Raw genomic sequence first — 251,589 nt, 5'->3', positions numbered from 1 at the left:
GCCACGAGGTCCCCAACCTTGGTGCTACTGGTTGGGGGTGAGGGACACGCCTAAAAACTGCGGCACAGCGAGGGAGAGGCCACCCGAGACCCTGACGCGTACAGAGCGCGTGCGCAGACTCTGAGCACTGACACTTTAAAATCCACAGTTTGTAGGTAGTCGAAGGAGATTATCTCTTTGTTACTTTTCGTGTGTACGTGTGTATTGGGGGCGGGGTGCGGAATCTGCTTGTGTTTAAGGGTGAGAGTTGAAAGCGTGCATGAAATGTTTACTACGGACCTGGAACCTGACCCCTGCAATATCATGGGTGCAGGATCCTTCCCCTTGTCGACTCAGGACCGGTCGCCTGCAAGGTGACGTGACCCTTTTTCATCCTCTGGCGAGAAGGGCCGAATGACCCGGGTTCCCGTGGGGGAGCGGAGCCTGCAGCTGTTGAGTGAGACCCTCCCAGAACTATCAGCAAGCTGTCACCGCCTTTCTTTCCCGCTGGGAGGTGGAAGGGGGGCTTTCAACTCAATTCCAGTGCACAAAGAGAAACCGAGAGAACAAAAGCCCAGCCTCCCCCAGACACCCATGGCGCCCAGACTGAACCTTCAGAATTCCCCAGACGCGGCTTCCCTTCTTGGGGTTAGGAGGGGGTCGGGAGAGGCAGAGGAGCCGAAGGTCCGCCCACATGCCGCACTTGCGGGGTTCCAAGGACCCAGGACCCCGAGTTTCTAATCCAGCTCCTACAGATGCAGAAACGTCCAGGGTGAACGACTCCCGAGGTCACACAGCAAGTTAAAAACAGGGCTCAGTCTGCAATCCCGTCTTCCGGGCCCCTAGGCCTCGGGGAAGGGGGCCACGTTGGGGCCGCAAGAGCTGTGGTTGGTGTCAGCACCCGGACCTGGAGGGCGGCTGCGATGGGACCGAGGCGTGCGGGAAGGAACCCAGCGAGGGTGGCACCCGCGCCCAGTGTAGACGCTCACTGAGCGGTTAGCGCCTGGCTACCAGGGCCGAGGGGTAACCCTGGCGCGCGGGGCTCCAGGGGATCGGCTCCATGCCGGGAAATTTGAGCCGGCCTCCAGCCTCCCTCACCTAACGGTTTATTTTCTCAGCTTCGGTTTCAGAGCCAGATTTCCGCGGAGTGTCGGGTGAAAGCGTGAGCTCAAGATTATGTGGATAAAAGGACCCCTTCCTCTCGGGTTTACTTCGGGGGGAAAAGGCTTGGGATAGAGTGAGGCTGGAACTCGAAGCCCTTCCTTTCACACATTTGCGGGTACTGTCGCCCACCCCCAGCCGCTGCGAAGCTGGCATTCTTGTTCTCGGTTTTACATCTCCCCCTGCCTCCCCCCCACACCCCGCCCTTTTTGGATTTATGCTGCTGCACATTTTTATTTTCACAAGAAGCTGATTTTACGTTGGTGACAGCCAAATCTTTCAGTTTATCTGCTGATCCTTATCGTTCTTATTCCGTATAGTTCCTGAGGAGAGGCTGGTGAGGGAAAGAGATCCGGCCGCATTTGCGTCTTCCAGCATTTCTTTTTGTGAATTACACAGAATTCCTCTCCATCTAGGTCATTGTATATCAGGCGTTAAAGGTGTCAGAACTGTGTATTTCACCATCACTTACAGGCTAAGTAGCTTTAATGATATGCTAATATTTCTAAATTTTCCCTTCACCAGAAGTTGTAGACGTAACTTGGTGTAAAATAAAATTCAACATTTATTTTATGCATAACTGATTGTATGGCTGAGGTAGGATACCCCCTAAGCAATTAAAATTATATTTGCCTTCACAACATTGAGAGTATTTAAATGGCAAATTCTCAAGTGATTTTGCATTTATCTATTAGTACACGTAGAGTCACTGTTTTAATTAATTGAAGTCTGATAGGGAGTACTGTACAGCTGAATTGGTAGTGAATTTTTAAAGCATTGTTTCCTTAAAGCAAGATTTTTTTGTTTTACACGCTTATTGAAATCACAAGACCTCTAGCTTTCGCATTTCTTTACTGCCTGTCTGCATTCACCACTGAATACACAGCTCCAAGCCCGGTTAGCCTAACAGCCTACTCCGCAGCGAGATGCACGCGGTTTCCTAGGCAACCGACACTTGGCCAATGAATGAAGAGAGATTGAAAGAGACCGCAAATCCATCATTATTTCCTTTTTCTTTTCTTTTCTTTCTTTTTTCTTTCTTTCTTTCTTTTTTTTTTTTTTAACTCTTCCCAATACTCTCCAGCTAGAGGTATTGGAAAGCTACCAATCCTAACTTTTATGTAAAGAAGTCAAATGCCCAGGGGAAGGGGTCGCAGCCCTATGTTGTGACTGCGGGGAGAAGGTGGTGCGGGGGCTTCCTAGGCTCCACTGAGACCTGCGCTTTCTCGGCTTTGTCATTCTCTCTGTTCATATCCCACTGTCCTCCCCCCACTCCCAGGCCTTCCCCTCCCCTGATGAGAAGCCAGCAGTTCCCGGCAGAGTCGGCCCCGTGCTATTTGGTCCAAGGGTTGCGGGGCTGTGAGTCTCAGAGCCCTTGACCTTCCGCAGTCGTGGGGCTCTGTGGGGACCAGCCGGCCCAGGTAACAAAAGAGTGGAATGAGCAGAGAAAATTGCGAGCCCGTGAATGCAGGGCAGTGCGGAAATATTTACTTTTGTTCCTTGGTAAAGCTGGCTGCTTTCCCGTTGCCTGCGTTCGAATTTGGGTTAAAAAGGCCTCAGTGCAGGCTGAGAGCGCTGAGCTTTCACGGAAGAGATTTGCCTTCTTTGTCATACAAATGCGCAGAGGGAGTAGAACCCGGCTTTCCAAGGCGCCGCCGCCCTTTTATAAGCAGCCCCTCCTCCCCCAGTGTATCAATGATCTGTAAGACTCTTAGGCTGGGGGAGGGCAAGCCAGAGAATGCTCGCTCTGTGAATCCTAGGTAAATGGCATCTCAGATACAGAGCCAGACTGTGCAAAAGCAGAAACACAGGAGTAGAGAGTACTCTTAAATGGGAACATTATAAAATACTAAGCTTGACAGGGTGCAGCTTGCAAGGTGCAGTCCGTGCAGTAGACAAATTTATAAATAAATCCCTAATGAAATGAATTGCACACAAGAAGATACATTCGGGAGCCATTTTAAGTGGCAGTGGCAGACTGCTGTGGATTCATGCGATGGCAGTTCTGTCACCACACCTTAGAAACTTCCACCAGCAGCTGCTGCTCACAGACAGCTAGGCAGCTCACAGTTTCTCTTCTACATGGGCCCCTAGACCTTTGCTTGCCATTTAAATAAAATTAAAACACTCATATTCAGATAGATATAGATACATATGGTAACCCCCTTGCCTCTTGGATTTGGATGCCTGGTGGACTTTAGCTATGTCTTCACAGAAGAAAGAAATAGGTCAGCTTCTGAACAGGAACTCTTCTCTTGACATGCTCAGCTTACTTTGGAGTGCCAGCACATATTCTCCTTATGTTTTCAAGAAAATAATGCATTAAGGGAACCTACCTCTTTCAAAATAACCCAGAGGAGGGGCGCCTGAGTGGCTCAGTCCGTTAAGTGTCTGACTTGGGCTCATGATCTCACAACTCATGAGTTCTCATGAGTTCAAGCATGAGTTTGAGCATGAGTTCGAGTGTGAGTTCAAGCCCAGCATCAGGCTCTGTGCTAACAGCTCAGAACCTGGAGCCTGCTTCAGATTCTGTCTCCCTCTCTCTCTCCACCCCTCCCCCACTCCAGGCTCTGTCTCTCTCTCACTGTCTCAAAAATAAATAAGCATTAAAAAGTTTTTTAAAAACCCAAAATAACCCAGAGGAAAAACATTGTAACTTATTAAAAGATAAAGTTTTTCATACATACCCCAAAGAATTGAAAGTAGAGTTTTGAAGAGGTATTTGTAGGGGCGCCTGGGTGGCTCAGTTGGTTAAGCCTCTGACTTCAGTTCCGGTCATGGTCTCACAGTTTGTGAGTTGGAGCTCTGTGCTGACCATGCAGAGCCTGGAGCCTGCTTTGGATTCTGTGTCTTCCTCTCTCTGCCTTCCCCCATTCATGCTCTGTATCTCTCTCCTTAAAAAATAAACTTTAAAAAAAATTAAAGAAAAAAAGAAGAGGTATTTGTACACCCATGTTTGTAGCAGCATTATACACAACTTCAAAGAGGTGGAAGAACTTAAGTATTCATAGACAGATGAATAAATAAAATGTGGCATGCACATACAATGGAATATTACTCATCCTTTAAAAAAAAAAGGAAATTCTGACATGTGCTACAACATAGATGAACTTTGAAGATATTTTGCTAAGGAAATAAGCCAGTTATCAAAGGACAAATGCTTGATGATTTCACGTGTATGAGGTCCCTAGAATAGTCAAATTCATAGTCAGAAAGAATGGTGATTGCCAGGGGCCGAGGAGAGAGGACAATGGAGAGTTAGTGTGTAATGGGGACAGAGTTTCAGTTTTGCAAGATGAAAAGGCTTCTGGAGATGGATGGTGGTGATGGATGTACAGCTTTTAGAGAATGTACTTCATGCCATTGAATTCACACTTAGTAGTGAATAAGATGGAAATTGTATGTTCTGTGCATTTTACCACAATTAAAAGTGAACTAAAAAAAAGATTGGTTTCTCAGTATCTCCTAAATATTAAGCGGCATTTTTTGTCTTGGTGCTAATATAGGACTCTACATTTCCCAATGAAAAATAAGTGGTGATAGATAGATACCCTTTAAATTTTTTTTAATGTTTGTTTATTTTTGAGAGAGAGAGAATGTGCTAGCAGGGGAGGAGCAGAGAGAGAGACACACACAGAATCAGAAGCAGGCTCCAGGATTTGAGCTGTCAGCACAGAGCCCAACACCGGACTCGAACTCACAAACCCTGAGATCATGACCTGGGCAGAAGTTGGACACTTAACCAACTGAGCTACCCAGGAACCCAATAGGTAGATATCCTTAAAACCAATGTCAATATCATCATTTATTGCTCCTTCTGTTGCCAAGTAAACTGGGGGTTTGAGAGTGGGCTAGTGTTGCTTGCCCTAGGGGTTGGGTTTCTTTTTCTTTTTCTTTTTTTGAGAGAGAGACAGAGAGAAAAAGAGCATGTGAATGCACATGCTCACACAAGTTGGGGAGGAGCAGAGAGAGAGGAGAGAGAAAATCTCAAGCAGGCCCTGTGCTATCAGCATAGAGCCCTACCTGGGGCTTGATCCCATGAACCATGAAATCATGACCTAGGCAGAAACCAAGAGTCAGTCAGGCATTTAACCCACTAAGCCACCCAGGCATCCCTGGGTTTTTATCTTTTATTGATAGTTGTTACCTAGGGGAGCAGAATATTCATTACTTGGGCAGAAAGCAGGGTTTCATGCTTTTTCTTCCCAATTTAGTCAGCGGTTTCCTGTCATCTCATCTACCATCTTGGGCCTGTCTGGTTTGATTGGCTTCTTGTGGAGTGCTGCCAGGACAGACCTTTGACCTTCCCATTAACTGGCCTTGACTTCCTCCTTGCTGACCTCCAGGTATCCTTGTAGAGCCTAGTCTAACACTTCCCCAGGCCAATATACTACTGACAGTGATATCAGACAACTAAACTCCTAATTGGATCTTGCTCATTCATCTCTATTAACTCCCTATAGCTTGTAGTGCATGGTCCAAATTCCTAGCATAGAATTCAAGTCTTTGGAATTTGGGTGTGATCCACCTTTTCTGTGTTTCCTGCCACCCTCCTGCCTAGACATGGTACATTCTAGAAGACTTGAACTTGCCCATTGCTTTCCTTTTTAGGTCATGTTGTCTGAGCCTCTGAGTCTCTGCTCATACTGTTCCATCAACCTGAAATGAACCTCTTCTCTTCTTCATCTGGTGACATTTCATTCATTCTTGATGATGCAGCTCAACCATCTGTGATATATCCTCTGGTTGCCTGAAACCAGCCTGAAACAATGAGCTGTTATGCATACCCAGAAGTTTCTTCCTTCCTACTACAGGTTCTGCATTTATTACATTAAAGCAATGGTCACCAAGCTTATCCAGTAAAAAAAGAAAAGTTGAGCATATATATATATATATATATATATATATTTATAAACTATATATGTGTATTGTTTTAAGTCAGTATTTTAAGGTGTATATACTTAGATTGAGATACATCATTAATGATATCAGGTGTTAATATTTCAAATACACTTTTCTGTAACTTTTAATCTTATTTTGGCCAACATCTTTTTTAAAAATATTTTTTAATGTTTATTTATTTTTGAGAGAGAGAGAGAGACAGAGCATGAGCGGGGGACGGGCAGAGAGAGAAGGAGACACAGAATCCGAAGCAGGCTCCATGCTCTGAACTGTCAGCATAGAGCTCTACGCAGTGCTCAAACTCACAAACTGTGAGATCAGGCTCAGACGCTCAACCAACTGAGCCACCCAGGCGCCCCTATTTTGGCCAACATCTTGCCACACTGGAGTTCCTTGTGGTTCCCTTACCTGGCAGCGGGCCCGACTAAGAGTGTACATAAGCAGCAGAGTGTCAGCTCTGCTATTTCCTTATGTGTTCACATCATTAACATCACCTTCACTTCACCACTTCTTTGCTGTAGTGTTTCAAGTCCCTTGCCCAGTTGTGAAGATCAGTGGAGCAAAATCTAGGTAACATGGTCAGCAAACTACTGTCAATTCCTCCTTTATGAACCTCCCTTTCTACGGAATGATTCATGACATGTGACCCAAAGACATAAGCATCCTGTGAGGACACCAGTGTCATTTGAACATTTATTTAAAGAGTAATTTATTTTGGGGGGTGCCTGCGTGACACAGTTGGTTGAGTGTCAGACTCTTGATTTTAGCTCAGGTCATGATCTTACAGTTCATGGGATCGGGGCCCCACAACAGGCTGTGTGCTGACAGCAGGAGCCTGCTGGGATTCTTTCCTTCCCTCTCCCTCTGCCCCTCCCCCACTCTTGCGTGTGTGTGTGTGTGTGTGTGTGTGTGTGTGTGCATGCACACATGCACTTTCTCTCTCTCAAGATACATAAATAACCGTTTAAAAACCAGTAATTTATTTCCATAGGAAATAAGTATAAAAAAGAGTTCTCATAGTTTCTTTTCACACTACAAAGGATGCCCTTGCCTGCCCCACTCTGAGATTTCTAGATTAGATTAGAACTAGTTCCATACATGCCTCAGTTTCCCACTGGTTTGTGACTCCTTGGTGGCAGGGACCATACTATGTCTGATTAGCCTCTGTATCTCCTACACTAAGTATAGGCAAACAACAAATAGTCCTTGAGCAAATAAAATACTTCAAACAGACAGCAACCAGAAAAAAACAAAAAACAAAAAACCCAGCTCTTTTCTAACCTGAAGCAGGAGCAGGCTATTCTGCAGGTAAGTAGTACGAAACTATCCTTCTCCTTCTTCATCATTACCTCCTAGCCCGGCCAGGCCGAGTCCCATCTTTCCCAGACCATGCTGTTCCAGCAGGATGGTTGATACTGTAGGGTCCAGAAAATGAGGGCTTCTCTGGAATGATCTTCCAATTCCCTACAAGCAGCTGCCCAGCCCTTCTCTTGCATTTGCACACTCTCTTATCCACATTGGTAATGCATGACTGAGATCCCTGGTTAAGCCTACCTAATACGGCAGAAGGGAAGGAGAGAAGGAAATCATTCCTTAGAAATCAGCATTGTTTGATTGATTGTCTCCTATTTCTCACCATATAAATCAGGGGACTTAATCAGACAACTATCTTCATGAGCAGGTTTGGAGATGACAGAACAAAGTGGTTTTCTCCCTCCTGAATGAGGAAAGGAGGAGGAGACCCAAAACTGCAAATCCCATCTTTCATGAACCAGGGGAAAGATGAAACAGTCAATATCAACTTTCTGGATCTCATTGGTAAACAAAGAGTCCTTTGGGCAATGCAGAAAAAAGATCAAGTCATTCATAAAGGTGGGAAACAAAAATCACAGTTGTCCCAGATTTTCCCAAACAATATTGGATGCTAAAAGATAATAGAACAATTTTTTTTTAAGTTTATTTATTTATTTTGAGAGAGAGAGCATGAGCAGGAGAGGGGCAGTGAGAGAAAAAGAGAGAGAGAATCCCAAGCAGGCTCAGTGCTGTGAGCACAGAGCCCAATGCAGGGCTCAAACACATGAACTATAAGATTATGACCTAAGCCAAAACCGAGAGTCAGAAGCTTAACCAACTGAACCACCAGGCATCCCAATAATAGGACAATTCTCATGAAATTTTCAAACACAGTATGCCCCAATATTTGTTTATCCAGTTACACTGCCTTTTAATTTTAAAGGTAACAAGTATTTTTGAACATAGAAGAACTAAGGAAATATAGTATCTGTGAGTCATTTTGTGGGGGAAAAAGGGGATCCTAAAGAATGTAGAAACAGATCTTAGAAAGGTTGGCTTTTTAATAGCTTGTGACCTAAGCGATAATGGTACGTCTGAATATAGCCTGGAAACAAATATGGAAATCCTTCAGAGAGGGGGAAATTCTACCCTTTCAGTGAAGGATGTTGCAAATGCTATTCCAGGATGCTGGTGGTGACCCTGGCTGACGACCTGAGGCTAACCAATCTCCCACAAATTGGAGCTATTACCGCCTCCCAGGGAATTGGTTGTTGGCCAGTTTATTCAGGAAGCTACTTCTGCCACAAAGAGCAGAAGATTATCAAATGATGGAAAAGCAGATCACACAGACATTCAAAAATATCTCGTGAAAAAATAAATAAAAAAATAAAAAATAAAATCCTAAACAAACTGTAAGATTTTTATTTTATTTTTATTTTGTTTTGTTTTGCTTTATTTTATTATTATTATTTTATCTCTTAGGGTTAGTGATTTGGTATCCTTTGGATATATGCCCAGAGGTGGAAAATTGTAAGATTTTAGACAGAAGATCAAAGCAACAAAGGTGCCTTTTGAACTCACTATGCAAAATAAGAGTGTCTGAGGTGAGAGGGTTTAGTGACACAGTCAAAGGGTTGGAAGAAAGGAATCCTGTGGCAGCAGAAAATTCTGCTTCTTTGACAACAAAAGACAAACGCCATGTATGGGGAAGTCAAAACTCTATAAAAACATCATGTTTTTCTAAGGAATGTTAGAAAACTTTCAGAGAGAAAAGTATGTTGTAATGAAGCTGACCTAACAAAAGATGATGTCTAAACTCCACCAGGCTAAAGAAGAAGATGACCAAATTGAAGAGAAACATGGAGCTGTTATTGTGGGAAAATGACTGGAAAAGGAACACTCTGAGCTCAGTGGACCAACAAAATCATATGAGAACTCTTAGATGTCTAAAAAGCCTTGCTTGCAGAGGGAAGGAAATTGAAATTTTAAATAATTACATTTTGCAATTGAAACAGAGAGATCATTGGAATGGGATTTTTTTTTTTTTTAATCAGAGAAGGAAGAAGATAAAGTGCTCATAGACGAATCTTTGCTAAATCCTTTGTTTCCAACATGAGCTGAGTGGTGAGGGGTCATTTAGGCATGCCGTTCGGCCATAATTCTGCTGGAAAACAAAAGAAGAAACCTTGCAGCAGAAAATACAGATCCTTAATGATCTCTAACTAGAGAAAGACTTGGTTCTGAAAAAGGCCCTGATTCATGGTTGGTATAAATAGGAAAAGAAACAACAGAAACTATCAGCTGCAGAAGTGAAAAGTTACAAGCAGGGGAATGAAGACACGTTGAATGAATTATGACCAGACTGTTCTTCATGGTGAGAAAGCTCACGACAGCTGGCCCACTGTCCTTCTGGAGAGGATGGGGAAATATGCCAGAGCCTGGGACAGAAATTCACACAGCTAAAACCAGGACCCACAGAGAGAAATCCTTTTCACCATGCTTCTCTTCTCCACTCACTGAATTGAGGCATATACCAGCTGTGCCCAGTACCCACATGGATGATGTATCCATAGCTCCGAATTTCTCTTCTCTTCTTTCTCTTCTCTTCTTTCTCTTCTCTTCTCTTCTCTTCTCTTCTCTTCTCTTCTCTTCTCTTCCAAAATTTCCTAGGACATAGCCTCCAGGAGCCTTCATCAATAAACCCAAGAAACTCTTTCCTTTTATAGTGATGACTATCAAAGGTAATGCTGGTGTCAGAGAACACGGACTTTCAATAAGAAGATGCCACAGAGTCCACTTGGACACCTCATCACTGTGGGGGGGCCTCTGCGTCTTCGTCCACATCTCATTCTTATGGGGCTTCTCCTTCAGACTTAGGGAATACTGCAAAATTGAAGCAGGCTTTCCCCTGGACCCAGACACGTGTCTTTTGGCCCTGAAGAGAGTCCACCTTTTTGAATCGAGGCCGTCACATACTCTTCTCCTGACCTGAAAAGACCACTCTACCCTCGGCCCAACCCAGGACCAGGGACTATTGTCTCCACCTTCTGTGAGATTCAGGAATGTCTTCGAGTCCAGATTCGACCCTCCTCTCATGGCTGGTCACAGGATGACTCACAGGCCTCGTCAGACCTTCGTTGTGACAACAAACAGACTGTTGGAAACATTCCCCATGCTTCAAACCCATTTTCGTTGTACTACTTTTATTAAATTTTTTATTTGCTTAGGCTGACCTAAACAAAATGTGCATTTTGATCTGCAAATGAAGAAGACTCTGAAGATTAAGCCGCCTGCAGTACGACCCAACTGTTTTGTTTTGGTTACTATCATTTGAGTGATTAGTGAATTATTGTAAATGTTATGAAAACATTATGCAAATGAACTACCTTTAATATATATTTTTAACGTTCAGAAATGTTAAGGTACTGTGGGGTGCCTGGGTGGCTCAGTCAGTTTTAAGTGTCTGACTGTTAATTTTGGCTCAGGTCATGATTGTATGGTTCATGGACTCAAGCCCCACATCCGGCTCTGCGCTGACAGTGTGGAGCCTGCTTGGGATTCTCTCTTCCTCTCTCTGCCCCTCCCTCCCTCTCTCTCTCTCTCAAAATAAATAAATAAATAAATAAATAAATAACATTAAAAAAGAAAGAAAGAAATGTCAAGGTACTCTAAATTGGAGAAAAGAAAGGTTTCTATAAACTGAAGTGCAGTGAGATGGTCTGCACCTCCACTAATTTCCTCACTCAAGAAATCAGTGATCTGGAGTGGCAGCACATGTGACTTGTTTCTTTGTACGAATTGTTGTCTTTATCCTAGAAATGGTTTGAAATCATATGTGTTCCTGACAGTGGTGGCACGCTGCCACTTTAAAGGTGCATGGATTTCTCTGACCCTATATTCCTCAGGATCAGAAGTACCCAGGGAGAGTGGGTTATGTCACAATGGGAGGTGAGGTTGGGAAAACAGTGCTTGCCTCACAGTGCTTCCCAAAGCCACCTTTGGTTCCAGGTGTAGAACAGGTATGACATACTAGTGCTTTCTCTAGATGTGCAAAGAGGCCCGGTGGACTTCCAAGGAAAATGGGCTCTGGCCTCCTCCTCCAGGTGAACTAGGAAGCCCAGTGTAGGACCCTCAGGGCCTTTGGAAGCACAGGTGACCCTTGAACACCACGGGTTTGAACTGTGTGGGTCTGCTTACATGTGGATTTTCTTTCCAATAAATACAGTGCCATACTGTCAATGTATTTTCCCTTCCTTATAACTTTTTAAAAATTTCTTTTATGTTTATTTATTTTTGGGAGAGAGAGAGAGAGAGAGAGAGAGAGAGAGCTGTCAGCACAGAGCCTGATGCGGGGCTCGAACTCACAAACTGCAAGATCATGACCTGAGCTGAAATCGGACGCTTAACCGATTGAGTCACCCAGGCGCCCACCCCCCCTTATAATGTCCTTAATAACATTTTCTTTTTTCTAGCTTACTTTATTATAAGAATACAGTATATGATACATAGAACATACAAAACGTGTTTATCGACTGTTTATGTTTTTGGTAAGGCTTCTAGTGAAGAGCAGGCTATTAGTAGTTACATTTTTGGGGAGTCCCTAACCCCTGTGTTGCTCAAGGGTCAACTGCATTGTCTTACAGCCTGGCATACCCAGTTCGTCCTTTAAAACAATGTTAGAGGCCATCAAGCTCATCCAACAAATATGTACTGTGTGTCAAGCACTGTTCTAGGCGCCAGAAAGATAGCAGTGCATGAATCAGGCGTGAATCGCTGCCCCCCGGGGACGGACACTGCAGTTAGCCTTGCCAACTGAAACGTACAGTTCTTCAAGTCTGCAGTTTCCTGCCTTTGTGTTCTTTCTTATTTCCTTCCCCCTTCGTTAGTTTTTTTCATCCCTGTCTTGATTCTTTTCCATAACCTCTCTTCTCTGCTAAATAGCATGTGTGATGAGGGGGTAATTAAAGGTTACAAAGGACTTAGGTGATACTATAATAAAAGAGTGTCTGGGATGGCTTTATTAGACAGGTGCAGCCAAGGTTATCTGAATCTCACTGCCACATTCAGTAATGACACTGCTCCAGCCTCCAATATGGCTCCACACCCCTCACACACCCCCACCATCTTTTCTCTTTCCTTCACTCTTTTTCTCTATCTGAATGACTATAGATTACCTGGTATAGGAAAATTAGTGACTGATTCTAGGATTTCATTCAAAACAAGCAAACAAAGAAATAATCTGACAGCCTAAACATTGGTGTCTTTAGTTATTAAAGAATCATTACTAGAGTGACCTCTAATTTGCTAAGAAAATAGTGTTGGAAACCCCAAATTAAACAGTGCTCCCCACCACCACCACCAAAAAAATAATACTAATAAGTAAAAAAAATTACTCCTTTATCGAACAGCTATAGCCGGGAAAGGGTGAAGTTCAATGCTAAATGAATTCCATCCTTGGGGCTCATCCACAGGTAATATCACACAGAGAGACAAAGGTCAATATTTTACCAGACATACTTACTCATTGTCAGGTTAGCCAGTGGGAGGGTTGGAAGGTAGGTCCTCTTATTAGGCAACTATTTTTACAGTGACAAATGGATTCAGAACACAACACGAGGCAGCTGAATTCACTAGGAAGGAGCTGCCCGACTGAATTTGCTTTCTCAGCCTTTCACCGACCAGCTGTGAGACCTTGAACAAGCCAGCCACCTGCCCCTGCAGTGCATCTTCAGTGCAGTTTCATCTGTAGGTGGGAATAATAAGAATAGTAACGTGCTTTCCTGAGATGAGATAATGCCGCCGTGTGCTTTGAACTCCTCTCAGGTTGGCACCCAGGGGTACCTGAGTGTTATCACAGCCATGGTGTGACACCTCCCCCACAGCCTGCAGAACTGCATGCTGGAATCTTACGTTGTCTATATTCTTCCATACCCTTCGCCTGCACCAGTGGAACACAGATTGGATGAAAAATTGTTCATTTAGTGTCATTGATCTTTGCTATTTTTCTTCCCAGCGCCCCCCCCCAAACAATTATCAGTCTTTAGTTATCGAGAGTTGCTATTGCAGAGAGAGGGTAGGTGCGTTATTTTACCAAACTTGCAATTTTATTGCACGTGAGCATGTGTGTTAACAAGCAAACTGCACGTGGCTAACGCCAGTTCTGCCTCACCTTCAGGCCTGTTTTCTGCAATGGAGGCACCTCGCTAATCTTACGTGTGTGAAATGTTCACATTGTCTTTCCTTTTTTTTTTTTTTGTATGAAGTTTATTTTATTGATTTTGAGAGAGAGAGAGAGAGAGAGAGAGATGAATCAGGGAGGAGCAGAGAGAGAATCCTAAGCAGGCTCTGTCTGAGCTGTCAGTGTGTGGCTCGAATGTGAGATCATGACCCGAGCCGAGATCAAGAGTTGGTCGCCCAACTTACTGAGCCATGGGTCACCCCTATATTGTCCTTCTTTTTAATAAACTGTCACCTTAATCTATATTGCCATAAGTAAATGTAAGACTTAATACCATGGTCCCTGCCACATTTCTACACATAATTCAGCTCAAATGTTAGTTAATAAGTGACTTAATGACTTCTACTTTTCAGGTCTTTCCATCTACTATGCTTTATTTTTTTTCCATTTGGTATGCACACTTTTCCCCTATAATCCCTGTAATCAGTACCTCTTAAAATTTTTATTTTAATGTTTATTCATTTTTGAGAGACAAAGAGACAGAGTGTGAACAGGGGAGTGGCAGAGAGAGCGGGAGACATAGAATCTGAAGCAGGCTCCAGTCTCTGAGCTGTTAGCACAGAGACCAATGAGGGGGTTGAACCCACGAATTGTGAGATCATGACCTGAGCCGAAGTCAGACGCTCAACTGACTGAGCCACCCAGGTGTCCCTATCCAGCACTTCTGTATGATACTTTCAGACTCCTGTTCCGGTCAAAACCCATGTCCTTCCTCCATCCACAAAGGGTGCTTTCTTACTGTAAGAGAGATGGGTTGTTTGGGTGTGCAGGCTTGCCCTGAGTTTGACTTTGGGATGAAATCAGGCCATGCCGCCTCCACATCACTCACTACACTCTCTGTCTCTCTCTGCATGGGACTCAGGGGCAATTTAGAGAGTTTCCTGTCGCTGCAGCAAGAACCCTGGTGCGAGAGGTGTGCCGTTCTTCTGTGAAGTCTGCACTGGGGGAGTATGAAAGTCCAGTTGGAAAAGCTGAGCCCTCAGAACACAGAACGTTTGCAGGCACAACACTTACAGAAAAGATGTATGTGTAAGGCTTAGATCTGCAAACAAACCCTTAGAGCTCTACGTCACTGCACTCCCAGAAAGTCTCTGTGTTCCCATGTTCAGTGTTTGTATATTGCACTTTGAAGCCCACTTTGCTATATGAGGGGGTGGCAGAGCAAACCCCCCTGGGTTTCAAATGCAAAATCAGGGATTCTTTTGGCCCCAGCCTCCAGCCACAAGGCTTGGAGCCCGCGGGGTGAGCACTGCGAGGAGCCCACAGAGCTTCTTGTGATTTGTTGCGGGTTGGAGTGGGGGGAGGGGCCTTTTCCATAAAAGTCTACTTCAGGGTGCAGTGGGATGGGTGCTGGTGACCATGTGAGGGGTTTTCATTTGCAGCCGGGAGAAGACAGCACACACTGCCATAGAAGCCGGGTTACAGATCCTCTAGCTTATGCCTTTATCAACTATTCGAGTTACCAATTATTAGATTCTACCACGACTTTATGAAGGCCTGTACCATGAGCCCTCTGGGCCCTACCTTAGCAATGACATTTTGAAAGGTAAAAGAAGAGACAGAGAATGTGCTTCCTCCCCTCTAGTGTCGGCTCCCACTGGCTGCAAGAATTTCTGTGGTTTGCATCTGGGAAGGAGCGATCGGCAGGAGGGCAGGATTTGGGCAGCTGCTTGCCCATCCTTCAGCCTCAGATGGACTTCGATCCAGGAATGGCACAGCATCCATCCAGGAGGATATGGGTCTTTTCCCAATGGGCTAGTCAACAGGTGCGTTGGGGTTGTATTCCATGCAGACAAGTGCCATTGGTGTTGGAATTGTTATTGGACTAGACATTAGGTCCAGTTAGAGGCCTGGAAGGAATGGGGCAGGCCGGGCAGGATATAGGAGAAGCAATAGGTCGCAGGAGTATGTGACAAAGTTAAGTATGTTGTTACGTTCTCTTTAACCTGGAGGGAAGCCTTAAATATACTTTCAAGGGGAGCCCATAATGCATGAATGAAGAAGAGCAGAGTGGGAAAAGCATCAGGTTTGGAATCGAATTTTGTAATTAAATGGTGAACCCAAGGAAGATTAGTACCTCTCTATACTGGTAGTGTGAGCACTTAACGGCCCTGAGCAGAGTTCCAAACGCGTGGTAGGCACCGTTGATTGGTAACTACTATCCTCGTTCTATTATGGGATGGGGGATCATCCAATGTGCCAAATGCTTGGGAAGAAAATCTTGGTGTCAGAACTGAGAACGAGAACATGCATTTTAATGCTGTAGAGAGGAAAGAAAAGTACAAAGGAGTTAATTAAGCAGGTTAAATGGGAAAGGCACAGACTGACTTCTCCTCTTGGCTCAATGTCTGCGGGCCTGTGAGCAAGTCACTCTTTGACCTCTGGGGCACCTGGGTGGCTCAGTTGGCTGAGCTTCCAACTTCACCTCAGGTCATGATCTAATGGCTTGTGAGTTGGAGCCCCATGTCGGGCTCTGTGCTGACAGCTCAGAGCCTGGAGCCTGCTTCAGATTCTGTGTCTCCTTTCTCTGCCCCTACCCCACTTGTGCTCTGTCTCTTTCTTTCTCTGTCTCAAAAATGAAATAAACATTGAGCTTTTTTTTTTTTAACTGTTTGACCTCTTGATGAGACGGTCAGTTCTCCTCGTGGTGCTGCTGTCAGGGCTAGAGGGAACTCAGCAAGCAGTTAACAATTGCTAAGCAGTGATTCTTCCTGCCCTGAGAAGCTGCGCATGGTGGGCTTGTGGCCACAGCTTCCAGAGCGGTGTCCAGAAAGTGGGCTGTTGACCCCGTAGGGCTTTTGGAAATGAAGTTGATTCAGAAGCTAGGAGAACTGTAAAATGGGGTCATTCTAGAGTCGATAATTTGTTACTTGTTCTGGGTTCTTGGAGGAGGACCTGTTACATTTTGGGCAACACTGTACATAGAAGCGCCTTGGGATGATGGGGTTTGGTTAAATTCGTTCACAAGATGATGGACTTTCCAAGCCAAGGTCATCTTCCTTTTTTACCTTTTAATTTTTAATTATGGTAAAACACACATAGTATAAATTACCATAATGTATAATTTATGGTTCAGTGGCATTAAGTACATTCACTTAAAGCTGTGTAACCATCACACCATCCATCCATTGAACTCTTTTCATGTTGCAAAACTAAAACTCTGTCCCACTTAAACACTGACTCCTCCTTCCCCTCCCCTTGCCCCTGGAGCCCCCATTCTACTTTCTGTATCTGACAATTTGACTACACTAAGAACCCCTTATACATGGAACCATCCAGTATTTGAACTTTCTGCCTTATTTCACTGAGCGTATGTCCTCAAGTTTCTTCCATGTGGTAGCACATGTCAGAAATTCCTTCCTTTTTTTTCCTTTAGTTTATTATTTATTTTGAGAGAGACAGAGAGATCATGAGTGGGGGGGTGGGCAGAGAGAGAGAGCTGGTTGGGGCAGAATCCAAAGCTGGTTCCACACTGTGAGTACAGAGCTCGACGTGTGAGTCGAACTTATGAGCCATGAGATCATGACCTGAGCCAAGATCAAGAGTTGGATGCTTAACAGACTGAGCCACCTGAGCACCCCAGAATTTCCTTCCTCTTTAAGACAAGGTGACCTTTCTAAGTGGGTTCCCAGACATTCAGCTGAGGGTTTTACATGGGATCATATCGACAGGGGGCATTTTACTGAATTTAGTTCTGCCCTTTTCTTCCATATTGCTGCCCTTTCTTAGCTAATTATGTCTCTCCCTACTTGAGTAATGGCTTTCTAAGGGGCTCCATCCTGTGGTACCGCCTTTGTTCCCATACTGCCCCACCTTCCCATCGCCTTGCTGTTCCCCCATCTGGCTTCCTCCCCCTCTCATGCATGTGCCCTCACTGCCCTGCCCGGGGCTCCTGCCAAGTGCATTGGACTCCTCATCATCCTTTCATTCTGCTCTGCTCTCACCTCTTCCAGGAAGCTCTCCTATCAGCCCCACCTGCCCTTGGAGAGCCTCCTAAGTCACTCTGTTTATTTTTAGCCCAGCACTTGCTGTGCTGACTTATAGTTTTCACTGGTCCATTTCTTTCACTAAAAAGAGCTTTGTCTTCTTTTTTTGATATCCTTGGTGCCTGGCGCACAGTAGGAACTCAGAAATGTTTGGAGGATAACCATGTGCACGAGTAAATGAAAAGCTGCTTGGGAAGTCACCAGTGCAAACCAGACGCCATCATCATAATCAGTGGGCATAATGGCTGCATTTCATGGGCTGAGATTGGCCATAAAGAAGACCTCTTAGGGGGAGACATATTAAAGTTTGGGGTGAACACTGAAGGGGCCAGAATTATTTAGATATGATCTTGAACAAAGGTAATACATAGAATAGCTGCCTTTAAAGACCTCCTGCTCTCCGATTCAGTATACAAATATATATAAAGACATGTATAAATAGATTCTTAAGCTGCTGAAGGCTAGATTCAGAACAACCTTCAGGTCATGGGTGTATAGCTCAACACAAGTCCTAGTGAACACTACCAGTCTTCCAGAAGCCCCTTGATGTCCTCCCTCTCACCCCAACCTCCAAAAGTAACACTGCCCCAACCTGTTGCACCAAGGGTTAGTGTAGTTACATTGGGACTTTATAGAAATAGAATCTGCCAATATGTTCCCGCTCTCTCTCTCTCTTTTTTTTTTAAGTTTACTTATCTAATTTGAGAGAGAGGTGCACCTGGGTGGCTCAGTTGGTTGAGCTTCCAACTTCGTCATGATGTCACGGTTTGTGAGTTCGAGCCCCACGTCGGGCTCTGTGCTGACAGCTCAGAGCCTGGAGCCTGCTTTGGATTCTGTGTCTCCCTGTCTCTCTGACCCTCCCCCATTCATGCTCTGTCTCTCTCTGTCTCAAAAATAAATAAACATTAATTTGAGAGAGAGAGCAAGCAAGTGAGCATGAGTGGGGGAAGGGCAGGGAGAGAAGAAGAGAGAGAAAATTCCAAGCAGGCTCCATGCTGTCAGCACCAAGTTCAGTGAGGGGCTCAATCTCATGATCCTTGAGATCATGACCTGAGCAGAAATCAAGAGTCGGACACTTTACCGACTGAGTCACCCAGGCACCCCATGCCAGTATGTACTCTTTGTTGTGTTGCTTCTTTTTCTGAGATTCATTCATCTCCTTGCACACTCACACACACCTCCCACGAGTGCTCTGCTCCTCAGACGCCGTAGCACCGTGGATGGTGAGCCGTGCTGCATCTACGTGGGCCGGTGTCTCCCGCTCCCTGTGTTGCGCTTGTTTGGAGCTTCCAGGGCTGGACTGCTCAGGGGAGGTGTGGTCACCATTCTCAAGGGCATCTTTGTGTCTGTCCGGCCCTCAGTGCAATGCCTGGAGCACAGATGGCTTCAGTAAATGTTTGCTGAGTGAACCCGATGAATGGACATTTTGTCACTGGATCTTTTCATTTATCCCTTGGCTTATTCGACTCCCCCTGAAATACAGCTGCTTTCATGGGCTGCATCTTTCTGTATTGGGTAGTTGTGTTTGCTTTCGGTGCCAAGAAGATAAAACAAGTGCAGAAATAGGCCCTCCAGGCAGCCATATTCTCTGCAAAGGAGATTTCTTTTGTGCCAAGAATAGAACCATCTTCGGATTAGATGGAGGTTTACTTACAGTCCATCAGGACTCAAAAGGCCATGTGTGGGGAATCAGAAGGGCCAAGTGACCAGCCTGACAGACAGGCCATGGTTCATGAGTCATGCAGTGTCCCGGCACCAATGCGGGGGCGGGAGCCGGGGGGAAGGTTTCAACATTATTGGAAAAAACCCCACAATGTGCTGAACAGCCAGCCCACCTGCCCCTCCCATCCACAAGGCCTCTGCAGAAGGAGGCTGCTTCAGCATCACGTGATCTGTTTCAGCAGGAGGAGGGGGGGAGAGAGAGAGAGAGAGAGAGAGAGAGAGAGACAGGGAAAGAGAGATGGAGAGAAACAGTCTTTTGTTCTGCCATCCTCCATGATTGCTTATCTCTGGCACAAGGCTCTGATGTCAGGCCAAGGGTTCTAATAAAGCGTCAGAAGACTCACCCAGCAGACAGGATGGTCTTTCACTAGGCACTAATTTGGGCCTAGGGATGTAAATTCTGCCTCCCCTGAGAGAGTAGAGTTGTGCCTGCTTCCTGGTGAGTTTGTTGTGTCTTACTAACCCTCTGTGTATCCCAGAGCCTTAAAGTAACCCCCAAACACAGGCACACATATGGACTATCACATATCTCCTCACCTCTCCTCAGCAGGGTACATGCTGCCGATTAAAACAATCCCTCCATATGTGTGAGTTTGCTCAATGAAAAAGCATGGAGTCACAAGATAAAATCATACTGAGGCCTACACATAATTGAAATATTACAAATTAGGGTTGTGTGGGGGAATCCCAGGCTATTGGATAAGACACCTAGAGCAAGGGGACAGAATACAAGTCCCACTGGCTTCAGTGACGTGGTCTCAGAGCCACGATCCATCTTCAGGGCCTGCTGTGGATGAACAGCCCTTGGGAGTTGACGTGCGAGGCGGCATAGTGCATATTCAGTGGGGAGAGAGGAGTATCTGGGTAGGTGCAGGATCTAAGGGAGGCCCAGCTCCACCTGCAAGGCGTGGGTGCCTCTGAGCACTTCATCTATTCTCTGAGCGTCCATTTCCTTGTGAATCATAATACCTACTTCACAGGATTTTTGTGAGGCTCAATTGGGACAATGTGGGAGTCTTCAAATGTGTGACATCGCTCTTTTCCAGCTGGGCTAATCTACTTCCCAGGACAAATCTGCCTCCCTCTTGCCCCAGTACACCCTCTTCTCTTCTTTCAGCCTGTTATCCACCTCCCCTCATTCAGGCCCCAACTGCCTGTCCAGCCTTACCCAGCCTTCCTTGAACTCCTGACCTGTGAGTACTTGGCCCCTGGACCCCTTGCTGGCCTGCGTGTGCCCTGCCCTCCGTTGTTAATTATCGTCTTGTCTCTGCAACAATCTGTGTGTACCTGGAGATCAAGATTAAATACTCTATGGCTCAGAGCTCAGTGTATCGTAAAAGCTGCTGAAAGAAGCAGAGGCGTCAGGAAGGTGAAGACAAACTGCCACCGTCTGTCGCTTCCAAACTGCTTCTTGTTGGAAACCCCTTTCCTGCCTTGCTTCCCTAAATCCTCAGGCTGTGCCCTTTCCTAAAACAAGTAAGTATGCGCATAGGCTGCCCCGTTGGCTCGCCTGACTAGGGAGGAACAATTTTATTCCCCACTCATGGCTGCTCCAGACCTGCACCTGCACTGTGGGAGGGTAGAATTTGGGCTCCTGTGTAGCTGGGATGCAGTGAAGAAGGGGATGGCCCCCTCCGGGGCCCCTGGCAGGGCTGTCCAGTCTAAATGGCAGAGGTACAGTTGACTTACCAGCTGTCCTCTGGGTAAGGCAGAGCCGTATCGAAGCTTTGTTGGTTAAGAAAACTATATTGACATTTTCAAAGAGTTATAAAAACCTCTTTGTGGTGGATTCTGTCTGTGACCAACAGTGACAACAGTCAACTTGTTTCCAATCCACTTTGAGATTTTCTTTCCACCCCCTGCAACAACCTGATAGGATTAGCTTATTTTCCTTTTGTGCCGGAGCCTGATGACATTAGAACTTGGGCAGGAGTTTTTCCTCTGTGTGCTGAGAAATGCTATGGGACAGCTGCAGCCAGCAAAAATATTTTGTCTGCACTTGTGAAGAGTGGGGGATGGGGGAAGCAGGGTGGAGAAGGTAGGGATGGGGGCAGGGAAGAGGTGGATGTGCTTGAGAATACTTGCCTTTGGGGGGATTCAAGGACTGATAGGGGAAATTTTAAAAAATATGAATTGTTCTTATAGCACCAAGAAAGTCTAACATTCTGGAAGCCTCCCTTGGACACAGACTGCTCAAATTAGACAATTTTGGTATTAGAACCTAATCCTTCTATTTCATAAATAAGGTAAGAGGAAAACTGCTTTGAAAGAGTCCTTCTGACTGTTATGTTGAGAATAGATGGTAAGCGGATGAGGGCGGAAGTAGGGAGACCATTTAGGTCAGACGAGAGCTGATTGATGGTGGAGAGGATGGCCACAGTAAGTCTGGACAAAGCCAGCAGGATTTGCTGATGCATGGGGTGAGCTGGGAGAGGATGAGAGGGGTCAAGGAAGATGCCAAGGTTTTTGACCTGACTGCCTGGAAAAAAACAGGTGCCACTTTCTGAATGAGGAAGGCTGTGAGGAAGGCAGGCTTTGTGGGGGACCCTTGTGAAGTTTCCAACACACACTCCAGTGGAGGTGCTGGGTAGGCAGCTGACTCTAGAACAGGGTTAGAGCTCAGGAAAGCTCAGAGCCACAAATGTGGGAGTCATCAGTGTGCAGAAGGCATGGAAGCCATGGGCTGGGGGAGAGCACCTTGCAGGAGGGCAGCTGGAGGAGAGAACTGCCGATGGAGCATTTCCACGGGGGAGGCTGGGACTATGAGTGAGAACCAGCAGAGGCTCTGGGAGGAGGGGCAGGGAGGGAAGAGACAGAATCCTGTCCCTGGAGTCAGTGCTGCCCAGGGCAAGGAAGAGACTCTAGGCCTTGACATCTAGAGATCTTCAGTGACCTTGGCAAGAGCAGAGTAGTGAAGGGAGGGCAGCATGCCAGGACAGAAAGGGAGGCGAGGATCTGGAGACAGCCATGGGAGCCTTTCCCAGGGGTTTTTCTGTAGAAGGGGCAGGGACACAGGGAGGTAGTCAGAGTGATGTGAGGCAAAGAAAGATATTTTAAAGCTCATATCTGTATGCTGATGAAAATAGCCTAGTAGAGAGGAGAAGATCCATGATACAGGAGAGAGAGATACAAATCAATGGCATGCTGTCCTTGAGGAGGGGTGAGGGGGAAGGGGACAGGTGCACAGGTGTAGGGTTAGCTTCGGGTGGCAACAGAAGGTTCATCTGTAGTAACAGGAACCAAAGCGGACTTACTGGGTTCAGTTGTAGACAGTTTGTTGGGTTTGGTGGGAGGAGCAGATTTGGAGCAGAACATGAATTATTCTCTGCTCTCTAGATCAGAGGGAGGCCACTTGGGTGATGAACAGAGCTTTGGGCTATACCTCTTGACTCCAGGCCACAGGGGTTCCTCAGTGGAGAATCTGGACAAACACTGATTGGCAGATGTAGTGACTCGGCAAATCATTCGTACATCTTGTCACTGTGGCAGGTGTGGGGCATTCTGACTGGTGTGGGTGGTGAAAGAATTTACCCAGGGCAGATAAAAGGAGAACTTTCTGAGTATACTGTAAGGGAGCAGTGGGCAGGACAGCAAAAGAGAGACTGTCTGCCAGGAGATGGTGGTAGGGGGCTGTAGTTATGGGGTGCAGTGAGGGGGTTTGGGAACCTATGGAATTTTCCCCTTTTTGGTAACTGTGCCTGGTTGTAAGTAGCCCATTGGTCAGTTAGGGCTTGTGGTCATTCAAGGTGGTCACTTATGAGACTGTCAGCTCAGTAGTCACTGTGGGCCCTTTTGCCTTAAGTTTCCATTGCTCAAGCATTTCAGGCAACAGGCCTGAAGGTGGCCTCCACAGCAGGACAGTGGTGCTCACCAAATGTTCTGTCTGCCTCCCAGTTTTTTGCACACACCCCTCCCCCGGATGCAGGGAGCCAACAACAGGTGACAGTTTCTGGCTAACAGGCTACAAGAAGATTTGATATGTCACTTCTAGGTCAGAGCATCAAAAGGCCAGACCCAACACTGTAGATCTCTGTTTTGCCAGACCCAACACCAGATGTTGTCTGGGGTCCCTAAAAAACTATATGGAGCAAAGTTCTCCCACCTTACCTCCTACCCCCCAATGCCAATGCCCTTTTAGGATTAAAATGTTACCAAAGCATAACCCAGCCTACTGCTAAACCAAGCACCACATCACCAGTCACGGCATATAACAAAGTTTGGGTTGGGTTTTGGATTAAATGCCCAAGGGTCTCATGAGAGAATGCTGTGATGCTGAAAACATCCTGGATGTTCTTATGACTCATTTAATTGCACTTTGAATGTGCCAGGGGCAGCTCTATCTTCAGATGGCGTGCATTATAATTCCAAGACTCATCTTTCCTCACCTGGAAGGGAGGTGACAGGTAATCCTACCCACAAAGCAGCTTCCTTATCTGTCATCTAAAAAATCCTGTAATTCTTGGTTCCTACTGAAATTCACAGCCCAGATTGGTGGCAGAAAGAGGAGAGGGATGAATCAAAGCACTAATACCCTCCTGGCCCTCTTTTCAAGCAGACAGCCAGTCGGCTGGCCTCTTTGGCGATGTACAGCTGGGTGTTTTGCATCCGTGGGCTGTGGGCTTCCTGAGAAACAAGACTTGTTGTGTCATCTCAGCATTCTAAAATTGCAGAGCCTGGTGAAAACACTACCCCTGACAGAGTTCCTGAGTTAAAAAGAGTGGGAATCCAGCCACTCACCCTTGCTTTCCGAAAGCGAAAGCTCTCAGGCGCAGTTAGCCCGTTTCCTTCCCACCTGCCATCTAGTGGCACCAGGAAGAATTACACCCTCCTGCTCGGGACTGGCCGCCTGCAAGGCTCTTGTTACCATTCCTCCTTCTTATCTGATCTGCAAAGGGCATTAGTTCTGGAAGGCGCCTTACAGATCATCTAAGCCGATCTTCTCAGTTTACAGCTAAGGTAACAGAGACCTAGAAGAGAGGCTTAGAACTAATTAGTGGTGGAGCCAGGCCTAGCCTCAGCCTAAGGGCCTTAGGAGGCCTTATTTATCTTTCCAGCATTTACTCATTTACTCACTCAACCACTCAATGCATATTTGTTCTGTGCCTATTAGGTGCAGGGCACTGAAGATGAGAGCCCTGGTAGCCCTCAAGGAGCTTCCTGAGAAGGATGATGAGCCTGCATACAGGCCAGCACCTAAAATGAGTGCTCTGGGGGAGGTGAAGATGAAGGGCCAGAAGGGCTACCCCAAGGAGTGGTACTGGGGCTGACTTCAGGCCGAGGGGTTTCTCCAGCAGGTGAGTCAGGGATGGGCCCAGGCAGGGGGAAGCATGAACAATGGTGCACAAGGCAAATAGAGGTGGTGGGTTCTGGCCGTGTTGTGGGGTTCAGGAAAGCAGGAGGTGAGGGAAGAGACAGGCATAAGTAGACTGACAGCTGGGTGAGGGCCTTGTATGTCTGCAAAGGCATTGAGAACATCCCTGAACATCCCTGAAGAATTTTTCATTACAGGAAATACTGTGAGCAGATTTATCCATTCAGTAGATCTCTCTGGCGATGGTGAGAAAGACACACTGGGGCCTACTGCAACACAAAGCAGGGGAGCCGGTCAGAATGCCAGGGCAGAAGTTCAGGCAAGAAGAGAAGGGCAGGGTCTGCACCAGGACAGAAGCGCAGGTGGGGCGGATGTGAAGGAGGAGTGTGGGAGAAACTGCAGGCAGTGCTGTTTGCAGTAACTGAGAAGATTCTTTAGTTGTGGTTCGGGAACATTCACCAATGTAGGGAATACAGTAAGGAAAAGAGGGGGGGCAGGAAGGTGAGGATGGAAGAGATGATGATATTGGGCATGGACATACTGAGGGTCCAGGTGTTGTTGAGGACAGTTGGGAAGTAAAGGCCAGTTGGCAGTGCAGCATGTGCGTGCCTCTAAAAAGAGCTATGATGGCCGTACATTCATACTTTAGAGATTAGGTGTCAAGGAAATCATTACCATGGATGAAACTGCCCAGGAATGCATATGGTGAGAGGAGAACAGGCCATAGAAGGAGCCTGTCCCAGGTTGGGTTCGCCAGAAAGCAATTTCAGAGTTTAATCTGAATATTTTATTAGGGAGTACCCTTGGGATCAATACCCTTGCAGGGGAGTGAGAGGAAGTAGGAGTAGGCAGAGGAAGAAGGAAAAGCCTCAGTTGACCCTATGGGGACCTCTGAAGCTCATGTGGCTGTCAGAGTTGAGTGCATTGGGCTAAAGTGGCTGCATCTTTTTTCCCTTGCCCCCATCAGAGAGTCCCCCCCCCCCCACCCATCCCCCTCAGTCCCAGGAAAGACCTTGGGGCAAGATAGCTCTCAGTAGCAGTAGCAGTAGCAGTAGCCTAAAGGATTGACTCTTGAAGGCCCTATGTTCCTAGCAGCTGGGCAACAATTCTTTCCTAGAAGGAGGATCTGCCCTTAGGCCAGAGTTACAGTTATCTGCTGTCACAACTGGGCAAGGGAGTACCAAGTGGCACCCAAGTAGGTCACCTGACTGCCAGACAGTTTCCTCCCTGCCCCCACCTGGTGACAACAGCCCCATCTCCTTATGATGAGGATGGAGACCCTCCCCCAGGATGGTGACTCTTCTTTTTGAGTTGCTGGGCTCGACACAGGGATGATTCTCCATCCTTGTAAATTACCATCTCTGAGCATTTCTGTCTTCAGTGGGCAGCTTGTGGGTAGCACAGACTGTGTGAGGGGGCCATTGGCTCCCCTGTTTCTGGGCCCACTCTCCCACCTCTTCTGCTGTCTCATGTGACATCACACGCAAAGCCATGCCGGAGGATCACGCACTCTGTAAGCACTCAGATAATGGCACTAAGGCTCTGTGGACGGGAAGGGCAAACACATACCCACCACGTGGTTCTATTTCTGTCACAACAAATTGCTGGTCCTTCTGGGTGGAAAGAACCCAACATCCCCACCTTGCTATGTAGTGGTCAGTTCTCCTTGAGCAGTGGTGCTGCACATAACAGAGCGTCAGCCTGGGTCTCTGTGGGTAGGTAAGATGTTTGGTGACAGCAGCAAGAACAGCTTGGCAAGCAGAATTCCATGCTGTTGGCCCCACACAACCTCGCCTCTGTTACTGTGGCTATTTTGTGCATGGCCTGTTTACTGTACCAGCCTGGGTGGTGGGAGACAGGGGCTGTCATCAACTGGCTGTGTCACTTTGCCCACTCATGTTCTCTGCTGGGTCATAACACTCGTGATACAGGGATCTTCATACTTTGTGGACCCTCTATCCACATGCCTCTTCCCCCGACCTCCCTGTCCTATTTTCTGTCTTCCCATCTTTCCCACAGTTAACTGACTGGCCAGGCCAAGTCATTCCCCACTGCCCCTAAGTCTGTGTGCACTCTGACCTGGGCTACTGCTCTGTCCACATGGCATGGATGACCAGGTGCACTGCCAGAGTGAGGCCGCATCACAGCTGCGCCCGTGTGTACCTTGCACCCACGCACTGACCCATCCCAAATCCAAGCTCTGGCTTTTACCTCATTCTTCAGCTATTCCTATGGGATCCCCCATGCAGCCATAGGTGCTAACTCAAGACAGGGCATTGGTGAAACAGAAGTGATAGTGACGTAAGGCATCAGTGTGATATTTTGTGGGATGTCTGGATAGTCTAGATCTCTTCAAATGACATTCTGACAGAGGGTGGAGATTTAACATGCTCTTGGATGAAACTGTATGTGAATATTGTCCATCTCATGTAAATGCAAACTGTTTCTGCTCCTCTTTTCTGATTGCAATAGAAAAGAATGCATTTCCCAAAGCTTTGGCCACATACTATGTACCTGAGGCCTTATTACACTGCTTTATCAAAGATATCACATCAGCTGCAATTGGGACTGCTTCTTGGTTGAGTTTATTGTAGTCTATTGCCACCTTCCAGGATTCAACTGGGGAAGTAGAAATATGGTGAAGGCCACCACCATTGAATCCTCTGGATCCTTAGGGGTGGCACTAATTTCCACCATGCTCCCCTTGATGCAATATTGCTTGGCTGGGGCAGGGGAAGTTTCATAGGCTTCCACTTGGCTTTCTTCACTATGATAGCTCTTACCCCCCAGGTACAGGCCCCACTGTGGGGATTGTGCCAACTTTCAACTATGCCTATTCCAATTATATATTCAGGGACCAGGCAAATGATCCCAGATGGGGCTGCAGACCAAATGGACCCTTGGCGGGACTCCATCTAATGTCTGGTTCCTGTATGTGCCCATTTTAGCAGGAAGACCAAGATGACACTTCAGATCTGCATATCTCAGTTCCAACTCTGACTCTTAAAATGCTCAGATCTTCCTCTTTCCCTAGCATAGTGTTACCTGAGTAAATGACCTTCGGTCTCTTTGGGGGAGGGCTGGATAGTAATACTGTGTATACTTACTCTGGTGTTGCAGGGGACCAGGACATGTCTTCAGTTATTGGGTTCTAGGTCTGGAAACTGAGCAAGGGACCATAAGATTTGACTGGGGTGACACACTCAGCATCCCAATCATCCATCCATAGTTTCCTCTGATGGTGTAAGGTGAATACAACTCTTGTAATCGGCCTCAGTTGAATCCGTGGGCACTGTGGAGCAAAAATGGCCCATCATAGTTGTCTTGCATTGGACTGAAATGGCCTGACCTCTATACTGTTACCTCCATCAGTCATTGGATGTGAGCTGCCCTGGGAGGGGTATTCAAACTCCAAAGGAGGTGACAATAGAAGACTTTCTGCTAACAGCTTTTCCAGCAGCTGAGACAAGTCCTTTCCTGAAGGGGGATCTGGGTCGTACATCTCAGAGCCCACCACTGACCCTTTGGAGAAGCCACTAAAGTTGACAGAATTCTTGAGGATGTGGAGAAAGACAGGTTCAGAGTACAGGTGGATAGATTAACCTTTGACAGGGGAGGAGAAACTCACTGTAATGGAGGGAGGAGAAGATGGCAAGAATGAGGTCAGATGAAGATAAGAGTAACCTCTGTTTTCTTTGTAAAATTAGAGGCAGCTTATCTGGTGAACTTGAGCTCGGGTAGGGTTAAGGCTTGAGGAGAATAGTCCTTAGAATAAATGAGAGAGGACACAGTCTAGGGAATGCAGGGTAATGTTTGAGGGGCAACTGATGTTGAGGGCCATGGCTGACTGTGACCCTCACCTGCTGGGTCAGGTGGTTTTCCCAGGGGTGCTCAGTACCCTGACGTGGGTGCAGAGAGGGGTTCTCTTCCACCTGTGCTGGGTGCGTGTGGAGGAGAGCATCGAGGCAATAGGCTATTAACTAGTTGCCCAATTTCTCCAGACAGTTCTTCTGGATTCCTTAGATATAAATTCTCATTTTAAAAATTGTTTGTTGTCTAGGGGATGAAGCATTAGAGGGTGTTAGAGGTGAGATGTGGTGAGATCATCTGCTCCATTGGTTCCATTTACCAATTTGTTCTTTTATGGATCTTGCTTTCTTTCATGATGCTTTCTTGTATCTATGAAATCTTTGTCTAATTAAAGGTCACAAAGGTTTCCTCTTACATTTTCCTCTGGAAGTTTTATAGTTTTAAATTTTATGTTTAGGTCTATGAACCACTCTGAGTTTGTTTTTGTGCATGGCGTGAAGTATAAACTGAGGTCCATTAGTAATTAAGGAAATGCAAATTAAAACCATAATGAGATACCACTACATGCCACTTAGAATGACTAAAATGAACAATCTTGATTATATCAAGTAGTTGGCATGGTCCTTGCTGTTTGATGGGGATGTGGAGGACCTAGAACTCCATACACAGATGGGAATGTACAATGGTATAATCACTATGTAAAACAGTTTGTCAGGTTCTTAAAAGGTTACACATACAGCTACTATATGATACAACCATTCTACTCCTAGGTCTTTATATATGAGAAGTGAAAGCATATGGGTAACGGCTTTAGTGTAATAGCCCCAAACTGGAAACAGCCTAAATGAGCATCAGTGTGTGAAGGAATAAACAAAGAGTGGTGTGACCATACGATGGAATACTGCTCAGCAATAAAAAGAAATGAACTATTGATACACACAACAATGGATGGATCTCAAAGTAACTATGGTGAGTGAAAAGGCAGACAAAAATAATTGTACATATTCTATGATTCCATTTATCTAAAACTCTCGAAAATTCAAACTAATCTGTAGTGACAAAATGCAGATTAGTGGTCATGGGCAGCAGGAAGGATTAAAGAGGGGCTTGAGGAAACCTCCGGGGCTGATGGACATGTTCACTATCTTGATTGTAGCCATGGTTTCACTGGTTGTACATGTGTCAAAACTTCAATATATACACTTTAAATATGGGTAGTTATTGTATGTCAATTATATCTTAATAAAGCTGCTTAAAAAATTGACCTGAAAGTTAACTATTATAGTGCATCATTGCTAATTAGCAAATAGAATAGACCTGTAAAAATACTTAATCTTTTATTTTTTTTTAACGTTTACTTATTTTTGAGAGAGAGAGGGCGTGCAGGGGAGGGGCAGAGAGAATGAGACAGAGGATCTGAAGCAGGCTCTATGCTGATAGCAGAGAGCCCAATGGGGGCTCAAACTCAGGCACTCTGAGACCATGACCTGAACAGAAGTCAGATGCTTAAACCACTGGGCCACCCAGGCACCCCAGTACTTAACCTTTTAAATTTCAATTTAGTCAACTGAGACCTATTAGAGATTTAAAAAGTAGGACTCTGATAGTTTTATTTTTAATTTTTTTAAACATTTATTTATTTTTGAGACAGAGAGAGATAGAGCATGAACAGGGTGGGTCAGAAAGAGAGGGAGACCCAGAATCCAAAACAGGCTCCAGGCTCTGACCTGTCAGCACAGAGCCCGACGCGGGGCTGGAACTCACTGGCCGCAAGATCCTGACCTGAGCTGAAGTCGGACGCCCAACCAACTGAGCCACCCAGGCACCCCTGGATTCTGATAGTTTTGATGTAAAACCCAAGGGCTTATTGTAACAGAATCTGACAAAATGGGTCCTGCTTGCTTTTACCATAAACATTCTCTTATATTGCAGGCTTCCTTATTTCAACTCTGCAATGTCCAATTAACGGGTTCTTTAGCAGGCGTTATAATGGCCACCATTGATGGTGCTTCCTACATAGAGACTCATGCTTTCTACTTCTCTGAAAGTTACCTATTCTTATTTTCGTTTTGCCTACGAGGAAGCTGAGTCTCAGAAAGGTTAAAAGGTCACCCCAAGGCCCAGGCTTGCCCAAGACTACAAACCTCAGGGGGTCTGAGTTCAATCAAGAGTTCCAGCCCAGCCTCCTGCCAATTTAGTTGACTCAACTTTTAGAGGCTTTCTCCCAATATTGCTGCCTTTCTCAAAGCCTAGCTGCATTCAAGGCTTCCCTGAAGGTACAGGGCTGCTAGGGGAGGAGGATTTTGGTAAACCAAACCTAAGACGGTGTGAGGGGAGGCGGCTGCGCAAGAGCGCTTAAGGCACTAATTTAAAAGTGGTTGTCTCCGAAGGGCTGTGAGTCAGGACTTGGGAAGAGGAGGCAGCTAGCTCCAGCCCTTGAATGCTACTCATCGAACACTAATTGGGGTGAAGGAGGGAAGGAACAAGCAAGGGCGGGTTCTGCCAGGCGCCCGCGGACTCCCTAAGGTCACCGCCGGACACCGGCCCAGCCCCTGCTGCTGAGGACCGCGGGTTTTCAGTAGACCCGGGCGCCGGGGGAGGCCGACGGGACAGCGCAGCCAGGGCCCGGCCTACTCGGCGTTTTCTAGCCGCCCGCCCCCGCCCACTCCCGGCCCCACCTACGTCCCGGGCTAGCCCCGCCTCCTCCCCGGACCGAAAGCGAAAGCGCGCTCGACCTCTCGTCGCTCGCTTGCTTGGGTCTGGCCCGGCCGACGACGGCAGCGGGACCGGAGTCTCGGCGTTTGCGGGCGTGGGCCCGCCGGGCGGCATGGACGGGCCGCCGGCCGCCGCTGGCGGGGACGTCTCCCTGCACAACTTCAGCGCGAGGCTGTGGGAGCAGCTCGTCCACTTCCACGTCATGCGGCTGACGGACTCGCTTTTCCTGTGGGTGGGGGCCACGCCTCACCTGCGCAACCTCGCGGTGGCCATGTGCAATCGCTACGTGAGTGCGGGTCGGGAGGGGGCGGAGGCTGGGGGAAGGACTGGGAATGCCGGCCGGCTTGGAAGGTTGGGGTGCGAGGGGTCGAGCGGGTATGGGGGCGGGGGCTGGGAGGCAAGGTGACTGAGGGTCCAGGCACGTGACTGAGGGTCCAGGCACACGCCTGGTGCCCGCCCGGAATAGTAGGGGTTGTGGTTCCCTACTTGTGCCCTCAGTCTTTCCTGGGCCCAGGGGGCCTCGGGGCTCTCCGGAACTCTTCCTGTGATGTCTTAAGGAACCGGGGTTCTGGCCTGCACCATCCGTGGGGAGCCGAATGCCGTCGGCCGGGCGTGGGCCCCCAGGCGATCCCCGCCTATCCCTTCCTCCTCTATCTTTAAGGCGGGCGCCCCTCTGCTGGCTCCTCGAGCCCCGCTCAGTAGTTGGAACGTTCAGGGCTTTGTCGTGGGACTTCTGTCTGGTCACACTCCCCCTCCCGGAGGATGGTATCCACGTCTTAGTTTTCCTGCCATCTCTGTATTGAACACACCTAATTTTCTTTGTTTCCAGTACAGACCTCGGACTCCTGTGTCTCCACCTGAAAATCTGATAGGCATCTCACACTAGACATATTTTAAGATCCAACTCCTTCCTCCCCGCCCAACCCCCTCCCCCTCCCCCCCCCCCCCGCTACTTCTAAGGTGCTGCTTTTTTTTTAAATATGTAATTTATTGTCAAATTGGTTTCCATGCAATACCCAGTGCTCATCCCAACAGGTGCCCTCCTCAATGCCCATCACCCACCTACCCCCCAACCCCCATCAACCCTCAGTTCATTCTCAGTATTTAAAAGAGTCTCTTATGGTTTGCCTCCTTTCCTCTCTGTAACTTTTTTCCCCTCCTTCTTCTCCCCCTTGGTCTTCTGTTGAGTTTCTAATGATCCACATATGAGTGAAAACATAGGGTATCTGTCTTTCTCTGCCTGACTTATTTCCCTTATAACACTCTCCAGTTCCATCCATGTTGCTACAAGTGGTCAGATTTCATTCTTTCTCATTGCCAAGTAGTATTGCGTTGTATATATAAAACACATCTTTATCCATTCGTCAGTTGGTGGACATTTAGGTTCTTTCCATAATTTGGCTATTGTTGCAAGTGCTCCTGTGCATCAGCACTCCTGTATTCCTTGGGTAAATTCCTAGCAGTGCTATTGCTGGGTCATAGGGTAGGTCTATTTTTAATTTTCTGAGGAACCTCCACACTGCTTTCCAGAGTGGCTGCACCAGTTTGCATTCCCACCAACAGTGCAAGAGGGTTCCTGTTTCTCCACATCCTCTCCAGCATCTATAGTCTCCTGATTTGTTCATTTTAGCCACTCTGACTGGAGTGAGGTGATATCTGAGTGTGGTTTTGATTTGTATTTCCCTGATGAGGAGTGACATTGAGCATCTTTTCATGTGCCTGTTGGCTATCTGGATGTTTTCTTTAGAAAAGTAAGACCTAACTCTTAACCTCTTCCCTCAGACCTGCTTCTTTCACAGCCAGCCCATCTGTTGTTGTGGAAACTCCGTTCGAACCTTGATTACTCTCCCACTCTCCCCATGGCGAGTGTCAGTGAATCTGTAGGCACTGCCGTCCATCAACACAGGGGGAATCCAACCACCCTGTTGGCCTGGCTGGGTCAGTGAAAGAATTCACCCAAGGCAGAACAAAGGAGGTAGAAGTTTATTGAATACACCGCAAGGGAGCTGGGGGAAGGACAGCAAGGGAGAGACTGCCTGGAGGCAGTGGTGAGGGGCTGTAGTTAAGGGGGTGTGGGTTCTAATGGAATTTTCCTTTTTTGGTACCTGTGTTACGGAACCAGGCTGGAACCCTGGCGGAAAAACCAAGCGGCACTAGGAGATCTTTGTGGATTGGAGATAATTATTTCACACCAGTGTTCTCAGAGGAGACTGTTTCTCCAAAGGTCTGAGCCCGGAATGCAAGTGAGGAGGGTAATTTATAGCCGCCAGCTTCCATATCTGTGGGGGTTTTCCTGCACACAGCAAAGGAAGAAGAACCTGGAGGAGGGGTCTCTAAGCTAGAGACCAGAGTTTGTTTTAGTTCCTTTGGCCATCTTTGGCGTACTTTCTTTACTTCTCCAACACCTGTGCCCAAGTGTAAGTAACCCACCCATTGGTCAGCTAGGACTTAAGGATATTTTGAGGTGGGTCACCTAATGGGCCTGTTTGTATTCAGCCAAGGGGTTGGAGGGCACTGTGGGCCCTTCTATCTTACTCAGGTTTCCATTGTTCAAGTTGGTTGCCTAAAAGGTTGCTTACACACCTCTCACCTCCTTTCCAGCCTGCCCTCGGTGAAGCCCGCAGCATCTCCTTTCCTCCTAGCCTGATTCCCCCTTTGCTGTTTGTGTTCATTTCTTAGAGCTGCTGTGACAAAGTTTCACAAACTGGGGGGCTTAAACCAACCAAGATCTATTCCCTCACAGTTCTGGAGGCCGGAAGTCCAAAGTCAAGGTGTCGGCAGGGCTGGTTCCTTCTGGTGGCTCGTAGGGAGAAATCTTCCCATGCCTCTCCCATCTTCTGGTGTTGGGGGCAATCCTGGCATTCCTTGGCTTGTGGCTTCATCACTCAGATCTCTGCCTGTGGTGTCACTGGCCATCTTCTCTGTGTGTTTCTCTGTGTGTTTTCTTGTAAAGACCCCAGTCATAATAGATTAAGGGTCCACCCTATTCCATTATGACCTCATCTTAACTTACATCTCTGCAAAGACCCTATTTCCAGTAAAGTCACATTCACAAGTGCTAAGGGTTAGGATGTGGACTTTTCTTTTTGGAGGACACAGTTCAGCCCACAACACTGCCATGTGGCTAGTTCCCTGCAGGGCAGCAGATGGCAATCAGATACTGTCATCCTTCTGCTGCAGACCTTTCAAGAGGTAACCTCAGAGTACAGGTCAGAGACTTTACAGTAACCCTTTAGGCTCTGCTACCTGGTAGAGCTCCCCTGCTACTGCCTTCCTCCCTGCTTTAGTACATGGGCATGCCCCAGTGTTGCTTCCTCTGCAGTTTATTGTCAGTATCCATGGTGGAGGTGAGGTTTGTCTGGTTTAGGAGTAGCCTGGCAAGCTGCTCATTAAATCATTGCTGAATGAAACAATGAGGCCCCCCTGGAGGAACTCTGGGTTTGCTAGGGAGGGCTACCAGTAGTAACCTGCAGCTTGGCAGACTGTAAGGATTGGAATCTCTAAGGGGCCCTTGGGGTGGTGGGCAATCAGAGGAGAGAGCCATCAGGCAGGACCTGGGTAAGGCTTCGGGAAGGAGACAGCCTCTGAATGGGACCTCTGGATGTCTTCACACAGTGTCCTTCTTCTGCCCTTTCCCTTCTTGCTGTTCTTTTCCTGGGTGGGTTTTCTTTGATTTCTTTTCTGGTGGGTACCCGCAGCTGGGCCTTTGGGCAGGTGGCAGTTCCATGTCTTCTTTCATTGGAGGGGAGAGGTAGAGGGTCTGCGGGGGCACAGGGTGATGGATACGGTGGTGTGTTTGGAGCTTGTGGTGCCCTGGAACCTCCTTCTTTCATAGTCCTAAGGCTATAGTCATAGACAGTGGGTTAGGCTGTGGGTCACATGGGGCCCAGGACTGCTCATTAGTAAAACCAGGCATTGCTTCCTTGAATCAATTTCAGGATTCCTCCTGTGGGCTGCTTTGGTGCAGTTTGGCAGTCTGACCATTTGGTAGTCATAGTTCCTAGAAGGGTGTATTTTCTCAAATGGAAACTCACATTCCATGAAGATCAGGTAGGAAAAGGAAAAGGGGCCAGTCTCAGTTACCAGACCTGTCAGAAGTTCATTCCCCACTTATTGGCCACCTTGTGTACCTGTACATTGTCCTTCAGGAACAGAGCACCCAGCCAACCGGAGAGAAGTGTAGACCAAAGCTTACAGCAGGAAACACAAGATTCCTGTGGAATAGGGCTTGGCAAACCAGGACCTACAGGCTGGCCTGCTGCCAGTCTACTTTTGTAACAAAGTTTTATTGGAACATAGATCTGCCCATCCATTCAGTAATGTCTGTCAGAGCTTTTGTAATTTGATAGCAGCATCAAACAGTTACAACTGGACCTTCTCCATAAAAAACTAAATGATTGAGGGGCTCCTGGGTGGCTCAGTCGGTAAAGTGTCAGACTTCAGCTCAGGTCATGATCTCGTGGTTTATGAGTTCTAGCCCCTCATCGGGCCCTGTGCTGACAGCTCAGAGCCTGGAACCTGCTTCAAATTCTGTCTCCCTCTCTCTCTGCCCCTCCCCCACTCGTGCTTTGTTTCTCTCACTGTCAAAAATAAATAGAAACAGTTAAAAAAAGCAACAACAACGACAAAAACCTAAACGATTTACCCTCTGGCCCTTCCTAGGAAAAGGTTGTTGTTGGCCCATGCATGGAGGATGGCACCAAAGGGTCTGTGATGTCTCCTCCCTCCTCCCTTTCCCCTCTACCCCCACACGCAAGACAAGACCATCTAGAACAAAATCACATGCCCTGCTTTTCTTCCAGCTGGCCCCACGTGGTCTGTTTGTGGCACCACAAGAGGCTTTAGAACAAGGGTGATACAGATTCCCCCAACATGATGGAGGCTGGCCTGAGACCAGGGAAAAGGGGACATGGGGCCCTATTTGCTCAGGTAATTTAGCATGTGTTGGGCCCACTTGGTGCCCCATCCACAGTAAAACTGTCTAGGCCTATGTGTGCCTGGGAGACCAGTTGGGTGCAGTATGATTTTGGAAATTGTAACGAAGTACTAAGGGTAACAATATGGAGTTTTTAGTTTTGTTTTTGGTGGGAAATGACCACCTTGTTAAGGTAGATTTTCTAGAGTTTAGATACTATTAGCATAGAGCTGAATGTTGAACTTGAACTTTGTAAACAGCATATTCATTAAGATCATGTTTTTGTTATCTTTTCAAAAAAAAGCTTGCAGTAAATGCTTTTGTTCTTACCCTGTGTTTTTTGATCATCTCTTATAGACCTGAACAAGTTCTCTCTCCTTTTGAAGTGACTTTGAACCCCTAGGAGACAAAGAGCAGTCTCTGATCCATGCTTTACTCACAGTATCTGGCACACAGCAGGTGTTTGTTCAGTTCACCTGTCTCTACCTGGACAGTGTGGGGGGATGGGCACCAACCCCAGAGCCTTTGGTGGCAGCTTATTCTTCTAAAAATCTTGCCTCTGTACTGAGGCTGTTTCTTTTAGAAGTCTAATATTTTGATAGAAGTAAGTTTGACCATATTATAAGTTAGTGATTTTTTTTCTCCTAAGCTAGGTAGGAAGTTTAATGGTAAGGGGAGTTACTTCCAAAAGTAATTGGATGGGGCGCCTGGGTGGCTCAGTCAGTTAAGCGTTCGACTCTTGATTTCGGCTCAGGTTATGATCTCCTGGTTTATGAGTTTGAGCCCCTCATTGAACTTTGGGCTGGCAGTGTGGAGCCTGCTTGGGATATTCTCTCTCTCTCTCTCTCTCTCTCTCTCTCTCTCTCTCTCTGTCTCTCTCCCCCTCCCTCCCTCCCTCCCTCCTTCCCTCCCACTTTTTCTCTCTCTCTCTCTTTCTCTTTCTCTCTCTCAAAATAAACAAACAAGCAAAACCCCAAAGTAATTGGAAGTAAGATTTCTTCTAAATTTCAGAAGGGCCACATTTATTTATCTTTAGTTTTATTGCTTCTTATCTGAAATGAGGATTGGCCAAACATAATCTGATGTTCCTTTATTCGTTATATGGACCCTGATGACTGATGTCCTTTTGCAAACTCATAGGGCCCTTGTTGACCTTGAAGAGCGTAGACCCCTTCAGGGGCATGGAGCCGTGTGCTCTCTTACAGGTCTGGATGAGGAGATTGGCGTCCTGCCTTCTCCGTTGATGCCTGACTTGCGGGCTAGAGGGACCTGGTAGCAGTGGCACCCAGACTCTGTGACGAGCTTTCCTCTGTGCCCTTAATGACCTCTTGGTGGTAATGTTGCCCTTCAGCATGCTTTGGGGCTTCCAACCCTAAAACAAGCCTTTTGTGTAAAGTAAGTCTTATCGCTTATTAACAGCACTGTGATGCCAGCTTCAAGTGTCTGTACTAGCTCTGTGACATCACATACAGTAGAGGGTTAACCGACCTGGCTGTTGACACAGATGCCAGACCTTCCTCCTCTTGGTAAAAGTGTCTAACCTACCAGAACCTGCCATTGCCAGGAAGGATGAGTCAGAAGCTACAGAAGTTTGGCCTATGGAGAAGCAGCATTGTTTTCTTTGTTTCTTTTTAGGATTCCATCCCCGTGTCTACCTCCCTCCTTGGAGACACTTCTGATACGACCTCCTCTGGCCTTGCCCAGCGCTTAGGTACGTGCCCACGGCTGGTGCTGCAGGAGCAGCTGGGTGGGGACCTCGCTGTTTTTTTTTTTTTTTTTTTTTTCAACGTTTATTTATTTTTGGGACAGAGAGAGACAGAGCATGAACAGGGGAGGGGCAGAGAGAGAGGGAGACACAGAATCGGAAACAGGCTCCAGGCTCCGAGCCATCAGCCCAGAGCCTGACGCGGGGCTCGAACTCACGGACCGCGAGATCGTGACCTGGCTGAAGTCGGACGCTTAACCGACTGCGCAACCCAGGCGCCCCAGGGGACCTCGCTGTTTAATGGAACCATGAGGCCGGTGACTTTAGAAGGAAAGAATCCTTGTATTGAGAGATGAGCACAGATGTCTTCTTTAAGGAGGGCTTGTCCATGCCCTTGACCATGACCACTGTCTCAGGGCCAGCATGTTCTTAAGGGCCTCCCACGTCATGCCTTGGCTGCTGTGCAAGCTGATGAATGACAAGGTGATTCAGTTCCTTCCTGTAAACACATTACCTCCTCGTGGGAGGAGAGTGTGAGTGGTGCCCACGGTACCTATCAGGCAGTGGCTCTGGGTAGCCGCCTGGTGACTCAGGAGACCCTGGGCAGCCGCCTGCCAGCACTGCATAGGAGGGATTGTCCTTGTTCAGAGATCGCAAGAGGGGAGGCTGGCCTGACCTGAGTGTGGCATGGAGGGTGGTGAGCAAGAATGAGAGGTTAAAAGCGCCACCCTCTCCCGGGCCCCAAACACATACTTTCTGGAAATACCCAGGTAGTTGGGGTCAGGATGGTATGTGTTCTGCCCTCTGCCAGTGCTCAGTCACCACGTCTCCCAGCGCACCTGGAGACATGGGACAGCCGGGCAACCTCTGTCTCCTCCTCGGGCATCGTGTTCACCAGTGCTCCCTGTCAGTTCGGTTCCAGAGCCCATTATGGGGCCCCATGTCCTGGTGCTGGGGTGTACAGTGGCTGAGGTCTGGGTCCTGACTTTAAGAAGCTTCTGGTTTAGTGGCACTGACATTTCTATCAACCTATCCCTGCTTAGTGGAAGTTTATATGCTGGTCACTCAGGGAGGCAACTGGGTGAACAGCACAGCCACACACTGGAGGGGGGGAGGGGGAGGAGGGGGCAGGGTGAGGACTGGTCATTCTAGACTTGCCACTCTGAGTTCTGTGTGTGAGGAGGGCCAACCACGAGGGCAGCTGTGGCATTTTAGGAATATCTACTGTACCTTTTTAGAGAAACCTGGCTACTAACTAGTGTGCGCTAGTAACCAAACTAGTAAGTTCTGGTAACTTGTTATTAGGAAGTAATTTTACATTTACAGAAAATTTGCCCCAAAGATACAGGGAATTTCTGCTTAGCCTTCGCCTAGATTCCCAGTTGCTCTCATTCCCTGTGTTGATACTATTTTTTTTCTGAACCACGTGAAGTTAGTTGACGACAAGATGCCCCTTGGCTTCTACGTGCATCACTCTGTGTTTACCAGCGTTGAAGGGCTGACACACATAATATCGTATAGACCACTGCATGCCCTGCCTGGTCAGACGAAGACGTGGGAGAGTGTTCATGTTTATAGGATCACCCCAGTGTGAGAGACGGATTCTGGTAGAGGATGGCGGGGGCTTGTTTGCTGTGCCACGAATAAATTGTTTATGCCAATAAAGTAAGATGGGCCCAAGGGTACCCTTGAGATGAAAGCCTAGGAGCAGTTTGTATGCAACAAACTATTACTTTTTTTTAGTTTTGTGCAAATTTTAACAAATATTTTTCCTATGTGGTTTCCATCAATTTATAATAATCTGTATAAATTGTGACAGAACATAGACAAAATAAGTCCTCACCAACTTATTATTAAACTCAGATATTAACGAAGGGTCCCTCCTGCCTTGTTATCAGCAAAACCTGGCAGTCCTGAGTCCTGAGTCCCAGCAAGGACAGGCACACAGAAAAAGCTGGAAAAGTCAGTGGTATGATGTGGCTGGGTCTGGTGATGCACTGGTGCTGGGGTCACCAGGGGGCTGTCCAGCACTGCCCTTCCCTGTTCTGGTCATCTCGAGCTTAGGTCTGGACCCTGCCGTTGAAAATACATTGCTTGTGTAGAGGGGTAATGAGAAGAGAGAAGCATCCTGAAACAGTATCTTTGTTTGTTTGTTTGTTTTTAACTTTTTTAAATGTTTATTTATTTTTGAGAGAGAGAGAGAGACACAGCATGAGCGGGGAGGGGCAGAGAGAGAGAGGGAGGCAGAATCTGAAGCAGGCTCCAGGCTCTGAGCTGTCAGTGTGGAGCCCAACGTGGGGCTTGAACTCAAACTGTGAGGTCATGACCTGAGCCGAAGTTGGATGCTTAACTGACTGAGCCACCCAGGCGCTCCCTGAAACGGTATCTTATATGGAGGATGAAAGGAAGTAGAAAAAGAGAAGATCTAGTGGGTTCAGAGTAACCCCAGAAGCATTGGAGGGCTTTGGTGTGCATGGGGACACCCTCATTCTGTGCAGCACAGAGGGCACAGCTGGGTCTGCTGGGTGAACAGTGCAGGCAGATAGTTTTGCTCCCTGTAAGAACCTGTCTGAACAAGTAGAGTGACTGCCCCCCCCCCCCCCCCTTCTAGGGACAAGGAATTTCCTGCCACCGAACAAGAGTAGGCCGAGTGGGCTGTGACTTGACAGATGCCAACCTCACCTCACCTCACCTCACCTCACCTCACCTCACCTCACCTCACCTCACCGTGTTTTCACCTTTGATGACAGGGCTGGCATGGTCATCTGATGTCTGTGGGCTGGGGGAGGGTGGGTGGGTGTCTCTGTGGGGAGTAGGAGTTTGCACTTGCCCTGTGGGTGTGGTGAGGCCAGGTTGAGTGAGGAGGCGTCATCACTGGTGTGGTCGATATTTAACTGGTTTAGGCTTACTGCCTGAATTGGCTTCAGGATAGGTCTTTCTGATTCTGGGCATGTGACTGTGCTTGATTTTTGTAGTTGGAGCAGTACATCCCAACTGTTGGTTCTGTAGAAAGGGTCAAAATGTCTCTTCAACATCAAATTGAAAGTCCTACATTTGTGTGTATATGCACACAATATGTGCATGTAAGTGTGTGTTATATAAATGTACAGAAATGTAGCCCCAGGATTATCCTTGGGAAAAGACTGGAATTGGTAGAGAGGGTGGTACTGAAGGAGAAATTAAGTATTTTAAATACTTTGGTATTATCTGTATTTTAAAAAAGTGAAAAAAAACCCCACAAAAAAACAAACCAACTTTTTAAGTAGAATAGTGGATTAGCGCTTGGATCCCCTGGAGGGCTTGTGAAGCAGGTTGCTGGCCCCACCCCCTGCTTCCGGGATGGGGGCCTGAGAATCTGCAGCTCTAACAAGCTCTCAGGTGCTGCTGCTGAGGTGGGGCCATGCTTGGAGAACCACTGTGGCAGAGAGCAGGAGGGGGTCTCAATGACTGTAGTCTGCATTTGTGGCCGCTGCTGGGGAAGAGCATTACAGATTAGATCCACCTTCTCTCCCTGCGACCTCGCTGTCTTGTCCCAGGCATCTCTCTGCTGTGAGGTAGGTGTGAGGTGCACACAGCCTCCAGGCTTTTCAGTCACGTCTGTGCCAATGTTTTCTCTTTTTAGCCAGGAAGACCAACAAACAAGTGTTTGTCAGCTATAACCTTCAAAACACGGACAGTAACTTCGCATTACTCGTAGAAAACAGGATCAAGGAAGAAATGGAGGCTTTTCCGGAAAAGTTCTAGGCAGAGTGGCAGAAGTGAGGATTTGTAACTTATGTACAATGTACATTTAAATAAATGGATTGAATTTCACTGTTTGTCATTAGGTTCATGTATGTGTTGACGTTTTGTTTTTAAAGGGTTAATCTTCCTAACTTTCCTTCTTCCCCCTCACCAGCTTGTGGGCCAAAGGCTACAATTGATCAGCTTGGGGGAGGAGAAAAGCAAAATGGGCAGGTGGGGTTCCCCTTGTGACCGCTCAGTACTAGGGAGCTGGGGTAAAAAATGGGATTTTGGGGCCCCTTCGGTGGCTCAGTTGGTTAAGTGTCCAACTTCGGCTCAGGTCATGATCTCACGGTCCGTGGGATCGAGCCCCACATCAGGCTCTGTGCTGACAGCTCAGAGCCTGGAGCTTGCTTCGGATTCTGTGTCTCCCTCTCTCTCTCTGCCCCTCCCCAACTCATGCTCTGTCTCTTTCCATCTCTCAAAAATGAATAAATGTTAAAAAAAATTTTTTTTAAATAAAATAAAAAGGGATTTTGTTGGAACTGATAATTTAGGAAGGAGGTAAATTAGTTATGACCCTGCTGTGTACATTCCCAATTAGAATTAAGGTAATAAGTCTTTGTGCTTCACGTTATGTTCTTCCTGTCCCATTCTGGCTGAGCCTTTTCCCAGCATGGCTCCTCCTGCCGTGTTCTCCCTTGGGCCTGGGTCCAGTCCTGCCTCACACTGCTCACTGGATTTATGGACTGGGTGAAGTTGTAACTTCTCTGGCCCCTGTTTCCTCACCTGTAAATCAAGAATAATCTCTGCCTTGACTGGGTTGTTAGGATTAAGTACAACTACATGTTTTGCAGACTCTGTGAGTGCCCTCACAATTTAGATGTCAGTTATTGTATTTATCCACTTCATTTTTTTTTTTTTTTTTTTTTTTTTTCAACGTTTATTTATTTTTGGGACAGAGAGAGACAGAGAATGAACGGGGGAGGGGCAGAGAGAGAGGGAGACACAGAATCGGAAACAGGCTCCAGGCTCTGAGCCATCAGCCCAGAGCCCGACGCGGGGCTCGAACTCACGGACCGCGAGATCGTGACCTGGCTGAAGTCGGACGCTTAACCGACTGCGCCACCCAGGCGCCCCTATCCACTTCATTTTTATGGATCCAAATGCTTTAGTTCCTCCTTGCTCTTGCTATCACTTTCTTTTCTGCCAAGTCCTAAGAACCTGCTTTGGCTACCTTCGATCTGTAGCCCTTTCCTGCCTGCCACGTGTAGTGGATTCCGGACTTTCTAGTTTCCCACACTACACATTTTCTTTCACACTCTTTTCTAAAAGCCAGTATTTCATGGGTCAGTGGCTCCTAACCCCAGCTTCACATCTGAATCCCTGGGGTGGCCTTCACAGATTGCCCACGCCTGACCTTCCCCAGAGGTTCAGATGGCCTGCGGCCCAGGTTTTGGTGGCGTTGGAAAGCTCCCCACAATGTTGCTCTGCAGAGGCAGGGTTGAGGACCCCTGGCAAAGGATTTTCTAGTCTTCAGGGTCCATGTGGACCCCTTTTGTTGCTAGAGGCAGATAGTTGAGGGCCCTGTAACATGTTTCATGCAGTGGCAAAAGTCTCATACTGAGCTAGTAGGCAACCAGGGGTGGGTACACTCTGGCCAGGACATAAAGGCACTTGAGAGGAGCCGATCTGGGGTTTAAGACACTTGCCTCCTTTGCAGACTTCCTGTGCTAATGTCGAAGGCCTCGGCCACATGGTAGGTTACAAGCACGGTGGGCCCCTCTCTAAGAAGAGTAAGTAACACAAAATCAGGGATATGGAGAGAAGAGTTTGGTATAAATACTTTATTAAAGAAATAGTGTTTTCTTGTTAAAAAATACTACATTAAAGAGAGTTTGGGTTATCAGTCTTTCCTCCCAGAATCACAGTGTAAGAGAGTCATTTCTTGACCTCTCTAGGGACTGTCAGGCCACAGAATAGGACATCAACACACAAGAGAAAAGAACTCTCCAATTTCCTGATGGCTCCCGTTTCTCAGGTGGTTTGAGACTATCACTAAGTGAACAGTTTGTGTTTACTCCAATCTCTGCCTCTGCCTGCCTTTTAAGACTAGGACCCTGCAAGCGAGGTAAGAGGCCACCCGCTGTCCCCTCAGGGTGAGAGTAAAGACTCGGTTTACAGAGGCGCTGAAGTAGGGACAGTGAGAGCTGCATAAACAGGTAGAGTTTTTATTACTTTGTAGTCAATGGTTGTGAAATGCCCTTCATTGGATACCATCAGATGAGGTAGGGAAGACATTCCAGTGGAAATTTGTTAATGGGGCAACATTTTTATTTCTGTACATTTACAAATTTTCCCCAAAGGTACAACAGATGTGACATCATGCAGACGTTTAGCTTTGAACGACAGTTCAGAACCCGATTTAGGCTTGTGCTATGAATGAGCACCTCCAGAGTAATCCCGGTCGACATGTACAGTAACACGGTTCTTACAGAGAAACCTCAAATGTTGGGGTTGCAGGAAGGACAGAGGGAAGTATTCCCCACTAGACATAACACACTGTACTGCTTTTCCAAAACACACAATACATTAAAGTGAGGTGTCCTTTAAAAGAGTTGAAGTGTGGGCTCCCCCAGCATGTGCGTGCACCTGCGCGCCACCTAGGGGCTGGGCGATGCGATGGTCACACGGTTCATTTAATGGCACTTCAGTCATTTCTTGTTTGGCTCTAGGAAGTGGTAATGTTTGAGTGCAATTACTTCCTTTACGAGGTTTATTTTTGCTCTCTTTCTGTTCTGTGGCAAAACCAACTTACCAGCCCCTTTTCCCTAGTTGAAAGTGATTATACTTTTAGAAAACAAAGCATTTAAAACTGTTTCCTATTTGTCTTGGGTGCTAATATTTAGTGCATGTGGTGTTCTTGTTGACTTCTGGAAAAGAACAAAATGAAATATCCAGCCCTGTCTCAAGTGTTCACATTTGTGCATAACTTTTATTGAAAGGGGATCACAGCTCCCTGATAGGATAGCGGGATGCACGAGTGGGTGGCAGAGGAGGAGGAGAGCTGGAGCACGTACCTTGGGATGTCTCCCCGGGCAGTGGGGGGTGGGGGTGGTGGAGGTGGTGGGGAGGGCGGACTTGAATAGCAGGTGCCTGAGAAGTGTTTCCTCACTAACGACGAAGGAAACAGGACCGAGGAGTCCACAAACACTACTGACAGGTGCCAGGGAGCTGGTGGCCTCAGCCCCCACCCATGCAGAGATGGATCAGGCTCCGGTGGGCCCCTGCTGCCTTGCTCACTTGGTACGGGATTTCCCAGTGCTCAGCCCACACGGAAGCTTTTCTGCTTTGGCTCCGTTTCGTAAAGGCATTCCTCAAGAGCTTCAGAAATCCCTAAGCTGAACCAGCAACAGGACAGGAGCTCAGCCTGACCCTGAGGCTGCTGGGAGAGAAGAGCTGTGGGACCTCTTTGCTGAGACCTCACTGATTGTTGGCAAGACAGCCTCCTTCACATCTGCCAGACTTTGGTCCCAAGAGCCCAGTCCTCACGCTAGCTTCTCTTCTAGTGGATGATGAGTTAGTCCCGATCGCTGAAGCGACAGTGCTGTCTCTGCTGCACTAGTTTTTGCAGTTGTCACGTCAGATGGAGCTCAGAGACCAAGGAACAGGACTTTTTGCTGTGCCTCGCCTCTGCCTTCCTGGATAGAGATTACTGGCAGCACATGACAGCTTCAGTACATTTCTTACAGAAGGTCTACGTGACCAGTGAGAGAACACGCTCGAGTCCTGCAGGACAGCAAGGGGGCTGTCCCAGCACTGCAAGGTGTCCCGGGGCTGGGGTGAGGGATGTAGACATGTACCCGGCCAGGAGCAGCCCCAGGGACCTCACCGGCTCCTTCCCGCCTCCCCAGCTGCCCTGTGGCCTGAATGCTGCACACGTTGTGTCCTGGACTTAATGGGTCTTGCTGCCAGGTGGCTTTGTAGCAAGTACTCTAAAAAAGGCAAAAGGTATGTCACAAGTTTGGCACGTGAAGGCTGCACAGATGTAAAGAAAGTTCTTTTTAAATTAAGGTGAATGCAGACTAACATTGAAACATGGAACAAAAGTGACTTAACCGACATGAAGGAAGGCCTGGGTGAGCTGGGCTCAGAGCAGGTAGAAATGGGGAGAGACTGCTAGGCGCCCTTCCTTCCCAGGAGGCCCTCCTTCCCAGGTGGCTTCCTTCCCAGGTGGCCTTCCTTCCCAGGTGGCCTCCTTCCCAGTCGGCCTCCTTCCCAGGCAGCCTTCTTCCCAGGTGGCCTCCTTCCCAGGCGGCCTCCGTCCCAGGTGGCCTCCATCCAGGTGGCCTTCCTTCCCAGGCAGCCTCCTTCCCAGATGGCTTTCCTTCCCAGGCAGCCTGCTTCCCAGGTGGCCTCCTTTGCAGGCAGGCTGGACACCCCAGGCACTAGTGATGAGTCAGACACAGTGCAGTTGACTCCCTGGAATCACGCATGCCTGCAAGTCTGCTCACCTCCCCAGCAATGTTTTTATCACATCTGAGGGCTCCTCCTGGGGTCTAGCAGTTTTGGAGGAGAGAGGTGGGTGGACTGAGAATAGGCCAGGTGGAAAGCTGGAAAGGGAGAAGGGGAAGTTATAGCAATCTCTTCTGGCCCTTTTGAGTTCTAGCAGCTGTCAGCTGGAAGTCACCTAGTTGCTTCACAGACTCGAGGCCACAAGTTCCCTGGAAGAACACAGCTCACAGCAAAGACACATGTCACAGAGTGCAGAGGTGGACAATTCTAGAAAGAACCCAGGCTGTCCAAAAAATCGGGTGCCTGTGTTGCTACAAGGCAGTGCCTGCCTGCGCCAGTGTTGTTTCTTAGTGGCCCCCTGGGTGTCCTTGAGGAGGCCCTCCAAGGTTCCTCTGAAGTACCCCCAGACAGGTGGAGAAAGCCTGACCTGGAAAGGCAGGAAGAAGCCTTCACTGTCTGGGACAAAAATGAGGAACACAATGAAAACCCTTGGCTATCGGGGATGGGTGTTGAACTTTGGTGAGTTATTGCTTTCTCTCCACTGGTCTTGATGCTTTAAAGAGGCTGGAGGTCAGGTGGACTCACCTGTGAGATTCCCACTCCTTGCCCTAAGCCCCCCTCTGTGCTGACGGAAGTGACAGGAAGCAGGAAGCAGGCAAAGGCAGGCTGGAGGGGGCAGCGGCTCCCACAGGCTTCGCAGTCTCTCAGCGTGAGGTCAGTGAGAGCTGACAGTCGTCCGGGCTGGTGATCTCTACGCAGTGGTGTGTGCTCGAGATGTGGGTGACGGGCTGTGTCTGGGAGAGCACCCCTCGCTCCTGTGGGTTTGCCTCAGGTGTCTGTTTCAGTTATGTCCCTAGTGGTTTTCAGTTCAGAGAGTAGCCTGTTTTCAAGTTGCACTGGCCAAGAAGCTGAGTGTGAATGGGGCGCTTTCCTGCTGGAGCCAAACCCGGGAAGGATTCCTGATCATGTTAACATGTCGCACGTCTCCACACTGTTGCTCATCGTGAGCTCGGCCAGGCAAGCCTGCGTCAGCGAACTGTGGCCGTAGTACCACTCATTGTTTAGGATTTCTGGTGAAATGTCCAAACTTTTCCCCAGACACCTTCCAGCGTCAAGTACGAAAGGATGATCCTGAAGGAAGACTAAGCTGGTTTTAATGACATCTGGGAGCTGCTTTCCCCCAACACATGGAACAGAAGCTCTTACCTCACAAACACACACACACAAAAACCCTTTAAAAACCATACACAGACTCTCTAGCAAAAACCTAATCATTTACATTTCACTCTGTCTACAATGTGGTCATGGAGATGCTCCACGACCAGTCTGCACACAGGCAGGCGGCCTTGGGGGGAGCGGGCCCAGAGGGAGCAACCCCTGGCTCCTCTGTGGGGTGCTGGGCAAGGATGGCGTGTAACCTCCAGGACCGCTGCGCTGGTTGCCTACAGCGTCCTCCTTGGTGGCCGTGTCCCTCTTCCGAAGGAGGTGGTTCCGTTTCGAGATCAGAGGAAAAGGGAATAAAGTGCTTCTTGTAAAAATGACCAAAATAAATACAAACATTTCATGGCAGAAAAGAAAGTCCAAAGGGTTATTTCCAAAGAGTCTGCTTCTTCAAACACGGTCCTTAGAGTCTTGGAAAGACAGAGTTTCCCCACACCAGTTGACAGTCTTACCATCTGTGGCATCAGCAGCAGAATTGGGTTTCCCTGCCCCCAGCCACGTGTTCAGTCCCTGGTCTGTAAACCTGTGCCCAAACAGCCCCAAACCCTTGGAGCCCACAGCGCCCCCCTTCAGGGAAGGCCATGCTGAGAGCTACATGGACTTCATGCCGTTGGCCGTGGCATTCTCCGGCAGCCCATCCCCTGCGGTGGCTGCGTCGTGGAGGCCAGAGTAGTCCTTGAGCTCGGCGTTGGTGAGCAGGAGGGGCTGCTCCCCCTTCTTGTGTGGCAGGAGTGGCTGCCGTGTGTAGTGCTCCCCATTGGAGATGTTCTCAGGCAGGCTCTGGTTCCTGCTCTCAGGCAGCAGGAGGATGCAGATGATGCAGATGAGCGTGCAGCAGGCAAAAATGATGTGGTGCAGGAAGTAGCCTTTCTGGTTGTGCAGATCGATGATGGGCGCCGTCAGCATGCCGAAGCCCGCGCTGGCCAGCACCAGCCCCAGCCCGCCGCACCTGCAGGAGGGCACGAGCACACACGGTCAGTGTCCACAGTCACAGGCCGCCATGGAAGGGCACGGCAACTCTGGGGGAGGGGGGAGGGAGGGGACACGCTTGGGCAGGATCACGGAGCAAGTTCATGGCACCACCCCAGTGTATCCCACATGATGGATATCCCAAACCACCTTTGCCTTGGCCAGCTTTGTACCACCTCTAGAGAATACTTTTTCTCACCAGCGCAAGTTGTTTTACTTTATTTTGAAAGGCAATTTCACAACACTACTATAAATGGAAAACCAGTACCACTTGCCATAAATGATATGCAATGAAAAACAAAGTATTATTAAATTATGCTCTTTCCCAAGGTTTGCTCTTCATTTAGAAACTGGGGAGTAGGGGTGGGGGTGGATTAACAGAGGTTAAAGAGAGTAATATAGACATACCAGCACTAACAGATTTTCTCGGCCATAACTAGAGAGACTGGGAGATACTTTGAAGGACAATAATTTTTCTCACCATGAGTCGTTATTTATTGTTGCACACCATACCATCATTCCCAGCTTGGGGAGCTATTATACCAGGAACCTTGCACTGTGATTGAGAGAAATTCACAGCAGCACTGGGCTCAGAAAGTTCTAAATGTAAGCCTAGAGCAAGTGCCATTTATCTCTGTTCCTCTGCCATTTGAGGGAACCTACCAAAAGTTCTAGAGAGATTAGTAGATATGCAACATTAAAATCCGTCAAAGCTCCGGGGTGCCTGGGTGGCGCAGTCGGTTGAGCGTCCGACTTCAGCCAGGTCATGACCTCGCGGTCTGTGAGTTCGAGCCCCGCGTCGGGCTCTGGGCTGATGGCTCAGAGCCTGGAGCCTGTTTCCGATTCTGTGTCTCCCTCTCTCTCTGCCCCTCCCCCGTTCATGCTCTGTCTCTCTCTGTCCCAAAAAATAAATAAACGTTGAAAAAAAAAAAAAAATCCGTCAAAGCTCCATCTCTCCTTTGACATAAAAGCATATTTTGGGGGATAAGGTATCATGTGGCCACTGAAAAAGCAGTGCAGGGCTGGGCTGCAGTAAAGGGGACCATGACATTCAGGTGACAGGAAGTCGTGGCCCCACTGGGCCCTGCAATGAACAGGCCAGGGAGGGCTGTCTGGTCTCTGCCCTGGAGCTACAATGAAGGGGCCTGATGGATGCAGTCTTGTCTCAAGAAAGGGGTCGTCTCAGAGAGCAGACCCAGACCAGTGGGCAGAGGGTACAGGGATGTGGATTTCAGTTGTTTTAAGGAAGAACTTTCACTGGAGTTGCTTAAGAGCTTATGCACCACCCTTTAGTAAAGTGACCTTTATTCTTGGATGTGCTTGGGCAGAAGGCCCCTCCCTCCAGCAGGCTCTCGGAGGAGCCTCTGATTCTCTTGGTTGGCACTATAGGTGGCTCTAACTCACAAAAGTGCTGACCTACAAGGGGATGAGACACAAAACCAATGTGCGAAAGTCAACATGCTAGCAACAAAGAAGCTGAAAATGAAATTAAGAAAATTCCAGTTATAGCAACATCAAAAGAATAAATACTTAGAAATAAAAACAAAAAAATTGCAATACTTGTATACCGAAATCTATAAATCATTGCTGAGAAAAGATTAAAAATATATAATAAATGAAGAGACGTTCCATGTTCATGGTTTGGAGGACTCAATACTGTCAAGATGGCAATTCTTCCATCTTAGAAGGAATGTATAGATGCAACACAACCCCTATCAACTTCCCAGATGACTTTTTTTTTTTCCAGAAAAAGATAATCTGATCCCAAGATTTATATGGGAATGTAAAGGACCCAGAAGAACCAAAATGATTTTGAAACGTAACAAAATTCAAGGGCTTACCTTCCCAATTTTAGGACTTAGGATAAAGCTCTAGTAATAAAGGCAGTGTGGTATTATACTGGTGTGTCGATAGATCAATGGAACAACTGAGAGTTCAGAAGAAAAAACTCTTACATTTACAGTCAACCGATTTTTGACAAAGGCAAATTCAATGGAGAAAGGAGAGTCTTTTCAACAATGGTTCTGGGACAACTGGAAATCCACATGCAAAAGAACAAAGTTGGGCGTTTATGTAATATCACGCATAAAAGTTAACAAAGAATGGATTTGAGGACTCGAGTATAAGCGCTAACCCTAGAACACTTTTTTTTAATGTTTATTTTTGAGACAGAGATAGACAGTATGAGCAGGGGAGGGTCAGAGAGAGAGGGAGACACAGAATTGGAAGCAGGATCCAGGCTCTGAGCTGTCAGCACAGAGCCTGATGCAGGGCTCGAGCCCACAAACTGTGAGATCATGACCTGAGCTGAGGTCGGACGCTTAACCGACTGAGCCACCCAGGTGCCCCAACCCTACAACAATTTTAAGAAGAAAATATAAGGGAAGCTTGTTGTGATCTTAGATGCGGCAAAGATTACATGTGAAATCAGAAGCAGGATCTAGAAGAGAAAATGATCAATAGGACTTCATCACAATAAAAAACTTCTGCCCTTCAAGAGACACTCTCAAGAAAATGAAAATGGAAGCCACGGCCTGGGAGAACACGGTTACTGAGCATGTCTGATAAAGGACTTGTATCCAGAATATATAAAGAACCGTTAGTGTGAAGACACCCAATGTAATAAATGAGGCACAGATCTGAACAGACATTTCTCCAGAGAAACTGTGCAAACTATAAAACACCTGGAGCACACAAGCAGGTGTATGGTATCCCTGGCCATTAGAGACATGGATATCCCCACCCCAATGAGACACCACCTCACCGACATGCACTAGGACGGCAGGAATCTCAAAGGCAGAGAGTAACCTGTGTTGGCAAGGCTGAGGAGAGGATGAGACCCACAAACCCTACTGCGAGGAAGGAGGGTGGTGGCTGTGGAAAAGTTTGGCAGTTGGTGAAAAAATTAAATATAAACTTTTGTATGACCCAGCAATTCCACTCTTATGAGACATGAAAACATAGACCACCCAAAAACCTAGAAGCGAAGGTTCGCCGCGGCATTATTCATCATAGCCAAAAACCAGAAAGAATCCCGATGTCCGTCCACAGGTGCCTGGATAAACAAAAAAAGGCACGCCATGCACAACGGAACAGTATTCCACAGGAAGAAAGGGGGTGAGGTGCAACAGGTGCTCATGGGTGAGTTTCAAAAATATACTGATTGTATGATTCCATTTATATGAAATACCGTCCATTTATGAAATACCAGAAAAGGCAAGGGGGGTGCAAATCTGCAAGACAGAAAGATGAGTGATTGTCTGGGGCTGGGAGTGGGGACAGAGACGGACTGCAAAGGGCCAGGAGACAACTTTTGGAGGTGATGGAAATGTTCTATAACTGGGTTTATGGTGGCGACTGCACTAAGATCATTGAATTGTAGATTTAAAATGGACAGATTATATGGTATGTAAATTATACCTCAATAAAGCTGTTAAAAACACCCCAAATTATTCCAGCTGTGGGGACTGGGTCCTCCTGCAGACACAAACCCCCAAAGCTTCCAGTGGCTGCCCCTCTCTGTCACCCCTGCTCAGGCTTGGGTGGCTGAGCAGCCGGTTCCTTCTCCCTGGAGCCTTTGCTGTCAACAGTGAGTGGGGCGAGCTCCTGCTGTCCTGTTGGCCAGTCTTGGATGCGCAGGAGTGACAGGAACAAGGGGGACTCCGACAGGGAGGGCAGGTGCCTTGGGGCTCTCCAGGTTGACAGTTGTACCTAAGTGCCACCTTAAAGCAGACATATCAGAACTCTACGGCCAAGACAGGAAGGAGCACAGAAAAGAAACACTTTTTGGGGCACCTGGGTGGCTCAGTTGGTTAAGCATCTGACTTTGGCTCAGGTCATGATCTCAGGGTTCATGGTTTCCAGCCCTGCATTGGGCTATCTGCTGTCAGCACTGAGCCCGCTTCGGGTTCTGTGTCCCCCTCTCCTCTCTCTGCCCCTTCCCTGCTTGCACTCTGTCTCTCTCTTTCTCAAAAATAAATAAATGTTAAAAAATTTTTTTAAAAAGAGAAAAAGAAATGTAAAGAAACACGTTAACAAAGAATGGAACAGAACAATGACAATCCTGTGCTTGGGTGGGACAGTGGGTGAGTCTCCCTTCCCCATTTTGTCATGTTTCATAACAAGAGAAGACACTTCTCCCTTCCCTTCTCTCAGCCCCAAATGAGCAGCGGTCTTGTACCTTTACACGCGGGAGGGGTTTCCTCATGTCCCTTGTGCTGAGGCCAAGGTGGGGGTGGGGTGACACCCCTTGCTGGCTCACCAAGCACACGGCCCCCAGGACAGAGCCGGAGCCTGGGAGTCTGTTCCCTTTCCCAGCCTCTTCTGTCCAACCCATGGCCAAGCCCCATGGCCAAGTTCAGCCTGTCTGGGTCACACCCCCCTAACTGGCATATCTTGTGTCCTCCTATTCCCTCGGGTTCTTTCCTCACTGCTGACAAGTGCCTTTTCTAGAATACGCTCGCTGGCCTCTGGCTGACCCCTGGCCCTGCACCCCAATCCCTGAACTCCTTGGCTCCCCCGACCCCACTCCCTCTGTGAGGCTCTCGCCTCTGCTCTGCTCAGTTCTGCTGGTTCCCCAGCTGGAAATGGTCTCCCCATCCATTGTTCTGGAAGGAGACAAGTCTCGTCCCCTGCGGTCCCTGGGCCTGGCACAGAGAGGCTCACTGGGGTTTCTTCAGGTAGAGGTTGTGAAAACGGGCAGCCGCCTGGCCCACATGCACAGGCCAGGCCAGAGCAGCTGCCGAACAGACCTTTCTTGCTCCCCAGGCTGGAGATGCACTGATTTAAGAGCACAGGTTGGGAGCCGGTGGGCCCGGGTAAGAATTCTGGCTCTGTCATGAGCAGCCTCACCTCTGTGAGCCTCAGGGAGGATCTGAAACGGGGACAAGAAGTCATGCATCAGCAAAGCCGGGGCACTGTGTCCCTACTGCTGGGACAGGACGTGCTGAGTACACGTTGGCTGTTTTGATTCCCAGCTGTCTAAGCTCCTTCTCCCTTCTCCTCACAAAGCAGAAATATTGGTGTATTTCTAACTTCTTTCTTGCTGCGTTAATATTCAACAAGTGACACAGAGCAGGAAGTGAAGGGAAGAGCGGGAGATCGGTGGGTTGGTCTCGGGTAGTGGTGTCTGTCCCGCAAGTGCTGGGGAGAAGCCTGACGGCAGGGGCCCAGCTGGGGCTGAGCAAGTTCAAGAACTGATTGGATGAAGACAGCATGAGCTCTTCTCATGGGTCCACCGGAGCCTCCAGGGATGAGAGACCCACAGGTGGCAGAGGATGCCGGTGCCACTTTGGTCCTTCCTCGTCCTTCTCCCCCTGGCCTCCCACCCACACCCTGCAAAGGACGCCTCTTGAAGCTGCCTCAAACCCACCCACCCTCTTCCTCCCAGGGACCCCTGCCCAGGCTCCCTGCTCCTTCGGAATGAACACTCGCTCCCTCCTGCCTCTCCTTCGGATACACACATCCCTCCTCCTGGGCCACCGTCTCTCTGCAAATCACAGTCCTGGCAGTTTCCAGAGCACAGAATGACCAAGCCGAAAAAGTGCTCTGGCCCAGCTGCCCCGTCCTCCCTCCCCTCGGTGCACCTTACAGAGCCCAAAGACTCCTTTGTGTTTGTGTCTGTGTCTCTAATAGACATTAGTGGTTTTCAGGGGCAGGAACAAGGTGAACTCAGTTTGGTATCCCTCTGCATGCCAGTCAGATTTCTAAAGTGGCTCCAATGATTCGCACCTCCCAAGCATTGATACCCTTGTACCTTGAGTGTGAGCTGGACCCAGTAACTTTTCACCAGTAAAATATGGCAAAGGTAATGAGATGTTCCTTCTGTGATTAGGTTATGAAAGACTTACTTCTAGTAGATTCTCTTGCTGGCTTTGATGAAACAAGCTATTATGCTGCTACACTCCAGGCAGCAAGGCTAAGGTGACCTCCAGCCAGCAGAGAACTGAGGCTCTTGGTCCAATAGCCAGAGAGGAACTGGATCCTGCTGTTATGGTCTGAATGTCTATACCCCCCAATTCCTAACCCCCATTGTGATGGTATTAGGAGGGGGCCTTTGGGAGCTGATTAGGTCATGAGGGTGGGGCACTCATGAATGGTATTAGTGCCCTTAGAAAAGGGGCCCCCAGAGAGCTCCCTCATCCCTCTCCCAGGTGAGGACACAGGGGGAAGATGGCCATCAATGAACCAGGAATCAGACTAAACACCAAATCTGCTGACACCTTGATCTTGGACTTCCAGCCTCTAAAACTGTAAGAAATAAATTACTGTTGTTTATAAGCCACTCAGTCTGTGGTATTCTGTTCTAGCAGACCCAACAGACTAAGAGATCTACCCATTACTGAATGAGCTTGAAGACTGATCCTACTCTGGTCCACTGCAGCCTGTGGGAGATCCTGAAGCAGAGGACACAGCTAGGCCTTGCTGACTCCTGCCCACAGAAACTGTGAGACAGCAAGCCTGTGCTGTTTTAAGCCACTAAGTTCTGGGGGGTAATTTGTTACACAGCAATTGATAACTAATACACTCAGTGAGTGATGGAATTTCCTAGCCTTAGCTATGGAAGAAAATAGACAGCCAGCTCTCACCAGGCTGTGATGTGTCACCAGTTAGAAACTCTTCCACCACCAGAGGCACCTGGGTGGCTCTGTTGGCTAAGTATCCAACTTTGGCTCAGGTCATGATCTCACGGTTTGTGGGTTTGTGAGTTTGAACCCCACATCTGGCTCTCTGTTGTCAGCACAGAGCCTGCTTTGGATCCTCTGTCTCTCCTCTCTTTGTCCCTCCCCTGGTTTCTCTTTCTCTCCATTTCTCAAAAATAAACAGACATTAAAAAAAAAAAAAAAAAAAAAAAAAAAAAAAAAAAAAAAAGAAAGCCTTTCACCAAGGGAGAGAGACCAGATGTACTGTAGGAATAGTCACACCATTGTGCTACTGGGCCAACAAGGGGACACAAATAAGGAATAGCAATATTTTGGAGAGGGAGGATCTCCCAGATATCAACCTCCTTCCCAGGCAGAGTCCCAGACCACTTTTTAAAGACACTCTGTACCTTTTTGTTAGTATTTCCTCATATTCCCACCATCTTCATTTAGTCTATGAGCTTGTCAAGGGCAAGGATTATTTTCTAGAATACCAACTGGCACGTATTATTTATGCCTAATAAATATTGGATGCTTGTGGACTATACTGGCTTCCTAGGTAGGAAGGTCAGCTCACCCAAATGAATGGGGTAGGTTAAATATAGACAGCCATTATGAAGGGTGATGTGAGTAAAACCATCTGTAAGATGGATAATATGAACACCCAAAATAGCCACTCAGTCTTTTTGATAATTCTGGCCACTCTGGAAGCCACAGGATGCTGCAAGGGACATACTGGATGCTGGGGGTAATGGGTGTGTTTCCTTGGGGCTGTTAATACCAGTGAGACATCATTTTCTCTGAAACCTTCTGGGTTTCTGCCTGACCTTCTTGTCGTTAAGTGTGGACGACACTGACTAGCAGTGAGAGAGACTTAACTTGCTTAGTGCAAATGAAGTCCACACGTGAGTTAATATACAGGAGGGTAGAGGACACAGGCCCACAAGGAAGGGGGTTCACAGATTCACCGTTAGAGAAGTTGGCATGGGATGAAAGTCTTACTTCATAATATAAAAATATGTAATATTAATGTTAATAAATCCTGCCATATACATTTGATTTATGGTAGGATTAGACAGCTCATTTAAGAAAAGTATCTACATATGTGTGTGTATATAAGGTACAGTCCATGTGCATATATAATATGCAGTATATCTTTATATATTTTTTCCATGAAAGCAATTTGCTATTTGGTTTTCTATCAAGGATACTTTGAAATTACACAGGAAGGTGAGGGACGCTTTTGGAAGAATTTGGTATACCATTTTTGGCTTGGTGTTGTTTTTCTGAAATCTCAGTTTAGAGAATGCGGTCATTATTAACATTACGTTAATTTTCCTCTTCTAAATGCTGACTCTGTGCATTTTTTGCTTTTCTTTAGATTGGCACTAGAGGGCAGCATATGCCCATGTTTAAATATCACAGCAGGCGGCCACCTCAATTTACAGTTAAAAGAGAACCAGGGGGCAAATTTTGCCTCCCCATGCTTTAGAAGCAGAAAAATTTTAATATCCACTGGCTTTTATTTTACTAGTGATAGTATCTAAATTAAAGATATAAAGACTAATACACAGGCCGACTGTTAGAAGTAGCAAGCTTAAATTAAGAGTTCTAGAATTTTGAAATTATGCTTTTAAACACTGGAATCCCAGCGTCTTGCATTTAAACAGAACAAACCTCCCAGTTTTCACTTCCTCTTTTATATTACTTAGTTTGTCTTTACTCTATTTCTGTAAGTCAAGGATAAACAAAAATTTGTGCCAATTCTTACAGAAATAAATATAACTGCCAACAACATTCAGGTAGGAATAACTAATAATATCAACTGTCATCTGCTGAGGCTGGATCCTTTCTATATATCCTTTTTCCCCTCAGCATCCCCGCCAAATAATAAGGCAGTCATAACGAGTTTCATGTTAGGGCAAAAGAGATGAATGAAGGCTGGCAGAGGGACTTGCCTAAGGCCACCCAGAAAAGCAGCCCTTGGGATCACACACAGCTCCATGTCACTCCTTCCTTGTGCTGGAGATGCGAGTCTGAGGCTCTAGGCCACATCCTCTGCACTTTGGTTGTTCTCACCCTGCTCTTGAACTAGCCAGTGTGCCTTGGCTCCTTGGTCCTCAGCATTTGTAATATATGTATGTATGTAGATTATGTAAGACACAAATCTTTAGAAAGGTTAAACAGACTCCAGATGTCACATTATACATAGGCCATCTCTGTCCTTGAGGCATTTTAGAGAGAAAGACATCAGGGCCCAGGTTCTTAGTCCTGACGTGGGCATAGGGAGGAGTTACTCAGAAGGAAGGTCTCCGAGAAGGCAAGTTCCAAGAAAGAAGAAAGGGGTGAGATAGCCTAGAGGGGAGGAAAGCAGGAGAAGACACCAGGAAGGATTAGGTAAGCTCAGACAGAACAGAGAATTAACAGCCAAGGCCCAGGGGCTCTGAGGAATCTGTGTGGAATTGTTGGAAAATGAAATGGGCCTGTTATCACCAGTGCCTGCCTCCTCTATTAACTGATCCCTTTTGTGAGGGGTGAGCAAGACAGCAAAGGCCTCAGGGGCTCCCACCTGCAGCTTCCAGATGGACACTGCATGGAAAAGATGATCTTGCACAAAAAAGCCACCAACTGCTTGTAGACCAACCAGGGCCCCTGGCCACTTCTCACCAAGCCAAAGGGGAGAGGGTGCTGCAGACAGGTCTTCCCCTCTCTCGCTTGCTCTCCCTCTCGTTCTCCCTCTCTCTCTGTCTCTCTCTCTCTCTCTCTCTTGTCCCTGTCTGCCTGCAGAGGCACGTAACTCCTGAAGCCTTTGGAAGAGACTCCAAGAACTTGTTGCATCAGCTGATGATAAATGAACAGCATGTGGACCACGCTTGGGTCGGAGGGAAGTGCTTCTCTGTAACATAAAGTCTGGATGGAGTCTCATGAAACAATGGTATTAATCAGTTCATTAGATTCTAGTGAGTGTCTGTCAATTTTTTTTTTAATTTAAAACGAAAAAAAATTATTTTAGAGGGAATGAAAGAGAGACTTCTTGAGTGGGGGAGAAGGGCAGAGGGAGAGAGAGAGAATCTTAAGCAGGCTCCATGCTCAGCATGGAGCCCAAGGTGGGGATTGATCCCAAGGCCCGGAGATTGTGACCTGAGCCAAAAAAGCAAGAGGTGCCCTGAGTCTCCGTCATTCTTGGACAATGGATTTCCACAAGTGTTTGTTCAAAAAAAGTTATTATCCTTCTATTTGCTTCTAGTTAGTTAATCCTGGCATCTTAACCTTGGCTACTGTCCTGGTTCAGAAGGTACGTTTTTAATAACAGCCTTGTAAAAAAAGGTTAGTTTAGTATGAAGAAAAATGAAGCTAATATAACACTGGATGTCAATGACACTTCAATGAGAAAAAGAAAAAGAAAAAGAAAAAAACAAAAACGAAGCTCACACACCCCAAGCAGCTCATCCTAGTTTATCTTGGATTTATCTTTGTAAAGTGGGGGGAGGGGAGGGAGGCCAATTATTGTCCAGGGACTCCATGGGAATTGTCCGAGTGTATTTGCAAGAAAGAGACTCTGAAGGGAAGGGTAAGAGAGTGACACCAGCAACTCTTCCCTCCTGGCCTGAGACCCCCTTTGTACTTGATTTCCTTTCATCCTCGGCAAGTACAAAAACATCACCAAAGGTCAAATATTTTTTCCAGTTTGTCATCTTGGCAAGCCGAATCTAAGAACATAGTTGTTGAATTTGTATTCCCAAATAATCTTTCCAGGTTTGCATCAAAGAGGAAAAGGATACTATATTTCCTTCAGTTTAGCTTGTTAAGCAAAATCTAACAATGACTAATGAGGTCTATCAACTCCCAGAGTTCAGGGGTAGCTGGCCGCTCCCAGAGAACGATACATAATCACACAAATCTGCGGGGAGGCCAGCTGGAAAGCCAGAAGGTCCAACCTTGACTTGGGCACTAATGAAAGAACCCTCTTTGCTGCATTCTTTCGTAAAGTAAGGGAATTTAGGTACAGAAAGGACACTGAGGGAGATGCTGTCCGCCTAAGGCATTTTGCAACCTCTAGCATGAAATAAGCTTTAGGCTCTTCACTTTGGCTTAGCAGAGGGTTGGAACAGGATGAATTACTTGGCATTTAATTGCTTTTTTTCTTAAATATACAGTTCCTTGGCATGTATTGTAATAATCCAGGAGAATGAAGCAAAATGAGGTCATGTGAAATTTCTCTGGTCAGCATGACTCGTGGAAATGTAGGAAGAAAGTCCATGAACCTGCCTGTCTGCTCCCAGAGCCCCATGCAGCACCCGAGGGGCTAAAATGATTAGTCTGCACAAGTCCTGCCTTGAACTGTACTGGGCTCCACTTGTTTGCTCATGTGGGCAAGTAAGGGTGGATGGGTGGCATCAAGCTGACTTCTGCATTTTAATTCATGGCTGAGTAACTGCCTGATTTATTCACAATTTATATTTTTTAAAAAGCATGTGTGTTAAACATGCTAATGATATTCCCATGCAAAGTTCAGTGTGATGTAAATCAAGATGAGCTCTTCCATAAGTCACAAACAGTAATTACCAGGAAAATGACATGACTCTGTAGTTTAGTGATGCCCTTTTAAATGAAGGGAAACCCTTTTATTATGCTGTGATCTTAATAGCATCATGGAGCATCCATGTACCACTATGTGGGCATAGCACGAGAAAGGATCAAACCTTACCTTGTGAACTAAAACAAAAGTAGCTAAGCACGAGCTTCCTATACCCTGAAAAGGTCCCTGCTCCCTATTCCTCAGGCTCCTTGCCTGGATGGACCCCAGGGTCAAGTTCTCGGCTGACTCTCGGTTGCCTCAGAGTCAGGGCAAATTTCCCCATCCAAAGCCCTGACAGGCCCAGCACACAAGCCACGCCCTCATCCGGAGGCCAGGGTGGGACAAAGCTGTTGCTGGTTCGTTCCACACAAGCCTTGCTAAACCTCCCGCCCTCTCCTGAGTCCTAGGAAGAAGATGCCCTGGGGGGGCACCTCCCATTACGTACCTGATTACTGTGGGGGTGATCTCTGCACAGAAGAACACGCTGAGGCTTCCCACCGCGTGGGAGGCGAACATGCCCACGATGGAAAACGTGATGGAGAATTTGTCCTTGACACTATCACTCATACCTGAAGGAGAATCAGAGGGAGACAGTGAGGCGGGCAGGAGGGAAGGGAAAAGGAGGCTGGCATGGCAGGCAGGGGGTGGGGGAGGGGTGCAGAGACAGCAGTGGGACAGGGGTGGGAGGAAGGCCTGGGACCACAGGAAGGGTCTTCCTCCTTCCCCAGTAGAAGTGCAGACTAGGGCACTCAGTTCCCTCTGGAGACCGAGGAGCACGTCAGGTGTAAGAGGTCAGACCCTCTTGGTGGAGACTTTGTTGGGGTTCCCGTGATTTCCTGTGGGCCTCGAATGCTAGAGCTCACGCGGACTCTGCCAGAGTTCCTTAGGCCACAAGCCGGGCCTGGCAGGAAGGAAGGTGGGTAAAGAGGGGAAGGCTGGTCTCCCTGGTGCTCTAGCAACACCCCTTCTATCCCAGCTTTCAGAGAAGGAAGGTCTCTGCTATTCCGGCCTCAGGGCTGACCCGTCCAGTACACAGGACAGGGTTTACTAGGCTGGATTTAAGGGAATAAAAACTCAAATAGCCCAAACAGAAGAATTTACAGCCCAGAGGGTCAGACTTAACCCATCCAGGCATTTGCAAATGGCACCAGAGTCTGACCACACACCCACGCATCATCTAGCACAGGGTATTGGCATGCTGTTGGGGTCATACACGTGGGGCACAGCTCAGTTCCCTGCAAGGCTGCATTATGAACTCAGGGAGCCCGCTGCAGAAAGCCCTGGCAGCATGGGCTCGGGTCAGGCCAGGCGTGTGTGACCAGCAAGATGCGGGACACCAACTCTGCCATCCCCATGGCCAAGAGCAGCGAGCTTTCACGATTCACAAAGGGGGATAGCAGCTTCCCCAGGCAGCACAGTCAGCCAGGCCTCCAATGCTCCCTGGGGTTCTCTGATGTCACCCAGGCACTGTCCGAAAGATAGCCCGCGGCACTGCGTCGGCACCAGGGTGCCCTGTGCTGACCGCCCATGCCGGCGGAAGACGTGAGGCCATGCGTGCAAGCCGGGCGCAAACGGGGAAACGAGGTGCTCTTTCTAGAGGCAAGAGGGAGTAGAGAATACAAATGTATGCTTATAGTGTCCAACCTACGGCCAACTTCAGCTGCAACTCTTGAAGGGTAGGAAGAGAGGAGGAGAAAGAGAGAGGGAAGGGAAACCACAGGTCTGTGAGTCTTTATGAAAACGCATATTTGGGTGCAATAAAAAATGGTGATGTGCACAGCACAGGCATTTGGGGCTCACCTGAGTCTGGATGCTGGCTGTATTTCCCAATCACTGGGCCCATGCAGACGAGGGTGAAGAAGGTGGGTAAAGAGGGGAGAGAGAAAGCATGTTAGGTACAAAGCTGTCACTGTGCTTTTCCATGGGACCAGTTTCTAAGCCAACTCCCCTCCACGTCTGGGTTGGCCCCACTGCCAGCCCGCCAGGCCCACTTGGGGAGCAGAACCAACACCCATGGAGGGGCCAAGTGCTAGAGGGACATGGAGACCTGGGGCTAACAGAGTCCCCGGACCCTGGGATTAGCACCTGACTAAACAAAACTCGTTTTGTTTGGAGGGGAGAGGGCTAAAACCGTTCTGCCCTCCAAGTGTGGGGAGAAAATGGAACTCTTCAGAACAGAGACTCTAGCACACCTTCTAGTCCTCAAGCCAAAGGGTTAACTTCATTGTGAAAAAAATTATCCCAGAGTCATTGCTGGTCTGTGCTCAAGGAAGCAGCAAGTTCTGCGGGGGCAGACCCATCAGGCAGCATTTCTGCGAGCTCTGAGTCCTGATACTCATAGTTACTTGTGTGCAAGGAGTGCCTGGGACATTCCTGCTCAGGGACAAAAAGGGCCTCTGTGACACTCCCAGGGGCTGCTGCTGTCACCCAAAGCTCATGAGCTTGCATAAGGGGATGGGATGGTCAGGAGCCAGTTGCCACTTCTCCATTTCCTTATTGGTCACAGCTGACAATAAGATCAGTCTCCCATCAAGATACGGAGTGCATGAGGATGTGACCAAATTAGAGAAAGGGCTCCTGGGTTTGCAAGTAGCTGCTCTTTAATCTGGTTTGCACAATGAGGTTGAGAAAGTGTGGAGTTTTTCTTTCTGTTCTGGATACAGACTCTCGCACCGTGGATGACGTGAAGGCTGTCTTCCCCGAAGCCCCACTGCACCTGGACAGTCGTGAGTCTGATTCCTGGCTCTCCTTGTGAAGCTGGGGGATGACCGGTGGCATCTGTTTCCTGCAGTGTCCCAGCCTGTCCCAGGAGGACTGCGCCTGCTCAGAGCAGGCTCGGCTGCCCGGCTCTTTTGTGTCTCGCTCTGGGCAGGTCAGAGAGAGATGCCTGGTGCCTTTTCCATGCATGAGGAGCTGTACCAAGTATGCCTCCCACAGCTGGAGGCGCTACATGGATTCCCTCTTTTTCATTTGAATTATTTTTAACATTTACTGAGGAATTCTTTGGCCCAAACGCAAGCTGGTAAACTTGGGAACATCTGCTGACAAGCAGTGTCCCGATGCAGGGGTGTCCAAATGTCCCCCTTGTTTCCCATGAAAGAGTGCTTTGTTCTTCTGGTCATGTGATGTGTCACAAAGAAACAGTCTGGCCGTCAGTGAAGTCATGTCCACCAGGACTGGGAAGGCCTCACGTGCAGGGAATCGTGGTGAACCCAGGAAGGAAGGCTCCAAGTGGCAGCCCGGGGGCTGGGCTGGGGCAGGAGGGGGAAAGGCACAGTGCACTCAGGGACAGTCACCATGGATATTCCAGTTAAAATATGTCCTTCCCAAGGTACTTCCCTCAAGCTGTTGGCTTTGGAATAATAGCTTGGGTCACAGAAAACTTCCTAAAGTCTCCCCCAGCTCTGCTGAACACCCTTTGGTCACAGGCCAGCTCCCCTCCCCCAGGCTCTGCCCCCGTGGCCCATCCGCACACCCAACCCCCACTCACAGTTGAGCAGCCCAAGCTGCAGGAGCGAGGCCAGGGCGGTGAGGATCATGAAGAGCAGCAGCCCTCCCCTGCGCCCCAGGAACCTGACCACCACGCACATAGCCAGGCAGGACGCCAGGGCGATGCTGGCCACGGTGTAGTAGTCGGCATAGAAGTTCTCGAGGAGCGGCACCTTCACCTCGTGGCCCATCATGCTCCTTGCAAAGCAGTGGTGGATCCCGTACCCCGTCAGCCTGTGGGAGACGCACACGCCGAGGGGGGCGGTGTGCAGGCGTACAAGGACAGGAGGGCTCAGTGACCAGGAAACAGACATGCAGCTCAACACATCGCAGAGAACATGCTGTTACCACGACCGCATGTCTGATGGGGTGCAATGCAAAGAGACTTCAGAGAAAGGACAGCAGCAGCCCTCTCATGGGGGTGCCTGATCACTCTCCTCACCATCACTTTAGCAGAGAGTGTGAGCATGAAAGCGGTGAGACATTCTGTTCAAACACCATCAAATGGATCCAACATGTAAGACAAAGCGCTCCCATTCGTCAACTCACTTAATCCCATGTCAGCACCGTAAGAGCTGCTGTCAGACCCATTTTACAGATGGGAAAAAAGGCTTAAAGAGGGTAAGCAGCTTGCAGAAGGTTACTAGACATACTGCCTATCTGGACCTCTGACTTTTCCTTCAGTGCTCAGGGTTCTGGAAACTTGGGGATCCACCCAGAGAACTACCTGCTTAACCCATTCCTGCTGCTATTGACAAACACACCCTGGGGAAGCCAGCAGGAAGCCAGGCCAAATGAAGACACCTGGTTTTAGAGACTTTGTTTCAGTTCTTAATTTATCATCATTTCCCTCCCTTTGCCCTGGGTCAAGCCTCTCTATCGCCTCCAGAGGCTCGTATAAACCTGCTGGGAAATGTGTGTCCCACCCGCTGGAGACAGATGTCCACTTGGGGAGACGGGGGGTACGAATGCACGCATGCACCTGGGAGGCTGCAAGTGCATGTTCAGGGCATGGGCAGTGCTGCGGGAGCACATCTGTTACATCAGCGCTCGGCACCCACCCCAGAGTGACAAATGTCCTTCTCTCCCAACCCCCACTTCCGTGCTTTGGGGAAATCAAAGTGCTTTCATCAAACTGTGAGGATGCATCAAGGTCAACTGCGGCAGAGCCTTGCCCCCACAGGGGAAGCTGCTGTTTGCCAAATGAACTCATTTCCACTTGGAACATACTCAGCAAAGGACCTGCTGGGGCAGTCGCTTTATAATCTTGCAACTGGGGAGATTCGGTTAATCTCTGGGGATCCCAGATGACTTTCTCTGTCTCTTGGCCTACAGAGGTCTCAGAGAAATCGTCTTTTTGTTCTGGGAAGAAGGAAGTCTTTGGATCATAACAGGTAATTTTAAGATAACAAGGTCAGAGAGATTGATCCCCCTTTCCCCAAACAAGAAGCATTAAAATAGAAACTTGGCATCTCCCTTATGTCACAATTTGTGTTTTTTTTCCAAACTAAAGTTGGAAAAGGCACTCCATTTGTAATGGTCCCATTAGCCTAGCCGGCATCTGCCTGAGACTGGACAGCAGCACGGTGGTCATGTCTGGAGCCGACTCTGGGCAGGGAGGCTGAAGCCTGAGGGCTCGGGCCCTGACCAACGGAGTGGCTAGGGCCTCCATGTCCTTGTCTGTAGGACAAGGGTGACAGGAGGAGCCCCAACATCGAGAACTGATGAAGTGGAGTGGCTTTGATAGAAATAGCCATGGGGAATGGTAGGAACAGAGCCCTGACTCTGGGTCTCTCTCTTTCCAGGACAGGAGTCCTGATGCCTTTCAAAATTGACTGCAAACCCTGCCCCCTGCCCTCCAATAGTCTCTAACATCAAATGAGAGTTAACATCCTCCCTCACCTGAGGTGACCTCTGACCCCGAGTGAGGGCCACTCTGTGTGGTCAGGGAAGGGCAGGGTTATTGAGCTGTGAGTCAAGATGGGAAAGACCTTCTTGGTCTACACAGGGACCCTGGGGCTTATCAGACTTATCCAGGGCCCCGTGGTCAAGCGCAAAGCCCTGGGCTGACCCGAGGCCCTCGAGTTGTGGCTGTAATTCAGGATGCAGCTGTGGGAGAAGGAGGACCCTGCCGGCCTCCCCTCCAGACATTCTCTTCTCCAGCCTCTCCCTGACCTCCACCCTGCTCGTGTCCCTCTTGTGACTCACGAGTTCACACACAGGACCACGATGTTCTTCCACAGGTTCCGGGTTCCCACCACTTTCACGATGCAGACCTTCTTGGGCCTCCGGGAGAGCTCCTTCTCCAGCTCTGCAGACAAAGAGAACCCGTGACCCGTTGGCAAGACCCTGGATAGGCAGCCTCCTAGGCGTTCCTCAATTGGGGCATCATGAAAAGGGGCATTTTTTTTTTTTTTTTTCCTTTAAGCCAGAGGATAGGGTCTGGCTCTCAGGATAGAAAACGCATTCACAGAAACACTGACTTTGCCGTTCAAATTTCCCCACGGGGCCTGAAGGGAGCCGAGGCACACCCTAACTGTACCTTTTCACAGCAAAGCCTTTCTTGCGAGGGAGGCAGGGTACATACAAATAAACAATGAGTGTAGACTCACTCCACTTTGCCTGAGTACCAAACTTAATGACAGGGGTGCCTGGGTGACTCAGTCGGTTAAGTGTCTGACTCCTGATTTAGGCTTAGGTCATGATCTCATGGTTACTGGGATCGAGCTCCACATTGGGCTCTGCACTGAGAGCACAGAGCCTGCTTGGGATTCTCTCTCTCCTTCTCTCTCTCTGCCCCTCCTCTGCTCATGCTCTCATGCTCTCTCTCAAAATAAACATTTTAAAACATGTAAAAAAAAAAAAACAAACAAACCCAAATGACATTTTGGGTTACAGAGGCACTAATCAGGTTCAGGTCGTATTAAAACAAGCAGTTCTTTTCTGTGTGGAGTCTGATCTGTCCACCTCACCCACTGTTCAGAGATCAGGAGAAGCACGTGCTCATATGCTCCCTAACTTCACAGGTGGGAAGTACAGTGGCTGTGGCTGTAGCTGCTCCTTCTGATGCGGCCCCTAAGGGTGTGCATCTCTTTGGAAAGAGAAATAAACACACGCATGAGCACGTATGCACAGAAGTGCATATATGTGTGTATGCACATATGTGTATATGTACGTTTTAGTTAACAGTCAAAGGTCTTTGGGGGCTGAGCAAGACAGTGTTCTGCCTCAGAGTGATATGACTAACTACAAAGTTATTAGACAGAACTCCTCATGAGGCTCAAATTAGCTCTGAAAGCCATTCTGAACAGAGTCCACTAGTGCTCCAATGCCACATTGACATTTGCTGAAGCCCAGGTGTCAACCTGGCAGTTTAACAGGGAGGGTCAAAACACAGAAATGCCCCAGCCTTCAGGATCTGCCCTTGTGTCTGTGAGCAGAAATGCCATACATTCAGCCCCCAAGGCCCCTCCGTGCTCTCCTAGCCCAGCAGGTCCTCAGGGAGTAATTCTCTCTACTTAGGAGCTCACCAAGAAAAAGGAGACCTAACCCATTGGTTGGGTGGCCCGTGCTCAAGACTGTCAAGGGCATGAGAAACGAGGCCCAGACCAGAGGAGGCTGGGGAGATGACAACAAAGTGTGATCCTGGATGGGATCCCGGAACAGGAAGTCATTAATGGAGACACTGGCGACATCCAGATGAAGGCTGGGGTCTGCTTAACACTACTCTACCAATGGCAGTTTCTCAACTGTGACAAAGGTCCTATGGTACTATGTTAACAATGGGGAGACTATATTCAGAAATTCTGTACTAATTTTGTAACCTTTCTGTAAACCTAAAATTATTGCAAAATACATTTACTGAAAGAAACAAAAACACAAACAAAGCCAAGTAGTATGGGTGGGAAGGCCCCATCTAATGAGGGCAGGGCTTCTGTGCTTGGAGGAAACAGAATTACCTCGGGACAGACCCTGCAGCAGCCATGTGCATGGGGACTGCTACTGATGTGCTCTCTGGCACTTCCTAGGGCCTCTTCCACCTCCTTGGTTCCAGTTTGAAGGGAAATATGTTGCTTAACCATAAGGCTTTAGGAGTTACTTAAACAAAAAAATTTTTGGATCAATGTCACCAGCTGGGGCATTGAAGGGAGAAGGAAAAACCTTTTCGATGTCGAAGGGATGCCATGCCACTTGAGTTCCCAGACCTTTCTTCCTTCCCACTTTTAGGTGCAAAGCCTGAGGTGTGTGCAAAAGCCAGAACAGCTGGCACTTTGGGTGTCTATCCATGGATCCCCCTCGACTCCCAAGCTCTTCGGAACCTTTATTTTCCCCTCTGCAAAAACAGACTAATCTGATTTACAAACATCCTTTCCCCATGGCTAAAACACTAAAAAACTTTTAAAGAGCATGGCAATGTTACGGTTAACAGATAATGCGGGATCCAATGATCTTAGTATCTTCACGGTTATAAAACTCATCAGGAATCAACTATAATAGCCACACTTGCTCACCATGGAAGTCATCCAAGAAGAAAATTTAAATGTCTATTAGCATGTTTACAGAAGTTAAAATCTCTTTTTGTAATGTGGTCCAAACCTAACTGCTAATACATTATTGTATATGAAATAGATGTTTAAAGAAACTGCAGCAATTTCAATTGTGACTTAATTTTTCTTTTTTATAGGATTAAACTGTAGAGCCCAAGGTCTAAAGAACTGACTGTAGTCTACAGGGGTAACTGCATTATTCTAAATGGAATCAGATTAACCTGTCTGGAGCTATTGACATGTTGTCTCTGTTACATACCCTACCAGCCTATGAATAACAACATAAAGCTTCCTCAGCACTAGGTCTGTTTCTCTGGGACAAAAATCCCCCATCTCTGAGTTGTGAGAAACATCAGATGACTTTTGAGACACCCTAAGGTAACTGAATACAGGAGGCCTTTCTGTCTCTGTAGTCATCAGACAGAAATCAGGGATGTCCTAAAGTCCCTGAACGTGGCTATATGAGAGTAAGAAGGGGAAGTGCAAGTTGATCAGACTCTGAGCACCAAGGAAATGACTGATAAAAGCATTTCCTCTCCCTGTCTCTCCTCCCAAGCTCTCTGACCCTCTGGATTCACAGCCATTAGAAAAATTTCAAAATGGGGTGCCTGGGTGGCTCAGTCGGTTAAGTATCTGACTTCAGCTCAGGTCATGATCTCATGGATCGTGGGTTCAAGCCCCACATCAGGCTCTATGCTGACAACTCAGAGGCTGGAGCCTGCTTCAGATTCTGTGTCTCCCTCTCTCTCTGCCCCTCCCCCACTCACCCTCTGTCTCTCTCTCTCTCTCTCTCTCTCTCAAAAATAAACATTAAAAAAAAAGAAAGAATAATTTCAAAACAAAACCAAGTGGGGCTTATTTAGTTTTGACAAGCCAGCAGCTCCCACTCCACCCTGTATTTCCCTGCCCCTTCTCCTCTGCATGTTTGGTCACAACCTAACCTGGGATACAGCAAGGAGTCTGAGAGACCTGGCAGAATCCCACTTTTGATTCTCTTTGCTGAGCTTCCTTGGGAAAGCTGCTCTGTGCCTCAGTTTCTCAGCTATTAAGCGGGACAATGCTCCTACAAGGCCCAAATGAAGGAAGCAGATGAAGCCCCATGTGGCCCTTGGTGGGCAGGCAGCCTTCCTAGCCCAGTGCTCTGGCTGACCAAGACTGTCCTGGCTCCCCCCCAAACAGCTGTAGAAGGGAGAGGTGTCCTTGCAGACACGCAGAAGGAGACATGACCTCTACGTATGTAAGAGATCCAGGCGAGGGGCCAAACCGTGCTTCTTGAGGATAGCACAGGGAGAAGATGGTGGTAGTACACCGAAGCCCAGGCTCAGAGATGCAGGGACAGCACACACAGACGATAATCTGTGTTTGTTTGGATGGGGGTGTGAGATTAACTGGCTGTGCTTTGATGCTTGTGTGCACTGTTAATGCATTACGGGTGAAACTGGGAAAGCAACAGTTATAGAAAGGAGAAGACAAGAGAAGTAGGGGAAAGAAGAGGGGAGGAGGAACGGGAGGAGGAGGAGCAGAATCAGGAGGAGCAGAAGCAGGAGAAGCAGATGTAGCAGGAGAAGAAACAGTAATAACAGGAGGGGGAGGAGCAGGAGTTGGAGCAGCAGGAGGAGGAGCAGGAGGAGCAGTGGGAGGAGGAAGAGCAGGAAGAGGAGAAGCAGATGTAGAAGGAGAAGAAACAGCAATAGCAGGAGGGGGAGGAGCAGCAGGAGGAGGGGGAGGAGCAGCAGGAGGAGCAGGAGTTGGAGCAGAAAGAGGAGGAGGAGCAGGGGGAGGAGGAACAGCAGGAGGAGCAGCAGCAGGAGGAGGAGCAGTAGCAGGAGGAGGAGGAACAGCAGGAGGAGGAACAGCAGGAGGAGGAACAGCAGGAGAAGGAGGAGCAGGAGAAGGAGGAGCAGGAGAAGCAGGGGGAGGAGGAGGAAGAGAAGGAAGAGCAGGGGGAGGAGGAAGAGCAGGGGGAGGAGGAACGGCAGGAGAAGGAGGAGCAGCAGCAGGAGGGGGAGGAGCAGGAGGAGGAGGAACAGCAGGAGGAGGAGCAGGGGGAGGAGGAGGAGCAGGAGGAGGAGGGGGAGGAGCAGAACAGCAGGAGGAGGAGCAGGGGGAGGAGGAATGGCAGGAGAAGGAGGAGCAGCAGCAGGAGGAGGAGTGGGAGGAGGAGGAGGAGGAAGAGGAAGAGCAGCACAGCAGTCCCCCACCCCCATCACAGCCATTGTCAATCACATGCACTAAAAGCTCCAAGGCAGTGGCTCTGAGGCCCAGGCCCAAGCTCAGAAGGAGTCATTTCCTTGGTACTCTCAGAAGGCGCCCATTGTCTCCCCCACACAGCCCCTCAGTCCTCAGGTGTGGATTTAGAAATGATGGCACTTGGCCATTTGGATAAGTGCTTCAGAAGCAAGCAGATGAGAGCGACTATACGGACCTTAGCGAAGTCACCTCACACAGCTCTCTCTTCAAAATCTACCCAAAGTTTTGACAAGTGACCCAGCAGTGCTGACCTCTGCGACTCCCTCTCTGTGCACGTGACTGCAGCCGGCCTAAAGCCCGGAGGAGAAATTTTCTGTAACCACTCAGGTTAGGATCAGAGCGCTGGGGTCAGCCTGCCTGGGCCAACCTTGGTGTCATCACTCTCCAGTGGTGTGGCTTTGGGCAAGTTACCTAACCTGGGGACTCTGAGGAGTAATTCACAGACCCTCTTCTCACCTCAGTTTCCGAACAGATGGACAAGACAGAGGGGGCAGTGAGGGCAGACTCCAAGCCTGATTACTGAGAAGGGCAGGGGGCAGCCCCACATGGGCCTCATGCTGGGACTCACCCTCCCATCCGGCAATGCTGGGCCAGGTGGGCTTCTCCGGGGGGGTGCTTCCCAGAGAGGGCCTGATGCATGAGGACAGAGGACACCCACTCCCCGCACGGGGCTTGCTCCTTCCACATGGAGCCACATCAGCAGCAAGAAGCAGTGCTCCCCAACACTTAGCTTCTCTGGGCCCCACATCCCCATATGTCAAGCAGGGATGATGTGACGACTGACCTCATTAAGACTCTGGTGAGAATCAAATGCCGGTGGAGAGTGTCACCCATGCCTGCAGAGTCACTGCCCAATGACTGCCTGTGTTACCGTTACTATTGCCAGGGGCTGAGCACAGGTCTGACTCCAAGATGTCTTCTCACGGTGGGCTGCAGTCTACAGCTGGGGCCAGCAGCACTCGGACTCTTGAGAGGACGCTGAACGTCTTGGGAATTAGGACGTGAGGACAGATGCCAGTTCCTGGTCGCTTTCTGTGACACTAATGTTTGCAGGAATGACACTGACCATGACACTCAGGAGGCACATCCGCTTATCTACCTAAATTCGGCTATCAACTCTGCTGGGGAAAGCTGACATGTTCAAAGATAAACCAAGATGGCTTTAAAAGAGGAAAGGGCATGGATAATTCTGGAACGTCAGGTTTTCTTCTAGCATGAATGCAAAAGGATGTGCTGGCAGGGGCATGAGCATTGCCCCCACCCCAACCCCCATATGCATCCAGGCCTGAGACTCTCATCTACCCAGAGGTGAGGTGTCCGGCAACCATGGCCGATTCCCATGTGAAACTGCCCTGCCCCCTCCTGGGCTGCAGGAGGCCTCGATTCAATTGTTCAGTAGACATTCAGGGCAAGCCTGCTTCGTGTCAGGTCTGCTGCTGGTGCCAGGATGCAAGGGAGCCCAGCCTTGCACACCCAGGCTGCCATGCCGGCTCTCGTCCATGGCAGGGTGATCGGCCCCAACAAGGAGCCACAGAAACTGGTCAGCTACAGCTGCACATGAATGATGGGGGAAAACACCTAACTGGAGGGCTGACCTCGTCCCTGAGGAGCTGACCACAGTATAGATGGGGTAGCAGGAGGACCCAGTGTGGGGACAGCCCTGCAGAGGGGAGGCATTCGGTGTATTCTGAGAGCCTAATGCGGGCTGCAGCGCCTTGGAGAGGCAGGCAGAGGTGACACAGGGTCTCTGAGCAACTTCAGTGAAGGTCTTAGGGATCTAGCTGGAAGGCCCCTGGAGACTGCTGAGGGATTTCTGAGCAGGTGATGTGAGGGGAGGGGCAGTGAGGTCAGAGACAAGAAGACTCATTAATGTGAGTCCCAGTAAAGGACAGGTATTGGCAGGTGGACGAGATGAGGTGATGGGAAAAAGATTCCAAGCAGAAAAACAAGCCAGCCTAAGAAAGTTGGAAGTGGCCGATTCAGATGAAGCAGACTTCACCTACCTTCCCCCAGCACTGGCTTCAACACATTTGACAGCTGGGAGTGAGCAGAACTCCAGAGGCAGAGGGGAAACATGTATCCCCTGGGAGTGAAGGCAGTGATAACCCTCCCAAGAGGGGGAAAGTCACATGCATCAAGCTACCTCTCCCCCCGCCTCCTGCTGGAACAGCAGCAGAACTCATAAGCAAAGACAGGCAAAAAAGATGGAATACCACTTGCCAAAAATAGGAGGAAAATGAATCAGTGTAATTAGTATTGAGAAAACAAGCTCTTCCCAGACAATATTTTAACCGGAAAGAAGTGGATTGTGGTGATTTAATTAGGGAAATGCCAGAAACAAATTATACTGTAAGACTTAAGAGCATGAACCTGCTAATGAATGTGGCCCAGAGAAGTTTGGGAAGATGGCTGGACATTCCAAAATGAGCAAACATGGCCCCAAAGGGGAAATGAATCCAATTCTCATTCTTCTCCACAGTTACGGTAGTATCTCTGTCTCTCAGCTCCCCCTGATCTCTCAGAAGTAGCACAGTGAAGCTGCCTCTCTTGGACTTCCCGGGTTCAAGTCCCAGCTCAATTACTTAGTAGTCTGACTTTCAGCAAGATGCTTAACCTCTCTGTGTCTCAGTTTCCTCATCTGCAATTCTGGATAATTTTAGTACCTCTCTCAGAGGACTATTGTGAAGAAATAGAAGTTAATATATGTGGAGCACTTAGATTCTATATTAAATAGAAGCTGGTATTTGCAAATCATTTGGAAAAGTGACTGACATATAAGCACTATGTAAATTTATTCTGTTTATTATCATTGCCACTGGATAAAAAGGGACCACAGATGTCCCTCTGCAAAGCACGAGCACTCAGTACTCTTCATGTAAAGCAGACCTGGTTCATGTCCTTCCTCAATCCAGTAATGCAAGGGTTCCAGGCTTCCTGAACTCTTCTGCCTGTGCTGAAGTGCCTGGCAGATCAAGCCTGCCCTATAGGTGGAGGCTGCCTAGCCTTGCTGTCCCCATCTGCCAGGTCATAGGTACAGGCCAAGGCAAGGGTGCCATCTGGTTAAGCAGCAGCATCTGGGGGACTTTTATTGACCATGAACCCCAGACTTGAATCAGGAGTCTAATTAAAAGCCTAAGAACCATGGAATAGATGATTCCAGAAGCCCTTCCTAGCCAGTGTGATTCAGACCTCCTATGTTCCTTTCCTGTTGTGAATGGAGACGTCCATTCTCCTGCACTTAGGTCTCTGCTCACCTGTTACCTTGGAGCCGGGCTACCCCTGAGCATCTGAATGTGACCCCTCACCACCACCCTCTATCTCTCTACTCTGGATTTTTCTGACAGCATTCATTCCTCCTGATGTATTATACACTTAATTGTTCACTGCATGCCTTCCCCTGCTTGCCGGTAAGCTCCACGAAAGCCAGGCTTTGCCTGTTTCCTTCTCTGTTCTAGAACAGTGCCTGATGCCTGATACACAGCAGGTGTTTTGAAAATATCTGTTGGACAGAATTTCAGATCATGCAGAGGGGGATGTGCATGTTCTGTCTTAGAGCCTGCAGATTATTTTCCTGGGAAATTTATAACAACAGTTCTGTCTACACCAGGTTGTCAGGTTGTTGCAGTGGGTCAGAGCTTGGGACTGGTTTTATCAGGACTTTCAAAAGGTCTGTGTGCCATGTACCTCGGAATTTCTTCTGGTGCTTATTAAAAATGCAGCTTCTCAGGGGCGCCTGGGTGGCGCAGTCGGTTAAGCGTCCGACTTCAGCCAGGTCACGATCTCGCGGTCCGTGAGTTCGAGCCCCGCGTCAGGCTCTGGGCTGATGGCTCGGAGCCTGGAGCCTGTTTCTGATTCTGTGTCTCCCTCTCTCTCTGCCCCTCCCCCGTTCATGCTCTGTCTCTCTCTGTCCCAAAAATAAATAAACGTTGAAAAAAAAAAAATTAAAAAAAAAAATGCAGCTTCTCAGAGCTTATTCCAAATCTACTGGATAGAATCTCTGGGTACCAGGGAGGGGCCCAAGCATATGGATTTTAATGATGTCCTGGTGATACTTAATATAGGACCCCCAGCCTGAAAGCCCCCATCTAGCTTGTGGTGATGCTCCTGGCACAGACAAATTCTATGGATCTGAACTGCTATATTAAAATACTTCACTTTTCCACTGCTTCGGATGCCCAACAAACAGGTCACAACAGAAACCAACAATGGCATCTATGAAGGTCATGCTAGGGAAAAGAGAGATAGTACAGACAAGTCCTACCCCCAGACAGGACTCTGCTGGTATATAAACCTGGCTGGCAGGCAAGGCTGTGTTCCAGACTCAGGTTGTCCCCCTCCCAAATATTCCTTGACAGCTGGGTGCATATTAGGCTCGGGCCTCACTTCTGGGTCTGGAGAGGCTATGTGGGGTGCCACAGTGTGTTAGACTCAATCAGGAGAGAATCCAATTCTCTCCAAAGGAAGGTGGAGAGAATTTCAATTCACTCACATTCCTAGTTTGGCTGCAGATAAACAGCTAAGGAAGCTGCTTGGTAGGAGAGTGATGACTCCTGGTCCAGCATGGGAGGCACCTCTCCCCACCTGGGTGGGGCTGCAGGGTTGATGTGAGCAGTACTCACCGGGCATCACACCTTTGATGTCACTCTCAGGGTTCATGCAGTTCTTCTGTGTGAAGTGCAAGATCAGCTTCTTTGCAGACTCAAACTGCTGGGTAGCCATCAGCCACCGGAGGGACTCGGGGAATATCCTTCAAAGAGACAAAGGGAATTGGTGAATGTCTTCAACTCTGCAGGGCATCCAGAAGCACAGCTTCTGTCCTGAGCCTGGAAGCTTCACAGGTGGGTGGTGTTCATTCCTACCCACGTGCAGTGAAGGCCAGTGAATGCTCAGGACTCTCCTGAGCCAAACCATAGCAGTGGACGGTGTCTAACTGTTATTTTGAGAAAGTATAAAACTGAGGTGCCTGGGTGGCTGAGTCAGTTAAGTGTCTGACTCTTGGTTTCGGCTCGGGTCATGATCTCACCATTTCACAGGTTTGAACCCCACGTCAGGCTCTGTGCTGATGGCGTGGAGCCTGCTTGTGATTCTCTCTCTCTCTGCCCCACCCACTCATAGGGTCTCTCTCTCTCTTTCTCTCTCTCTCAAAAAAAAGTTAAAGTATAAAGCTTACGATTTTTAAAATGTGGCACACAGGAATAACATCCTACCAATTATATCAAGAAATCAGTGTAAACTCTTCCAAATAACTATGTGTTTCTAAAGCATGTTTAAGCAGTTTGTTGAAGGGATGCTTTTGTTATATGTTGTCATGAAAACAAACATTAATAGAATTATTTTAAGTTTAAAAAATGCCCGGCATGAGCAACTGGACAGTTATTTTCAGTTTTCGAACATTTCACAGGACTTGCCTATAGAATTATTTTCATCTTGCTGCTAACTACATGCCACACTGCTCTGAGATGATGCTGCAAGACAGCAGTTTTCAAGTTTTATTAGCAACAGATTCCTTGTTTGTTCTTAGTCTGAAATCTTGTGAGGATCCCAATAAAAAAAAACAAAAAACAAAAAACACAAGTGTTTTATTATCAAAGCACTTTCTAAGTTTCCTTTTATGACGACATTTACAAGTCAGCCAAACAGAACAACGTGCCTGTTTGGAGCAGGGTCAGCTCGCTTTTTCTGTACAAGGTGAAAGTCAATATTCTAGACTTTGCACACGACGAGGTCTCTGTGATAATTTCTCAACTCTGCCATATGCAGAAGCGGCCACAGACAGCACATGCAGGAACAGGGGTTCCCTATGTTCCCTTAGACCTTTATTATAGAGGAGGTGGCCCCCCTAATTGGGAGAAAAGCAAAAGCTAGAAATCAGGCCAGGGCTCCGGCTATCACCATACTTTACTTCAGTTACACAGTATCAAGGAGTCATGGCGAATGCTGCTGAGACATTACTATTGCAACTGCTCCACACTGGCCATACTACTAGCTCTGGAGAGCCTCTAATTAAAGTAATCCAGAAGCTGGATTGTAAATCTTCCATTTCTTCATGCAGGATCCCAAACACAACTATTAAATCAAGCTCATTTTCTGCGTCCTCTAATCTGTCTGATCAAGTTATTGAGCTCTGAGAAGTGGGTTAAGCTGCTCCTGACTGCAGATTTTAGGTCCTGATTTGGGTAGAGAGCACTCCTCGCACAGGCCATTCTGAGTGGCCGGCCCCACGGCGGGTGATGGTGGGGACCTGTGTGTTGATCAAGGTGCTTCTATAAACAATGCTGGGGAGGCTGGATAGAGAGCCTCAGGCCAGCCAAGAAGCACCCCCGTTTCCGGATGCCCCACACGACAGCCCCCAACGTGGCGGGACACCTGCCATGGCACTTGACTACTGGGCACAGCGACAGTGCAGGGCCTCGCTGGCTCTGCATGGCTGTGGCCTCAACGTGGGACCAGGGGGCCGCGTGGACCACGGTGTGCCGTTCAGGGTGGGGGGCAGCGCACAGGCCCCTTCGCCAGCACCAGCACACAGCTGCTGCCTTTCTCACGTGGGCACGTTTGCAGGTGGTCCAAATATGCTTCGCCACTTTGGGAGAATCTTGTTAAAAGGCATCCCAGGACACCAGCTAATGTATTACTCTGACAACATGGTGGTTTTGCAGGTGGTCTCTGAAGTGTAAAATATGGTATACAACATGAGAAAGCTTAGAGTTCTTTTAAAATAATTGAAAATAATTTATACCCAATGTTTATGGAACTCTACAGCAGGGAGCGGAATTTGAAAATCAAGACCATAAACAAGCATGATGAGAGAATAGGGCCCAGAGCACAGGAGGCAGCAGTGGGGAGGAGCACAGCTCACCTCTACCCTGAGGCCGATCCCCAGGTGCCCAGGGCTCCAGGCACAGGGCCAGTAAACAAGCAAGGAGCGTCATCCACCAGAACACAAGGTTTGCATGTCCCCAGCACGCTGAGGTCCTCGGCCTCGATTTACCCTAAAGCTTTGCCAACAGGGTAGGGCTAGGTGTGGAGAACTGTAGGGAGATGCTCACTGTGAACAGTTTTGATCCCTGAATGGGAGGCAGGTGACAGTTCTGGGAAAATACGAAGTGATGTCTATTTGATGCCATTTTGTCTTCAAGGTAAAGCCCTGCATTACGCATAAAAAGCCAACATTTTTGTTACTGAAATTCCATCAGTCTAGGCATTAAACTCCAGTGAGGACAGCTGCTCACCTCTTATCAGGACCCATAGAGCCCTTGCCCTTCAGGAGAAGAGGTTTTTTCCCCAGGTTTCAAAGCCACAGAGACCACAGTCCCATCGGGAAGGAGTCACGTGCAGTCTGGCAGTGCAGAGGCTCATGGGTCTCAGGGATGCTGCCCCACCCGGCTGGCTGCCCCCGTCACCCTCTATCACTTGTTTTGTCACACCCAAATCGTGCCTGAGGACAACAGACTTTGCGTAACTAAAAATGGTTAAGAATAATTAAATACCCTTTACGAGAAAGGACAATGAGGAAGATTCTTCCTGGAGAATATTTGAGACTTGCAAAGCTTGTGGAAGAGGCTTCAAGGACAGCACCTTTGCAAATGCATGGCATGATCTTTGCATTTAAGAGGTGGGTGTGGGCCTGTTCTGGAGCTCAAACACCCATTCAGTCACCAAAGTATTTTTTTCTAATATGTGTTGATCATCCCAAATGGATGTATCCCTGACCACAACGTCAGAGTCTTGTACAAGGAGATCTCTGTAAATAAACAGGTAGATGGACAAAGTAAATAAGTAAACACACACACACACACACACACACACACACACACACACACACACACACAATAAGTGATTTGGAGAGAAGCCTGTGCAGTATGGGACACAACTGGGGCCAAGGAGAGTGAGCACTTGTAGAAAGGAGGTGCAGGGAAGACTGTCGGGCAGCACTGTGCTTGGGCTCCTTAGGCAGACGGGCAGGTACTACAGCATGGCTGTGGGAGGGGTGTGGGGACAGGACCCCAAGAAGAGGTGCAGGATGTGTCTGGCGGGGGGTGGGGCTGCAAGCTGGTAAAACGGAATGCTGGGGGTGAGGTGAGAAGAGAGAGGAGAGGGAGAGCGGCAGGACCCAGGCAGCAGAGGCTCCTGAGCGCCCTGGAGTCTCATGAGTGGCGGCCGTCTGACCAGAAGGACCTTCAGTGAAGAAGCAGTGCTCTCTGGGGAGACTTGAGCATGAGAACACGGGCCGGCTCCCATTAGCCACCCAACCCTGCTGCCAGTGGCAAATGGCACTGCAAACCACCTTCCCTAGGGCTGGATTTACAACCACCAGGCACCCTTCTGCATGTTTCCCACATACTAAGCTCTGTCAAGCTTGTGATGGGGTAGAGTAATACTCCCCGCATTTCACAGATAAGGACAATCAGGCACAGAAAGTCCAGACCTTTAGTTAAGTGGCAGAGCTTGATCAGAATCCAGGCAGTCTGACTCAGGAGCCCACATCCTTAACCTCAGTGGCTGTGGCAAGGAAACATACTCCACATGCCCAGATGGTGTTCAGGTGACAGCAGCTCAGGAGGTACCGTTCTAGTGATGCTTCCTCAGGTATTCCAGAAAACCACAAGCCCGATGGGCACATGTATGGAATAATAAAGTTTTGTGATGCCCTCCACATATTTAAATTTACTGCAAAGTCATAAAGAACTTGTTGGCCCATCGGCCTCTGAGAAAGCCCAGAGATGGCTTTTTAGTTTGGATAACATGTAGTGTGGCCACGTTATGGGAATTTAATGAAATCTCTCCTGACAAGTACATAATGTAATAACATCATGCAAATTAAAAAGCCGGCTGACAGCCCAGGACCTGGAAGGAATGCAGCTGAACCTTAGAGAAATTGATCATTTTCAACAAAAATAAAAGAGCACAGCAGGCAGTGGGTGGCCACGTCTGCCTGGTGTCCCCTCCTGTGTAGATATGGTGAGAAAGTGGCCGTGAGAGTGACTTCTGCTACCACGAAAGGTAACCTGGCAGGAAAGCCACAGTGGCTTCTCCGGGAGATAGCTTTGCAGATGGCTGCTGGAGGAGGCCGTGGCCTCCGAAGAAGGAAGTGTCCACGGAGCAAATGGCTTGCCTCAACCCCCAGGAGCAGAGCAGGAAGTTTCAAAAGCTGCAAGCATTGAATTCTTTCAAGCTCAGTATGAGGTATTATTATTATTCCTCTTTTACAGATGGGGACACTGAGGCAAAGAAAGTACAGGCACATGGTCCAGCTTGCACAGCTGGTAAGTGACAGAGGTGAATTTGAACCCATGACTAGAGAGGTTGGGATCGCTCCAAGCCAGGTGGTTCAATGAACCCCAGGGCTTCTGCAAGAAGGATGTAGGCAAATCTGAAGTCTCCACTCGACATGCTCTGGTCTCAAACCCTGCAAAGGAAGTGAGCAAAGAGCACAGTAAGGGCAGATGGAGGACCCTGTCAGGCAGACATATTTTCTCTCTGCTGAAGATCACAGGTCTGACAGGCCTCTCGCCCCAAGGCAAATGATGGATTGTTCTGAGGCCTTCTCCGAGCTACATCAGGATGGTTAGAAGGTCCCTGATCCCTCAGTCACAATTTCAGAATCCCAAAGGTTCTGAAATCCAAAAACCTTACTGATTTAATTCACTTGGCAATGAAGCCAGAACTGGCCTGGCCTCACCAGAGGCAGAACCAGACCTAATGGATACGAGCATTCTAAGTCTCAGGCACAGCTCCTCATGAATGCACAAACATTTCACTGCAGAAGCATCGAATATCTGATGCTGAGTAGCTGAAGATGGGATGGGGGCTGGGCACTTCAGAATTTGGGACAGGCGAGGGTGGAGCTGCACATGGATGATGAGGGGGGTGCGGGGCACCTGCCGAGTGCCTGCCTGAATGACACAGGCAGCGCCTTGTCTGGCTCTCCTGATGGCCTCCTGGCAGTCACAGGCAGGCCACCATCCACCGAACTACAGCTGGGGAGACTGGATCAAAAGCTTGGGCTATGAAATTCATTTTGCATTAAGCAAATCACAGACAAATCCATTCTCTACTTAAAAAATTAAAGCATTCCAGCCCTCCTGGAACCCTTCCCCCAATCCTGGTGCCCTCGAGAAGGCCTCTGCCCTCCCGTCGTCCTCCCCTCCAGGGGCAAATACACCTGCCTGGTGGGGGTGAATCCTTCCAATCATACTGTGGGCACTTGTACACTGATAGATCTTGGTGTTTCTTCTGCTATATTGCATTGCCCCCACTTTCAGTGACAAATGCGAGTTTCACCCTCAAAAATTCCCTTCCTGCCAGACTGCATCAGTGGTGCAGAGAGCATCACCCTCAGATGTGTGCATAGTGGTTTCTATCTCCAGGTCCTAGATATGACCTACACTAACTTCCTACTTGTGGGCTGGGGGCACCTGACACAAGGCTGGTCCAACATCAGAACAAGCTGAGCAGCATCATTTTCCAGCATGTACTTGGAACATGACAGAACCACCGTTCTATAGGTCACTCACCCTGTGGCCTCAATTATTCCACAAAAAACCAAGAATCAGCAGTCAAGTGAAAAGGGTCTTTGACTCAATCACCTGCAGCTTTCAGAGGCCATCCACTGAAACACAGACATTCCTCAAAGAACTCTGAGGCTCCCGTTCAGACAACCGTGGTCTAGACAGCCCCAGGCCAAGGAGCAGAGGGTGCACACCGGCTTGGGAAAGACAGCAGGACAGCAGCCAACATGGGAAAACACAGATGTTCCAACCTTGATCAGGTGCCGTGAAGGCTCATCCCACCATAACACAGATGTGCCTAGTGCCATGACGTAAACCCTCTCATCACCCACCAAGAAAAGGCAAAGTTACAAAAATAAACCGCGGAGTCTGAGGGCGGTGTCTCTCATTTGCACTTAATTCAGCTCCTCAGGGCAAGCACATGGGCTGAGGCTCTGCCATGACCTCCTGGGGGAAAAGGATAACATCAGTGGCAGGGTCAGACCTGGAACTTGGTCTTTAGATCTCTAGATCAGTGTAATTTTCTGCATGTCATGCTGTTTACCACATTGCTTCAAAACCAGGAAAATCTATTTTGGAAAGATGCCTACAGGGGCGCCTGGGTGGCTCAGTCGGTTAAGTGTCCAACTTTGGCTCAGGTCACGATCTCGCGGTCCATGAGTTCGAGCCCTGTGTCGGGCTCTGTGCTGACAGCTCAGAGCCTGGAGCCTGTTTCAGATTCTGTGTCTCCCTCTCTGTCTCTCTGCCCCTCCCCAACTCGTGCTTTTTGTCCCAAAAATAAATAAACATTAAAAAAAACTTTTAAAAGAAAGATGCCTACCAAATAGCTACAATGAAGTGTTGACTCTTTAAAAAATTTTTTTTAATGTTTATTTATTTTTGAGAGAGAGAGACAGAGCTCGAGCAGGGGAGGGGCAGAGAGAGAGAGAGGGAGACACAGAATCTGAAGCAGGCTCCAGGCTCTGAGCTGTCAGCACAGAGCCCAAACTCATGAGCCAAAGTCAGATGCTCAACTGACTGAGCCACCCAGGTGCCCCTAAAGTGTTAACTCTTAAAGAGGTATATGGAAAATTTATTTTCATAAACCTTATTTTCCCAATAGCATCACAACTGATATTACCATGTCATCATAGGCGGATAAATTTTCTGTGTTTGCCTAATTGATACTATGAGGTGGTTGTTCTTCAAAGCTGTGTGTCTGTGAGCAATTCAGACAAGGAGAACCCTATCTGCTTCTCCAGCAACCCCAATTCACCACATGCTTTTCAGACCACAAGACTCTATGATTTAACAGTCATGTGTTGTTTCTGATACGCTTTCCTATCTTTGCCTTCATTCCTGCTTTCTCTGTTATTTGGCTAAGTCATAAGCCCATCTGATTTACATTCATTGACCTGTTTTCGCACGTTGGTCTTTGTAACCTATGTAGTCACTCAGTAGAATCAGTAATTAAAACTCAATACTGTGATCCTTTCCTAATACTACGAAGTCAGTATTTTTCTTTCACATTTAAAGATAAAACCACATATTTCTTCTACCCAATTGGAGAACCTGACACAGACAAGTATACTATCTAGGCTGTCTTCTTCCTAATACATTTAACACCAGCTCTGATGAGATGCCAACTTGGCAATTCTCTACATTAAAAGCATGTCTATACTCTTTAAATTACTGTCCTAGAATATTTATTCATAAAGGAAATATAGGACAGAGGTTACTAAGATTAACAGCTAATACTCTTATTAATTTTATCTTCAAGTATTAATTTTAGGGCGATACACGTGGAGAGGTATGTCTTCACACTGTCAAGTACAACATTACATCATTCATGGAATAAATGTATACGGGGCATGATCAACCTGCCAGCAGAGAAAAACATGTCATTTAACAGACACCTTACAGGTAAAAGCTTACGGCAGGTAGGCTATCCAATGTAGAGGGAAGGACACAAGGGTCATGAAAGGCTTTGTAGAAGTCAAGTTTCCCTGAATGTGTATGTGAAAAAAAAATCTCAGACTGTACTAAGGGTGCTTCTGATTTAGAGGTAATTGTAGCTGTTGGTACTTCAGATTATCACCAAGTTATCACATAAAATCCTGAAAAGGTTCTCTAAACTAAAAAAAATAAAATCAAAGTCTAGAATTGAATGAGTTACAAATTGGGAGAATATCTTAAGTTTCTGGTCCAAAGCTCTTATAATAATATAAGCTTGGTTCCTGTAAACAAGCTTTCACTTGGATTTTTTTAAAACTTTAGTTCCGTCTGATATATATTTATACACACGGATATATACATATGTACACACATGTATATACATATGCACATGTGTATATGTATGTATGCATATACATGTGTGTACATAGGTACATATATGTATGTATATATATAAAATTAAGTCAGTTCAATTCAGGGGATAGCAAGTGAATATAAATGAGCTCTTTTTAAACAAAACTTTAAATCATGATTTGAGTTAAAATTAGTAATTAAGTGAGAAGGGATGAGTATCATGAAATCAAATAAAAATTGGCTTTTAGGATGGTTAAACCCCAAAGTTTTCCCGAGACAAATAAACTCTTCATATAAATCTCTTTGTAGAATATAAAATTCTTTCATAATTACATGGCCTTTCCACTTAATTATCTGTCACAGAAACTCAGAACTTTGTGTCTCTAATGTTTTCCAAAATGGTATCCACCTAAGAGCCATAATTCTTCTGTTACAGAAAAATTATAGAGGAAATACATCAGGAACCCTGTGTTTATATACTAGTTTTGCGACCTTGGGCAAGTCACATCACCCTCCAGACCTCAGTTTCCCTGTATCTATAGAATGGAGTGGGGGGTATGGAATGACACCAAGGCCTTACCAGGCACCAACATTCTCTAGATTTATTTCATGGGGCTAATGGTGACTGTTGCCTTCTTCTGAAAGGTAAAAAAGATACTGATCAGGGCAATGCACTGTACAAATTCTAACACTGCTTTACGTTTTTGCCAAGCAGAATGAAGTCAGTAACTAAAATGTCTTTAGAGCTAGCCTTTTAAATAAGCAACCCCAGAATACTTAACAGTTGTGATAAATTGAAAACATCCTTCAGCTCACGTTCTAAACAGATGAATGCTTGGAATTCCCCTAAAAAGATTCTGTAGCCTTGAGTGTACCTGGGTTGATTTTTTCCACATTCTCCCTCTTTATATTCTCTTTCTCCAGCTCTTTTTACTAATTTATCCATGTAAGCAATTATGAGGCCACAGGAAGTATAAGGCACCCAGGGCATTCAAAACATAATGCTACAGGGGGAATTAATTTGGCAGGCATTTTTGCAAATCACACTAAAAAAACTGTGATGTTGGGAAACAACTGGAGGAGAGAAGTAGGCAGAAGCAACAGGGGCTTTATGCGGCACCTGCTTCTAACTGGAATTTTATTGGCACCTCTGTCGTAGCAGTCTGTCCAGGGAGTCCTGTCAACCTTCTCCCCAGAGTCTGCTTCTGTCCTTCTGGGTCCTATCTTGATAACAAAGGAGCCCACGGAGGCCACACATTCATGGACTCATCACGAGGGTGGCCCCTGCCGGTTCCACCCTGACCTTGTACCTGACTCTGGAAAGCAGCTTCTTGCTATTAGCACGTTCACCCTCCCAACCTCAACAGAAACAGTCTCTGAGACTGAGTGAGGTCATCCTGATCTGTCCGGAACCCCCACTTCGTAGCACCAGGCATGTACTTTGCCAGAGTGGCCAGCTGATGGGGCTGGGCCCCTTGGCCTCACTCTCTGTTCCTGTCCACGTGGACACTTGCCAGCAGTCCGGGGGGCAACCGCTTAGCAGCTATCACTAGACATCTGTCACTGGGAGGCCATCTACCTGCTTTCTGCCTGCTCCCAGCCGTCCAACCCCACCACTCCCACAAAAGACACACATGCATGCATGTACATGCACATGCGTGCACACACTGGCCGCCCCCCCCCGAGGTCTGCCTGGTTCCAAGGCTCAGTGCTCCTCCAGCTGGCCCGAAGCACCCCAGCTTCCACAGGGTAGTGAGACGGAATGTTGCAGCACATTCCAGGTGTGGGGACAGTGCAACAAAGGAGTTGGTAACACTGGCTTTTAGAGCAGAGGCTATATCCTCTGGCACAGCACGTGGTTTTTAAGGATCACTTGTTGCCACGTTCACCAGGCTTTCTCCACTTTGAAGAGGAAGTGGTTTTGTTGACCACAGGGGTTCCTATTATTTTACATAATCTCTGCACAACTCACAAATTAAAAATGGGCAGCCTCTTGCCTGAGGGTTCCCTAAAATTCCATGTCATTAGCAAATCCCCAAACACCAAGTCACAGAACATTTTGATCTCCCCTTTAATTGCTCATTCAATTGTTACGATCGAAATGTGGGCTACCATTTTTATTTGCACACTTGCCTTGGTAAGTATTACCTAATCTTCCCGCCATCTGGATAACTGGTAGACAAATGGGATTTGAATAATTTTTTTTGGCTTTAAATTTCCTAGAAGTCTCCCCAAATTAACTATCTGATAACCTGTAAAAATAATTATTGCACATTTTCAAGCTCCCAGAGGCTATATGCTTTTTATGATTTACCTCTCACTCTTGCCTTTGAGGCAAGAATTTTCTCTAGTGACTTTACTGTTGGTATAACTGAATTCCGTTTCCCTCCTGCTGTGCAGGGAGCCCTGCGGCCCTTATGTTACCAGTAATAGAGTTTTCAGCATGTGGTACTTTGACCCCCTTCTGAAATAAAACTGTTTTTGATGGAGGAAAGTGTTGGGTCCCTCAAGTGTGTGTGGGCAAGAAAAAAGACTGATAATCGCTGGAATGAATATATTTATGTATCTGTGTATAAAATTTAATCTAAAGGGTCAGGGTGCCTGCGTGACTCAGTTGGTTGAGCGTCCGTCTGACTTCGGCTCAGGTCATGATCACACTCCGTGGGTTCAAATTCCACATCGGGCTCTCTGCTGTCAGCACAGAACCTGCTTTGGATCCTCTGTCCCCCCTTTTTTCTGCCCTTCCTCCACTTGCACACTGCCCCCCCCCCCCCCCGCCGCTCTCTAAAAAGTAAACATTAAAAAAAAATTTAAGGGTCTTTTGAAATAATTTTAAAAATGACAAGAAGCAAAATTAATTCATCAATTTAACAAATTTTTATTAAGCCCCCCATTAAGGAAGGTACTGATAACCCAATGATTTTAAAAAATGCTTTTGTGGGGCACCTGGGTGGCTCAGTTGATTAAACATCTGACTTCAGCTCAGGTCATCATCTCGTGGTTCTTGAGTTCCAGCCCCACGTCAGGCTCTGTGCTGACAGCTCAGAGCCTGCAGCCTGCTTTGGATTCTGTCTCTCTCTCTCTCTCTGCCCCTCTTCTACTCATGATCTGTCTCTCTCGAAAATAAACATTAAAAAGTTTTTTTTAAAAAAAGGATACTTTTGTAAATGTTAAACAAATATAAAAAGAGGAACTAGAAGAGAAGACTCCCCTGGTGAGAAGTGTTGCTTGTGCCTGGTGCATGTTGCTCTCGGTGGTCCAGGGCTCTGCTCATCTGCCTGACATTTTCGGTCCTATCCCTGGGGCCCAGCAGCACCACTGCACGTATGACTGAGCCAAGAGGCTTGTGGTCCTCATCCTGGCTCCGGGTTGCCTGCAGGTTTTTATATCCTGGCTCCAGGTATGAGTACTAGGACGTCAAGGCAAGCTGCAAATATCCCTGTACCTCAGTTTCTCCACCTGAACTGGAGGCCATCCTGGTCCCTACCTCAGAGGATTAGTGAGAGGAGTTAAGGGACCAAATTATTGAAAATGCTGGGCAGCACCTGGATAGGAGCAAACCTTCCAGATATGTTAAAACTTGGAATTATTCTGGGGGCGCTTGGGTGGCTTAGTCAGTTGAATATCTGACTCGATTTTGGCTCAGGTCATGATCTCATGGTTCATGAGTTCAAGTCCCACATTGGGCTCTGTGCTGACAGTGTGGAGCCTGCTTGGGATTTTTTTTCTCTCTCTCTCTCTCTATCTGCCCTTCCCCTGCTTAATGTACTCTCTCAAAATAAATAAACTTAAAAAAGAAGTGGAATTATTCTGGCCAAAATATTTCTGATGATATTTAAAAGAGCCAATGATATTTAGGACCATTTACATATTGGAATTGTTAGTAAATTTTTATGCTGGATACTTATCTAACCTGAGGCCATTTAAATGTTTTACAATGGGTTTTTTCTCGAAATTTTTAAAAATTAAAATCCCTTTTAGCACATTCTTTTTTCCTAAGGGTTTTAATTGTTTTACTCCTCTACCCTGTGAGTTCCTTATGACAGCGTGCTCTAATTTCCTCTGTCTCAAGGTTTATCTTTCATTTGGGGAATTGATACTATTACTTATTCTCCGTGTTATTCAGTGCTGCTTGATCTGTCTCTAATTTCCTCATTATTTCCCATACGGTTTATTATCTTCTTATTGCTTTCCCAGATGCTTTTGATGATCACGCGGATTGCCAACAGCACTTTTTCTCTCGTCAGGATGAAACTCCCACGGAACAAAGCACTCTCCAACATATCTGTTCTTTCTCGAAGCAGCTCATGCAAAACACGCATTAGGTGAGTCCAAGATGAGAATCCGTCCTAACTCGGTACTTGGCTAACAGTCTTGGAAGAGAGCAAGAGAAAACTGTATGCAATGCTCTCCTGCATTTGAAGGTAGAAACTCACAGGAAGATGCCCCAAAGCAGCCTGCTCAGAGGGCAGGTAAGCAAGGTGGGAGAAACCTTTCCTTCCCATTAACCTTGATCACAGGCTGTAATTTAAGACTCCCAAACATACCTGTGTATAGGTTTATGTTTGCATAGTGCGGATAAAAGTGTTAGATCCAGCACCCAGAGTTTTTGCCTTCTTTCATCAGTTCCAGGAATACCTATGACATCTGCTGTCTGAGATGACGAGACAAATTTGCTCTCCACAGTGGAATTGGATTGGACAGCCAGGTCTTGCATGATATCTCACTGATCCTCAAGGATGGCATCTGTTTTCTTTCCCTACAGAGCCGAGAAACCTCTTCCTACAAGACGTGTGGCTTCTCCACAGCTGACTCAGTCAGATCTTCCCTCCCGCCTCAACAGCACCTTTATCTGGGGAGCACCAGGTCCCTCAGTCCATGTGCAGGACATCTGGCTTTTTCTTCTATGATACACCCATCATACTTCTCAACCTTGAGCGCTCATCAACGTCCCTTGGAGGGCTTCTTAAACCACAGAACTGCACCCCACCCTAGACCTTCTGACCCAGTCAGGATGCCTGGGGTGGCATCTGAGAATCTGTGTTTCTAATGCGTTCCCAGGTGGTGATGATGATGCTGGTCCAGGGACCACATAAAAGAACCACTGATGTTCAAAAGCCAGCTTTTAATGACTTTCTCACACTTCTGAATGTTCTGGTGAAGCTTTCTAAATGCCCTGGTTTCCCCAGCTAAAACCAGAAATAATCCCACCAACCTAATCCAAGGGTTAATGGTTAATATAGTGTCACACACAGAGAAGCTTGCAGCTGATCTCAGGAAAAGTGTGTTCCTAAAATCTGAAGACATGTTCAAATCAGTATATATTACTGTGCCTCTGCCACAAAGGAGGCCTGAGATGTGAAATGTGATGTTTCCCTCCCTTGCCGAGCTGTTCCAAGAGTTAGGATGGTGTCTGCCATGTTCATGAGGATACCCTGACACTCATGTTCTGCTCATGTCCTCATGTTGCAATGACAGCACTCATGGGGACCTTACTGAACTGGCATCACAAGTGTTCCCCAGCACATGCTGGGTCCAAAGCTGACATGCATACACTTGTTTTTACAAATAATCACGCATACCCAGCATCACTAATTTACATGTTAAGGCATGGTGATGTCACGTACTGACATCTTGGAAGAGCGGCAGTAACATCTTCATCATCTCTTGGAATCCATACTTGGTGCTGTTTCCTCCAAACACTTTATATAGACACCATGTGGGTGCCCTGTCCACCACCTTCTCACTCCTGTGTCATTCTTCTACAACGAGACCCACCCAGAAGGCCAGGTGCCACCTGTTCTGTGTATCGCCTTCCTGATTTTCCACCCTGTGGTTTTCTTAGATGTTCTCGCTTATCACAGACCTGGAGCCCCAAACACCCTGCTCCCCACAAGGGCTCCTGGCCGAGAAGGGCACCCTGTCCCCGAGCTGTGTGTCCTGGAGCAGGCTGCAGCCACCTGGAAGGGACACCTTTTACACACTGTGCAATCAGAAAGCAGAAGCCCTTCCAACCAGCCCCTTCTTCCACTCTGGGGTCACTGGCTACTTCCACATCCAAGCAGATGCTCTCTTAGATTCTCCCTTCCTCTAGTATTTTGGCTACTGAATCTGCACCTCTGCCCCCTGCCTCCATTTGTTTTCTGTGACCCTGGAAGAATTCCACATTTCTTCTGGAAAAAGGATGGATCGATAGGATTTCCTTTTAGATTAGCATGGAAGCTCTACTGCTCTGACTTGAGTGATAATGAATGCCCAAGAAAAATGACTAAGGAAGCACTTCTATTTGGTCTTAGTATCCTGAGGGACAAAGGCAGTGTGGATCTTGGCTTCAGGCACTGGCATCCGCCAGCGGATTTACCCACTACCTCTGACAGGATTTTCATTCAGATAAGAAATATTCACAGAATCCTCTCCTCTGTTTTTGCTTCACGACAATGTGCCTAAATATGACTCTGTGAAGCATGCTGGAATACCAGCTCCCAAGCAAGCACATCCTTTCCTTCTCCTGGGCCACCAGTGAAGCTCTCCCTTCACCTAAGCCTGCAGGCCAACTGCAGTGGGTCCTGCCTGGACCTGGGAGGTATGAGCATCCCCAGGCAGCTCATGAAGTGACATCAAACTCCTATCTTGGCTCCACTTGGTGGGGCACAAATCATGCACACGCCACATCCTCCCCAGAATTCACCTGTCCTCACCACACCCCCTGTCAAACTTTGTCTGGTCCCCAGGCACATCATGCCTCTGCTGCTGCCACCTCTTCCTGACTGGCTTCTCCAGTCCTGGGCTCACTTCATTCGAGAGCATTCTGTAACCCTGTAGCTGCTGTAGGGCCGTGTATTAATCATGCCCTTTTATTTTCTATGTTTTCTGATGTTTCTGGGAGGAAAGACTGCCCCTCCCAGGGTCAGCCAATTCTTAGGGATAGCCAACAATTCACCTGTGAACACACCTTTCAGATACAAACCAACCAATCAGAGCCCACAACCCCCACCACCTCCTCTGTGGCTCTCACACTCCAGCCACTGTCCACCTGCTCTGATCGCCCCAGGGCCAGATGCCAGACAACCAGGGGCAGCCCCTGAGCCCAACAGCCTGCAGAAATTACTCCAAATAGCTAACCTGGAGCCTGCCTACCCTTCCTCACCCCTTTCTTCTGGCTGAAACCACAGTGAAGGCTCTTGCCCATGTTCCCCTCCCTCCTTCTGCCTCCTGACCAGCTGGTGCTTTCCTGTGGGGCCCCTGGGATGTGGTGTGCCCCCTTCTCTAGGGAACAGAGAGTAACAACCTGTCTTCTTTGTGGAGGTCATCTCCTGATCTGCTAGCCTCACCCCACACCTGGCTAATAAAAAACGTACACTTCCAATCGGGGTGGCTTTCAATCATGGCTGAACTCTCCATCCCACTGCCCTCAGGAGCAAACCATCCCTTTTTGAAGCTCCCCCCAGCTGGTCACCTTGTTTCTGGGCATGTACTCTCTGAGCTCTGCCCTCAGGATAGGACTCCATGCTCCAGTCCCTGGTGGGGCCTCCACACCACAGAGAGCCCTGTCTCTCCACCCCAGGAAACAGCCCGAGCCGCTGCTCTTTGCCCTCATAGGCCCAGCAGCACCCCTAACTCGGGCTACTCCCAAACACACCTGGAGTCAGGCCTCTCCAGGTGAGCAACCTGCCTGCCCCCGGTGCAGACTCCTGGCCCCGTGGCAGTGGCCATCCTCCCCTCGGTCACCAAGAGACTTTCTCACAGCACCGACCAGAGCACACTCCTCCCTGGCTTAAACCTTGACGTGTTTTCATGGCTTTTAGAACAAACCCAATCATGCTGAAGACAACCCCGTTGTGTGTCTGAGCCTGTCCTTTGTTCTCAGCCCCAATGGTCTTCTTCCTCTTCCAGTGGAAGCCAGATTTTGCCCTGCTGTTCCCATTTGCCTGTTTTCTCACCCAGAACCTTGTGTGACTTCCTCTCTTTGATCCTTTCCTTAGGTGTCAGCCTGAATGTCACTCCCTCAGAGACGCCATCCTGACCACTGTTCCTCTCTACCTACCGCTTGGTTTCATAGACATAGTGGTGGTTCTTTGAAAAATATTATTTGCTTGTTTATGGGTTTATGGTCTCTGGCTTCCCTCCCACCCCCATATAACCCACTGTAATGTATGTTTCAAATGAGATTTTTGCTCACATGTCTGGGTCCTCTCTAGAACCCTTAGTATCTAGGACAGAATTTGGCATGAGGTGGTAGTAACTACTTTAATAAATTATTTGAATCCACTTCTCTTTCAGATTGCTGTATTTCCTAGAGTTCCTGAGATGCAAACTTCTCCATTTATAGTTCTGGGCCCTCCTAATGGATTCCTGTGGACCCTGTGAATTTTGGCTGTGAGTGCATCCTTGGTGAAAATTTTCTTCTGCGTGAGTCTTGAGTATCTGGCTCCAGTGATTTTCCAGGGGAGGTTTTATTCTTGACCCAGAGGGTCCAACGAGCTTCACTGGTTCTTATTTCTCAATCTTGGAGAACGGTTGAAATTTGGAACCCATAGTCATGTGTGGGGCAAGACTTCAAGGCTCCACTGTCGTAAGGGTGGATCATTTATGCCCACAGTCCAAGGTGTCAGCCACCTTTGGAGGGGAGTCCCTATGATGGGAAAAGACTTTCTAATCCTGTTATTAGAACAGCACAGTTTGGAGGCCTGGATTCATTCAAGGAGCTCAGTTCGAAGTGCAGAAAGGGCCTGAGATCTCAGCTCCAGCCCTCAATGCAGGTATTAAACCTCAAGCTCTCTGAGCTTCTTTCTGGCTCATGTGCCATGCAGGCTGTGTCTGTGTCCATTCCTGCTCGAACATTCTCCTTGGTCTGGGCCCCAGGAGTTCTCCTTTCTGGCACTGGAACTCAGCACTGTGTACATATTTGGTTGGTGCAGGGTCTTATCCAGCCTTGGGTGTGTGTTTGGAGGGTCCCTGTCAGTTTAGCCAACCCTCTGGACCACAGAATCCCTTCTAGCCAATCTCCATCCTTTGTCTTACTGCTCCCAAGCCAAGACCCTACGTCTTGGTGACGTTGTGTTATGCAGTTTGGCTTATGGTCCTTGTTTACACACCTGCTTCTGCATCTGTTCTTAGAGGTACTGAGAGCACCCTGGGTACCCACCATATATACTTGCTCATTAAAAGGAAAGCGAGAGGCTTTCAACATTTTGTCACCAACAGCTGGCCTTGCTGGTTGGTGCTGCAGCTCTGTCCGCTCCCCAGCAGCCCACTTCATCCTGTCCAACTACTGAGGCTTCAGGAGTGAGGAACTTCCTACCGCAGCAGGTGGGAGGAAGTGTGGCAGGCGATAAAAAGACCATGATTCTTACGGAGACTTTCAAGGCTATAGACAAAGGTGGAATATGTCCCTCACCAGTGATTTCTTTACCCTGCCCCTGGCTACATCCTAGTTTCCATGCATATGAAGAAGTGATACAATCGCAGTCATAAAGTAGCTAATATTTATGAGCACTTGTAGGTCAAACATGTGCCAAGCCCCTTAGAGAATAATATGAATAAAAAATAATTACAGTAAAACCTTGGATGGCAAGTAACTTCTTCTGTGAGCGTTCTGCAGGACGAGCAACCATTTCTAATAAACTTTAACTTGACAAATGAGCGATGTCTTGCAATACGAGTAGTATGTGACATGGAACATCACATGATCACAACTGAGCCAATGGTTCTTGAAATTCACTTTGAGATATGAGTGCTTTGGATCACGAGCATGTTTCTGGAACAAATTATGCTCGCAAACCAAGGTTTTACTGTACTGTGATGATCGCAGCAGGTAACATATTTGGGTAGAGCTGGTCTACCCCAGAGGAGGGCACCAGAGCTGTAACCACATGGCGTCAGTGCCTCGGCACATCCATCCGTCTATCTGTTCGTGTGTACACACGTCTCACTTATTAAATTACCCTGGGTGCCCTTTTTCATTATAAAGTTTTATTTTTACATTTGTGAGTTTTAAAGGATTTTTTTCCTTAGGTTTTATAACATATTTAAATAAACGAATGTCCTACCTGTCATTAAACCTTGATATACTTTTTAAATTTAAATAAGAGAGAAAATACGATAAGCAAAACCCCCAGTCCTTTACCATGTGGGTCAGGTCCACAGACCTATTCCAGGAAACCCTTTCCTGCCGTTTTTCCCCTGCCAGGTGTCCTCCTAACTGGGACAGATGGAAACAGCACTGGCTGAGACTCAAAGCCTAGAGGTGGTGGGGACAACCCCATCTTCCTGTATGGGAGTGTGAGCCTCCAAGAGGCTGTGCCTACCTTGTCCAGTCCCCCAGGGGCCGGCAGACAGCCCTAGGGGCCCTTGGGGCAATAGTGAGAGGAGGTGGCTGAGATGATGCCAGACCTCACAGAGCGAGGGTTTCCAGTGGTCAGAGACAAGAGACAGAAGCACAGGGAAGGCAGGAGGCCGTGCTGCATGTGGTTGAGAGAGGCCTGGGTTCAAGGGCCAGCTGGGAGACCTCAGTTTTGTCATCTGTACAATGGGGTGATGAAACACAAAGACTGAATAATCTACTATTTGTACAGCGCTTGCAATTTGTGTCTGACATGCAGCAAACACGGTATAAGCATTTGTTAAATAAATCAATGCCCTTGAATTCCAAAACAAGTGAAGCAAACTCTGGATGCACCAAGGGAAGGAACAGGAAGGACTTGCATAGAAGATTAAAAGGAAGAACTGCCTACTCCATCCTTCTTTGGGAAACGATTTCATTCTTTGCCTCTTGCGACCCTGCTGGAGGGAGCAGGATGTCCTGAAATATGCACAGCTCCCGCGGGAGGGGGTGTGATGTCCAACCCCAGCGGACTGGCAAGGCTGGAGGAAGCGTGGGGAGAGAAGCAGAGGAGACAGGCGCAGTTTTGGCCCCTGATGCGCGGCTCCCCGGCAGGTGGCCTTTTTTCATCTGTTACCGCCAGCTGTCTGCTGCTGAGGCTCTCCTGATCTAGTGAGCAAGAGCTGGGCTCTGGAGGAAAATGCACCTGTGCCCTCACCCAACGGTTTCTCTGCCGCAGGACCTACCGGCAGGGTGGGGCCAGGGCCCAGCATCGTGAAGTTAGAAGGTAGATGCTTTCTTCTCCTCCCTGGCACCTTAGAAAAGGAAGCCTGATGAGCAGCCCTCTCTGCTCCTGAAAGCTACGACACAACTGACCTCTTGCCAGAAATTTGGTTTTCGTCAGTGACTAAACAAGAGCAACACAACACAGTACGCGTTATCCATACTACAGTGTCTCGCGCTAAGGGTGTGAAGTGACTGTTGGCATGAAGAGGGGCTGGGAGGGGCCGGGAAAGAAAGAAAAGAGTTATTTATAAAAAAGGCCAAACAATCATTTTTCCCCTAAACATCTTTCTATTCACAAGTGGGGTTTTTCGACCTCGGCTGTTCAGCCAATTGATAAACATCGATGTTTTTAAAAATCTGGTTGCCCACGTCAGACCCCCTGGCCCTGTGTGTTCAGTCGTTTCCCGCCTACAGTCACCCCAGCCAAAAGCCAAAGTCACACATGGTTCGAAAAGTCCCAGTGGACTCATCGAGGGCAGGGGCGGGTAAACTTCTTCCGTAAAGGAGCAGAGGGTATATATTCAGGAGAGGGTATATATATATATCCCGCCCTTTGCAAATCAATTCATAAAAATCGTGTCAAAAGAACCCAGCAAGCAGGAGTCTGAGCAGACTGATAGAGGGCAGGTTCCTGGAGCTGGGTGAAGGGCACCTGGGAACTCACTCCCCTCTTCTGTCTACTTTTGTGTATGTTTCAACATTTCCCAAGATAAAGTGTTTAAAAAATGAAATTTCATAAAAGAGGAAAATTCCCTCACACACACAAAAAAGCACAAGCTGAAACCGGCAAGAAGCCAGGGCACTGTGGGACCCCAGTCGTTTGCTTCATGTGTCTCCTCCCCAGGGGATGCGCCCTTCAGAAAGCATTTGCAGATGTACCAGGCGGTGACGCCTGTGGGGAGGATACTCACGACCAATAGAGCAGCATGAGGAGGAAGGGGCAGATGATGAGGGCCTGCAGGACCTGCCAGTCCCGGCACAGGGCGGCCAGCCCGGGCATGAGGAACTGCCCCGCCATGGCCACGAAGCTCGCCACCATCGTGATCATGAACCGTTTTCCAGGGGGGCACAGCTCTATTCCTGGAACACAGAAGGGACAAGAGAGATGTGAGCGCCCTGACCTGTAGCCTGGAGGAACCACGGGTGCACCATGGTCAGTGTACTTCTCAAACAGCCAACAACTATAAAATCGTATTTATTTGCTGGACTCCACGACAGCCCTACATCGTATGTCAATGTTGAGATCCTTGTTTTTACAGCTGGATGAGCTGAGGCCTGAACTGGGAAGGGAGCGATCATTGCTCGAGGTCACAGAGCAAGTCAGTGGCAAAAGAACGCTCTAATTCAGAGTGGCCGCAGCCCAGAAACTAGGAAACGCTGCTTTGTATGGGGATAGTATTTGTATCACACAATTCTACTTCCTCTGGATGTTACTGAGCTTGTTGTAAGGCAGGATCCCTCTCAGACTCATGTGCTCCCATTCCTTCCCCTCATGATGCCATATTAGGGGACCCCCTCAACCTCTGGACAGAGCACCTGCTCACTCCCACCCACCTGCACCATCCCTCCTTCTGGCCCCGACTCTAGTGCTCCTTCGGAGTTCAGAGCTCCGGGCAACCTACTCACACTTGTGAGACCAACACAGACCAAGCTGCATCATACCTAATCTATTTGAACAAGACCAAACAAAACAAAACAAAACAAAACAAAACAAAACAAAACAAAAACAAAAAAATGAAAAAAAAACCCCACAAAAAACAATCAATAAAGCAGATTTGGACCATGTAGTATCTCCTCCTCCATACTGGAATTCTGTAGCCCATGATGACATGGGTGTGTCCCACTACCCTTCCTCTGTCCCTATTAGATAGTCAGCTCCTCTGACAGAGGCAAATCTGGTTCATCTTCATAGCTTCAAAACAACACCACTGTCTGCCTTCAATAACTGTCTATTGAAGGCGGGGGCACCATGGTCCCCCTTGTTTGCAAAAGAACCTATGCTCTTAATTTGACCTAAAAAAGAAGGTCACAAAGCTTAAATGGTAGCATCCAAGTGCCAGCCAGTACAGATTAGTATGTAAATTCCTATACTCAAGGTCCTCAGGGCTAGAATGGGAGCCAGATTTTCTACATTTCCCTTAGAGAACATGTGTGTTTGCTTGCTAGTCTTCTACAATATGCAGTATTCCTCAAAGCTGACTTTTTTAAAAGTATATATATTTTTAATGTTTATTTTTGAGAGAGACAGAGAGAATGTGAGCAGGGGAGGGGAGAGAGAGAGAGACAGAGGGAGAGAGACACACATACACAGAATCTGAAGCAGGCTCCAGGCTCTGAACCCTCAGCACAGAGCCTGACATGGGGCTCAAACCCACGAACCACGAGATCATGACCTGAGCTGAAGTTGGATGTTTAACCAACTGATCCACCCAGGTGGCCCCAAAGTAGAGTTAAAATGACTTTTTAAAAAAGCAGAAAGACTCTCAGGAGAGAATACTTTTTATGCCTCTCTATTCAAAGATTGTTTGTAGATTGGTTGCTACGCCCCTTCTGCTGGTTGTCTAGAGACCAGAGCTGAGGTAGCAGATCGAAAGGCAATATGAGGGGGGGCAGGTTTGAGGGGAAAACAGACAAATTACAGTTGGCCACAAGGACAGAATCAGCCCTAACAAGGATAGGACATCATGCCAGCCAATATCCACACTGGTTCGACTGCAAGGAAAGAAGAACAAAGTCATCAACGTTTCCATTCCTGCTCCACCACAAACAGACCATCATTGCAGTTACCAGTGAGTGAGAGAGAAACCTGGCCTCACTGAATGTAGCTTATAAAGGACTTTTTGCCATTTAATTAAGAAAACAGGATTAAGCATCCCTCTCCTGGCCATTTACTGTGATGCTCTTTCTTTCCACATGCACAGATCAGGCTCACTTAAAGATCACTTCTGGTGGGACTCAGGTATTCGCTCCAGACCTGGCATTTCTGCTCTTAAAAATAACAGATCAGGGGCTTTTTAGAAAGGGCAAACTGGTGCACGTGCTAGCTTTCACTTATTAAGCACATGCATAGATTTGCCATGGAAACCAGAAACTGGCATTAGCCAGGGTAAGTTCATGGCTCTGGGTTCAGCACAGGCTCTTATCAGAAGAGAAAATGGAGCACTTCACCACCCAGGTAACCTCTTTTTTTTAAAAAAAGTTTATTTATTTTAAGAGAGAGAGAGTGCATGTGCACACAAGTGGGGGATGGGCAGAGAGAGAGAGAGAGAGAGAGAGAGAGAGACAGAGAGAGAGAGACAGAGAGACAGAGAGAGAGAGAGAGAAGGAGAGAGGGAATCCTAAGCAGGCTCTGCACTGTCAGCACAGAGCCTGGTGCGGGCCTCAAACTCATGAACCGTGGGATTATAACCTGAGCCGATATCAAGAGTCAGATACTTAACTGACTGAGCCACCCAGGTACCCTCAGAAGAGAAAATGAAGCACTTGGCCACCCAGGTAACCTTTAAACAAAGTCAGAGAGATAATGTCAAAATAGCACAATGGCTTCATGTCAGTGGGTTGCTGGCGCAGTGGGCACAGCACACAGCTAGCGGTTTATCTCTCCACCACCTGTGATAGGTAATTCTGTAATATGGTAAGTATGAAAATTATCCACAACTAGATTCCTTTACCAAAGACCCACTTTGGGACATCTAATCCCACACACTAGTCTACACTCCATGCTATCACATGAAGGATCACAAGGCAACTTTCCGAAGGAGGGTCTAGGTTTGTGGAGGCCAAATTTGTCCCTTGATGGGCAAATGATTCCACAGTCTGACTTCTCACCCTTCCCTTGCTGCAAATGACATGCTGTGACCGGTGCATATGTCAGTGTTACTGTCGATATGACAATGATGAACTGTCAGTTTCTCTCCAGTAGGGTTCTCTCAGCCTTCTCCCATAGGTGGTCCAAGTCTAATTCCTTGAGACGTCCTGATGAATCTGCACCACCTTTGAGACTGCCAGGGATGACACAGACCCTCAGTCCCCACCCAGACATCCAGAACCACCTTCCGCATTTCATCAAGATCCCCAGATCACTCATTGAGAGGCACTGGCTAAGTATCCTTCCCCCAAATGGTTACCCTCACCCATAGCAGGAGAAATGTTTTTGCCTCCCAGACACACTATCTGAGAGCTGAATAAGTAAAATAATTTTCTGACCCCTCCACTTCTGTTTTTGCTAGGAATTTTAGCAGAGATTTTACTTTATTTCATCAGGTAGAAAAATGTAAGAGCAGTCTGGCTGATACATATGTATTTTAGCATTCCTGCCAGGGCGGGGGAAACACAGTGATTTGATGTAAGGACACAGGTACGACACTTGCATATAATGACCTTTTTAGCCTTGACTCACCAGAAATGCCTTCCCAACTGCCTGAAATCAACTACAGTCTGAAGGTGGCTATAAAGATGTTAAAAAAAAAAAAAGAAGCAATTATCAAAGAACCGTGGGCACTTTACACTTGCCATTAATCACATGTTCCCTTTTGGATGATGAGAAATCAGTTTTCCTGAAGTGGAAGACAGGAAGAAATACATCAGAGCATTAAAGCCTTAAGTCCTGGCATCCGGTAAAAAGGGATGGGGACGGCACATAGATGGTTTCTGCCCACAAAGGGCCTGCTCCTAGCTCTGCAAACAGGAGCAGTTGGTGTAAGGGTTCACACATCTTGGAGATGCCTACAGCCACCAGGCCAGGGCCACTGGTTTTGGTCTTGAAAGTCAGAGAAACCTGCCACCAGCAGGGAATGGTATCCCCAGTCCCACTGCCTCCTCAGGACCTGGGGATCATGCAGAACAGGTCACCCAAAGGCAGGCATCCACAGACCTGAAGTGCCAGCTGGTCAGCAGTGGGTGGCCTGGGCTGCATGCTGCATGCAATACTCCTTAGAGCCACTTGTACTGTAGGCCCAACCTAAAGTCATCTTAGCAGATTTTCACTTATGAGTGGCAAACAACTCCCACCCCCTTCATTATGTAAAACAATTAAGCGTCACAAAAAAAGATCATCTTAGGTGAGGCATCACAGGTTCAAACGTGGAGAACATGCACTCTGGCACCAGACAGGCCGGGTTTCAATCCTGTCCCCAGCACTTACAAGCTTGTGACCGTGGTTCAGTCATCTGTGAGTTCTGTCATCTGTAAAATGGGCCATTGTGAGCATTAAATAAGCATGGAGCGCCTGCATATGGAAAAAGTGATATTTTGGCTTTTTAAAGTAATAATACGGATTATTACCATATATAATAATGTAATTATTAGCAAGTCACTCTTTTGTCTCATTTGACCTCTTTATTATTATTCACCTGATCTGGTGAATTTCAGGGTAGGACTGAAGGGGCATGCCTGGCTGGCTTAGTTGGTAGAGCATGAGACTTTTCATCTTAGGATTGTGAGTTCTAGCCCCATACTGGGTATAGAGATTACTTTAAAAAACATAAATGAATGAATGAGTGAACGAATGAATGAATGAATGAATGGATTCAGGGTAGGACTGAGTTTTGTTCTAAAAGACTGAAAAAGAGAAATAACCCACAGTGACAGTCTGCACTCTTTCTTCTCCATATACAGTAAAACCCTGGATCGTGAGAAATTTGTTCTGCGTGTGTTCCGCAAGACGAGCAAACATTTCTGATAAATTTTAATTTGATAAATGAGCAATGTTTTGCAATATGAGTAGTATGTAATGTTGAATTTCACACGATTGCAATGGAGCCAATGGTTCTTGAAATTCGCTTTGATATACGAGTGCTTTGGATTACAAGCATCTTTCTGGAATGAATTATGCTCACAAACCAAGGTTATCCTGTATTTTATTTCACGGAGATTCTCTCAGGCCTTGCAACAATCCACCAATTAAAAACCAGAATCAAGTGATTCCAAGAAAACCACATCAAAAATCCCTACTGGTAAATTACTTTTCCCTTAATGCCTTCATGGAGAAGGCTTAAAAGCTACTCTTCCAAGATTGATGTATTTTGATGATAAACAGAGGAACTGCAAAAGGTTATGAGAATTAACAGCATGTAATTAAGACTTAACTGAGGCATTTGGCCTGTAGAAGAACAGGGGATCACAACCACAGCAGTCTGATCACGCAGGGGACAGGAGCAGCCCAGGGACCACAGGTGACTTCTGTTGGAGATGTGGTGTTGGGACAGGAGAGCTTTTCAGGGGCTGTAACCCTAGCAGGATGTGCTTTCAGAAGCTTTCAGATTCTTACAAATTTCCTGGAGGAAAGGACGCGTGCTGCCCAGGTCAGTTGCTCCATGTGAGGGAGGACAAAGACCCAAGGGGAACCAGACATCAAAGTGTGTGTGGGGGTCATTAGCTGGCCCACAGCTGCTCCTTGGAAGAAGGATGTGAAGGTCAGAGTGATGGGTCAGTATGACTAGGCTACAGTCTCAGGTATTCAATCAATAGTAATTGAGGTGCTACTATCAAGGTATTTTATACCTGTGATTAAAGTCCATAATCAGTTGACCTTAAGTAAGGGAGATTATCCTAATCTTGGTGAGCCTGACCCAATCAGTAGCAAGGCCTTAGCAAACAGAGCTGAGGCTTCCCGGAGGAAAAAGAAAACATCCTGCCTGTGGACAGCAGCTTCACTCTTCGCTCAGTTCCAGCCGGTTCTTCTTGCTGGCCTGCCCTCTGGATTTCAGATCTGCCTCATGTGCCCCCACAGTTGTGTAAGCATCTTCCTTGCAGAAAATCTCTTCCTATAGATCTCCTCCTACTCCTGTTTCTCTGGTTGAGCCTTGATACAGAGGGCAAGCTTCTTGTACTGATGCAGGGTCATACAGGGCTCCCCGTGAAGCCTTGTCTCAGGAGCTGCTGGCCCAGCCGGCCACCTGGACTTCCTACAGTGCTGCCAGTGGGGATCGACACCTCCTACCTGCTTCTCTCTCCAGGCCAGCCTGGACCCAGTTCCCCAGCCTCACAGGGCACTGCCAAGCTCAAGGGGACATCTAAGTCAAACCTGTGATGGTGGCATTGTTTCCCTCTGCACTAAGAAACACCACGATGGCTTTTATTTTTGTTTTGGGAGCACAGGGTTAGGAGAGGATGCTCTGTCCTACTGACAACCTCCCCACCTGGGATTTGAGGGTCAATCTGAAAAGGGAACAAACATCTCTCATCCAGCTTGGAAATTCCATGATTCTACAAGAGCCACTAAGAAGCTTCATACTCAAGGGGACCAAACTTCAAACACCCTCCTGCTCGAAGTGATGGCATCAGAGCAGAAGTAGCTGAAATTAGCCATGTGGTCTGGATGGTTTTAAAGGTGCAGAGTCCCCAGGGTGGGTCCAGGTGGCTCCAGCACTCAAATCCAGCTCCACTGTGACCTCTGAACCAGAAATGCTACAAACTCTGTGGGCAACAGGGCACCTTAAGGGGAACCTGGATAATTAGGAGGTGCTGCAGGCAGAGCCTAGAAGTTCAGGTGACAACCATGGAGGAAAGTTCTTCTAGAAAACACCCCTGAAGTTCCACCAAGAACCTCAATGTCCTCCTTGGGCTGAGACCAAAGTTTCTGCCGTCTCATTTATTCTGTGTCATAATGTTCAGCCTGATGGGTTTTAAAAGCCTATGGTTTAGCTGGTATTCAATGACAAACAATAACTTTAGATACTCCTTGCTTATATAATTTAATTAGAAAAAAAAGATGCCCTGTTCAGATAAAGCAGTCTTCGTGGATATGTGCACTCAGTAGCAGGTGCACCTGACCTCCTGCTCAGGCCCCCTTGGGTGAGTGATGTGGTGTTGGACCAGGGCCATACTCCGTGTGTGGAGAAGCTTCCAGCCAAGGAGCACTAGGGGAGAGATGAGGGTCTGTGATGGCATTAGCTGGGAGAGCTCATCTCTGCGTCAGTGTCTAAGGTATTTGCCAGCCAGAAGTATTCTGTCCCCACCTTCCAACCCCTGTCAGCACACTTACCTAACTGCTGACTGGATTTGGGAATTACAATATTTGATTTAAAAACAATCACTTTGGAACCAGGCTTAAAAAGACATGTCCCATCCTTCTAGAATATGTAAGTGAAAAAACCACGGGCCTTTTCTTTCTTAAAATACATATTCCAAAAGCTCTGTGCATGTTTGCTGGAATCTACATTTTCTTGGGATTGCTAAATGCTCCCAGCTCTCCTACAATGAGTCTCTGGGATTTTTCTGGATCAGAGTTGGCAATTAGTGAAGGAATCTGTGCAGTTGACTGATCATATTTACACCAGAGAATAAGGAAGTGTGCTCTGCAGGGGGAGCTTAGTAGAGGCTCAGGTATAAGTGACAGTGGGGGTTAAATTCCTCCTGCCTCGTCCAGGCCTGGTGAAATCACTCAACCTCTCTGTGCTCCTGTTTCGTCATCTATACAGCAGATAATAATAGGACCTGGCTCACACTGGCGCATACCTAACTGGTATAGAAGGCTTCCTACTTACTGTTGTCCTTACAGACCTCAGGCCACTGCTGCAAGGGTCTGGGTGGGCTCAGGTCGCTAAGAGACTAACTCCAGTGAATGAAGTTCTTCCACCAGGGGCCTAAACTATCCTGTGTTTTAGGCAAAATTTGGACAGAACTGACTGAAACGATGTGATATGATGTACAAGCCCCATAATAGGATTCTTATTTTTTAATAGTCTCTGCTATCCAGGGAAAGCTGACAAAGCTCCTTGGAAAGAAGAAGAGTATCTTCTGGGGGCAGCTGGGTGGCTCAGTTGGTTAAGCATGTGACTTTGGCTCAGGTCATGGTCTCAGGGTTCGTGAGTTCAAGCCCTGCATCAGGTGAGCTCAAGCCCCTCATGGGATTCTCTCTCTCCCTCTCTCTCTGCCCTTTGTGGGATTCTCTCTGTCTCTCTCCCTCTCTCTGCCCTTTGCTCACTTGTACTCTCTCTTTCTCAAAAAAATATAAAAATAAAAAAAAATAATTATATATAAAAAAAGAAAAGAGTCTCTTCTGGGAAGGGCCTTCACCCCACCTGAGGTTGTGAGGCATGGTGGGGGAGGGCGAAGCCTGAGATCCCTCTCTTCCTGCCATCCACGTCCCCCTTGTGGTCCTTCATTCTAACCATGAAGCCCAGGCCCAGGCCCGCTCCTGCCTCCCTGATTAATTCATACATGAGTTTCTAAGGAAGGGAGCAGAGACAGCTGCACTGGGGATAGGCCTGTGAGCATATAAAAGCACACACTCCTCCTCACGGGTTCGGCAAGGGGTGAGCACACTTCTGTTGCACACCCTGCTTTATGAGAAACTTTGGCCTTTGCAGCTTCCCTGGCTGCACTGTCCCAGGTTATTCTCACTGGATCTGAGACACCTGTCTACACAGGATGAGCCAGCACAAGTTTAGGGAGGAGAGGGGGGCGAGACCTGTTCAGGAAAGGGCAGTGTCTTCCCCAAACCATATCCAAGCACCAAAATTAACCACGATTCCCCGAATGGCCCAGGGAATGAGACACCTATGGAAACAGCACACTCTGACTGGCGGCCCCGCAAGGGGGCAAGCCCACATAAAGACTGACCACACTACACAGCCCCATGCAAGAATGCATGCCATTCTCAGAGGCCACTTGACCAAAGTCACGGTCCTTTCAAAGGGAGCCCACTCTCCCTCTCCTCTGCCAACCCTCCTCTGTTATCAATCAAATGGCTCAGAAGCGCACTCACTGCAGCCACTGGAGAAAAACTGCCCAGTGGGAGGAGGCCCTGCTCGCTCAGTGGTGTCCTCCCACCTCATCTGGGAGACCAGACGTTGGCAACACCACCTGCCTCACCCGGGTACTGGCTTCCTCCAGCCTGGCTCACTTGGCTCAGCCTCATGGCTGCCGCTGCCCACCCAGCGGCCACTGGAGCCCCCTCCAAGCAGCCCCCGAGCCACTGTGGGCTCCCCCTTCCTCCTCCCTTCCCAGCAAGAAGAAGTCCTTCCAATCTCTCACTGGCCTCTGGTCTCCCAACGCCTGTGAGCCTCTCTCCTCCTCATTGCACTCAACCTCTCCTTCTGGCCACTCACCCACCGGGCCTGGAAGTGAATGTGTCACTCAGTAATTACGGCCCTGGCCGAGGACACAGGGCCCCCCAGGATCCTGCAAAACAGACCTCTGCGCATGTGATTGTGGAATTCCTTATTATAGAAGAGGGCCTGAAATTGCCAGTCATGTCGACTCAAATAGCATTTGAGGGTATGGCTGTAAAAGGTTGCTATTATCAGAACAGCTCTGAATCTTCCCTGTGGAAAACTCCCTTTTCCTCTTCATTTAGGACCTGCTGTCATGAAGGAATGCTCAGAAGAGTCCGAGAGGCTGCCTTCTCCACTTAGTGAAAGGGAAAATAAAAAGCACAGAAATTGACATATTTCTTACAAATCACATTCTACTGTCTGCCAGACATGTGGACAGAGGCATTTAAAGGTCGGATGTAGAAGTACTGAATTAATTACCAGTCCAGTAACCTAGTATAATGTCTCCACTGCTGGCCTGAGTAACAACTCCCACTCACTGGGGGCCAAACACTTTGGTAGGCATTTTTCACACATTAAACTCACTTAACCTGCATGACGACTCTATGATATAAATATTGTTTTTAATGTTCATTTTACACAAGAGGACCTTGAAGCTCAGGGTGGTTAAGTGACTCATCCAAGATCACAGAGCTAAGGGAGAAATGACGCAGGAATTGAAGCCAGGTCCCCCCCGTGCATCTCCAGCCCTCTGCTACAGGCAGGCGCTGTTTTCAAACAGAACCCCTGGTGTGTATGGCCTCTGTGCTGTGTCCTGCCAGAGTCTAAGCTCTGTGAGGGCCAAGGCTTCTTCAGCTTTGCTCACTGCCCTCCCCCAGAGCCTGGGACAGTGCCTGGCACACAGCAGGGGCTCGGAGATCTGCATGATGCAAAGCTGCATCATGGACTCTTCCTGTCTAGATTTGTCACTTTTTTGTTCCTCCTTTCTTAGATTTCTATGATGGAATCAGTTACGGTGGCTGAGATCAGTCAGTAAATCTGCAGAAGCTAGTCTTACATGTGCATGCAGTCACATGGTGATCAAAATTTGAGAGAAATTTTAACCATAAAACCCAGCTACCCAATTATGAACTGTAAAAAGTTCAGTTTCCTTTCCAGATAATAAATTATTTCAATTACTTTATGTTTTTTTAAAATAACATTACAATTACTCAAAATGAGGCATGGGGGTTTAAATGCTTAGGAATGTTTCTGCTCAGAAACACTGTTTAAAAAACAGTGACTGATGGGGGTGCCTGGGTGGCTCAGTCGGTTAAGCACCAGACTCTCAATTTCGGCTCAGGTCATGATCTCATGATTTGTGGGATTAAGCTTTGCATTAGGCACTGTGCTGACACAGTCGAGCCTTCTTGGGATTTTCTCTCTGCTTCTCCCTCATGCTCTCTCTCTCAAAATACATAAACATTAAAAAAAAAAAAAACAACAAAAACAGTGATGCCTGACATCCAGCAGTACATGCTGAAGAATTTAAATTAATACCACTTTTTTGGTTTCCTGGTATTTAATAAGAGAAGAAAAATCCAAGGAGAGAAATGACTTCAAACACCAAGACAGCCTCAAGTCCACTGAAATCCCTGCAGTTCAGATCTGTGGATCATTCAAGCTGAGTGAAAGCACAGAGGCAGAGAGTGGTGATTTTAGAAATCATCATCCTTTAAAATTCCACACTTTAGAAATTCCACACTTTACAAATTATCATCCAGGTTTTCCACCTGGCAGTTCCAAAGTAACAATCCTCACTCTTCCTTTTCTCTGGTACTGTCCATGCTTTGGATTAAAACCACACTTATGAACTGATCATGTTTGCATAATTAGATTATGAATATGAACAAATGGAAACCTCCCAGGCTTTGCTATTTGAAACAAGTGTGGCCAAACAGAACAGTCCTAAATTACTTACAGCTCTGACTTCAAGCGGCATGCACTTAGCTCCCCAGATGTCCGAGGGCAATGACTGGTGATATTGTCGTTATTTTATGAGACTGGCAAGCAACCAGGAGTTTCAGGGCTGGGTTCACAGTAAATGGAATATATCTCAGTACGAGTTCATAGTATCATTACTTGTAACATGTAGTAAGAGAAAGTGCATTTCACTCGGTGGAGTAATTTTCCTAAATAGGCAAGAATTATTAGTAACTTAGTCTTTCTAAATAAGGCCTTTCTTTTTTCTTATTTTCTTCGCTTCCCATCTTCTCTTGTTTCTGAAAGAACTTTTGTAAGTTCACAAATACACAAAGAGAGAATAGGATAACCAATCTCCATACACCATCTGCTAAGATCAGCAATGATCAATATTTTGCTTCTCTTGGTTCTGCTCTTTTCTCTTTTAGTCTGTCCCATATTTTAAATCAAATGCTTGAAATTATGTCATTTCACTTCTAAAGACTAATGTATGTCTCTTTAAAAAAGGACATTTTCTTACATAAAGACAATACTGTCATCATATTGGAAAAAATCAATAATAATTCTTTGATATTATTTCCTCTCCAGTTCGTGTTCAAAATATTCAGTTGCCTCAAAAATGTCCCTATGTGGGTGTACTTTTTAAAAATCAGGTCCGAGTAAGATCTATATGTGGCACATCTCTTAGGTCTCCTTCAAGCTAGAAAAGCCCCTCCCCATCTCCTTCTCCATGATGGCCCGGTTCTGCTGGAGAAGCCAGAGGGGTTCTGGTTTTATGGGATTACTTTCCCATGGTTCCTTATCCCTAAACTGGAAGCTAGACCAAAAGATCTCACTGGACTCAAGTTCAACATTTTTGGTAAGAAAGGTTCCTGGGTGGGTTTGCACTTCACCTCACAGCACCCAGGGGCTCACCTGCTTCAGACGATGTGAAGATTAATCACCTGATTTCAGTGGTGGCCTCTCAGCCTCCTGTCCTGGATTCATTTACCAACATTCTCATTACTGGTTTTGGCATCCTCTGATGATCAATGCCCGTTATCAATTATGTCATTAGGAGGTACAAAATCGTGATGTGACTTTCTAATTCCATCATTCATTGTGCATTTTTTTTCACCTTGAACTATTTTGTAAAGGACTTTTATTCACCAACGAGGTCTATTTCTTCACTCAGAAATATAGTTAATTCAGAAAAGGCAGCAGTATATAATCATGATCACTCTGGGTGATGGATAATTTCACACGTCATGTCACCCTCCCACTGCACTCAGAGCAAAACAACGCCTTTCACAATAACTCAAGACCTCATGTGATCTCCACCCCTCCCTCACCCCTCAGACCTCCTCATCTGCAACTTTCCCCCTCCATCACGCCACTTTGGCTACATTGGCCTTTTGCTGCACTTCTGTCTGTCCCCTGTGCTTGGAACACCCTCCCTAGAGTCACAGCAGTCTGTCCTCCCTTCCTTTGGGTCTGTGTCCAAGTGTCACCTCATCAGGGAAGCTTTCTGGCTGACCAGCTTATACCGAATAGCAATCCTTACTCCCCCAGTTCTCCTTGATGACTTATCACGCGGGTGAGAGTGTCTATAAAAAGGCTGGTTCTCAAATGTAGACCCAGACCAGCAGCATCAGCATCACTTGGGACCATGATGGACACACAAATTTTAGGGCCTTTCTCCAGACGACTGAGCAAATCAGAATTTGGGGTTGAGTCCAGCAATCTGTGTTAACAAACCCTGTAGTGATTCTGCTAACTTTAAGAACTCTTGTAGTGGACTTTACAAATATTATATCATTTTATCCTCCTAATCAGCCTATGAGGTAGGTACTATTTTATCATTCTATTTTCAAGGTGACAAAACACAGATTTCTGGGTCCCACGTCTGGGGATTTGGATTCAGGGTCCCAGTATCTACATTTCTAATAAATTCCCAGGTATTACAGATGCTACAGGTTCAGGGACTACACTTTGCAAGCCAGTGCTCTGAACAATGTAGGCAAAGTTTTATACAACTCAAGCCTGAGATCTCACAACTGACTCTTCCTCTGCAGCATTAGCATATTAAAACAGGGGCACCTGGGTGGCTCAGGTGGTTAAGTGGCCAACTCTTGATTTCAGCTCAGGTCATGATTTCACTGTTTGTGAGTTCAAGCCCTGCATTAGATAGTGTGGAGCCTGCTTGAGATTCTCTGTCTCTCTCTTAGTCTCTCTCTGTCCCTCTCTCTTTCTGTCCCTCCCCGACTCATGCTCTATTTCTCTCTTCCTCAAAAAATAAATAAACATTAAAAAAAATAAAACAAAACAAAGCTACCTTACAACTTATAATACCTGTTGGCCCACTGGCTGTGGCAAGACTGGATGCTCGCTTTTTTCCTGTCACCAGACATGTGATTTATTTTCCCTATTGAAGAAAATAGTTCTTCCAATGCCCAAAGGGCAAGGCAGGCAGAGGCACAAAAGACCTGGTGTTGCAAAGAAATTCAACTCTTAGTCTATTTCAGATGAAAGGAAACTCAGAGAACACCCACCAGTGCTGCTGGAGTCAAATGCCAGGCAGATAAGAAACGTGCGAAACTGACCTGGCATGGGGGGGTGGGGCCTGTGGCAAATCACCCAGTGCTCACCCATTTAAAGGCCTTTAAATTCAATTAGAAAATAAAACACTGTCTGGGTCACACAAAACATACCTAGGGTCAGGGTCTGGCCACTCACTGGCAGCCTGCAGCCACTGAACCTCACCCAAACTGCTCGTTTTATTCAAGGGGAAAGTAAGGTCACAGAGTTAGCTGGTAGCAAAAGCAAACATGAATTCCAAGCCGGGGACTCTCTGGGCTTTACTGCCTCGCTTCTGGAGAATACAAGCCACTTGGATTGCTTCTGGTTTATTTTTAAATGGAGATTACAATAAAAACAAAAATTAAACTTGACGTGCCACAGGGCAGTTAAAATTAGCTTTCTCCCCCTCCACCAAACTGGAAAACCCCCTTGTACTCAATTCAACCTAAGAACATCAACCAACTAAACAAAGGGTCAGATCAGGCCAGCAACTGGGAAGGGATTTTTCAAGAACTAGATCTGTGGTGAGGGGATATACTGGCCAGAAGGAGTAACAAGTGGTTTTCCTCCCAAACCAAGTGCAGTATTCTCAGCAGAAGTGAGTGTGAGATGTTCTAAGATGTTCTGAGATGTTCTAAGTTCCACTGCCATCTTGCCCCAGGGCCATCTTGTTTGTTTTGTTTTGTTGTTGTTGTTGTTCTTCTTTTTTAAGTTTATTTATTTATTTTGAGAGAAAGAGAGAGAGCACTAGCACGGTAGGTCGGGCAGAGAGGAGAAAGGATCCCAAGCAGGCTCTGCACCGACAACGCAGAGCCCAGTGCGAGACTTGAACTCAAGAACTGTGAGATCATGACCTGAGCTGCAACCGAGAGTCGGACGCTTAACTGACTGAGCCACCCAGGCACTCCTGCCATCTTGTTTCTGACAGTTTGCTCTACTTGGTGTTTGACTCTGAATTTCTCATATGTGGGTTGAGGGAGGGGAGGTGAGGAATTTGACACTACAGAGCACTAGTTCTTGGCCAAGTCCGGCCTGGGAAATTGTGAGACAACGCCTCCTCTGTGGCAAAGCCTCTCGTCCCAAGAGGGAACAAAGCCTCACAGGGCATGGCTCTGAAGTCCAATCTAGGGAACTCCAAAGGTCACACGGTGTTCATCACACCCATGTCCTGCTGCATGCACAGTGTGGGCTCAGTTAATAGATGCTGAGTAACATCTTTATAAGCTTCAAGTAACAGAATACTCCTCAGCTTAAATCCCCCACCAGTTTGCCAAACTCTTCCACAGCCAGACTCAAGTTTACTCCACTGGGTATTGCCCTACAGTGACCCCAATTACAGTGGTGTGGCCTCGAGGCAACCATTCATCTTCTTAAACCTTAGTCAGGGGCCTCGCCTTTCTAGGGAGTGTGTGCTTCTTCTCTCCTGGAAGTCAGGTGCTTGTCTCTCGTGGGGGGACTCTGTCTGTCCCTCCAGTTCTAGGACATAGGAGATTATAACACAGCAGACTCCAAGCCAGCCCCTGGGGGAGCACTATGTTCAAGTACTGCTCTGCCGTCTCCTACAGGTGGCTCTTGGAAGCTATGGAGAGTGCACACACAGAGATGTGCAAGTCACTCAACTCGGCAGATGGCAAATGCTCCCAGAATGTCCTCCTGGTCATCCACTCCAGGCGGTTGGAGGCAGAAGACAGAGTCTTCATGGCACGTTTCCTCTGCTACCCACGTTGTTTCTCACTTGGACTGCTACAATAGCTTCTCAAGAAGGTTCTCCCCTAAATTCGTCTGAGAGTGCTGACAGACTACTGACCCTAAAGCATGGCTCCGTTATATTTCACTATTACTGAAAATGCCCAGTCAAGTCCAAATTCTGAGCATGCTGTTGACAGTTCTCTCTGATTTCGCCTTCCTGGCCCATTTCTCTCTCATTCTCTGCTCTCCCTGCATAACTCAATGTGCCGGGCAAATCAGGCCATTCCAAGCCTTAACACTGTGCCCTCCACCCTTGCCCTTCCCAGCTGCCATGCCTCTCTCTACCCACCTTCTAAGGCCCAGCTGTCTCTGTACCTTCCCTGACGGCCAAGCCAGATGCAACCTCTTCCTTCTGGACCCCAGAGCACTCGGCCAGTGCATTCTAGCAGCTCTTACACAGCCTTCCCCTTGTGCGGACACGGGATCCTTGAGAAGGAGGATGCATGCTTGCCCCTCTCTGCGTCCTCCATCATATCTAGCGTTGCTTCAGCACCTGCCAGATGCTCAGTAAGTGTCTGCTGACTTAAAACACAGGAATGAGAGAGGCACAATTTTCTACAGGAGCCAGAGAATCTGGTAAACTAAGGACTGTAGCTTTTTATTAAGAAGCACACTGACGTGAGGGCATGAGGATCCATCATGAGTAGAGCCTGGGAGGGCTCTTTGCACCAAACACAGATGTGATGAGCTTCTCAAAGCTGTTCTACAACAGAAGAGCTTGCAGGCCTATTTGTTAGAGAATCTCCCCCTCCCCCCCTAGGGCTTCCGATGGATATTTACTGAGCTCCTATGGTGGTGCTGGGGGTGGGGGACACACGTACCATTTACAGAGGGCTTCTATGTGCCAGTCACTGTGCATGGCACCTTGTATTTTTATTTTATTTTTTCTTTGTATTCTTGCAGGGAAACTCGAAAGTGTGTGATTATGATCTGTTTTGTGCCAATGAATGAACAGGCTGCGACAGGCTCAGTAATGCACACAGATTCATGCACGGTGGGGTGGGGTACTATACACACATCTTGTTTAAATTTCATCTGCACAGCCCCCCTCTTAGGTAGGTGTTAATATTCTTTTCTTTTTTTTAATGTTTATTTATTTTTGAGAGAGAGAGAGACTGCGTGTGAGTGAGTGGGGGAGGGGCAGAGAGCGAGGGAGACACAGAATCAAAAGCAGTCTCCAGGCTCTGAGCTGCCAGTACAGAGCCTAACGTGGGGCTCGAACCCACAAACAGTAAGATCATGACCTGAGCTGAAGTCAGATGCTTAACAGACTAGCCACCCAGGTGCCCCTAGGTGTTAACATTCTTATGTGAGGCTCAGCAAAGTTACTTGACTGGCTCACAAACACACAGCTGGTGAAGGGAAGGGGCAGATTTGAAGCCCAGGTCTCTGTGGAGTCCCAGTGGAATGGTAATAGGAGAGGACGGCACAGGACTCGGGTCAGTATTCCCTGTGTGCTGGTGTGCACGCGCTCTACAAAGGGTGTAGACAGCCAGAGTGGGAGAAAGGCCCAGCGAGGCCCCAGGCTCGGCTCTGCCTCAGTGACCCTCGAGCACTCCCCTGGGTACTTAGTTTTCTCATTTGTAAAAGGAACGTTGGAGATCTGAGTTTGCCACTCCAAGATATGCCACTCTGGTGGAAAAACTGCTTTGAGCTGAAGGCAGCTGAGAAACATCAGATATAGAAAAGCTTCTCGGCCTTCCTTTTTTTTTTTTTTTTTTTTTTAAGTAAAATTTATTTATTATTTCTGAGCAAGAGAGAGAGAAAGAGAGCACACAAGCAGGGAAAGGGCAGAGAGAGAGGGAGACACAGAATTGGAAGCAGGCTCCAGGCTCCCAGTTGTCAACACAGAGCCTGACATGGGGCTCAAAGCCACAAACTGCGAGATCATGACCTGGGCCGAAGTAGGACACTCAACCCACTGAGCCACCCAGGTGCCCCTGCCCTCCTCCTTTCTGCCTAAAGCAGGGCAATACATTTGCTTTTCTGAAGGTGTCCCTCTTCCAGGATGAGGAAACGAGATGACTCTTGTCACTGGAGATGCCACCAACTAGAGTCCTCATAACACAACTCTCTGAAGTTGCCCTTATCTCCCATTGCTTTCCCCCACATAGTTACATCTCCACAACTGACCAATCTTAGAAATCTAAACCCTTTTTCTTTTGCAGGTAACCTCTCCATCTCCATATATTATTGCTATTATCGCCCCTTGTTAAAATTATATATAACCTCTCAGAGCTATCGCTTCTTTGGGTTTTCACTTTATTTTCTGTGAGACCTTATGTACACACAAAAGTTACAATATTAACATCAAATAAAATTTGTTTGTCTTTTCTCCTGTTAATCTGCCTTTTGTCCATTTAACTTACATGGCCCCAGATAATTGAATCTAAGAGAGTAAAGGAAAAGACTTTTCCTCTCCTACAGTTGCATTCTTTTAAGTTTTATTTATTTTGAGATAGAGAGTGCTAGTGGGGAAGGGGCAGAGAGAGAGGCAGAGAGAATCCCAAGCAGGCTCCACACTGTCATTGCAGAGCCCGATGAGGGGCTTGAACTTACAAACTGTGAGATCACGAACTGTGAGCCAAGGTCGGATGCTTAATTGACTTAGCCACCTGGGTGCCCCTGCATTCTTAAAATTGTAACATTTTATAATTGTGTGATGATTTTTTTTGGTAGTAATTATTAAAAAGGAACAATGTTGAGAAAGAAAAGTGTGTGTGCAAAAATAAAAGTGTTCAATTGTACAAGAAGATGTAGACGTTTGAATTTTCTCCTTTTGTCTGAGAATATTGGCTCTTTCCAGCCCAGAGTGCTATTCCAGCAAGAATGATAAGATAGAGAATAAGAGGCAAGAGAGATATCAAGGTAGGGGCTTCAGGGGGAGAGCTGCAGGGAGTGGGGGTACAGGAGGGCTTAACAGAGAACATGAATCCCTAAGCTGAAACCTAAGAGATGTGGTGGCAGTGGCACATGATGGGGTGTGGAGAGAACACACAGAGAAAGGGAGGGTCAAGGGAGAGGGTAGTCAGTCATCCCTTAGGTGACACAATGGCTCTGTGGCTATTATTCCCATCACAACTCAAATCCATGCCTGCCAATCAGGGTTTCACATCTCTTAAAACTCCCCACCAATTCTGATTAAAAAGAAAACTAGTATACTTTCCCCTGCCCTCCCCATGCTATCCCTAACCCAATAATATAGCACCGTGTGCACAGGCCTTCGATGGAGACAGATGATGATCCGTCTTCAAAGACTGTGTCAAGCTTTGCTCTAAAGCTTTTTGTTTCCTGCCCACTCCCCAGTGCAGCTGAGTTCCCGAGCCCTGGCCCCATGCCTCCTGGGGTGAGAACTTTAGCTTTCCAACTCATAATGCTTTCGGATATATGCCCAAAGGCTGGCCTCCTGATGTAGACAGATGTATGGGATTAAAAATGACTGTATCCACGAGAATCCACCTTCTTTTTCTTGCTTCCCCATAGGCTCTCCTACAAAAACAGTTTTATCCAACCGTGACAGACTGGAGAAGGCAGTGGAGAGAATGGAAGCTTTGAAGTTGGTTGGACTTTCCATCTTCCACTTAGGTACCAAGTGAGTGGCATTAAGCAGGGTACTTCGCGTACTCCTGTCTCTCTTATGAAATGATCATAGGCACCATCTGGAAGAATGGGAGCAAGAATTGAGGAAAATAAATGATAGTCCCTTGACATAGCACATCAGTATAATTCAAGGACATAGCTCGACTGTGGGCTGGCCAGGGGGCCTGTTCACAACCATAACAGAGGCTGTGACAAAAATGTCCCTTTAGTTCCAGGTAACCATGATATAAAAGAACTTTTGTAAAAGTCTCTAACTCTTGCAAAAGTTGGGGACTTTTTGCCTAAGAATGGCAACTTCCAAAATGACTGGATTTCTAACCACAATATAAAGGCCTTGCTAAATGATCTACTGTGTAAAGGGGGAAAAAAGAAAAGATTTCCAAGGTCCTACGTGAAAAAGGATGAGACAATTGCCATAGCAAATTTACAGAGCAACAGAGTGCAATTCTTATGGAAAACAGACAGGGGTTGACAGAGAACACACAGCCCCACAGTGTGCTGAAAATGGGAGAGCAGGGAGATCTCCTCAAGATATTTGTGGATTTTGATGGAGATCTACTTGGAACAGACACATTTAGTAGTTGGAAAAGCAGAAATGGAGATAATATAGGTCTGGAATATTTATGTTTAAAAGGGCAGTGTTTTCACACTACATTCTTTCTTTAGGGGGAAAGCTGAGCGGTCAGGAGGCCTGTCTTTTATGTTCCGTGTGCACATGGTCATTAAAATCACATTTTGCACGCAACAATGCCTTCCGATCATTTTATACTATTGAAAACGGCCTGCTGTGAAGTCAGGGATTATATGGCTCCTGCGAGTGCTTGGTTCTGAAAGAAAAATGTTCAGAACACATAGTATTTTTTGAAGAGAAATACTCTGCACATTAATGCCTTAGACAGGCTGGCCCTATTCTCAAATGCTCTTCCCAGTGGGATGAGCTTCTCAGAAAGCATTCCCTCATATTGAGTTGGGAGGAAAACCTTAAATGCAAAGGATTTAAAGTTTAGAAAAGTTACGCCACAGAAATTTGTTGTTTTTGTTGTTCAAAAGATGTTATTCCAGAAGTCTACCTTTTATATGGCCCAAGGGGCCATTTGGAAGTTGCGAGGGCACACCTGATGCTCATGTTTGGTAAGACAACTGTCCAACCTCACTGGAAAACTCCTTTGGTGGGTTTGTTTTGTTCTCTCTCCCCCTGTCCCTTCGGCCTAGGACATAAAAACACAGAAGAAGCCATTCCATTTACAGCACTTTGGAGGTGATGCAGCAGTCCCTGGTTAATCATTTCTGCAGTATCAGACGACATTCACATGGAAATGCCACCACACAAAACACTCCCAGACTCTGGGGGTAAATGTTCAGCCAGCACTTCTGACTCATGCTGGGCTGCCTTTGACAAAGTTGACAGAAGAGAAGGAGGCAAAAGAGCAGAAACCAAGTGAACAATTCATTTACCATCTATGAGACCAAAGCCATGGCTTTCCTACCAGAGTTGGGGGTGGGGCAGAGGGAGAGAAGCCGAAGCCCCGCTTGGCCGCGAAATACAAATGGAGAACAGCTCCAGCCCATGCCTCACCCTCCCCATGCCTGGTTTGGGGAAAAAAATAAAATTCGAGTGATGTGCTTTATGCCAAATAAATAACTGAAGTAAATACTTTCAAAGAAAAGTTAACAGTTTTTTTTTAAGTCATATAACTAATTTCCATGTACTTCTCTCATTTCATAAACAATTCCTAGGGCCCAAGTGATTAAACATATATATATTTTAAGTTTATTTATTTGTTTTGAGAGAGACAGAGCAGTGGAGGGTCAGAGAGAGAGGGAAGAGAGAGAGAATCCCAAGAAGGCTCTGTGCTGCCAACTGCAGAACCTGACATGGGGCTCGAACCTGTGAACCATGAGATCATGACCTGAGCCGAAACCAAGAGTTGGGTGCTTAACTGACTGAGCCACTCAGGTGCACCTAAACTTTGGTTCAGGGAGACAGGAAGCAATCTGACTTGTGGAGGTAGGAAGATCATCTAGATTTAACAATTCCGAAGCTAGCATTTTCTTCCTTTAGGTAAATAGTGTCGGTTTAAGTGCTAGGGGTGTCAGAGTGAAAACTTATTTTTAGTGACCCTTTTGTTTCAAGCTGATGAAAGAGGACTTTGGCACCTGCATTCTGTTGTCAGTACTTTCTAACTGATTAAGTTCTTCATTCCTGCTCACCTCTGAACTGGGGCAGAAGACACTGTGTTCCCTGTGGGAGCCAAAACTACCCCCTTGAGCATCAAGGGCTGTCCTGAGCCATCAAGACCCCTGTGACTGATCCCACAGCCACCCCACCTGACCTTCATGGCCCACCTGCACGTACCTGCCCATCTCTGTCCCACATCTTCCTGACTTAAACCTGCTAGGATTGTCAGTACTTTGGCAACAGTCTTTGAGACTCTAGTCCACGTCCTCCCAGTGTTGGCCTCATGGAAATAAATTCCTTTCTTGCATCATGACCCCTCATCTCTCTGCCTGTGGATTTTGTCAGCAGTGAGTGGCCGAACCTAGTCCATCTGGGACCCCCCCGAGCCAGATGCTCCCACATCCCTGTGCCCCAGCTACAGAAGAGCTCTGAATTTCAAATCAACTCGTTATGGTTTGATATTTCAAGGATATATATCTCCTTATCATAATTCAACTCTTTCAAAAAGTCTTTGTGTAGTGTTAAAAAGAAAACCACAGGCCCAAAATGGAGTCATTTTTGCCAGGCCAACTCACCAAACTGGGCCTTAATACCTAACCTAATTGCAGTTTCAACCTCCCCCAGAAATGTGGTGTTCACCATTGAGTCTGGAATTTTCTGGTCACACCAATCAATCTGTCACATGGGCCCTCTCCATCCCCCAAAGGAGGATGAAGTAGTCCACCTAATAAGACCCCCAGCACTTCCCCCTAAGGGAAGGTGACCTTGCCTGAAACAATTCTTTTTTTTAATTTTATTTAAAAAAAATTTTTTTTTAACATTTATTTATTTTTGAGACAGAGAGAGAAAGAGAGAGCATGAACAGGGGAGGGTCAGAGTAAGAGGGAGACACAGAATCTGAAACAGGCTCCAGGCTCTGAGCTGTCAGCACAGAGCCCGACACGGGGCTTGAACCTACAGACCTGAGATCATGACCTGAGCCGAAGTTGGATGCTTAACCGACTGAGATACCCAGGCGCCCCAACAATTCTTTGTTCATTTTGCTAATCTCTTCCCTGTCCCACCTTTCTTCCTATAAGCCTTCCAATTTGTACAACTCCTTGGAGCTGCCCTCTACTTGCTACATGGGAGGCTGCCTGCATCACAAATCAATTAATAAAGCCAACTAGAGCTTGAAAATTTACTCCGTTGAATTTTTGTTATTTAACCGTAGCTAACAAACTGAAATAAACCAAACCCTAAACTTAAAATGGAAATTCAGAATGAAGTACAGCCCAGAAACCATGCAAGGTTGGGCCATCCTGGGTCATTGCCTACACTTTTTGATCTTCCTATATGCAGAGGTCCCTGAAAACAGTGCTTCTTGAAGTGTGGGTTCCTTAACCCTCTGCATCAGACTTCCCTGGGGCCCTAGGCCCAGACCTACAGTATCAAGATACTTTCGGGGTAGAACCCCAGAGGCCAGAGTTTAACAGGGGGCCCAAGAGGTTCTGATGCACATTAAAGTTTGAGAACTTTTGTCATCAAGTGTCAGCAAAATTGCCGGGATTTTCCATCCATCACAAACCACTACTGTACAAAGAACACCTTCACCTGTTAGTGTTGGGGAGGAAAATCTTTTCTATATCCTCTTATATTCAATCACTGGGGCCTGTAAATTAAACCAACAAAAGATTAGGAAGAGAAAAGACAAAGTTTGTTGGTGAATGTGTGCTTGCAAGGGATCATAAAGAAGGTGGCTCAAAGAAGTGGTTAGAATTTAGGGGCTTATCTACCATCTTAACATGGGGAGGGAGTTAGGATTTTAACAAACAGTAAATGGTGGCAAATGACTGCAAAACAGATGAATGAAAGCAGTGAAAGGCGAAGTTTGTTTTAGTAAAGTCTATGTAAGCAATTTCTCATCTCTGGTGACAGGGTCACTCCTCTCTCTGGTACAGGAAGCTTCTCTTAAAGGAGGATTTATGACAGTTGAATTCTTTTGGAAGGATCTGCTTTCAGGCAGTAAAGGGAGCACAGAGAAAGCCTCGTCCTGCATCTATCGATTCTCAAATGTCTTCATCTCAAAATAACCCTTATGCCACAGTGGTATATTCTGGACTCCTTCATTAGCAAACACAGTCAGCTGCATCCCTGTATTTAGTCCTAACCATATTCTTGTCATGTAAACAAGAATTAATCCCATTTTACAGGGTGGTCCCAGGAGATTGGTTACCAACTAGGCATCAGGTCATATGGTTTATGATATCCAGAATTCAGAGCTTTTGATTTTAAACACCATATTTATCCTTTCAGAACAAAGCAAACAACACATCCTCCAAACACACTAGCTTCCTTTTAGTCATGTCTTTTCAATAAGACTAGCACAATTTATCACCAGGACTGTTAACAAGACCAGCCCTTAATAAACTACGCTTATCAACGAGGGCTCTATCCAGTGTTTGCCGAGACATAATTAAACACTCAGCAACCAGTCAAATGTCTAAGGACCATAGGTTGCTTTTGAATTGTCCATCTGCTTCCAAACATAATGACACTGATTGATGACCTCAGGGACTAGGATGCAGTTAAACCTAGTGAAGAGCTAATCTTTGTCAAACACTAGTATCTGCTAGAGAGTAGCTCTTACCAGGAAGGGAACAAGAGGTTTCATCTGGAAAAGGACAAGGAGAAGTACAAGAAGGCACTGGAAGGAACTTACATTCTATAAATATTTAGGATATTATTTCCTTTGGTAAATTTTAGACTGGTTCATTAATTCCTAATAAGCCTTTAAGAGGATTTTTTTTTCCTAAGGAATGATTCACAAATTAGAATATACAGCCCAGTCTCTGATAGCACTGAAGGACTATCCTGGTTTTTGCAGCTTTTTCTTCCAGAACTGCACCTGTCCACTATGGCAGCCACATATGGCTATTTAAAATTAAACTTAAATTTAATAAAGTTGAAATTAAACTTAAATTTAATAAACTTGAAATTAAATAAAATTTAAAATGTAGTTGTTCAGTTGCACTAGCCACATTTCAAGTATTCTATTAGACAACACTGATCTAAACTCTGATGTTAAAGTGTCAAAGTAAAGACATTTGCAAGAAAATATAAATACAAAGGTCAAATTGAACTTGAATTTTTTTCACATCGTGAAATATTTCAAGTACAGTCGATCCTTGAACAATAAGGGATTTAGGGGAACTGACACCCTCATGCAATTGAAAATCCCTATATAACTTTCGACTTCCCCCAAACTTAACTATCAGTAGCTTATCGTTCACTGGTAACATAAGCAGTAAATTAACACACATTTAAAAACATTTTTAATGTTTTTAATTTATTTTTGAGAAGCAGAGAGAAATGGAGTGTGAACAGGGGAGGGGCAGAGAGAGAGGGAGACACAGAATCCAAAGCAGGCTCCAGGTTCTGAGCTGTCAGCACAGAGCCTGATGTGGGGCTTGAACCCATGAACCACAAGATCATGACCTGAGCCAAAGTTAGACACTTATCTGATTGAGCCACACAGGAGCCCCTAATTAACACACATTTTATGTTACATGTATTATATACTGTACTCCTACCATAAAGTAATCTACAGAAAAAATGTTATTAAGAAAATAGTAAGGAAGAGAAAATACATTTACATTAATGCATTGTATTTATTGAAAAAAAAAACATGTATAAGTGGATTCACACAGTTCAAACCTGTGTTGTTCAAGGGTCAACTGTATAATGGAAAAAGTATAAGAGATAATAGAAAACATTTGGGTGTCCAACATTTGGCTTGGTCAAATCTTTCCATTTGTCATCTTCCTTCTCTCCCTTTGCTTAAGTGAGGATAAGAAATAAAACACAACAGATATAGAAGCCCCCCCTGGACCCCTTAAATGAATCCAGTAAATGCTCTACTGAAGAGTTCAAAGCATACAAGCAATGGTGTTCGACACAACTCTGTGGTTAAGATCCTGCCTGGACTCTAGAACCAGACTGCATGGGGGTTCTAAGTTTCCTGGACAACTAAGAACAATTCTAGAATGTTTGGAGTTTCTTTGAATGTTAAAGCAAAACTAATTTGAATGCAGGGAATGATTCATAAATATCCTTCTTCTCGAGGTAGAAATGGCCAGCACATCTTAAAAGAACCAATTTCAAACTTTAAGCATATTGAAATAAGTAATCATTATGCAATCACATACCCCTCCCTCAATATCATAACCTTTGATCTTTATAAATAACTTCAGGAACAAGCTTCTTGCAAGCTATCTGCCAGCTGCCTCCTTAAAACAGAATGAAGGTGCTTGTGTAGCTATAAGCAAATTTCACAGGAAGCACTGTTTTTTTTGTTTTTGTTTGTTTGTTTGTTTTTGTTTTGCTTTGTCTTTAGGCAGCTCTGGGAACCTGGGTTGAGGCGGCTATCTCTGTACTCTTGGTAAATCATTCAATAAATATTAAGTGTCAGGAAACAAGGGGACCCCTCACTGAGTAAGCTTCCATTATACAAAGAAAATGGCTCTTTATCGTCCAATACTTGACAAAAGATCCATTGCTAAGTCTGTAATAAATATGTCCCTCATCCAAATGTGATGAATGCATGGCTTGGTCAGAATTCTTTACACTCTTCTACTTTAGTGCCACTTCTATTATGTTCTCAAATCCAGGAGAATCCAGGCATCAGCGTTTGGGGAATGAGCACGGAAGGGTTTCAATGGCCACAGAGACTTCAATGATGGAGAAAAAAATGCGAAGACACGTGCTTAGTTTCGTGCGATCCATCTTTACTCACCCGAAGAAAATAGTTTCTTAGCAGGAAACCACTCACTTTTAAATTATAAAGAAAGTACACGTAGCCTAGATTTCTAAAAACATGCCATCTTTCCCAGGATAAGAAGTGGGACTTGTATTCACACAAATGCGTGGTGGCATGGTCCATGTGATCTGAGCAGCTGACGACAGTAATACGTTCCCATTGCTTAGAAACCCCAAATAATTGCTCTGCCCCCAAATAATCATTGTAAAAGAACCGCCTACCTGATGGTAAACAGATTTCAGTTTTGTTCTTGTTTTGTATTTATAACCTACTACACATACAGATGAGCCTTTCCCTTATTTGGGGGTCTCTTATTCTCTAAAGCATGTAGTCTGCTGTAGGCTTCTTTGGTTTTGGAGAACACACCACATGACTCTGAAGGGACATGGAACCCAGCCTTGCTGTCAGCTGCCCTGGGCTACTAAAGGGCTTCTATCCAAGCATGTGAAGTGTTTCACGGGTGCCTGGCTGGCTCAGTTGGTGGAGCACAGGACTCTTGATCTCGGGGTTGTGAGTTCAACACCCATGTTGGGCACAGAGACTACTTACAACCTGGGTGCAGTTCACCCTGGTACCAGTGAACCTCTTCTGTGCTCCAGCTGCTCAAAGCCAGAGACGGGCTGCTGTCCTTTAGAGACACGGACTCCCCTCTGGTACGTGAAGGATGCCACCGTGCCCTGCCAGCACTGTCTTCCCTCTAAGTTCCAGCTCTACATCTCTGCTTCTCAGCTTGCAAGTTTCTGCTGTGTTGAAAACCCAATACTTAACATCTGAAACGAAATTGCTCATTGCCCCTGCCCTCCTCCACAGAAGTCAACTCTTCTGCTGACCTCTTATATCTGTTAATGGCATATACACCCCTTCACCACCCCAGGTGAGAGCTGGGGGCCTCTTCCTCCCCCTGTCAGGACTCTGTCTTTGGATCCAGCAAGATTTCTGGATCTAAGATCTGACTGTCCTCCCCATTTCTGTCCTACTGCTCCAGCTTAGGTGGGTCCCCTTCTTCTCCCCCTCCAAATCTGCCACAGAGCTTACAAGATCATTCCTCAACCATCAAGTTGCTATTGAAACCCTTCTGCTGGCATTCTACTCCTATAGTTGCTAGAATTCCAGCACCTCCTGTGACTCTTCTAGCTGTGCCTTCCCACCACCATCCAGGTAGCGCACCTGAGCGGTACTCATTCCCTTGCTGTCCTGCAGATGCCTTTTGGTCTATTTTCTGTGGTGCCATTGCTAATCCCAGTCCTCCCATTAGAAATATTCTGGGGATGCCTGGATGGCTCAGTCAGTTAAGTGTCCAACTCTTGACATTGGCCTAGGTCATGATCTTACAGTCGTGAGATCAAGCCCTGTGTGGGGCTCCATGCTGAGCATGGAGCCTGCTTGGGATTTCCTCCCTCTCTGTCTCTCCGCCCCGCACTCCCCCCCAGCTCTGCCCTCCTCTGCTTGTGTGCACATGTGCACGCTCTCTCTCTCTCTCTCAAAATAAATAAACATTACAAAAAACATTCTGCCCTTGCTGACCCCCAAGACAAATGCTACTCACCTTCTAAGATCTAGCTTAGAGTCCTAGGACCTGGTGAAACTGCCTGGGGTCAGGACATACATTTGACACAGGGCACATGTTCCCTTGTAGCATTTAAAGAGCAACACTTACATTTTAACTTCAAACATTAAGACACATAACAATGCAGGAAATTTTGAAAATATAGGTTAAGTCTACATTAAGTGAATCACCAGTAATCCAAATGCCCAGTGTTGATATTCCAGAACATTTCCTCTCCATCTTTTAAAGAGTTACTTAAAAAAACGATATTGGTTATAAGTTTGCTTTCCTTATTTAGCATGACATTGTAAAAATTTTCTCAAGTCATTAAATATTCCCCTAAAATATGGTGTTTCGTGAGTGTGTGAGGTGTGATTGATGGCTACACCATTAATGACCCTACCCATTTCTTCACTACCAGACACCTAGCTTCTTCCCATTTTGTATGGTCATTTTATCTTATATGTATATGTATTTAGCTCCTAAAATGCATCTTAACTTGCGTCAGGGTCAGGTCCTCCTCCCTTACTTCCTGGCAGTCCCCCATGATGTAGTAAAAACTGACCCAGCCCTGGATAAAGGTCAGTTGGTTGACTGATTTAAGTGCTGTACCTGCTAATGTCTGAGCTTCCCCAGATCTTACTTCTAATAGCAGAACTGTATGTAGAGTATGGAATTCAACTGCAGCAGAAATACCTGGTCATTTTCCCGCCTAACAGGAAGCAAGACCCAACCACGGCATGAACTCCCCAAGGGCTTGGATCTCTGTTTGGGTCTCCTGGATCTCCCACACTGTTTCTCCTCCAGCTTCCCCTCCTCAGTAAGAAGCACCTATACCTGCTCACAGCTCATGCTGGAGACCTGGTGATTCTTCCTGACACTGTCCTCATTCTCCCAGCCATCCCCATGCCACATCTTCTCCCTCTCTGCCTGTCCCCATGCTGGGCTACTCTGTTCTCCCAGCCACAGGACATCTGGGGTTGAAGCCTCTGCCCAGATGCTCTCCTCCTGTCTTTCCCCTTGCTAGCCCTCGAGGTCCCTGTGAGGGTGACATGTCCTCAGAGAGCCTTTTTTTTCCCTCTGTCCCCTCACCTAAAATCAGTTCTTCCGTGTTACTTTAAGTCACCCTAGAGTCCTCCTTCATAGCACTTGTCCCACCTGGGGGGCTGATTATCTGTATAATCAGATATAGATCTCCATCTTGTCCTAGACCTAAGGACATACCATATCACATCTTTAACACTGTATCTCTAATCCTCCTGAACATTAGAGGTGTTCTGTGCTTGTGGAAGGAAGGAAGTGGGGAAGGGAGGGAGGAAGTTGCTTTCTGACCACTGCCCAATACAACTACTCCTAATGATGGGGTCCTAACTTTAAAGCAAAGCCCAACCACCATCTTCCCTGGAGCAGGGGTTCTATTTTCCATGAGCTTCCGTTTTACCTGCCTACATCTGCAAGGGTGTGCTCTGGCTGATTTGTGGCCATTTGCTTCGAATGACAATACCAATCTGTATTTTATTCATCTTCCTCTCTCATGATTCTGTGTTGAGGCGGGCCACTGCCTGGTTTGCTGGCTCCCATCTGTCCCATCCATATAGGACATTGGCCCTGTTGACAGAATGACACACCCTGCCATTCTGCATTTACTAACTCAGCAATTCCTTGAGTGTCCACCATGTTTCAGATACTGAGCTGGGTGTGAAGCTTTCCTTTACTCCCAGGACCTGCCTGCCCAACATCTGAGGCTCGACACCTCACTACATGTCTACTCACTCCAAATCCAACTGACAAACTGCACGGGGGACAGGGGGCTTCACACCTTCCACCTAGGGAAGATTCCCTGATCAAGGACCTTACAACAAGGGTCCTTGACCATGAGGAGATAATCCCTCCCAGCCAACCTACAGGTCAGAAGCAGTTACCCAAAGGTCAGGGCAGGGGAGAAGACATCTGGTGTCAGTTAGAGTCTTTGTTCTGAAGGGGAAGCATCTGACACTCTTCCCTTCTACCCTGTACTTCAACCTTCATCACCACCCTGGAAATAGAAGCTAATCTTTCATTATCCCTTCAGAAGAGTAAACATTTCTCCCCTTGGGTAAATAAGAAAGCCACAAAGCATCATCTCAGCCAGAGAACACGGAAGCATGACTCTCCTTGTGCTTCAGCCAGCAACTCCTCTCCTCCCAAAAGCTCCTAGATGGAGTGTTTCCCACTCATCGGCCAGAAGCATCCAGCTGGCCTCAGGGCTATTCGCCCTGCTCCTTTTATGTCCCCTCTGTGGAGGTCTACAGAGCTGAGGAGGCCCAGAGGCCTCTAGGGAGGCCATCCCCAAGCACCAGGAAGCACAGGGCTGAGCTGAAGCTTCACACTGTTCAGTTTCCAGACATGTTTCTATCCCTCACTTTTTCTTCTTCCTCCCCACTCTCATTTTCTAGAACTGGTCTGAGAGGCAGGAAACTAATGGTCCATCTCTCCTGCCACCTCCCCCATCTTACCGGCTGGAACACTCTTCAGCCCGACCGACCGACCCTGACCACCAGAATGCAAAGCCACAGTCCCAGAGAGCCTTAGGGCCCCTGGAGTTCCTGGAACCTTCTCTAGGATGTGGATGACCTCCAGGGCATCCCCTGTGGGCCCGGAATTATTATAGTGCCCAAATATTCCTTGCTTCCTCCTCCTCCACCTCCTCACAGCCTGGCTTGCAGTTAGGCTAACAGTTATGGTTGGCATAAGTTGTTTTTATCAGATTAAAATGCACCACCCCTCTTCCCACACACAATTGTGTTTCTGTTTGGTGAAGAATACTGAATACCCAACGAAGTGCTTTAAATATCACAGAGTCTGGGGCGGCAGAAGAGCAGAGAGCTAAAGAAGGATTCTTAGAACTGCTTAGAAAGAAACAAAGCATGAAAGTAGGCAATTTCTTTCATGTGCAGTGCCCCAACCAACTTAATATCATAAGCATAGATATTTGCTTGTTGCTGTTATCTCTCTCCAACTACAGATCTAGGAGAGAAAATCGATGTTGAGTCTTGACTGCTCTGACACATGAAGTAAGGTGACCACACTCGCTTCTGTCCCTCTTGTTGGCTAACAACCTGAGCACTCTGTTGATTCTGACTCTTTATGTTCCTTGGGGTATACAAAGTCTGGGGATGGGGAGGGCCACGGCTGACATAAAATTCTTTCTGAAAGCTCAACACAGTGACCCAGTACATTTAACTCTTACTATGTGTGATGCACTAAATCCTTTTCTTTTTCTTTTAAGATGCTGAGAGGACCCCCCAAATGGACTTCATAACCCACAGATGCATTAAAAAATTTTTTTCTTTTAATGTTTATTTTTGAGAGAGAGACACACACATAGAGCATGAGCAGGGGAGTGGCAGAGAGGGGAGACACAGAATCTAAAGCAGGCTCCAGGCTCTGAGCTGTCAGCACAGAGCCCGACACAGGGCTGAACCCACCAGCCGGGAAATCATGACCTGAGCCGAAGTTGGACGCTCAACCGACTGAGCCACCCAGGCTCCCCTTGACTGATTCGTTCTGAACTGTAGTTTGAAAATACAGCTTTAGAAGGCACCTGAGTGGCTCAGCCAGTTAAGCCTTTGACTTGATTTCAGCTCAGGTCAACATCTCACCATTTGTGAGTCTGAGCCCCATGCCAGGCTGTGCGCTGGTGGCTTGGAGCCTGCTTGGGATTCTCTCTCTTTCCCTCTGTCTCTGCCCCTCCTCTGCTGGCACTCTACCTCTCTCTCTCTCAAAATAAATAAAATAAACATTAAAGAAATAAAAATAAAATAAAATATGGCTTTATAATAGGATTCAGAATCATCGCTTGGCCTTTTGGTTAAGATCAAATGTCAAGTAGAGCTCAGGAAACTATGACCTGTGGGCCAAATGCTGCCCGCGGCCTGTTTTTGCACAGACTGCTGCCTATTTTTATTCAGCGTGTGAGCTAAGAATGGTTTTTACATTTTCAAGTGGTTCAAAACAACCAAAGAAGAATAATATTTCTTGTGTGAAATTTATGTGAAATTCACATTTTAGTGTCTGCCAACAACGTTTTATTGGAACACAGCCACTTTCATTCACTTGCAGATTGTCTGTGGCTGCTTTCACACCAGAACATTGGTGCTGAGTGGCCGTAACATAGCCTGTACAGCCCAGGTGGCCTGATGTACTGAGTTTTTGACCTTTTACGGAAAAAGTTTGCTGACATGTGTTCTAAGGCTATGATAGGTGCAGACTGGATTATCTGATTAATTTGTCAAATTGGTTTTCAGAGCTAAGACGTTCTAGTTTTACTTCAGCTTGTAACAGAAAAATCAGTAATATCACTTGAAGAAAGCAAATAATGATTTTTATTATGAGAACAGAGTCCTCAAGGAGGCTGAGCTATCTTCATATCAGAGATAACACAAATGGAATTTCTCAGGGTGTGGGGGAGATGGCCATGCTCACGTATTCCGAGGGCAATGAGCTAGCATCATCAAAGGGCGTTTTAATTTTTAATGCTCTTCTCTTATTGAGGCATTTAATTTGTGGTGGGAGAGAAAGATTTTTAAAAAGCAATCCCTTTTGCATTTTAGTAACTTACAAATCATGAGCCTGCATTTCCTCTACAAGAAATACCACCAGGCTGATTAGAACAAAGTTCACTTAAAATTCAGGAAACCAATGTCAGCTGAAAAGTACCCTCAGAATAGTTGCAAACAAAGGCATCGTAAAAGGCTAATGCCATTTGTATAGAATTACAGGAAAGAAAGTGAGAGCTGGGGAGGCCCCGCAGCTAAAGCCTCGGCTTTTGTGAGGCTCACACGGCATAGAAAAGAAATCTCCCTGTTAGCATCACAGCACATGGTTCTTTGTCCAGTGTAATCAGAGTATGGTGGAAAATGCTGGGGATTTAGCCTCTTGGGGTAGAAAAAAGGAGGGGAGAAGGAAAAGGTGAAGGGAAAAGTAATCTGATGTTATCACTCATGCTGGCAGAAAGAAATCTCAAGATTTTATGGGGGTGGGATGGTTGAGGTGGGCAATGGACGACAAACCCTGGGGTTTTGTCTGAGAATGCGAGGCCCATGTGCAGCCTTCGCCAAGTGTGTATAGTCAGAACTAATGAGCAGTCACTATGGCTGAATAAATGGCCCTTTCTTCCCCGACCTCCATTCCCACCCAACCCTAGCAGCTCTAAAAACCTCTCCTCTTTGCCTGTCCCAGCTTCAGCCGGAGAACGTACCACTGGCCACTCTGAAGATTCACCACCTCTCTCCCAACCCCCCCCCCCCCCCCCCCCGCCACTTCCCATAGCAGCTGGCCTAATGGAGGCCATATTTCTGCTATTTGGTACCAAAATGGTAGCCAAGGAAACTTGCTGCTTCCTTTTGGACAGAGTCAGGAGACCAAGGCTCTAATGTATTCTCATTAGATATGCATACCCCTACCTGGGCAGGATTAAGGAATAAGGAAAACAATGCCAAGGCCTGTCCTGTGCTCTGCAGATGGTGGGATCCCCCTGAGGCAGCCCTGGTTCCCTCATGGCCTGGCAAACAGGAGAGCAGGAAGGAATGCTCAGGGTTGGTGATCGCCCAAGGCCCAACTGGCAGGGCTGCTCCTTCCCAGATGGATGAGATCAGAATGGAGGGGGAAGCTTTCTCCAGCCTCCCTCTGCTGGAAGGTGGGCAAGAAAGGCAAAGAACAAACCTGGGCCTACAGGGACCACAGAGAAGGGCAGGTTATGAAGGGAAAAGTGTCTCTTGTCTTTGTACCCTGCCAGGGAAAAACTAAACACACACACACACACACACACACACACACACACACACACACAGTGAGAGACCAGGAGTGCGCTAGAGTGTCAAGCTTCAACAATAACAATGGTTTACAACAAAAGGGTTTGAAGAAAGCTCACTGCAAGGGTTTAATTTCTACAGGCTTTGCCCTTTGTTTCCATCTGAGTCTCATTTTTCCACCTGTAAATCAGAAGTCTCTACGGGGACTCACCGGAATCATGGAAAAAGGAATCACCTGGGTCCTTAAATCATATTCTCACATCATGTGAAAACTGCCAATGTCTTAGCAGCAAGTTTCTGTGACTTCTGAGAACGATTAGTGCTGCTTACCAGTGGTAAAAGAAAAGACTACAATTCTGTCATTAATCCGAGTGAGAGGTTTTTGCTGAGAAGGGAAAGCACGTAGCAAAACCTCAGCTTGCACAACACTTTGGAAACTCATTCGGGTCCGACATGCGGATGTGTTGAGAGCAGTGCAAACATCTGGGAGAACATTAGATAGCCCACCTGACCTTCCTGCTGTGAACAGAACCAACCCCTGATGACTGGCTTGCTTTCAAGAGAACTTTGTTGCTGAGAAGCAGGGCAAAAAGTCTTACTTAAAAAGGAAGGCGGTAAGTCAATATAATTACTGTACAAATATTGACTGTCCCACAATACATCAGGTGAAGCCAAGACTTGCCAAAACTCTGCTTAATCTAAAATTACATATAAGAATTGCTTGTGCCCAAAAGAATAACCTTTATCTTTTGGAAGAAGAGACAGCAGAGTGCTGCAAAACACATATGACTAGGGGCTTTACCTGGCTGCCGGAACTGAAACCTTGTTCTCCAATAAATGAACAAAAACAGAGAGGCTCTGTCTGTTCGATTCCCCACACTGCAGCCAGAACTCCAATTAAGAGGTGCCTCCCTTCCCCAAGCCTCTCAAGTTGCCAAATTTACCCTTTTCTGTGGCTGTTTTAGTTTATACAACAGCCCGTGTCTCCTCAAAATCTCTCAGGTCAAGTGGCCTGGATCATACCCAGTTGAGAACGCTGAGACCCTTGGTTTTGAAACATTCCACTGCTCTAAATTAGGTGTCTATTACCCTTAAAAAAATCATATAGGTATAGCCATCAGGAAAAAAGTTCAAATGAAAACAAAAAGACTAGAACTGCTAGTATTTTGGTCCCAAATCACCAAATGGGCCAAGTGTTACTCTCCCAGGTGGGCGGTGGGGTGGGGAAGGGGGTGGGGAGGTCGTGGGGGAGCCTCCTCTTCTTCTTACAGAAGCTCTGACAAGTTCTTTGTGTCCCTCCCACTGCCACTCCAACGTGTTCCTGTGAGTTCTCCTTCCAGGAATGCTGTCCCCAAGGGCCTCGACTCAAGGAGCCCCTGCAGCCCCTTTCTTAGTAGGGGCGGACCCCTCTCCTCCACTGGCGAATGTTTCCCAGGACCCTAGCTCTGAACATGACAGTACCAAAGAAGCCACATGCAGAGGCTCCTTCCAAATCCTAGCCAGACAGTTTTCTAGATCTCCTGGGGGTGGGCTGCTTTGCTTTTCTAGGAAGACAGTGGGAAAAAATACCACTCCTTGGGCAGGTTGACTGAATGCTCGGATGTGTTCCCAGGAGTGACTGATTAGTTCCCGATTAGGTAAACCTCACTGGCAGACTTGAATGGCTTGTGCGAATTTCAATGACAATCATAGGTATTTATTCCTTAGAGTTGGCAAGTCCCAGACAAGAGCCCCAAGAAAGGCTGGGAGAAACTTCCAAGCCAGAAACACACAGACAGCTTAGCATGACAGAATGATCCTTTCCCCACAGAGGCACAGATACTCCTTTCAAGAAGACTCCATAGTAAAATCAGCAGGACATGTACGTTTGCCAAAAAGCTAGTAAATAAGGGTACCTCAGAGACTCCCCCTTCTCTTGCCTTTTGTTAAACAACACCTTTACCTAAAGGCGAATTAAGCGAAGGAAAGAAAATCTCGGAAAGGTTGAGACTGTCCTTCTCTGATATCTCCACTGCATTCAGTATGTGCCTCCATCACAGCGAACACTGTACCATGGTCAGATGCCATAGTCATACTAGAGACCATGCACCTCAATGTCAGGACAGTATCTTTTCATCTTTAGAGCCCCAGCATCCAGCAGGCACTCAATAAATGATGGGTGAGCCATTTGTTAGTGGATAAACTACAGCATAAATTGAAACATGCTCTGTTTTTTAGTAGATGCCCATTAAGAGCCTTAGGGGGAAGACAAGAAGTTGGAGGGGTTGCTTAGATTTCAATTAACAACACCATCTCTAATTTCCTACTAATCAATCAAATAATTAGTGAATGTCTATAATGGGGAAGGTAATATGCTGAGCCAAGTTACCATGTAATTGGTTGCTGAATCTCATAATTCAATGTCATCTCCTTCAATTAGTAATTGTCCTTCCACGTCAATTAAGATGGTGGCTTTGTCAGTTCATGGGTGGGTGAGATGGTGTAATAGAAAAGCAATGATCTGAGGGTCAGAGGATTACAGCATTGATTCTGTCCCTAAAAGCATGAAGTATTTGAATGCCTTTGTGCTGCTCCATGATTTTCTTTAAATAGGAAACAGGAAAAATACAGAGGCTTCTATTAATGAGTTCACAAAAATGAAACAAACAAACAACACATTGCTTCAATACCTCTACAGCATGTTGGTATTTAAATCCTTATCTTGGGGTTCTTGTCCCCCAGCAGCTTGGAAACGGTCCCCTCCTTTGGTGGTTACTGCCCTCACCAATCAAAAAAATCATCTCACTCCCCAGTATGGACTAGAATCTCTTCATCTTTACATTGTGAAATAGGATGAACAGAAAGGCCCTAACTATCAATTGTCTTATCTTCAAACTGAAAATCTGAAGTAAGAGTATCAGAGGAGAGAGATGAACTTATTACGTGTGGTAGAAGGCTTTGAACTTAAAAACTAGGAGAAAGACAATTTCCAAACTTTAACACAGACGAAACAGAACCACATTATTTCCTGGCTCATCTACTTCACCCCTGTGCTATTTCTTAAGGGAGGGTCTAAGTCTTGTTCAATCCTGAATCAGCCCCAACTATCAAAATTGGTACTATTCCAGTTCATCCCTTCTACCCCTGTCGACATGTAGGGACCTCCCAAACATAAAACTGAGTGTTCAAAAAGGAAAAAAAACGTGGGGGGGGGGAGTTCAGAAGAACAAATACAGTATGATTATCACTTATTTTGAGCTTTTAAAAAGGGCAAAACAGTACCCTCCAGCGTTCTAGAGAGCACTAGGTGGCAGGGTGAGTAGAGATGTTAGTAAAAACCAAAGGAAATTCACAGGGATGATAAAGAGCAATGCAAAACTTCTGGAAATGGTGGGGAAGAGGAAGATGTGGGGCAAGAGGGTCAGACTACGCTAATAAAGCTCTGTTTCTGAGTCTGGGGAGTGGGCGGGTAGATACCTGATGTCAGAATTAGTTCATCATTAATAATGATAGAAGAAATCAAAGCACACATGCTTCTTCTGAGTGCCTTCCCTAAGCCTGTCAGCCCTTGGCATGTGGACCAGGGGCTACAGGGACTGTTCAGAAGGAGATGGTGAGCAACTAAACAGCTCACAGAACCGGATAGATCATAAAATAATGTATTAAACCCAACCTAATGGCCTGCAAGGGTAAAGGGCCATAACCCCATGGGGCAGGGTGGGGCTGGGGGGGGCGCCAACCTTCTCAAGGAAAGGAAAACCTCTGGGGAGTGATCCTGGCAGCCCCTCACTTCCTTCTCTGCTTCTGCAAATGCAGCTGACCCTAAACTTTGCCACTACACATGGGGCCTTTCTATTTCTCTGGGCAAATCTTCAGCTCAAGACACAGGGATGTTTATTTTAGCACTGAGCTGGGAGGCCAGGTGTGCAACCTCTCAAGTCAGGAGCTTTGTTGTAGCCGGGCCATCTCCCTCCTACCCGTGTGGTGTAAGGACTGGCTGGCTTGGACCCTTGGCTTTGGATACCAACAACCACACATACTAAGGTGTCCAGTTATGCCCAAGCCCTTCAAAGCACTTTTGGAGGTGTTACCTCCTAGGCCCTCACCAAATCCTATAAATAGGGACGTGAAGTACTATTCCCATCTCTAACATAGGAAATGGCCCTTTGGAAGGTCAGTTCATGGGCACACTGATGCCAAGTAGTGTCTCCAAGAGAGGTTTCTAGATTCCAACCACTGTGGCGAGCCCCAGCACAATGTATGGAGTTGAGTTTTTGAAATAGTTGAGATCTGTGGCTAGTACAGTGTGTAAAAAGCTGGGGAAAACACACCTGGGGGGAAAAGCAGCCAAGACTACACACCCAACCTTGAAGCAGACAATCTATCAATGCAGCCTAGAAGAGAAAACCAAAACAGAACGAGAAATAAGACACGAACGAGGCAGGCACTGTAGGAAAAGCTCCATTCGGTGCAGCGCCCACCTCACATTACCAGTCTCAAAAATCCGGCAGCTCTGAAATGCCATGGGAATATTTATCACTGTTTCTGCCAAACAAACCCTCCCTTACCTTAAGCGAAGGTCAAATGCACTGTAAAACCCCCAGTGCAAACAACCAGCTGGGAGGACTTGTCATAGCCTCAGTAAAGTGTTCGCTAATAATTATCCAGACAGCTTTCATATGTAAACACATGTGGTTCAGCAATGTTACACAGACTAGTCCTTTGTCAATTAGCATGAAACAATGACTTCAAGCACAGAGTAGGTGTGTTTTCCCCAGCTTTTTACACACTGTACTAGCCACAGATCTCAACTATTTCAAAAACTCAACTCCATATGTTGTGTTTATGCCTTTCTAAATATCAAAACAAGGGGCGCCTGGGTGGCTCAGTCAGTTAAGTGTCCAACTTCGGCTCAGGTCATGAACTCGTGGCTCTTAAGTTTGATCCCTGCATCCGGCTCTGTGCTGACAGCTCAGAGCCTGGAACCTGCTTCAGATTTTGTGTCTCCTTCTCTCTCTGCCCCTCCCCCTTCAAAAAAATAAAGATTAAAAAAAATTGTTTTAAGTATCAAAACAATATCTAAAACCATGTCATAAATCGAAACTTAGTGTCTTTTTTTTTTTTTTAAACCAAATTAACATCTCCTTGAGTTTAGAGACATTTCTTACTCAATGTCCCATGCTCAGCTCCTGACCCAGGGAAAACACTGAATAATGGTGAATAAGGGAAAACAGAAGGATGGTTGTGCATAATGAATGCATCCTGTCTACTTATGCAGCAAAGATGATGCAGTGGTGCTATGCCTGGGGAGATGCTGAGATGACTAAGCCACATTCCTGGCCTCAGGGGCCAGCAGTCTGATGGAGGAGACACATGACAAGGCACACCCAGGTATGATGCCTATGCTGCAGGAGTGAATCCTGGGGAGGATTTTGCAGAGGAATCAGCATTTGAATTTGACCTTGAAGGGGAAAGTCAGTAGGACTGTCCTGCCTGGTAGAGTGTTGGGGGAGAAAAGGGCACTAAGACAGGGTGGGAGGCAACTCCTTGGAGAAAAAGGGCCTGTGCAGAAGAGGCTGAGAGAACGGGTTTGGTTATCAGTGTCGAAAAGTCTCTGGGAGGGTTTCTGTGTCATCAACCAACTACAGGACCATAAGGAGCCCCAGCTCTGGTGAAAAGCAGACAGCAGGGATTTGCCTTTGGGAGGCTGGCAAAGGCATTGGGAGATGTTGCCCAACATCAAACGGAAGCTCTGGCATCCCCTGCTTTCTCTCCCCCTACCTGTGGTATTTCTCCATCAGGTTCGCTGCCCCCTCCTCCCTGTCCTTCACCCCTGTGCATCCCAGTCACTTAGCATGACAGGACGGGAAGTCCAGGTTACGTGCCTGCAAAAAACAAAACTCCTGATAAATTCAGTGCCACAGAGAGACAGGCCACACCCAAAGTCACAGATCATTGCAACTGAGAGCTGGACGGGCACTGAGAAGGGGGAGTGAGGAGTAGGACCCTGGAACACGTCACTCTGGGGCAGTGCAAGAATGAGCATCTCCCTGAGGAGCTGCCTCCTTTGGGCAGTCAGCAGATGCTGTGAGCCAGGCTGGCTGCTCATCTCATCTATCTTTCATCATTGAGGGGTTCTTCTCAGGTCACACACATAAGTATCCACATGAATGAGTATCATGAGTTCAAGCTTAAAACAAAATAGAAACCAAGGAAGATAGAAGATAGCCAATAAGCATATGGAAAGGCGCTCAACATCTCTGATCATTCAGGAAATGCAAATCCAAACCACGATGTGATACCGCTTTGCCCCCGCCAGAACGGCAAGAATGTGGGGAAAGAGGAGCCTCTGTGCCCTGCTGGTAGGAACTTAACATGGTGCAGCCTTTGTGGAAAACAGCATGGTGGGTCCTCAAAAAGCTAAACACAGAATTATTATATGACCCAGCAATTCCACCTCTGAATATGTACCCACAATAACTGAAAGCAAGGACTCAAAACGATATTGGTATACTCATGTTCACGGCAGCATTATTCACAGTAGCCAAAAGGTGGAAGCAACCCAAATGTTCACTGGCTAATGAATGGGTAAACAAAATGGGGTATATCCCTCATTAATACAATAGTGTTCCGCCTTAAAAAGGAAGGAAGTTCTGACACAGGACACAACATGCATGAACCCTGAGGGCATTATGCTCAGTGAAATAAGCCAGTAACAAAAGGATTAATACGTATTATCCCACTCACATGAGGTCCCTAGAGTCATTAAATTCATGGAGATAGAAAGTAGGAAGGTGGCTGCCAGGGGGTCGGGGAGGGAAAATGAAAAGTTAGTGTTTAATGGGTACAGAGTTTCAGTTTTGCAAGATGAAAAAGTTCTGGAATGATAATGTGAAGTACTTAATGTCACTGAATTGTACACTTTAAAATAATTAAAATGGGTAAAATTTATTTAAGGTGTATTTTATCATAATAAAAAAAAGCCTCCTCTAAACAAAGAAAGAAAGAAACAAACAAACAAACAAAAAAACCCCAAGATGTAAAGTAGGTGTATTTGCCCTTGGGGACACTGACCCCCAGGGTCTATGACCATCCCTACCTTATTCTACCTGCACAAGGACACAAGGATCCTCGTGCTGGCCCCTCTTTTCCTTCAGAGGATCAGATAAACTCAATCACCAAGACATGGAAGTGATTCATAGAGCTTGCTGTGTTACCATTCTCAGTGGTCAAGTCTCTGTCCGATGTGGCTTAAAATAGAAAATGACATTCGAATGGTCAGATTTCAGGCACTGGCTCAATAGCAGGGGGAGGTTGCTTCAGGGCCTTTTCATCTCCTAAGGTTAACCCTGACAATCTCATTACACACATCTCCATACTTCCACTTATACCTATGGTTCAATGCTCAACTCAGCCTCAGATGCTGTCCCAGGTACTTAGGGAACAAAGAGAACCAGGAGCTGAGCCCTCCATGATAGAGACAGGAGAGAAGGAGGTGTCCTCCAACAGACACTGCACATGATGTGGGCATCCTGCCTGGGCCAAGAGCAGGCTGAGAAGGGCGAACTGAAGGGGACTTCCCTAGGATGGGATGGTGGGAGGAGGGGCACACCAGGAGCTAGAGCACAGTGGGTCAGTAATGAAGGAGAGCAGGGTGCACGCAGCAACAGAGGAGCACGAGGCTGGAAGGACCCCACATCCAGGCTGCAGAAAGCACCCCACATTTTACATATCCACAGATAATTTATTTTCTATTTCTATGCATTTTATGTTTGTCCCCAACTTAAATTCTTCAAATGACTTAGGACATCAACTAGCTGGGATTTAGATTGGGGCTTCCTTCCCAAAGAAGACCTGTAGCTGCATCCCACAAAACATACCCTCTGTGTCACCTTTCTACCAAAACATCAACAATCCACATCAAATGGCATTTTGAGAGGGAGGATGTTGGGTTCCCTAAGCCTTCCCTTTTTAAGATGCTTTAGGATGATTTCTACATCATTTTTCATCTTTTTAAAAACTTGGATGAATTAAACCTGTGCCAATGGGTGGTTTATCCCACATCCTGTCCTTCTCTGTCCTTCGAGTGCCTTGAGTCACCTCATATAGCATGGCCAGGTAAGGGCCAACCTGTCACAGTAATGGAGGTATCTGAAATTCAGCGGCTAGGAGAGGTCACACAGGCCAAGGTCCTGAGAGGAGGTGGGGAGCCTACCTATCACTAGTTCAATTTCCAAAACTCTGGGGTTTGGCTCCTCAGATTTACACTTTTATTCCCAGTTTCAGGGCAAGTGACTGGGCTGATGACCTGGGAGATCTCTCTGCATCACCAATACCTCACTCTCTTTTGAAAGTGCTGGGAACACCCTCTCTACAAAGCACAGTCTTGACAAGAGCAAGCCCTATGTGATCCAAGAAAAACCCTCAATAGCTTTGTTTCTTAATATTCTTTCTGTTGAAACATATCATTGGGGTGATAAGAAACACAAGGCCATCTCCATGGACTATAAGAGGCATTTGTGCAATAAACATTAGTGAAGTATGACACATGAGTCATTCCCATGTGAATAGCTAAGAGCATACAGACACAGTCCCTACCCTGGGTGAACTACAGTGAGATCCAGAAAACACCCCAAATCCCAACATTGCTCTGTCTCATGCTGCCACGCAGAGACCATAAAGAAACACAGAAAACATGTGGCTCACCTTCCTCAGAGATTCATATGCATATCAGTAAGTTAAAGGCTCTGCAAACCTCTACTGGGCATGCGTGCATGTACACACACATGGTATCATCTTAAAGTATACTCAAAAAATGTTAGTATAGGGGCATCTGGGTGGCTGAGTTGGTTAAGCGTCTGACGTCAGCTGAGGTCATGATCTCATGGTTCCTGAGTTTGAGCCCTGCATCAGGCTGTCTGTTGTTAGCACAGATCCTGTTTTGGATCCTCTGTCCCCCTCTCTCTCTACCCCTCCCCAACTCGCACTCTTTCAGAAAGAAAATGAACATTAAAAACAAAACAAAACAACAAAAAAAATTAGTGTACATTTTAATCAGGCATTGAAACCCGTTCTTAACCCAAATAGTTGTTCAATAGGCAAGGGCCTGCTGGGGTCCTCCTGGGATCTCTCATGGAGCCAAGCTTTGTAGGATTAGGATTAATGACACTCACAAAGCCCCAGACCAATCTTCCTGAAGAAGATAGTGCAGGACCAGAATTCTGGGGGAGGAGGAGATCCCCAATGTGCCATCTATGAACGTGGTTTGTCTCTCCACCACTCAGACCGCACAGTGGAAAACAGCAGTTCACAGCTGCAGGTCCCAGAAGCCTGTGGGCCCCTCTTAGCCAGGAGACACAACCTGAATTAAGTGGAGATGTTAGAGGACCATCAAATCAAGATTTTTGAGGGCAAGGGGGACAGGGTGGCGGGGAAAGGGGAAAGTTCTGTGCCAGCCTCTGCCACGGGCCAGCCTCTTTGTTTCCATGGGTGTGAATGAAATATTAAACAGGCTCAGCCAATTAACAGCCTTTCAGTGACGGATGCTCCAAGGCTGAGGAACTGAGTTTTGATCCGCATTCGCACTTGATGGCTCAGCACTCAGCCGGGAACAGTTTCCTGTTCTGCTGTTATTAGCATTCTGCTCACCTCACTTCCTACCAAGCTGGCAGCACTTGATGGGATCTGTGCCCACCACAGCTTCCGGCAGTCTACGGCCAGCCTAGGCGGCCTGATCCCTGTGCCTAAAGCAGGTGACATCCCCTGCTCTGAGAAAGTCTAGCAAGGGCCCTTCCCTGCTACCCTCAGGGCCTGTCCTGCAGCCCACCACCCGTAACTTCTGACGAGGTCAGAAACGGGCCCTCCACTCAGCTGAGGACATAACGTGGGTTTTTTGTTTTGTTTTGTTTGGCTGTGTTCCAATAAAACTTTATTTACAAAAACAGGTGGCGGGCCATAGTTTGCTAACCTGCTTCAGAGGCAGCAGTGGAAGGCACCATTTTTAGCAGACAATTGCAGGAAATAGGGTACAGGGGGTGATAGAAGATGTAGAGAGGAGGTCCAGATTCAGTGGTTACAAACTGAGGCCAGAATGCTGCTTCTTTTTCAGTTTGGAAGCAGCTGTTCAATGAATATTTATTTTGGTTCACATTGATATGAACACTAATAGTGATGGTTGGGCCAGATTAGGAGAATCTTCACTTCTACAGTTCTTTTAAGAGGGGATAATTACAACTGCAATTTTCAGTATTTGAAATCTAACCATTTGACCTCAGTTTTTTGTTTTTGCTTTTTCCTTAAGGACGATTTTTCTTTGTTAAAAAAAAAAAAAAGGTGTGACATGCTTGAGCAGTGGCATTTTTTCCATGTGACTCAGGTTTGTACTGTTTCAAAACAAACAAGAAAACACAAGCAGTTGTCTCTCCCTTCACCAGTTTTTTTCTCTCTGCAGCCCTGCCTCACCTGTCCTCACTGTGCACAGAAGCAGGGGAGAGGTTCAGAGAGCTTAGATAGCCATGTAACATCAGGGCTGACAGCCAGCAGGGGCCTGTGGTGCTCTGTCCCAGGGGCCAGGCCACCAGCCAAAACAGGACGTAAGACATGGCCCAACTGGGATGCTGCGGCCACAGCAGGCTTCCTCCTCAGAGAACACTGATGGCCCAGGGGGCACAGGCTTAGGGGAGGCTGGGAGGGATAAAGCGAGTAGGAGGAAGTAAGAACATGGCTCAGGGGCTCAGTTCCCCTTTCACTGCCTGGCCATCCAGGGGTCACCTTGATGAGATAGGATGATGCCTGAGGCGAGCTCCAGGACTAGTGGGGGGCCCTGCTGCCAGACCCAGATTAAGACTAGGAACTGAGGGTCCTGCCTCCTACTCTATCTGCCTCCTACTCTACAAGGACAATGGTTTTCCTTTCCAAAAAAAGGAAACCCTAGCACTGTAGGCTGGCTCTTTCTTGCTCCAGCCACTGCCATGCTGTGGGGAGAAAGAAGCAGATTCTTCCAGGGGCAGTGCTGAGAGGGGCCCAACTCAACCCCTACTCAGGCTCCACTTCAGCAATTACCCCACTGCCCCCACCCCTCCTATCCTGGCACACTCACCGGTACTAGCTTTATGTCTCCAAGAGGACACAGAGACATGGGACAGAGCCAGGGACTGCCTGGCCCCACGAGTCATTAGCCACCTACCAGGCACAGCCAAAGGGTATCATTAAACTTCAGGCCATGAGATTCGAGTCTGGTCTAGAGGCCCAGATGGATGCTGACTTTACCTGGCCTGACCCACTGGCCCAGAAAGCACAGGACCTCAGCGTGGGCCTACGTCCATGCCCCTTACCAAACTCTGCCTCTGCCGTCCAGCTCTGCTGGGGCACTCTTACCAGTCCCTTTGGGATTGGACAAAGGTAAGGCATATATAGAAGAAAAAAGCTCATTATCCAATCTGCACACAAATATGCAATATTCCCTCCCTTGAAGATGAACACCAAATGCCCTGACAGTGCCAATGAACACCTGCACGGAGTTTTCTAGTTTACAAAACCCTTTCCATGCATGCGAGCATGTTTGATCCTGTGTGATGGGGGTAAAATGGAATAGGTATAACTCAACTCTCAGCTCTCTGAAGTGAATTGGCCTCGGTTACAGAGCTAGTAAATTTCTCACTTTAGGGCCATAATCCACATTTTTAGGCTCCTAGGTTAAAGTTCGTTCATGCTCATTCCCTTATTCAAACAAAAACCAAAAACCAATAGTCAGGACAAGTAAAGCACTGTGGATGAAGTCACATCTGTCCCACGTGCCCTATTCCCTCTGTGTGATGACCCGCCCGGGTACCTTGCTCTTCCTACAGGATGAGGTCACACCTGTCCCAAGTGCCTTGCTCACACCATGGGATGAGGTCTTACAGGAAGGTCATCTAAAGTTGATACAGAAGTGAGGGAGGGTTTCAGGAGGTCCCCCCACTGCTTCATTTCAGCGTCAGTTCATGAAGCGCACATGTGAAGGAGCTGCGGGAGAGGGAACAGTTACTCCAGGCTAAGGAAGCCACCCAGGGAAGGAGGAGACATGCCCCATATCCACTGCTGGGCCTTCTGCTCAGGATGCCTGGGACACAGGTCCCTGAAAGGATCTGATGCTACACAGTGATGTGATGGGTTTGGGGTTTAGACAGGTCACTCTGGCTGTGGAGTGGAGAAGGGATCAGAGGGAGGATCAGAAGCTGTTCTTGGTCCCTGGGAGCCACGGGGAAAAGAAAGGAACAAGAGGATAAGACACAGGGATCTGCTTGTCACTAAGCTGTGACTAGAGATGGACGAGTCCTCCAACCAGTATTCTGGGTCTGGAGAACATGGAAGGAGACCACAATCAACCTAGCTTGGCACAGAGCCTGGAGAAAGGACAGGACTTCCTTTAACACTGGCTTCCAGAACAGCCCAATCAGGCACTAAGTATATGCTGAGTCCCCATTGTGTGCCTGTCCCTGTTTGGGCTCTGCAGATGTGGCAGTGAGCAAAGCTGGCAGGATACACCTGCCCTTGGAGAGCACACGTTTTCCATTTCACAGCATTTCTGGCAAAGGATTAAACATTAAAAAACATAGTTTAAAACTATAACCATGGAAACTATCCATTATGGATTTTCCAGAATAATTCCATTAAAAATCTCCTTTTCTGTTGTTACTGTAAGACAGGTGTTGAGCTGAAGTCCACAGAACTCACACAGACCTTTTTTATAAGCAAAACACCCACCCCAAATATCAGTCTTAGAGGAATACTAAACCACAGAGCTCACCCCACTTCTCCCCTGCCAGGAGCCACTGTGGGCCCTGGAGCAATGGGAGGCAAAATTTAGCTTAAGCAAGTGACCTGTGTCCCCACCCCGTCCTCTACTTAAAAATAAAACTTCATTGAAATCTGTCAGTGTTACAGCAATCGCCCTAGGTATTTCCTCTAGAAGGAAAGGGCAGGGGACGATCTCAAGTCTGGGGCAGTGAGCAGATGAACAGGATCCTACCTACACACAAACAAAGCCATCGGTCAATCCATGTGCCCCATGAACTTCTGATCAAACATTTTTGTTTTTTCATGCCAGACATTGCTGCTAGCAAACCTTTAGAGAAAGCGCACGTGTAGATCATGGGAAATGCTCTTTTTCGAGGAGCTTCCTGCTTTCTTGGGCTTCTCGGAGGTCACTGCTGCTTCTGTCTCACAAGCTTCAGGAATTCAAAGCACATAAGTAGTCCAGAAATCAAATTTTCAAGGCAGGATGAGGAGTCCAGGCAAGTGCAATTAGTTGGGATATTCAAAGCCTTGTCCTTTGGTCATCTTTGAAAAAGTCTATTTCTATATGCCATCACCTCAGGCATCAGTGAGCCAGGCTTGATGGCACCTGCAGGGCCATCCTCTCGCAGCCCCAGGCCCAGGCCTCAGCAGCACCTGCAGATAGCCTTATGTATCTCGCTGCCAATGCCCCCTCCCCCACAATCAGTGCAGGCCCATGGCCACCCCAGCCAGGACCGAGCCACATTTGGGTCATGGAGAGCATAGAGGAGGGGCCAGACATTCACTACATGGCTTTATAACCACCCCGAGAGGAAGATACTGGTATTCTCATCTCACAGATGAGGAAACTGAGGCTCAAGGAAGTGAGTCAGGTTGCCCGAACTCACACAGCTTGTGGTAGCAGTAGAAGGACGCAGACTACATCCTAGGTGAGGTTTTCTAGTGGCTGCTCTGCCGAAGGATCTCATTAGCACTTAAAGATTAGTTACATGAGGCAAAAAAGGGATTAGATGTGTCCCATCCCCACTTACACCCCATGTCCTCAATTGGGACTCAAATGAGTAACCAGCGTTCCTTCTGCTTACCACAGGGCAAAACCCAGGCACTGGTCCCCACACCCTTCTCAGTGGGCTAAGTCACATTTTCTTGAATGCTAAGTCCTACTATGCTGTCTCAGCCTCATCCAGAAACTCAGGCTCTCTGCAGCTTTACAGGCATCCCAAGCGCCTGTCACGTGGAAAGCCCATCACTGGGTTCCAGCGAGGTCAAGGCCACTGAGGGTGGAGAGAAGCTGGGAGGCCTTCTGGGGTGGGAAGTCGCAACCACTGAAATCCCCACCCTTTTGGCCAAAGGTATTTTCTGGCACCGGGGTTTTCAACCCAAATTTGAATCCTTGGTTCAATATGACAAAGTAATTGACAGCACCTCCATCTTGGTTTTATGCTTCTCACTCTGGTTCTTCCCAGAATGCATCTTCCACAAGATCCTAGTGTTTAGGTCACAAGTCAGGCTCTGTCCAGGTCCCCTGGCCCTGGTGCTCAGCCAGAGCCTGTAGTTCTCAACCTAGGATCCACAGATATGTTTTAGGGATAACCATGAATATTCTGTAGTTTTATGTAAAACTGTGTGGGCACGTGTGTGTGTGTGTGTGTGTGTGTGTGTGTGTGTGTGTGAGAGAGAGAGAGAGAGAGAAACAGAGAGAGAGAGAGAGAGACAGAGAGAGAGAGAGACAGAGACAGAGAGAGAGACAGAGAGATGCATTTTTTTCCAGGGGAAGGACCCATTGTTTTCATCAAATTCTTGAAGGGGTCTCTGACCCAAAAAAGATTCAGAAGACTCAAAAGTATTGCTTTAAAAGGAGCTTTCGTTTCTGTCAAATTGGCCAAATTTCAACATAAAGTGGGTCAGAGCGATTAAAAGCTGAAAAAAGTCAAGGATGGGCAATTCAATCTGTAAGATTTCAGGGAAATTAAAACAAACCCTCTGATGCTCTGCAAAAAGGATCCCCACAGAATGGGGGCTCACCAGCTGTGAAGGGGCGGGGGCACAAGAATAGGAATCAGGGAAGGAGAGCAAGAACCAGCAGAAATGAAAAACGGAAAAGGGAGTTCCACACGGGGCTTGCTACCAACCAATTCCAGTTGCCAAGATGTATGCTGCTCATAAGGTGGGCTCTATGGGCAGCCTGTCGAGGCTGCGCACCAGTTCCTATTTTTACCTCAACGTACTGAAAAAAATGTGAATGCAGCACAGAGGTCCTGGCATCCCCTCTGGGACCAACCTGCTGACACGTCAGAACTGCTCAGAGTGATGAGCTAATTAAAATTCTGTGGTCTTTCCCAGAGATGGCTCTATTTTTAACCTCATTCTGACTGTCACTTAACGTGTAAGGTTTACTTTTTTTTTTTTTAAGGAAAATACACTTTTTCCTTCTTAATATTCCCATGAATAATTTAGCGCAGCTGATAATTCCTCCAGACCCCTTCAAGCATCTCTTCACAAGACAGATAGGGACACTCCAGGCAGAAGGGAACTAATGAAAGCAGGTGAATCCTGTGTCCCACCCTTTGGGGCCCCTAATTAAAAACACAAGGACAAAAAAAAAATTATGACAAGCAAGGACTATAGTCACAACTCTCTATAATTTTCCTCTAACCCTATGTTCGAGGCAATTTCCACCTCACAAATGCTTTTCAAAAGTTGATGTGTAACTTGCTTATTAGAAATAATGGTGTAGGGGAGCATGGGTGGCTTAGTCTGTTCAGCATCCAACTGATTGATTTTGGCTCAGGTCATGATCTCACAGTTCTGAGTTCAAGCCCTGCACTGGGCTCTGCACTGACAGCACGGAGCCTGTTTGGGATTCTTCCTCTCCCTCTCTCTCTGCCCCTCCCCTGCTGGTATGCATGCATGTGCTCTCTCTCTCAAAATAAATGAATACACATAAAAAAAAAAGAAATAATGGTGTAAACATTAGTTTAGATTCTCAACTAGAAGCACTTTTTTTAGAGGCCCTAGCCTCATCCACACAAGCATTTTTAACCCAAAGACTGCTGAGATGCGTCAGTCTTAAAACATGTCTATGTTGAAACAATCAATACTTCTTCAATATTAGAAGTGGTTTCCCTTCCATATAGATACTTTTTCTTCCTTCCTTTTCTTTCTTCCTTTCTTTCTCTCTCCCTCCCTCCCTTTCTCTTTCTTCCTCTTCCTTCCTTCCCTTCTTTCTTTCTTTCTCTCCTTCCTTCCTCCCTCCCTCCTTTCTTTTCCTTCCTTCCTTCCTTCCTTCCTTCCTTCCTTCCTTCCTTTCCTTCCTTCCTCCCTCCCTCCCCCTCTCTTTTCTTCTCCCTTCCCTTCCCTTCCCTTCCCTTCCCTTCCCTTCGCTTTCCTTTCCTTTATGCCCAGCATGGAGCCCAACATGGGGTTTGAACTCACAATCCTGAGATCAAGACCCGAGATCAAGAGTCAGATGCTTAACTGACTGAGCCACCCAGGTGCCCCCATAGAGGTACATTTCCATATTCAAGAGAAAAAAAAACTCACTACATTATAACCACAATTAATATTTGTTATGCATCACACTTTTAAGAGAATGAGGCAAATTATATGAAAATAGATCCAATTTTATGAGGATGACCATTAGAGAATGGATTACAGTGTCCTGAACTTCACTTTATGTAACATACACTTCTATTTTAAAAAATCCCTTGGTTGGAGCTTTTTTTCTCCTAAACTTATTTTTCCACTGATTTTCTATATAAAACTGAAGGTGGTTAGCCACATGTAGGAATGCAAAGAAGTATTTTTAAAATTGTTTTTTGGTGGGGGGAATGACTTAAAAAGGGAAATTACTTGGTAAAATAATTTAAATGCTTAAAACTAGTTTTGAAGAATCTTGAATTGGTCCTTGAGGAACTTCAGGTCTTCCCAGGGGGCTGGGGGCGGGGGGCAGTGTCCATGCAAACTTCCAAGGGCAGGTGGCCCCAGCTCTTGGTTCTGACTTTGCATGAGGCTTTCTCCACTGGGGTGTAATAATGGAGCTCTCTCCTGAGGGACCCCTGAGCTCCAGAGCAAGCAGTCTCCAGGTGGGCAGGGAGAGAGGGCTATAACTGCAGAGCTGGCTGGGGCACTGGCCAGCTATGCTGGTCTAAGTCTGCTCTAGCTCCCAGCACAGGAAGCCCCCAGGGTGTTCCTGTGCCACTTACTTCCTGCAGTCAGACAGAGTGGAGCTCCTCATTCACCTCAGCACCCATCGCCTGACTGTGGACCCATGTGCCCCACAGCTGGCTCAAACTCCAAGTTGAGCAAGCCCTACAATGACCTTGCGTGTGTCTATGCTTGCCTACGTTGTAAACATTTAATGAGGAGGAAACATTGATCCTGGTTTAGTTTCAATAATTTGATTGATCTCTTGAAACTAACAGGGCCTTCAATGCCAGGACATCATGGATTCATTTCTTCACACACCTGCTGAAGGGTCTTCTGACAGCTGAACCCCCTGCCATCTGCACTTGGCCCTGTGGCAGCTGTATGGCACACCTTCTGAGGGCTGATGAGCAGGGAACTGTAAGTGCTCGGTTTTCTGAAAACATCTCCTACCTGAGACTTATTTACCCATTCAGCTGCTCCTAGAATGTGGCCTTGTCCTTAGGGAATCATTTTATTTTATTTATTCTCTAAGAGATACTGCAAAACAAATGTGAACATGTGAAAAAGTGTCTTAGAGAGTTTCTGTAACTGGTTTTCCTCTCCTTGAGCTTATGGGCATTTTATTTTGATGTTTATCTGGTGCCATGGTAACCAGCATGACTTGAGATTTACTTCCTAGACTTAGGACCGATTACAGAAATTCAATTCAGCAAGCACTTACTGAGTGCTTACCGAGGCTGGAAGATAAAATGATGAACAAGAAACTCTCTTTCCTCAAAAGGACACCCGTCAGAGTGCAAAGAGGAGCTGGCAAAATTTTCCCCTTAAAAAAACCAAATGGCAAATATTTTAGGTGTCATGGGGCCATGTGGTTTCTGTTGTACTCACCTCTGCCACTGTCGTGCAAAGGCCATGACAGACTAGACGTAAATGTATGAACAGGGCTGGGTTCCAATAAAACTTTATTGAATACACACTGAAACTTGAATTTCTTATAATCTCTATGTGTCAAAAAACATGAATCTTCTTCTGATGTTTACAATTTAAAAAAAAATCTAAACACCACTCATTGTTCACAGACTACATTAAAAAAGCAGCTGGCTAGGGGCACCTGGGTGGCTCAGTTGGTTAAGCATCCGACTTTAGCTCAGGTCATGATCTCACGGTTTGTGGGTTCGAGCCCCGCATCAGGCTCTGTGCTGACAGCTCAGAGCCTGGAGCCTGCTTCAGATTCTCTGTCTCCCTCTCTCTCTGTTCCACCCCCACTCGTACTCTCTCTCTCTCTCTCAAAAATAAACATTAAAAATAAAAAATTTTAGAAAGGCTGCCCAGGTCTGGTCGTGGACTGTAGCTTGCAGACTCCAGGTGTGCACTTTGCCAGCTCCGTGGGAGAAGCTAAGCCACCAGGACTTCCTGAACCTCACTTGGCTCATCTGTCAAGTGGGGATAGGAATCTTTGTCTTGTGAGTTCTAAAGCTCCTATACCTAAACAGGAAAAAGAGCTGTTCTCCTTCCTGGAGGAGTACTCTGTTTGATGATGACAATGAACTTGATAATGGCAATGACAACTAACTATCCTGCACATTTGTTCCCTATGAGGCATTGTGTTAAGTGCTATAAACTTCTACAGTATTTCATCTAATCTATGGTGCTATTGATTTTAGGGTGTACCATTACTGAATGTAGCACTAAAAAGAAAAAGCTGCCAGTTAACCTCTGACACAGCATTGATTGTAAGATGCGTTCTGATTTCACAAATGCTGAAATGTGTGTGGGGGGGGGGGCAGGGGAGGATGCATTTTAGAACCAATAAAAACAGTATCTCTGTTAAGCCAAAAACAATCCTGTAGGATAGGTATTACCTATCATCCCTATTATCATCCCTAGTTTACAGATGAGGAAACTGAGGGACCGTTTCGGTCTGTGCTCAAAAACCTAGAAGTGTCAGTGCTTTGTAAAACAGGCAGGTTAACCTGGTCTAGAGCTGAAGCTGTGCCTTAAGGGCATGAACACTTGGAAGCCGAAACAGCTGGAACTTCGGGAACACGATCCACTTCGAGGAGTCTTGGCACAAGTGAACTTTTTCTTCAGTGAGGGGACACACCTCACGCCAATCATGTCCCTCTGGTATTTCAAAGTAGGGTGCTAGTGCAGCAAGAGGTAATGGGAAACAGGAATTCTTAAGTTTTTTTTAAGCTTTTTTTTTTAAGTTTACTTATTTATTTTGAGAAACAGAGTGGGGGGGAGGGAGAGGGCGGGAAAGTCAGAGAGAGGGAGAGAGAGAATCCCAAGCAGGCTCTGCACTTACCAGCATGGAGCCTGATGAGGGACTCAAACTCACAAACCGTGAGATCATAACCTGAGTTGAAATCAAGAGTCAGATGCTTAACTGACTGAGCCACCCAGGCACCCCTGGAAAATAGGAATTCTAAAATACAGAGTAACAATGGCAAGGCGCACTAACATCTAAGCTTGCAGATTCCTTGTAACAGCTATACTGGGCATCCTGTCCAGATCATGGGCAGAGCAGGGCAGAGAAGGCCAGGGAGAGGTTTCCTATCCTTGAGATGTATTTTCTTGTGGGGAAGGAATGTTTGGGGGTGGAGACCAAGGCCAGAGACCAGCCGGCAGCTCTGGTGCCTGTGGAATCATGCTCCCCTGGGTCTCTGCACAGGGGGTTCAGGACACATTCTGGCCTCCTGGCTTAGTCGCCATGTCAGCCACTGAGAGCAGGAAGCACAGTGCAGGTGTTAGGTGCAAGCCTGTGAACGCAGAAATTACAGAAGAATCTGGGCCAAAATTCGCTTTCAAATTTAGAATTGTTTCTCCTCTCAAAAGTTTAGCCTCAAATCTCTTTCTCCCCATTATTAATTCATCACCAAATATTAATAAAGTGCTTAAAATATGCTCAGTGGGATGAGATTCCCTGTAAAATTCCAATTAGTCAAAAGCTTGCTCAACATGTAGCTTCGGTCTGAGTTGTTGTGCTCAGAGGCGTCAACACAGCAGACCCGAGAATGCCATCCTCAGTAAGGGCCTCCTTGCATGGCTGGCCCTCGGCGGGCATCTGGGAACTTGGACTTCAGGAATCCTACCATTCCTTAGCTGATGAGTATCTCACACTGTGCCCATACTGTTTGTACAGACAATGTGGTTCATGTTGAGCACCTGCATTCCTTCTGAGAGTCTGGAGTACATGCTCAGCAGAAGGTGCCTGTGTGAACAGCCTCTGGGAAAAACCTTGGGTGCTGGGTCTCTAAGGACCTTCCCCGGTAGACAACATTTATGTTGTCACAATTGTCACATGTTGTCACAATTCACTGCTGGAGCAGCGAAGCACATCCCATATGACCCCACTCGGAGGGGACTCTCGAAGGCTGCTTTCCTCTGCACTTTGTCCCATGTGTTTTTCCCTTTGCTAATTTTTCTCTGTATCCTTTTGCTATAAGCCAAACTAGATGCTGAGATGCTGAGTCCTGTGAGACCTAGTGACTCCCCCGTTGATCCTGGGGGTGCTCCTGGGGACTCTTGACACAACCACCCTCAACCAATTCACTTCAGAACACTGTCCTTCTGTGCTGTGCCAGGCATAGGAAGTTGGTGGGGGGGTGCAGAAAGACAGCCCACTTACTCTGCTGGTCCTGAAGCAGAGTACACGGGAAACCAGGTATCAGATGACCTACTGTTCTATTCAAATGTTGACCAAGCACCCATCACATGCTCAGGGAGATATTAACCTTGTCATTTCTGTCCCTGAAATTTGCAGTCACGTGTAAGAGATGACGATGGGGAGGACCATGAGAACCAAGGTGATGGCAGGTGGAGATGATAATGGCTAACACTCACCTGGTGCTTACCGTGTGTTTGACACTCTCCTGCGCACTTCCAGTGTTAACTCATTTGATTCTCCCAGCGGCCCCGGGAGGTGGGCACAGTTATTATCTCCATTCTTCCAGAGGAGGAAGCTAAGCTCATAAAGGAGACGTACTGCCCCAGGTCACATAATACACACCTGCCTTGTTATTGCCAACACCTCCTCTGGCTTCAGAATCTGAGTCCTTAACTACGATGCTGCATCATCTCCCTCTCTGGACCCAGAGGTGAATCTGAACTAGTGTAAACAGGCTCAATTTTACCTACATCTTTAACAACCACAGTCCTTATTACATTCCACCCAGCATTAACATCATTTATATGCATGTTTTAATGCCTGTGCTAGCCTCTGAGCTGTGTGGCCAGGCTCACATGCAGCACACCTCTGGGTCTCCTGTATGGCACCGCACTTTGCAGACGATAAGCATTTAGGCACAGATGGATGGAAGAGAACCACCATTCAGGAGGAGAAAGTCAGCGTGGTCTGAAACTGTAATGACAGGTCTCAGGGAACACTGAGGGGGATCTCAAAGGTAAGTTCTGAATAGTCAGAAGGGGAAACAGGCAATCCATGTGGCAGTAACAGTATGAGCAAAGAGGTGGACCCTGCAATGACCAGCATATATGGTGAGAGCACCAAGAGAAGACTGGCTGGAATACAGGTGTGCCTGGGTAAAACCGGGTGAAACCAAACCATGGCAACCCTTAAATGAACAGAGTTTCAAACCGATGGGCAGCCCGTGAGGAAGAGAGTGATGGTGTTCCAAGGGATGATTTGGTAAGATTCATCTTGGGGCAGAGAGATGGATGGCTTGATGGGCCAGAGCCCCGCAGCAGGGTGAGGAGGTTAGAGGCTGCTGGACAAAGTGATGCCACCCAGCATGAGGTGTGGCCACAGCCCCAGACCCACTGTGGGGCCGGTGCCAGGTCTGCTGTGAAGGCCATCAGGGTCAGGACAATGCAACCAGCTGACGTGTGGTCCCTGACCATCTCAGTCATTCTCCCCCGCTCTCACCCTTCAGGATTCCAACAAATTCAGGATGGAATTAGGATGGGAGCTGTGTTCTTAAAGAACCATTTCTAAAGAGAGAATGGATGGATCTGGTATCTAATGACAGTAGCAGGAGTGTTAAAGGCAGGCAACTGAGTGAGTCATGGTGATACTAACAGGACAGGAGTAAGGAAGTCCAGAAAGAAAATACAGACGTTGTCTATTTCACACACAAACAATGTGTTTACAGGAACAATCTTAAGAGCTATAAGCCGTGAGCCTTTAAATGACAATAAGCTACAAGAAAAAAAAAAAGCAGAAAAAAATTAAAAGCAAGCCCAACAAGAAATGAATGAGTGGATAGTTGCTTTATCCACCGCTATTCATCATTTAAAGTTTCCAGTACGCCCAGCTTCAAAACAAACCACCCCCTGTCACAATATTGCTTATACGACTACAGTTAAGTCAGATTAATTCTCATGATTATATCTGAGCACACTCTGTGTTTCGAAATAGAATATCAGCTCCCGACCCTCAGGAAGCTAATTGCTTTTCCACATATCCTGCACAGTTACACATCCAGCTAAACCATTCGCTCCTACTACGGTGGCCATGCATTATAGCGAACTTGATCACTGGGGAGTATCGAGGGCCAGTGGGCCAGTGCCGCGGCTGTGAGTGCGGCAGAGAGAGGAGCTCTGGGGAGAAATGGTTCAGTCCTACCGGACTTACTGCTCTGTGTACAATCTCTCTTTCCAGGGAGGGGAGGTAAAGCCTCTAATGTTGTATATCTGTACCGAATATACAAGGCTGGTGTTAAATACGACAGGCTAAGCAGTTCTGCAAAATGGCCCCCTTCCAGTTAATTATCTTGCCTTGTACACATATACTAGGTCACTACTGGCAAACACCAATTTCTAGTTTAATGGGGCAGAAAGAAGAGATCCGGATATAAATGTCTATCAACTGTCTCTATTCTGATTAAAACATTCCCCTTAGAGGAAAGCACATGTCTCTTCTGTTTACTTGAATTTGCCTTTCAAGTACTTGGCAAACTAGGAATTTTAATACTAGCAACAAATTCATTTGGTGCTGTGTGTATTTCCATTCCATTTCTAGCAGGCACTAGGAAGACTTTTCTATATCTCATCTTTGAATGCTTTATAGCCATAGATATTTCTCTGGAAAAACACATTGCATTTGGGGTAATAAAGATCCTGCAGATTTCATTAAACAACTGTGCCAGTAAGAACACAGCAATAAACACTAATGCTGGCTTCAGAAGACAAACATTTATTGTGCAATCATTTCAGGGTGGCACCCACTAGTGGGAAGCCAGACCAAAGGATGGACACCCAGCCTCTTCCTCCTCCCTCTTCATTTCATGGTCTGATTTGAGCAATTCATGTGAGCCTTGGCCAAACAAGGCCAACACCAAATCATGGTGCAAAGTGAATGCTCCCCTAGCTCTCCTCGCAAGCCGGCCTTTCCGGGCTAGGTGTGAGCCCCTATCAACCCTGCCCCCTTCCACTGCCCCCGTGCTCATACCCTGCAGTTGGCATCTGACACTGTCACCTCGTGCCTTCTTTCATTCTAGAATGTACCTTCTTCTCCCTGCCACGAAACACCTCTGCTTCCAGCCCTTGTTCCCACAGGAAGGCTTTCTCAGCTCTCAGTGCTCGTGTCCTTCTTCTCTACTCCTGAATTTCCAATGACTTTTAACGCCCCCTGCATCAATCCTTAATTCACGCACTGCTATTACAAATACTTTATGATCCGTTAAATACAGGTCAGTGTATTTGGGTGTAGTTCACTGTACAAACACTGTGTGGGGTCAGCTGGACAAAGCCCAGTGGGACACACATTTACCCTGTAAGCTGGCTGGAGAGGAACACTGATTATACAAAAAGTATAGTCAAGTGGGGCAGGCGCTCAGAGACTGAGGGGGCTGCACCCTGGCTTGGTGTGTGGGGGGTGGAGGATCTCTGTAGAAAAAGGGCATTTTGTGCCCACTTGGGCGGCACATGTACAAACACTGGAATGATACAGGGAAGACTAGCATGGCCCTTGCACAAGATGACAGACAAATTCATGAAGCATCCCGGATTTTAAAAGAGAAAAAAAAAAAGGGGCCTTTTGACTTGGCTCAATGAGACATTGGTAGAATTTGGAACTGCAAATGGTGGATGGAGGGGGAAGGCATTTCAAGTACAAATGAAGGCATGGAGAAGGGGTTAGGAGCAGGGTAAAGGCGGGGGGTGGGGTGGGGTGGGTCCACAGGAATGAGAGCCCCGGGAAGGGGATCAAAGACCCCTCCTGAAGTTCAGATGGCACCTCCTCCAGGGGGGCCTCCACACTCCTGGCCAGGGCAGTTGCCCCATAGGAAGGAGGTGGTGATGCCTCACATCTAGGGTCTTATCTCTTCCATAGAATGTACATTCCGAGAACATATCAAGTCTCCCCCATGGCTTGGTGGCCACTCCAAGGTCAAAAGGACATACACAGTCTGCTGGCTGAAGACAATGCTGTTAGGCAGCTCCTATGAGTGGTTCTACTACCGACCAGGATGCACATATCGGAGATGGGTGACATCGCTATGCCATCTGTTTCTCAGGAAAGTATCAACAATGGTACACACTTAACACATTTGTAACTAATTCCTGCATGTTCTCAACTCTCTATAATATTTAGCACTGCTGACACTCTGGACAGCCCCTCCAGGGGGGCCTGCATTAGTCCATTAGATGGGTGCACTGGAAGGTCAGAGGTCACCATGGCCATTGTGGTCAACATGGTCATCAGGTGAGCACAAGGGGAATCTGGGTGGTTCTCCCAGGAATTAAAAGCCCATGTGTCAGCAAGACTTGAAGGGCACTGAAACAAAACTTTTTACAAAGTGGCCATTGCCATCATTACTACTCAGGCAATGGACCTCCATTTTCCATGTGAAGCCATCATTCCCTTTACTTTCTGTACATTCCCTGACAACTCCGCTCTCCTTCCAGTATCTGAGGGGCATCTGACAGTTATTCATAGGTTTCTGTTCTGACTCTGGTTCAGACACTGTCTGGACGTAGGTACATCTCTTAACCTCCCGTAGCATCAGATTTTCCCAGGAGGGAGGAGCTGGACTGCAGTCTGGGCCCAACGTTACAGCTCCAGCAAGGCCTGTCTTTATAGGACAGCCTGGTCTGGGCCTTCATGCCAGCCTGCCCCTGTCTGCATTGTTTTCTCCATGATGTAAGCCTGAGTCCTTACTTAACAAGCTCCCTGGAGATTCTCTCCTCTACCTGGCCTACCTCTGAGACAAGCTCCACTCTAATGCTGAGTATAGACAAGAGAGCAGAGCAAAGGGGCTTTAGAGACTTCTCCCCAACAGGTGCTTTCTTCTTGGCAAATGTCTTATAACCTACTAAACTAGAAGCTCTCTGAGAGACAGTCCCACTTTTTTTTTTAAGCATATATTTACTTTTTTATTTTTGAGAAGGAGAGAGTCCAAGCACAAGTGGGGGAGGGGCAGAGAGACAGGGAGACACAGAATCCAAAGCAGGCTCCAGGCTCTGAGCTGTCAGCACAGAGCCCAACACAGGGCTCGAACCCAGGAACTGCAAGATCATAACCTGAGCTGATGTCGGATGTTCAACCGACTGAGCCACCCAGGTGCCCCAGAAAGGCCCACTTTTTAATGATAATCGATAAACCTTAAAGATCATCAAGGGCTCCCTGAGAAAGTTCAGGGTTCTCCTTGTGCTTCTCCTTTTCAAGGATGAAATTTTCATCCCAGGCTATGGGACGCTGTCAGTGAACTAAAGGGCACCATGTGGCAAACTCAAGGCATCACACTTACAGCGCACAGGGAGGGAGAGGGGAGGATGGACAGCATTTCTACTTGGTTTTGGAAACTTTAGCTTATGTGAAAGATAAAGGCAAACATACCTTGTGGGGATTGGAACACTGCCATCTTTCCTTTCCCTCAATATTAAATTTCCCCCACACATTCTACCCCTGCTCCCTATCACCTTGAACACAAGTTGAAAACCTAAGCCTCTGAAGTACGTGCTTGAGGCAGAAACTTAGGCAGTTCAAACTGAAGTCATGCAGCTGGGTGGGCTCAGATTACTGAGCACTACTCCAGTCTCCCTAAGTTCCCAGCAGAAGCGTTTCAAAGGGTTCCTACAGCTGTGTTCAGTGGGGGTGATAAGTAACGTGCAGACATTTTCCCCAGTGTCAGGGATCTTACAACAGGACCAATTTAAATCTTTGGGTGTAGGGGGACAAGGGAGAGGGAGAGAGAGAATGCCAGTGTGTGAGTGAGAGAAAGAGAAAAATATGAAGAACATGATGAGGGATAAGAGGGAGAGAAGGTGAAAGACATAGAAATCCTAAATGGTAGCTGTTCAAGACATGATGAATGGAAAACAGGTTCTGGGCTGGAATAGTGCTTGTATAGGGACAATACACTAACTCTACAGGGCTAGTGGGGTGAATGGTTTGCCCAAACTTGACAATTTAAGCAGGTTTTTAAAATATTTAGGTGGAAGTTGCAAATGAACAGAAATCAGTTCAGGCCAATAGGAATGATGTTGTTGAACACCACACCTACACTGACCTATCCTGTAACGTCTGACATAGTTGGGTAAGATGTTAGTAGAAGGTCTTCCTATAAAGAGTGATTTCAAACCACAATAAGGAATTGATAGGAAGAATATCAAGGGAGTAACTTGCATGTATCAGTTAACAGTATTTATAAACATCTGAGTCCCCTAACAATGGCCTGCCAAGGAAATAAACATTTCTTGACAGTATCAGGAAGCCAGACATTTTGGTATATTTATCAATATGTTACAAGGTCTTATGGAACTGGACTCTATTTTTGGAACTTATTTACTCTCTAAAAAACTCTATACACCCAAGGTCAACACTAACATTTCTTTCATGCTTAACTCTTATCAAGTAATAGTAATAAAAAATTGTATAAAAAAGCTGTTTGCAAGAAAACTGCAGTATGTTTATATATTAGTCATGAACTATGTCATGCTACAGTAATAAACAACTCTTGACAATTTTAGAGGCTTAAAACACCATAAATTTATTTCTTGCTCACACTACATTTCCATTGAGGGTTGGCAGCGGGTGGGGCGGGGGGGTCCGGCTCTGCTCATCACTGTCACTTGGGATGCAGGTTCAAAGATCAGACTCCATCTTGAAGGTTGTTGGTTGAAATGCTAGAGGCCTAGAGGGTGTCTCACGGGTAATTAAATGCTCCAGACCAGAAGGGACATGTCAATTCTGCTCACAGCTCATTGGCCAGAACTAGACACATAGACCTGCCCAATCTCAAGGGAAATACTGGCAAAAGGCACCAGTGACATCTATACTTTGTTATGTGCAGTTAATTCTTTTAAAATGTTCCAAATACATATCATATGTGAAGACACTGACGTGATTTCCTGGTTGCTTTGTGTCCTTAGAGAAATGGCTGACATCTCTAGATCACTTTCTGTCTCCTTCATCAGAGCCCTAGAACCATCCCTGGGACTAACTGAAGTCCCTTGCCATGTTATGTTTATAGAGCACTGAGGCACAACATCTTGAGGAGGTAGGAGACAGGACTCCTGGCTTAGCGATGTCTGCCTGGCCAATGACCACAGCACCTGTATCACAGTGTAGCTTTGGCTCTTTTCAATTTGCCATAGGTGGGTATAATCAACTACAGGAGAGCCGCATGGGCTGACCAAGTCACCTCAGTGGTGAGGGATTTCAGGAGCATTCCCCAATCACAACTGGCTATTGCTATGGCCAGACTTAAAGCCTCAGTACCAATACCATGATAAGCAGTGCCCTGGTGAAGGGTGGGGACTCTCCAGCCAGACACATGTGTAACAATCCTGTTTCCACCATTTACTAGCGAAGTGACCTACCTTCTCTGGTGCTTTATTCACCATCTATGAAGGGGGCCAGTAACAGTACCCTCCTTGTCACTGTGAGGGTATAAGGAGGACTAACAAGCTAGAACAGTGCCTGGCAGTGCATGGTACGTTCTGGCTTTTGTCATTCCTATTCTTTTGCTTATCCTCATCATCTGGACCTCCTTTCAGCCATATTGCTTTGAAACTAATTTGCTACCGCAATGAGCAAGTTGTATTTCTCACAATAATCCTGTGAAGCAGGTATAAGTATTCTCACTTAAATGATGAGAAGACCAACACTGGGCCAGGTTTCAGATCTGTTTGTCCGAGCCTGCATTCTTGCACTGTGGCGTTCTACCCATGATATGGGTTTGCCCATATCATGAAAACAAGGGGGTCCATTTTAATGTAAGGAAAATGACCCAGGACATCACATCCCTCCATTTATACTTAGAACTCTCCAAAGAAGCTGTTCTGCTCAACTCAACAAACAGAAGTCAGCATTTCCTCCATCAGGCTATATTTGGTGTGCTTGACACAGTTAAGACACCAGCTCTCAGTTGTCTGTATGCAGAGCCAGCCAGGCTCAAGCCTCAGATGTTAGAAAGGAACCAGGAAAGAAAGCGTAGGGATAAAAGATGGTAAGATGGGTATCCAAACTCTTACCCGGCCTGCAACTCAAATATTATAGTAGTATTTTGATCCATGCCTTTGTAACATAGTCTTTATGTTATATACATTCATGACAACCTTGAACATGCATGTTGGTCCTAGTCTGAAAACTGCTACTTTTCCACTTTGACTAAAGCTGTATCATATTGCTTAAGGCCTGATAAGGTGCCATAGCCCACTATATTTGTCTTTGTCTGTGCTAGACTGGGAGGGTCCCCCTGGGAGGCACAAGATGATCAAGGCTTCCTTTCTTGACCCAGTAGCTGTACTGGTCAATAGTAATTAAATGCTCCAGACCAGAAGAAACGTGTCATTTCTACTCACTGGCCAGAACCAGACACATGGAACCAGGAAAGTACTTTATAGCAGAGGTTGGCACGCTATATAGGCTGTGGGCCAAATACGGCCCAATGCCTATTCTTGTAAATAAAGTTTTATTGGACCACCCATTTGTTTATGTATCATCTATGGCTGCTTTCACTCTACAGTAGCTGAGTTGAGTAGTCACATGAGAAGCCATATGGCTCAAAGCATAAAATACTTACCATCTGGCTAGATACATAAAAAGTTACCTGAGCCCTGGTCCAGAGTGCTAGAGCCCGGGAAGGTGCAGGGAGGAAAAGCCTCTGTCAACCAAGAATGCGGTTGTACTGATTACCATTCACCGGAAAACTCTCAGACCAAAATTTGCTGGGGCTCATTTAACAGATCTTTTCTTACATGCAGGACACTAGGACCTAACAGTGGGCAAGATAAACTCAATCTTTGCCCTTGGGGAATTTAAAATTGTCTCTTGGGATAAAGATGGGGCATAAGGGAAAGAAAAGGCATAGAAATATGTAAAAAGACAAGTACAAGCCAGATAATGGTGGTATATTCACATGGCAGTGAAATGAATTACAGCTATAAAGGTCAATGTAGATGCATCTAAGGGATAATGAGGAGTGAAAAAAAGAAACCACACACAGAAAAACACACGCTCTATGATTCGACTTACTAAAAGCCTCAAGCCATGCAAAATGAAATGATATATTGTTTAAGGATCCTAAAAAATGAGGCAAAATCATACAGAAAAGCAGGGTAAGGAGGAACACCAAAGCCAGGCTCATGGTTACTGGGAGGTCAGCAGGGACACAGGGAGGGCTTGGGCGGGGCACACAGGGCATTTCAAAAGTCACGACCATATTCCTTCTCTAGAACTGGGTGGTATATGCACAAATGTGCATAGTGTCAGAATCTTTTATACTTGATGTATTTTATTGGTCCTTCGATGTGTACTTGATATTTAATTGAACTGAATTTTACAAGTAGAGTCACTGTGATGGGCACTAGGATTCAGTAAGAAAGACAGCAGAGGGGCGCCTGGGTGGCTCAGTCAGTTGGGCCTCCAACCGTGGCTCAGGTCATGATCCCATGGCTCGTGAGTTCAAGCCCTGTGTTAGGCTCTGTGCTGACAGCTCAGAGCCTGGAGCCTGCTTTGGATTCTGTGTCTCCCTCTCTCTCTGTCCCTCCCTGCTTGAGCTCTGTCTCTCTTTCTCTCAAAAATAAATAAACATGAAAAAAAAAAAAAAAAGACAGCAGAGAATGCTTTGGGAGGGGAGGGGCCAGCAGAGAGGAGGCACGGCTAACTCAGACGCGGATCTCTGGAGAGAATCCCTAGAGAAAATGGCACATGTCACTTGAGGACTTAAAAAGCAAATTTCACCCTGAGAAAAAGTCAGGAAAGAGTGTTCTAGCTAAGAATAGTCTGTACAAGAGTCCAGAGATGCAACAGATTACACCGTTTTCAAGGAATTGAAACCAGCAAGGAACATGCAGCGTAGGGAACTCAGGCTGGCAAGGATCCCCCGGGGCCACGCTAGTAAGCCTTGCAAGCCGCAGTGAAAAATGTGTACTGTATTCCAAAAGCAACTTGAGCCTTTGAAAGATTGAAGCCAGGGAGTACAGAGATGTGATCAGAGTTGTCTTTTATAAAGACGGTTCTTGCCGTGGCAACATGTTTACTCTGCTATCCGAAAGTCTCCTCTGCTTTCTGCCGGGCTGAGAACAATGACAGTTCCTGTTATGTGCGGAGCAATGATGTATACTCCTACTACTTAAACCTATGAACAAAACCAAGAAGGTGTCAGGCCAAAATTACCAGGTACTTCATTAATACAGCAGATGCTTATTGATTAGAGACTGTTATAAGCAGAAATATAAAATTTTGTGTAAGTGAATTTTTTGTACATTGAATTAAATATTAGTGCACTGGAATAAATAAATATTAGCGCACCAGCTAACAATGGTAAAGACACTCTATGGTGGATCTTTGCAAAGCAGATGTTCCTTCTCTAAAATAAAGAATCTCCTACAATATACCAAATTTACAACAATAGATTTTAATCTATCAGCATTCTATCTTTAAACAAGCATTCTATCTAAAAATGCTTAAATTTACCTAAAAATACTTTTAAAGTATAGACAAGTGAAGACTGTGAGTGCTATAAATATCTTTAAATCATAGCAGTAGGAAAATAAGTTAAAAACCACACTTCTCTAGTGGCAAGAATAAACTTGGATATACATAATGTTACAAAGAAGGGACGTCTGGGTGGCTCAGTTGGTTGACCATCTGACTCTTGATTCCAGCTCAGGTCATGATCCCAGGGTCATGGGATTGAGCTCTCCACGCTTAGCTGAAAATTCTCTCTCTCTCCTTCTTCCACTCTCCCCAGCTTGGGCTCTTTCTCTTTCTCAGATTAAAAAAACAAACCCAGCACTGTCTTCTCTTCTGGTTTCATCATCACGCCTCCTAGTTCAAACTTGTACCTTAATTACTAAATAATGACCACGTTTTTTGCCTCCTGTTACTTCTATTTTGAAAAATGTCAACAGAATCTTTTATGGATTAAATTTTTATGACAAGTTAGGCCAGAACTCCAAAGATATTCTCCAAAGAACAGAGTGAGTTTAAGAGTCCTTAAAACTCTGATCCAGTAACTCTGTTTCAGAGGATGTATCTAAAAGAATTGAAAGCAGGGTCTTAAACAAATACTCAGACAGTCATGTTTATAGGGGACAGCCATGTTTATCGCAGCATTATTCACCATGGCCAGAAGGCAGAAGAAATCCAAGTGTCCATCAACAGATAAGTGGATAAACAAAATGTGGTAGAGACATATAATGAAACATTATTCAGCCTTAACTAGGAAGGAGATTCTGACACAGGCTACAGCACAGATGAGCCTTGGACACTGTGCCAGGTGAAATAAGCCAGGCACAAAGGACACATGCTGGATGACTTCACTTACATGAGGTCCTTAGAGTAGTCAAACTCCTGGAGACAGGAAGCAGAAGGGTGGTTTCCAGGGAGGAGGGGGCAGGGGAGTTAGTGCTGAATGGGTACAGAGTATCATTTTTGCAAGATGGAAAAAGTTCTGAGAGGGATGGTGGTGATGGCTGCAAAACAGTGTGAATGTACTTAATGTCACTGAGCTGTACACTTAAAAATGGTTTAAGTGGTCAATTTTACGTTATGCATGTTTTTTCACAATGAAACAAAAGAGTTCCAAAACACGGATGCCTCAATGGATGCCACACAAGTGCTGAGTTTATTACAGACTAGACTTGCCCCTCATTGTTGGACTCAATCGTCTGGGTTCCCTTAAAAACTTCCTTGGGGAAGTCCCTTAAGGTCACAGCAAGTGTTTGGCCTGGGGTCAGAGTATCGCCGACCACCTATCTATGGTACCCCACACAAGCACCTGTTACTGGCCCATATGGAAAACAAAAAACCCTGTCCTCAGAGCCAAACATTCCTCAGAGAACACTTTGTTGCCAGGACAGAAAGATGCATTAGAGGTGGGATGCTGTGAGGGCAAATTTGGTCACCCAAGTTTTTTCAGTTCATCTTCTCTAGAGAACATCCACAGAATAATCCATTAGGCTGCCAAAATACTGTGACAAGTGACCCCGCTCTGAGTTCAAGCAGCATGCTGCCAAATTAAACGCATCGCGCCCTAACTGATGCAGCGAGAAAATTCCCCATTAAACATCAGTCCCTGCTGGACTTGGAGAAGACATTGCCAATAAGCTTTAACAAATATCTTTCCTACATCTTTACGTACTTGGCAAGACGGATTTTTAAGTGACCCCGCTCAACATTAGCTAGAAACATGCCCCGGACGCCACCAAGGCTCAGAAAGCACAGTTAGGAGTTTAGAACGGGAACAGAGGAGAGGGGAGAGAGGAAAGCAGGCAGGGCTGCTGTGGGGAGGTGGCCATACAGATATTGCAGGAGGCAGACAAGCCTCCCAGCTGAAAAGAGAGAAGGAAAAAGAAATACTCACTTGTTCCACAGAAACCATACACAAAGCCAACATCTATGAGCCCTGGAAGTGGGCACTTGTAACTCATTTCTCCCTATCCCTCCTCAAACACTTGGCCTGTTTGCAAAATCGAAGGAGGGGCTCAAAACAAAGCAGCCACGGAGGCTGGAAGTTCTTCCAAGAGCCTTGTTCTTAGTGCCACAGAGGTGACTGGCACCGCTGGGCAACTCCCACCCCGCAGGCTGGGGGCTCTGAGGGCCCTTGTTCCTCAGCAGTCATGCCAAGCATTGCTGGAGATAGCACCAGAGCACCAGATAGCACCAGAGCACCAGAGCCACAGAGTGGGCTTCGAGGACCAACCTCTGGTTTCACAGATGAGGAAAGGGGGTCTGTGGGATCCAGCAATCCCACTTCTGGGTGAATGTCCAGAAGAACTGAAAGTAGTGTTTGTACGGCCATGTTCACTGCAGCATTCCTGACAATAGCCAGAGGGTGGAGGTAACCCAAGGGCCCGTTAGCAGATGAAGGGGCAAACAAAATGTATATACATATACTGGACTATTACCCAGGCATGAAAAGGCACCTCTATCACAGGCTCCAACGTGGACGAGCCCACTTCTATGAGGTCCTTAGAGCAGTCAGATTCACAGAGGCAGAAAACAGAAGGGTGGGTGCCAGGGGCTGGGCGGGGAGAGGGGAATGGGGAGTTGGTGTTCAATGGGGACAGAGTTTCAGTCAGAAACGGATGGTGGTGATACTGCACAACAATACCATCCACAGAGCTACAAGCTTAGATGTGGTTAAGATAGTCAATCTTATGTGGTCTTCTACTTTACCACAATTGAAATGTTCTTGGAAGCAAAGAATTGGAGTGTGCTTATAGAAGTAAGCTAGTGAATTCTGAGTGAAGAGTCGAGGAAGGGCTCTCTGAGGGAGGAAGTTGGGTGGAGGGCAGGACAAATGTCTAGGCAGAGATCTCTGGCAGCTTTTGTTTCTGCTGCTCTCTGACCACTCCATGTCTTTTACCTTTGCAGGCTATTTTCTGGCAATCCCCTCCTACTCCAACCTCATGAAGGTCTAGACTCATCAGGGTGAAGGAGCTAATATACAGGTATTCGGCCCGCGCGAGGGAAAAGGCTGTTGTTCCTGATTTGTGAAAGCATCATAATGAACACATGCAAACCAGGCATGAGGGGAAAGCACATTTCAAGTTGTGGCCAGATGCTGGAAACCAACCAGCATTATGCAGTTGTTACTGAAGAAGTGCCTTGTTGGAACCAGTTTCAAATATTTGCCTTTTTTGCTAACTCTGCAAAGTTGATGTCACTTGTCCTCAAAAGAGAATACTCAGCCAGTCCAAGGGTGAGTTAATAGATGAAAGTGACATCATAATTTTGTGTTTCAAAAAAGGTCCAGTGTTGGATAAAATGCACAGACCTCTCCTGGCATGCCATCACCAGGCTGGGTACTGCCATCTGTCCCTTAGCTCCTTTGGAACAGCTACCAGCTGTAAGCGACAGTCAGGCATAAGGGAATGGTGCTCTCTTCACAACCTCTTGGCCTGAACTAAATTTTATATCTGATGACACTGAAGAAGAAAACGTTTGGAAGAAAAATGAACAATTGCCTGGAAAATTTACATACACTCAGCCATCTCAAGTAACTGGCTTCAAATCACAGAACACACTCATCACAATTCTAAAGATCCCCTCCATGAGAATGGAGAGAGATCTAGGCACATCCTGTGTCCTTCTGCCTGCCTTACTGCCTCTTTCCTCCATGCGAATGCCTAGTCAAGTCCCCATTCAAACCTATGCAGGCCCAGAATTCTATTCATGGTTGCAATGACCTTAGCCCCCAGGCTCTCCATGAGGGAGAGCCTTAGAGCCCAGAGTAAACTAGTCCTTCCAGGCGGACAGAGCTGTGGGTATACTTTATGCCCACCAGCAGGTTTTAATATATGCTAAGGAATGATCTGGGCTGAGACGCTTCCCCTACAGCCACCTTGGCTCCATTTCATGATCAATCTGTGTCACATATGGAAGGTTGGGTGAAAACGGGGGAGCTGGCATGTACCCCATATTGGACTGCTATGTGTCACTGGACCCTGAGGGAGGACACAGAATATATGAAACTCTGCTTTCTTTATTTTCAAAACATTGGTTTCAGGTCCTATGGGCTGAAATAAAATGCTGGCTGTCAATCACACCATTGGCTGGACAGAGTTAGAGCCAAGGACTCTAACACGGAAGCTGGAGTCCTGCCGAAAAGCCTCACACACCAGTATGAGCGAACCAGAAGACTTACTGTTGACGTTGGTTCCACTTTTTAAATGAATCTGGTGAACTGCATGGACAGAACAATACCCTGATTCTTTATAACAATGGAAAGTTTCCCAAACTTACCAGAAACCCCTGATGGGATTTCCCCCCCCCATCTTTTAGTGATGCACTGATCATTCCTCAGAAGTTTTTATTGGGCTATTGGGAAGGCACTGTGTGTCACACAGAGGATGCAAGACAGGTTCTGTCCCCTCTCTCATGGAGCTATGATGAAGATAATAGCAATGACCCTGGGGGAAATCAACTAATTATGGTAAATAAAAGGAAGATGGCGACCCTATGTCATCATTCATTCTTGACCAGCCCTTAACTTTATGCTCATTACAACATTATTGGCACATAAATGTCCTCATCAAGTCGCCAAGAGCTTATCTGACTGCTACCAGTTCATTAATCAATAGTTGTGGGACATGGTTGAGGCCATCTTTAAACCCAACCAACTTTTTTGGTGTCCTGTCCAAATCGATCCAGTGCATGAGGATGTCACAGGAAGTCTCAGCACATTATCTCTACTATTTATAACCTCCTATGTGACATCAGTTGTCCGTTATCCTTATCTTTACTATGTGGGAATTGAACTAAGAACTCCAGCCCTTCCAGCTTTACTAATTTACAGTCATACACCTACATCTACTCGGAACTACTGCTGCATAGATTTTCATCATGTTCCATGAGTCCATTCGTTCATCCAACTCATATTTAGATGCTTTTTCTGTGCCAGATGCAGAAGACATAGTAGAGAAAAAGAATGATAAGGTCCTGCTTTTGTGCAGTTTACTCTAGAGTGGGTGAGTGGTATGCATGGGAATGCAAATAAATAAATCTATTTTCAGGGAATGGTAGATGCTTAAAACAAGGCAGATGATTTTAAGGAAATTTTGAGTGCGGATTGGATAGGTGGTCTGAGAAAGCTCTGCAGATGTCACAGGAGCAGAATCATAGTGACAAGACATGGCTGGGCCCACAGATGTCAGGGATGGAACGTTTCTGGCAAGGGGAAAGGCTGGTACAAATGATCTAGGGAACAAGTGAGAGCTTGGCATGTAAAGAAACAAAAGAAGGTCAATTTGGCTGGAATGCGTGGGAGATCAGCAGGGGTCAGTCCCCATAGAACCTCACGGCCATGGTGAGCAGCTTACATTGCACAATAAAAGCCTCTGGAGGGTGTGGCAAAGACCGTAGTCATCCCAGACACCATTCTCCCCTTCTTCCTGCAGGCATATGTCTATACAAAACGGGACAGTATTTCCCAGCCACCTTGCAACTGGGGTGGGCAGGTTACTAAGCTGTGGCCAGTGGGGTGTACAAAGTGGTAACTACAAGTTCTGGAAAGTAACCTTACTGGGAAGAAGGGCTCCCTCCTCTTCTTTTCCATTCCTCTGCTGGCTAGCACATGAACATGACAGCCAGACTGGCACACAGGAAGGGTCTGGGACCCCAGTGTCACGAGACTCTCCTTGTCAGCCCTGGACTATACTGATGGCAGAAACAAACTTCTACTTTGTTTAAATCCCTGTTGTTTTAGTTTTCAGTGTTTCACAGTGAAGCTGTTGCTAACTAACACAGAACGTTTGAAGTAGGCGAGCATAAGGTCTGATTCACGTTGCAGAAATATCACCCTCGTCGTAGGGGAAGAATTAGTTGTAGAGGTTTGGGCAGGAAGCTGGGAGATCCATCAGGAAGTTATGATTATCCAGGCAAGAAATGAAAGGCTTTGCCTCGGGGGCTGCGGTGGAGGTGGACAGAAATCCAGGGACTCAGTATACACTCTGGAGAAGGGCTGAGGCTGATCAAGAGAGAGGGAAGAAGGGGTGGCTCAAATATCTTTGCCTGAACGAGTGCACAGGTGGTGTTTCTCCTTACTGAGACTGGAAAGATGAGGGAGGAGGAGGTTTGAAGCTGCAGGAGGAGGAGGAGGGTACTACAGTGGCCAGACGGAATTTAAATGCCTATGGGACTACCAAGTGGAATATCCACTAGGCAGGTGGATATAGGAGTGTCGAACCTGGTAGTGAGGCCAAAGTTTATGATATAAACCATATGGAGATGATTAAATGCCACATTTCCATCAGATCTACCAATATAGTGGCCACTAGCCACTTGAAGCTACTTAAGTTTGATTAATTAAAATGAACAGAAAGGGCACCTGGGTGGCTCACTCGGTTCCACGTCCACCCTCGGCTCATGGTTTGTGGGTTCGAACCCTGCATCCGGCTCTGTGCTGACTGCTCAGAACCTGGAGCCTGCTTCAGATTCTGTGTCTCCCTCTCTCTCTGACCCTCCCCCTGCTCTCTCTCTCTCTCTCTCTCTCTTTCTCTCTCTCAAAAATAAACATTAGAAAACTTGAAAAATAAATACAATAAAATGAACAGAAATTACAGATTCAGTTCCTCAGTGGCACCACCCGCATGTCCAGTGTGACCAGCGGTTAGAGCACTGGCCAGTGCAGAGAGAGGACATTCCCACTGTTACAGCAAGTCCTCTTAGAAAGCTGTGCTCCAAAACTCTTTAGAAATAGTTTATTATGATTGCTTTGCCTTGTCTCATAGGATCACATGTGAGAGAGAATGGGAGAGAAAATAAAAGCATACGTTCCCCATTTGGTTTTCTTTTTTCTTTTACAACTTCAGAAGGTAATTGTCCAAAGAGTTTCATTTGTTCTTCCATTTCGAATTGCCTTGTCGTCCCCTTTAAAAAAGGGTGGATGGAAGCAAAAGTGATCTTTCAGTGTGCTGGAGGCGGCAGAGGCTGTCCCCTGCATGTCCCCTTCCCTCCCCACTCCACACAAACACCGAAGCAGCAGTGACGGAATGGAAAGGCCAACTGTGCAAACATTCACTTCCAGCGTCACAAGACAGAAAGGAAACAGGCCAAAAAGGAGAGTTTGGAAAAACAGCAAAAGAGCAATTACCCCCTGAAGAGAACATGAAATAAGACCGTACAGTGACCCCATAAAGGAAATGGAAAATAAGATCCAACCATGGACAGGTCAGAGAACACCACTGTGTTCTTGGGTAAAACAGGATTTGGGCACTGTGATATCCCAGGACTTCATCCGGGGACTCACTGGGTGGCGCCTTCTGTAATTCAATTAAACCCTTTTAAAGAACAAGATTCATGTATCCTAGGGGAGCTCGATACTCCCTGACAATTCCAAGCTCACATGAAAGTTCTAACAATAATTCTTGTATGTGGTTCGTAGGCTCTTTATGCGTGAGACTCAAGAGTCCACCAGAAGCCTGAGGAAGCTGCCCGATGATTCCAAAGAAGATCATCTTGTCAGTGACAGCACTGTCAAGAAAAGGAATGGTTTTGGTAAATTTCATTTGTGGGAAATACAGATTTGGAAGACTAGTTCTCTATTTAACTTTTCCCAGGGATGCCATATACATCAAAGGGGGAATTTAGGGGTCAAACTTGTCAAACTGCTCAAATGAGTATTGCTTCCTGGCAGCCCATGGGACAAGGGAAAGATCCCGAGAGTTATCTCCCCACAAAAGAAAACAAAAGCTGATGACGACTCTCCACTGCCCACAGAGAAAGCCCAAACATCTTGTCCCCATGGCCTGACCCCTTTGGGAAAACCTTCCCAGTTCCTCCTCTGTTCCATCTTTGCACGGCCGCCACCTGTAGAGAGGTCCTATATGGGCTGGCCAGGCTTCTTAGTGACAGGGGCTGAGGTAGGTGTTGGGATGCTGGAGAATGAGGCCAAGAGTCAGAGTGGAAGCTGAACCACGACAGGGACAACGGAGCAGGGAGCAGGTCTGAGCTGAGCCGCAGCACAGTAACAAAGTGGGAATTGAGGGCAGAAGGAAAGAGGACAGGGAGAATGGGTCACCTCGGTAGGGTCACATTCTAGAACACGGACTTCTGAAGTGGGGCGGGAAGACTGTGGCCATCTGTGGATGCGTTCTTGGAGGTCTACAAGAATTTTTAAATTTTATATTCTAGTGTCAATGAAAATCTTAGTCGTAACCTGGCTCATCTAGATGAGGAGTTTGTAACCCAGTGTGGACCTAAGATTTCCAAGCTCACATCTGCATCTGGATGTATACTCACAAAGACCAAATGTCATCATGACAGGCTACACAAATGCAGGCTTCCCAGGAGTCCACACACAGTAGCAAGAGAATGGAGTGGCCACATGTGTGCCATGGCATAGGCACACAGGTCTCAGTGGAGCCTGGCATCGGGCAGAGGGTATCCATCACATAGCACAAGAGTACTAGGCAACAGGTGGTAATGATGGTTTCTAGTCTCGATTCCAGTCATAAGTGGATTAAACACTAGTTTAGTTAGTATTTGAATAATGCCATGAATCTACCTTTACCTTCAAGAGAAGTAGATGGGTTGGTAGAGCCCTCAGGAGGCACCCTGTTAGAATGAGTGACACGGGTGCGCTCATGGGCAGGGATGGGACAGGAGGAGGTTGGAGTGTTCCGTGACGGCAAAGCCTTAGAATGGCTCGCAGTGGTTTAGACAGCAAAATATGTGAAAAGGCATCATGCACACTGGAATTTTTCAAGTCCAAATGCCAAAGTAGATTAAATATGAAATTGCACCTGAAGCTCTGCCTTTCTGCTATTTAACCCAACAGGGGTGAGCGGGGATTCCCCTTCAAGAAAAGACCATCACCTATCACATTAAAGTATCGCAATTAATTTGGATAGTATCGGTTTTCCAATTGGATGTTGTCAATATTTTGATCTTATAGTTATTTTGAAGTTATAAGAAGTAATGTACTCCTTATAAGATATTTTTACACATTTAAATAATCTTATAACAACATGTTTTAAGAAAAAGAAAAAGAGGGCTGTTTGAAACAACACTGGAGCCATGCAGACCTGGCTTTCAGTTCTGGCTCCTCTACCTCTGGTAAGGGACCTTGGGCAAGTTACCCTCACCCACATGTCAAGTTTCCATTTGTTAAATGGGTTAAATAACAGTGCCCACACATAGAATGATGGGGTGGATTAAATTAAATATTTGTATTACACTCAGCATAGCAGCAATGTACGTTGTAAAAACCCAGTAAGTATTAGCTCTTACTTAAAGGCCCTACTAGTGAGGTAGGCAGGCAGGTACAAGGACTAGAGGTCTCAGTTTCCTTATCTCTAAAACATGCCCATTATTAGGATCTACTAGGTTAGTATGAAATTTGAAACATTGTGTGCATGTGGGTGTGTGTGTATAAATTAATAACTTAGCATAGTATCTGAACTTAGAAAATGCTCAATAAATACATTATTGTTACCAAACAACTATCATCGTGACCTCTTCAGTTTCTCCTTTTTACTCCTCAACATCAAAATACTACTCAGTTGTGAAATACCATGCTACATACATGCCATGCACATGATAGACTGTGTGAAAAGGGAGGTCACAGCACAAGGCTTCCCTTAGATATTCTGTCGAACCCTTGCACATTAGAGTTGCCTGTGCCTCTTTCTAAAAGGAAAGAAGGGACATTATCTACTTATCCATCCATCCATCCATCCATCCATCCATCCAAGCAAGGGAGTGATATAATGAGATACCAGACAAAATCATGCTTCAAGCACTGAGACCAGCTAAAGAGTGAGCAAATGACTGGGGATGAAGGGCCAGGCAGCCTCCCAGCATGACCTCCTACACAGTAAGGAAGGGCAGTCACACGCCCTCCCATCCACACACACAAAAGAAGCTAATAACATTTACAAACATGGTCCTTTGTTTTTGTTTTTAAAGTTGATTTATTTATTTTGAGAGAGAGATCACAAGCAGGGGAGGGTCAGAGAGAAGGAGAGACAGAATCCTAAGCAGGCTCCACACTGTCAGCGCAGAGCCCGACACAGGGCTTGAACTCAAAAACCGCAAGATCATGACCTGAGCCTGAGCCGAGATCAAGAGTCGGATGTTTAACCAACTGTGACACCCAGACACCCCAACATAGTAAATCATTTTTATCCCTACACGCTACTCCATCTCAGGAACCCCTGGTCGCCTCTGCAATTAGAGTCCATGGCCAGATAGACAGGGCCGTGCCAGCTTGACAAATTACATAGATGTCAGGGAAGAAACAGAAATTCCAAGTCACAGCAGAACTAGCAATAGCTCTTTCTTATGTAAAACTGCTGTGACTGGGGGCTGGGCTAGACCTAAATGGCCCTAATTCCTCCCCTGCCCCCACTCTGACAGGGGTTTGGAGAGAGTTCTGAGCCCTTTCCCAGAACTGGCACAAAGCAGATATCAAGCCTTGATGCTTTCAAAAGGCACAGGTTGGAAGGGACACAGGCACCTTTCAGTTTTCAAAGAAGTGTGGTCAGAACCAACTCCGGTTGGACACAAAGTACCCTTTTCTACAAGAATCGTCAAAGGCCCCACAGAAGGAGGAAGGAGGGGAAAATAGTAGCCCTCAATCGGAGACCCATAGTTTTCCAGGCTCTGTGTTGCATGCAGGAGGCTCAGGGGGAACTCGAAACCTGGGCCTCTGAGCTGTCCTACTTGGTCACCTGAGAATGCTGCCCGGGGAGGCCCTGCGGTCTCATTCTGGGGCATCTGGCCCAGCTGTTATGCTGCTGGGCTCCTCAGACTCCCCGAGACTGGTTTCCATCAGGGTAGAGTCACAGCCTTAAAGATGCCCAGAGGCCCCGGGGGGTCCAACTTCACAGAGAATCACCACATCCAGAGACCCGGCCAGCAAGAGCTGTACACGGGGTGAAGGGAGGGCCTGCCCGCCATAGAGTTTAGTGGGTTCCAGGTAGAAGAACCGAGTGGGTCCCCACAACCCAGGAGAGAGCCTAACAGGACGTCCCAGCTAAGCCTCTGACACATGGTCCCTAAAAGCCTGGATGCTGGGTTGGGGGGCCTTGTTCCGGCAGAGGGAACACTTCTCCAGAGGGGGCAGCAAAACCAACAAATAAAACCAGGTGCTGTCCATCATGTCATCCCACATAGTGGCCAAGTCTTCTGGATTCTTGGACCAGCAACTGGAAAGTGGCTCCTGAACAGCTTTTCCTCCTGAAGAGTCATTTGGGAAGAACAACAGAAAACGAACCTTGTGCCATGTCAAAGTAAAACTTCTCTTCACACCCCACTCACACCTGTCCTAGGAGCAGACATTTTCACACAAATCATGTCAAAAATAGGAGTTGCCATCTTCCTGACACAGAGGAGGGCAAATGACACAAATATATTTTCAAAAGGCACAGGTTGGAAGGGACACAAGTACCTTTCAGTTTCCAAAGACAAGGAGGATGCTTGTGCAGGGACACATCAGTTAATCCTAAGCAGACCCCCAGAATCTCACTTGGACCTTAAAGTGTATGTGCTTGGGGGTTTGGAAATATCATGGCAGAACATGGCAGACAACAGGACCACAATAGGCCAATAGCTGCATGAAGGGCCTGCAAGCAAGTTTTCTGAGTTACCATTTAAAACGGATGCCTGGGTGGCTCAGTCAGTTAAGTGTCTGACTTCAGCTCAGGTCATGATCTTGCAGTTTATGAGTTCGAGTCCTATGCTGACAGCTCAGAGCCTGGAGCCTGCTTCAGATTCTGGGTCTCCCTCTCTCTCTGCCCCTCCACTACTCACATTCTGTCTGTCTCTCTCTCCCAAAAATACATAAACATTAAAAAAATAAAAGATAAATAAAAGTATAGAGAATAAAAGGGGCACCTGGGTGGCTCAGTTGATTAGGGGTCTGACTCTTGACTTCGGCTCAGGTCATGATCTCATGGTTCATGAGTTTGAGCCCTGTGTTGGACTCTGCACTGCCAGTGTGGAACCTGCTTGGGATTCTCTCTCTCCCTCTCTGCCCCTCCCCAACTCATGCTGTCTCTCTCAAAATAAATAAACTTAATAATAATAATAATAATAATACCCCGAAAACCACATCTCTAATTCAACTGTAGTTCTAAATGCCCCATTTCGAGCCATAAAAATGTACTGTTTCAGGTGACTTCAAAGAAAAATAGTCATTCCAGATTTGCCTTCCAGTTCAATTTTTTCTCTCAATTATAATGAACATTTGCCATTGTTAAAAATGTATTTCCTTGCACAGCAACATGGGGTATAATTAAGCCACTGAATTGTACACTTAGTGGTTGAAACGGTAAATTTTATGCTATATATATTTAATCACAATAAAAAAAAACCCGTTATTTCCTTTCTCAAAATACTTGACGTTAAGGACAAGGCAGTGCTGCTCTGGGGAGGACAGGAAGTAAAACCTATCTTTGAAATGATTTAGATTACATTAATCACTAAATTGAATTATGGTAGCTTTTGCTCTAGTTAACTCTGACCTACTGGGCAATCATGGCTACATCCAATGGACATTTCTCAATCCCGGTCTTGCATCATTTGACACTCGGCCCCTTCCCTGACTCCCTGCTTATTAGCCTATTCAGACTTTCCACTGACTATGCAGGCTATCCCTTCCCATCTCCCTCAACTAGTTCTTCTACCTCCACCCATTTATTCCTCATGTTCCACAGAGTCTGGGTGATCTCAGTTATCCATAACCCTTAACTGCTACCTTTATGCTGAGGACACACAGACCTTACTCCTGAACTTCTGAATAGCCAATCACCTGCTAAGCAACCCCCTCAGATATCCCTAAGGCACCATCGAGTCACCCTATCTGAGACTGAAGCTGTCATCTTCCCCTACCAAACCTGCCAGAGGAAGGGAGTGGACAGTAGCTTCTAAATCCTAAAGGATTTGGAATCAGGATGCCTGGGCTGCATCCCTTGTCTCATCACTTGGGGGGAAATCCATCCAATTGTCCAAGCTGGCCACCTGGTCCCCCCTCTCCCTTCTCCCAGTTCTTCAATCAGCTAGGCTGTGGATTCCACCTCCTTAAAGTCTCTTTCCTTGTGGCCATGGCTTTCTTCAGGCTCTTCTTCTGCACTTGGATCCTGCACCAGCTCCCAGCTTTTAGCACGACCTTCTTCCTTGGTCTGCTCTCCACTGGCACAGCCTAAGTGATTCCCACAAAGCACATAAAGGTTTACTTTTCTTGCTTGAGACCCTTCAGTAGCCTGACACTGTTCCAGGGTCATGGAGGATGGGACTTTGTGCACATCCCAGCCTCCTTCCCAGGCTGTGCCATTCGTGATTCAGACTCTGGGTTCCAATCAGTCCCAAATCACCCACAGTCCCCAGAATTACTAGTCTCCTTGACCTCTGAGCACCCACTGCAAACAGCAAGCACCTATTCTCCCTGACCCCGACCTCATGGTTCAGAGGTCGCTTCCTGACACTCTCACTTCAACCAGGGCCTGTCTCTCATCTTTACTCATTAACCTCTGACGGTCCTGGACGGCAGGAAGGTGCGTCTGCCTTTGTGTGCTCAGCACTTGACAGTGCCTGGTAAGTGCCCAAGTCATTCCCCAGGCACCTAGTAAGCCCTCACATGTTTGCCAAGCAAGTGAGTGAAGAAGAAAGCAGTCTTGTGTTTCCATGAGGGTCACCAAAGACCAAAAGGTAAACTATCGAAAGGAGGGTTTATCTGGCAAGACACAGTAACACAATGCAAGGTCCAAGCACATCTGGTTTCATGCCCCTCCAACACTGCAGTTGAGCTTAGAACTCAAGAGCCATAGAAGGAATGGTGGAGACTTGTGGTTTTCCATTTGGTTTTGTTGTTATTGGTTTATTTTTTTACAGCAATATTAAGTGTTGTCATATAGAATCCATTGTTTTTGTTTGTTTTTTGTTGTTTTCTGTCCATCTCCCCGACACATGGTTCCAGGAAGGGATCGCACAGTTCCACAGGACACAGTTTGAAAGCCTGTGCCCTGACTTAATAGACAGGGGAGACAGAAGCTTACAGATAAAGCAATTTGTCACTGATACAGAGTCGGTCCATGGCAGAGCTCACACCATAGCTCAGATCTCCTGATTTCTAGATCTTTCTACTTTCCCTGTAGACATTGTATTTTTTCCAGAGAAAAGTCTCAATATAAATTCAAGTTTGGGCTAACATGTAAGTAGGGATAGAGATGTTTAATAATTTTTATTTAAAGTGAGAAAAATCAGTCCTCAGTGGCATTTTCTGGTTCTCTGTTGGACAACTCATCCCCAGCGTGTGGGGCCAGTGAGAAGCATGGCCCTAACTGGCTGCCACACTGTCTCCCTCCTGGGGACTAGAGATCACAGACCCAGGAGCTTCTGTACTGACTCAATATTTCCTGGTTACCCCCAAGAAGCGATGGTTCCTCAGAGCTGTGACAGAGGCAGGTAGAGAGGGAGAGGATGGATATATATATATATATATATATATATATATATATATATATATATGTATGTATGTATGTATGTATTTGCTTATAGATTTACTCCCTTACTCTTCACAGTCTGTCTGCGTGCTTAGTAAAGTTTCCAGTGAAGAAAAAGACTGGTGGGGAAGCCCCAGTCTGTTCTGATTTCCCAGCTACTCCAGTCTGAATCTGGATAAACCCAAAATTCTTCCCAAGCTTAAAAAAAAAAAAAAAAAAAAGCATTTGTCAAAGGCTTTTGGTAAACTCTGATTCATTTCCTTGGTGGAAAAAAGCCCTGTCAGTAGAGCTGGTCCCGCCAGAAGATCGGGGTTCTGGCTCTGTCTTGCTGCTCTGGGGAGGGCCCAGAATCTGAAGATGGGGAGGGGTGAGAGGGGAAAGAGGAAGGCTGTGGTGGACAACCACAAATTCACGTGAAACTTCCCCTCTGCCCAAACGCACTGCCAATATTTGCTCCGCAGAAGAAGAGAACCACAAGCCAGGGGAGGTCATTTGTACCGGATAGTGGCAATCACCGTTCTTTCTATTTATTCCACAGTTCAGCAACTCACTACCTGAAGAGTTTTGGCTCAGTCAATTCTTCTTCTTCTTCTTCTTCTTCTTCTTCTTCTTCTTCTTGTTAATGTACAGTATGACTTTGGTGTTAACAACCCATCTGACTGAAATATGTTCCAAGGAATAATAGTTAAGAAAGACAGCATGTTACAGAAATATATGCAATTGTGAGGAAGAGTCACCCAACACCAGCACATTAGGAATTACTTGACCACTTCAGTGTGAAGTTAAAACCATCAGTGCCATGTGAGACAGAGAACATCACCCCTTGAGCAAACTCAAGCCTTTTCTGAGTCTATCTGCCAATTAGACCTGGCTTCTAATTTTGTGAAATACTCAGTACCTTAGTCACCTGTGACACTTCTGGTTACTGCCTGATTATGTGTAAAAATCATCCAGTTATTGAGGCTGATTGGGTTTAGGGAGGGTTGTTCTACTGAGAACATGAAGCTTTGAGAGCAATTTTCAAGAAAAGTGCTCACAGTTGTTAGGTCCAAAAACAAAACAAAGGAGGTGACATTCATTTGCCCATATTAACTAAAATATGGTCTCTGCCAGCAAAAAGTAGTGTTCATTATTTCAAATTGGGGGCAGGGGAGGTTGGCAGTGATGGGGAGGGGGAAGACAGAGATCAAATGAGGAGAGAGACTAGAAAAAGTATTTATATTTAAAAAAATTGTCTCCCATAAGACTTATTACATCAACATCAAATTAACTTAAAAACAATCATCTCGTATGGGCTTCTTTTGAAGAAAGATACATTTGAAATGATACTGCAGTACCCTTCTGTGATGTTATGAAACCCAGCTGGAGAAAGAATTCATACCACAAGGCATCATGACAGCCTGTACTGAAAAGTGACTATTTCTTTAGTCTTTGAGAAGACTTCATTCATAAACAAATAAGGAAATGTAATCCATTGCTTCCTTTCTCAGTCTGTGGTTCCCCACCCCTTGCTTAGCAGAGTCAAGATTTTCTCCCTTATTTTTTTTTTTCAGTCCAGAGGCAAAGGGATACAATTAAGCCCCTGATTGAGCCCAAGTATATTTAATTATTTCAGTGTCTCATGATGGCCTCCCAGGAAGACAGGGACACACAAACCCATCCACCTTCACTGGTTCACTCTGGTGCCAAGCACTCTGCTTCCATGTAAAAACTCCTGGGGAAGATGCCAATAATCTCTATTTTATGTCCTAATTACACAACCACATCTCCCTTTGATGACTTGAAAGAAACAAAAGTTTAAAGGATGGCGTATTTAACTGGAATGTACCTTAGAAAAATTCCAAAGCAGAAAAAACCCACAAAAAACAAAAACAAAAAAAACCCAAAAAACAAAAAACCTCAGGCCGCCTTGCACATAAAGCCGAAAACTTTCACGAGTCAGCAGCATTTCTCAAAACTGAGAGTCCACGCTCACGGCAAGCTACACAAGAAACAAAATGTGCACAAATCAGTACTTCCCCTCCTTACATCGCCAAGCACCTGCAAGGCTAAAAAAAGGACAATATCCAGTTCTCTTCTGAGACAGTACAGGCCTTTCCAGCAGATGCATTAAGTGAGATAAAAAACCTCACGGCTGAAGCAGGGAGAAAACGTTGGGACCATTAAGAATGTATTTTCCAAATAATCAATGTCCCAAATATAAAAACTTTTCTTCAGAGTCAATAAATATTTCAACCCTGTGACCTTTCCTTTATGCAAAACAAATTCCCAAGCATTAACTAAGCACATATACTACCCGGGTATAAACACTAGCAGGCACGTAGACTCAGCTTGCCCGACTGACTGGGGAGCTTGCCTCTCAACGTTTTATCACCAGCCTCTGTCTTTGCCCCAAACTGCCAGAGAGATGGGCTATCTCAGCCCAGCACATTCCATATCCTACCCCATCTGGTCTGCCCATTACAACTTCATTTCCACTTTCGATTCCCCTTGCCAGTCTTAGCTCTCCTGCTATGACTCAACCTCCCCCTAATTTACACTGTCTAGATATTAGTCAATGAACTCCCACTACTCGCTGACATCCTTTTGCTTTAACTTTGCTCTATCAGATACGGTATTAACTCAGAGGACTGCTAGGTTGATACTTGAAAATGTTCGTTGCAATGATATTTGTCACAGTATTTGATGTGGAATCCCGATTTAAGAAAATAATTATTTATTCATGCCTGGCTTCATTTCCCAAAAAAATGTAAGGCTCCTAGCACAAACACATGCAATAAAGTTAACACTTGCATTACGGAAATAGGAAAATGGGGCGAAAGACAAATGAAGGCAGGAACGTTCAGAAGGAATTAGGAGAGAGGCCAGAGTTTAAAGCTCAGCTTGACAGGCCCATCACACACATGCTAGATTAGAGTCTAAGCTTTTTAGAGCTCCCTAGAAGCCAGTGGACAGAGAGAGACTCACACATATCAGTGGCTGAAATATTATGGCTCATTGGTCAAACCTGGCCCGCTTTCTGTTTCAGTAAGTGAATTTTTGTTGGCACACAGCCACACCTACTCATTTACATATTATTTACGGTCGTTTTCAAGATACAGTGGCAGAGTCCAGTGGCTGCAACAGAGACCTGCAAAATCTGAAGTATTTACTATCTGGCCCTTTACAGAAAAAAGTCTGAAGATGACCAGGTTATATGATTCTGTGCACAGCAGTTTCCTGGGACAAGCACACCCAAGCATGGTTCTGTAGTGGCAGAGAACTTTCTACTGTGTAATCTCATGAAGACACATCCTTCGCTTTATTTTCCACAGTAAACACAACAACAGGTTTTGCAGGGCGGATGGCATGATGTCACCACACACGTCAGTGAAACCATTCCATGTGAGGCTGAAACAATGCAGGTCAGGAGAATTGGTCTCCTGCTTTGGCTTCATTCAGGGAGAGTCGTACAGATGGCAAGTGCCTCCCCACCCTCCTCGCTTATCATGGGCAGACATGGCCAATGGCTCCAGGTGGTTTCACCCAGTGTCCTCCGAAGGCTTCTCTGAGTTCTCTGGCAGCCTCAGCCATCCACTAGCGATTGGCATGCAAGGTACACTGGTATGCCATCTTTGTTTTCCAACAGTTTTCCATTAACACTCCCTCTCTGAGTCTGAGAAGTGCCGGGGTGGTGAGATGGAGGAAATGCTCCTGAGCAGAGCCATTCTATTCTGCCTCTCACGGCATGCGTGAGGATGCACTGGGCTGATGTCCTCCTGAGAGAACCTGGAGCTTGGCAAGGACGGCTGCCTAAAGGGGAAAACCCATCACACCTGCACACGTGTGGGGCAGGTGAGCATCTGAGAGCAGGGCCAGGGCTCTCCTCCAGAAAACAGAGCAAGGAACCTCCTCCTCTCCACAGACCACAGGGTAGATAGGGCCAAACACTGGCACTGGCATTTTGTCTGCAAACGTTCAAGCCTGATGCCCATGTTGTTTGCTCAAAGAAACAAAACCTCCAAACAGCCATCACCCAGACCCACTGACCTTGAATGCACATATTCCTAAAGAAACCCTCCTTGCCAGAAGCAAGGGTTCCAAAATAAATGCAAATAAAAACTGGCAACGGTGATTTCTAAGAAAGTAAAATTCAGTTGAGTGTTGGAAGAGGAAGACAGACCCTGCCCGCTGTGGATCTGGAAGAATACATCTGTCACCTTTCTCTGTGCTCATTCCTCCTTTGTGACTATAAGCCTATGTTATAAAGTGATCCTATTTCTATTCTCTACAATAGGGAGCAAAAATTCAGGTTACCCAAAAGTGCTACTGAGTCTAATATACAAATCTAAGAAAATCAGAACTATAGGGCATTGCCACTTGATGTGATTCCTACCCATGTTGTCAAAAGGAAAGAAACAGGCAAAATACGTTATGAATCATTTTACATTGTCCCTAACAGATCTTTCCACAAGGTAATTAGAAAGTATAAAACCAGGAAATAAGTAAAACATCAATGCCTAAAACCTTCCTCCTCCCTGTGAGTTTGCAGCTATATCTCAACTACAAAGAGGTGACATATAACCACATCTGACAAGGGAATTAATACAGCCAACGAGCATGATAGGTCAGTGCAGGACATTTTTCTTCACCCTAAAAAGAGCAAATACTAACAAATGCTACCATTTGCTCTTCAAATACCAATGCTGAGGGTTCAAGTCCAGATTACATAAGGCCACATCTGGACACGACAGAATGTGGAAAATCTGGACTCCACATAACCCTTGAGAAAAAAAGTAAGAAACAGCCAATCAGAATGCTGAGTCTAGACCAACCAACAGTGGGACTCAGTGTGCTGTTCCGGAACTAAGTTCAGGGATGCCCAATTACGCACTGGATTTGGAAGTACACAGAATGTCAACACAGAAGATTCTGGAGGAAAGCAAAAGCCCCTCCATATCAGGAGCGGGCTGACCCCCACTCCTCCAAGCAATTGTGTGACCCTCCACGTCCTCTCATGAGCCCTGAGCCGAAGCTGGAAATCAGAACGGAGTGTTGGATGACATTGCCTGAAAAACTTTTCCAGAACAGTTGAGGCCACTAAAGTTTGTGCTTCCAAAAGACTGTCATCCCAAACCACCAGCACGCAGGGCGCCCTGCCCATAACCTCATAGGCAGCAGCAATTACTTTTACTAATTTTTTCAAGACAATTGTGAAGGCTCTTACTTACGTAATGCATACAAGGTAAGAATTATCCCAGCCAGGCAGAATCCTTCAAAGAACCTGAGTGTGCTGAACATTGTCACATTCACTGACAGTGCCACAGTTAGTCCGAAGATCAGAATGAAGATGATGGAAAAAAGCAGCACAGGCCGCCGGCCAACCCTGCATATGGAGAGGGAAAAAATTAGGAATCATCGTTAAACAGGATGAATGCTAGATGCTGAAACCCTGTATCCAGCTGGTGCTCTACAGATGTTGATCTGTACTCACTACAGTAAAAGGCTTTGTAGTGTCTACACCAACTTGGTAGATCTAGGGGTCCCTCAGGAGACATTCAGCCCAAACCCTTGTTTTGTACATAAGGGGACAGAGGTCAAACAGCTACTGAACAGAATTGAGACAGGGACTCCATTCCTGTTGGCAAGTCTGTTTCTAAGTATGTAGGAGGATGATTCAAGGCAAGAGTAACAAAATCAATAGTAACTCCCCAAACACAAACCTCGACACACCCAGCATAAAATGTGCTGAGAAATCGCTGACCTTTGGATTTGGCTCCAAAGTCAACATGGACACTGAGCTGAGTGGCTTCATTTCCTTTTTCTGGGATGTTAAGTCGTCCTACCTGACCTCAGGTACATGTGGCCTATCAGAATCAGGGCCCTGATGGCTGCTGGCTTGTTTTTTTTAAGGGATCACAGGCTAAACTAGGACAGGCTGAACTTTAAATAAGGAGTGTGGACCTGAAAGTGAAGCCTACCAGGCAGCAAGGCGGCGGGGGGGGGGGGGGGGGGGGGGGGCGGTGGTGGAAAGAACCCAGCCCACTGTGTTTCTGAAAAGGGCAGCACAAACACTAGGTTGGCGGGCTACAGAGTGGGCTTGTGCAAGATCGGTGACCGCTAGGGGGCGATGTGCTTCTAGGTGGGGCTGGCAGGACAGTAGGGGTGGTCCCAGGGAAAGGAAGTCACTAGTTCTCCATCCTTCCAGTGCTACCTTTCCATCTTTTCCTTCATCAACTCATCAGGAAAAAAACCAAAAAACAAAACCAAACTCTCCATCACACAAATTAACATAAATATAATCGGCTTGAACTAGAAGGCTAGCTCACAGAAAAACTGGAGTAGTGGACTATCTGCCAAGGGGAAAAAAAATCTAAGCCTGGCACCCCAAACACCTAAAGAGTTGCTGAATGGCTTAAGCTCGCCTAGACATCCTTGTGACAGTCTTATGACCAATAAAAACAGAAAGTAGATTCACAGCCTAGGGCTCAGGATGAGAATAGGGAAATGACTGGAAGTGAATGCAAGATTTCCTTTTAAGGTGCTGGAAATGTTTGACACTTAGAATGTGGTGATGGTTGTATAACTCTGTAAAGATACTAATGTTTATTGAGTTATACACTTAAACTGAGTGAGTTTTATGGTATATAAATTACCTCTCAATAAAGCTATTAAGAAAAAACCAATACTCTGTAATGCATATCCTTGTCCTATGAAAGAAATGGATGTAATTTCAAGAAAATTTGGGGGGAGGGTACTACAGGAAACAATTTCATCCATAATTTCTTAGGCTTCTAACCATCCCCATTAGTCACACTAGTTTAATGAAATGAAGCCAAGGCCATGAACTCAATGCCAATGGAAGTCAACTATCCTGTCAAGAGTTTTTAGCCATTATGTCCCTTTGACTGGTGCTGGGGTCATTAAGCCCTTGTTGCGTAAGACTCTATACGTAGTTTTATCCAAACCCAATTCATTTAAAGAAATAAATTTAGAATATGGCTTAGTTGGTCTCCTGAAATGAAGGAAAACAAAGATGAGATCTACCTTCTCCATTTTTATTTCCCTTTACTCCCCTTGTTTGTAAAGTGGGGATAACAGTCTGACTTCACAGCATCAAGATCATTAAGAGATGGCAGATACAGGCACAATGTGTAGCACAGACCAAACAGTTAAATGTTTAGCTTGTATGATTCCTTCCTACACATCTACACCCCAGCTGCCCACCAAACATGGTTTGCCCTGTTCCAATACTTTAGAAAAGATCCTGATTTTTTTTTAACTTGTAGAAACTATTCTAAATCTCTCCATCCCAAATGGTTGCTAAAATCATGAAGTAAAAATTATTTTTAGGAACTCTGGGGAAAACATGGTCTTTGAAAGCAGACACCCTGGTCTTGAATCCAGGCTCACCACTCAGAAACTATGTGATCTTGGGAAAGACTAAGCTTGTTCAAACGGGCCTTGAGTTTTCTTTAGGAGGGACCAGTTACTGCCGACCTAAGGGGGCTACTGTCAGGTGGGGATATGTGATTCAGTAAGCGTTCAACAACTGTTACAATCGCTGGAGTCTTAGTGTGAACTGGCTCCATCCAGAGCAGGATCCCGCTCAGAGATGTCTGACAAAACTACACTCCTATAATGCAGAGGGGGGACCTAAGGGGGGGCAGAAGAGTGGCCCTCAAGGATGTCCACGTCCTACTCCTCAGAACATGTGAATATGCTACCTTTCATGGCAAAAGTGCTCTGCAGATGCAAATACGATTAAAGACCCTGAGACGAGGTGGTGATTCGTTCAGGTGGATCCAGTCTAAGTACATGGAGACCCTCTTCTGGCCGTAGGGAGCCAGAGAGATATTAGCGTGAACAGGACCTGATTGCCATTGCTGGCTTTGAGGTTAGAAAAGGGGCCACAAGCCAAGAAATGTGGGCAGCTTCTGGAAGCTGGAAAAAGCACAAGAAAGGATTACTTCCTGGGGCCTCCAGAAAGAAATGCAACTCTGTCGGCACCTAGAATTTAGCCTTCCATGAACTGCAGACCTGTGAGTTCATTAATTGAAGCCACCAAGCGCATGGTAATTCGTCACAGCAGCCATTGAGAAGTAATACAGGCTCTCAATAGGGAACAAATGCCCCACTCAAAATGAGTTGAGGAGATTTTAATAAAGGGATTATTTGCAAAAGGCTGGGCAGGCTGTAAGAGAAATTTGGGTCTGCTAGCAGAAGGGGGATAAGGGGGAAGATGGTCTGGGAACCCAGAGAGAGAGGTGCCATGTGGAGGGGCTCCTAATGGGAGGCAGCTAGCCTCTGATAGCCCTGCAGAGACCCAGCTGGGGACAAAAACATCCCGCCTCACTATCATCTCTCCTTCAGACCTCTAGCTGGTACTCTCTCCCCATGGCCAGGTTCAGCCAGGAGCTAGAGGGCAAGGGGTCCTCTGGTGCAGTCTAGAAAGGCCAGGGCCCAGGACCCAGGGCCCAGTGCCAGTTGGAGACTATGTAGAGGGCTCGTGGAGGGAAGCGTGCTCAATATCCAGCAACAGAACCAACCACGGAAGGAAGGGAGCTCATCTAGCAAGAACAGAGACTGGGCTACTCCCTTTCAAACGTCTCAACTAACACATTATAGGACAGTATATGATGTATATCCCCAAACAAGATTTGTGTGGAAAATGATACCTTTTTAAAGAAAAAGGTGTACTGGGGTGTCTGGCTGGCTCAGCCAATAAAGCATTTGACTCTTGATCTCAGGGTTGTAAGTTCAAGTCCCACATTGGGTGTAGAGATGACTTTTAAAAAAAAAGTGTATTCCTGAATTTCATTATATGCTGACTTCAGTCTTAGAAAGCTTAACCTAGGACTTGGTCAACTTCCCTATGTAGCCATGAAACGGGTGCTAGCAGCTGTGAAGTTTGAAGTTCCCTCTAAATGTGCTTATTTCCTTTCAGCAAGGCTCTAGCAGGGAGTCAAAGGCCAAAAATAAATTATAATAAATACAGGGTGGAAAACACCAAACTTTCAAGCTGGAACTGAGGCCCTCTCAAGATGTTCAAGAACCACAGCACAAAGCAGCCTGGCCTGGCTCTCCGGGCACCCCTCGCCCACTCACCCCAGACTTTGGAAAAGCAACCGCAAGAGACGTGGCTTTGCAGCACGAGGCTCTGGCTATTTGCAAAAGGAGACCTCCAAACTCCTCTGCCTTTTGTCCCCAGGCCTGGTGTGTGATCAGGGACGCCAAACAGCAGGTATGTGCCAGAGGTAAGAAATCACAAAAACAACTTCTAAACAGTTGAAGCCATTACAGACTGATCCATTAATAGAAGTCCATGTTTACTTTCCCATTATATAATTGAATAAGGACACTCAAACCTCAGCCAACTCTGCAGTTTTTAGAAAGAAGTGACATGGATTATATTAGTATATCTTCCTCATCTATTTCAACGCAGATCACTGGGAAACAAAAGTCCTTGTGGTGAAAATATTGGGATTACAGTATGTTCCAAATTAGTAACAGTTTACTCTGATAACCTATACGCTCAAGTATTTGGTGAAAAAAACCCTACGCTCCTCCCACTTCCCCACTCCTCCCCATGACCATGTCAAAAAAAAAACCCTCAAGGGGGCTGTAGTATAGGTTTTCAGAGGTCACTGACAGCTTCTCTGTTACCGTTCCCAGGGAACTTGTCCTTAAGAAGCATTTACAAATGCTGATTAAGCAAATTCTGAACACACAGGAAGTCACATTACCTGTGAATGCAAGGAACTCCCAAATAGATGTTTGCTTTTGGAAAGAAATTTCCAGAACTTGAAAGTGCTTTTGGAACCCCTCTGGGCCCCACCTGCTGCTCTATTGCTCCCCTGCACCCCTCCAGCCTCTTGCTGGACGGCCTCAACCAGCTGTGTCAGCTAACCAGGGTACAGGAACAGTGCAGAGCAAAGCCACGATGTCAGGAGTTTGCTCCATATCACTCTTAGCCCTTATTACATCACTGGGTCCAAGAAGTCCCTATTCACAAAAAGTCCCTTTAAAAACAAAACAATGTCAAGAGTGGGAGAACAGCTACCCCACACCTCTCTCCTAGAGCAGTCCCATTACTGGACAACCCTGTCACCATTGGGCAATGCTGCTCAGATGTGTGCTCGCTGCTGTCCTTGTGACCACATGGTGCCTTAAATAAAAGTGCTGTAGCATGCTTGTGAAGAGGCAGGCTCTGGAGCCACTGGGCTTTCGTTCAAATCCAGCTTGAAAAGCTGAGTAAACCTGGGATTTTACTTAGACTTCTGTGCTTCTGTTTTTCTACCAAAAAACAAAGATAATAAATAGTATCTACCTAACAGGGGTGCTCTGAGGATGGGATATTTTAATGCATAGAAATATTTAGCACAGTGCCTGGCAACAATAATCAGTAAGTGTTAGCTGCTAATATTGTTGCTATCATCATCATTATCATCATCATTATAATTCTCTTCACTACTCCTCTCCATCTTTCTAACCTTCTCACTTTATCATGAACCACACACTTTGCTCCAGGCACTAAGAACTCCTTACCCACCCAAGTAAAGCATATTCATTCTCACCTCTGGTCACCACCCTTCCTCCACCTGCAAATATCCATCCATTATCCAAATGCTGTCTACCTTACAAGATCCACCTTCCCCATGGACCCTGCAGAGGTGTCTCCTGGCCAAGCCAACTGTAAAGGACTGTGCCTCTCTGAAATCTGCATGGTATTTGGAAATGTCATCAGCCTACCCATTCAAATCATGTGGGTGGACTTTCTAGCTCCTCCTCTCCCCATTTTTTGATGCATCTCATACACCTACCTCCTCAGAGCCCAGCCCACAGAGCCCTGAACCTATGCCCTCAAACTCTTCCCAACACAACAATAAACATCAGGAGCAGATGGGGCTGCAAGTTGCATGCAGGTTTTGCTAGACTTAGCAGCTAGCAAATTGCAATGACTTTAAATTCTCACTTCAAAAGGGTCTGTTGTATGCACTGGCCAATCCTTTTGGTTCTGGATTCTCCAGGTGATGGCTTCAGCCCTCTGCACCAGCACCAACACCAGGGCAGAGAAAAAACCTAGTGACAGTAAGCTAACACTGACCATTCTTCTTTAGCCAGCAAAGGCTTGCTGTGGCTTCCAAAGGTTCGTGCACACGGCATGTTGGTACTCACCAGTCAGCAATGCATCCAGTTATTAGGTAGCCAAAGATTAATCCAACCAGTAAGGAGAACTTAGCGATATGGACCTTCCAGGCATTATCACACACAAGATCCCACTAGAGAGGGGCAAATAGAAAATAAATCAGAGAGAAACATACACAGATGCCAGTTGTAGTTAATCATAAGGGCAATATAACAACTACAGTAAGGATCATGACACCATTTGGAGCACCAAGTCACACATCCCATGAAGACTCCCTTCCATGTGTTTGAAAATGCAACAATGAGAAACAGAATTTTCCCACAAAAGGCAGTGTAATGTTTTAGTCCAGAACAGACCATAAAAGGCTGCAGGGAGCACCCCATGAAATGTGGGGGCACATGCTCTTCTGTGCCAGCTACTTGGGGACATAACCTGAGGGAGAGGAAGCAGCTAGGAGGCTGGGCACCAACACCCCTTCTCACCCACAGAGCTGTCACATGTGCAGGGAGGGAAGGCCCTGTCAACTTTTTGCAAGAGGTATCACAACATGAGAAAATTAAAGGCAACTTCTGTGTTTCCATCCTCCAAACCTCCCCTGTGCTTTATAAGCAGTCTGAAAAATATTTAATAGTTAATGTTGAAATATCAACTAACAAAACATTCTCACTTTTTCCCTTGTAAGTGTCCCTTATGCTTTCCCTTATTCCATTCTGAGGCTATCTGCTTAGAAAAGAGAGAGAAAGCCAATCAATTGGTAAATACAGCATTTAGACGCTTTTTACAATTCCATTTTATTATTTAATAAAAAATAAAACAAGTCTCCAAAGTTTTTGTTGTCCTTTTGCAAAATCAGAAGAGAAAACCATGTTTGTTCCCTGGAGGTGATGTGTGTCCAAGTGGAAGATATGTGAGGAGGGCACAGCGTTCAAATCCACAAATATCTGGGCCCCAGGAGCAAACCAGCAGGATCTCCGCTGGTGACGCTATGAAGGCTGCGGCCCCCACCCCACATCACCCCATTGATGTCCTCCTTCTGGCACAAAGAAGTGGCTAAAGAACTTCAGGTCAGTGGAGATGGAGAGATGCACAAAAGGCAGGGGAGCTGGACATGTCAGAAGTTCTGGAAGCAGAAATGGGAATTCGTTGGGATGAAACCTGATCTTAGCTGTGTCTTACTCAATACCTCCCACTGCCCCCTTTTCTGTCCATCTTGAGACCTAGATGGCAAGCTCTGGTCCTGTCCCCCGTTTCCAAACTTCTGGAAAGCCTGAGGGAGCCTCCCTGGGAACTCTTAGCTGTGGGTCTCGACTTCAACAGACTTTGGGAAAAGCCAAGCTTCTGCACCTGCCATTGCAGAGTAGAGCACTGGGCCTAGACAAAGCAGGAAGGCAGCCGCCTGTCACACTGTTCCATGACTCCTTGGGACACACATTTGTTCCCTGATGCCCCCAAGGCATGTTCGAATTCCAGAGACCTTGGAGAGAATAAATTTCTCTTCTACCCCATCTGTTTGCAGAGTGATGTCCAATGCCAGGCTCAGGAAGAAAGGGAATGCAAGCACAGACCACACAGGTCTTGTCAACAAAGGATGGTTTGTGCTTGGTTCTTGTCCGGATTTATTCAGGTGTTTGGGAGCAGGGCACTGCTGCTTGCACAGAATCTCATCATTAAGAATTGAGATACGTTAGGGAGTGAATTTCCTCCTGTGTCTACTCCAGTGGTCTTCAAACTGTGCTCCAGCAACCAGCAACCTCAGCATCACCTGGGAACATGTTGGAAATACAAATTCTTGGGCCCCACCCCAGACCTATTGAATGAGAACTCCTGGAATGAATCACAGGAATGTAGTTTACAAGCCTTCCAGGCAATTCTGATGCCTGCTTAAGTCTGAGAACCAGTGGCCAGCCCTGTCCTGCCATTTCCCTGTCATTTTGAGGTTGGTGAATGAGCTTCGAAGTCCAAGGCTGGGGTTTAATCAACTCACCAAAGGCAGGATGCAGCCAAAAACTGCATGAAACACATACGACAGTACTGTCTATTATCTGGTACTGCAAATGAAGGAATGTAAAACTAGATTTAAGTGGGCTTTTTGGAGGCAAATCTGGAAAACCAATATTCATGTATATATTGTTTCCAGGAATAAATATATTAAAAAATTTTTTTAATGTCTTATTATTTATTTTTGAGAGAAAGAGCGCACAAGCAGGGGAGGGGCAGAGAGAGAGGGAGACACAGAATTTGAAGCAGGCTCCAGGCTCTGAGCTGTCAGGGCAGAGCTGGCCATGGGGCTCAAACTTACGAACTGTGAGATCATGACCTGAGCAAAGTCGGACATTTAACTGACTGAGCCACCCAGGTACCCCTGGAGTAAATATATATTTTAATAATAAACACCTTTCAAGGTGCAACCCATCTTCAGAAATACAGGTTCTGCTTTATAATGTGAGTTACGGCATCATAACTATGTGTGTATATTCGGTTTCTCCGGCTAGGTTTATATATTCTGAAACCATTTCTGAATTGTTTTCTCTCCTCTCTGCCCAGCACAGATCCTACCCACAGAGCAACTGATTCCAAGACTAAGAGCTACGTCTATAAGCACACCTGGCCAATCTGAAGAGGAGGTGCCTACAACACCTGTAATCATTAATGTCCCAATCACGTCAGATTGTCCTGCACCTCAGCATGGCACATTCTTGGCAGGAGAGCCTCCTGGTCCCAGGCTGCTGCTGAGGAGGAGGGCACCAGCTGCTGGCTCTATGGCAAAGAATCACTGGCTTATGTCTCCACCCAAACTTCCCATTGATGAGTTTATTTGAGGCTAAGTGATGCAAAAGAGTACATTATGCTTACATTAGATGGCCAGGAGACAAAAGAGATTTTAATGAAAACATTCAGGGAGATGGGGATAATGCCAATACTGTTGTGAGCTCAGCCACCTGAGCAATAATGGTACCCAGCCGAGGGCAGCCACAACCCCATTTAGTTGCTACCTAATAAGACTTTCCATGGTTACCTAACACAACTTGTATCAATTAACAGTGCTGGAATGAAAGAAAACACAGTTGAGAGAGATAGAACAGCTTCCACGGCCAGTAAGGAAAGAAAGCCTGCCTAGAAGTGTCGGCCAGCATGGTTGTTCTCAGCTTGGGGTAGGGGGTCAGGGAACCCAGAGGGTGCCCTGACCCCCTCAATTAGGCACAAGACTAGACAACTTCTCTGAGACAATAAGCAAACTGCCTCCAGACTCCCCAAGATAAGGTGTCTCATGCCTGGGGATCTGTCTGTAACACCACCCCTGGGGCACATTCCAGAAGCTGGGTAGGGTGGGGCTGAGGGAATCCATGGAGATGGCATCCCTTCCTTTGACTTCTACTTCTAGGATGGACAAAAGTAACTGGAAGACAAAATGTGTTCAGACACAGTAATATCTCCAAAAGAATTTCAGAAGCACAAGGAAGCTTTGAGATCACCTTTCTCTTGAAATATGTTCACACCAACTCTTGATAAAATAGAGCAATTAGTCATTTCGCTAAGCAAGGACTAAGAGACTTTTAAAAATCTAAAATGTATGTAGTATCTGGGTGGCTCAGTCGGTTGAGTGTCTGGCTCTTGGTTTTCAGCTCAGGTCATGATCTCATGGTTCCATGAGTTCAAGCCCTGCGTCGGGCTCTGCACTGATGCTACAGAGAGCCTGCTTGGGATTCAATCAATCTCTCTCTCTCTCTCTCTCTCTCTCTCAAAATAAACAAATAGACTTTTAAAAAGAATCTAAAATGTACTTTGTCCCTGACATTAGTCTCTACACCCTTTGCATGCCACCAAAACAATCACAGAATCCAGAGGATTCTCCCTTTCAAACATATCCTGCCCCCATCCCCCACACTCCGTCTTCACTACGGGCAACCTGACTGACCTGGACTTGGCAGGGATGCACTCATCATTCTGGTGTGTGTTTCTGCAATGTGAGCTGGGAGGCTAAAAACAAACCACTTCCGGACTCCCTTCCAGCTAAGGTTTCGGCGGTGATTTAGGTTCTGTCAATCAGCTGCACACCCTAAAATAACTTCCAGTACACAACCCAGACCTAATTTGGGGGATCACTTGCATTAGGAAGAGTGTGCAGTGGGGGTAAGTGGGCCATCCATTCTGCTGTTTGGATCTAGCAGTGCTCCATCTGGAGGTGGCTCAGGTGTAATCGTGACCCAGCAGTTGGACAGTGACCTCCTGATTCTTTAGCCTCCTCACTGGGCAGGCCAGTTCTAGGGAGTTGTTCTAGGAAACCTTCTGGAGGCCCAGCCTACAGCTGCTCCTGCAATTTAGTGAGCACTGTTTCCCTGTATTTGATCCCTACTCCCTAAACACCTGGAGTAGTTTCTGTTATCTGCAAATTGAACCAAAGAACCTGATTAAACTTCCTTGGGACGAGTTGGCAGGGTGAGGACAGGATGTGGGCCATGTCACCATTCTCCCTTCCTGAACTAATACAAGCGTCTCCATGCATTAACTCTGGACTCCCTCAAATCCATTCCCTACAGAACAATGAAAACAATCCTCTAATTAAGCATGTTAACACTTCATCAGCAGGTTTAACACGACCATAAAAGCGTTAAAGTCATGGCCCCGTTTCGTAATCTTAGGCTTGCTTTCTTTGCCATTGTTCCCAAACCAGGGACATTCTATGGAGATGCCTCATGATGCTTGCCAGCCATGACTAAATGGTGAGACAGCTGACCCTAAAAAGTGTTCTCAATTTTAGCTGCACATGTTCTGTTTAAAAAAAAAAAAAAAAAAAGGCAGAGGTTGTGGAAAATCTGGCAGACTGTTTTCTATCTATATATTTTAAGGATAAGCTAAAAGAAAAGAAATAAAATTTGCATTATTTTCAAAGGAATCATCTAATTGCTTGACTTGCCAGAGTAGAAAAATATTCATCAAGGAAACTAATGAAATTTCTAAAGAAGATGCAAAATCAATGGGAGATAAGAAAAGCAATCTTATTTTCGGTAATAATAAATCCTATGATAAAGTAAATGTAAAACAAGAACATGAAAATATTGGAAGAAAACAGATTACTTCTTCAATTTTGAAATGGAGATGAAATCTCTAAAAATTAAGGGAGAAAAAAAAAAGTGCCTAAGGAAAGAATGGACAGTTTTATAACACTTTAACCCTTATGAATTAATTACTATTCATTTATTTACTATGATTTAAATTATGTAAATTATTGCTTATTTATTATTTGAAACTTCCATGGGTTAAAAATACCATAAACAAAATTATAAAGATCTAAATTTGTCAAATATATTAGGGGATCAGAGTATGCCGTTCCAAAATATGTCATGTTGGCATAAAGATTATTTTGAGCTGAAGGCAAATGAGAGTCAACATATACAAAAAGAAGCCTTCTCACCGTTTCTTTTATCTGACTAAAAGCAGAAACTTCTCAGAAATGAGGACTGCTATAAATCCCCTCTCCTGGGAAGTTTTATGGCCATGAACAAGACAGAAAGTCTGCACAGAAATGGGTCTGCAAACAAAACTCACTACAGGGAACCTTATCTTCCATGAGTTTCCCCACATATTTATCTTCCCAGGTTTGCTTCCCCTGACAGCCAAACCCCCTTTTCCTTTGTCTTGTCACTTCTCTAAAAATTTACTGTACTTTGTTCAGAATTTGTATAAGCTCAGATTCTAACACCCCTTTGAGTTACTATCACTGAGTTTCTCCTGTGTGTTTTCACACTGCATACGTTCATAAACTCTGCTTTTCTCTTGTTCATCGACCTTTTGCCAGTCTAATTTCCAGGGCCCCAGCCACAGAACCTAGGAGGGTAGAGGGAAAAGTGTATTTTACAATATCCAAAGAGTTAATATCCTTAATATTTAATAAGCATTTACATAACAATATAGACTAATACTCCAACTAGAAATGGGTCAAGCACTCAATTAACAAAATATGAAACAAATGGTTAAAAAACATTTGAGAAATACTCAATTCCTCTAATGAAAATCAAAGCACAACACTTTGATTCCAAAAAAAAAAAGATTTTTTTTTAAATTTCTTAAAGATGTAGGAGAAACACCAAGGTGCAAATCTGTGCTAGGAATGTAAACTAGACCCTGTTTCCAGAAGGCAGTTTAACAATACACATCACGTTACTTTAAACAGTGTGCACTCTACCCCAGTAATTCCCTTTCTTGGAACTTTTTCCCAAGGAAATTATCAGAGATACCCACAGAGGTCTCAGTGCAATGATGTTCACTGATTGCTAACCTATAAAAATAAAAAATGGGAACTTGACTAAATGTTCAATACTCTACAGTCATTAAAATTTTGCCTCTGATATATACAATGAAATATTACTCAGCTATAAAAAAGAATGAGATCTTGCCATTTGTGATGACATAGATGGACACAGAGGGCCATCTGAAATAAGTCAGACAAATATCATATAATTGCACTTACATGTGGAATCTAAAAAATGAAATAAGTGAACAAACAAAAACAAAAACAGACTCATAAATACAGAGAAAACACTGGTGGTTGCCAGAGGGGATGGGGTAGGGGATGGGTGAAATGAGTAAAGGGGATTAAGAGGTACAAACTTCCAGGTAGAAAGTTTCACCTGGATGAAATGTATAGCATAAGGAATACAGCCAATAAATATTATAATAATGTTGTATGATGACAGATGGTAACATACTTACAGTGATGAGTACTGCATAATGTAGAGACTTGTTGAGTCACTATGTTGGACTCCTGAAACTAATGTAACACCATGTGTCAGTTAAAACAAAATCTGCCTTGGGGGACCTGGGTGGCTCAGTCAGTTAAGCTTCTGACTCTTGATTTCAGCTCAGGTCATGACCTCATGGTGAGATCGAGCCCTGCAATGGGCTCTGTACTGATAGCGCAGCCTGCTTGGGATTGTCTCTCTCTCCCTCTCTGCCTCTCTCCAACTCATGTGTGCATGTGCTCTCGCTCTCTCTCTCAAAATAAATAAAATTCAAAACACCCATTAAAACAAAATTTACCTTTGAAAACTAATGATTGAGAAAAATGCTCATGATGTAATGGTATGAAAAAAACTCAGAATAAAAAAGAACCCAGTGAATAGAAGAGATATTTAAGTATGTAGGGAATATTATTAGAAGGTATTCCAAACTATTAAAGTGATTATCTCTGGAGGGCTGAATTAAGACTGAGCTTTATTTTTTATTTTATTCTTTCCTTGACTTTCTCAAACTTTCTACAATGAATCTATGAACCTTATAATGACAGAAAAAATACAGCAAATATAATGTAAACTCCCACAATGGTAGGCAGAAATGGTGGTGGTGAGGGTAAGACAAAAATCATTAAAAATTAAAAATAACACTCAAAAACCTTGCCACCTTTTCAGGGATGTGCATTTTAACACAATTTAAAAACTCAAGCCTAGAGGAAGCTGGTGTGGAAACTGACTTAAAACCAGATCTTCAGGGCCTAAAGATTGCTTATGTTAATGCTCATTGACTAAAGCAAAGGCATATTTCTCACAAATGGGAAAAAGAAAATTTTCCCCAAGCTCATCTCTTGTAGTGATGAGCTCGCTCCATTAGAAGCCACATGCTTTCACCCATCACTCTGCAAGTCCTCTGTTCTAAAGCTGAGGACAGTCTGTTGAGATAAAAGGAAACATTTCTGTTCAGCACTACAAAGGGGATAATGCCACCTAAAATTTCAAAAGCTTAAATAAAACTCCTAACTGAGCTGTAGGAATTTAGAGAGATATAAGGTCAGCATTCTTCTGCCACCATTTTTCTCCCTAAAGTAGCATTCCAGCAGCTTCTCATGAACCACTGGTTTATAGACTATGGATTTGCCATTTCCACATTTCTTAATTAGAGAATATAGAAATGGGCAAGTGCGCACACACCCATCCACTTGCAAGATCAGTCATGGACGCACACACTCTACGTGAGCAATCTGACAAAGCACATTAGCTACAATCAGCTCCTCGACATTTAGGCAGCCTCTTCTACCCTGTGTTTTTAAATAATTTTTTAGTCTAGCAGTACGTGGATTTTTTTTCCCTAAAAGACTTCATCAAAATTCAAAATATATTGCATGTCCTGAAAACCCCAAATTGCTCTCTGCTTTTTGCCTCTAAGCTCACCCTCCAATTCTAGGAGATTCACTGCCAACAGTAGCCAACACAACTGACAATTAAAGTTGGCATCCTTGCAAGCTTCCTTATATGACATAATAAACACCCTTGCCAGGTACTCTGGGGGGATTTTTTTTTTTTTTTTAGTTTTGTTTCTCTGTCTTTCATTAATTGCTACTGAAATTGCTCTTTAACTTTCTTTTTTTTTTTTCTTAACATAGTGCCAAAAAACCAAGACACGTCGAAGGGAACAGTTGCACCAAAAATCTATTGCAAGCCCGTTCATGCTAGATATAAGACACACTGCGACTAGAAATCCTTCATTCCCAATCATTTGCAGGACACCCAATCCAGAACCAAGGCATTAAAGTTGATTATGTTTCTTAAAGTTCACACAGCCCCATTTCTGATTAATGTAGTAATTTTGGATTCATTCTAACCCTCATGCAGGGATCTCTATCTCGTTTCTTCATTTCTTTTTCCAATGACAACTCTTACTGCCTGCCACTTCCTGCTGTCACGTTCCCAGGAAGAGAAATGAAAACTGCAATGCTTTAGTTATTGATACTGGGGGCTTCCCTGGTTCTTCCTGAATTTGACCATTTTTTAAAGGGCTAGAAATACAAAACTGTGATCGAAGAGAATTTTAAAAGTAAACAGAAAAATAACCACCTGAACAGGCCCTTACTAGTCAATGTAGGATCATCTATGGGAGACACTGATTTTCCTTTACTTTTTCTTAAAGGAAATAAAGACATGTATTGTTCTCAGCAGAGGTTTATATTACTGAATATTCTTATTCATTTGGTTTAATGCCCCCTTTGGCATTTGGGGAAACTGTATCTATATTCCACAAGGCAATGAGATTATAAATAAGTAATGCCCTTCTACCAACCAAAACCTTGGAGAGTCTTTCCAAATTCCAAAATGCATATTTTACTAATGGCTCTCACCAGCTACCCTCATAAAGGGAAATTAAGAGTAAGCCCTCTAAATTAAAGAGGCCTATTGCAAAGCCAGAAAGAAAGAAAGAAAAACTTCCACAGTCCTAGGCATTAAGCAGGAGGAACTATTAATGCCCTGAGTGAAATCAACACACAGGCTCCTTAGCACACTAATTCATATTTAAGTAACTGGAAGACTTTTAACTTGAAAAATTAAAAAGTTGCTTCATATGTTACTAGAGGACATCTTTTAGTATGACACAATGCCTGAGCAAAACTGGACTGTAACATTAACATTTAAAATAGCTCCACTAATTCTGGAAGGAGCCAAGTATGGGAAACTTTTGACAGTTGGATCAGGGAACCTTTGGAATGAGAAGAATTTGATGAGCCAGGTGATCAATCATAGAAGAATTCAGAGGCAGAAGGAAAATCATCTTTCGTTTGCTGAAAACAAATGCCTCAATCCCATCCTACTGCCTGACTTAACACAGCCCTGTTAAGTTCTCTGTATGACCTGAGCTGCCCCTCCCCTCCAATTCACATGCCTGCCCCACCTGCCTGCCAACCCCTGGCATGGTCCAGCCATACCAAAGCACCCGCCAGGTCCCCAAAAGCCTCGTGGTCCTCGCCTGCATTGCTCTTCTGCACCTGCCCCACAATATCCACATACACCCCAATTTTTTGGGCTCAATGCCCATCTGAAGGACAAAACTCATTTCAGCCAATGATATACAATGACATTGTATATCACCAGTGCATTGTAGTGTGCTGACTTTCTGTACTGCTTGCATTGTTTTCTTTCAATGAGCATGCATTATCTTTGTAAGCACACAATTAAATGAACAGGGAGAGGGGTACAAAATTACAAAGATTCAAATGAACACATTTCCATAGTTCTATCAAGTTCAATAAACTCAATTGAGGGTGTCTCTTGTTCCTGTACTGGATCAGAGACCCCTTCTCCCTATTCTATGACATCCTGTATCATGACAAACATGCAGACTATGTAACATGCATATTGTAATCACCTATTGTTTACAAGTTTTTCTTTACTAGCTCAGGGATCAGCAAACTACAGCCTGCAGGCCAAGTACTGAGCTGCCACTTGACTTGTAAATAAAGTTTTATTGGAACACAGCCACACTCATTCATTTACATATTGTCTCTGACTGCTTAGGCATTTCCACTGCTTATGCAGGGTTAGGTAGTTACAATAGAGACCATAAGGCCTGCAAAGCTGAAAATATTTATTATTTGGCCCTTCGCAGTTAAAGCTTGCCAACCCCAAAACTAAACTGTGAGTCCCTGCAAGAAAGGGACCATGTCTTATTTCTATAACCCTAATCTCTAAGCTAATGTCTGGAAGGGGGGATATGCAAAGCTGCATCCTCACCCAGGAGCTCCCACTCCCAGAATTTCTTTGTATTTGCTTGTGTTCACTGAACCATGCATCTTCTACTCTTCCCCCCACCGTGACTGTAGTTCTTTAAATATAATTTAATTTAAATAATTAATACATAATTATTATACAAAATTTATATAGGCAATATAGTTTTAAATGTTTCCGCTTACCTTTCCACTATTAGCAACTTACCTCCAGGGAAAGATAATTCTAGTTTTATTACAAAAACCAATAGAATATTCAATATATGAGAAATTTTTCTTAAAACAATAAAGAACTCTCTAATAGAATAAATATCTATTCTAAATTAGGCATTGTTTTAAGAAGAAAGGAACTAACATTTGTTAACTACCATAGTCTAGCACTCTGCAAGCTGCTGTGACCAGCCTCTCTCATTCAGATATCACAACGATCCTACAACACAGGTATCATTATCAGTGTGCCCATTTTACAGATGAAGAAACCAAGGCTAAGAGACGTGAAGCAACTAGTCTGAGGTCAAATGGATCTTTAAGAGAAGATAAGAAATCCATGTCTGATGAAAACTACTATCCTTTCCCCCAGTAAACTCAAAGAAACAGCTCTAGTTCATGCAAATAAAAACAACTCCCTGGTTTGTATTACACAGGTTATAAATTTTTTTTAATGTTTATTTATTTTTGAGAGAGAGAGACAGAGTGCGAGTGGGGGAGGGTCAGAGAGAGAGGTAGACACAGAATCTGAAGCGGCCTCCAGGCTCTGAGCTGTCAGCACAGAGCCTGATGCAGGGCTCAAACTCACAAACGGTGAGATCGGACCTGAGCCAAATGCTTAATCGACTGAGCCACTCAGGAGCCCCAATTGTCATAGGTTATACAGCTTTGGTGTTGCTGGGTATGCAACACTTCGTGGACACAGAAGCAAAGCATTATAGTGGAAGTAGGACAGGCTTTGGTGTTATTTCGTTGTTACAGTGACGGAACCAAAGCAACTTAGAAAGTGCCTGTGAATAGCAGGTGTTTCATAAATGGTAACTGTTAAAAATAAGAATATCACAGTATCTTTAGTATTCATAGAAAAATTTTAGCACCAAAGTGCTGGGAAAAGTCAAGGTCAGCATTTTAATGGAGACCAAATTTTGGGCTTCCTGTCGAATGGCTATCTTTTTTATAATATAGTACGAACCAGAGTAGTTGAGAAGCTAACCCAGCTTTTCTTCTGTTTCAACTCTGCTCTATGCATCTTGAAAGGGCGTGAATATTAGGTGAAAAGGTCTCTTTGAACAAGGATGTTTTTGCTTTGTCTGACTCGGACTGGAAAGCAGTACCACCTTTTCCATGAAGACAGCCAACACGGACCTGCTGAGGACAACGTGCACAGAGCCCACAGGCTGCACCTGGCCTGTGCCCTGGCCCACGTTATTGCACACAACAAATGGTCTAACTAGAGGACAGCACAAGTCGTTGAATTTTTACCAATTTTGTCTTCATTGCACTTGGGCTGAGCTGTTTGTCATCACCCCCGAGGAAGAGCATCATAGGAGGAACAAGAACACTGGAAGAATGAAACCTAACCCAACATGAGGGCTGAGCCCAGGGTCCAGATGTGACTGTTGGGAGGTGGTGTCATGTCTGGGAGGCACAGATTCTGCATCAGATGCACCTGAGTTTTGATTCCCTTGTTGCCCCAGATAGTCGTGTGACCATGGGAAGTAATTTCACCTCTAGTGGCTTGAGTTTCAACATCTGTGATAGGGCAGTCACAAAACCTACACTGTAGGTTTGTTCTGAGTCAATAACATAAAGAATGTGCCTCTAGTAGTCACTGGTACAAGGTGAGGATCACTCATTAATTCTGTCATTTAAGCAGCTCCTTGGGGGCTGATGTCTGTTGATAAGTAACACCTGAATGTGAGAATAATTAAGCTATTTTCAAAAGGGGTTTTGATATTTCGAGTCTGTGTTACTCACATAGGCTTACCCCTAATGGATCCAAATGAAGGGGTATCTTACTGGCTGTATATACTGTCTGCATAGCTAGTTGCCAGAACAGAAGGTAGGAGAGGCCAGTAAAGAAGCTGCCCCCCGAGGGGACAGCTGTGCTCACGGCTGGGGAGGGACCATCAGGAGAAGGGGCACAGCTCTGCACAGGGTTTCTACATGCTCTCCAAGTCCCCGCCAGATCTCAGGATGCAACGCCCTTCACTTTGACCTCATCAGCAGCAACAGCTCCATTTCCCAGCCTCCACAGTCATTCAGTAAAAATACTATTTCTCTGATCAAAAAGAGAAAAAGCAGCAGACAACACTATTCTACCCAAAGCCACATTTATATTTTTCCCCCCTGAACTATTAATCTTCTACAAACACTGTGCCGAGCTGGCAACGTGACAGCAAAATGTGACTATGCACTTTGTCTCCTCAGATGCCCGGGGCTGGCGGGGAGGGTGTTAATATGCAGACACAGCCCACAGGCACGAGGAGCAGTAGGGGGGCTGCCCTGCCCCAGGAAAGGGCCCTTTACCTTCCACTTTGGATGCCTCTGACACCCTGGGCACAAGTTCACTGGCAGACAGTTCTCTAAGACTCTGCCTCAAATAAAACTCAAAAGCATCCTGAAGTCAAAGCCAGAATCATCTCGCTGGGGGCCCTGCTTCCTACCATGAATTCATTCTCCTGAGGACAGATCCCAGGAGCCCACGTGGGCCTAGCCAGATGTATGGGAGAAGGAAATGGAGAATGTGCTAGGTGTTCTGAATCTCACCAAGAGGAGAAAGAGTTACAAGGGACCCTTTCAAGCCAACATAGCTGCAAAGTTATAAGACCATGGCTTCCAGGTGGTTTCCCAGTGGCCCTCCAATGTGACTTTTCTGGATGTCCTCAGCCCACCCAATGCTGCAGGTGGTCAGAATTATATCGTATTTAATGCTGATGACAGGCCTGGAGGGGCTAGCTCCAGAGAGGACATCCTTCTGCTGCTAATGGGCTAGAATTAAGTTACAGGACCCGGGAACTTGTCTCGAGGAGCCCCTTCCAGTGAACACAATAAACAGCTGTTCTGATCCCAGTGAGCCTCAGAAAACCGTGGTGTTTCTGCTATAGTGCTAACTGCAATCACTATCTGGATGAACTTGGCCTGGCTTAGCTAAGCCAGGGCATCTGAATTCCATCCCAGCCCTAAGGCGTGCTCTGAAAAGGTTCAATTCATACAATCCAAATTCATATTCTCCATTAACCACAGGGGCACTTAGGTGGCTCAGGCAGTTAAGCGGCTGGCTTCAGCTCAGGTCATGATCTCACAGTTGGTGAGTTCAAGCCCCACATCAGGCTCTGTGCTGTCAGCTTGGGGATCTGCCCCACCCCCACTTGCATCTCAAAAATAAACGTTAAGAAAAGAAAAAAACTATTCTCCATTAACCACTGATTCAACAGAGCAGCCTTTACAAAGCTTGTCCACACATTAGGTGCTCCCCACTCCTCCTCTCTCTAAGGCAGACAGGAAGCAAACGATGAGATAAAGTGAATGGTCCATAAACGAAACCTTGCCCCTGGACTGTGCTCCCATGTGTGGCTGCATCTTTAAAACCCATTCACCTCTGAGTCAGCATTTAAAGCATTTTCTCAAGGCAGCATGCCTGAAAAAGCACCAGGAAATGTTCATTTCAAAAAGGGAATGGACGGTCACATAATTTGTGGTGACATCCAGTTAAACGAAGTGCAGCTGGGGTCTCATTTGCCGGGTCTGTCAGAGCCTTGACTATGTTCACATGCATCACGAATCCTGAAGGGTGGGATCTACACATGGCATTTCCCAAACTTATTTGACCTTGGAAACCCTCTCCCCCTTCAAAGGGTGTGTTTTTGGACTACAGCATACGGGAGATGTTGGCCATGTGTTTTCTGTTTGCCCTTCATGACATACTACTCTCTGATCACAATGTGAATTACAACATGACAATTCTTGGATTTTAAGGCTGGAGTGAAGGAGTCCCGTCAACTCCAGCAAGCCACGTGTGGGGAGGCGGGGCGCTAATCACATGACTCAAGGGCCACTGAAAGCAAGCACAGGGATTTGTTTTCCCTCCTTTTGGTCAGAGAAAAAAAAATGATAACTATTTTCCTCTGTCTTTGCAAGAGATCATAAAAGATCACTGATAACAGATGGACAAACATGAAATACTCTTAGGAAATGATATGCAAAAGGTCAACCACCACAAGAGACAATCAGCTGTGTAAAATCCAGCCTCCTCCAAAAGCAACGTAACTGCCCTTGTGCGTCCCTGCTTCCCTCGAAGGACACCCCCTCACCAGCCCACAACCGGTTGCGTGTACTCTGTACGAAACTGCACACACTCTCTTGTTCTTTTAAAAGTCGTCTACACCAAAGAAGTGAGACGGGGACAGAGCTTCAGTTGGGCAAGATGAAGTTCTGGAGAAGCATGGCGATGATGGATGTACGACAGTGTGAGCGTTACTGCTGCTGAACTCTACACTTAAAAATGGCTAAGATGGTAAATTTTATGTGTATTTTACCACCATTAAGAAAACAATTTTTGTTAGTGTATTTTCAAGTCTTAGCTTCAACTGTTCACTGTATTCCAGTGCTGCTAATGACAAACTCAAGATGTGGGACGGGGATGTGGGCTCACCAGTGTTCCATGTAACTCACGCACAGACAGCATTATCGCTTTGAAGAGAGCCCCAAATTAAGATCTTAGCAGAGTATAGTGGTGCAACCACTTCCTTCCTGTGTATCATCAGTCCTGTGGATTCTAACACCAAGGAAAATCTGCAAGGTCTGGACCCCTCTGCATGGCACCCTCTTGCCACTGGAGTGACTATATCATGCAGGGAGATATCTTTTCCCCTCCAACTTGCCCATGAATGAACGGTGGAAAGGAAAATCCCCCACAATAAAGGAAGAGTGACCGCACCTTCCTGTGTCACATTGTCACCCGTGCCCCTCAACCTTCACCATCAACCTCACACGACGTTCCAGGCAGGTTACCCCAAGCTCTTAGGGCCGGCCCTCAACATAAGCAGTTTTGCTTTCTCCTTCAGGCCCACCAGGAGCTCATCTGCGTGTTGCAGAGTACGGCACAGCTTCAGTGTTTAATGACCATGTACTGCTCACCTACAGGGTGCCACACCCCAGGTGAATAACACTGTCCTGGCTCTGAAGAGTTGAAAGTCTAAGAATGGAAAACGGCCACAAATAAGAATGACAACTCTGAGAAATGAAGGGCCTTGATGGTGGATGTGTATTAGGTGCCCGAGCAGTGCATCAGGGGGGTCTAAGTTTCCATTTCTCATCATGACTTCTTTGTGGGAACCTTCCAAGCCTTGGGCATGTATGGGGCTATGGGTGAGCAGAAAGCTGCACTAGAAGACGGCAGAAGCATGGGGAAGGAAGGAGACCCACACCTGGGCCTGACATGGGGCAGGAAGGAGACCCACGCCTGGGCCCGACACGGAGTTAGAACAAAGGTGGGAACAAGCAAGGGGGCAAATGCTGCGGGGGGCTTCCCACACCATGTTACAGAGCTGAAATTGATCCAAAACAAATTTTAAATGGAATTAAAATGTTAACTGAAAGCAAACCTTCTTTTAGCTTTTGCTTGATGCTGCTGTTGTTACACATATCCTGATCAAAGATCTCAGCCTTTTTCAGAGGAAGACAACCAAATCCCTGACCCTGGCTCTTCATGGGACAGGGTGGGAGGGAGGGTGGTAAAGACTTTCAAAACAGCCTGCCCATGGGTGAGCATGAGGGTTGCAGGTTGTTGGTTAGTCATTGATTAACAGGTTTAAAAATGTGGATGAACCCAGAAAGGAAGAGAATTAATCCTATCAGTCATTTATACCTAGGTGTGAACTGCTTTCATTTCTTAGCTAGCTAGGAGAGTTGCACAGATATTTTGTTTTTAAATGTTTTTAATTATTTTTGAGAAAGAGAGAGAGAGCGCGCGCGCGCACACACACACACACACACACACACACACACACACACACACACACGTGCAAGTGGGGGAGGGGCAGAGAGAGAGGGAGACAGAATCTGAAGCAGGCTCCAGGCTCTGAGCTGTCAGCACAGAGCCCAATGTAGGGCTCGAACTTGTGAACCATGAGATCATGACCTGAGCTGAAGTCAGACGCTTAACCTACTGAGCCACCCAGGCACCCCTGGATGTTTTAGAAAACAGGGAGAGGAGATTTTGAGAACCAGAGCATTTAAGGAGACCTAGGAAAATGCACCTAAATGAGGAACAGTTGACTAGCCTGGATATGAGGTGGGGCCAAAGAGGGTTTCTCAAAGTGAGAGAGAGTGGAATAGCCGCCTGTCTCCATGGCTCAGCTGGCTGGCCACAGGCTGCAAACGCTGGCATTTGCCAGGGCTGATCTTAATTACGTCCGGTGACCTTCCATACTTGTTGTAAAGGTCTAACGTTAATGGCTGGGACAGTGCAGCAAGCTCCAAGGTGCATTACAGAGCCGACTGCGTGACTGCCCTCCTAAGTGCAACGCGAGCCTCTTGCAGAGAAGGACTCAAAATACACACTCTGCTGAGACAGAGCGAGCACATCAGTCATTTGGTTTAATCCCCACAAAGCCTCATGCAGTAAACGTCGTCTCCACCTTGGCAGTGGGGTTCCCAGAGGCTAAAGAACCCCCCAGCTTTTCATAGAGGCGAAGAGGCAGCACCAGGATTCAGACCTGGGTCTTCTGCACAGAGCTCCACGCTGGGCTCCCCACCGCCACTCCACGCAGCACCCACACGCAGGAGAGCCCGGATCCCCGCTGGACGCGCACTGAATTCCTCCCAACCACTCAGGGTTTGCAGGGGAGCTGGCTGCGAGACCATGAAAAAGCCCACACCGAAAATCATTTTAAAAAAAACGTCTTTTTTCAAATCATGGGACTGCTTTCACAAAGCCTAAAGGGACCAAGCTTCTTTGCTCCTGTGTAAAAACGTTGTTCAAAACACTAAATGCCTAAATGTAGGGAGAACCTTCTTCTTGGGCTTTGTCATTTCAACAGCCATCATGATGAATGGGTGAGTACGGTGAACGTGTTGGGGTCTCCAATCTCTAAATGGTTATTCACTAAAAGTGCACCCCTGGTTGCTTCACCAGCTTTAAAAAAATGCAGGTCATCTTGGGTTGACACGTGTGCACAGGCACAAACACAGCTCCTGACAAAACGCCGAGTGATTTGCAAACAGAAATGTGAAAACCCTGTGAAAAATGCCACATGGTCATATGTTTAAAAATGGTGGGCAACGTCTGCCTACATTTTATGGCTTCCTTTAAGGTTTTCAGACAGGTACTGAGAGCCTGGGAGGGCCTACTCTCCTCTCATTCCCTCATTCCTGTTGAGAATTACTTCCCTAGGGGTGCCTGGGTGGCTCAGTCAGTTGTGTCCGACTTGGGCTCAGGTCATGATCTCGTGGTTTGTGAGTTCAAGCCCCGTGTCGGGTTCTGTGCTGTCAATGCAGAGCCTGCTTTGGATCCTATGTCCTCCTCTCTCTGCCCCTCCCCTGCTTATGTGTGTGTGTGCATGGGTGTGCTCTCTCTCACTCTCAAAAAATAAACATGAACAAAAAAATACTCCCCTAACTCCGCCCTTAATCCAGTGAAGGGAACAAACAGGGTTTTCCATCAGAGAAGAATTCCCCTTGCTAGGGCCCCTGCAAACTGGGGCCTTGCCACCATTTCCATCCAGCTATGGGCTGGCTGATAGGGGATGTACCATGTGTTTTGTCTGGGTTTTTCTCCAAAGATTCTTTAAACCTTGAGGTCTCTGCCCTCACAAGACTGACCTGGGTCGTTATCATCTTCTTCTTCTTCTTTTTTTTTTTAAAACATATTCATTTTTTGAGGGGTGGGGGGAGGAGCAGAGAGAGACAGGGAGACACAGAATCTGAAGCAGGCTCCAGGCTCTGAGCTGTGCTCTGAGCACAGAGCCTGACACAGGGTTTGAACCCACAAACTGGAAGATCATGACCTGAGCCAAAGTCAGATGCTTAACTGACTGAGCCACCCAGGAGCCCCTGACCTTCGTCTTGTTAAAGAAAGAAAGGAAGAGGAGGTTGTCAGCAAAGTTGCCACCAGTGGGAGGTAGCTACAAAACAGGCAGGAAGGCCTGGCTACTGCACGGGGTTCTCTGTGTCACAGGAGCAGCTGCCCGGGGCTCTGTGTCACAAGAGATGGGAGGAAACTACAGCTGACCTTTGAATAAGGTGGGAGCTAGGGGCACTGACCTCCCATGTAGCTGAAAATCCACATAGAACTTTTAATTCCTCCAAAACTTTACTAACAGTCTACGGTTGACCAGAAGTCTTACTGATAGCATAAACAGTTGATTAATACATGTGTTATATATGTATTACATACTATATTCTTACAATAAAGTGAGCCAGGGAAAAGAAAATGTTATCAAGAAAATCAGAAAGGAAATAAGTTTAGTGCCCTGTATTTCTTGAAAGAAATCCATGCATAAGTAGACCCTTGGAGCTCACATCTGTGTTGCTCAAGGGTCAAGTGTACATCAGAACCCTTTGGTGACAGCAGCTGCCTGGCAGTACCTTGTCCAGGTGTGGCCTCTCCCTGCCTGTCCTTATTCCTGGTCTGTCGCAACCACCATCCTTAGGGCCTCCTCCTCAACCTGGGGAGTGAGTCACTGGAGCTGTGGTGCCAGAACTCTCTAGGGCCAGGGAAATAGTATCGAGATTCCCACCCCACAGAGTCGGGGGCCCCTCCTTCCCACAGGCACCCTGTCACTCCTGCTTCTACCCATAAGAAGAAAAGACAAAGAAGGAAGCTTACCTAGATTATAAACAAGTCAAGATTTCTCTCTAGCTGCTCTGATTCTGTCAATCAACTTTTAAATATTAGAGCTAGAAGGTAAGGACCAGAAAGGATGAATGTTCTTGACAGTCAATGCATAATAGCCAGAAGCAGGAAACAACCCATGGGTCCATCGACTGGTGAAGAGAGAAACAAAATGGGATACTGTGTGGCAGCAAAAGGGAGAGACCATTGGTTTACACGGTAGCTGGGATGAGTCTCAAAGATGGGGCTGGGTGGAGCAGCAGACACAAAAGCCTGCATACTGTGTGGCTGCATTTCTGTGACATTCTGCACTAGGCAAAGCTAAGCTGGGGTACTGGAAATTAAACCAGTGGCTGCCTGTGGGGGTGAGCTGATTGGACAGGCATGAGGGAACTGAACAGGGTGAGGGAGATGTTCTCTGTCTTCATGTAGATGGTACTTAATGGGTGGAAGAGGAGTTGAAACCCACTAACCTATACAGTTAAGATATGTGCCTTTTACCAACATGTTAATGATACCTCCACCTTCAAAAATCTGGGAAATTGTTTTAAATGGGTCCCCAAAGATAAGACAGGAATACCCAAAGACAGGAGGCTTCCCAGTTTCCTCCTCCCACTGGCCAGAGGGAAAGGGGAAGGAGCCGCACAGGGCACAGACCCCTGGCTAACAATACATCTCAAATAGCTGGATTAACCACAAAGAGGGAAGGCATGTGTTTGTACTTTCCCCTTCTACAGTAGATCTGGAGGCCAAGCACTCAGAACAGAGGGAATTACACAGTTGCTATTTCAAGGCCTGAGATTCTAAACAAATGTGCTTATGGGTTGTACGTCAGTTCCAAACAAGAGTGTTATTGTTACTGTATCAAAACGCAAGCAAAACAGATCCCTACCCTGGGTTTACGCTCCTCCCTAGAAATGCAGGGCTACGACCACCCTGGTAAGGAGCCTCCGCGAATGCCTGCCTTCAGAAGCCCGTTCACAGGGACAGTGATGCATCCCCAGAACTGGAACACTGATCCTCAGGGGCCCAAATCCCACCACCCCTGCCGTTTTGGTCAGCTGGGTCCATTTAGCCACGTTCCCTTAATCTCTCTTAAGTCCAAGTTCCTTATGAGTAAGCCGGAACCAGTCCCACTTCTCAGAAGGGCTGTGGTCAGGACTCAGCGATGACACATGTAAGACACTGGGCCCCAGTAAACCTGCCACAGCCTCTGTGTCCTCCTCCTTCCCCTCCCCACCGTGTGAAGTACCCCACAGGTACCCACCCTGTTCACAGCTACCTCTTCTCTTTACCTGCCCCTTTCTGTCACCACCTTGATTCCAACAGCACCAAAATGGATGGAAAGCCCCCTTCTTGCAAAACTGACGTGAAAGATACAATCACCAGAGTTCCAGTGATTGGAACCTTCTCCCTTCTCCCTGAAAGGGCTCTGTGGTGGGTGAATTGTGTCTCCCCACCCCCGCCACCCCCTCTAAGTTCTGGTGAAGTGTTACCCTGGGGGGCCGCAGAACGTGATCTCATTTGGAAACAGGGCCTTCACAGAGGTAATCAAGTTACAATGACATCATTAAAGTGGGCCCCAACCCAGTGCGACTGGTATCTGTATGAAAAGGGGCAACTTGGACACAGAGACACACAGGGAGGGAGGATGAGGTGGAGATAGGAAGACATGGGGTGAAGGCTGCGGGAGGGTGGAAGATGGGAGTGATGCATTTATGAGCCGAAAAGAAACCAAAGACGGCAGCAACCACCAGGGGCTGGAGCAGTCTTCCCCCAGCCATTGGAAGGAGGCAACCCCACAGACACCTGGATTTCAGACCCCCTCGAAGCTTCATGCCCTCCCATCTCCCTCCGTCAGATACATCAGTGACTTTGCTCTATCTTCCTTCTCCAGCACCCCTGGCCTGGGTCTCCAGCGTCAGCAGCACCACCACTTGGCACCTTACCCCCTCCTCCAGCACAGCCAGCTTTGTCTTCTGAAAATGTGGCACTGCCATCATAGAACGAGCATAGATATTGGAGCTGGGGTGATGCCTGGTAGGCTGCTGACTTCACCACCTGTCCACAGCGTGACCCCGGTCGAGTTTCTTAGCACCTTCATGTCAGTTTCCTCACCTGGCAGATGCTGATAACAGGGCAGCCTCATTGGCTTCTCCCAAGGGTGAATCGAGGGGCCCGCTTAGAGCAGCCAGTACACGGCTGGGAATATAAAAGGCACCTGGGAAGGTCATGCTGCCGTGACCTTGCTTAAAAAATCCTTGGGGCGCCTGGGTGGCTCAGCTGGTTGAGCGTCTGCCTTCGGCTCAGGTCATGATCTCACAGTTCCTGGGTTCAAGCCCCGCGTTGGGCTCTGTGCTGACAGCTCAGAGCCTGGAGCCTGCTTTAGATTCTGTGTTTCCCCCTCTCTCTGCCCCTCCCCGACTCATGCTCTGTTTCTGTCTGAAAAATAAATAAACATAAAAAAATTTTCTTTAAATCCTTCAATACCCCCCATCACCTGCCAGAGGAAATCTGAACTCTTTGCAGAGAGCGATGGGCTGTGCTGGTAACTTACAGTGCCTCCTCTCACCAGTGCCATTCTTTGCAGAAGTCAGCTTACACAGACACCCTCCTTCCACAGCACCCAGGGTAAGGTGGCCCATCCCTAGTGCACACACAGCATTTCCCAGTGAGTGGTGTCAGTCCAGGGGCAGGCATGTGATAAGGGAGGGCAGATGACAGAGAAGGATTTGTGCCCCGTGCTCAAGGAGAAGGCTGTTGGTTCCCTCTTCTCCAAGTCATCAGGGGGTTGGGGGGACAGCAAATAACCTGTCATAGGAAGCCACTTTGACACTATAAGGAACTCGGTGTTTGTTATGGGCTGAATTGTATCCCCTCAAAATACACCTGTTGAGGGGTGCCTGGGTGGCTCAGTCGGTTAAGCATCTGACTTTGGCTCAGGTCATGATCTCACGGTCTGTGAGTTCGAGCCCCACGTCAGGCTCTGTGCTGACAGCTCAGAGCCTGGAGCCTGTTTCAGATTCTGTGCCTCCCTCTCTCTCTGGCCCTCCCCCGTTCATGCTCTGTCTCTCTCTGTCTCAAAAATAAATAAACGTTAAAAAAAAAAAAAAAAAAATACACCTGTTGAAGTCCTAACCCCCTCCATTCCCCACCCCCATTCCTCAGAATGTGACTGTATTTAGAGAAAGGGTTTGTACAGAGGTTTAAGTTAAAATGAGGTCGCTGACCAGTGTCCTTATAAGAAGAGATTCGGAAGCAGACACACGCAGAGAGAAGACCATGTGAAGACACAGGGAGAAGATGGCCATCTGCAAGCCAAAGAGAGAGGCCTCGGAAGGAACTATCCTGCCGGCACCCTGATCTCGGGATTCTGGCCTCCAGAGCTGTGAAGAAGGAGTTCTGTGGTTCAAGGCCCACAGTCTGCAGTATGGACTAACACAGCATTAGTGTGAAGCAATGCTGAAGAAGGCCCAGAAGCATGCAGGGGAGCCCATTCTATCTCTGGATTTCTGGAAACATCACACGTATTTCTGTCTATTTAAAAAAAAATTTAAGTTTATTTATTTTATGACAGAGAGAGACAGGGAGAGAGGTGGGGCTCTCACCATTAGCGCAGAGCCTGACATGGGGCTCAAACTCACGAACTGTGAGATCATGACCTGGGCTGAAACCAAGACTCAGGCTCAACCAACTGAGCCACCCAGGCACCCCTCTAGATAATTTTTAAGCGCATTTGCTCTGAGGTTCTCTACGATGTGCAGCAGACAGCACCCTCATGAACCCTCCAAGCTTTCAAACCCTTTACACTACCATACGTGCTCACCCATCTCACTGAAAACACATACTTCTTCCCATTCCTTGCACAGGCCTTACGTTCTGGTTATTCCCCCGCTCATACCTGCTCCCCCTTTTCATCATCAGTTTGCTCCACTCTTCCTTCTGCCCAGACTGCTCTCCTACTGCCCATCTCTGCCTATCTTCAAGGCACGGCCCATGGGCTCCTTCTCCCCAGCAGCCCCAGCACAGTGCCTTGCCCAGACAGCCTGCTCAGTGAACATGTGCATATCACATGCTGCTCTGGACTTTTCTCGGGGGTGTCTTCCCTGCACATACTTTTAACTATATGAGATTAGGCCACTATATTTGCTATACAAACAGATCATTGAAAAAAGACTGCTGTGTGTCCTGCCTCCCCATACTAAAGGAATGTAGATTTAAAAACCTATTTTCAGTAGGATAAACTATGAGTCTTTAAATTCCCTGGTAACCTTTTGCCTGTTCAAGGTCATTTCAGTTTCCCCCAAATTGATTTTGGAGATGAGATTCATAATCGAGGTTATAGTTTTCCTTTTCACCATCCCTCCCATTAGTCACTTATCTGAGGTCCTGTCAAAGAAGAACTAGAATTATAAATGGGGATAAATCCAATGGCAGATGAGAAATTAATTAGAGAAACCACTGCTTATACTTAAGCACAATTCAGTTTAATTCAAACGTGTTATCAGCAGCTACACAAAAATAAAACAAAATAAATAAACCAAAAATAAAACAAAAACAAAAACAAAACCCCAAAACACTCTCACAGCCTAGATGATACACATATTTGAAAACTTGTTTCTTATGGGACTTCCCAGAAAAAAGATTAAAAATAAATCTTCTATTAAGATGAAACAATAAAAATCCTACCTTGGAACACAGAAGATCCGATGACTCACCATACAACATGGCTCCAGAAACTACCAGGCTCCTATGAAGACACATCACCTTCCTGCATTTCACTACCTCTCACTGGATGACCTCTAGTTGAAGCACCTTTATTTACTACTTGAAAGTTCCTTCTAAGAGCGAGATAGGACTCTCTGCCCTGCCCCAGGACACTCAGCTGTCTCACCATCTGTGGCCCTTGACAGTTCTTTATCAGGGATATCAAGGATATCAAGCACAAACTCTCCAAATGTAATATAAATGAGTGGGACAGCCAGGTTATGCCATGAACATCTAAGGAGGGAAAGAGTCTACTGCTGAGGAGGGCATGAAAGCTGACTGGGGTCAGGACCTCCCTGAGGTGGGGAGTTGGCTTAGGTTAATTAAGGGGGTGCCTCACCAGCATCCCTAGCTGATACCTCACATCCTCACTTTCACAGATAAGCACAGGTAAATGTCACAAGAGGACCACTTAAGGTTCACTGCCTGTGCCCAAGGGAAAGGTCAAGCCTGAGCTGCTACTCAGTCAATGTAAACAGTGCTTATGTTTGATTCTGAACTCTACTTCTTGGCCTCTGTCCCCTGGGGGAGTTCTTGTTTCCTGCTGCTGAAAACATTATCAAACCACCTTAATGGGAATTAATTATGGAAAAAGCTGGTCTGAATTAGAGATGTTTTGAAAATAAATACCTTTTACTTCCAAATAAATGTTTCCTTTTCAAGTAATTAACCATTATTCCAAGCAGTTTCAAAGGACCTCCTTTAATGAGTGACTTGGTCGTTTAGCAACATTCATTTGTACATAAATATGCTAAGGCAGTGTTTCATAATGCGCTTCCCTAGGTAGGCTAAACGTGCCTGCTGACACTTAGTTTACACTACTAATGCACTTAGCAAACCCGTTCTTCACAGAGGGCAGAGGGGCCCTGGCTGAACTGTGATAATTCCTGGTGTGATGAATCTCTCTTCTATAACTCCTGAGCCTGCATACCAATGCTCCCCTTGTGGGTTACAGAGGAACCAAGGTCTCACCCGGGCTGACCCCAGCCATCTGCTGGGTATGGTCAGAAAAAACAATGAACTTCTGTATTAGCCTAGACCAGGATTTCTCAAACTTGGCATGCTCAACTGGATCATTCTTTGCTGTGGGGGCTGTCCTGTGCATTGTGGGATATTCAGCAGCATCCCTGGTCTCTACCCACCAGATGCCAGTAGCACTCCCTTCTCAGCTGTGACCACCCAAAATGTTTCTGGACATTGCCAAATGTCCCCTGGGGGAAAAACTGTATCATGTGGAAATCATCCAGAGAATGTTTTTAAACAACTGATGCTGGGGTCCCATAGATGGTTCCAAAAGTTCCCAGGTGACCTGAAGAGCCCCAGCTACCACCACTGCAGCCCTAGATTCAGACCAGTTCTATGTGTCACTTTCATGAGAAGAAAAGGCTCTGTGACTTAAAGTTCTGAAAAACCAGGACTTAAAGTAAACATACAATCTATTCTATAGCCTAGCATGAATTCAAGTTTGATTAGCTGCTATTTCAAATATATTACATCACCTTCCTTAGTTTTTAATAACTCACTGAAATTAGACTTTAGGTCTGAGTTGGCCTATGTACCTGTCCTCTGGCTTATTATTATCATCCTAGAATTAAATCACCTTACTTTGCCCAGATGAAAGTAAAGGCCCCTTTACTATTCCTTTACCTTCACCATTCAAGAAATGTTAATTGAGCACCTACTAGATCCAGGTACCATGGATGCAGATCTGGGCCAGGAAAGCAGGGACAGAGGATTAGAGTGGAGGAATAGGGAGGCAGGAAAGGCTTGAAGAAGGTGACAGGATGATGGGGAGGGCAGGTGTATTCTGGGCCAAAAGAGCACCACATACAAAGGTCAAGTATTGTTTGAGAAACTGGGGGTTGGAGCACAGAGTCCCTGTACAGGCATGATGGTGGTGGGGGGGGGGCAGTGCAGGAGAAGTGTGCAGGGTTCAGACCATCAAGGACCCCGAGAAGCAACCAACCAGACCCAACCTCATCCTGAGGGTCATGGGGCACCACAAACCACAAATGATTTGAAGCAAGGAAGTCAAAGAAGCTTCTCATCTTCAATTTAGGACCAAAACACTGGGATTTGAAGCAAGGGGGGTGGAAAAGATCAGGGGCCAGATGAGAGGTCCAGGCCAGTAGTTAACCAAATACACAGGTTTAGGGCTTTGAGGAAACATTCAGGCTACAGATAAAGATCTGGTGCTGCCCTACTCAGGTGTGCTGGAACTTGGATGTTATGGGCTGAACTGTGGCCTATCACCCTCCAAAAAAGCCCCCCCAAGCCCTCAAATGTTGGGAGTCCTGACCACTAGTACCTCAGAATGTGAATGTAAATAGAGACAGGGCCCTTACAGAGGTGATTAACTTAAAGTGAGGTCATTGGGATGAGCCATAATCCAACAGGGCTGGTGTCCTTGTAATAAGAGATTAGGACACAGATACATACACAGAGGTCACAGGGAGAAGACGCCATGCACAAGGCAAGAAGAGAGGCCTTGGAAGGCCTGTTGACATTTGATCTCAGACTTCCAGAACCAAGAGGAACTAAATGTCTGTTGGGTAAGTCCCCCAGTCTATGGTACTTGTTACGCAGCCCGAGCTGACTGAGACACTGGGGAATGATCTGAAGATAGAGGGTGATGGAAAGGATTCCCGAAAGAGAAGAGAAGCCAGTGAGGCAGAAGAAAAATCAAGGAAAAGCAGCATTCACCAGCCCCTGCCCCCTGCCCCCATCCCAAAGAGAGAGTGCTGAAGACTGAATGGTCACTGCCAATGCCATGCGGAGGCTGACCAAGATCACTGAAGCAGTCCCAGTGATCTGGCATCAGGCAAACTGACACCATCTGTGGCACAGAGACCACAAGGCCCAGCAGGCGAGGCAGGGATGCTGGGCCAAGCCAGTGCTTTCCAGGGGAGGGCCGCAGCCCCTGGGACTTGGCCACACTTGTGATGGGAGCTTGGCGAGCGTTTTTCATGGAGGCCCAAACCAACATGCGTGCTGCAGGAGATGCATGTGGCAGCCGGAGAGGCCAAGAGGGCTGCTGCAGGGGTCCCAAGGACACAGGGCCATGTGGACCCAGGCTGGGGCTGGGCGTACCCCTGCCCTGGGTCTCTACTGTCATTTCTCCATTACAAAGCTCAGATGACTCACTGTCCACTGGGGGAAAACCAAACTTATCTCCAAGGACTGACTCTGGTGGCCTGTGTGACGGCCCCCCGCCCTGCACCCTGCACTCATCTCTTCCCAGCCCTTGTCAGTTCCTCTGCACACAAGGCTCTTTCTCAATCCTTTCCATCTTTTAAGACCCCAGCCCACCTTCAGGACCCAGCTCCAATGCCATAGCACCCAAATCCCCTCACCCATGGTGAGGACTCACAGGTCAGGGCACATACCTCACCTGCTCTCCTGGGCATGCTCACTTCAGCACCCCACACCCTCGGCTCCTGGCCCCCACACCCTCCTCTTAGCTGGTCCCACACTAACCTTCCACTTACTGATGGTCTCAGCTACATCATGAGCTCCTTCTCCAGGGCACAAACCATCTTCTACCCCTCTGTGTCACCTACCCAAGGCAGGGCAGAAGGCCTGCCTGCAGAGATGGGCCAGGGCCAAGTGCCACACATGTGGCTGCGGAAATCCCTCTAACAGGGGAGCGGAGGGAAGGAGGGGCTGTATGTAACTGTCTTCAAAAAAGTAGGACAACACCTATGTCCACAGCAGCATTATTTCCAACAGCCAAAGGGTGAAAACAACCTACGTGTCCATCAACAGATGACTGGATAAGCAGAACGTGGTCTATACGTACAATGGAATATTGTTCGGCATTAAACAGGAAGGAAATTGACACAGGCTCCAACTTGGATGAAGCCTGAGAATGTCACGCGAAGTAAAAGAAGCCAGTGACAAAAGAGCAAGTCCTATAATGGTTCCACTCACACGAGATCCCCAGAATAGTCAGATTCAGAGACAGAAAGTAGAAGGGTGCTTGCCAGGGGCTGGGGGAGGGGAGTGGGCAGTTAGTGTTTAATGGATACAGAGTTTCAGTTTGGAAAGATGACAAAGTTCTGGACATGGATGGTGGTGGTGATCACCCAACAGTGTGACTGTCCTGAATCCCACTCGACTGTACATTTAAACATGGTTAAAATGGTAAATTTTCTGTTATGTGCATTTTACCACAATTAAAAAAAACTTGAAAAAGTAGGACAAAACTTTGTGTTCACTGCAAATGCTCATGTATATTCATTTGAGAACAGTGGAGTTTCTCAGTATGTAACAATCAAGGGTGCCCAATTTGTAAAGCATCTTTTAAACACACAGAAAAAAAAAAGCAGCTTTTAATCTAATCTGGGAGGAAACACTCTGTAGTGCAAATTACTATGCCGAGTGCATAACCCATCCATAATTTAATATGACCACTGGGATGCTCGTGATGGCTTTACACTGGCATCATCTCCTTTGCACTTCTTCAAATGATATGAAGAAATAAAGTGTGACTGCTAGCTAAAACAGAATTAAATTAGAGGGAGGGCTGACCCTCTTCTCCCCTAAAAAAAAAAAAAAAAAGGCTGATAAACACTTAACTAGCATTCCTATGACTTAACATTCTTTACCACACATTCCTATGACTCAGCTGTTTGGTTTACTGCTCAGATAAGTAAACCAACTGTCCCACTTCTGGGGCAGTGTTTTCAAATGTAAGAATGCTCCCTGGCTCCTTCTGGCTGTGGCACACCTTGAGCAAACTCAACATTCAAAACGAAACTGGCCAGGACTTTCTGAAGCTGTTCCCTGGGAAAAACAGACCCACAAAAAGTGTGTTTCACTTTTACTACAAGAAATCTAGAAAAAGATACAAAACACAACCAAGGAACAGAGAAGCAGAAAAGACACTGACAAGTCAGGAAGAAAGGCTTGGAACGCCTTGGGGACGCTTGCTTAGCAGTGACAGCTGGCTTGGTGAGAGACCACAGGCTGGAGGTCACCAGAAGCGTTGCTACTCAGAAGGGCCCACATTTGGCTTCATGCTCGGCAGTCACTGTCTTGATCTTCTGCGTTTCCTTTGGCAATGGGCCCCACAAATCATGTTGCTGGTCCTGACCAGAAAGGTTTGGAAAAACAAGGAGACTCACCCTGTGTGGGGGCAGGGGTGGGGGTGACTATTTGTAAAACTGTTTCAGTGACCACCCAAGGGCTGGTTCCAAGCTCCCTCTGTGATCTGGAGCTAATAAATGAAACCATTTATCACTATTTCTAGAAAAGAAAAAAAAAAAAAGCCTCAGGAGGGTATTCTTGCCAATTCCGTACTAAGCTTAAGCAGCCAGGTAAGTTACATCCCGAGTCTTTGGGAAGAAAAAGAATACTTCATTTAAAGCATTTAATAGTTAAACTGTCAATATTCAATTATTCCCAATTAATTGCCAAAAAGATTCATCTCTAATCCCTTGCATCCCAATAAAGAACTGCCACTTCCACCTCCTGTCACACGGTTCAAAGGAGCTGTCCCAGAGCTAGGTGACTGTATCCCCTGCTCTGACACCCCAGCCCCAAGCTGGACATCAGATCTACACCCGAAAATCTGGAATCGACAGAGGAATGCTGGCCTCTGTGCTGACTTGCCTGACCAGGTAAGCAAAAGCATGGACAAAGCCAGTCCGCAGGGGGAACAAAGCGGACTTCTGGAGAAAGGGTCGAGAGCACATGTGGACTCTCGAAAGATCCAACCCCCTGTCCCTCAATATTCAGATCCCATCCCGGGTTCCGTGAGCCATTTCTGTATCGTTCCAAGAGATTTCCTTTCTGTTTTGTGAATTTGAAATTTGTTCTCGTTACTTGCAAACCAAAAGAGTCCCAGGAGAGGTTTTGTAGAATATAATCCTATGCAAATGGGGTGGCCTGGAGAGCCCCCAGCAGGGTTCTTTTTCAGCAAAGATTTATTTTAGGGGACATCCAGCTAAATCTGTCAATAACCACTGTTCCTCTTTCCTAGCAATATAGGGCTTGTCAATCTCTAGGTCACTTGTTCAGAGGAAGATCTGCCCACACATAATGACCAGCACTGAGCAGCCTGGAGCAAACGAAGGAACAGACCCCAAGTTGCAGAAGATCAAAGTCTGAAGGTTCCTGGGGTCAGTCTGCAAGGACAGCACTCCAGGTGGGTGGGGCAGGGGCTGGTCTTCACCCACCCCCTGAAGTTAGCCCCCTGATGCCTGCCATTGAGGTCCAAAGTTACCATCAACTCCTCTAAAAGTCCATGGTTTCTCTGATCTGTTTTCAACAGCACAGCTAACCCAGAAGTTTTAACATGTTTAGATCATTCTCCACCCAGGGGCATGAAGTCAGGTTTCTGAGCGAAGACCTCTGTGGGGGCATGAAGCCTCTGCCCTCCCATTCCTCAAGGTGGGCCAGAAAAGGCTTTTCCTTTTCAGATCCTTTGGAGCTCTGTGACCAGTGACCTGAAAACAAAGCCATTAAATGGTCTTTTTCATCATACTAGGGGTCCTTTTTGGTTTGACTCCTCAGGCCTCCCTGGATTCCTGTGTCCTGTAGAAGGGCACACCTGCTCCCCTATGTTATCAGTTTCTGGGCGGAGGAGAAAGACACCTCGGATTGCCCGAGGAATAAATCACTTCCAGGTGTGGCCTGTCAGCTCCTCCCCACCTAAGTATTTCTCAGATGACTCATTCCGCTGGTCCTCACCCCACAGATAGGAAGGAGAAAGGGATCTGAGATTCCCAGGTTCCTCCTGATTTGCCAGGTGCCTGGAGGGAGGGCAGTAGGCTCTCCCCAGCTTTTCTCATCCTAGCCTCACAACAGCCCTCGAGGTAAGGTGAGCAATGACCCACTTTGCTGACGAGGTTCCTGCCGCTCCCAAAGATACAGATAATAGAGTTAGACCTGTAACTGTTACAGCTGCTGGTAATAACTGCTGAGCGTAAGCAGCAGAGTCAGGACCTAAACCCACACCTGCCAAACTAAAAAGCCCTTCCTCTTTTCATGACAGCAAACTCAGGTGAGCTCAGACATTTACAGGGAAGACTGTGGGTAAAAGCCGAACAAGGCACACCTCCGGTCGGGAGGGGGGCAGCGAGCACATTGATCACCATACAGCCAGTGTTAGGACAAAGGGATGGTTGGGTGCTAGAAACACCGAGTGAGGATGAGCAGACCTGGAGAAGGAACAGGGACCAAACGGATGAAGGAAGGAGGAAAGGGCATCCCAGGAAAGTGGGCTAACAAGGCAGAAGGAGCAGAGGTCAGTGACATCTGCACAGAGAGGTGGTCGGCACGAGCCCACCCCAGAAGCCACAGTGTAGCCAACCACACCTCAGCGTGCAGTTCCTGACAGGTATGACCCTCCTCAGGCAGCACAGGAGGATGGACCCTGACAGGCCAGTGAAAGGGATCAAGTCCAAGAGAATGGGCAGGAGCCATTCTTCCAGCTCTTCCCGGCCCCTCTCCCCTCATGGGGGCTGCTCCTGGCCAGAGGCAAGAGTACCCTACAGGTGAGGGGAACCAGACTCTAGCCCTAATAGGCTGGTGGCTCTAAGTCAGCGACACCCCCCACACTCACTCCAGCCTCAGTCTTCTCATCCGTAAACTGAGGACTTTGGACTAGGAAGAGAATATTATACATTAGCCATGCCCAGGACAATTCATTTTTTTAACCTACACTAGGCATTCGGTAAAGGTAAAGCTGGTTGAATCAAAGTAAATTCTAGACTGATGGTTTCCCCTGTCAGGGTCTTTCAGCTTTGTGGAAATCAGCATTCTCCTCTTTTGACCAGGAGAGCAGGAGAAAATGCTAGAACACTCGAATGGGCCAGTGCTGCTTCCTATCAATAGCCCTGGAAAGAGGCTTCAGGCCCACTTGCCCCGGGGTCTGGTCTGGGCTGGCCGGCCTCCTCCCTACAGCCCAAGCTACCCGGTTCCCCGCCCCACCTCCCAACCTGAGACTTTGGTCAGACTGCCTCTCCCCATCTGACCCCCTCCGCTCCCCCCAACCTCTCTTCAGAGCCCCACACCCTGAGTCCTAGGTCCCTTCTCACTTCACATGCTCTGCCTGGCCGCCCTCCATCCCGGTTCATCCCCTCAGCTCTTCATCTCATGGCTGACGTTCTGAACATGACTCATGAGCCACCCCTCCCCACCTTCCCACCTTCCCTGCCTCCTGTCAGTTCTAAGCTGGCACATACCAGAGGGCCCGTGCAAGTGCCGTTCTCTCTCTCTCTCTCTCTCTCTCCCACTCAAACCTAAGATCTTAACTCAGATGTCAGCTGCACTCAGAGACCAGTCAGTTTAGGCCAGGCTTTTTGTTTTAGTCTTTCATTTCCCTTTCTTTCTACACACTTAACTCAGTTTGTAATTAAAGAATTATTATTTCAATGTGTACTTATTATTTATTTTGAGAGAGAGAGGGGAAGGGGCAGAGAGAGGGAGGGAGAGAATCCCAAGCAAGCTCTGCACCATCAGCTTGGAGCCCAGGCCAGTCTCATGAACTGTGAGATCATGACCTAAGCCAAAAGCAAACCCAGGCACCTCAAAGGATTATTATTAATTAGTTAAGGTGTGACTCCCTCATTAGTCTATAAGCTCTATGTGAGCTGAGCTGTCTACATGTCATTGTATCCCGAACACATAGCACAAGGCTTGGCCCAGAAAAGGGACTCATCTATGGAAGGAAGGAGGCAGAAAAGTTAAAAAAAGAAAGAAAAAAAAGGAAAGGGGTGGCCTAGGGTCACACTTGGTGGCACAATAATTGTTTAACAACTGGCTCTCTGCAGAAAAAAGAAAACCCCATGTGTAGCGTTTGCCAGTTCCATGGGGTAACTGTTCCCACCATGGCTGATTCCAAGCCACGGTAAGACATTCCTGAGTGTGCAGGTGGATGGAGATGGGGGCACGGGCTCAGAGTCCGGAGAGGCCCAGCTGGCCCCTGCACAATGCTGGTTTGTGGCGACGCCCACACTGAGATCCACAAAGCCTATCATGTTTTTAAATGACATCAACTTTTGACTCAGTCCTACCTTGGGCTGAAGGCCAAAATGAATCGAGACCTGCAGAAAATGCTACGGACAAAAGAGGAAAAAGACAAAAAAAAAAAACAAAAACAAAAACAAAGAAAGAAAGAAGAGGTTTTGCAGCTGGCTCAGGACAAGACAATGAAGGAAAGGTGAACCCTGGTGCGTGGGGAAAACATCCCAAAACATGTCAAGAGCTGCTAACAACTGTGTAGCTTCTGGTCTTCTCGCCGGGGCCACTGCCAAATGCAATGTTTAGGACACTGTTAGGAGCAAGTCAAAGCCCACATGAAATGCTGGTTATACCCACAGACCCAATATTTACTTCCCTTTCTAGCAATTTATCCTACTAGCTCAATAAAAACAAAACTGATACCTGCAACACTAAATTAAAGAGGAACTAAGAATAAAAAAAAAAATAGAAGAAAGTACGGGTGTTTTCCTGATATTCCAGGATTACGGGAGCCCTAAATCTTAATGCAGAACCCAGAAATCGTAACAGAAAAGATTAATTTGACTCTATACAAATCAAAAGTTTCTGCATAACAAAACCAGCATAAATAGAATAAAAAGACACACAAAAAAACCATGGGAAAAAACATTCACATGACATCCAAAGAGTTAATTTACTTTCTGCTTGAAGTACTCTGACAGATCAGTAAGAAAATAAACCCCCTCCCCCAAACCACACACAAAGGCAAAGTCCCTAAGGAGGCAGTTCAAAGAAAAGGCCACATGAATGGCTCAAGAAATTTCAGAGCCGTCTTTAACCTGGCTCATAACAATAGAGATGCAGATTACAACAATAACCATATGCACCTCACATATCAAACTAGGAGACATGTTCAAGTGTGTAAGTCCTTGGCCAGGGAGGGTGTGGGGAACAGGACCTCAAGCATTACTGATGGCAGTGTAAATTGGTTAAGATCTCTAGAGAGAGCATTTTGACAACATGTATCAAAATAAAAACAGAGCCTACTTTGACCTTCCACTTTTTTTAAAAAAAAAAAGTTTATTTATACTTTTAGAGAGAGAGAAAGAGCAGATGAGGGGGCAGAGAGAGAGGGAGAGAGAGAGGATCTCAAGCAGACTCTGCACTGTCAGCAAGAGCCCAATATAGGGCTCGAACTCACAATGTGTGAGATCACCACCCAAAATCAAGAGTCAGCCGCCTAACACACTGAGCCACCAATGTGCCCATGACCCCCCACTTCTAAGAATTTCATGCATATCAGAATTTCATTATATATTATGTAACAGCAAAGACTGGAAACAACCTAAATGCCCCCTTAGTAGGCGACTAATTAAATAAATTATGGCCTGGTCATACAATGGATGAACAATGAGGGGCTCTCTAAGTAGTGATACGCACCCATCCCCAATTTAGGTGAAAAAAGGCATAGAACAATGTATATATTATGTCATTGTTTGTGAGAGGAAAATATATAAATGAAAATATACTTAGACTATTTCTGGAAGGATACATAAGAAACTGGTAACCATGGTTGCTTCTGAAGAGGGAAACTGGAGGCAGGGATGGCTAGAAATGTTACTTTTACTGTCCGCTTTCTGTAACATGTGCATGTATTATCTATTACAGTCAATTTCTAAAAATAGATATGCATAAAGATGTTCACTACTGTGTTGTATACACTAGACAAAATAAATGAAATACCATTAGGATGACCTAACACTGGGTTATTTTTAAAATATTACCATTGCAATGAAATTGTAATTATTTTTAACCCTAATTAAATTGTACTGAATCACTTTAAATACTTCTAGACTTGAGCCCCAGAAAAAGAATACAAATTACTTCCCAGGATATTTAAACAACTCTCAGATGTACTTACAGGATGAAAGCCAGCAATTTTTGAGAATTCATGGAGAACAGAAGAAGAATCAGACTGGGGACAAACATCCCAAGCTTCATATACAGGAAAAGGATCGTGCTTATTACTCAAGGAAGTCGTGAGCACTGGAAACCAAGGAAGATTCACTCGGAACAATGTGGGATAACGATGCAAATTATTAAGAAGAATATTTAAAGGCAACAGAATCGTGGGGTTTTGTTAACCTTGTGTAAAATCTCTGACCATCTGAGCTGCCAGGGAATGCTCACGTCCGGCCTCAGTTCTTCCACAGCTGACCTCTAAGTGACTGCAGAGCTTGGTTAGATTCGTTTCAGGAAGACACAGACACGGTTTTCAACATGGCTGGGAGATAAAATGCAGAGCTATGCAGTTGAACACAGGGCTCAAGGTACACCACATGTGTTACCTGGAAATCCACAATAATGCTCAGTGTTAAGGCGGGCTTTGGATTATTCAATTTTTTTTTTTAAGTTTTATTTACTTATTTTTGAGAGAGAGAGAGAAAGAGTGTGCATGAGCAGGGGAGGGGCAGAGACAGGGAGAGAGAGAACGCCCAGCAGGTCCCATGCCATTAGCACAGAGCCTGACGCAGGGCTCGAACCCACAAACCGTGAGATCATGACTTGAGCAGAAATCAGGAGTTGGACGCTTAACCAACTGAGCCACCCAGGTACCTGGATTATTCAACATTCTTTTTTTTTTTTTTTTAATTTTTTAATGTTTATTTATTTTTGAGAGACAGAGAGAGAGAGAGAGAGACAGCATGAGCAGGAGGTGGTAGAGAGACAGAAACACAGAATCTGAAGCAGGCTCCAGGCTCTGAGCTGTCAGCACAGAGCCTGATGCAGGGCTGGACCTACAAACTGCGAGACAATGACCTGAGCTGAAGTTGGACGCTCAACCCACTGAGCCACCCAGGCGCCCCTCAACATTCTTAATAAAAAGAAATAACATGATAAATGTTTGGAGAACTTTATATGGTTGCACACAAAAAGTCATATTATTATTATGATTATTTTGAAGGCATTGAAAATTTTGGGACAGATAACAAATACCAAGGACCAAGGCATAAAACAGAAATAAAAAGATCCTAACAGGAAAGATTTAATAATGCAAAACTATGATGAAATCTACATCATGTGCCATGTCACCAAAGTGCAGCCTGAGAAATCTCTTCACTTAATGTAATCCTATAAAGACAGAAGCTTGTCATGTTTACTGAAAGCCTTTCATGCATCAATTGCAGGTTTTGTCATCGGAAGCATAGGGTCCATCTATGGTCCCTTTTGATTAGAACACATGGGGTCTGCCAGGCTGTTTTCAGAGTGTCCTGTTTAAGACACACATATGTCAAGTAGAGCAATTGCTATGGCCAATTTTGTTATGTGTGGAATGTCTGAAGTAGCTGGGGATTTTTTTAGCCAGGGAAGAAACCACTTGGGTATCCTCAAATATCTGAACACGTATTATACAAAGGAAAAAGAACCCTTCAAGGGGGCAAGCCATACAAATAAGTGTGAGATGACCTGAGTTATATTCACCAAAAAAAAAAGCTTGGCTGCAATTATGGAGCGAGCTGCCTAGCCAATAGCCAATGGGGCCCTCCCTTCCCATCCTGGAAATGGTATCCATGTCAGGGATATTAATCAGGAGGGGAGATAGGCTCATCAGCCCAAAGATCCCTTTTAAGTGTTATAACCTGGGATTCCAGTGGCTTGGCAGTTTCACATGTGTAGGTGGTATTATATGCGTATAAAATATGTGATAGCCTATGTAATGCATATAATATATATTAATAATGTATATTTATAATGGTATATTTATAATACAACCTATGTTCAGAATATAATATATATTTATAATATAATGCAATACAATATAATATATGCCTGGCAGATTTTCTATGTTCCCCACCCCACCTAACACTTAGGGACAGAACAGGACACATATTGGAGGGCCACGGATAGGCTGAGGCAAATCTAATGACAAAGGCACTGCATGAGATTATTTGCAAGTGGGAAGATCATGGTTTGGAGTGAGGAAAGAGGGTACAAAAGGCAACTTCTCAGACTCTGAACTTTCAATCTACAGACAGAAAGCGAACTGTCTCCACTTCTGCTCCTACATACAAACAAAGCTGACAGGCACCTGACCTCTAGAATGCTGCACCCATCACAGTATACATTCCATATTTGTACATCTGATACAGTATCCGCTGTGCACAGCCCGCTTCAGTGCAAGTCTGGCCTTAGTATATGCCAAATGTGCTCAAGGAGCTCTTTGAAGCATTTGTTATGGAAATAGAATGCTGTGGCAGGACAGTCCTTTATTTAGATCTCATTTGTGCGTGAAAATCAATATGTCCTTTCTAGTCTTTATTTTACAGGAAAATGCATCTCTAACTATTGTCCGGAGGTCTTCAGCTCCCAGTTTCACCGTGTCTGCTACATGTAACCATGGCACAGCTATCAAGCACCCCTAAAGCATAGTGCACACATTCCTACCATCTTTGACCCTCTTGAGTGCTAATTTAGAAAAATTGTCCAGCTCTCCAATATGCCTTAAAAGCCAGTTTTCAAGAACTATTTTAGTTTTTTCATCCCGCCCTCCATGGCAGTGTAAATAGCTGTTCATGGGTCCCCACCACTAGGATAATGATGCTCTCTCCCACCTCCTAACTTTCAAGTTCCCCTCCCCTTGGACCCCAGGATGGAACAGCTTCTAAACACATTCGCTTTCATCTATATTATTCCTCTTCTACTTTAAAAAAGGGGTTTAAAGTATTTGAAAATGTTGCCAAATTCTTACTTTCACAGAGTATTAAAATTGTCACTGTAGTCATTGTTCTGAATTTTTCCATGATGGTAACAAAAAAACAAACACTGCCCTCCGTGGATGGGAGAGGGTCACAGCAAAACACCTTTGGAAAGGAGAGGCTGTGGGGCTGGGGCTGGGGGTGGGGTACACCTCAAGGTGAACCTAGCCTGAAGGATCTTCCCCATTAACAGTGAATCCTGTCAATTCCCACAGGACAGATCATTTCTTGCCAGTCTGGTACAAGATTAAAACAGCGATTATGATGATGTAAGAGTTTCATCTTACACATCCATGAGCTACAACTGTTTACTAACACTCATTTGGGGGAGAAAGTGCATGCACATTGATTTTTACAAACTGTCCAATTTCAGTCTCACTTTTAAACAACGTATTTAAAATTCTGCCCAGAACTGCCCAGAAGGGTGGGAGGGGAAAGGTCTACACTACTTGGAAATGTAAATTTGTTATTTAAAACACAGAAAGGGCAAAAAACACAAATTGCTTAACAAATGGGCATACGATGTCTCCTAAATGTTAAGAAAAGCAGAAAATACAGATGTCTTAGGGACTGGATTTCAGACATTGCCCATTCTGCATTTTTCTGCTGGCACACATCTTGTCAAAAAACACTGCTGCTCCATTTCACACAATGCAACACCTCTGTAGAGGGGCTACAGGACTCTCAGCAAGGCAGCCGCTCTGCTAAAATCTTACCAGGGTCTCAACGCCTCACTCAGACAAAAGCAGCTGCTATATAAGAGCAGTGGTGGGCCCAGAATACAAAACAGATTCTTAGTTTCCTTCCTCTACTCTATAGGGATATGACTAAAGTCCCAAGAAAACACTTGAGGGAACACTTGGGTGGCAAAATCTAAAGTCAAACATCCCAATCTTTGGAGAGGGATGAGCATGATGAGGGGGGAAAGGGAATTTTCCCAAGCTCTTTGCTTTTGTGGCCAGCACCTGGGTTCTTTAGTTGGCTTTAATAGTCTGTTTCCAAACCTGGCGCGGGATGACTGAGGTCTGCGGGAATGAACACCTGGGAATATGACATCGGTCCCACGGATAGATATTTCTTTGTGGGAGGCATAAGGACACTCTAGCCCCACAGAAGACTAGAGCCAGAGCCATGGTCCTGGCTCTAGCCATCAGACCCTGAATGAGGCGAGTCTTCCAGAGCTGGACGGCTGACAGGTCAGCAGCCTTATCCTTGCAAGGGACACCCCCGGCTGAACCGGGGTGATAGTTTGAAGGATAGGTGAAGGGAGCCCAAGTCATTTTAGGGGGAGGGGCGCTCTCCCCAAATGTGCACTCGGACGGGAGTTCCGGTGAAAACTAGAAAAGGCTGTGGAGCCCCCTTAGGGTTGGGAGGCAGTGTCCCCGAGGAGGGAGGCGAAAAGCCCCTGCTTCACACCCAAGCAAGCGCATCTGGTTTGGGGGACGGAGGATGAAGCCAACGCGAGATGCATACACACAGGCTGGCATCGCTTTGAGGGACCTCGGTCTGCTCGGAGGGAGACGGAGGGAAGGGTGGAAGAGATCCAGGAGTAAAAGGCTCGGGAGAAGGACGCGAGGCCCGGGCGGTCGCAGCCCTTACCTTGCTGACCACGTTTTGGACGAGGCCTGTGCGGATGCCGTAGTCCCACGCGTGGCAGTCGCAGTTGGAGGCGTTGTCCCCCTTGTCCGGAGGGGACGGCAGGGGTGGCGTGTCGCCCCCGTCCGCGCCGCTGCTGTTGCTAAGGTTGCCTGCGGCCCCCCAGGAGGCAGTGGAGAAGGGGGTGGTCGGGGGGCTGGTCCAGTTGGCCACGTCGCCTGAGTCCCACCGGCCCGTGGCGGTGACCCCCGCCAGCTCCGCGCCTTTGCCGGCTCCGCGGCACCAGAAGTTCGGCTGGTCCAAGAGGAAAGAGTCCGAGAACTGGCTAAAGCCGATGAACAGCGCCGGGATCCAGGTGAGCAGCACGAGGGTCTTCTGGTAGCCCCCGCCCAGGCCCCCGAGGAAGGGCAGCACCGACCCGTCGTAGTCCAGCAACAGGAGGCTCGGGGCCGCCGCCGCCGCCGAGCTGCAGCCCGGGTGCTGGCCGCCGGCGGCGGGATGCGGGGCGGGCAGCGGCTGGATCTCCCCGCCACCGCCGCTGGGGCCCGCGCGTCCCCCGAGGGGCGCCGAGGCCGCCGCGTCTCCGGGCGGCAGGGAGCCGTTCTCCTCGGCCGGGGGCGGCTGCCGCCCGGGCCCGCCACCCGCCGCCTCGCGCCGCCGGTCTATCGCCATGGCCCGGGCCCACGGCGCCCGCAAAGGCGCATAGAAGCGCGGCGGAGGCTCCCGCGGGCGCTCCGGGCAGAGCGCGCCGGGCCGGGCGCCCGCAGCCGCCGCCGCCGCGGAGGAGGGCCCGCGGCTCGAGAGAGAGCGCTCGGCCGCCCCGGGTGCTTCAGTCCGCCCCCATGTCACCGGCCCGGACCCTGCGCCCCGGGCGCTGCGGCCCCGCTCGGGCGCCGGGCAGAGGGCGGGCAGAGGCCGGCCCGGGCCCTCAGCCGCCGCCGCTCATCGGCTCCGCGGCCCGGGCGCCGGCGGCCGAGCCCGCCGCTCTCCGCTGCTCCGCGCCGGCCGCAGGGGGAGAAGCGGGCTCCGCGCCTAAGCCGGGCGGCTCGGTGCTCTGCGGACCGCTGTGCAGGCGGCGCGGGCGGCGGTGCGGGTAGCGTCCGCTGCTCCCCGGGAGCCCGGGATGTATTTATCCGGCCTCGGGCGCCTCCCGGAAGCCGCGAGCTCGGGTCCCAGCCTGCCGAGCCGCCGCGCTCTCCGGCTCCGCGAGCCGGCCTCCCTTCTCCTCCTCCTCCCCTGCCCCCGGCCCGCCCCCTCTCCCCCCGCCGAGGTGGAGGTAACCGCGGCACCTGCTGCGCCCGGCTCCTGCGCGCGAGCGCCCCCTCCAGCCGGGACGCGCCGCCGCCGCCGCGGGATCCACGGGAGCGGAGGGGTGGGGGAGGGCGGGGAAACGGGACACCCCACTCCTGCCAGGCTGGAGGATCCCCTGCTTGTTCCCCCTCCGCGCTGAGCGAGGCGGAGGAGGAGCAGGAGCAGGAGCAGGAGCGCGCAGCTGCGGGCGCGGGTGGGCTGAGGGTCCCGGAGGAGTCGGCGTGCGCGCGGAGCGTATGAATCGGGTTGTCTTCAAGGCTTTGGCTCCCGAAGCCTCGAGGGGTTTCCACCCACCCCCTGCGCCGGGGCTCAGTGACCTCTGTTGGCTTCAGAGGTGCCTGCAATCCCGCTGTCCACACCCCATTCCCAGTCTTGAGCCCAAGAGTAGCCAGCGTTCGGGGACAACCCCCTCGCACTTTTTAGGGATTCAGATACGGTTGATTTTTGTATCCACGGAGCAGCGTCAAGAATGCGCATTTGCCAATATCAGGTCGCTCGTCACCCGCAGCGTCGGGTCACCCGCGACCGACCGCGGCACCTACTCCCAAATCGCCATTTCTTCCCCACTCCAGAGTGCGTGCTGTATAAGTACAATGCTAGAAGGATACATGGCCAACACGAGTTATACTGTATACACATAAACGTGAATGGTGATGGTATTCCCCACCCCCTCCCCAAGATCTTGAATTCACGTTTTGAATGCCAAGTGCACAGGCGCACGCGTCTATATTCACACACATGAAGACAAACCTCTCCCTCCTCTCCCGTGCTCCAGCGCGAACCTTGCCCAGCCAGCACTATATAAATAACACCAGCCCTGCGGCAAACGGCTGCATTAGCATATTTCCTCCTGCACCCGGGGACTGGCAGAAATGAGAATAGCGTGGCACCTTTCACCCCAGCGTCCCCGCATGTTGGAGACATTTCACATTCTGAGAAGTTTATTATTGGAAGTCTTAGAGCAATCCATTTCCAGTAGGATTGGGGGGGGGGGGAATGTAAAAGAAATGCTTTTGCTTTACAAAAGAATACACTCTAAGCTACATATAAAAAAGGTATTCGTTTGCATTTCCGTTATTTGCTTACATTTTAAACCTGCAGTTCTTTTTGTTGTTGTTGTGGGCATTATGTGCTTACTACTAAAATACTGGCACATCTGAGAGAATTATTTCTGAAGGCTGTTGGTGAGCTGGGCTTTGGGGATGGGAGGAGGTCATGGACTTTCTTGGGTGGCTGGAAGGGGAGATTAGATAACTGTAGGCCAAAGGGGCCAGCAGGGCTGCAGAAGACACCAATCTTCCGAGAAATGGGTCTCAAAACCTGCACGCATTTAAAGAGCTTTTGGGGATTGTATAGTAATGATTTCTTTTCCAAGTTCATATTATTTATTACCTTGATTTTTTTCTCTCTCTTCCCCTTTCGCCATTAGAAAGGATTATAAATGCAAAGTGCTGACCATGCCTGGAACAGAGAAAGTGCTTAATAGTAGCTGTTTCTTATTACCATCGTTGTTACTATTATATAAAATCTACATTTTATTTCTGAATTTAAATATGGCTTTACAGATATTAATTTCCTTTTCAGTAGCTGATTTTTCCAGAAGCATTCTGTTTTGTGTTGGGCTCTGCCTCCGTACCCCAAAGTCACAAGGACACATTTATTTTTTTAGAACTCATCACAAAATAAGGATTGCCAGTGACCTTGACGGCCATTCCAATCATAAGAATAAATAATATTGAACTCTGCAAGGTTAGTTTTCTAATACACACTCTCGTTCAGTCCTCACAGGACCCCCAAGTGGTGGGTCTCCAAGATGAGGCTATAAAGGTCAAGTGTCTGTCAGATAACAGTGTTTGCCCACAGCAGAGCCAAATAACTGGCTTTGAACCCAGATCTTCTGACCTGACATTCCAGGATGTCTCCATTTTAACATGCAGGGGCAGATTATAATACCACAGGAAGAGTTTGGGGGTTTTTTGGTTTAAAACATTTTTTTAAAGATTTTATTTTTAAGTAGTCTCTATACCAAAGTGGGACTCGAACTCAACCCTGAGATCAATAGTCACACCCTCCAATGACTGAGCCAGTCAGATGACCCAAGAGGAGTTTTAAGAGATACTTGTTAATATACATTTTTAGGTGGGAGAAACCCTAGCCCTGGGGAGAAGTTTCATTGCCATGTTGTTATTAGTCCTTGTCCCCAAAGGTGATAAAAATCCTCAAATGGTACATTCTCAGAATTTGGAAGTGCACTAGAAAATGGTACCCTCTAAAATTCAAACTAAAAGGAACCAATATAAAATGTTTGCAATTAGCCGTCTGCAGCCCTGACCCAGCCCTGACTTAACTTTAATTAAGTTCCTGATTAGATTAGATGTTTCCCTAAATCCCTCTCAGAACAAGGTTCTCCCCCCCTCCAAATGTAGTCAAGATTAAAAAGTAACTAATTTAAATTACACTGGACTTCAATTCATTAAGACATCACCAATGGCTTCACAGAGAAAGCTAGACTGCAAGAAGGAAGGGAGAATTTAACACTCTGATAACCTTCAGGGTAAGGATAGAGGTTCACCAGCTAGTATCGGGGAGCCAATCCGGCACCCACTATCTCATTACCCTCTTTTACTCTTCTGGGTGATAGCTCTTGCTAAATACTTGTTCTCTCATTTACTTATTTATTTACTACCTCCTGCCTCTAGACAGGTACTTTGTATTTGTTCTCAGCTGTATTTCTGGTGCCTGACACAGTGCTTGGCACATGCAGGGCACTCAATACACTCAGGACCCTCAATCTGCTGAGTAAATGAGGGTGTCAAGTTATTATCACTGGATGATATTATCATCAAGGATCCTGCAGCTCTATTTACTGTGATTCTTAAGCCACCAAGCAACCTTTTCCTATTTGCTGACTCTCTCATATACACTGCTCAGATCAGCCAGCATGAGAATTCATTTGAACTTAACAGTTATGTAGTTTTTAAATGTTTATTTACTTTGAGAGAGAGAGAGCATGTGCATGCATGCTTATTTGAGCAGGGGAAGGGAGAGAGAGAGAGAGAGAGAGAGAGAGAGAGAGAATCCCAATCAGGCTCTGGCTGTCAGCACAGAGCCCGATGCAGGGCTTGATCTCACAAATGGTGAGATCATAACCTGAGCCGAATCAAGAGTAGGATGCTTACCTGACTGAGCCACTGAGGGGACCCAACAATTATATTTCTTCTTATAAGTTATTGTTGTAAACGGATTAGCTCCCAGTATGATGTTCTTGTGCACAGTTATCAGCTTGCAGATGATTGGCTTGTAAGCCAAATGCAGCTCACAGACCACACACAATATTTCCAGAAAAATAATGCTCAATGTTTGAAAATCAGGAGACTGAACATTAAAAACAAAAACCCAAAACCAACAATGACATAGAAGAAGCCCAAGGCCTTTTGATGCTCCCTTTTGCAGGGCCATGCTTCCTTGGAGTATAGCAGATGGGCAGGTATTCTCCAACTGCCCCTCGTCCCTGCCTGGCACATGCCCCTCATGCATGTCATTTGTCTGGCCCCCAAAAGCATCTGAGTTTATGACCTTAAACTTGTATTCATATCCTGAACTCACTCTTCTCCAATGTCAAAAAGAAAGCTACAGGCCCCAAATGGAGTCACTTATGCTAGGGCATGTCACCAAACTGGGGCTTAAAACCTAACTTAATTGCACTTACAATCTCCTCCAGAAATGTAGTCTTAACTGGTCAGTCAAGAATTTTCTGGTCAGTACCCATAAGGTCATCTGTCACACGGGGCCTCTCCATCCCCCAAAGGAAGATGAAGTAATCCACACACTAAGACCTTTTTGTCCCTAAAAGAAGGTAACCTTGCCTGAAAGAATCTTTTTATTTGTTTATGGCTTCATTGTCTTGTCTTTAAAAACCTTTCCCTTCCTATAGCCCTTTGGAGCTCTCAGCTGTAAGCATGCATCTGTTGCCCAATTCATAAATGAATTAATAAAGCCAATTTGATCTTTAAAATTTACTCTGTTGAACTTTTGTCATTTAACACTGTAAGGAAGCTGAGCCATTCTCTCTTGCTTTTGAAAAAGCATGTTAAATAATCTCTCAGTTTGTAATTTCCTAAAAATTGAGAAAATAAAGAAATGAAAGCTACAACCTAATCATGAATATACTTGAACAATTTTATTTCTTTGGAGATAACAGAAGGAAAAAAATTTTTAGCTTACTTCTAAAGTTGATAGAAATCTAATTTTAAGTCCTGCATAATTCTGTAAAAGTTAGTTCCAAGGAATTGGTGTCAGGGTTAATTAAGTTATTATGTATAATACTAGTCATAGCAAATGGAATGCACATTAGTTTTACTTGTATGTTCATGTTTTCTTTTTAAAGCTTATTTATTTAAGTAGCTTCTACACCCAATGTAGGGCTTGAACTCATGACCCAGAGATCAAGAGTCACATGCTCTTTTGACTAGCCAGCCCGGTGCCCCTGTATGTTCCTGTTTTTTATTTATACTTGAAATATAGATAGCACAGTTTGGAATGTTATGTCTTTATATTTTTTTCTTACTATAGTTTGATTTCTCTCTTTCAAATAATTGTTTGAAAAGTAGGTTATCTTGATTGGGGTGGGGGGTAGGAAAAAGTGAGATGAAATTAGTTCAAACTCTAAATGTGTATACTTGAACATTATTTATATCATCCTTTGACTTTTGGAATGTTAACTCTGACTTTCTAACAAGAGATTTGACATTTACAAGACCTAGCATAAACGAAAATGAAAAATCTACTTTTGTTCAGTGGCAGAAGTAATAAAAATGTCACATAATCTATCCAAAAGAAAACTACAGGTAATATCTTAAGAAAAACTTACTCATTGGGTAGAGCCAAATTCATCCTTCCTGATCAAAAGGCCAAATAAAATAAATAACAAAATGAAGATAAGGCTTCCATGCAAAACTCTATTCAATTGTAAATGTGATTGATAAGGCCCAATTACTTTTAAAAGCTTGGTCAAATTTAATTTTGAACTCTTTAATTGAGTTAAAAAACAATTAGTATAAAAAATTGATCTAGAATTTGATGTTGGCTTCTGTTTGCTAAAAATTGTGCTTAAGAATATTCTTTGTCACACGCACACACACACATACACACACCAGAAAAAGGGTAGAATGAGAGGACTGACAAGTAAACATTATATGTTTCATTCCAGCATAGAAACAGCCCCTTTTGCTTGGGCGAATCATCCCAAAATCTGCAAAGGAACCTCAGGTTTTAAGTAGGGACACTTTCAGCATTGAATGAGCAATCCACTGTCAGGAAGGTTTGTGGGAACAACAGTCAAGTAACAAGTTTAGAGAAAGAGGCTTTAACTTCCTAAGATAGAAAAAAAGAATGCTCTTTAAACAACTCTTTCCCCCTCTTTCCCTGATAATTCTAAATGGAGATGAAGAAACACTCACAACTGGATGGTCTGGGTGTTCTCCTGGCCAAATCTGAATCTATGAAGCTGATTTCTTTCAATGACTAGAAGCTAGAAGTATGAGAGTAGGGAATAATCCTGAATGGGATAAATCATAGACCTAGAATATACCTTCTACGGCAAGATGTTTTGATTAAAAATTTTTTTAGATAAATGTTTGCTCTAATAAGTTTGGTTTGAATTTATGGCTATTAGAGTCATGAAAGTCATGAAAATCATGAAAGACTTTTCATATTAAAAAAATTAGGGATGACTAGGTGGTCATTCAGTTAAGTGTCCAACTCTTGGTTTTGGCTCAAGTGATGATCTCATGGTTCATGAGTTTGAGCCCTGAGGTGGGCTCCAAACTGTCTGTGCTGGATTCTCCATGCTGCTTAGGATTCTGTCTCCCTCTCCCTGCCTCTTCCCAGCACCGGTGCTCATGTGCACTCTCTCTCTCTCTCTCTCTCACAAAATAAATACATTTAAAAAAATTTTTAAAAATTAGCCATATATGCATATTATTGTCAGTCTAACTTGTTGGCCACTGAATAGAGCTTTGAATAAAAATTTAGTGCTTCTATAGTAAAATAACATATAAATATATAGATAAAGTCACTGAAACATTTTTTGTTAACAGTATTTTAAAAATGAAGCTAAGTTTTTAAACTTAAGTAAAATACCTTTCAAAATGTTATTTAACACCCCAGTAGTAATGAGTACCCCTAATACCAGTTCTTGGTTTCTAATACCATTCTCTACTAAAAGGAAGCAAGGTTTCTTGGAGCTATGGTTGCTTCCAGGACCGGGGCTGGAAATATACAAGATGAGCTCGGGGCACCTTGTAGTGCCTCAAAGTAAGGAAATGCTGCAACCACCCCCTGTATGATAGGGTTGTGTCACAGGAGCCGACTGAAAGAGCAAATTTGAACAACAAAATCATGTAGTATTGGATAATAACCCAAAGTATAAAATATTCATGAATCCATACTGATATAAATAAATGATTCCATAAAAAAAAAAAAAAAAAGAAATGGGAAGAAGAGACAAATCTTCTCTGCAGAAGAATTCCAAAGAATGTATGTAGATACATGGCCCTCAAGGTGGAACATAACTCTCAACTGTGGATTGTACAGAGTATTTCTTTCCAAAGAGGAGAGTATGGAAAGGAAGGGGGAAAAGAGAGAGAAAAGCTACCGTGGAAAAACCTGATAATCACTACCTCAGCTAAGTGACCAAGGTCAACATCAAGAGTGATAAAACATGTTGATAGCATGTAGCCTCCACATGATGTGATAAGAATGGCCCTTTACCTCTGTGATCTTCGTCCCCCAAACCCATAACCCCATTTTAACCACGTGGAGAACATCAGACAAATTCCAATTGCGGAGCATTCTAGAAAATACCTGATCAGTACTAAAAACTGTCCAGGTGATCAAAAACAGGGAGAGTTGGAGAAACTGTCACAGCCAAGAGGAGGCTAAGGAGACAAGATGATCAAAGTGTAATGTGGCATTCTGGATGGGTTCCTGGAACAGGAAAAGGACGTTAGGTAAATGCTAAGAAAATCTGAGTGAACTAGGCTTCAATTAATAAAAATGTATCATTATTGGTTCATCAGTTGTGACAAATGTTAGATATCAATAATAGGGGAAATCAGATGTGTGGTATATGGCAACTCTGTGTGCTATCTTTGCAACTTTTTCTAGAAGTCTAAAATTATTCTAAAAGAAAAACTTCTTTTAAAAAAAAGTGATTTAACAGTCTTTTCAAACATTAATATTTCATTTAAGTGCAAATCAGTAATTTTTCTCTGTATAGGTCCTAGCTCTGTGATGATGTTTTTAATCAAGTAAAGTTTTAATGGTTTGTAACCCAAAGTTGATGGGGGAGAAGAAAATGAAGAAGATGTAAATAAGAAGAAAATGTAAACAATTGAAAAATAAATGCTAATAAAATCTTGTTATAGTAACCAATTTTTAAAAATACTCCAAAATGTTAAAAGATGCCATCAGTGAGGTGCCTGGGTGGCTCATCCGTTAAGCGTCCAACTTCGGTTCAGGTCATGATCTCACAGTTTGTGTGTTCGAGCCCTGCATCTGGCTGTGTTCTGACAGCTTAGGGCCTGGAGCCTGCTTTGGATTCTGTGTCTCCCTCTCTCTGCCCCTCCCCCGCTCACTCTCTGTCTCCCTCTCTCTCTCAAAAATAAATAAACCTAAAAAAAAAATGCCATCAGCAAACTAGTCAGCTGTGGTCCAGGCTCTAGTCTGAAAGGCCACCAAGCCGGGGTAAGCCTCAAGGCCCATCTGAGAAACTTGGCAACTCTAACTGTTCGGATTCCCCTTTCGTTTGAGTTACGTTTCCGTGTTTTGTCATGTTTTCATCATAGATCTAGGAATGTACTGTAACCAAGTGTTCCTTTAATTTCTCAGAGATGTTTTCCTCCTGTCTTGTTAACCTCCTCAAAGATTCCATTTCTTCAAAGTTAACACAGTACCTTTAGGGAGGCTGCAAAATACATGGGTATGGAATAACCAGCACACGTTCAGGTAATGTAATAGAGCGGCCTGTAGCCTCCAGGTTAACGGTCTTTGACAGTCTTTTTATCAGCCAGGAAATTCTGGGAATATAAATCTAACGGCATTCAAGTAAAACTCCATTTTCTAGCATATGTCCCTAAAGGGCAGGGGCCCCTGATTTGTATCTCAGCAACCCCACTGCCTGTCACAGGGCCTGGCACTCCATATATATTTGGGGAATGAATGAATGAATGAATGAATGAGGAATCAGATAACATGTAGGATTGTGTCAGGGAGTGAAGAGGGAAGAGTGTATTCCCAGTTGAAGGGACAGCAGGAATGAAAGTACAAAAGAAGTAGCAAGGATCGCCTATTTGGAAAATTTTGTGGACCTCATGGCATTTCTATAGTATCATTTATAGAATAAAATTTGATGATACTACTTTAAATATAAACATTTTGAGTCTTAAAGTTAAGAAAATCCTAGGGAAATACCTCACTTAAACTTTATTGAGGTATATTTTACATCGACACATTTTTAATGTACAGTTTCATGATGTATGCATTTGTGAGACCATCACCCCAATCAAGATACAAAACGTTGCACTCACCCAAAAAGTTCTGTTGTGTTTCTTTGCAACCAGTCCCCCCATCCCACAGAAGACCCTAGGCAACCACTGATCTGCTTTCTCTCACTATAGGCTAGTTTTTTTCTTCTAGAACTTACAGTAAGTGGAACTGTATAGCATGTGCTCTCTTGTGTCTAGTTTCTTATTTTTAAATTTTTTTTAATTTTAGAGAGAAAGAGTTCGAGCAGGGGAGAGGGGCAGAGAGAGAGAGAGGAAGAATCTTAAGCAGGCTCCATACTCAGTGCAGAGCCCAGTGTGGGGCTCAATCCCACAACCCTGGGGTCATGACATGAGCCAAAATTAAGAGTCAGACACTCAACCAAATGAGCCACTCAGATGCTCCATGTCTAGCTTCTTTTACTCAGCAAGATGCTTATGAGGTTTGCCCACGTATTGTTGCATGTATCAGTGTTCTATTCCTTTTTATTTATTGCTGAGTAGTGTTCCATTGAATAACTGTGCTAGAACTTCTTATCCATTCTCTGTTTTAATGGACATTTGGGTTGTTTCTAGTTTGGGGCTGCTTTGAATAAAGCTTCTATGACCCTTAATATATGGGTCATCATGTAGACATAGGTTTTAATTTCTCTTGGATAAATATCCAGGAGTAGGATTGGTGGCTTATACAGTAAGTCATGTCTCACTTTTTGAAAATGATACCTTGGATCCACAAAAATTGTCCTTATGGCCACTATTAAATAAAGAACCCAGGGCTGGAGAGGGCATCATCTGACCCAGCATAGGCCAACTTACATGTTTATGAAATTAGAATAATGCCTGTATTCTTTGAGGAAACAAGTAACAATGAAAAGATGCCACAGAATATGCTGGTGAGTGAGTCTAAAGCTAAAATGAATTCTTTACATGTCCTTATCTGAAAAATTGACTTATTTTAGGCAGCATACTAGGGTCTCATCATACTTCCTTACTTGGCAAAAAATCTATAAGAAATTACCAATACTGTAAGGGCATTAGCATCTTTTCATATATAAACTATAGAAAATCCAAAGCAAACTGACTTATGCAAAAAAGGGACTTTATAAGCTTATGTAATCAGAAAGACCAAGGATTGTATGGCCTTACACATGACTGAATCATGGTCTGTTTCCATGTCTTGGATTTGTTTTCCTTCTCTGTTACCTTCATTCTCAGGCTCAGTGTGGTGTTTCCTCTGCTCAGCTTGGTGGCTCTGACAGAAAGAGAATGCCTCTCTTCTACAAGCTCCAATAATATCACAGCCAATCTCATTGGCTGGGGCAGTACTATTTTTTACCCTATCACTATGGTCCCCAGCCCATGATGCTCTAATTGGCTAGGCTTAGTCACGTGTCATGGAGGCAGCCATAGCCAAGTCTGAACCATGATGACTGAAAGTGGAATAGTAGAGTTTCCCAGGCACAGTTACCAGAAGGAGTAACAACAATGTCCATTTCTGTTGTTCCTGTTAGAAATTATGTGCAAATTCTAGATTTTTTAAATATATAGATGTTATTGTGGGTCCCCAAGCTAAGACAGAAAGTAGGTGTGTTGTTAGTTATAGGCTGTGTCAGGAAAGCCTCCTCCTTTTCAGGATAACTCAGGAAAAAAAATTAGAGAGAACTGCCACAGAACCACTAAGGACTCCAAGTTAAACCCTATCTTTCATCTACAGCAAGTATGGGAGAACCATTAACATGGCCCATCATTAGGTGATTGGGATATAGGACTTCTAAAGCCCCCCTGGCTAAGGTGACTGTGGGGATGATGTCAGTGCTTTGCTCAGTCAGACCCCTCAGGACCCTTTTAACTATTTTTGGAGGTCTGGGGGTTGGAGAAAAGGAGGTCAGCTTTAAAGGGCTTTTACTTCCATCAGCTTGTAACTTAGACTTAACTTCCAAAGCACTGCTCTGGGATCAGTGAAGGTGATTTTTCAGGAGAGCAGGAAGTCCCTGGGAGTTTACTTCCCCCTTAACCTGTGACAGGTGAGTGTGGGACAACAAAAGCCCCAGTTCCCTTGCTTCCTTCCTTGCACATGAAGTCCCATTTTAGGGTCTACTTCTAGGCTTCAAAGCCTAAGTACATGAAGATAAAAGTCTCAAGGCCAAAGAAACACTCGATAGGATCATGTGGGGTAAACAGCATCTGAAGTCAGACTTCCTGATTATTTGTCCAGACCTCACAGCCTTATGGTTGTGTGAGCTTGAACAAGTCCAGTCACTTCTGTGAGCCTTGGTTTCTTCATCTGTAGAATGGGAATCATCATAACACCCGCCTCACCCACCTATCACACAGGGTTGCTGTGAGAAACAAATGACAATGTGAACATAGGGCACTTGCAAATGTAAACAGTTATACAAACATCCAGTATTACTTAGGTGCTATCAGAAGCGTTCATGTTGACCCCAACCACCTGAGATAGCTATGCTTAGTTTATCTGATTCTTCATCACCACAAACCTGAGGTCAGATTTCAATATCAATCAAATAGAGAAAAGAGGTTGAAATCCCCAGTGGACATTTCATTCCATTAGCTCTGCTAAATAATTCTACAGTAGAGTCAGACAGACACAGAGCTGGAGTTTGCTGCGTGTGGTCAGAGTTCCTGGTAGTGAATGTTTGCTGGCCCAGGCCTTTGTGTATTGTTATGAATCCCCAGTTGCCTCAGTCCAGGGGCAGGCAAGCCTGTCCTCCATCTTGTCTACCAGACTAAATAAACATCACGAAGAGTGGAGAACCGTCATGCTGTGGACAGGGTCTCATCCTCCTGACCCAGCCTGCATCAGGAGCAGCCTCTGTTTCCTGACCCTGATTTTATCCACTAGTAAGATCTGATGCTATGTTCTGGACTTACCTCATCCTGCTTGCCTCATCTTGCTGCAAACACATTGCTCTGCATCTTTGAAGGAACCAGAAATCTGACACGGTCCTAGTAACCTTAATAATGATCATAGTTTCCATTTCTTGAGTCCTCTGACACCTTTCCATACATGTGTTACTTCACTTAAAGTACCCTTCACATCTGTGAAGGAAGCACCATTTGCACCATTTTGGAATGAGGAAAGTAAGATTTATTTGTTTGTTTAGAGAGACAGCACAAGTGGGGGAGGGGCGGAGAGAGACAGAATCCCAAGCAGGCTCCACGCTGTCAGCCTAGAGCCCAATGCGGGGCTGGATCCCAAGCCCCATGAACTGTGAGATCATGACCCAAGCCAAAATCAAGAGTCGGGTGCTTAACAGACTAAGCTGCCATGGTGCTCCGGAAAGCAAGTTTTAAAGACGTCAAGTAACTTGCCCAAGGTCGCACATATCAGAACCAGGACTCAACCTCACAGCAGAACTCAGGACTCTGGTTCACTACAGTAACCGCCCTCCCTCCAGCCCCACACCACCCCCATCCCTGGCTCTGATAGGAGCAAACTCCACAAAGCAGGGATTTGTGGTTCCCTCATCTCTGTGATTTGGTTGGATGAATGTCCAGATCTGACAGGGCTCATCCCCAGCCAGAGGGCTGCTTCCCCTTTCTCTCTCCATCTTCTCAGCACAAAGTCACACTTGGTGGGCTTCCTTGGCCCCTGTGAGTGCCCTTGCTTCTGGGACCAGTTTCCTCTCTGTTCTAACATCAGTGACCTTAGGAAACCCCAAAGTGCTCCCTACAGGAAAATGTCCACTTATAGATCCTCAGGCCATTACTGTCACCCACTGCCCTCCCTGGAGACACCTCTGAGCCCTTTAAGCACTCCAGGAATTGTTTACCTAGTCAAGGGGATAATTTTGGCATTAACCTTCAGTTAATGAACAAAACAGAACTCTAGACAATGAGGTCTTCTTATAAATTTGCCTGATTCTCTTTTGTTCCAGGTTCAGAAATATTCTCCCACTGAACAGTCTCTGGAGTATAAAATTCTGTCTCTCCCTCTCCATCTTCATTGTATGAGATGCCCAGAAAATCCCGCTGTTGCAAATGGAACTAACTAGAAGCACAGGTGAAGTACTTCAATCCCTCACTTTTCTTTTGAGGTCTTAGGGATTCACCTTCTGGGCTGGAGCCAGAGCTGGTTTGAGTCATCAAGGGAACCAAACATACCTCCCGAGATCCTGGGGAAACTTTCTGCAGAAAAGATCCAAAAAAGGAGAATCTAAACTCTATTACCTGTGAATCTATTTTTTGTTTTTGCCTCCCCCCCCCCACCCCACCTAATTCATTTAAAAATGTCTTGCATCAGGTGAGACTTTTACATACAGAAACAGATATTTTTAAACGAGCGGGCCTGAATGTGTACCTATGAATCTCTCTCCTCTTCAACAGAGGACAATAGTCTTAGGAAAAAGGTGCAGCCATTGTTCAAACCTTTTCTGGCCCTCTTTTCTTGAAATTGCATTTGGAGTCTGCAACACATCCTCTTGAATATTTTCTCTTGTGATTTTTTTTTTAATGCTCTTGACTTTAAGAAAAGTAGCTAAAGTCAATTTAAACCAGGTTTAGTGATTAAACTGAGAAATATCATTTGGGGCTAAAAATGATCTGTGAGTATAAAATAAGGAGGAAGAAGGTCTTTTGTTGTCCTTAAGGTGGTTCTGACAGTAATGATTTTCTTCTGAGGCACAGGAAAGCTTTTCAAGGGAGGCACCCTCACCTTGGTAAAAAGGCAATTCGAGATCAGGCTGTGGCTAGCTGCTAAAGAGCTTTCTTTCTTCTCTGTTCCCGCTTTACAATACTGCCCCTTTTTGATCTTTGCCCGGTGTTTATCCTTCACATTTTCATTTAATGAGAATGACAACTGTCTGAACCCCAAGGGGAATTGGTGAAGAATTTAAATCCTTCCTTGCATGTATGTCCTCTACATAAAGGTATGTGTGATATTTGCTATTACTGGTTACTCGGATGGGCCTCACTTTCTAACAGCGGGAAGATAAAAGGATAGAATACAAAGTCCTGTTCCTTTGGGTTCTCTCTTCCTCGCTTTTTATTTTTCCCCTTTCAAAGGAGTAAACATGTGATGGGTGCCCCGTTCACATTCCCCTACCTAATTAAACCTCAGGGTGTGAAATCTTGTCGATGGCAGTTTGGCAAGTTTCAACACCACATCCCTTATCAATAGTTTGATGGGGATCTTCGGTCACTTCAGGGTAACATGCTAATCAGCTACTTAAGCCTTCTGGGGAAACTAATTCAGGTGGGTCCCCTTCCTCTTCTAGTTACCATGGTTTCTGGATTCCATCAGAAGTCTCTCATTTTCCCCTTCAACATCGATTGCTTACTCCCTTCTGGAAGTGTCCACACTGGAATTCGGCCTCACTGTTTGAAGTTCTGTGTTGCTAAGAGATGCTGTTTTGCAGTAAACCCAAGTGTGAACACACACTAAGTAAGGCCTTTCTGTACCTCTGCAAATATCCACTTGTGCTTATGCCCAGGGCAAGGAGGACATTCTTTTCATTTGTTTCAAGAGCTAGGTGGCCACCAATGGCGGCTGGTCAAAATATAAGACGGGAAGAAGCAGCTTGTTCAGGGTTGAGCTTGCTACTGTATTTGCTAGTGCACCACATCTGGTTTTCTTCCAAGACAATAAAAATAATAATAATTTCTCCCTCTCAGGAAGGAAATGCAATTTTTAAAGGATAACAAGTAATGAAGCTGAATGGCGTCTCTAGTCACCTACCTTAAGCCTCCTTTTCTGGGAGAGGAAACTGAGGCCCCAGAGAAATGGAATCCTTTGACTTAAATCAGTTCATCACAGGTCAGCCTGGGACTAGAGCTCAGTTTTTCCGACTCCCCGTAATACATCCTTGGTGCTGCCTCGCTGGGAACTGAAATTGTGTAGAATATCTTATGATCGATAATAATACCATTGACATACAATCAACAGGGCATTTTTTCCCTTTAGCAGAAATGATGGATTTATACCAATGATTCTCCTCCTTCATCACTCTGTAAACAAATAACTTATATGTATTAAAATAGGCTCTCTCTGATTTCCTCCAGAGACTTCAAGCTCTTTGAAGACCCAAGGGTGCATCCTTCATATCCTGTGCTTAGTAGGGACTCAGTAAAAGGTGAGTGGATGGATGGATAACACAAGGCGAAACCACCTCACCCACAAGGGACTGCATAGACTCCCCCATTAGGCCAATGAATTTAAACAGCCACAGGCAGAGTAAGTACTACCATGTTTACCTCTGTTATTTTGATGGAGATGGCTTATTTTAAGAATATCAATGCAATAAAGTAAATCAAAATCCGAAATAAAATGTTACTCATCCGAAGTTTCACTGTATCTCCACATTTTTAAGTATATGAGTCCGGGAAAGAAAGACTGTTCTGAAAACGCTAGGCTCTTTCATGAATTCTGCCTTGCTTGAAATTTCTGCCCTTTTCAAAATTTCTGTCTTTTTCAATCAACCTCTGACCTCACTCTGATTCTAGGAAGAGCTGACTTATGTCCCCAGGGAATCATTTCACAAATATCTGAGAGCTGCACACAAACAAGGCAACAAATAGACCAGGCTCCCATGACTCAGCACTAATTTAGAGCCACACAGGTTGGTGGTTTGTTTGGGGGCTTGTCAGGGGGCTCAGGGCTTCTGTGGAGAAGGAAACTCCTCTTTCTTTCTGGCAACATAATTAAAATGCTAGACCTACACAAAGTGAAAGAGCTTTGCAAAGCTGAAAACACTGCAAATGTTCCTTATTATATTAGTACTATTCTTGTACTAATGTACTCACAGATCTGATGACTAAATGTCAGGAGAAGTGAGTATTTCTGGAAGGTGGTGTTTTTTTCAGAAGGGCTTGGGGGTCACCCATTGAGAGGGGTGGGCATTGGACTTTCCTTTGAGGCAAATGAACACCAGCCTCGGGGAATTAAACCTCAGGATCTGAGCTTCTTACATCACCAGAGTCTTACACAGATGGCTCCTCTTTTCTCTTGATACCTTTGGGCATTACATGTTTTTTTTTTAATTTTTTTAATGTTTTATTCATTTTTGGGGAGACAGAGTATGAGTTGGGGAGGGGCAGAGAGAGAGGGAGACACAGAATCTGAAGGAGGCTCCAGGCTCTGAGCTGTCAGCACAGAGGTGGACATAGGGCTCAAACTCATGAACCACAAGATCATGACCTGAGCCAAAGGCGGATGCTTAATGCCCTGAGCCACCCAGGGTCCCCTTACATGTTTCTAATGCTTAAACCATGTGGTTGTTAGATGGTGTTTGTAAATAGAATAAAAGATTTCTACCGCTTTTGTGACTGCTACCAAGGACATTTTATGTATCTTGAGGGGGGAAAAAGCCTTTTGATAAAATGTTGTTTGAACCAGGCAACTGAAGATAGGACTCACTCCTTACTCAGGCCCACATCCCTCCTTTGTGATTGCCTATGACTGACTGTAAGTATTGATTCTAGTGCTGACTTCTTGTTTTCTAGACTTATAGGTGGAAATTGTGCGATTAATTCAAATTGAATACACTTTATTAGCTGGTGATGGCAAACGTTATTAGGTGGTCATGCTTTTCACGGGATTGCTGGGATTACTTTTATAGCAAGAGAAATGAGGTTGCTGCCAAAGGTATCATATGGTGAGAATGTCCACAGATATATTTTTGTTTACATGACACTGTGGAAAACCCTAAAACAATGAGAGGTAAGGCTATCCTGCACAGCCTTTTAGACTTTCTTTGGAATTTGTAGATACTGAAATTATAAACTTAAATTATGTGCATTTACCTGGGGAGAAGACCCACATCTTTATCAGGCTTTCAAATGGGGCCCAGACTTCTGGAAAGATTAAGAGTTCCTGAAGTAGAGACATTTTTAACAACGCTGGACTAAGGTGTGCCATTAAAAACCAAACTGAAACAAAACAAAACAACCCCACAGAAAAACAGCACTTTGCTACAAAATTTTAAACATGCATGTTTCCTTAAATGCTGAAAATTTAAAAGTATATTTAATTTATTTTATATTTAGAGCCTAAAAAGTGGTAAGACATTGATTCCATGTATTAAAGTGCTTTAGAACTAGACATTCCCATCCCCTGGATGAGCAGTTTTAACATGAATGATGGCCAGTCGTGGCTAAAAATGTGGGTCTTGTGGATTCATGGAACATTCCTTGAATTTATGCCCTATGCCATATATTGTGAAAAGGACGACTGTCTAAAGGCTTATAATGGGAGACTAACAAGGAATTCACAGTCCAGTTAGCAAATGATGATAACGCTGCAGGTTTTGAGAAAACAACTCTTGACCTACACAGGGGTTCAAAGAAACCTTAGAACAGGCAATCATTTAACTACATCCAGATTAGAGTTTTAGGAGTTGGCTGGTAATAGGGACAGCGGGCAGGAGGGATTGCAGCAGGAGCAGTTTCCGGGAGGCGGCTCAGACTTTAATGTACATTAGGAATTACCCGGGGCTTGTCAAAATGCAGATTCTGAATCTTCGGGTCTGGGCGGGACCTGAGATCTACATGTTCAAGAAGCCGCTAGTGATCGCTGTTGGTCATCCCCACTTTGAATCTCAGGGGAGGAGAATAGGTGTACCAGGCTGTTTGGGGACCAGCAAGTAGCTCAGGGTGGCTGGGGCTCAAAGAGGGCTCAGGGTGGGTTTGCTCCAGATAGATGCCTGGAAGAGCCTCTCTCTCTGAAATATTTCAAACATGTAGAAAAGAACAGAGAATAGTATGAGCATGTACCATCCGGACTTTACAAATGTGGGCATATCTACTTCGTGGTTTTTAGAGATACTTTGGAATTCCTTTCACTTCCTCCACCATCCTGCCCTTTGCCTTCCCCTCAGCATCCCCTCCTCGGATCCTGGTGTCTATCTTTTCCATCCATGCTTTTATGTTTTTACGTGTGTATTTGCAAATGATCAATATGTACTGATGTTTGTATTTTAGATAAATGACACTTCATACAGTTTTATGCACCTTATGTTTTTATTCAATTCTATATTTTCTTGATTCTATATTTTCTTTATTCAATTCTATATTGTCTTGCTTGATACTTGGAGATCTAGTACATTTATTTTGAACTGCTATTTTAGTATTACTTGTATAAACTTATTACAATAATTCATTCATTTCCCTATTGGTGAAGATTTGGGTTGCTCATTCTCCCCACCCCCCCCAATTGTTCATTCTTAGAAACAATGATTTAGAGGGGTTTTTGCATATACTGGATACTAACCCTCTATCATTTCTGAGCATTGTTAATATCTTCTCCAGGTCTATGGCTTGTTTTGTTGCTGGTATTGGTTTTACCTTTATTATGGTGACTTTCGTTAGATGAAAGTATTAAATTTTAACGTAGTCCAATTTGTCAACCCTTTTCTATTGTTGTTTGTGCTTTTTAGATCTTGTTTAAGAAATCATAAAGTTATGTTCTCTAACTCAGGATTTTAATGCAACATTGTGGGTAAACTTGACTGAGGTTTTCTTAACTATTTTCTGAGCTATTAATACAATGATGTCTCTTTACAATAGTTGCTGCACAGATGTAGTCTAGTTTATCTGTTTCTCTGGAAGGCTGGTAAGTTCTTCTCAGTGGAAACAAAGGCAAGACCTGATGCTGTCCATCTTATTTCTTAATTTTGGTTTTTAAGTGTATTGCCCACTTCTGGGGTCTTTGGCTGGTACTCCCTGATAGGTGGGAGAATTCCCTAACTCTCCCAGAATCTTCAGCTCCAGCCCCACACAGGATGAATGCTCCTGCCCAAGTCGCCTCTCTGCATGCCTCCTGTTCTCCCTGATTTCCACTGGTATTTCTTTTTGTCCTTTCAGTTCTGCGGGCTGGCAATAGCTTCTCTCTGCTGCCAGACTCCGGGTACCTTAACACCCCTATGTCTTTTCAACAATTCTCCATTTTTTTGGACATCAACTGGATGTCCCATAATTCAGCTCAATCCTGACACTAACCACCCAGAGTTAGCACAGACTAAGGGGCTCAGCCCCACAAGACTGCCCCTCTCCACCCCCACCCCTGCCGCTTCAGATGGCAGCTGCAAATCCCAGGTCTCCAGGTGACCCATACTTCTGTCCAACTTGGTTACAAATTCAGGGATTCCCACAACACACCATCAGGTTTGATAACCTACTAGAATGACTGATAGAACTCAGGAAAGTACTATACCTACAACTAAAGTTTTATTTTAAAGTATATAACTCAGAAGCAGCCAAATGGAAGAGATGTGTAGGGCAAGGTCTGTGGAGGTCCTGAGTACAGGCACTTCTGTTCTTATGGAGATGGGGTGAAATACCCTCCCAATGCATCAATATGTTCACCAGACAGTCCCCTGGGCCTTTTTGTTCAGTTTTTGTGGAGGTTTTGTTACTTCCACACAATTGATTAAATCATTGGCTGTTGATGGTTGAACTCAACCTCCAAGCTCTCTCTTCTCCCAGGAGGTCAGAGAGTGGGGCTGAAATTTCCAGCCCTCTAGTCATGTGGTGGTTCCTCTGTGGACCAGCACCATCCTAAAGATGTCTAAGGGCCCACCAATAGTTGCCTTATTAGCATAAACTCAGGTATGGTCAAAAGGGGCTCATTATAAATAACAAAAGACATGCCCATCATTCAGGAAATACTAAGAATTTTAGAATCTCTGTATCAAGAATGGACGACAAAGACCAAATAAAAATTTTTAAGTTTATTTATTTATTTTTAGAGGCAAGGGGCAGAGAGAGGGGGAGAGAATGTCAAGCAGGCTCCATGCTGTCAGCACAGAGCCCAACACGGGCTTGAATTCATGAACTGTGAGATCATGACCTGAGCAGAAACCAAGAGTCAGATGCTTAACTGACTAAGCCACCCAAGCACCCCAATAATTTTTTTTTATTATACCACAATCCCCAGTTGTTTCCCCTAATCCTACCTACACCTTCTGATGAATTGTCTGGTGAAATTTGTTTCCCACCTGTATACCCACAGGTTCCTGCAGACACAGGGGCCATTCTCGGTACCCCCATGTGCACACACCATCATATTTGTAACACCATGTTGCGGCATCCTGTATGCCTACTTGTGTTCTTTGTGTTCTTCTCTAAATTGTAGACTCCTTGAGGCAGAAATGTGTCCTTTTCTCCCCTGTATTCCCAACATTCTAGCCCAGTATCTGGCCCATAATGGCTGTCAATGATTTTTTTGATTAGTGAATGGTTTCATTCTTCATTCTGGGCATCCATTCATTCAGTATCTCCTGTGTAAGAGGCTGCCCTAAGTGCTGGGTAGACAAATTCACTGATAGCTAGGTCCTGACATTCTAGAGAGCTTGGATTTCATCTTGGAGTAGACAGAAGGACTGCCCAGGTCCACCTACATTTCTACCAAACCTTAGACATACCTCAGAAGCAGCACGGGTCTCCTTCACAGACACAGAGATAACCTGTAGCAGTGATGACCCTACCATGGCTCTCTGGCTGGGGACAGTCTTTGCTACTCTACCCTTCATGGTCCAGTGACCTCATTTGCCTATCTTCTAATACCCAAGGAGCAATGGTTTATTTGATTCTGAAATGGTTCATCCCCTTGGAGAGGACATAAACTCTGCAGAGTTTTCTCTCTGACTGAGTGGAAAGAGGGTAGAAGGTCAGATCTCCAACCCTGCCTAGTTCAAATCCTACCTCTCTACTCATTTGGGCAAATTACTTAATTCAGTTTGTACCTGCCTCAGTTTCTGCATCTATAAAATGGGGGTAGCAATAATACTTACCTCTTAGAATTAATTTGAGGATTAAATGAACACTTAGAGGATGTTGTAAATATCTAATAAATGTCATCTGCAATTAGCACTTCTTGTTTATAATCATCCTATTGGTGGGGGGAAATAAAATATATCCCCATGTGCACAGAAGAATGCTGGAGAGACATACCAGGAACTATTAAGTAAGAGGCGGGAGACTGACTTTTTAATGCCAAGTTTTTAAATCATTTTTTCACATGTTCTGAGTTTTAACCATGTGTATCTATTTTAAAAACTCTTCTCTGTTATATCTGACAGATTTCAAAATCTTTCCTCTGTATATATCTATAAGTATCTGAAGCTGAACACACACACACACACACACACACACACACACACACACACAATTTTATACTCCTCCACCTCTATCCTGCCTCACTACTCATGGGTCATGATAAACATTTCCAGTGGCTTGTCTTGCAACCTCTCTGTTCATCGAGGTTGTGCTAGAAAATGAGCCTTGGAATTAATGGCTGGGGCAGAACACATCCCATTGGCAATGTCCTATTTATGTGAACTTGTACTTCCATCAATGATGGCAGTGAAAAACAAATATCAAAGCAGGGCCTGGATTTAAAATGATTTGAATACATTATAGAACATTAATTCCATAGAGGCTTTCAAACCAGACTGATCAGGCATTTGAAAATCATTTATCTTAAGTGGGTCTCTGAAATGTACCAGGACATTAAAAATGACAGTGAATTATGTTTGCTTCATGTTTTACATTAAAAATAATCGGATGCATCACAATTCCTGTTCAGGGTAAGGGCATTTTTCTAATCCCATAATTAGCTCTGTGAGCATCCAAAATAACATCTAATTCCAGTCTTTTGAATAGCCACCTCTTTTTAAAAAGCCAGCTAATGTATGCGTTTGCAGACACAAAGACCAAAATAAATCAAGTGGTACCGCTTTGGTACCCTTAGGTGATGGGATATGGGAGAAAGAAATGAGAAAAGGAAGTCATGGCTGGCATCTCCAGCTTTGGGAACTTGATAGCTCCCTTCCTCATTTATCTGTTGAGTCTTCTGTCCCACAAACAATCCTACTGATGTGGGAGATTGTGTGCCCAGCTTTGGCAACACAGATTAAGAGGGGCTTCTGGCCCTTAGGGAGTTCATTGTCTAATGGGAGAGACAAAATAGAATGACAGTGACAAAAGTGACAAAAGTACTCTTAGAGCATACAGAAGTGAGATGCCTGTCAACATAGGTAAATCTGCTTGTAACTATTTATTGGTTTAATTTTCTTAAGTATTTTTCTTGTCTGAGATGATACGTGGCAGTTTTCTGTTTGCTTCGTAATTCAAGGTATGATGCTTGAGGCATGAAATCTAGCAATACTAACTTAGCAATGCTTTGTGCATGCATGCAGGACCTCACTCATCAAACATTCACTTCATGTAGGCTCTATGCTCATTTCTGGGAATACTGAGGATTCACAGGATCTTAGTTTGTGGTTTAATCATTAAACAGTGCTTACTACCTTCTGATATTATGGTTCCATAACCTTGAACAACAAATCCCCATACTGGAGAGTGTAAGTAGGGTTACTGAGAACCTGGGAAATTATAAATGAGAGCCCAGTGACTGACACCCAAAGCCCCAAGTAGTCTGGGTTGAGCGTGCCCCTCCCCACTTTGTGCATGGCAGGCCCCACCACCCAATCAGGCCATGCTGAAACTGGACAGTGCTGAGACTCCTTTGCAACACAGTATTTGCTACCCTTGGTCTCTGTTCTAAAACGCCGTACCCCCCAAAGCAGTAAAAAAAAGTACCCAAAAAAGAGGATGCTACCATTCCTGCACTTACCAGCAGGCAAGAGATTAGTATGAGGGGTGTGTCCCCAGGGATGAGGATAGAGATGGGCTTTGGTTGTTTGACTGTTAAACCTGGAAGGCTGTGACTGGGAATCCCTTAGGTGTGCAGGGTACTGAAATGCCTCTGCATTCACGATTGGATCTAACCCTTTATACAACTCTGGGGAAAGGTCATGTTTCCCTGGACCACAAAACTGAGAGCTAATGTAGTTAAATGGCTTTCCAAGAAGGAAGGGCCAGGATGAGAGCAGGAGTTGACCTGAATAAGGTCCAGTGCTCATTCCATGTTGTCACCTAAAACAGACACATACTGCTATGGACTGAATTGTGGAAAGGGTTTCTTATGTTGAAGCCCTAACCCCGAGTGTCATTGTTATTTGAAGATGGGGCACTTAAGAAGGTAATTAAGGTTAAATGAGGTCATAAGGGTAGGGCTCTAACCTGACAGAACTGGTGTTCCTATAAGAGGAAGAGATGCCAGAGATCTCTCTCTCTCCACACATGCACAGAGAAGAGGCCATGTGAGGACATAGCAAGAAGTGGCCCCCCTACAAGCCAGGAAGAGAGCACTTACCAGGAGCTTAATTTGCCGACACTTTGATCTTAGACTTCTTGCTTCCAGCACTGGGAGGAAATACGTTTTTACTGTTTAAGCCACACAGTCCATGGCATTTTGTATGGTAGCCGGGACAGACTAATACAGATTTTGGTACCAAGAATTGTGTGCTCTGCAAAAAGCCCCCCACAACGTGGAAATGGCCTTGGAACTGGGTGATGGGGAGGGGCTGGGAGAGTTTCAAGGTGTATGCCAGAAAAGCCTAGGTTTCCCTGATGTGACTGTTGGTAGAAATATGGGTGTTAAAGGCGATTCTGGTGAGGCATCAGGAAGAAAAGAGAAGAGCTAGAGAGAAAGCCTCTGTCATCGTAGAGAATATGTATATCACCATGAACAAAATGTTGGTAGAAATATAGACAGGAATGAGGAACAACATTGGAAACTGGAGGAAAGACAATCCTTACTATAAAGTGGTAAAGAACTTGGCTGAACTGGCTGAATTTGGCTGAACCTCTCTCTTCCTCTCTCTACCCCTCCCCCCTTGTGTGTGCTCTCTCTCTCTCTCAAAGTAAGTAAATAAACATTTAAATACATACCTTTTTATTATTCTTAAAAATTGTGCTAAAATATATAGGTATAAGAAAATTTAACCATTTTAACTATTCTTCACATGTCCAGCTCAGTGACATCAAGGACATTCACAATGTTGTTTAACTATCACCACCATGTATCACCAGAACTTTTTAATCTTTTCAAATGAAAGTCTCTACCTATTGATCACTAACTTCCCATCCCTCCTTCCCCAGCCCCTAGCAACCACACTTCTATTTTCTGTCTCTATGAATTTGATTACTTTAGGAACCTCGTATGAATAGAACTATCCAGTATTGTTCTCTTTGTGTTTGGCTTAGTCCACTCAGGACAATGTCTTCAAGATTCATCCATGATGTAGCATGTGTCAGAATTTCTTTTCTTTTTAAGGCTGGATCATATTCCTTTGTATGTATAGACAACGTTTTGTTTTTCCATTAATCCCTCCATTGACATTTGGGTTGCTCCCACCTTTGGTTGCTGTGAACATGGCCATACAAATGTGTCTATTTGAGTCACTGCTTCTGATTTCTCTCTCCTAGCATGTTTTTCTGTAAGTGAACCAAAGCACTTCTTCAACATATTGCTTAGAAATCTCCTCAGCTAAATATCCAATTTTATTGCTTGCAGGATTTACCTTCCACAAAATACGGTTCAGTCAAGCTCTTTTTTTTTTTTTTTTTTTTTTTTTTTTTTTTTTTTTTTACTTTTGTAACATTTATTTATTTTTGAGAGAGAGAGGGAGACAGAGTGCGAGCCGGGGAGGGGCAGAGAGAGAGGGAGACACAGAATCTGAAGCAGGCTCTAGGGTCTGAGCTGTCAGCACAGAGCCCTATGCGGGGTTTGAACCCACGAACTGCAAGATCGTGACCTGAGCCTAAATTAAGAGTCAGACGCTCAACTGACTGAGCCACCCAGGTGCCTCTAAAAAACTATTTAAAAAAAAATTTTTTTTTCAACGTTTATTTATTTTTGGGACAGAGAGAGACAGAGCATGAACGGGGGAGGGGCAGAGAGAGAGGGAGACACAGAATCGGAAACAGGCTCCAGGCTCGGAGCCATCAGCCCAGAGCCTGACGCGGGGCTCGAACTCATGGACCGCGAGATCGTGACCTGGCTGAAGTCGGACGCTTAACCGACTGCGCCACCCAGGCGCCCCTTAAAAACTATTTTTTTTAAAAAAGGAAGAAAATAACTCTTCAGCTCATTTTTATGACACAAGAATTTGCCCTACACTTTTAACCTAGCAGCGTCAAATCTTTTGACCTCTCTTACCTAAAGCCTCTCTTTTCTCCATCCGTTGCATCTGATCTATTACCAAATCCTGCCATTTTCACCTTGGAATTGTTCTTTCTTTCCCATCCCCACCCCAGCTACCCCAGGCCAGGCCAGCACCTCCTAAAGCCTACCCTACTCCTCCTAGTTAATGTCTCTGCCACCCTTGGTTGCTCCTATGCTGCCTCCTGACCAATCTCTCTGAATTACTTGCTTTGCTTCATACACCAAGGCTTTGCATGTCCCCTGCCAGCTGGCCCCACCCAGCTAGTTAACAACTGGCAGCTGGGCTCACCCAGCTAGGTAACCCTGTTGACCCACACACCTACCCTCCAGACAGGCTGGTCTCATTGAGGTGCCCTGAGACAGCATATCTTTCCTGTCCCTGTGCCTTGGTGCCCACACCACCCTTACACTCCACAATTCCCCCTTTCGGCACTTCCCTGTTCAAGTCCCACCCCTACCTTCTCCACCTGCCGCTGTTCCTCGTCATCCCCCCATCCTTCAGCTGCTGTTACTGTCAGCATCCGCGTCCCACAGTGAAGCACCTAGCTGCTGTCTTCAGCATAACCCGGGCCTCCCCAGGTAAGGGGGAAACTGCTTTTAGATATGGCCCACTCTGTGTTTCTTTTGACCTAGGAGAATCCCAGGTTCCCAGTTGATATTCCATAGCTACTAGCTGATTGATATGAATAGATTTTAACTTAAGAGCTGAGCCAAGCAAACATCAGGTTACTAATCAGTTTCCAAAATATCAGCTGTGCTATTCTGAATTTATTTAGAATGTGTGGTCCCTGGCCCGACGGTGCCTGCCGGTAGCAAAAATGCACTGGGTCCTCATTTGGAACAAGACAGCTTTCAGGGTCACTTGAAGGCAAAGCTGGGAGCATCAGGGCAGGACTGCATGGGAAGCAGTTGAAATGTGAGACAGAAGAGCTGTCAACAAGGACACTTCAGTCATCTTATAAAGAAACACCACTCTATAGAAAGGCAGCTTGGATTCCTGACTCTCAGATCTCAGTGGTGGGCAGGAAACTAGGTGGCTGGGCTGTTGGAATCTAGACTATCTTCAGGGGAAAAAGGAAGGTCAAGGTCGAAGATTCCTACCTCGTCACTGCAACCACCTCCCACCCTTTCCATTCTCTCTCCTGCTAAAGTTGCATCGATCTGCACGAATGAAATAATCTGAAAAGCTCTAGGGTAGGGCATGCCTCTGGATAGTGAGAACTTGACTTTTGAGTCCTCAGATACTCATTTATCAAATACTTGCTGAACTCCTCTATGCCCCAGGTGCTAGAATAGAGCAGCGACCCTGCAGACATCCTGCCCTCTTGTGATGTCGCCTTGTGCTAGGCACTGTGCTAGATACTGGAGATTCTTTGATGCAGATAACACGGGCCTTACAAGAAGGGACTTACAGTCAAGGGGAGAGACAGTCATCAGTGGGGAGTTACAGCACAATGTGTGATGTGAGTTCTAAATAATAGTGTTCAAGACTTGGTGTTCACTTAGATAAAGAGGCTGATAGGGGCACATTTTATTTTTGCTTATGTTTTCAAATTCTGTATGATTTTTAAAAAACCCTCTTCTTTGAAATGCCATTCTCCTATTTTTCCAGATCTCAGCTTCTTGCCTTCACTGCCAACACTAACAGGCCTACATAGGCTAATTGTCTCATGGATATATTTGATTATTTTCAAGCACCTGTTCTTAAGATTGTAGGGACAGTAGGAACCTACTGTGTCACGGTCCCTAGGGAACTGGTGGCAGAAGGCCCACTTCCATCCAGACATCCTCTTTCTGCTAAAGCACCACCAACAACGGAAAGACTGTTTCCTGTCCTTTGAGGATTATGGGTGTTGTATAGGGTGGGAGCTAATTCTTGGCTTGAGCACAGCTCAATGCATTCTCAGAAAATGAGTAAATTTCTCTGTTCTAAATAAGGGAAATGACACGACAGCCGATGTCTCAGCCCCCTATACTTTCAGACAAGGATGATCTCACAAAGCACTAAAATGACCTCATTCTGTTATTTGAAGAACAAAAGACTTGTCTGTCCATAGATATTTCCCCACCATTGACATTGGTGGTTGAAATTGTCACAATTAAGGTCACTTACTGAGCAAGTACACCTGTTACAAATGTTCATATATGAACTGTGGAAAAGATACCTGAGAGCAGTGGTAGAAAT

At 46.1% G+C, this 251,589-nt stretch overlaps 2 protein-coding genes and 1 non-coding gene across 13 annotated transcripts; 2 read left to right on the top strand and 1 right to left on the bottom strand.

The window, feature by feature from the left end:
• The first annotated feature begins 31,108 nt into the window (after positions 1-31,108).
• Positions 31,109-41,550, top strand: PSMG4 (proteasome assembly chaperone 4). Of its 2 annotated transcripts, none has more exons than XM_047860575.1 (3): positions 31,109-31,403; positions 37,668-37,743; positions 40,349-40,514. In XM_047860575.1, the coding sequence occupies exons 1-3, from the start codon at positions 31,230-31,232 to the stop codon at positions 40,396-40,398; spliced, it is 300 nt and encodes a 99-aa protein (XP_047716531.1). In that variant the 5' UTR covers positions 31,109-31,229; the 3' UTR covers positions 40,399-40,514. The 2 variants fall into 2 exon arrangements, with proteins under 2 accessions (XP_047716531.1, XP_047716530.1); XM_047860574.1 differs by lacking the exon at positions 40,349-40,514 and adding an exon at positions 41,360-41,550 and having other exon boundaries at positions 31,122-31,403.
• A 2,125-nt stretch (positions 41,551-43,675) lies between these two features.
• Positions 43,676-224,735, bottom strand: SLC22A23 (solute carrier family 22 member 23). Of its 10 annotated transcripts, XM_047858397.1 has the most exons (11): positions 223,527-224,732; positions 184,177-184,280; positions 178,230-178,384; positions 94,484-94,652; positions 74,291-74,418; positions 65,083-65,185; positions 62,876-63,108; positions 61,186-61,218; positions 59,831-59,954; positions 52,917-53,038; positions 47,949-48,145 (listed from the first exon to the last, which is right to left on the bottom strand). In XM_047858397.1, the coding sequence occupies exons 1-11, from the start codon at positions 224,193-224,195 to the stop codon at positions 48,096-48,098; spliced, it is 1,890 nt and encodes a 629-aa protein (XP_047714353.1). In that variant the 5' UTR covers positions 224,196-224,732; the 3' UTR covers positions 47,949-48,095. The 10 variants fall into 10 exon arrangements, 8 of the variants coding, with proteins under 8 accessions (XP_047714351.1, XP_047714358.1, XP_047714353.1 ...); XM_047858395.1 differs by lacking the exon at positions 52,917-53,038 and having other exon boundaries at positions 43,676-48,145; positions 223,527-224,731; XR_007152114.1 differs by lacking the exons at positions 52,917-53,038; positions 62,876-63,108 and having other exon boundaries at positions 48,121-48,145.
• On the top strand, positions 151,530-151,635 carry LOC125166887 (U6 spliceosomal RNA). Its single transcript, XR_007152594.1, has one exon. It is a non-coding gene; the product is annotated as a U6 spliceosomal RNA (small nuclear RNA).
• Positions 224,736-251,589: the final 26,854 nt, after the last annotated feature.

The sequence above is a fragment of the Prionailurus viverrinus genome, chromosome B2 (genome assembly GCF_022837055.1).
Source record: "Prionailurus viverrinus isolate Anna chromosome B2, UM_Priviv_1.0, whole genome shotgun sequence".
NCBI classification, from domain to species: domain Eukaryota; kingdom Metazoa; phylum Chordata; class Mammalia; order Carnivora; family Felidae; genus Prionailurus; species Prionailurus viverrinus.
Note: the sequence above shows the minus strand (reverse complement) of the source record. Positions and strands in the feature narration are given on the sequence as shown.

Bases quoted from the DNA above. Each gene is read 5' to 3' on its own strand.
- SLC22A23 (XM_047858395.1), bottom strand. From the start codon at position 224,195: ATGGCGATAGACCGGCGGCGCGAGGCGGCGGGTGGCGGGCCCGGGCGG. The intron at 184,281-223,526 runs GTAAGGGCTGCG...GCCCCTCTCTAG, and splicing joins TCCAAAACGTGGTCAGCAAG to TGGGATCTTGTGTGTGATAA. The intron at 63,109-65,082 runs GTGAGTCACAAG...CGTCTCCCACAG, and splicing joins GTGGTCCTGTGTGTGAACTC to GCTGACGGGGTACGGGATCC.
- PSMG4 (XM_047860574.1), top strand. From the start codon at position 31,230: ATGGACGGGCCGCCGGCCGCCGCTGGCGGGGACGTCTCCCTGCACAAC. The intron at 31,404-37,667 runs GTGAGTGCGGGT...GTTTCTTTTTAG, and splicing joins TGGCCATGTGCAATCGCTAC to GATTCCATCCCCGTGTCTAC. The intron at 37,744-41,359 runs GTACGTGCCCAC...TTCTCTTTTTAG, and splicing joins TGGCCTTGCCCAGCGCTTAG to CCAGGAAGACCAACAAACAA.